The 243,793-nt window shown below is 49.0% G+C and overlaps 2 protein-coding genes and 2 long non-coding RNA genes across 7 annotated transcripts; 3 read left to right on the forward strand and 1 right to left on the reverse strand.

Annotated features, from left to right (window-relative positions):
• Positions 1-11,566: 11,566 nt before the first annotated feature.
• LOC111834989 (uncharacterized) lies at positions 11,567-12,407 on the forward strand. Its single transcript, XR_002836118.2, has 3 exons — positions 11,567-11,725; positions 12,082-12,219; positions 12,336-12,407. It is a non-coding gene; the product is annotated as an uncharacterized lncRNA (long non-coding RNA).
• Positions 12,408-17,020: 4,613 nt separating this feature from the next.
• LOC111834998 (uncharacterized) lies at positions 17,021-20,323 on the forward strand. Its single transcript, XR_002836124.2, has 3 exons — positions 17,021-17,119; positions 17,210-17,305; positions 20,250-20,323. It is a non-coding gene; the product is annotated as an uncharacterized lncRNA (long non-coding RNA).
• A 2,848-nt stretch (positions 20,324-23,171) lies between these two features.
• LOC111835085 (retina and anterior neural fold homeobox protein 2-like) lies at positions 23,172-25,675 on the reverse strand. The gene is made up of 5 exons (XM_023795025.2): positions 25,398-25,675; positions 24,721-24,985; positions 24,425-24,470; positions 23,937-24,220; positions 23,172-23,511 (listed from the first exon to the last, which is right to left on the reverse strand). The coding sequence occupies exons 1-5, from the start codon at positions 25,537-25,539 to the stop codon at positions 23,358-23,360; spliced, it is 891 nt and encodes a 296-aa protein (XP_023650793.1). The 5' UTR covers positions 25,540-25,675; the 3' UTR covers positions 23,172-23,357.
• A 56,530-nt stretch (positions 25,676-82,205) lies between these two features.
• Positions 82,206-243,315, forward strand: il1rapl2 (interleukin 1 receptor accessory protein-like 2). 4 transcript variants are annotated; one of them, XM_023794860.1, is made up of 12 exons: positions 82,206-82,520; positions 82,675-82,796; positions 99,576-99,676; positions 176,089-176,362; positions 183,199-183,385; positions 183,884-184,037; positions 219,258-219,332; positions 234,189-234,318; positions 236,588-236,733; positions 238,792-238,932; positions 239,638-239,808; positions 242,058-243,315. In XM_023794860.1, exons 3-12 carry the CDS (start codon positions 99,595-99,597, stop codon positions 242,756-242,758), a joined length of 2,061 nt encoding a protein of 686 aa, XP_023650628.1. In that variant the 5' UTR covers positions 82,206-82,520; positions 82,675-82,796; positions 99,576-99,594; the 3' UTR covers positions 242,759-243,315. The 4 variants fall into 4 exon arrangements, with proteins under 4 accessions (XP_023650628.1, XP_023650627.1, XP_023650629.1 ...); XM_023794859.1 differs by having other exon boundaries at positions 82,206-82,796; XM_023794861.1 differs by lacking the exons at positions 82,206-82,520; positions 82,675-82,796 and adding an exon at positions 84,009-84,415.
• The last annotated feature ends 478 nt before the right edge of the window (positions 243,316-243,793 follow it).

Consider the following 243,793-nt stretch of genomic DNA (forward strand, 5'->3'; position numbering starts at 1 on the left):
AGGTCTTCTAATTCATTAGGCAGATTGCGAGTAGCCAGCTCGTCCTTAATGTTTTCAGACAGTCCCTAGTAAAAAACATCGAACTGAGCCATCCTTCCCCACCCGCAAAACATCGCCAGGGTTCGGAATTGTATCGCATAAGTGGAAACAGAGCGACTAACCTGGCGAAGCTGCATCAATTCACGTGCTGCCTTTCTCTGCCCGACTTAGAGCGATCAAAGACGCGCTTCATCTCCGCGAAACTGGAAAAGCGCGCACAAAACGGAGCTCCAGCATCCCAGGCTGCAGTCCCCCATTCTCTTGCTGCCCCGGTAAGCAGGGTAATGACATAAGCAACCTGAGAGCATTCGATAGGAAAGGTGGAGGGTTGCAGTTCAAAAACAATGGAACATTGTGATAAAAAGGACTGGCATGAACCCGGATCCCCATTGTATTTTTGTAGGCCGACCCACCAGAGCAACGGAGGCATCAGAACGGAGCTGATGAACTTCGGCGGCTATATTAGTCAGACCTGTGTGGAACGACTCCAGGGACTCCCTGATCGCCGACAATTCTGACTGATGCCTCCCCAGGATGCCCCCGTGTTTACTCAGGGCTTCCCTAACTCGCTGGAGTCTGTCCTGATCTGCTGGGTCCATCTCGGAGGTGAGATCTTCTGTTGTGAAGACAAGAAGATGGACACTGACGTGGATCTGTGTCAGGTCTTTCCGTTTATTTAAGGCAGGGGTCGGGCGATCGGCATAGGTACAGAAGAGGGCAGAGGCGTAGAGCAAGGTCGGGTTTCAAGGCAGGGGCCGGGGCGATCGGCGTCGGTACTGAAGAGGGCAGGCAAAAACTCGTAGTCTAGGAATCGTATGTTGTTTTTCCTCATTCAGAATCAGACGAATGGCGAAAGCTGTCAGCTGGAGCGACGACCAATACTGGGCAACTTGGGACAAGTGGGGAGAGGTCATTGACTGGGGAGATGAGGAAAAGCTGTGCTCCTCAGCAGAATCACCCTCTGACCAGGCTGACGGTTCCATCCTGTCACACACCCGAAAGCCAATTGCCAAGGCAGTTAGCTGGACGGATGATGTGTATTGGGCAGCCTGGGACAAGTGGGATGAGATCATCTGCTGGTGTGATGTAACTCCACCCACCAACCAGCCGGTGAGGGATAAGGGGTTAGATGTGCATGGGTTGGAGGCCTTTGTGTTAAATGAAAGGACAATCTCCATAAAGCCTGTAGATGACCACCAAGACAGGCTGAAGATAGGAGCTGTACTGGTAGACCTTTGCCAGTTTGATTTTGAATATTTAGATCAAAGTAATGTTCATTTTGAAATTGGAGAAGTCAAATTGGAGGAGACTAGAGAAAAGGCTTTTGAAACAGCATTTGAACTGGAAATCGTGGATGTGGCAGTAGAAGTTATAAACAGTGAATTCCAGCTGAATGCTATCGATTTGGACATTGTTGAAATTGTTATAGGAAGAGCTGAGACTAATTAACAAGGGTTGGGAAAACAGGCCACAGATTAAACTAATAATTAAATCAAGGGGCTGGGAGGGGAAAACTAAGACACTGATAGAAACAAGGAAACAGAATCTAACACTGGGAATAACAGACGGGTAAAAACACAATCAAGGGCACAAAGGCAAAAAAAAAAAAAACGAATACAAATCAGAACACAGGGATTAGAAAACTGATTCAAGTGAAACACAAGGGAACAAAATCTACCAAAACAGGAGGTGGGATTTGAACACGCAACAAAGGGCTTTGCAGGCAGCCACATGCTCGACTGGTTGAGCCATGCGGCCAACAGGGACTGGGGAAAACACAAAGGCTGACAACAGGAGGGACAGAACCCCTGCTGGCTAAATGGGGAAGGGACACGAAAGACTGGGACAACAGGAGCTGACCCTGACAGGAAGCTCATCTCCAATGATATTCCCCACACCGTGCTACTTCCTGCGAAGCTTTGCGGGGGTTGGTGGTGCAACTATCATACCAGCAAGAGATGGACCCAGTTAGGATGCTCTTGATGGCACAGTTATAAGTGTCCTGAGGATGAGGGGACGTGTCCCACACGTCGGAGGTGAAAAGACCGCTGCCGTGCATTTTAATTTTTCGCAATATGATAAATGTGGCGTGGGAAAAGTAACCATATCAGTTTAAATGGGCTACTTTGGGGAGTTAAATGTCCATCCATTTTCTGAAACTGCTTAATCCCAACTGGGGGTCACTGGAGCCTATCCCAGGAATCAACCCTAGGCAGTCACAAACATGGGGCCAATTTAGACTCAGCAATCAACCTATCCTGCATGCTTTTGGACTGTGGGAGGAACTTAGAGCCCTCAGCGAAAACCCACATGAACATGGGGAGAGTGTGTGAACTCCACACAGAAAGGACCTGGGATCAAACCCAGGACCTACTTGCTGTGAGGCAGCAGTGCAAACAACTGCACCACAATGCCACCCCTGGTATTAAATATGATCAGTAATATGATAAATGTGATTTTGTTAGAAATGCATAAAACATACGGACAGACAATATAAACATGTTGTTACTAGTTCATATTCATAGTGAATATTTTATGATCCTAAGAAGAGGGTCCTAAGAAGTTCTGATGAACTGTACAAGCTCGTTAATCCTGTTAAAATGATTAGCATACACATTACATTAGTGTAACAGCAGTATGATGCAGTGCTTGTATGAAATCTGTCTTCATATTTCAAAAGCTGCACGGATATGCTGTAGTCATTTCTTGGGCATTAATCTCTAATTTTCTGTGCATGAAGCCAAAGGTTAGCTAGGATGACCTTTGTGGAGCAGAATGAGACAGAAGAGCTGTGGAATAAATGGTTATGCTAACTGCAGTGAGGCCTCTCTCACATGGCCCAGCTCATGTCCAGTCATACCATGAAAGTCAGCTAAACACAGAGAGGTTGCTCTTCAATATTGGATTGTTTGCTGGGGGACCAGCACAACCGGGGCTTTGCGCGTCTGACTTTCTCTCCTTAACGAATGCGTTGCTGCCACCTGCTGGTTAAATTTTCCCCTTTGTCTGTCATTCTGTTCATCTTTCACTTTGCTGTATTTTCACTGCAGCACAAATGTTTAGTAAGGGTTAATAAATTAAGTAATTAACTGAAATTGATTCTTATTATACTGCATATTAACTCTTATTAATCTCAGATTTAATAAATGATTGATAAATTGATGGTTTACTCTACATTTTGTATTTTTCTGGACTTGGTAATTGTTAAAAATTAAGAATTTTTCAAACAAAGTAAATGGTACGTGCTGCTGAGGTCAAACCACCAATCAGGGACCGTCTCAGAGTGTGCCCTCCCACTTTTCACTCTGCAGTAAACACACGTCAGCTTTTCTAGGCTAACAGCAACCCATACACATCAAATAAGGTGACAAAGGGGACATGTCAAAAGTAAAAAGAAGTACATCACATGACTTATTGGTCAACATCAAATGAAAATATCTCTGTGTGTTCTACATGTGTATTCTACGGGGGGGGGGACGGGGGGACTCCAGTTTCCCCACACAGTCCAAAAACATGCTAAGGTAAATTGGAATTGCCAAACAGTCTACAGGTGTGAATGGTGTGTGTGCCCTGTGATGGGCTGGATCCCCATCCTGGGTTATTCCCTGTCTTGTGCTTGTAGTCCCCAGGATAGGCTCTGGACCCCCCATGACCCGAATATTACAAGCGGCTACAGAACATGGATAGATGGGCGCATATACTGGTTTTTGGGTAACAGCCGTCAAATGACAGTAAGTCAAGTTGCTGTCCATGGTGCTGAAATCTCCAGTAAGTGGGGACAGAAAGCATTACAGTGTGTTACAATCAAGGTGGAATCAAATGCACAAGCAGTTTCATATTTCCAGTCGCAGTTGCTGGTGCTGCTTTTATGCTGGTTTGTGCCATTTAAGTTTTCATTTGTGCTGCGTTCGTTTCTGAGATATAAATGTTTGTTTACGTAGTGGGATCACCTCCGTGTGTCCCCATCCAAATTACATCCTCCTGTGATGCGTCACTGAGGTGTTTGGCCGATGATGCAGATTCAAGATACCCTGGAAGCTTCAAGTTCTCTTACTGCTGCAAGCGTTCACATCAATAAAATATGTTCACGAATGTTTTAAAAATGTGTTTTCTATGAATTATTATAAAAATGTGTTTACATTTAGCTTCATAGTATAAACAGCATTAGATTATCAATGTATATACAGCTCAACAGTGATATGTTTTATTTATTATAACTACATGTTTAGCTCAATAAGAATTGTTTAGCTGACATGGTTAATTATATAGATTGGTAACACTTTACTTACAAGCCACAAATAATATATAATTATACTATTACTTATGTATTAATTAACCACAACCACAAACTGCACGCATGAGGGTTGCAGGAATAAGGAGGACACTATTGCGGATCAGGCTGGTGAAAGGATTTTAATATTCTTTCTGAAATCCAGAGGGCAAAAAAAAACAAAAGCGCAGATCCAAAATCGTGGTTGAGATACAGGCAGTGGTCGGGCGATCTTCGTTGGAATCCAGGACACAGGGCAGAGCTCTGAATCCGGGGACAGGCGGGTGTTCAGGCGATCTTCGTTGGAATCCAGGACACAGGGCAGAGCTCGGAATCCGGGGACGGGCGAAGGTTCAGGCGATCTTCATCGGAAGCCAGGGGACAGGGCAGAGCTCGGGATCCGGGGACAGGCGAGTGTTCAGGCGATCTTCGTCATAATCCAGGGGACAGTTGTGCTTGAGATCCGGTGACAGATGGATGTTCAGCCGATCTTCAACACAATCAAGGGCACAGGGCAGAGCCCGCGATCCGGGGACAGGCTGGTGTTCAGGCGATCTTCGTTGATATCCAGGGGACAGGGCAGAGCTCGAGATCCAGGGACAGGCAGATGTTCAGGCAATCTTCATCTGAATCCAGGGGACAGGGCAGAGCTCTGGATCACTGGACAGGCGGATATTCACGCAATCTTCGTCGGAATCCAGGGCACAGGGCAGAACTCGAGATCCGTGGACAGGCGGATATTCAGGAGATCTTCGTCGGAATCCAGGGGACAGGGCAGAACTCGATATCTGTGGACAGGCAGGTGTTCAGGCGATCTTCGTCGGTATCCAGGGCACAGGGCAGTGCTCGGGATCCGGGGACAGGCGGGTGTTCAGGCGATCTTCGTCGGAATCCAGGGAACAGGGCAGTGCTCGGGATCCGGGGACAGGCGGGTGTTCAGGCGATCTTTGTCGCAATCCAGGGGACAGGGCAGATCTCGGGATCCGGGGACAGGCGGGTGTTCAGCTGATCTTCATGACAATCAAGGGCAAAGGGCAGAGCTCGCAATCCGGGGACAGTCTGGTGTTCAGGCGATCTTCGTCGATATCCAGGGGACAGGGCAGAGCTCGAGATCCGGGGACAGGCAGATGTTCAGGCAATCTTCATCTGAATCCAGGGGACAGGGCAGAGCTCGGGATCACGGGACAGGCGGATGTTAAGGCGATCTTCGTCGGAATCCAGGGGACAGGGCAGATCCGGGGACAGGCGGGTGTTCAGGCGATCTTCGTCGGAATCCAGGGGAAAGGGCAGATCTCGGGATCCGGGGACAGGCGGGTGTTCAGGCGATCTTCGTCAGAATCCAGGGAACAGGGCAGTGCTCGGGATCCAGGGACAGGCGGATGTTCAGGGGATCTTCGTCGGAATCCAGGGCACAGGGCAGATCTCGGGATCCGGGGACAGGCGGGTGTTCAGCCGATCTTCATCACAATCAAGGGCAAAGGGCAGAGCTCGCGATCCGGGGACAGTCTGGTGTTCAGGCGATCTTCGTCGATATCCAGGGGACAGGGCAGAGCTCGAGATCCAGGGTCAGGCAGATGTTCAGGCAATCTTCATCTGAATCCAGGGGACAGGGCAGAGCTCGGGATCACGGGACAGGCGGATGTTAAGGCGATCTTCGTCGGAATCCAGGGGACAGGGCAGATCTCGGGATCCGGGGACAGGCGGATATTCAGGCAATCTTCGTCGGAATCCAGGGGACAGGGCAGTGCTCGGGATCCAGGGACAGGCGGATGTTCAGGGGATCTTCGTCGGAATCCAGGGCACAGGGCAGATCTCGGGATCCGGGGACAGGCGGGTGTTCAGCCGATCTTCATCACAATCAAGGGCAAAGGGCAGAGCTCACAATCCGGGGACAGTCTGGTGTTCAGGCGATCTTCGTCGGTATCCAGGGGACAGGGCAGAGCTCGAGATCCAGGGTCAGGCAGATGTTCAGGCAATCTTCATCTGAATCCAGGGGACAGGGCAGAGCTCGGGATCACGGGACAGGCGGATGTTAAGGCGATCTTCGTCGGAATCCAGGGGACAGGGCAGATCTCTGGATCCGGGGACAGGAGGATATTCAGGCGATCTTCGTCGGAATCCAGGGGACAGGGCAGATCTTGGGATCCGGGGACAGGCGGGTGTTCAGGCGATCTTCGTCATAATCCAGGGGACAGTTGTGCTTGAGATCTGAGGACAGGTGGATGTTCAGCCGATCTTCATCACAATCAAGGGCAAAGGGCAGAGCTCGCAATCCGAGGACAGTCTGGTGTTCAGGCGATTTTCGTCAATATCCAGGGGACAGGGCAGAGCTCGAGATCCGGGGACAGGCAGATGTTCAGGCGATCTTCATCTGAATCCAGGGGACAGGGCAGAGCTAGGGATCACGGGACAGGCAGATGTTCAGGCGATCTTCATCGGAATCCAGGCCACAGGGGAGAACTCGAGATCCGGAGACAGGCAGATGTTCAGGCAATCTTCATCTGAATCCAGGGGACAGGGCAGAGCTAGGGATCACGGGACAGGCGGATGTTCAGGCGATCTTCATCGGAATCCAGGGCACAGGGCAGAGCTCGCGATCACGAGACAGGCGGATGTTCAGTCGATCTTCATCGGAATCCAGGCCACAGGGCAGAACTCGAGATCCGTGGACAGGCAGATATTCAAGCGATCTTCATCGGAATCCAGGCCACAGGGCAGAACTCGAGATCCGTGGACAGGCAGATATTCAAGCGATCTTCATCGGAATCCAGGCCACAGGGCAGAACTCGAGATCCGTGGACAGGCAGATATTCAGGCGATCTTCATCGGAATCCAGGGCACAGGGCAGAGCTTGCGATCCGGGGACAGGCAGATGTTCAGGCGATCTTCGTTGGTATCCAGGGGACAGGGCAGTCCTCGAGATTCGGGGACAGGCTGGTGTTCAGCTGATCTTCGTCATAATCCAGGGGAAAGTTGTGCTTTAGATCACGGGACAGGCTGATGTTCAGGCGATCTTCGTCGGAATCCAAGGGACAGGGCAGTGCTCGAGATCCGGGGACAGGCAGATGTTCAGCCGATCTTCATCATAATCCAGGGGACACGGCAGAGCTTGGGATCCAGGGACAGGCGGATGTTTAGGCGATTTTCGTCGGTATCCAGGGGACAGGGCAGAGCTCGGGATCCCGGGACAGGCGGATGTTCAGGCGATCTTCGTCGGTATCCAGCGGACAGGGCAGAGCTTGGGATCTGGGGACAGGCAGGTCTTCAGGCGATCTTCATCGGAATCCAGGGGACTGGGCAGAGCTCGAGATCCGGGGACAGGATGGTGTTCAGGCGATCTTCGTCAGAACCCTGGGGACAGGGCGGAGTTCGGGATCTGAGGACAGGCGGATGTTCAGGCGATCTTCATCATAATCCAGGGGACAGGGCAGTACCCGAGATCCCCGGACAGGCGAGTGTTCAGGCGATCTTCGTTGTAATGCAGGGGACAGGGCAGAGCTTGGGATCCTGGGACAGGCTGATGTTCAGGCAAACTTTGTCAAAATCCAGGGCACAGGGCAGAGCTCGAGATCCGGGGACAGGCGAATGTTCAGGCGATCTTCGTCAGAATCCAGGGGACAGGGCCGTGCTCGAGATCTGGGGACTGGCAGATGTTCAGGTGATCTTCGTCGGAATCCAGCGGACAGGGCAGAACTCGGGATCCAGGGACAGGTGGGTGTTCAGGCGATCTTCGTCGGTATCCAGGGGACATGGCAGAGCCCGTGATCCTGGGACAGGTGGATGTTCAGGCGAACTTTGTCAGAATCCAGGGCACATGGTAGAGCTCGTAATCTGGGGACAGGGAGGTGTTCAGACGACCTTCGTCGGAAACCAGGGGACAGGGCAGAGCTCGCGATCTGGGGACAGGCCGGTGTTTAGGCGATCTTCGTCGTAATCCAGGACACAGGGCAGAGCTCGAGATCCGGGGACAGGAGAAGGTTCAGGTGATCTTCATCGGAATCCAGGGGACAGGGCAGATCTCGGAATCCAGGGTCAGGTGGGTGTTCAGGTGATCTTCGTCGGTATCCAGGGGACAGGGCAGAGCTCGGGATCTGGGGACAGGCTGTTGTTCAGGCGATCTTCGTCGTAATCAAGGGGACAGTTGTGCTTGAGATCCTGGGACAGGCGGATGTTCAGCCGATCAGCATCAAGGGCACAGGGCAGAGCTCGCAATCCGGGGACAGGCGGGTGTTCAGGTGATCTTCATCGGAATCCAGGGCACAGGGCAGAGCTCGGGATCCGGGGGCAGGCGGATGTTCAGGCGATCTTCGTCGTAATCCAGGGGACAGGGCAGAGCTCGCGATCCAGGGACAGGCGGATGTTCAGGCGATCTTCGTTGGAATCCAGGGCACAGGGCAGAGCTCGCGATCCGTGGACAGGCCGATGTTCAGGCGATCTTCGTAGGAATCCAGGGCACAGGGCAGAGCTCGCGATCCGTGGACAGGCCGATGTTCAGGCGATCTTCGTCGTAATCCAGGGGACAGGGCAGAGCTCGTGATCTGGGGACAGGCCAGTGTTCAGGCGATCTTCGTCGGTATCCAGGGGACAGGGCAGTCCTCGAGATCCGGGGACAGGCTGTTGTTCAGCTGATCTTTGTCATAATCCTGGGGAAAGTTGTGCTTTAGATCACGGGACAGGTTGATGTTCAGGCGATCTTCGTCGGAATCCAAGGGACAGGGCAGTGCTTGAGATCCGGGGACAGGCGAATGTTCAGCCGATCTTCATCAGAATCCAGGGGACACGGCAGAGCTCGGGATCCAGGGACAGTCGGATGTTCAGGCGATCTTCGTCGGTATCCAGCGACAGGGCAGAGCTCGGGATCCGGGGACAGGTGGGTGTTCAGCCGATCTTCATCACAATCAAGGGCAAATGGCAAAGCTTGCAATCCGGGGACAGTCTGGTGTTCAGGCGATCTTCGTCGATATCCAGGGGACAGGGCAGAGCTCGAGATCCGGGGACAGGCAGATGTTCAGGCAATCTTCATCTGAATCCAGGGGACAGGGCAGAGCTAGGGATCATGGGACAGGCGGATGTTCAGGCGATCTTCGTCGGAATCCAGGGCACAGGGCAGAACTCGAGATCCGTGGACAGGCAGATATTCAGGCGATCTTCATCGGAATCCAGGGCACAGGGCAGAGCTCAAGAACCAGGAAGAGGCGAATGTTCAGGCGATCTTCGTCGATATCCAGGGGACAGGGCCGTGCTCGAGATCCGGGGACTGGCGGATGTTCAGGCGATCTTTGTCGGAATCCAGGCCACAGGGCAGAGCTCGAGAACTGGGTACAGGCAGATTTTCAGGCGATCTTCGTCGGTATCCAGGGGACAGGGCAGAACTCGGGATCCAGGGACAGGTGGGTGTTCAGGCGATCTTCGTTGGTATCAAGGGGACATGGCAGAGCTTGTGATCCTGGGACAGGCAGATCTTCAGGCGAACTTTGTCAGAATCCAGGGCACATGGTAGAGCTTGTAATCCAGGGACAGGGGGGTGTTCAGGCGACCTTCATCGGAATCCAGGGGACAGGGCAGAGCTCGGGATCTGGGGACAGGCAGGTGTTTGATCTTCGTCCGTTCTCAGTGATCTAAGCTATATTCGACGTCGGGAAACGCATAATAGTGGTCAGGGCAAAGTAACCGAACGGGGTCGCCGAGTGCTGAGATGTAAAGCACATTAAAGTCGCCGGCGCAACTGCAGAGTTCGGGGAGTGTCAGTCTGCCTATATCTGAGGTCAGTGACACACACATTAGGTTCCTCTGATGCTACTCTCCAGTGTCTCCAGTGATGGGCCTCCTAGTAAGGATCACTTACTCTGGGACAGAGTCTCACTTTCTCTCACTGCAACAGTCAGCATAGTTAAGTTAAAGAGATATGATTGAAAAATTCCAATATATTTTGGGAAATTTACTATGTAAATAAACATATTTTTTTTATTGATACTTGATGCCCACCACCCTATCCAGGATAAACAGTTGGAAGATTGAGGGATGGATGGACGATTCCTGTTGTCATATCAACACTGTTATCATAAAAAGCTGAAGACATAATTTCTTCTTTTGATGTGTCACTTTTGATGGCATTCAGTAGTTTTGTCACTTCCTGTATGCAGTACGTAAAGGTTTGATATTATAACTTACTACTACAAACCAATACAGAGCTAAAGTACTTCAGCATTGATTACATCATTTAAAAAGTAATAAAAGAATAGTTGTCATATGGTATCAGCTCATTGACTCGGTATTCATATGAACAATGTAAAATCACCCGCTCACTGTCATCCACTCTTCCACAGTATGTTAATCCCAAGTATGTGTGTTTTTTGCAGACATTCATTTCCAATCCCATCCTTGTTCTAGTCATGCAACAACAGACCTTCAAAAAAAAAAAAAAAGTCGATTAAATGAATTTGGTTCTGGAAGGAAAACACATTGTGTCTTGGATCTTCAGGACTGGAACTAGCAACAGTAAATTAAGAAGCCTCTTTCTGTCTTAGGTCAAATGGAAGAAGCACTTAAGGCAACCTGAATAGCATTTTAATGAACTTCTAAAAAGGTACATAATCTGTAATGCTGCAGAGAACGTCCACAAGGGGGTAGTAACTGACCTAAAGTTCCCAGCTGGTTTTTGGAAACATACCCAAACTCGATGAAAGCCACGTTGCTTCATTTAATCGGCCGTCTTTATTAGACAAAGAGCTGGGTAGGGGCTCTACGGACCATGTGACTAATAATAATCTATGAAGAAGACTTCACCTTTATTAAAATGCCTCCATTTTTTATCGTACTGCCACTGAAATGGCCCTGTCACCTAAATGTTTTTTAACTCGATTTTATTTGACTCACTGGTGGAAAGATATATGGCTGATTGCTTAGCCTAAAATGGCCTATGAAGGAAACAATCACGTTTGTAGCAAAACAGTGACCTTAACCAGCTCTGAATAATAATGACATTTCCCCATCTGTGATCAGGGCCTGGCTGTCTGCGTTTCTGAGAGTTTCCTGTTGTTCCCCTGGATAATACTGCATTTTTCCATCTTCGTGCATGGGGCTTTAAGAGAGCCCAAAGATTTGTGAGTCACCCAGCAACATTCCAAAAGCTCTTGATGACCCGGACCAGAAGGAGTCGGGGGGAGGGGGTGATCAGACTGATTTCCCAGCCTCAGATCACCGGAATGACGCATTTTCCGAACCCCCTGATCTAAATCGCATTTGCCTGTTTTTATTGCGCCCCAAACACAGCCGTGCCATTAGCCCCATGCATGCCTTCTCGCATAGAGAAAAGCCTTCATTAGTATATTTGCGCAATACATTTAGGCATTGCAGGAATCGGCGTGGGGCTGCCCGGGATGCTGTGGCCTCATCCTAATTGCACCGTAATATCCGGTATGGGCCAAGCTCTGGATGTCGATGAGCAATACATTATCTAGAATAAACACATTACTGACCTGGGTGCTGAGTGCACAGGGATGATAGTCTTTGAATAAACTTACTGACATTGATTAGTGATTAATCATCGTGCTCAGTGACTCGGCACTGTCCACGGAGCGCCAGAAATGCTTGTTTGTTTAGCTGCATTGGGTCCATCTATCTAGAGAAGCCTCCGGCACATTTCCTGGTCGTTAGCCAAATAAATTTGGGCCTGTTCTCAGTACAGCTGAAATATTATTTTTTTTTTTTATGGTTAATAGTTTAGCATTTACCGGAGCACTTTACCATGTGTGGTTTCTCATTCTGTGCAGTTTGCGTGCAGCGCATTGCAGGTTCTACTGATCAAACATCTCAGGGTGACAGCGCACGCATGGACCCAGCAGAATCGGCATCATCTGCAGATCCCGTCGTTCCGCTCAGGGCCACGGCGCGGACTTACCATGTGCCAGGTGTAACGGACCCTGTTTGCTAAGACGCCACGGCAGCTTTTATGTCACCATCGTGGGCTGTTATTCCTTACGGTTGCAATGTGTTTTTTTAATCCACCCTTTTGCATTTTCGGCAGAGTGTTAAAGGCAGAGACTTCAGACGGGACACGAGGGTGTGTTTGTGCGGTATGCGGACAGGCTGGTCTTCCGAGATCATTTGGCTCCGGCTAGATTCACCGCAAGCAAGATATTCCTAGTACCAGGATAACTGACTCGGGCGAATTTACAGTCCTCAGCTTTAAAAAAATGTATATTTATGCTTTATTTGAAAAGAAAACAGACAGCAAGCAATACCACTGAATAAAAACATCAGAAACAGTGGCTGGTGATTATTAAGAAATCCGGTGATTAGGGCCGTGTTTTTGGGAATCAGAGGCAGCTGGCAGCAGATGCGACCTGGAGAAAAGGCTGTTTTTTGCGCACTGTAATTAAACAGAATTACAGGCCGTTGTGCTGCCAAGCTGGGGAAAGTGGGAAGCAGCCTGATTGCTGAGCACACCTTGCCGCCCAGAGGCTGGCTCTCTGGGGAAGTGAAGGGCCGCTGAGGGTCCAGCAACACCGCCAGGTGGCCAATTAGCAATTAGCAGGCTGAGCTCTTAAGTACGAGACTTGATATCGCAGCAGTGCCGCTGCCAGCTATGCCCCCACCCCCCAAAAAAACCCAATAATCACCGAAAGACATATTGGACTATTTAGTTATATTGTTAACGTGTCTTTTACCTTCTTTAGCATGCTTGACAGCTTTCACCAACACACCCTCCGATCAACAACTTTTTCCTATTTACTCTGCCCAAACCCCAGATGCCATCCAACACTGTGCTACCCCTTACCCATCACAGCATGGCAATGCGTACTAAAAGATTTTTATGATAATTGTTTCATATTTTGTGTCTTTACTTGTCTCCTGTCACGACCGCAATCAAGTAACCAGGCATTTCACTGCACCTGAACTGAGTATATCTGTGTATGTAACCAGTACAATATGAATTGGTTGATTTATCGCTTAATTGATTGATTCTGAGAGGGATCTGAAAGTGGACAACAGGACAACCCCCTGAAACAGATGGGAGATTCGCCGTGTAATTCGTGAACAAAGTGGCATGTGGGGATGAGCCCACCTGATGCAGACTTCATTCTGCTTTCTTTCTTGCTTCTCACGCTTAATTGACCGGAAATGCATAAAAGACACGGCATGGGGCTCGTACAGGACGGATTTAAATTAGAAGTTAATTATGGCTGGTGTGTTTTTTTCTGCTGCTGCTGTTTATTTAATAGCCAAAGGCTGGCATAACGACGGCAGTAATTAGAGCACAGATCGCCCAGCGCTCCGGCACAAATTTGCGGTGCACGGCGCCGTGGCTGATTGCCGGCGCGTTACTGCTGCGTATCAGGGAAGCCGGTAAATGAATAGCCTGCTGGTGGGCTGCGAGCCTGGACTCCTGGGGTCCCCCATGAGAGGCAAACGGGGGCGGGGGACCTAGATGGAGCCAGGAAGGGCTTGGCGTTTGGGGCTCCGTTTTCTCGCAGATGCTTTCCACTGCGAGTGAGTTTGCAATGGCTATAACAGCTGAGACTTTTCAGGGGCTGCTGCTCAAATCCTTTGACGCAAGAGGACGGTAAAAAAGGTGTTGATTCTTTAAAGGGGCATTCTGTATCTTTAAAGGGAAGTAATTTAATTAGTTTGGGCAGAAGGGGCAAGTGACAGCAGAGGGGGTTGGTCTACAGCGAAATTGCAGCTTAACATACACATGGAGGACCTGAACGGTGCCATCAGCTATGGTCGATGTCTGTGAACCCAATGGACTTGGATTGGCCTGTTAAAGGCTAACCCTGGACAGCTCTATAATCACCGTGAGCATGTTTGAATCTCACCATGAAAGAAGACCATACAAATGTTATAACAGACTGCACTCAAAAACCAAAAGGACCACGGGGGTGAAAACAAAGCAGGTAAATGACAAAAACCCAAAGGCCAGCAGCAAACACCCAATGATTGAGTGAGGAGCAAGGGAAACGGCAGGCACATATGTACACTGTGTGCAGAATTATTAGGCAAGTGGATTTTCTCTCTTCACCATCGACAGAAATAATAAGAAACATTTTTGTTATTCAGTATATATAAGGAATATCAAGCTATCAGCCGTTCTATACAGCCCACTTCACCCAGTTTAATGCCAAATACAGCCAACTCTCTTCTCAATGACCATCATGAGCCTGTTGCCCACTGAACCAATCAGGTTTTTGATTTGATCCTGTCCTATATTAGCTGAGCCAGCTAGGACCACCACCTAGAAGCTACTCTGAGAAGGGTACTGCTTGCTACTTTGGTAAATCTCACACTTTGGTGAGGCCCAATACTTCTCAATGGGGTTGAGTCAGGCGATGAAGGGGGGCAGGTCATAATTCAATCACGTTTCAAGCCTTGCTAGGCCAATCTATGAAATTCTTTGATACACAGGAGGGACATTCTCTTGTAGGAATATCAAAACCTTTTAGAAAGCTGCTAACTTCTTCTTGTGCCAGTGTTTGAAGAAGGTATCTTCTTTTAAACTGGCAGTAGACCTTGTGGTTAATTTTTACACAATCAGCAAGTCAGAAAGGTATGACAAGTTCATCACTGATAATTGCAGTCCACGTCATCTCTCCTCCATCACCTTCTTGGTGCTTGAAGAGGACCTCCATCCACTGGCCCATCCATCTGCTCCATCAAGAGTCACTTTCATCTCATCTGTCCCAAAAACCTTTGTACCATCACTCTTGAGACATGTCTGTGCCCATTCTTAATGTTATACCTTACATGCCTCATTGAGTGGAGGCCATGTTTCAGCATTTATGACCTTAGGAAAGTCACGTAGCACACTGCACCTAGAAGGTCTGGAGATTCTGTTCAGATTGCAGTTTTGAAAAATGACGGCATTTGATGATGAGTTTCTGGAAGTCTCCCCTTTAATTTGTCACAGAACTTTGGCAGTTTATGTGTGTCATCTTCTCTCTACAAGCCTCTTCAGTCCTCTTTGGCTGTTGGCAACAAAACACTTGATTGTACAGTGACCACATTTCAAAATTCTGGCAGATTCGATCGTTTTGCATCCCTCTGACTGGCACTTTACTATTTTGTTTTTTTTTCCTGCTCTCTGTAAGGTCCTCTTTGGCCCATTTTAATAGTAATAATAATTTGCTTAATAATTCTGCACAGGAAAGTATATAATGTACACTCACCTAAAGGATTATTAGGAACACCTGTTCAATTTCTCATTAATGCAATTATCTAATCAACCAATCACATGGCAGTTGCTTCAGTGCATTTAGGGGTGTGGTCCTGGTCAAGACAATCTCCTGAACTCCAAACTGAATGTCAGAATGGGAAAGAAAGGTGATTTAAGCAATTTTGAGCTTGGCATGGTTGTTGGTGCCAGACGGGCCGGTCGGAGTATTTCACAATCTGCTCAGTTACTAGGATTTTCACGCACAACCATTTCTAGGGTTTACAAAGAATGGTGTGCAAAGGGAAAAACATCCAGTGGTGGCAGTCCTGTGGGCGAAAATGCCTTGTTGATACTAGAGGTCAGAGGAGAATGGGCCGACTGATTCAAGCTGATAGAAGAGCAACTTTGACTGAAATAAGCACTCGTTACAACCGAGGTATGCAGCAAAGCATTTGTGAAGCCACAAAACGCACAACCTTGAGGCGGATGGGCTACAACAGCAGAAGACCCCACCGGGTACCACTCATCTCCACTACAAATAGGAAAAAGAGGCTACAATTTGCACGAGCTCATCAAAATTGGACAGTTGAAGACTGGAAAAATGTTGCCTGGTCTGATGAGTCTCAATTTCTGTTGAGACATTCAAATGGTAGAGTCATGAATTTGGCGTAAACAGAATGAGAACATGGATCCATCATGCCTTGTTACCACTGTGCAGACTGGTGGTGGTGGTGTAATGGTGTGGGGGATGTTTTCTTGGCACACTTTAGGCCCCTTAGTGCCAATTGGGCATCGTTTAAATGCCATGGCCTACCTGAGCATTGTTTCTGACCATGTCCATCCCTTTATGACCACCATGTACCCATCCTCTGATGGCTACTTCCAGCAGGATAGTGCACCATGTCACAAAGCTCGAATCATTTCAAATTGGTTTCTTGAACATGACAATGAGTTCACTGTACTAAAATGGCCCCCACAGTCACCAGATCTCAACCCAATAGAGCATCTTTGGGATGTGGTGGAATGGGAGCTTCGTGCCCTGGATGTGCATCCCACAAATCTCCATCAACTGCAAGATGCTATCCTATCAATATGGGCCAACATTTCTAAGGAATGCTTTCAGCACTTTGTTGAATCAATGCCACGTAGAATTAAGGCAGTTCTGAAGGCGAAAGGGGGTCAAACACCGTATTAGTATGGTGTTCCTAATAATCCTTTAGGTGAGTGTATGTTTTCCTGTTTTTATCCAAACAAAAAGTATTCAGACCAAATACTGAACATTTTGCTGTTTTTGATTCTTAATTAGAGATTCATCTGGACTCAAAGTATTGGTCAGTTGAGAAGATACAAGTGAAATACACACTTGCCTAATAATTCTGCACACAGTGTACACAGGTAACGAGGGTAAGGCAAGGGACAGGTGTGAGCCAATTACTATCAATCAACCAAACACTAGGCCTGGGAACAACAAAACACAGGTGAGGGTTATAATCATGAATGACTCAAACAGTAGTAAAGGGGTGACCAGCGACACCTGCTGGCCAGGCAGGGGCTGACCCTGACACTAATGAGCCAAAACAATAAGACCACCCCACGTGTAGTGAATAATGTTAACAATCTAGTAAAAACGGTCAAGGTCTGGAATATATTAGATGGTAAGCTAACATTCTAACATTACTTGCATGATCATGATCATAATTATCTGCCATATGTATCACAGTAGCCCTTCTGCTGGTTTGTAACAGGCAGGATAGCCTTCGTTCTCCCCCCGCATCGACGACTCCTGGCCACCCAACACCCTGTCAGCAGTTCATGGTTTTTCCCTCCCTGGACCACTCTGAGTAAGTGTTTCTTCACATGGGGGTGATAATGTTTTGGCTCGTCACTGCATATATGAATTTAAATGAAATCCTCTCTCAGTCAGGCCCCCGTCGCACGGCTGATACCTCCTCCATAACGCCACCGCCCGTCTGTTTACACGGCGACCAGTAGACTCAGGAGCCAAATTGCCGGAGGTGCGGCTGCGGTCACCGTATATCTCGATAACGCAGCTTTCTGCCTCCTCACCCGTGAAGCGTTTCGGTGGCTGGTCTCTTTTCTCGCTTAGTTGAACGCTAATTTTCATATTAGGCCTGCTATTTAAACTAAGTGATCCTGTCGCCCAGTAAGGTATGAGCAGAGACATGGTCCTCTATGCAGGAGGGCAGTCAGTATTCCCAGGTAGTAGGAGAGCTGCCAGCCAGGGGCACCATGAATGGGGGTGGGGGGTTAGAACAATTCCAAGACAGGGGACCCAAAAAATTTGGAACATAATTGGATTAGCCTGGGATAGGGGCCCAGTATGATACACTTTTGTTGGGTCTAAAATATCTAGCAGTGCCCTTGTAGCCAGAGGCTTACTGGCTATGTTAATCTCCTCGTTCCCACAATCCTCCATTACTTGTAATTTCTTTGAGATTCCTAATGCCTTACTCTGCAGCCTAACAGGGAGAATAACATGAGTGGGGGGTCACCCTCCTTTTCATGCTCTGTTATGTCCATGAATGTCTCCAAGTTCATACATGTGGATGCAGAGTTGAAAAATGCACCTGCTTTAAACAAGCAATGTGCTTATTTTATGTGATGTTTTGTAATGTGAGAGTGTGATGTGTCTATAAGTCAAGGCCAATATTTATGTAGTGTACTTCTAGTCACAGCCGATATGTATGGACTCCTTTAGATAATGTGCCACGTCTAGGAGTCACAGTCGATATGTATGGACTGCTTTGGAGATTGTGTCATAGCTAGGAGTCACAGCCAATATGTATGGATTTCTTTAGGTAATGTGCCTTGTCTAGGAGTTACAGTTTATGTGTTGACTCATTTGGAGAATATTTAATGTCTAGTAGTCACAGCTGATAGTATGGAATCTTTTGAAGAGTGTTTCAGGTTGAGGAGTCATAATTGATATATGTGAACTCCTTTGGGGAATATCCTTTTTTTAGGAGTCACAGTCTATATATGGACCCCTGTAGATAGTTTGCCGTGTCTAGGAGTCACAGTCAATATGAACGAATTCCTTTGGATAGGGTGTCGTGACTCGTGTGTGTGAGTCACAGCTGGCATGTATGAACCCCTTTAGAGACTGTGCCATGTCCAGTAGTGAAGAGACAAGCTGAGCACCTCTGGTTGCTGCCAGTCATATCGATGCAGCACTGATATCCCTCTAAGGTGTCGCTAGTTCTTGCTCCCTAGTTTCCAACCTTTAGAGCAGAGCGCTGGGGACGTCAGCATATATGGAAATGAATTGGATACAGGTAACCTCCCCCCCCCCCCCCCGCAGAAAGCACTGTCCGGACATTAGCTTTTTATCCATAGATTACAAACACCCACATCACCAGCAGGTGCGTAGGCCAGAGCGTGCACACACACGCGCGCGCCCCCCCGGGCCCCTCAATCTGCCCCCACACCACAGATTTTTGGGAGGCATCCAGTGATTGTTATAATTGTTTGAGGGCTCGTGTGAATGGGATCTGGGGGCTGTCATGGTAATCTCCCGTCAATAGGCTGGGACAGCAGGCCACATGCTTGCTAAATGAGTTTCCCCCGTGAATGAGCTACACAGTCAGCACATTCAGCACGGAACCACGCCGCGTTCGGCCCTTTGTGCCACTTTGACACACCTGCTTCCATTCTTCCGTTTGTCTGCCCCCCATTTTCTTTCCTTTTCTGAAGCCCAGATCCACTTTTCAAAGGAAGTTTAAGGATATTATTCTCCTAACTAATTGATTTTGTTTTGAAAATAAAAGACTAGAGGGAGGAATTCTTTGAAAACTAGTTATTTCTCACTAAGCAATTTATTTTAAGACATTAAACCAAAGGTAGAGCATAGCAGGAATTATGGAGAAACTGTGGACCTTTGAAGTTTTTAAACTTAATTAGGTAAAAGGTTGCTGAGCTCAGATAGTGTAGTTCAATTATTGTTACTTTAAAAATAAGTACAGGTTTGCAGTATAAGATATGTAGATTAGTAAATAGTACATGATAATTGTGAATGTTTAATAGAAAGCTGCAGGTGTCATTCTTCAACAAGGTGAAAGATTAGGATGATTCAGAGAATGATTCGAACCTGCAGCTGGGTGACATGTACAGTCATATGGCCGATGAGTGAGATCGAAGCGTAATGCAGTTAGATGTCGACGACGCTAACGGTGACGATAGATGCAATGGCAGACCCAACACTGTCCTCAAACGTCACCTGGTTTTGTTCTACAACACAAACCCCTTAACATAGTCTTGATTTCCGCTGACCTTGGTGTCCTTGATGATGGGTGTGGCTGGTGGGGGGGGGGCGAGGGGGGGCATGGGTGAATAATTTCCTGGCCTATTTGTTGAGGATTGTGGTAATGAGGTTGAATTAAGTTCTTTTGTTATAAGATAACCAGCTTAAACTGCAGGTGCCGCACTTTAGGGGCCAGTGAATATTTAGTGGGTGCTCATTATTAATAATAATAATGATAATCATACTCACGATAGCACTTGTAGATGGACTGCTACTTATATACTGCATCAGAACATGCTTGTCACAGACGTAATGCTCAGACGCTTTCTGTGATTTTCACTGTAGAAGGTTTCTGAGGCGCCCCCACATCAAAGCTCTATAAAGTTAGCAAAGTTTCCAAGATGACGGATCTCATTCACCATTGAAAAGCAGGCTTTAAAATAAAATTGAGTCGTCAAGCCCAGGAAAGTGACCTCTTAATGAACTGCTGCTGTCAGTTTTCACCTAATTTCTCACCTTTCCAGGAACCTGCAGAGAGAGGAGTTTTTAGTATGGAAGCAAAACCTGAACACGCTTGTTGAGCTGCGTCCACAGAAGGGGACCCGACGCCGGTTTTAGGACGCATTAACGCTGGGGAACCACTGTTTACAATTTCACCATTTATGATTTTTTTTTTGGCGTGACATTGCTGTGTTGTCAAGGAAACTGGATTGATTCTCATTCTCAAAAATGGGTTTTGCATGATGGTGGAGAACTTTGGTCTTATCTGGAAGCTTCTGGGCATTTTCTGGCTGAAGATTTATGTGACCCAAAGCTGGCACCTCATCGAGCGAGCGTGCTGAGGACTTTGTGATGAGTTCATCCTCTGGACTGAGGATGTGATGTCAGGTTCTCGTCACATGCACAGAAAAGGACTGAATATTTGTGACAGTATCAATTATTAATAAAAACTACAGATAGGAACCAGACAGGTTAGACCAACTCCAAGCTCTACTTAATTTTTTTGTGTGAAATTGAATGACATCATAGTGAGTCTCCAGACAGTAACACAGGTGTTCAGCCACGACTGGTTATCCGACATACGGGTTATCAAGTTGGTCACAGGCTTGTGTCCTAGTTCTGAAGCAGGCGCTTAAGCTGTGACCTTCAGACAGAAGGATCCGGGAGGTTCTGACCAGTGGTCCTCAGCTGTTTCAGCCAAAAAAAACGGAGCAGTAGGTATCGGGGGGGGGCAGGGGGTGGATTCAGCTGCCAGAACTGAGCCTGACCTACTGGGGTCCTGAATAATACAGGTGCATTAATGCGGAAATGGCGCATCATTAATGCATGTCGCAAATTGCATAAATGCAACGGGGGGGGGGGGGGCGGAATAATTAATCACCTTACTTTTCAATGTGTGTTATTTTCAGAGCTTGGGAGGTCAGAAACTTGGACTTTTCTTTGGATAAATTTGTCATGACAGGATGAAATAACTTGTGAATAGGTGAATAATTTATAATATTATATGTAGCACCTTTCATAGATTAAAAAAAAGATATGAAAATGTTTTGCAATGCAAACTTGAAGCTTTAAAAGAAATAAAGATTAATATATTATATGAAGCAATAAAGGTCACTTACACAGATAAAAGTAATGCGACCCTAGAAGTACATGAATGCAGAATGAAAGGTCTTATGTTAAAGGTAAATTGCAAATTGCTTTTAACACTGGCCACAACTTGCCTGTTTGATGAAAAAAGATCCTGAGATCTGGAGTATAAAACAAAAAAAAAGTGGCTCGATGTAATTTATTGTCGAACACAATGCATTAGCAGGTGTAAGACCGGCCGCATACAGACAGCGATGTGCGTGTGAGCTAAATGCATGTAAGAAGGCGGAGATGCATGAGTGCAGCAGCGTGGGTGCAGGTGGCAGGGAGTGAACTTTCAATGCGGCTCAATTTGTGCTCTTTTCTTCATCTCCCAGATTGATAGCTAGCTTAAGCTGTTAATTGGAAAGAATTGTCTGATTGAAATAGGTTCAAGCAAAAGCTTTACTGAAAGGACAAGTGTAATGCTTCTGTTCTTTCTATCCTGAAGGATAACTGAGCAATAGTGGCCATTATTTCAAATAATTAATCATTATTTACTTAATGGATCCTTAGTCCCTGAAGAGTTAGATAATCAAATTAGATCCATCCATCCAACTTCCAACGGCTTATCCGGGGTAATCAGAGTCGTGGTTGTGTGTGCAGGAGGATGGCTGGCGGCCTGGGGCGGCTGGTGGGGGGTATACTCTGGACAGGATACCAGTCAAAATACAGTTTTACGTCAAATGTTTCACAAGCTTATTTTTGTTTTGAACGGAGACCCTGAAGGGATGTGCGCAAAAAAGTAAAATGCGAGTGCAAGTGATAGTTTTGCATGTTTGTTTGAAATGATCAAATGTTTTCCCCGAAAAAAATTACCTGTAGTATTTTGTACTCTTTTCACCATTAGAGATATTGTTTCATAGACAAATTTTCCATTTACCACCAATTATTTGGTTTACCGCTCAATTTATTATGTTTGTTCTAGCATTATTTGAATGGCAGTGGATGGATAGATGGATGGATGGATATTATTTTAACTGAAAGCTTAATCAGCACCAATTAACTGGACCAAAATCCACTATTCACTGTGCAAGGGAGGGATGAGACCCCCAGCAGAGACATTTGGAAAATTGCAATATTTTGCTGGTGAAAAGGTGCACAATACAACACAAAACCACATTTGCAGAATGGTCTTTTATTCTCAGTCGACATCTTGTAATACATATGTTTAATAGTTATTGACTCATTTGACTGATAATTTGACATGGTTCTTAACATACAAAATATATACAAAATGAAAATTTAAAAATTCAAGTAATTAGCATCCTAGACAGACGTATTCAATAGTGATATTAAATTTAGAAATGTCACTGTAATCAGTTTGTAGAAACAGGGAAAGATTTAAGTGTCAGAGAAGGTGTCAAATAATTTAAGGTCTTATTAATTCAACATGTACAGTAAATCTTACAGTGTACCTGCACCTTGTCAGTCTTTACATTTAATGTTCAATAAACACGTAGAAGAATGGATCTTTAAATCACAGTGAAGTATGATAAAGTTAAAAATAAAGCTCTGCTTTAATCTCTCTGACATCGACCGTCTTCATGAAGACTTTACAGAAGGACCGCAAGGGGATCTGTTTCTGTGATCGGGATCATCGGCTGGTGTTCAGCGTCGCTTGTGTTCAGGCCAGTTGATCACATAGGTAACACAGGCGGCTGGGTGGGGGGCCTTCTTCCCTGGGGGGCAGCTTACACTCACATTTATATTTACATATCAGGCATGCACTTTGTAGAAGTGATGTAGAAGAAAGGCAAAGCAAGATGCTTAGCAAGCTAACCGCCCCCCCCCCCCCCCCCCCCCCAAAAAAAAGCTTCACCGCCAGGAACTGGACCCCCTCCTATCCCAGCAAACACCACATAAGATACAGTGAAATTGGGCAGCGGCGAAGCATTTAAGCTTGCAGCACACAAAGTGTGAGAGAGGGCAGCACAAAGGCTTTGACTGGCATTGAATAGGTTTGTATACTCGGGGTGGGGCCTTGGCGGCCTGAACCGTCCAGATTACGTGTCCAGCTGTTGGACCATGGTGTGATGCTCACTGGCCTCAAGGCTCAGCTCAGCTGCGCTGGACGTCCTCCTCTCGCCGCCCGACAGGCCAAAGCCTTCACCAGACGCCACCGTCAGGCTGCTTGGGTGGTTCACCATGGTCAGGAATCTGAAACCACCAGGGGAGAGGTGGAGGGCGGAGGGTGCGCACCAACCAGGTGTTAATAAACCAAGCGGACAGACGTTATCCAAGTGCCTGGGATTTAATTAATGACACGCACATTTACAGACAGATTACTACAAAGAACTTCCCAGAGATAAAGGAATATGTGTAGTACAAATAGTACCACAGATGACAGTTTTAAACCAGTTCATTAAGAATGTTTGTCCTTTATAAAGCACTGGTACATGCTAAAGTGAAACTACTGTAAATAGGCAGAAGTTGTGGCCCCTGGAAGGTGAGATATAATATCTCGGGTACATGCAGGCAGAACACAGGGATGGGGGGAAACTGTAGCAGCAAGGGGACACTTAATCACACTGTAGTATATCCTTTGCCTTGGTGTTGTTTTAGGGGCTCAGTGGCGCCCTCACCTGTGAAAGTCTGGGTGGAGCAGTGAGTGTTGGAACAGTGAGGCCCAGGCATAGGCCCCCAAGCTGAGCCCCCCCAGTGAGGCAGGGCTCACGAGCGTAGGCTGCGCTGGCCTCAGGGTGGACCCACCAACTGGCCTCCAGCTGACATCCAGCAGGTGGCGCTGGCTCACCGGGATGTCCGGGCTGAGCCCGAGCGCGCCAGGCGCGGCAAGCCCCGCTACGGAGCTCAGTGCTCCAGCTTTCTCACGCTTCCGCCACTTGGCCCGACGGTTCTGGAACCAAACCTGCAAACAGTATCGGTTCAATGAGCGGCAAAGTAACACAGGGAGAAATACAGGAAAATGCAAATAAATGCGAGTAAAATTACAAATGTAATCACTGAAATATGCTAAATTAGTTTTACACAGAACTGCAGCTGAGAGCTACTGTTATGCCAAGATCACGTGTTTATGCACAGGCTGATATTTTAAAATAATAAAACATTGTACCTGAACTCTGGCCTCCGTTAGATCAAGACGGAGCGCTATTTCTTCTCTAAGGGGGGGAGGACAATATATCATTTGCTGGAACTGCGTTTCACAAAAGGTTCATTTCTTAATATATTAATATATCAAAGCATTATTTTAACAGGCCTATACTCGAATTCACATTAAAATGACTGCTGTAATAATATTTATTGCTCTCTTTATACTCGCCTGAAAACATTAATTTATTTGATTTACAATACAGTAATAATATAAAGCAGCCATCAGAGAAGGAGAGTGACGCATTAACAGCCTCCTACCTGGAAAATACGTCCGGATAATGAGATTTGCTGAAAGCCCGTTCAAGCTCCTGTAACTGCAGGTTTGTAAACGCGGTTCGGTAGCGACGCTGCTTGCGCTTCTGGGGAGTCCCGGCCGGGGGAGAGAGGTCCCCCCCCGGGGGTGTCGCACCCTCCTTTGCGGAACTCCACTTCTGGGGGGATTTGATGAAGGCACCAGCATCCGTATGGCGGCAGACCATGCTGGATGGACGCGCCGCTTTGTTGGAGGAACGGACCCCCGTCACTTTGTGAAAGCGGAAAGTGTCCGACACGGAATGAGTGTCATTGAACTTACTCAGGGTCACTGTGACAGGTCTAATACAGTTTAAGTGTGACTGGTTTTCCAATAATAACAAATTAATCGACAGACTTCACTCTTGCGTTAGCCAAATTTATTTAATAAGGTAATAGTAAATACTCAATACTACCAGTATTATTATAATGATTATTATAGTGATTGTTTTTTAAAAATATTACTACTACTACTACCACTATTATTATAATAATTATTATTACTATTGGCATAATTATATTATTATTATTATTATTAATAATAATAATAATAATAATAATAGTAATAGTAATTATTATTATTATTATAACAATAATAATAATAATAGCCCATGATTTTGGTGAATGCATGGTGAAGAACCCACCTTGTTCTTGGTCCGTCTCGGTTCCGTTTTCCCTCCCTTTGCCCAAAATACAGTCGATGAAATGGGACGATAGTGGCAACGCCTTTCCCTCATTCAGCTCTGGGGCCGCCTGGCTCTCTCTAGCGACCCTGTCCGTCTGCATGGCCCTTTACTCCCGCTCCGACCCGCTCACCCGCCCTGATGCGGACGCTTTATGTGTCCCTTTAATGGACCAAACTGTGTGAAAAACTGTTTCCCCCCAAGTAATTAAGAGACTATTGCTCGCCATTGGTCCGGCATTGGAGTGTTTTCGTTCTGATTAGCATTTGATTACACCAGCGGGTAAACGGATGAGCTGGGCTCTCACATTATCACCAAACACTTTATTACAGTTTTGAAGGTGCTCCGGTACTTTCTGAAGGACATTCCGTACTGTACACACGCACACGTCCTCGTCCCAGTGAGAAGACGTTCTGCGTGCACTCTATGCGATGGAAATATGTATAATCCGTCCATAAATCCATCCATCCATCAATCTTCCAACCGCTTATGCTGAGCAGGGTCGCGGGGAATATGTATACAATTAAATATTAATACTTCAGCCTATTCTTGCATTCTTTCGTGTACATTTTGCTTAAGTTTCCCTGGCATTTATAATATTTATAATTATACGTGTATAATATTTAGCATGCCATTTCTTGACCACTGAGAGCAAAATAAAACTAATCAAGAGATGTAAAGACTCAGAAGACACTACAAAGACCCTTAAATTAGTATGTTTCCAGCTCATAATATCAAAGTTTTCAGCAGATTCAGATGTGACCTTCGCTAATGAAATTCGAAAGAACTGAGAATAACTGCGGCGCATTACATCATCACAAGAGATGTAAAAGCCATGAGTTTAGAGTTTATTTAAAGTTTATTTAAAGTTTTCAGTGCTGAAGAAGCGCTGACTGAAATGACAGGGACTCACCCTTGTAAAATATTAATGTCGTCCTGGCGCCCCCTGGTTGTAGTAAGTGGAAGTCACATTAGAGTGCCGGGACATTGTCAGAGAGACAACTCCAAAGTTAGGGCAACGCATCCCAGATCAGTGCTTGCCCGCTTTCCTGCCCACCAGAGATTAGGTTCCACTTTTAAGTTGTCAGTCCCTGTGACATGCTGCCTCAAATACACCTTGGGGCAGAAATGTATCAATGCGACAAGCCTTCCTAGCTCCGATGTCTTACCATCGCATGACTGCGTTATTTAATTATTCCCGACATGCATTATTATCACATGACATTCTTACTATTTAGTGTGTTACCGTGTTCTTTAATTATTTCCAACATGCATTACGGTCATGTGGCTTTATCGTGGAAAAGCATTACTGCCCTTAAATTACCAACAAAATGTGTTTCATGATAAATGTATTACATTTCAAAAGGTGTTTAGATTAAATTAATATTTTGCAGCTTAGCACATGGGAAGCTGATTCACTTCATATCTGATGTTACCATGAATCAGTAGATTTCTGGCTAGATGAATGGAAACACTGCTGTGAGTTTGTCTGGTCTCCTTGACATTGCGGGGATTACCGCCCCAGAGCCATCAACCACCCCCACCCCCACCCCCCCAGCCCCCCAGCCCAGGAAAGTGTCCCACGTGAAACAGGACAGCCTCACACTCGATCTTCCCCCGGCAACTGAGCAAGCCATCCCGAAGAGCCCGAGACGTTCCAGGCTGCTAGATGGATTTTGATCACGATTAACAAGCCTTTTAGAGCTGCTAATGCCCACACTTGTATGTTTGCTCATGGCCTGGGGGTTAATGGTGCAGAAGTTGTCCAGCCTAGCCCTAAATTGGCTGCCCCGGTCCCTCTCCGGCTGCCCCTTGCCCCTCCATGCTCTCAGTGTGATGGTGGGTCTCGAGTCCTCCAGCTGACCTCTATCGATGAGATACTGCACCATAACCATTCTGAGAGAAGTGTAGGTCTGTACTTCGCCAACCAGTGACTCCACATGCTCAAGGTCTACAACCAGGAAAGAAGGGGTCTCCTCCCCAGGTGTCATAGCAATCAATATACTGGACATCTGACCCAAGTTATAGGCTTGAGTAATGGAAGGGGAATTTCGTTTTAACCCTTGAAAAGAGCCACACCCCCACAGCTTTGAGCCATGCTGAAGCGATGGGTTCAGATCCCACAGCCTTCAGAGTATTCATATCGTTGTCAGACCTTTGAACATGGCCCTTAGACACACTCAGAGCATCACTTACATTTACAGTAAGCAGGATCCTGCGACCCACTGGGATAACTAAACCTTCACTATGTAATTGTCTAGGTAGTTGTGTGTTCAAATCCCACAGTCAGCAAAGAAATCGTATCACTCTCAGACTCTTGAATATGGCCCTTAACCCCAACACTCAGTGCATCATTCACGTTTACAGCAAGTCAGATCATGTGAGCCGCCTAGGTGACTAAACCTTTGCTGTACTGATTACACAGCCATAAAAATACATAAAGTGGACTTAGATAAGCATAAACATGCTGCACATGTGTGCTTTTATTGTTTGATTAAAGGACTTTAGTTATAAGGTCCGGTTTGCCACAGGGAAACGGATGTATATCTTTCCATTACAAGTAATGTGAGCAGTAAGGCTGTGAAGTCGAAGGTGTGTGCAGTTTATTTTGTTGTTTTATTTTAATTGTTATCAGGTGATGTGGCAGCTTCAGTCTCCCAGGCTTGCTGGCTGAGGTTCTTCTCGGTTGTGTGCGGATTGCATGATCTCCCCAGGTCACGCAATTTTCCTCTGGGCCCTCCTGTTTCCTCCCCCAGTCTAAGTCATGCACATAGGTAAACTGGAATCTATATTGCTAGAGAATCTGTGTGTTGTGGGGACATTTGGTCCTGGACTTGTATTTTGTTTGGTTACTTATGGTTAAGGTTAGGGCCGGGTTGGTGGTTAAGGGCGTCATTGTTGGGATTAGGGTTTTGCACGTAGAAATGAATGGAGACTTCCCACAAAGATATAATTACAAACCTGTGTGTGTGTGTGTGTGTGTGTATGTGTGTATGTGTGTGCGTGTTTTGCGCCCTGCAGTGGACTGGCATCCCATCCAGAGCGTACCCCAGCTTTGTATCCTGTGCTGCCTGGAATGGGCTGCTCCGGATAAATCGTTGGAAGATGGATGGAGCTGTCTGATCATGTGACTGGTTCTATGGAGATGAGTTTAAAGATCAGCTTCAAGTTAACACTGACCATGTTAGGACAATTTGTTAGCATTGTACAATGGTTTACCGTATCAAACAAATTCACATATCATATTTACATGTATGAATATCACAAAACATTATATACAGGTGACCTTCCCGATTTCACCATTAAGGCGGTGTTTCACAATCCATAATTGATTGATCGTAGTTGTACAATTCTGAAACAATGAAATATCTTGAATATAAATGATGGATTATATCGAATTATAAAGGCTTACAGTTATGATACTTTATAGAGATTTTTCACACATAGACATAGTACATACAGAATTCGTCTGGCAAATTTTTGGACCCTTCCTGTCTCCTGCTCTGTTATATATATTCAGTGTATGGGGCAGTGGTGACTTAATGGTTAGGAAAGCGCACTTGTGATTGAAAGAGTGCTGGTTTAAATCCCTGACCAGCAAGCTACTGCTGAGGTATCCTAAGCAAGGTACTGTTCACAGGGTGCTGAAATAGCCGCCCCCTGCTTTATCACAATGTCACATACAGGTTGTGTGCTGTGGTGTGTCAACACTGATCACCAAATTGTCAGTCCCACATAGAAGCTCAACATAAGCTTATTTTGAAGCCCTCTAGTGGCCATTAGTATGAATTGATCTTAATGACTGATGCACAGTTTGATTCGAGATCCCGTTTTATGTTGAAATATCTATCAACAAATTTTCAAAGTACATTAATTTTGTTTGCAGTGCGGAACAGAGCATACTTTCAATATTAGTGGCATATTTACTGTTTCAACGTTGCTAACCTTAGATGCTGATCGCCGCTTTAGTTTAAACGACGACTACTGCTGGATTCGGGTTCAGTCCGTAGCGGTGACCAGGCGCTTGATGGCTGTTTGAGCTCCATCAAAGAAGTAAAAGGCAGGAATCCAAAGGTTTTCGGCATCTATTACACTCTTTCATGACTTGCGGCATTAATATCTTGCCATATTAGGCAATTAGCTCGTCTTCTCGATGGTGCTGGTTTAAGTCAGAGTGTCCAGGCGACTGATAAGCAGCCCGCAGTCCCGGCACCGTCCGGTCCGTAGTTACGGTAAGGGGTGGAACCGGGACCCGTAGGAAAACAGCGGTCTCATGTAAAAAACTGAAAGGCGACACTGTTTCCGGGGGAATTTATGTGACTTAATAACAACCTATTAAGGTCTTCTACCCTTTTTTGGGACCCACCCCAGGTCCTCCGAAATCTGACCGTAATAATGCATTTTACTGAACTTATTAAGGTTACTCAGTTCAAGGCCAATTTTCTTTTAAAAAACTAGGTCCATCGTATAAAATAAATCACAGCTACTTTAGCTACAGGTGTCCTCATCTACTTAGTACACCTTTAGAGTAGCAAAGGGTGCATCTGATCAGCCAGCCGGGCAGGGTTTCGCACCCGGTCCCCAGCCGCCACCAGACCAGGGGGTGGTATCAGCGGGAAGGAGGAGGGTCCCCTAGGGGAGACAGGAGCCATTTATTTCAATGCAGATGAAAGTGCCAGAAGTAGCTGTTGTGGATTATTTATGTCTGGTTAAGCTTTGCTACAGATAGAGTTCGGAATCATGACTGATAATTTCAGTTTTATTTATATAGTGCATTTTCAGAACATTACATTGCCTCTAAGTGCTTTGCATTATCCCCGCCCAAAGTCCACAGTGAGCAAGCTAGAGGTGACAGTGGATAAGGAAAAACTCCCTAGAAGGTAGAAACCTTTGGGAGGAACCAAACTCAAAGGGGGAGCCCAGCCTCCAGGGGCCGGCAGAGGAAGTCAAATGAGCAAGATGGCGGAGTCCCAATTCACACTGTCCCAATGTTAACGTTTGAGTCTCAAAGCGGAGGGCAGGCAGGTGCTGGAGCTGCTTCACATGGCAGGGCAAACAGTGGCACGGCAGCAGGGCATACAGGGAAGTCACCATGGGCACAAGGGCGGGCAGGGAAGTCACCATGGGCAGAAGGGCGGGCAGGGAAGTCACCATGGGCAGAAGGGCGGGCAGGCCGGAAGGACGTCACAGGTAGTGGAGATATCACAGGCAGCAGGGTAGGCAGGATATCTTGAAAATTTGGGGTCTCCAGGCAGCACAGCCCAGGAGGAGTAGGGGAAATAAAATGTGCATTTAGCCAATGTAGGGGAGACTAGAGGCAGTGCTAACAGTTAGGTGAGTGCAATATGTAAACTCTGGTAGGTATGGCTATGGCAGCATGAATGTCAGCACTCCAGTTCCACAAGGGGGTGTAAAGCTAGAGTGACAGCACTGACAGCTCAGTTCATCCAAAGCCAATGGCACCGATCCCCACCCAACTCTACACCTCACACTGTAGGTCTATCTGGGAGTGAGCAGTTAGCTATAGACCTAGAACTAGAGTCCCTATAGGCTAGACTAAGCAAGGGTGTTTTTAGCCTAGACTTGAATATTGAGAGTGAGCCTGAATCTATCACATCTGCTGCAACTCTGAAAGAGATGCTCAGCAGCCTGCCGTAGTAGGAGGGAGGTCGTAAGAGACCAGTAGATGTCTTAGATATTCTGCTGCAATAGATAATACATGATAATAGATGATAATAGATGTTATCTTTTATTTTTGCCTGCTGTTCATCAACAGGTTTTTGGAATGAATATCAATTATAATAGAATGGCTTGACGCCAGTGTCAGTTATTGCTCTTGTTATTAGCAGCAGTAGTAGCAGTAGCAGTAGTACTATTATTACTAGGATCTAAATCTTATTTCTACATGTTCCAGGTGCAGTCAGTCAGGCTGCACTTTACTTAGGCCAATATTGGGTGTGTTTGGATAAGCCCTGGGCCATGGTGAACCTGCTGCCCATTAATCAGACAGTGTCCCCCTCCCACCCCCCGGGGGTGCCGGGGGCGGGGTAGCTCGCACACAATGATATTAATTATGCCGGCTGGTACACGGCACTCAGTCAGACACTCACTGCACTGCTGAACCATCAGAGTGCCTTTGCTGCTCAGACAGTTTTAGCCTTTAGGGGGCTCCAAGAAAGGGTGGGGGTGCAGGAGAGCCTCGATGGGGGTGTGGGGTGATGTCTTCTGCGCATTGATTGATGAAGATCCTGACATGCACAGTGCTGTCCTACATCTAGACAGGACGAGACCCCATCCTGACCTGCACAGGGCTAAGCTTCAGCTGGATGGGGTGAGACCCTATCCTGACCTGGACTGGGCTGTCCTTCAATTAGATGGAATGAGACCCCATCGTGATCTGCACAGGGCTAAGCTTCAGCTGGATGGGTTGAGACCCCATCCTGACCTGCATGGGACTGGCTTTCAGATTGGTGGCAACAGTGAATATTTTCTTTCCAGACACCTGTATTGCAGGTGCCTGTATTTATAATGTGACTAGAGTGTGAGGAACAGCAAGGCCAGCAGTGATGTTTACCTCCACTCAAACCAGGCATCTGCATGGTGCCCCTCAGGTTTTAATGCTCCCTGTTGGCCACAAACAGTCTCTAAGCTATATATTAAATAAATGTGCACCTTATTTAAGAGATGTTAAAGCCGTGTGTTCTGCTAACCAGGTGGCTACGATCTTCTGACCAAATCGACTAGCTATTTAATTAGTTTTTGGAACATCTGGAAGGGGTGGGGTGGGCTCAGGGGTGGTGGGCTATGAGGTAACTTTTTAACTGACCCCTATCTCTCCCTGAGCAGGGTGAAATTGCAGGCAACTGAGAATCTTACAGTCCTCCTGCTCCGATACGGAGACACTGAAAAATACAATGGGAAACTGGGTCATTTGTCCCACGTACTGACCATCCCAGACATGCCCAGACGGTCGAAATGCCATGCCGGGGGTGTCATTTTTAACGATGATGCTGGCTCTCAACAACAGTAGAATGGGTTTCATCATCATCGAGCGAAATATCCGGACTCGCTGACCTGAACGTGCTGAGCACGCTGAGCACAGTGAGGTTCAGGAGGCAGCCTGTTTCAGCCTAGTCTGCATGGCTGTCTAGGTGCTACCGAAACAAATGACCGCCTCTCCTTCGGGGCCGCGACTTGGCACTTTAGGTGCCACTAGATGGCAGTAGTGGAAGCTGGAAATGGCCGGCACACCTCGGCTCCTAGAAACCCATTTATACGCTGAAGTTTAAAAATGTGCTTCATTTAACCGAACCTGGCGAACAACAGGAATTGATTTTAGTTTCCACAGTGGCCGCACCGTGGTTCTGCTGTGATTTAAGCCCCAGCCCCATCCTCTCACACCGCACACTTGCCCTAGTTTTCTCAGAAATAGGTAAAGATGTCTTGGAACGCCGGGGTGGACTTTTCCGGATCGTCTCCCAGGACAATGGCTCCGTTCTTCCCGCTTTTCTCGGCCGCCGACCACGGCATGATCCGGGCGTGAACAGTCGCCATGCCTGTCGCCGCATCCGTCCGGGAGAGGGAGAGTCAGGAGCCGCTCACGGCGTTTCTGGACCTGCGGCGTGTGGGGTTCTCCTGCTGCTTTGGTGTTCTGCAGTCCTGCAGGCAGGCGAGTCAGGCGAGGCAGGCGAGGCATCGTCCAATCTGATAAGCCTCCGACCATGAAGGAATCGCGGCGGCAGTCAGCTGCTACATTCAGCTGAGACTCTCTCCTGCTTATCCGCTCCTCTGAGCGTCATGCTGCTGAGTTCACCCCTCCCGCTCTGTCCTGCAGAAGCTGAGCTTGGAGACATCCGGGGGAGGGGGGACACCGGCTGTGCCCCCCTCACCCTTTCCTGTCAGCTAGCAGAGCCACACCCACTCCCTTGGCATCACACCCGCCTTATTGATAACCCAGCCCCTGCGCCCCCCCCTCCCCCGCCCTTCCTGTGCTACACGCCACTGGGTCATCTTGACTGTGCGCCAAACTCCTGTCCCGGCCTAAATTAAAAACTCAGTGTGAATTAGATAGTTTACGTCGCTATGTGACAGCCTTTATATTAAACGATTTACAAGAATCCTATTGTTTATCATGCGAGCAGGTTGTCATACATATTAATGAGGCCCAGGTGTTAGGCCCACGCTGTTTCCGCCGCCGCGTTCCCGAATGCGCCTCTGTACAACAAGCTAATATTCCTCTACAAGTGTTTGCTGTAATAATTACTGCAAAACAAGCCTGTCGTTGGCCCTCTGTAGGATTAGCTGAAGGCAGTCATTGGCTTTTTCAATTACAAGCTACATTTTTTTGTTCTCTCTCTCTCTCTTCCCCTCTTTTCTCTCTCCTCCTTCATCCCTCTCGCGCTCCTCTGGTGCGTGGGAATCGCAGGTCCCTGCAGCAGCCTTTAATCAGGGCCTGATGTCGCAGCTCTGATATCATGCCGCACTGTTTTGATCGCTTGTGTTCGTTTAGCCGGTTGGCGGGATCTGTAATTTTCACGGAAGAGGACAACAATCAGGCCATTAGGATACATGCTCCCAGCTCCCAGGGACCCGGCAAGATGGGCAGGGAAATCGCAGCAATGCACTCTTTTCCCGACAATAGGAATTTCGATGGGTTTAATGAGCACTGCTCAGAGGAGGTGAAGATTGCAGAGGGCGGCCTTTGCATGTTTGCCAGAGCTGTGGTGTTTGGGGCGGGGGGGGGGCATCTTTTCCAAAATCCTGACGTTCTCCTTTGTTTTCCCTCCGATGTAGAAACACCCCCTTCCCCCATCATGGGCTCACAAACTGCAGGATGTTTCTACGCCTGCGGGTGGCGTAGTGGTCAAAGGCAAAGGGCTTTAACCTGCTGGTTACATTCAGCTCTCTCTTATTAACACCCCTCCCCCCACCCCGTGTGTCGAGTGTCATCTGTCATTTTCCCCTCCTTTGTCATACTGTGGTCCCCATGTCCCAGATTTCCTGCCTCTCTGTCTGTCCCTCCTGTCCCCCTCCCCACCCTCATGTTGTGGAGGGTGTTGTTGACGCATCTGTGCGTCAGCATGATGTTTAGGTCTTTGGGGTCTGACAGGTCCAAACTCTGTTACAGCACCACTTTGTGGACCCGCCCCCCACGTCAAACCCGCGTCAGTCTCCCCGGTCACTGTGGCTCAAGGTCGCCCCCCATCCGCGGCACGTCTCTCCAGCGTCATTAAAGTGCGGTGCTTGTGGAAACTTTTAAACGTTCTTGCCGCAGGCGTGAGGTCCTGATGCTGGGCAGAAGGTTTCATCGATCTCGGGGGAAAGCGCCGGACTCACTTGCTAAAAAAGCAAATCGAGAAAATAATCCCAAAGTGTTTCGCTCTGCTCTCCAGTGCGATGCCGCTCTGACGGCTCCGACTACCGTCGCAGTGCCGAAAGGACTAACGTGCCTCACCCCTTATCTCCAGGAAAAAGGTGTCAGGGTGTCATTTGGGGCGGCCAGCGTCATCCTGCCACAAGCGACCAAACTCTGAGCCGGGTTGCCTCGAACCCGCAGCGGTCGGTCCCCAATCGTATCCAGTCTTTATTTGTGGCCCCCCTGAAGCAGGTCAGGTGAGACACTACAAGGGCGACCCGCGTCGATTCCCAACTGAGAGCACAGATTGTGTCCCTGAGCCTGTAGGGGGCGCCCTTCCTGGCTTCAGGGGAAACATTTTTCGACAACAGACACGGACAACAAGCAACAGAGCGTGAAAATATCAACAGTTTATCTTCGCAGCCTGCTTACAGCCCCCAGGAAGGTCATTTACCTGCCTCAAAAATAACAGCTTTATAAATGACTGTTTGTTAGAAGCCTTAATTAACAAACAGTATGTGAGACATTGATACTTTGGGTTGCCATCGGGATCGCCATGGTGAAGATGAAAACAGTCACAAGGTCTGTGAGCTAATCCTCGTGGGACAAATGATGAAAGTTATGGAGTTTAAAGTGCTAAATGGCACTAATGCAGTGAGCATTTCATGCATGCTTGCTGGAAGCTTCCACTGTAGGGTCCTTCCTGTGCTTTCAGGAAGTGATTCAGACACAGAGTCACTGCCATAATGGGCATGCACTTTTCGGTGTCTCCGACATCGAGGCAGACCCTGCCGGCACGCTCACTGCCAAGAACACACGCTGTCCTTTAACGTCACTGAGATATTTACCTCATGGGGGAGCTGATCAGTTAAGAGAACCTAGTTATTCTGTCAGTGGTCATAAATCTTCTTCTTCTTCATATGATGACGATGATGATGATTATGATGATGATGTGGCTTAATTGCTACCTTCACCCGCAGCCATTTCTACCCGAAAGTGGGATTCCACAGTGGGGCCATTCCTAGGATGCCAACAAGCAACAGGTGCCTTAACCACCACTCCCCCTATTTGGAGTGTGCCTGGGGTAGTTTCCCATCTGATAGCATTTGAACGCGATGTCAACCTTGCCAGACACACACACGCCTTCCTACTCCTACTCTGATTAGTCAGCTTTGCATCCTTGGCTCCGCCCTCCGTATGCCCCACCCCCATTGGCCTTCATCCCAATGATGTGACACAGTGTGGAGGCCAGGCTAGGCCTTTCGCAGTGACCAGCAGGGGTGTCCGCTAAGCCCAGACATGAGGCCCCGCCCCCAACCTAGCAGCCTGATGGGATTTTTATCACAACGGCTGTGGAACTGTATGTGTATCCTGGGGGCAGACCCTCTCAATAAAGTGTTCCTGCTATAACCATCCATCCATCCATCCTTCTATCCATCCATCCATCTTATAACCACTTCTCCTGGTCAGGATCTGGGGCCAATGGGTAAACAGATAAAACTGTCGCTTTATATAGTTACAGTGGTAATGATAATGGATGCCTTACTAGTATTAGACACCCCTCCCCCCCCACCCTCAAACATGCTGTCCCTGATATCTCCTGCCCATCTCTCTCAGTTGCCTTTCAGCACGCGGGAAAATGCCCAGGGGAGTTGAATGATAGATGATTAGACAGACAGACAGACAGACAAACAGGCAGATAGATAGATAGATAGATAGATAGATAGATAGATAGATAGATAGATAGATAGATAGATTGATTGATTTTCAGAACAACGGGATAGATGTCAGCCATTTGCTTGTTTGTGGGGGGTTTCCGCATGCTCATTTATCCTGGAAGTATAAAATGAAATACGTATAGCTTCACAAAATATGTATGTCCTACTTTTTTTTCTCTAAATCATTGGATTGTTCGAGCATAAAATGAATGTGTAGTTTGATCTCCTGTAATTGAAAAGTAATTAATGTGAGCATTGAAAAATCCTGAGCTGTGAAATATAGATTTATGAGAACACAGCCCCAGGCATCATGCGAGGGAAGCGACGCTTTGCTCCAACTCCTCCTCCGTTCTGCATTTTTTAAGGTTTTGACAGCAATCTGTAGGCTGCGTCTGGGCCGGGAAGCCAGGGCTGGTGGTGGGTCGACGGCACTTTGTTTCACTAAAGAAATGCAATTTAGGGGAAGTGGGCCTGTGTCCACCGCTAAAAGCTAATAAACCCTCTGACAAGCCGGCCTACATTTTGATTAGAGATATGTACTTGCCTGCCATGGCAATAAGGAAGCTGTAAAGGTGTAATGACTTCTTTTTGTGCAGATAGGGAATACTATTAGTGCACTCAATAACTGTGTTACTTTTTGTCTTTCACTGAATGCCGTTTGGGGAGAGACATTTTGAAAATCGGTTGAAAAGAGACGAGTGTTTTAGGCCTCGAGTCGGGGGCCTTTAATTAAATCATCCGGACGCTGTGTGGGACCCATATGCTCCTGGAAGGGGGGCGGCAGAGAAGAAAGGCCGGCCTGCCAGGTTTTGCTCGAGGGGTCCAGGCTGCTGTAACCCGCCGCTTCTTCAGGTCTTTTCAGCTGGATGTTCCACAGGCCTCCTTCGTTAGCCGGGCCGCTGCGGCTCCTCCCGTCTCACTCCTCAGGTGTTACGGTGCTGGAGGGGGTCTGATACTGCACCTCCCACACTGAGTGCATGTCCCTAACACCTCTGTTGCTAGACCCACTCATCGGCTCCATTCGCAGAACGTCAAAGACGTCGCAGGGGTTAGGTAGGGAGCGCCGTGTTCATCGCAGCGCGTTGTTAGGAGTGTTAGACTCTGAAAGTCTGCTAGTTTTATCGGGCTTCCCTTTTACGTTGTGAGGCACCCTGGGACACATCTCTACTGTCTGGGGGGGATGAGGAGTTGTGTGAGAACCTTTGAACACATCAGTAAGGTCCTTCAAAATGACTCTGGAGCTGATTTTACAGCGTAATGAGCGGCGGTGGGACGTGGGGGGCGCCAGCGCCGTGTGTTTTCCGAGTGCCTGTGCCTTCACACCAGATGCCCGTGTGCTGCTGGGATCCACGTCCCTGGGACCTTCCACCTGGTTACAGCGCTGAGCTGCAGAGCTTATTAGTAAAAAAAGAATCAATATTCACATGCTTTGCGGGGGCCGTTCGGGGAGCCCGCGCTTTGATTTAACATGATTATCCACAGGTCTCCAGCTGACAGCGGCCCGTTAAACAGCCCGCTGTGGGCCCCCACCCCGGCAAGGACCCCCACCCTGCACACCAGGCGGGTCACTTCATTAATGCAAAGTGCTCTCCTCCCGCAGAAAGGGAGAGGCAGCCGTTGTCCTCTTGTTGACAAGAGAAGAGGGGGCGGGGAGGAGGGACGGGGGGGGGGGCTGGATCAGCACAAACAGAGTTTTGACGTGTGTAAAAAAAAAACAGCGGCTCACTGTATCTTCCCACCTGCGATGTAACTGAGTCATGGACACACAGGAGTACATGGAGACAGCACACAGGCACACGCAAGCGTGTAAATTTAACAGATACACAGGTGCATGCAGGTATCAGACATATGCATGCATATATTACTTATACAAACATATGCATGCAGGTACCAAAGACATACACACGTGTGCGCAGTCCTTCACACATGCATGCAAGTATCATAGACACACAAATACATACAGGTATCACAGATACACACATGCATGCAGGCATCACAGACGCACATATACATATGCAGGCATCACAGACACACACAAAGCAGGTATAACATATATGCATGCAGGCATCACAGACACACACAAAGCAGGTATAACATATATGCATGCAGGCATCACAGACACACACAAAGCAGGTATAACATATATGCATGCAGGCATCACAGACACACACAAAGCAGGTATAACATATATGCATGCAGGCATCACAGACACACACAAAGCAGGTATAACATATATGCATGCAGGCAGCACAGACACATGCATGCAGATATAACATGCATGCGTGTATCACGGACACATATGCATACAAGTATAACAGATATACATGCAGAAATCACAGACGCACACATGCATACAGGTACAACAGACATATGCACGAAGGTATCACAGACACACACATTTATGCAGGCATAATAAACACATGTATGCAGGTGTCACAGAAACACACATGAATCCAGGTTTCACACACACTCCCTCACACATTCAGGACCCATACGTGCATGCAGGTATACACTCTTGCACACACTGCATACACTGTCTGTCACACGCATTCATGCACTCGGGTCTCTCCATGGAGACCACGCACCGACTCTCACTCTCGCATGATTAATGATCCCTAACGGGACTTCAGCAAATAAACAGATCAAGACCTCCAGCTGGATGAGGAGCAGGAGATGCTGAAGCAGCCCGCACCGGTCCTGAGGGGAGATTCCCACACACACAGACACACACAAACACACACTGATACGCTGACACGGCGTGCGACAAACACACACAAACGCGGCAACACAACACGGTGCCTGTTAGCAAGGAGCCCGACTGCGTGAGCGCTCACCGTGAAGCTGGACACCTCACCAGTGAATGCGCTCATTACGGAGGGAGGCAGTGTGCAGCGACGAAGCTGGAAGGACACCCTGCCGCATTCATAGTAAAACACACACACCGCTGCACCACACCCCCACGCACACACAGAGGTGTCCACACACTCTTTCCTCCTCATCCTCGTCTCAGCGATTAAAGTTTTTATTTAGAAAATGTGCATAAACACGTCCGTCCGCACTGCGGCGTCGCTCTGTCAGGCTGTCTCACCCTCCACCAACACCAGTGCGTCGAACCCGATGGTTGCTAAGGGTTTTCTCTGTGGAAACCTCGCTCCCGAATTTGATTGGATACGTTCCGAAGCACCAAGAATGTCCTGATATTTTTCACCCATAAATGTTTTAGGCGGTTTAATGTGTTTTAGTGTTGAGCCCATCAAACTGACACACCATACGAGCGTTTAGGCCGGCCGGGATCACCTGGAAACGCCAGCTGCACGGGCGTCTCAAGTGCTGCCTGATTTTGTTCCTTTTTTTAAAAACCTCAAGTTTCGTACATTTTATATGACTGTGTGCTAGTGCTACAACTATGTTTCTTTCAGAGAGACGTGGTCGTTGGCAATCATTAGGGGAAGAACTGATGTAGGGTCATTTAGGGGTCACACCGGCGCTGACTTAAGCTTGGGACACTGGTTTTAATGAAGCACCCAGAGCTGATGGCTAATTAGCGGCATGTCCATGGATCTGGCAGGGGAGAGGTGGGAGCGCTCCTCATGGTTTCGTGTCTTATCCCGGAAAGTCACGGCCGTCGGCATCCGCTGCTCCCCCCCCCCCTGCTTCCACTGAAGCAGAACGTGAACAAGACGAAAGCGTTTAAAAATCTCCTCTGCTTGAGCAGACAGCGGCGGCCCCCAGTGGCTGACATTAGCATGTGACCTTAGCAAAGGCAGAGAGGTGCAGAGAGAGCCAGACATAGTTTGGTATACTCCCTGATTCCGTTAGGTGGCCAGCACCCCGGAAGTGAATCGCTACCGGCATCAGTGAAGCAGGTGATGTCCATGTCCTGATCTCGCCAGACGGGACCTGTCCTCAGCAGCCTCTCCGTAAGCGTTTGTAGGAGGGAACCCTCCCATATCGCTGGAGATGTTTTCCTCTGGTGACAGAGGGGGCGAGCAGGGGCAGCAGAAGTTGCCGCAAAAACTGCTGACTCTCTGTTACAGCGCCACCTGCTGCCCGGAGGGTACAGCGCACCCCAGGGTGACTGCTCTTCCCCAGCTGCTGAGTTTATCAGCATGAAAGCCCACATTCCAGTGTGACTGCGGTCAGGATGTGAGGGGGTGGCATTCGCAGTCTACATTCGGACGCTCTGTCCCTGAACGTGGCAGGCAGGCCTTACTCCTCTCTGGGCACCAGCAGAAAATGACGCAGCCAGCCACAGCGCCACCAAGAGGCATGCCATGCATCTGAGGAACAGATCCACTGCCGGTGGAAAACAACGGCTGGCCGAGGAGATTGGTTGGTCAGCAGGTGGGGAGGAGGACCGCCGCCACGTTCCTGCAGGTGGGGCCGTGATGTGGGCCGTGTGCTCGGCGGGAGCATGTGTGTTTACAGACCTGAGCGTTAAATGAGCGCATTTCCTGGCAGATGTCAATCAGTCCATGCACTCAGGCGCTGGGATGTCTAACAGACGCAGGCGAACATTCGTCTCCAGCAGCAAAGGTCTCCCAGAGCCGGGACTTTCACTCTCATTTCGCATTTTTCACTTTTATTGGTTGCCATTAATGAGCTTGTTCAACATCTGCTGTCCCTAAATAACTCATAAAGCGTATCACGCTGCGAATGTGCCTGCTTTAACGTTACGTACCTGCACACACGCACCCTCCTCTGTAATACCATCTTCAGTTGGCCCTCTTATCCCAGATTGTCTGTAAATTTCTAGTTGGTGAGATCATTCCTGTCCTGTCCCCCCCCCCCAAAAAAAAAAAACAGGGAGCACAGCTGAGTGATGGGTGGGATCAGCACCCCCATATATATACGACGAGACAAGGGGGGCAGTCATGGCTGACTCAAAAGGCAAGTTCCACCCAGGTTAGGGAGGCGGTACTTAATGACCTCATCCTTATGGGGGGCCTTAATCCTAAACTTGCCCCCCCCCCCCCGTTTCAGAAAGGATGTCCGAGCCATTCGTGAAATGCTAATGCGCCACTCATTGCCCCCCGGTATTTAAAGTGGGTATAAAATAATCAAAGGGATGGCTGCCCTCCCTCTCCCATTAAAGGCCTCCCGTCACGGACTGTCCATGGCCGACTCCCCAAGGGAGAAAAAAAAATCACCATGAGACAAAGTGAAGTAACCGGGCGACACTATGAAGTTACGTAATGCGCTGTAGTTGTATTGTCTAGTCCAAGGTAACTCCCCATCATGGAGGGGCACTTTAATCACACTTAAAGTCACTTTGCATGCATGAGTTCTATGTGAGTTATGAGTAATAAAAAATAGCCTTTAACTGGTCAGTTTTGGAGTAGCGCAGTGGTTAGTGCTGTCGCTTTCTACTTCGGGGCCCACGGTTCGAGTCTCTGCTCTGGCTTTGCCTGTGAGTTTGTATGTTCTCCCCATGTTGTCTTGGGCTTTGCTCTGGTTACTCCTCACATCTCTGAAACCATCTGAGGATAAGTGCAGTTGTCAAATTGCCCATAGGTATGCATGTGTGATTGGCCTCCCCCCCCCATGACTCTAAATAGGACGAGTGGTTTAGGGCGATGGCTAGTCATCCTAACCCTTAATTTTAGGATGTCTTTGTATTCCTCAGTAAATCAGCCCATGCTGTGATGAAGTTTGGCAATCGGTGAGTCCTGGCCGGGGAGGTGAGGGCGACCTGGGCCAATCAAAATGCATCGCGTGACCTGTAAGCCCTCACCCATCGGTCACATGTGCACATCTTTAATCACTGCAACACCTGCTGGTTCATTGTTTCACCATCATGGTTGATGTCGTAATAAACCACAGTAAAAATAACTGTGGTCCATTTTCCCGGGTGCCATTTTTGGTGAACGTTCCCCGGATCGGCACACCCGTGTGTGTTGGTAATGACTAAAACAGGATGTTACACTGCTTCTCTGTACCTGAAATAGCCAAGGATGTGCCGGATCACTAAAACAGTGGCCCGTCATCCTGCCAGCGGGGGACGTCACGGCACCGCCCCCCCGTTGGCTGTAACCGAGGACCGCCGTGTTGATGACGCCGCCACTGCGTCATGGTCTGTGTGCTCAGGCAGCTTGGCGATGCTCAATTAAAGGTGAACAGATTTAACCCTAACTGCAGGGTTACCACGGTGATGTGTGTGCATGGTAACGGCCTGCCCCCCCCCCCGGATCTGAAGAGTGTAGGGCACGCCTGCTACCCCTGAGAAGCCATCAGGAATGTCCTGGATTTAGAAGCACATTCCTCTGTGTGTTCCGTGGAATGTCACGCCTTCCCCCAGCCTCTCCATGGGGGCGGGTGTCGCAGGAAATGCGGGGATTGGAGATGTATGGAAATTTATTGGGGAAAGATGAGCATGGGGCAAGGGGTGTGGGACCTGGGCACACCCACACACACACACACACACATACTGTCTGCGAGGTTCTTGCCATCGGTCCGGAGATGATTTAACCCACCCTGGAAATTAAATTTTCTTTATCAAATACACTCAAACAGTTTGGAGTCTTTAAATCTCCCCCCCACCCAGTTTTAGTGACAGAGGACCAGCAGACACTGTGGACTTGAACCTACAACCTTCTGGAACCAAAAAGCTCCTGGCTATTGCACTCTCTTCTCCCGTTCATGGTTCCATTCGCGACTCGCAGACAGTGAGGGGGGATCCAGGATAGAGAGACAGGGAGAGGGTGGTGGTTGTGGGGGTGGCCCCCGCAACATTGTTTTACAAACAGCGCCCTCCCACCAGAAGGCAAGGATAGTGCTCAGCAAGGCACCCCAGACGACAGCAGAGACAGCAGCTTTGCCGTGGTCCACCCCCGGTCCTGCCCCCCTCCCTCGTCCCACGGATATGCTGCCGCCACAGACAACAACGGCCCCGTTCGCTGGCCTCTGCCTTTCTGTCGCTCCCCTTCCAGCTTAGATATAAATGGCATGAAATTTGCATCTCAGGTGCGAAACCATCACGCTAAACCAATAAGCCACATTAACAGCGGTGATTCTTTACTGGGAGCTTATATCAGTGTAATGTTTCAGAGTGACAGGGCCTCAGCGCCACGTCTTCGTATTTAATACCCCGTAAATGTCCTCGTGGGATGGGTAGTGACTGAGGAGCTTTTTGGATGCTGTTTGCCCGATGTTTATTTTTACCGCGAAGCTGCAGCGCTGGCCCAGTTTGAGGGAGACCGTCGGCAGGTCCAAACAGTGAACAAGCGAGGAGAGCACACAGACGGGCCGCACGGAGAGGGTGAAGGGACTGTCACGTCACCCTCCGTCAGCTGCGGCTCAATCCTTCCTGACAAATCCATCCACAAGGAGGAGCTGTAACTTTGGCCGGTCCATTTCGATCTTGGCTTCAATCACTCAAGCTCTCTACTCCCCCTGACAGTGTCACGCCAGGGCGGGGCACCAGCCCACCGTGAGAGCCAGCCCGCCACGAGGTCATTCTGCACTGGGAGCTCTTCTTGTGTTTTTGCTGATGCTGTTTGTTTGGATTCAGCAGGCCGAGGGGTGGGGAGGGAGGCAGACAGCGAGTCGCCGAGCCTGGAGCCGTCGTCTTTCCACTGAGCACATCGGTCTCTCTGTGCTGTGTCACTCACTCAGAGAATCAAAAAATCAAGACCACAAATCAGCAGTTTGGTCTTTGTTTGTCAGTCAATACAGAGCCAGGGGGGGCGGGGAATGTGCCTCCCCCAGTTCCACCAGGCATATGGGGTCACGGGATCACTGGGCTGGATGTGGGGTTTTCAGGTGGGATCTTACAAAGGCTGAGCTCCAGCCAATCAGGGAAAGCTCACAGATCCCAGCACTGATCCAAATGATCTCTGGCTTGATCCCTGTGTCCTGGATAATTCCGCTGTGCGTGTGTGTGTGTGTGTGTATGTGTGTGTGTGTGTGAGCGGGTATACCTTACCTTATGGGGGACACAATGTCCCCACAATGTTTCCTGGTCCACATAAGGGAAAATTCAATTTAATAAAAATCTGTGACTGCAATGAAAACACTAAAAATGCAAAAACTCTTGTATTTCATTTGGTTACTTATGGTTATGGTTAGGGCAGGGTATGGGTTAAGGCTGTCATAGTTAGTGTTAGCATTTTTCCCATAGAAATGAATGAGTGGTCCCCATAAAGTTATGTTTACCCGACGTGTGTGTGTGTGTGTGTCTGCGTGTTTGTGTTCTAGGCTCAGGGCTGGTTCCCGCTCTGACATCTCCCCCCGCCCCCCCTCACCCTGGCCCGCCGCCCAATTCCCGGACGGGCTCTTCAAACCTCACGTCTCAGAGTGTTAGGACGTCCGTCACTCCCAGCCAGCTTCACTCACTATGACCGCTCACGGGGAGTGAAAACCCACGCTATCCACCTGGGGTGGCTGCAGGGGGGGCTCCACACTGTAATTTCCATCTCTGTCCTTAGCCCAAACCATCAACCTTTCAGTTCCCACTGTGCATCTCTAAACCGATTCACGGTGACCTTCCTGCAGAGCAGCGCTATGTTTGGGCTCCCACAGCCAATGAACATGCCAGGCTGGGTATGGAGCCCACCCCCATATGCTGATTGGATGGCCTCTTGACCATGCATGATGTCATCACAATCACATGTTTTCTCATGACTGTGCAGTTTTGTTTTTGGTGTTTGGGGCCTTGCCTTGGCCATCTGAGATGGTGGGCTGGGTAGGGGACAACAGAGTGACACTTTCGCTACGTCAGCGCAAAAACGACGCTCCGGGTCTGCAACTGAGCAGATTGTATGGGAGGTGGGGGGGTGTGAGGCAGTTGGCATGGAGATGCCCCTGTTGAGATCCATGCTGCCTGATGGGACGGCCATTAGCTGTGGACAGTCCGTGAACCCAAGCCTCTGGGGATGTGGCCCACTGCTGCCTCTCACTGACCAGGGCCCGTAGGGCTGTCACCGCCACGCTGCCACACTGCCACGCTGGCCTGGGCACCTCCCATGGGACATGTCTCCAAAGGGACATTGGGGACACGTTAAGAAAACACACACGTGTTAATTAGCCGTGATCCTGTATATGTCTGAGGACTGCTACAATGGAATGATGACTGATTAAATCCCCAAGAGGAGTATGGAGGACTGTAGTGGTAATTAGAAAGGGCACAGTCCTAAATGGGGATCGAGGTTAGCAAACGACCCAGTGCAGCTGCCAGCTCATCCTGCACTGCTTCTCCTGAATGTAATTTACAATGTAATTACAAAGCCATTTAGAATATCATTTAAAATAAAATGAGTGCCAGTTACCAGTTAAATCTGCAATACTGCCCTACAAAGGCAAAACACAGTAACTGCATATTTTATCAAAACTGAGTTAAGAACGAAATCGGGTCTCCTATGCTCCTACGCTTTATCTCTGTCTTAAATATCTTAGTTCAGCTATGCTTGGTTTTGAAGAAAACTACGGAATCCACACTAAAGCCAAAGCAGAACATCCTTTTTCTCAGTTTCGGTGTCAGTGTAGTTACTATGGGTTGCCTTTATAGGGCAATGTACGTGTACATAGCCCTTCAAATACATATGCATGGGCTCTGGTGTATGGCTCAGTGGTTTAGCTTCTGTGCCTTTGATCGGAAGGTTGACAGTTTGAATCCCACGTTTGGTTGATAGCCCCCAAAAAATGTTCCAGGGGGTAATTGACATTCAGTGCCCAATATTTGCTCTCACCCCATAAATATGTGTGTAAAGTAAGGTGAGATATGTGAAAACAAACAAAGCATTATTTCATCTACACCTGCAAACTGCCTTCTGTGCATTCAAAGACATTTCGCAGTTTCTGATCTTCCATTATTTTAATTCTAATGGTTTCCAAGAGTGGGTAGTGTGGTGGTTAAGAATGTGGACCTGAGCTTATTGGTCCCAGGCCCAAGGAGGGGCCCAGTCATTGAACCCTTAATCAAGGTACATTATTTGAATTGTTCCCATGATATATTTCACTGCACAAGCAATCGAATGTGTATGTCTGTGAACAAAGGCAAATACTATTATTCCATATATAAGGTCTTGCAAAGTATTATTATTTGGTTCCACCTGTATTGATCTACCCATGTTACACAAGCAAAGGTTTGTGTTTCTGCTCAATAATGAACTTCAGCAGTCAGAACTGGGGTTGACTTTCTGCAGTCAAGACAAAGGTGGTCTAGACCCAGATTGGATGCTGTAGAGAGACACCAGACTCTAGTGCATTTGGAGACGTCTATCTCTGAAAAAGCAACCTACCCGGTTTACAGGTTATCCGCAATCAGGGGAATATTGCAGAAGGCCTCTGTTTTGGGTAGAAACGTCTGTCCTTAACTCTTGGTGAACCTCTCAGCACCATCGCCATGGCCTGCGAAGCTCCTTCAACCAATACAACAAATCTTACCATTGACAAATGTTTCTTGGAGAGAAGAAGGTGGTGGGCGATTAGTCCTGCAATGTCCAGAATAGAGCATATTAGGGCTGTGGGGGTGATGCCTGCAATATTGAGCAGAATGATTCAACCTACCTTCGCCGTTCGAGGCTGTAACGCCACTCGTAATTGTGTTATGTCCATACTCAGCAACATTTATTGTCGGACATTGATTTTTATATATTTCTTAAATTCCAATTCCGGTAATAAAAATCCAGTTGTTTCTACAAGAGCCTGAATAAATTCGATTTTATGTACTTTATAAATTCAGCACTTCTGCAGTTCATCAGGCATGTTTCCCATTAAGTTCAGGGGTCTCCCGCATTATCTCAGTCCCGGGAAGTTTCGGGATTTTTCCCCGACAAGTGAACCCAGCGCAGCCAAGTCAAGTCTCGTCATAGTGTGAAATCACAAAACCATCCACAGTATGGGACCATCGTGTTCAAAAAACCTGAGGTTGTCCTTGCTTTTTAACTGAAAGACTTTAAATGTCCACTTTATGAAAATTTATGCCCAGTATAATGATGCAGAACATAGCTTATTTATGCATGTGACGCGGAGCCAGTTAGCCGTGATGCTATCGCTGTTTCCATGGCCTGATCTGAGGTTTTCTAATGAGGATGATGTATGCTGAACATGCGCTCATGCTGAAAGGCTCTTTCAGGCCAGGAATATATTTGCAAAAATAAATTCATCTTCACACAAGTCAATAAACTGCCCCTTGTTTGAACTAAACAGACCATATGTACCGGAAAGGGCAGAAGTGAAATTCATGAACTGTTTCCATGAGCTGATGGTCTTTATCATCAGTGTCTTCTTTTTAAATATCAACAGATTGGTTGCTTCCCTGAGGTTTAATACAATTGAGGGTTGCATACACATCACATCACATTACATCTATCTATCTATCTATCTATCTATCTATCTATCTATCTAATCTAGCCATTCATACCTCACTAATGGGAATTCTGTTGGACCATTGTATTTCTCTGGAAGGTCTCAGACACCTGTTTAAATTACTTCGCCATCAGAGCCTGGTCGTCTACCAGTCTGCAGCATTGTGTGTATGTTCCTCGGCAGAACTGCTGAAGACATGTCAGATCGCTCAGGTGAAGCAGAGTCCCTGTCTTCAGGTGCTGGTGCAGGCTGACCCATAACAAACTCGAAACTCGGAAGTCATGCAGAACCACAGAAAAGCAAGATCAGAGTCCTCTGGCACCAGCTCCCCCATCAGGCCCTGAATATAGGAGACTCCAGTCTGTATGGGAGTATGGTATGTATGTATGGTGATTGGCTGACTAAGCCAGACAGCAGTAGACCCGGAACAGGACTGAACCAGAGCAGAATAGAGGGCTCATGCATGGCTTAATATTTAAGCCCTGGCCTGTGACTGAGACTCAGCGGTTCATTCCAGATGGGACCCCATTGGTGTACCCCCGGAAAGGCCTGTCCACTTCCCAGGCGGGACCCCGTTGGTGTACCCCCGGAAAGGCCTGTCCACTTCCCAGGCGGGACCCCGTTGGTGTACCCCCGGAAAGGCCTGTCCACTTCCCAGGCGGGACCCCGTTGGTGTACCCCCGGAAAGGCCTGTCCACTTCCCAGGCGGGACCCCGTTGGTGTACCCCCGGAAAGGCCTGTCCACTTCCCAGGTGGGACCCCGTTGGTGTACCCCCGGAAAGGCCTGCCCACTTCCCAGGCGGGACCCCGTTAGTATACCCCCGGAAAGGCCTGCCCACTTCTGCGAAATCTCTACCCCACCGCTTTTGATGTAGCTAATTTTAGGTTTATAATGAAATAATATAGTTTTGTCGTAAGATTGCTTGCGTGAGCATGAGAATCTGAAAGCGAGAGTGTCACCCCAGATACATGAGAACCGGCAACCCTGACAGCACGTTACACTCCGGCTGCTACCTCTCACACATTAATGACAGGGGTGATGTTAGTGAGACATCTGTAATTGTTAGGCTTCTGTTCGCGCCCAAATTCCAGCACTGGCCTGCCGATTAACTGACAGGAATATGATGGACTTTGGCCTTTCGCTCTCACACTGGACATCTTCATTCACAGAATACGTGCGTTAGCGTAGTGCAGTCCAGGAAACGCGGCCCCTCCATCCTTTGGGCTCCCGAGCTTTTTGGAAAAATCGCAGTGAAGAATGGACTCTGGGAGCCGGCTTGGCGTAATAATAGTCACATTATAAATGTATCCCCAGCCGTGCACGGCACGCAGAGCTGGAGAGCGACTGTCAGCCTCGCTTAAGCAAATCAGGAGCTGCTCTTCGCTTCGATTCATTTGTCTGTCTCAAATCAGGAGTAAATCTAAGGGTGGCTGCCCCCTCAGCACTTTCGCAGAGGGGAACCTGAGGGGATCGCGCTCCGGCGTCGCTCGCGGGAACATTCCGGAAAAATGCTGATACTCCTCTGCCGCGTCTCGCAGACGTTCAGGGTGAAGCGGGCGCTTCCCGCTCGCAGATTTCCATTCGGTGCTGCTGCACACAGATAAAGTCTGTGAGAGTGTGAGTGTTTTTACTTTGCAGCGCTGATGTATTCAAGCCCCCATACATACAAATAAGGCCTGAAACTCCCACTCAATGGCTGCTTTTGGGGGGTTTTTTATTCACGCAGTCCAATTCACTCTACATCTCTTACAAATGACTCCACTCTTCTTAAGGACTGCAAAAGATAAGCAGCCCATGATTAACCACACTTTTGTCTAATTGCGCTAACGAGCCCCAGTAGGGTGGTACTGCCGGAGGGGGTGTGTCCTCCTTAGGTGTTCACAGTGGGGGGGCGCGGTGCCCTTTGTCCATGTGTTTATTTTCGCTAACTGGCCTCTAGATACACTTAGTTTGTACCGTCTGGGGATGGGCGTCCCAGTAAGTACAGCCGAGCTGTTTAATGGGGCTGTGTGGGTTTTTTTGTTGCTCTCTTAATGAACCATTTCTAGGGGCCTTCACTGGGGGAGACGCACCCCCCACCCCCAGCACTCGAATGATCTTCATATTCCCGGCTCGGCCTTCTGCTTCTGTACCCCGCCCGCGCCCCCCCCAAAACAGTATCGATCGCACTTGTTTGTGGATGGCCTTGTTACCAGCTGTGCTGGAAAGATGATGAAATTCAACCACTTTCTAGATATTCGCACACTCGTCTCGAACAACGGCCACAGGTAGCCTTTAGCGGCTAAACTGGCAGGGGGTTTGTTGACAGGACGTCGGTTGTCGGTTACTTTGGAATGGTCCCTCTCTAACGACGCCCATCTGTCTCGAGGTGTCCGCTCAGACACTGCAGTGACATGTGACCTCCCCCGTGCTCACAGCCGTCACGCTTGCGAGGCGACGCTTGTCTTTTTGTTCATATTTAATTAGCAGTTGTCTGCCGCCCAGCTTCCCAAGCGTGCTGATCGGGGCGATGCTCCCATCAGCTGGCAGACACGTGAGTCATGCGGGCCTGGGCTCCGGTACCACAGGAGGGGGATCTCTTTTTAACCCCCCACTGTTAGGGACCCTCTGGGTGGGGGGGGGGGGACTGATGTGCTTGGGTAGCATTAGCATGTCAGGCTAATGTGACGACAAGTTGACAGGGAAACTCCATTAAATTTGATGCCTGTATTATATATTCTGGTGGCCTTTATGTAACAGTACTTTTTTTATAGCAAAATCTGTATATACATACATATGTGTGTAAGTGTGTATGTGTGTGTGTGTCTATGTGTCATGTATATATTATGTTGCGGGGAACAAATGTACCCGCAATGTGATGAAAAACCTGTTATTTTCATGTTGTAGGGACCATTAGTCAGGTCCCCACAAAGATCTGTGAATGCAAGCAAAAATGTAAAAATGCAAAAAGTCTCGTATTTTCTTTGGTTACTTAAGGTTAAGGTAATGGTTAAGGTTAGGGATGGGTAGGGGTAAAGGTTGTCATTGTTTTCCCCATAGAAATGAATGGAGAGTCCACACAAAGATATAATTACAAATCTGTGTGTGTGTGCGTGTGTGTGTATATATATATATACATACATAATACATGGGCAGCTCTCGACTTGCATAAATCCAACTCACCTAGTTTGAGATTAATGCAAAAATATTCAAGAATCACAGAGTTTCAGAGGCACTAAAGCACAAAAGGCAGGTACGTCAGTAAGTAAATATACACTTGATCATTTCATTTGTTTAATATGTCTTGAATACATATATTTTTGGCTTATGTGATTTTTGCTATAAAATACCCTCAATGGTATGGGGGGGGGAATGGGTTTATGGGATGGATCACTTACGTCAGTCAAGAACTGTGTACCTGTGTGTATAGCGACATGCAAATACCTAAATAAATGTTGTTCTAGAAATCTCTGATTATTTGATGGGAATCCGCTTCCTTGACTGGTGCCCTTGGCCTGTGCTGCAAGGCTGCCTCAGTTAGCATGCAGTGCCTGAGCTGGGATCAGCCCCCAGGCGTCACGGCGGGGGGAGTCGTGCTCCTCCGATTCCCAGGTGAGCCACATCCACGGAATCGGATCGGATTTGCAGTGGGAAGCGGGATCAGCTTTAAAAGACAGGTGTAATGAAGGAGCGATAATGTGCTTCGGCAAGGTGCTGGCAGGAACACCCGGAACAGAGGAACTGGAATGCCAGGAACAGAGGAACTGCATTAACGTGCTACTTCTGATTACGGGGCCCATCATTCAGCAGGGCCGCTGTCCGCTCGTGGGGCCTCGAGTCGCTCCAGACGGCTTCTGACGGAAGTGTATCCCGAACCTGGGAGTGTGTTAATCCCCACCGGCCAGCCCTGGCGTCCGCAGAGCGAGAGCGCTGGGGCCTCTTAACCCCATCAGACTCCTGACCCAGAGAGAGAATGAGGTCAACTTAATATAAAAGAGAGCGGTGTAAGAGATCGGGCTGAACAAACTAAAACAAACCCCCTCCTCCCTAAACAAATTACAGTGCAGTGTGCACTGGGGCCAGACGAGGCCTCGTCCCTGATTGGATGGCTGATTTTATTCTTAGTGGTCCAGAGTGAGAGATCCTGCCTCCTTCCTGTCACATGATTCCTACAAAGCCGAGCGGTAGAGCTGGGCTGGAAAAATCATTCCCCTTTCGGTGTTCCCTGAGGCAGACCACCCAGAGCTGATATTGGCGAGTGCGTGACGAGGATCAAGCAGAAAGGAAGGTTAATGATCAAAGTAGAGAAAACAGAGGGCAGGAAACCAAAGTTAGCAGAGGACGTGTAAGCCCCGTCTCCCCTCAAACCCCAAAACCTGAGAAACCACCCTGCATTCAATGGCTCGTCACAAAAACATCTCACCGAGGGACCTCTCTGGCACGAGAGATCCTCACGGCTCTCATGGCCTCAAGGGTATCTGCGAGCAATAACCCTCCGCCCCTCCAGGTGGCGCTATCCAGGCTTTGTATTTCTGTGACTGCCTCATGCCTATGGCCAGACGCCCTCTCTGCCCACTGGGGTGAGCTCCTTCAATCATCAAAATGAAGAGAGGTCCCCCCCCCCCGCAGCCGTATTTATAAACCGATTACACAAGATGGATTTTTTCCCCATAAAAACCCCATTAAATTCTTTTACATTCTTTTTCTTCCAGAGTAATAATTTGATATTCTGTTTAATTAATTTTCAAGACGGGCAGGCATTTTTAAGTGAATGGGATAAGGATTGATGGCTGGGGAAATTAAAAAATAATTAAAATCTTGGGTTGTAGGGAGTCTTTGTTTGGTGTTTGATGAATTATTCAGCTCCTTTTGAGTGTTGGCAGATGGTCGCTGTTGACCGGTGGAGGTGTATTTCGAGTGCATGTTGAATCTGAGGTCCCATGAACCAGGAGATCCTTTCTCTGTTCATTGCTGTGTGTGACTCCAGGCACAAATTACAACAAAGGCTTTATATCTAAAACCGAAACTCTCCTTGACCTCCTTCCACCCTCAGGATTGTTCCAAACTCTCAGCCTATGCGCAGTCCTCACAGTCAGCTTTCACTTCTTTTTCTTGGGGTATCATTAGAGAAACGTTCAGCGATAATCAGAACCGTCAGTATTCAAAAGACTTCAACTCCCATGATCCCTTGGGTGTTACTGACAGAGCAGAGAGGGGGAGGTTCTTCACACAATAAGGGGTGTGACTGTGAAGAGGGGTGGGGCCTAGCATCATGGTACCAAATTTAATCTTCAGCTCTGAGTGGTCCCTTTCAGATAGTAGCCAAAGGCATGTGTGCGTCCTTCTTAGTGGTGTGTTAATGGTGTGCAAGGTCACTGCACCCCATGGTGTTGAAGATGGAGGGAGCTGTTAGCATATAGATGTGTCTCCATCTTTGGGTCTCTATGGGGGGAGGCTGCTTCCAGCTTCCTGACTAATGCTGCATTCTATTTACCTTGGAGGTCGGAAGGCGGAGCTGGGAATGACGTCACGCCTGAGTTAGCCAGTAACAGTGCAGCAGGTCGGGAACCTGTTTTGAAAAGCAATATTTCTTGCTTAGCCGGATTACTTGTCGGATTTAATTTATCCCAGATTAAATGGTCTTTGTCATTGTACACGTACATGTAGCCCAAACTACCTTAAATTCAAGGAGTTATCTGGCTAAGCAAGAAATCCTGCTTTCTGAAACAGGCCCCAGTTCTAGTTAGGATCATTGTTAGCCATTGTTACCAATATCAGTTGATAACAACACATTACGTAGTATTTTGCACGTAAGAACACTATAGCACATCCACAGGTAGCGGTTGGACAGTACTGTGTGTACGACTGATTTAATGAGCACAAATAAAGACATAAGTGCTAATAAACAGTATAAAGCTACAGCTTTAACTTCTGTTGATAAAGGGTGCAGCCATCTTGAATTCTGAGCTCGTGGTTGTGTAGATATGTCTAACTTTCTGAGTAGGAATTCCAACTTCAGGGGGCGTTGAAATTTCCAACTAGGAAAGTTACGAGTTGAAATGGAACACAGCACGACTCCCTTTATCAAAGTGTGGGGAGATATTTTAACACCCCCCCCATAATATTCCTGGGTAAGGTATGAGTTGTGTCCCTGTTCTGGGGCCCCACCGCTGTGAGGGGGTAGATTTGATTCTGGCCCTTGACTTACCGGGACTCACGATGCATCAGGAGGTAGCCATGATGGTCTCTGGAACCCACATAATGCACACGCTGCACTGTACTAAAGCTGTTTCAGCTTTAAGCTGGTGTGTGCCTGTGTATATTCTCTATTTAATATAAACGTGGGGGAATCAGGGCAGAGGAGTTAATGTAAATCGCCCACATCGTCTCTGGTATCACGTCATAAGCTCTGGTACTACATGTGAGGTTCTTGTAGCATGTCACAGGCTCTGGTACTACGTCAGAGGTTCTTGTAGCTGTCACAGGCACTGATTCCACATCAGAAACTCAGTTACTGAATCAGAGGCTCTGGTTCTGTGTCCGAGGTTCTGTCACTGTGTCACAGGCTGTGGAATCTCGTCAAAGGTTCTGGTATCGTGTCAGAGGGTTTGTTAACGCGTCAGAAGCACTGGTACCCTGTTAGAGGCATATCAGAGGGTCTGGGTGGTGATATCACATGCCACCTTACGGTGTCAAAGGTAGGAACAAAATGAGTAAATGGCACGTATTTGGCTGTTTGTCCAGCTGTGGCAACTCGCGGTTCTGCTAGGTAGGTTCCCAGATCCAGGCCCGCTCATCACAAAGCCTGTGGCGAACCCACCGGCACCAGACGGAAAGCACAGCTGCGGACGTCGATGCCGGCCGGCACAGTGCCTCGGGGTCTCGTGATGGGTGGCCATTTTGTTTAATACTCTGCACGTGCAGATTATCACTGTGTTCCTGTAATGCCCCCCTCCCACCCCCCACCTACTCGCTCAGGGCTCCGGAGTCCAGCAGATCCCATCTGAAGGAACCCCGGGGGTTTGCGTGGGGAGGGCTCCACAGGCTCCACCCCCCACGTACAGTTGGTTGGGCCCGTGCTCTCAGCCGATCCGTCATCGTTAAGCCCGGACACCGCAGCCGTTCTGGCCAGGAGCCCCTGTCGGTGGCAGATGGGGGTGCGTAACTAGAGGCGCGTCTGTTCCTGTCAACCTCTAAACGATGTCTCGTTTTCCAATTAGTACAAATGAGGAAATGTAAATATAAAAGGCCGGGTGGGGGGGGTGGGCACGGGTGGCATGTTTACAGCTGACGCTAGCGATCCGGCCGCCGGCACTGTTGTGACAGGCCAAACTGGGGGGGTCCAGGAGCGGCTCTCGACACCTGGAGTGTCGGACAGGGGTCACCAGAATGGCCCCCCATCCCCTCTCTTCCTGCTCCTCTCTTCTGCGGTGTTCTCTACCCAAACGGCACCACATGGCCCCCCTGAACCCGTGCCCACACCGGGGGTCGCACTGCGTGCTCGAAGCAGAGCTATCGCCATGGCAACATGCCCCGGCAAAGCGCGGTGGTCACAGTTACTAAAACTTTACCTTTCAGAGAGAGTGTGCACAATAACATACATTCCTGCCAAAGGCTTTTTTGGATCCTGGGAACAGAGAGTGGAGCCTGGTGCCTTTGAATGCACTAATGCCGGTGTAACACCGCACGGTGTGGTGACGGCGTGACATGGATTATAACTACTCATGCGAGTGCAGCCGGCCGGACCACCCGAGCCCCCCGTAACGGCTCACGGATCAGCTTTGAGATCACGGTTGTGTCAAGGTGTGCCTTTTGTGTACCCCCCTCTCCTTCCCACCCCCTGGCAACTGTCAAAAACACCCCCCCCTCCAACCAGATCCACACACCGGTTCTGGTTCTGTGATTAATCATATGCCATTACAGTCAGGTCACCCATAAACCGGATTATGGTTTGGGCAGCGTCTGCCCGCTTGGACGGAATCGGATCAGATCGAAATCTTCGACCGAGCGTCTGTGAGTGGGCTTTTCCTAAGATCTGTCCAAGGACACCCCCCCCCCCCCCATTTAATCCTATAAGCTGAATCAAGAATCCATGTGTCCATTGCTTTTATTGGGTTTGGCCCAGCGTAAGGGGTCGCTAAGTGCAGCCAGCAGGCCCAGCTCACGTCTATTGATGCTGAGAGATGCCCAGTCGCTGATAACGGTTCCGGGTCGTGCGACGCGAACGCCATCGAGCGGCATCGGCACTCAGGCCAGACCCGCGGCAACCATCCATTCACGGCCCCCCCCCCCCCCCCCACGCTGAACTGTCATCGCGAGCCACACCCCCGCACTCCCGCTGGGCACCTTCACTGCGGCATGCCAAGAGACCCTCTCTGTACCTCGACGGTATCGTGCTGCTCCGTTCAGCCACTTTGTGTGTTTAAAACCATCTGCCCGTGCGTGGGTCTTCTTTCTTTAGGTCAGGCAGAGAATTATGGGAAAATAAACATCGTAACGTGAAAGCGCGCAGCGCCGTGTCAGATTTAATGGCAGCGAGCCGTCGCTAATTGCTAATAGGATGCCTGTGAGTGTCTCGCCCAGCTAGCAGCCCCCCCAGCCCCTGGCACTGCTGAGACTGACCCCCACAGCAGATGCCATTAGCTTTACCGGGGATAGGGACAGCTGGATGCCGCTATACATCAATACACCCCCCCCCCCCGCCAGCCTCCCCCCTCAGTCAATACTGATGCTGTACAGGAGATGGAGTTATGGGTATAGTGCATAAATCAGCACAATGCTGGCCTGGCATCTCGTCCCTCTCTCCCTCTCTCTCTGTATCTGTCCCTATCTCCTTCTCTTGTTCAGTCCATCTTCATTCTCACTTTCCTTCTCTCTCTCTCCCTCTCTCCTGCTCTCCGTTACTCTCATCTTCTCTCCTGCTTTCTGTCCCTCTCCCCCATCCCCACCTCTCTCTGTCTTTCTCTGTCCCTCTCTCATTCTCTCCCTTTTCCTCCTTCATTCTCTCTGTCCCTCTCTCATTCTCTCTCTGTCTGTCTCTTCACTCCTTCTCCTTGTCCCCTGTCTCTCTCTGTCTCTCCTACTCTCAGTCCCTCCTGTCCCTCTCTCTTCTCTCTGTCTCTTCTTTCCTTTTCTCTGCCCCCGTCCCCTCTTCCCTGTCCTCTCCCCTGCCCCCCCCCCCCCCCATCCCCTGTCCCCTGTCCCTTTTCTCCCTGGCTTCCTGTTGTGCAGAGGACTGCTTCAAGTGACCTGTCTGGGACAGGATTAAATTTGTTTGGGCTTGTGGCCAGCAGTTCCCAGGCTCGGCTCCCAGGAGGCGCTGCCACGGCGCCCTTGAGCGGGATACTTAACCTGAGATACTGTGGCAGAGTAAATGCAGAGCGTGTAAACAAAGTGCACTGCTCACCTTGGATGGCGGTATCCACTGAACCACTAAATAAAATGAGTCCCACACGCCTTCCTGTCGGAACGGAAAACCCCAGAACCCGGCCGAAGAATGTGTATATACCACGCAGATGGGCCTGGTGACTCACACACGGGCTGATGCATATCATGTGACTCCCTGTCCCTGGAATAGCATTAAAAAAAATACCATCTCTAATCGATATCTGCCTTTTACTTGGTGGCGGCATCTACAGACTGTGAATTTAGATCAGTTCATTTTTTTCTCCTTTTTCCATTCACACACGTCCGGCTTGAAAGACCCTGGTAAAATCCGCATCATCTGCTCTTTGCAGTGGTGGGCTCACTTGCTTGCACTCTGATTGCACTGGTGCAGGCAATCGGCGCCGCGATGAGCCCAGTGCACCATTTAAAGCTTGGTGCCCATGAGGGGAAACAGATTCTTTAAAATGGCTCCCGGTGCCTCGCTCTTCTCTCCGTGTCTCTGGTCCTGTAAATGGAGGGTGTTTCCTCTGTCAGCCTTGCTGGGTCTGAGGCCCGTTTCCTCCTCAGCGCTGCGAGTGGCCTGCCTTTCAGATGCACCTTGTGTCCAGAACCACCCAGCTGTGAAATTGCCCCCCCCGCCCCGCCCCGTACACGTCTGCTCTGTATTGTCACCCCATTCAGCAGTGAGGAGGTTGATGGATCCGGGATTCAATGGGTGGTGGGGGTGTGAAATGACGCCTCGGCGTGGAGTCCTTCGCCCCCCCCACGGGTACATCCTCCCGCCCAGTGGTATCCTGGCGAGTCACATGACGGGAAGACAGACCCGGTGACAGGACTCGATGGCCCACAAACGGGTCTGCCACCTGGCCCCGTTACCAGGCTGTGAGCCACCGCTTCGTACACAACCTGCACCGTTTACCGGCACGTAGCTAAAATGGTTAATTGTGCGTTTTAGGGAAATTAGCATTTAAATGACCAAACATAAACGCTGTGACAGGTCCACCTGCCCGAGGCTGTTATAGGCTGTGGTTCCATCCCCGAGCGGTAATACAGCATTCAGGGAACATTTGCCCTGGTCTCATTTAAGGGGTATTTGTGTGGGAAAGCCTCAGGATATACACGAAGGAATTAATAGACTTTTATAAAAAAAAAAATTTTAAAAAAGAGAGAGAGAGAAAAAATGCTGGCAGTAAGCAGAATATTCTCAGCGTGTAATGAAAGGCGTACATGCCCCGTTCAGGTCAGAAATACCTCTTCGATAAGTCTTCAATAATTAGGGAAGTATAAATGTTTAATTTTAATTTGTTTCTTCAAGCATGAATTGCCTGCAGTTAAACAATGTAAAATATGTCAAGTGTTTTCGCTTAAATCGTTTTATGGCGGCATATTAGAGAATAAAATATGTAAATTCAAAAAGGAACAACAAGCAGCAGCCGGGACGTCGCTTCTGAGACGCAGAAAAACAAGTATAAGGGAGACAGATCATCGGTGGGCTTGGCGTACAGCGGGAAACACGCTGCCTTACCGGAACATTCCAGCCCTTTCAATTTTATCCATGTTGCCGGAAAACAAATGATACCTGCAAAAAAAATTATTCTACTCTGTATTGTTGATTGCAGATACCTCCATAAAAACTGCATCAGCATCTTGGAGAGAATTAAAACCCCTGAAAAGTTCTAACCTGAGAAGCGTCACCCTTCTCTCACGGAAACAGTGTCTGGGATGGGTGGGCACCAGGTAGGGGAGCTCTTCCTTCTCTCCAGCGTGCCCTACACCTAGCCTTGGGGGGCAGTTGTAGACCCCTAGTCGCCCTCAGTAGGGTTCAGGGCCGCTGTCCTGCTTGCAGTGATCTGCTCAGCTCCATCCACGTCCCCTGGCATTTTAGCAAGGCTCCCGATTCCTGCTGGTGAACTTTGCAGCTCCTTCAAGGTGATCGTGGGCATCTCACTGACTTCCCTGCCTCTTCGATGCAGCATCCGGATGGTGTGATGCGGTACCTGCTTTTTATTTAATGAACCAACAGTGCTCCCTGGGATATCGAGACGCAAGCTGTCTGTCCCTCTTCTGTTCAAGCGTCTCATGGCCGTGTCTTGGCGTTCTTCAGGGTGCCCTTTATCTTTCGTTGTTCCTTCTGATCCTCCGCCTGGCCAGTCAGCCCAAAACAAACTATTTCTATTCAAACATAGTCACTTCATTGCTGCCTAGAGATGGGTTAATTTTAAGGGTAATTAGTCGCTTCCAACTGCTTTTGTTTGCTTATAATTATAATACAAAAAGGAAATGTAGCAAGTTCATAAGGAAAACCATAAAAGAAAGGGCAAATATTTCTAAAAATGTCAGTTGTGTGATCTCTAGGGCTCTTCCATGAAAACAATGCATAGGGTTATGTGGTCGTCACTAGTAGGATGATGAAGGATGAAAAAGACAATAAGCACAATTATGGTGACATGATGATGGTGGTGATGATGTGATGAAGGAGACAATGAGCATATTTATGGTGATCATGGTGATGAGAATGATGAAGGTGATGAAGCAGACAATGAGCAGGATTTTGGTGATCATAGTGATGATGATGAAGGAGACAATGATCAGGATTACAGTGATCATGGTGATGATGATGATGATGATGATGAAGGAGACAATGAGCAGGATTACAGCGATCATGGTGATGTGATGATGATGATGATGAAGGAGATAATGAGCAGGATTACAGTGATGATGGTAATGATAATGAAGGTGATGAAGCAGACAATGATCAGGATTACAGTGATCATGGTGATGATGATGATGAAGGAGACAATGAACAGGATTACAGTGATCATGGTGATGATGATGATGATGATGATGAAGGAAACAATGAGCAGGATTACAGTGATCATGGTGACATGATGATGATGAAGGAGATAATGAGCAGGATTACAGTGATCATGGTGATGATGATGATGAAGGAGACAATGAACAGGATTACAGTGATCATGGTGATGATGATAATGATGATGAAGGAAACAATGAGCAGGATTACAGTGATCATGGTGACATGATGATGATGAAGGAGATAATGAGCAGGATTACAGTGATGATGGTGACATGATGATGATGAAGGAGATAATGAGCAGGATTACAGTGATGATGGTGACATGATGATGATGAAGGAGATAATGAGCAGGATTACAGTGATCATGGTGACATGATGATGATGAAGGAGATAATGAGCAGGATTACAGTGATGATGGTGACATGATGATGATGAAGGAGATAATGAGCAGGATTACAGTGATCATGGTGACATGATGATGATGAAGGAGATAATGAGCAGGATTACAGTGATCATGGTGACATGATGATGATGAAGGAGATAATGAGCAGGATTACAGTGATCATGGTGACATGATGATGATGAAGGAGATAATGAGCAGGATTACAGTGATGATGGTGACATGATGATGATGAAGGAGATAATGAGCAGGATTACAGTGATCATGGTGACATGATGATGATGAAGGAGATAATGAGCAGGATTACAGTGATCATGGTGACATGATGATGATGAAGGAGATAATGAGCAGGATTACAGTGATCATGGTGACATGATGATGATGAAGGAGATAATGAGCAGGATTACAGTGATCATGGTGACATGATGATGATGAAGGAGATAATGAGCAGGATTACAGTGATCATGGTGACATGATGATGATGAAGGAGATAATGAGCAGGATTACAGTGATCATGGTGACATGATGATGATGAAGGAGATAATGAGCAGGATTACAGTGATCATGGTGACATGATGATGATGAAGGAGATAATGAGCAGGATTACAGTGATCATGGTGACATGATGATGATGAAGGAGATAATGAGCAGGATTACAGTGATGATGGTGACATGATGATGATGAAGGAGATATTGAGCAGGACTACAGTGATGATGGTGACATGATGATGATGAAGGAGATAATGAGCAGGATTACAGTGATCATGGTGACATGATGATGATGAAGGAGATAATGAGCAGGATTACAGTGATCATGGTGACATGATGATGATGAAGGAGATATTGAGCAGGATTACAGTGATGATGGTGACATGATGATGATGAAGGAGATATTGAGCAGGATTACAGTGATCATGGTGACATGATGATGATGAAGGAGATATTGAGCAGGATTACAGTGATGATGGTGACATGATGATGATGAAGGAGATATTGAGCAGGATTACAGTGATCATGGTGACATGATGATGATGAAGGAGATAATGAGCAGGATTACAGTGATCATGGTGACATGATGATGATGAAGGAGATAATGAGCAGGATTACAGTGATGATGGTGACATGATGATGATGAAGGAGATAATGAGCAGGATTACAGTGATCATGGTGACATGATGATGATGAAGGAGATAATGAGCAGGATTACAGTGATCATGGTGACATGATGATGATGAAGGAGATAATGAGCAGGATTACAGTGATCATGGTGACATGATGATGATGAAGGAGATATTGAGCAGGATTACAGTGATGATGGTGACATGATGATGATGAAGGAGATATTGAGCAGGATTACAGTGATCATGGTGATGTTAATGATGATGGTGGTGAGTGTGACAAAGAGAATAACAAACAATTGATGACAATGATGAGTGACATTATCACCATGGTTTCTCCGCCCCTTTTAGCCGGGTGACTTCCCAAAGACAATGAAATGTCCTCTCAAGTCATTTAAGTCCATCAGATGCTTGTTTCCATGCTGCCCCAGCAGCATAACATGGTTTGATGACTGCGTAATTGACACAGCGTTGGCAGACATGTGTGCCAGTGAGTGATGTGCCCAAAAGGAGTGCGGCTTTAAACACGCTTCTCAACTGACTATTACGAGTAGGTCCTGGGCTGTAGCCACATGGAGAGAGACCCATTACCCAGAATCCCTCACATAAATCTGCTGCAAGCACTGTGACCGTGTATGAACTTAAAGTGGACTGTGTCCAAAGGCCGCAATGTTGGCCTGTTCTGCTGGGAGGGTGGGTCCAGGGGAGGCGCTGGGAACGTTGTCATGATAATCCTGGATAATTAGGGTTAGGGTCAGTAACGATGATGAAACTCTCACTCACTCATCATTAGTGGGTTCAAGGCCCCTTAAAAGGTATCGTTTGTGAGTGCTCCACATCACCACCACAGGAGTTTCTGGATCACCTGCTGCTCCCCTGTCCTGGTCACGGATGGCAACAGAATCATCTCTGAGGCGCTGTTGTTATATGTCCATTAGAGGGTTGTGAGGAAAGGGGTGGCAGATTGGCATATGTTGAGTTTGTGCTGGTCATTACATGCTACAGTATCTGTATGTCAGAGCAGGTCTGGCAGTCTTCAGGGAGTATGTCAATGTGGCTACTTGATGCTGATTTAACTTTCCTGGCCCTAAAGTCCACATCCTCCCATTGTATATCGCATCCTACAGCTAATCTGTAGCATCGAGGCTAAAGAGGAACAGTGTTGGTACCCAGTGCTAATCGAAGACCTTGTGGTGCCCTGGGCCAGTTTCACCACCAGCACACACGCCCCCCCCCACCCAAACATAGCTGGGCATCTGTGAGGTGACATAACAAGTTTTGCGCAGTTCTGGGGCCCGGTTAGGCCCGGTTAGGCCCGGTCCGCTCTCCTTACATGCGCACAGCGGCCAGCAGTGTTGCGGCGTGGCGGTGTGTCCTCGCGGCGCGTTAGAGGAGAAGCGCTCCCCGACCCGGCATCCTGCCCAGCCAGCTGTGACGTGTCGGGTCCCGGAGACGCGCAGCGGAGGCCGTCAGGGACTCGGCACGCCTCCCGGGGCACCTGGAGCGCTGGTGGGGGGGCGGGGGGCGGGGGTGGCGAGGCGTGGAGGTGAGGAGAGGGGACGCAGCAGAGGCTCATGGGAAGCGCGGATGCTTAATGACTCCATAACACAATAAACACTAATAAATCCCTTTTTATGTGTGTGTGGGGGGAGATGCCAGCCAGTTTGTGAATTTCTGTATTCCTGCCCCCACCCGGAAGCAGCACCTGCTTACCGACGGCTGCTCTGGACGTACGTCGCTCCTCTTCTGATCCGCCATGCCAGCACTGTGCTCTTTCTTCTCCGATTCAACCTGGCACATTCAGTTAAATAAATCTCCCAGCTAATTTGGTGACCCGGTTAAGGAGTGCTCGCCTTATCGCGGGCGGCCCTGGTAATGGTAATCCTTAATTTGAACCGGCAGCTCTGGGGACTTGAGTGCTCATTAGCAGTGGCGCTAAATGGGGGTGATTCTTTAAAAGCGTCCGGTGTGTAGCCGAGGGCCTCGGCGACTGAGCCTTTGAAAGGGTTATTAAATTTCCCACGCGGAGAACACCCCCCCCCCTTCGAAGACGAGCCTGGCCTGTGTAATTCCCCATCCCGCGGCTCGGAAACTCTTCATGAAAATCCCGCACGGAGACGGAGGCCGTGGAGCCGCTGCCCACGCCGGCCGCCCACCCTCCCCAGCACCTGTAACCGCGCGGGGAGGGGGGCAGGCAGAGATCTCACTCGCGAAAGGAGGGGGTGGGGTGCTGTCAGGCTCCCAGGGCTGTGCTTCCTTACCAGAGACTTGCTTCATCCTCCGCTGTTACATGCGAGGTGACAGCCTGCTCCAGAGACGAAAAAATCTGCCTCTTCCACCGTCCTCCATCGTGGCTGCAGAAGATCCTGGAATGTCCGTCACAATCCCCAGGGCCTGGCTGCTCTCCACAGGAGCCGCTCCTGCCTCTGCGGAAGACAGCACAGTCCAGGGGATGATCTCTTTAATTTTGGTTTTATTTCTCTTTGTGTTTTTTGGCATTTCGACGTTTGATGGGAAAAACAATGGCAAAACTTTTCTGTATAGGAGGAAAAACCGGGAAAATAAACTATTAGTGATCTAAGTCAGTTCTGTTGATGTGCCTCCCGTGGCCCTCTCCTGGCCCGCCAGGGAAACCACCCATGGGGATCGAACCCATAACCCGCTGGCCCGATCGGCTGCGGCCGCCGCATTCCTGGCAGCCATTCAAGGGCGCCAGCTGCCTTTTTGTACTGTTCATTGGGGGGGGGGGGGGGGGGGCGGCGGCACTCCAAACACAGATGATTTGAGAGGAAGAACGCGACGGCGCTCCGAGACCGTGTGCGGGGCGACCTCTGACCCCGGGCTGTGTGATGTAATAAAGAGGAACGTTTGCACACTCTAAACATTTCGCCTCTGGCTGCTCTCCCCCCCTTTCCACCCACCGCCTCTGTTTAATCACACCCCCGGAGACAAACGCTGGGCTCCCGCCCACGGGCTGGCTCTGCGCCTGGCGGGATCATCTCGCTGCTGCCTAACTTTCATCAGGAGAGGCTGCGATGCAGCCCACACGCTGCAAATGAGGCCCGCGGGCCGCAGGGAGGGCGGGCAGGCGAGTGAGCGGGGCCGGCATACCAGACCATGCAAGTACGATCACGAAGCTCATCCCCCACCCCCTTGGTCAAACCCCAACCCTCCCCCCCACCAAGGTCAGGAAGGACTCTCTGGGGACGGTGACACCCCGCGAGCCCACTCTGTAAATATGCACCGTTATAAGCGGCTTAAGTTATTCAGGAGGCTGTTCCTACTCAGAATTACCTGTAAGTGTCACTTACCCTCAATACATAAGGGGGGGTCATTTTCTGAAAAAAAAATCTCTTCCTTACCCTTGATCGACTTATTGGGGAGATTTGCACAAAGCCAGCCAGTATATGTCAGTCTGTGCCAGGCAATCCCACAATGCATCCTGGTAGCTAGTGACAGTCAAGGGACAGCGGCAGCACGGACTACCGTGAGTGTAAACACGAGGCACATGGGCCCATGGGGGGGTGATTAGGGGGTGGGAGGCTCAGGTACCCAGATGACTGAACGCTGAGAATGTGAGGGCAGCGGCGTTCCGACATCCAAGCCGATCCCTGAGGGGTCTCCCTCGGAGGCTGAAGATCCAAAGAAGTCCCCCCCCCCCAGAATCAAAAACTAGTCCGGTGCCTCTGATCATTCAGCATGTTTATTATTAATTATTCTGTGGCGTCTGCCATGGTTGTATAAGGCAGGAGGGGGGTCTGCTTATGTCTGATACTCCTGGGCCGCACCGGCGGTCCAGGTCTGAGCAGCACCACGGGCCCAGGGAGGCTGGGCCACGCTTCCCCATGCCGCCTTCCGCTACACGGAAGCCTATGTTTCCCTGGAAATCTTGGTGCCAACGGACCGGGCGGAGATAAACACCGCGGCAAAGAACAACCAACCCACGCTGAGTCATGTGATTTCAGTGGGGTGCTGTGGCGACGATCTCAGCGAAATGTGGTGAGACGGTTCCTTTGCGGTGGCGTGAAAGCCGCATGCCCCCCCCCCCCCAATGAATACAGATGAACAGGTGAAATTGGGTAAAAGGTCAAACAAGGGGATGGGGGGGAGGGCTGTACTGAGCCTTCAGTCAATTCCCAGGGGGCCAGCGGTAAATCTGCACGCAGGCACGAGGACAGAAATGGGGGGAACTGCCGGCTCAAATTTGACACTTAAAAAAAATTAGCTGTCTGATTGATGTTGGACTGCGCAAAAAAAGTGAAACAGTATTGATCCTGTCATGTTCAGCTCAATACAGCAGTGGGAGGGTGGGGGGCCCTTGGGAGGGGGGGGTCAACAGTTTAAACGTGGATACCTGAACCCGCCCCCCCCCCCCCCCCCATCACAAAGGACAGCAATTGAGTGGATGTAACGTGTTAATAATGTTTCTGCTGATTTAGAGGAATCACCCTAGTGTATAATATTATCTTTATGGTAGATTTTCATTGGAAAGATTAATGAGTGGTTATTTGAAGGGAAGACAATATATTAGCAGAGATAAAATATTAATAAAGATTTTTATTTATTTACTTTCATATAAAGTCATCATCCATTTTTCATAAATGTAATATATATATAGCAAGGTCCATGTTAAACAGAGGTTTACTACAGTTAAACAATGTAGTTTCATATATACATTTGCACATAAACATTTATGGATAATTATACAAGAGACAGATTAATGTTTAAGCTTTGTAAAACCTAGTAATGAGTGGTAAAAATCTCTAACCAAACTGACGAGGAGTGCAGGACTGGTTCAGTAAGCAGACATGTAAAACTGGAAATCATATATAAGAAATGAAATTCAGCCTGGAAATCATATGGTGCAGTGTGTGTGTGTGTGTGTGTGTGTAGGGGGGTGCGAGCACAGTGCAGGGTGGCAAATGTGAATTTCGAGCTTAATAGTATAAAAAGCATCAAAGTAGAAGTTTGCAACCACTATCTGCAGACCTGAGCACTTTCAGGTGACACTTTCTCAGCAAACAACGAGAAGATAAAGCTGGTTTTGTGAGAAGCATCGAAGCCCACCTTCTGCTGCCGGAGATAACCTGCTACTACAGACCTACCACTGCACCCCTCGCCCTCAGCTCTGCTCACGCCGTCCTCACACAGATAATGCTAGTGTGGTCCTACTGGTGGGGACGGTGGGGACGGTGGGGACGGCGGGGGCAGCTGCTCTCTAAGAACATCCAAGGGGCAATATCTACAGAAATGATAGAGCCAAAGTTCACAGATCTGTTGTGTCTGCACTAGTGGTCTGCGGTGTGTTAGTGCAGTCTGTGGATTTCTGGTGTGGTCTGTGGTGTGTTAGTGCTGAGGATTGCTGGTGTAATATGTTTTAGCACTGTCTGTGGATTGTTGGTGCGGATCATTAGTGCTGTCTGTGGCACATTAGCTCTGTGTATGGAGCATTAGTGCTGCGTGTTGGGTGTTAGTGTGGTGTACAATTGTGGAATATTAGTGCTGTCTGTGGAATGTTAACGTAGTCAGCGGGATGTTAGTTCTGTTTGTGGAATGTTACCATAGTCGGCACATTGTCACTGCTGTCTGTGGAATGTTAACATAGTCAGAAGAATGTTAGTGGTGTTGGTGGAATGTTAGTGTAGTCAGTGGAATGGTAATTCTGTCTGTGGAATGTTACCATAGTCAGTATGATGTTAGTTCTGTCTGGAATGTTAGCATAGTCTGTGGAATGTCAGCATAGTCAGCGGAGTTTTAGTGCAATGTCTGGAATGTTAGCATTGTCAGAGGAATTGTTATTTCTGCCTGTGAAATGTTATCACCATCAGCAGAATGTTAGATCTATCTGTGGAATGTTAGAGTAGACAGTGGAATGTTAGTGCTGTGTGTAGAATGTTAATATAGTCAGCTAAATGTTAGTGCTGACTGTGAAATGTTAGCATAGTCAGTGGAATGTTATTTCTGTCTGTGGGATGTTAGCATAGTCAGTATGATGTTAGTTCTGTCTGGAATGTTAGCATAGTCTGTGGAATGTCAGCATAGTCAGCGGAGTTTTAGTGCAATGTCTGGAATGTTAGCATTGTCAGAGGAATTGTTATTTCTGCCTGTGAAATGTTATCACCATCAGCAGAATGTTAGATCTATCTGTGGAATGTTAGAGTAGACAGTGGAATGTTAGTGCTGTGTGTAGAATGTTAATATAGTCAGCTAAATGTTAGTGCTGACTGTGAAATGTTAGCATAGTCAGTGGAATGTTATTTCTGTCTGTGGGATGTTAGCATAGTCAGCGGAATGTTAGTTCTGTCTGTGGAATGTTACCATAGTCAGTATGATGTTAGTTCTGTCTGGAATGTTATCATAGTCTGTGGAATGTCAGCATAGTCAGCGGAGTTTTAGTGCAATGTCTGGAATGTTAGCATTGTCAGAGGAATTGTTATTTCTGTCTGTGAAATGTTATCACCAACAGCAGAATGTTAGATCTATCTGTGGAATGTTAGCATAGACAGTGGAATGTTAGTGCTGTGTGTGGAATGTTAATATAGTCAGTTAAATGTTAGTGCTGACTGTGGAATGTTAGCATAGTCAGCGGAATGTTATTGCTGTCTGTGTATTGTGAGCATTGTCTGTGGAACATCTGAGTTGGTATCTTGCATCACCCTCAGTCTCAGTTTCCTTTTTATAATTTTTGCTGATTGTATTTTCATGCTCTATATTATGTAAGAGTTACACAATTAAATCAGTTATCAAGTTGGAGCTTCCTTTAGACCTTTCCTTTATTCAGAATAAATAAAAACAATGTCCTGTCTTTACAGTATGCAAACCTCAGTAATGAATATTTGAGCAGCGATGTCAACCCAGGGGTCACAACCAAAATTTGGCAAGTTCTGGAAAGGTTGTGAGACAGAGTTGAAAATGTAAGCATTTTAAAATCAGCAAGCTGCTTGTCAGGATCTGCACCATCCAGCCCTGCCCTCTGTGGCCCTTCCATTCCGCCTTTCCCCCTGTCTGTTGGTTAGTCCATCCCTTTCTTAAGCTGGCCAACCTGCTCTCTCTGTCTTAGTTCCTAGTCTTCCCTAGTGTGTTTTTCCTGTTCCCTGGATCACCGCATTACTCAATGAGCTGAGTGCAGCTCAGTTTTTGAATCTGCTGGCTGGCAAAACTCAATCTCACCTATTTTGGGTTTCTTGTTCAACATTTGTTGTCCTTAGTGTTTGTAGTTTTGGATTTCGGTTTTTGCTAGTGTTTCTTATTTTCTGTCTCCCACCCGCGGTCCACCCTCCTTGTGTTAGGTTCTGGTTTTGTTTTATACCTTTGAATTCTGTAATTAGCCTGGTATTCTTAGTGTTTTCTAGTTTGTCTCATAACCTTGCTAGCTCCATGATTATCCCTGTTCATTACTTGCACCTGTTGCTTGTTACATTGTGTTCTGTTTGATTGGGTGTCTTGTTAATGCGTCACTCCTGCATCTTCGTTAGCCCAGGTTAGATTGGTGTATTAGGGTCCTTTTTGTGTCTAGTTCCCTAGTGAGTCATTATATGTGGTTGTGTAGGTGTTATGTTGCGTGTCTGTTTCTATGCTTTATTTTGTCAATAAACCCCTTGTGTTATCTTGGAGCTGCCAGTGGATTGTTGCTTTCTTTATGCCTGTACCATGCCCTGTGTTTGTAACACTGCTATGCTGATCCACAATCAGATTTCCCAGCCCCATTCCTAGAAATAACCTATAAAAACAGGTCATGGGTCTGCAAATGCTCAGCACAAAAATAGTGAACACTCAACCAATCCAAGTAGCCAAACCACAGATGCTTAATTTAAAATTCACTGGCACATCCAATCAGATTTGTGCGATAGGCATTGATTGGCATAAATTGCAGAGTGCACTGTGTGCTTCATCATAGCATTACTTTAAACCTATGCTTGATATAGGGTCACGACTGAGCTGGCATGGTAAAAATTGGGTCACGGTGCAAAATGGTTGAGAAGCACTGCTTTAGAGCATCATTTCTCTATTCTGTTTAGTACAGTATACAGTACACCACTGTATAAACATTTATAAATACACTAAAGTTATAAATGGTGGAATGATGGCATTAAAACAATATCTAAAGATGGTTGACACAATCCTACTACCGCTATAATATGCCTGAAATATCGCTAAGGGGCGGTTCCTCGCTTATCCACCGATTCGCTTAACGACCTAGCTGTAGGAACGGAACACAGTCGTTCAGTGAGGAGTGTCTGTATTAAAATTCCTGTGATGCCTTAGCTCTGTGTGTGGAGCATTAGCGTTGTCTGTGGTGTGTTAGAGCTGTATGCAGAGTATTGGTGTTGCATGTAAATTGTTATTGCTGCCTGCTGAATGATAGCATTATTTGTAGAGCATTAACACCGAATGTGGAATATTAATGCTGTGTGCAGGGTGTTAGCACAGTCTATGGAGCTGTAGAAATAAATGGGCTGCGCAGCAATAATTCTAATGCCATGTGCAGAATATTAGCGCCGTGTGTGGAACGTTAGCGCCTGTGGAATGTCAGTGTTACCTGTAAAGAGTTAGTTCTGTCGCTGGAGCATTAGCATTGTCTTTGAACTTGTATTTACCTGAAATGGATTCTCTAAGCAAGAATATTCACCCCTGTGAGTTAGCAAGGAGAATGTAAAGTGTCTTGGCCCAGCCTAATGTGCTTTGAAATCTGATGTTAAGCAACAGATACAAACAGAAGGGCTTTTCCCTGCATTAACTATAGTGGTGAGAAAAAGCGATGAGATATCTTCTTTAATGGAAAACCTCTTGAGTAACTCTTGTTTTGTGGGATGTCTCCGTTCCATTTATTCGAGTCCTGTGTTTATTTGGTTTCGCTACAAGTCACCGTAGAAACGGCAGTCTGGGGAAAAACATTTGGGAGATCTGAGGCATTAAAATGAGAGACATCCATCAAGCGGCCGACGACTCCGAGGTTAGGGGAACTTTTCCATTTTCATTTTCTCCTATCAAGCTACTTTGTTTCTTCTGTGGGTTCCTGTATTCATCTTGTGCCACAACACAAAACTGTGAGGATGTATCTTCCTGTTGCAATGTGAGGCCGCCACGTCTCACATAAATGTGGGAAGAAGCCGTCATTTACCTTCGGTGGGTACTTTACACATGCAACACTACACCACAGCACACTACATCACACTTCCTGCTCACCCACAATACACCACGCCACACTTCCTGTTTACCCACATCACACCATATAACACTCTCTGCTTACTCACAACACACCACACTTCCTGCTAACCCACGCCACAGTACTCCATGGCTGTGCTTGAATTCAGGGCCTGCGTCCTTCAAGGGTTCTCTCAAAATAGGACAGCCTTTTCACATCACTGTGACACATTCGATCTTCGATTGCAGCCTTAGTAGGATCCAGCCCCTCAATTTGGACACAGCTCACACCACACCACAGCTCCTGCTTACCCATAATACCCCCCACACACACCTACCCACCATATACCACATAATGAACTGAACACACACACACATAAGAAACACAATAAGAAAATTGGATTATTGTGTTAGTCTGACTAAAACTGAATTTTTAAAGTACGTGTAAACGTTAATTCTGTACACACATTATACTGCAGGGAGTTTTAAGCCTCACTACAACATTTTTACTCTGTCATAGGAAAAAAAAGAAACTTAGCAAGTTTTAATGATTATTCCTTTTCAAGATTATGTGGTATATGCTTAACCATCAGTTTAAAGTTTACCTCCGCTGCTTTTGCATGAGTGCTGCATGCATTCTACAAGACAATAATAATTGTTTTCATCCTTGCTGTTTAAATCACATCTACACGGGTTCATGAGAAATTTATGTTTACTCCTTTTTTGTTTCATAAATACCCCAATATTTATTACAACAGAATCACATTGCAATATTTGAAAAATTTCCAATACCGAGCTATCATAGTATATTATACAAAATAATTTATTTCTTGTCATGCTATCCTGATCTTCTTGTATCTGTTCTTCTGACCAGATCACAATTAAAGCTTGTGTCACTTCATTTGTCCATGTACCCATTATTAATAATTTTATTATTTTATTACGTCTGTGACGTAATAGGTCAACCGGAAAAAGCCCAATACTAACAAGCTGAAAGGAGCCATATCGCCACCTATTGCAGTGGAGTCGGACATATTTCGGTAAATAAATTGATTCCCCTCCCGTGCATATATACTGGGACAAGGACAGTAGTCCGTTGAAATGTCTCGACTTAGCTGTGCATGTAAATGTGTTGACAGTTCCTAAACACCTCTCTCATTACCTAACCTCACTAACAACCAAACTGTTGACCACTATCCATCCATCCATCCCTTCACAATTTAATGCATCAATCACAACAATAATCACCTCACTTTATGATAACCTATCCTCACTAACAACTTCTCTAATCACCTCACCTTACTATCTACCTATAATTACCTCATCTCACTAAGAACCACAGACTGGTTACCAAACCAATCATTCACTAACCCCTCCACTATTTATTCCATCAATCACCACAACAATCACCTCACTATACGCTGTACTAATACAATAAATATCTCACCTCACTAATCACTCCACAAATCACCCAGCCTCGCTAACCACTGCAGCATTTATTCAGCTAATTAATTCACTCCACCAGTCAACTTACTAATTACCTCACGTAGTAAATCACTAATCAATGCACAGCTCCATTCACCTGCTAATGCCTCCGGAATTACCGCACATCTCTGTGCACTACACTCATTCTCTCACTTCAATAAACACCTTAATAGTCTCTTCAACACAATAATCCTGGCTAATTATTTCACCTCCTCTAAACACCTTATTTAATCGTTTGACCTATCTAATAACTGACGATTTCAGGATTCTTCAGATGCAGTGTTGGAGGTCTACAGCAGTGTTTCCCAATCCAGTCCTCGGGATCCATAGTCAGTCCACATTTTTGCTCCCTCCCCGCTCCCGGCAAAAACATGGACTGTCTGTGGGTCCCCGAGGACTGGATTGGGAAACACTGGTCTACAGCATGTAAAACAGGGTTCCCCAGTTCCGGTTCTGGAGGACCAGTCTGCAACACAGTCTGCAGATTTCTCTGCTCAAACACACCTACTAAACCTGGCAATTAGCTGGTGAGCTGAATAAGGTGTGTGTGAGCAGGGAAATTTGCAAACTGTGTGGCATACTGGCCCTCCAGGACCAGAACTGTGGAACCCTGATGTCCTAAGTCTCGTACCTGTCCTTTCTGTAGTACTCAGAATCAATGGATTACATGGGGGTGATAAATATTCTGGGCTGTAGCTGTTGGTGCTTTGCTCAGTGGGTTAGGGTGCTGTGCCTGTGATCAGATGGTTGTTGAAAGGTCCCCATTACCATGTCATCATTTGGCCCTTGAGGAAGCCCCTTAACCACCCATTGCTCCAGGTGCAGTCCGGCCCTGTTATCTCATAAAATATTGGATATGCCGCTTTGAATAAAAGCATCTGTGAAATCTGTGAATGTAAATGAATGAATATCTCAACTTTCACAATGAAGTCTACCTTGTTTGCTAGTGAGAGAAGCTGCCAGAATTTATGCTCAAACATAACGCTGCCCCGCGTGACATCCACAATGCTTCCCTCTGTATCTTCCCTTTCTTTTGGAGGGTGGGGGGGTCACCCACAGCTTGGTAATGGCTGACAGGTGCCTCCAGGGACCCCAAACCAAAGAATCTCTTGCTAATGTGCTTCACAATGCATTTTTAAATGCTTCCAGATACAGAGGCTGGGCTGTGAAAAAACCCTCGTGGTGATTTTAATGTCGTTACCCGCTGCCCAAGGGAGGGAGAACTGCTAATCCCTTGCGAGATTGTCCAGAAAAAAAAAATGATAATAAAAATAAAAGAAGAGGGGGAATAGTTTCTCTGAAAAGCATGAATCGCGTGCCATGTGACCTTTGTGACGGGTTTATAGTCAGGATGGAATCCAGAAACGGAGGGTGAGAGATGGGTTAAGTGTTCCTCTCAGAGCGATCGCCGTCCATGCGGCAGAGCTGCTTGCCATGACTGGGAGAGCTGCCCGTTGCGGACCCCCCTGCCGGATCCATTCCAGCCCCCTCCTACCCCCAGCAGGCGATGGGAACAGCAGAGGGACACAGGCCGTAAGCGGTGTAAGCGGCCTCGTGATATACCTGCCAGACGTCGGCGAGAGCGCACTCTGTATCGGCGCTTGCATTTCTTCAGCTAGCAATTGTTACACATTCATCTCACTCATCATCCGAAGCAGAACTGACTCCAGCTGTCGTCCGTCGGTGCGGTTTTGAGGCATCTGTCATTTTTTAAACTAATTTGTACCAGCTAACGTTCAGCTTCTGTGCTGCGCTGGCAGCTGCATGGGTTTAAACAGGTTTAAAACTTTTAGAAAGCGATGTTTTTTTTTTCACAGAGTCTTCGAGTACTCGAACCAGACGTAACGTGTTTGAGAGACAAGGAACAGCGCGCCGTGCAGACCTGGAACACATCCATCTGCAGAGGAAGTTGCTGTGAGCGGAGATAACAGCCATTGTTGGATCATCTTCGTTTTTGGCCTCGCAAAGCAGAGTGGGGACAGACTTTGCCGGTCCATCTGAAAGTGTGAGGACGAAAAAAAAACCAGAGCGTTTAAAAGCTGTTTAACGCGATTGGCTCTTCAGAGTTCTGCAAGCCTCCCCCCCCCCCCCCTTTGTAGAGCAGTGACATAAAAGTCCCTTTTTACCCCATCCAAGTGTTGAGTGTGAGCCCGGTTTTTCTGGGGAATAATCCCTTTAGCGTGCGGTGGATGAGCCTCCCGCGAGAGCAGGGGGCCGTATGGTGCCCAGCCAGCGAGAGCACGGAACGGGCCGGAACCCAGAGCAGGACGGGCCCCCAGTGACCCTGGTGAGACGGTGCCGAGGATGTTATAAGCCTCGGGGGGCTGCAGATAGCAGCGGGAAAGACGAAAGAGCTTCAAGGGGAAGTGATGTAAATGAATGAATCCCATTGTGGCTGAGTGAGGTGAGGGGTCCGGGTCCGGAGGAGTGTGGAGCTTAATGCCAAACCCCACTTAAATCCATGCCTCACTAACCAGCTTCGGGAGTTTAAGCGTTTAATGGAGAATTCACCAAGCAGACTCATCCCATTAGGAATTTCCAGCTGGCACCCCTTTTCTGGCTTCACTGATGATATTCAGAGGAAAAGCCCACTCAGTCTGCTTCACACTGTCTTGTTTACCTCCCAGAAATGCTATTAGCCAAACCGCATTACAGCACAGCAAACATACTGCACTCATCCACCCAGCTGAAGGTGTCTAATCGATTCTTTGGGTCAAATACCTTGCTGGGGGGGGGGGGGGGGGGGGGGGGAGGGGGAGATGACCACCCTTTCAGTCTGCAGTGTTTGGGCCTGTTTCCTGGCCCATCTGCATCAGGTGAGACGGCAGAGTGATTCGGTGAAACATCCAGCCTTGTCAGGACGTGCGAGAACGTCCTGGATACACTCTCTCCCAGTTCCTTTGAGAGCTTGGAGATTAGGGAGGAGATAAATGGTGCCGTCAGGGAGAAGAATAGAGCCGGTGGCCAGCGGTTATGGAGAGCAAGGCAGAAGAAGAGCAGACAGGTGGACAGCGTGGGTGGTGCTGCTTTCCGGACATGGAGGAAGTGACCTCACCCCGTGCCGGGGTCAAGGAGGTGCATGTGAAGTGGCTGGGGGAGTGCTGACCCCTGTGCCACCCCCATGCCGGCCTATTTCGGCTGCAGAATTAATGCAGGTGCAACACTAAAACAATCTTCATTTCAATTAGATCAAATACATTCTGAACACTGGTACCTGTAGACAGGCCTGCTGGGGATAAAACTGGGGAAGTCATCCCAGGAGAGGGCAGGGATAGCGGACATCAGGAGGGGGCCCCGCTGGGAGGGGGGGTCACACGTCACGAGAGGCTGAAATTATTTTGTCCCCGACCTGAGAATTGGGTGGGTCTGGCTGTAGGAAGAACAGCAGAAATATGACATAGTCAATAGATAAGGCAGTACTAGCAGCAGTAGTGATATTAGTAACAAATTGATAGTATTAGTGATCATATTCACAGGTATAACTGAACTATTGCATTGAACGTAGTAACCAAAGTAATATTAGCTGCATAAGTAAAAAAAAAAAAAAAAAAAACAGAATCACTTAATTAATTAATATCAAGGACCTTATAAGGAGTGTGACTGTCCACTGGTCGACTGCCATCAGAAGACCCTTTGCCATGCAAGTCCTGAACTATGGGTAGTGGGATATTGGGCCATTCTTAAAAAAAAGATAAGCCTCCAGTTCATTGATTGAGGGGTGAAGGAGTTAAACATCCACCTGCAGAAAATTCCAGAAACGTGCAATGATGCTTAGATCTGATGACTGGGATGATTATGGAAGGTGTTTGACTTTGCCGTGAGGTTCAGGAAACCACTGTTGCATTTATTGTGTTTGTTATGCTTATCATCTTATGGGAACATCATGAGGGAAATAGCCTCATATTCCTGGGCCATTATATGAGCATGCAGGGTGATCATTTGTCCTAATGCCTCCCACAGGCTGACTGTCCAGACCACCTAAACCTCTGTGATAGATAGACATTGTGGGCTGAAGGCATCCTTCGGCTTCCTCCAAACATTAACCGGCACTGGCCAGGACCCTTGCTTTTGTGTTCCTTATACCAGGCTATGCGTCTCTGTACACTGGCTTTGGATGCAAGTGGTATTCAAACAGCATCCTTGCCATGAATTCTGGCTTTGTGAAGCCCACGGTGTACAGTGTTAGCTGACAGCGGGTCACAGAGGTGTTGTTTCAGTTCTGTGGTGTATTTTGAGGCCGTGTTCTTGAAGTGTTTAGCGACAATAATGTTAAGTGTCCATCCATCCTGGTCATTGAGCTTTGACTGGTGGCCGCTCTTCCTCTTTGTCGACGCAGTCCATTTGGGTTTAGCGTACACTGTCATCATTTCTGAAGCTGCTCCAAGTGTCACATAAATAATTTCAGAGTTATTGCACCTGTGACTCGGGCTCTGCCTCTTTGACCTCTTTGGATCTCTCCTGATTGTCAGACCTCTTTCATGGCTGACACACATACTGCTAATTGGCATTCAACCTTAAATGACTCACCTTTGTGGCTACATTTGTAATTGCGATTTTGTAAGTTACTTCAAAGCCCTTTTCTATGTAGTGATTCCATTATTTTAGCTAAGTTAATAGTAAAGGTAGTAAAGTGATTTTCATTAGGAGCAGTATTATAAGAGTAATGGTAGTATTAGAAGTAGTAGTATATTCATTAGGAGTAGTGTTGTGGTAGTAATAAAAGTGGTAGTATTAGAGGTGATAGAATTTTCACCTGGACTAATATTGTGGTAGTAATAGCAGCAGGAGTAGTAGTAATAGTAGTAATAGCACGATAGCGTGATAGCATTTTCACCTGGAATAGTACTGTGATAGTAATGACAGTAGAAGTATTAGAGGTGATATACTCATCAGGAGTAGCATTGGAGCAATAACAGAAATGGAAGTATCAGAGGAGATGGTATATTAAAGAAGAATACTGTTGTGGTAGTGTTGCAATGGTAGTGTTAGATGTAACAGTATTTTATCACCAGCTGGTATTATTTGCTTTGCATGTGCCCGTAATTGGTGAGTGTGGTAAGAGACAGACATGTGGGGATTTGAGGGAAAGCCCATTTATCCCATTTCATGCACACGTCCATAATGTCAGAAGGCTGTAGTACGAGCTCTGCATGGAGGTGAGGAGCAGAGGCTGCCAGGTGTTAAACGGAGTCATACCTCTGTGAGGAGACAGCTTCAAGCCCGGGTAGGGGGAAGCAAGCTGGTGTCTCTCTCTCTCTGCGTCTATGCTGCGGCTTTACAAACACCGGCCACCTGGAGATTCCTGAAGGCAGTGACTCGGTTAGGGCTGCAGGTGGCGCGCTCATCGACGGCCCGGACGTATGACCAGAAGGCAGTAGCTTGGATGGCAGCACTGGCCATGGTACCACATGAAGGTATTCACCTATGGAAGTGGAGAAGCTCAAGCTGGAAAGGCAGTTATGTAATATTGCTGTTTTTGGCTGCTGTTTCGTTGTGACTGACATAGGCGGTGAGGAGGCCGCGGAGCAGGTGGCAGAGCCGGGTGCTTCGTGGAGGACGGCGGTACACGCCAACAGTCCTGGGCACAGCGTGCCAATCCGCTTTGTTGTGGTTAATGAAAGGGTGGCACGTTCTACATGGATGCGATGAAGTCGGGTCACTCTCAGCTCCCGTTCCAGCTTCTGCCCGCTGCTGAAAGCTCTTTTTATATTACAAGACAAAAGCCACAGATATTCGGTTTTCTTACTGTTAAACATGCAAGTAATTTTATTGTTTCGGTCATGCCCTGTGATGGGTTGGCACCCCGTCTTGGGTTATTCCCTGCCTGGTGCCAGTGGCTTCTGGGATAGGCTCCAACCCCCCACGACCCCGGATAGGACAAGCGGGTATGGAAAATGGATGGATAGACAGTCCCCTTGCTCAGACTTCCTCGGGTCTTCATACTTCCTGTGTCCCGCAATGTCGGTTCTGTCAGACGATTTTCTGTAACACAGTCATTATCAAACGCGGGGAAAAAAACTGCTGTTTCACACACAGCCGGGTAGCCATATGCAAATATGGCGAGTCAATTAAGCGTGGAGATTCTTATCAGACTGTGAATCAAAGTGCCTTTGGTGTCAGACAGCTGGGTTTGGCTCCTCCGAATGGCAAATATGGCGCATCGGTGATTGTCAGCAGATCTAACGGGTCGTCTGTATTGTCTCGGCGCTGGGAAATTTCTTTTTATCGCACTTCTTGCCGCAGCGGGAATATCGCTCAGCGATTTAAACAACACTGTGGAAAAACAAAGGAGGAATTCTTGCTTGGATATTTTCGTTCCTTGGCCCATCCGGCGTCTCCTTGAGACTTTTTTTGACTGCAGAAGGGCTCTGTCATCCCTCATGACTCTGCGGCCTCTCCCCTGTCTCAGAAATGCCGCTTTGCAGACAGGCTGCTTCTTTGACGAGTGGGAGGTGAAGCTCAGGTAATATCTCGGTGGACACTATGCTCCACAGGAAGGTGCCCTCTGTGATGGCACTGCCACTGAGGTTCATCTGGCACGCGGCTCCATCCTGACCACCATGCAGTAATGGGGGAAAAAAAACAGGCCCCAGCCCTGACCTGTGCTGGATCAATTAGTTCATGAATTGATCGGTTCATTAACAGATTTTTCTCCGAGGAGCCTCACTTTGGGGTGTCAGGGAAACTCTGCAGCAACCCAAGTCTTTAATAGTGTCACATGACCTCTGTGTCAGAGGGAAGATGGCTTCGTTGTGAGAAGGGCATCCCCGAGACTGCTAGGAGGTCTGGGTCGAGGTGATTACATGTCATTAATCTACAGCTTGCATATCGATGGGCCAGTGGAAGACTTGGAATTCCGGGAATTCCCAGCACCGTGACGTAGCAGATTCCATTGTGAACGGTTTGTGTTTGTGCCATTAAGCCTATGCAAAGCAGCATAGTTCTGTCACTGCACAATGCCCAGCGGGATTCCGGTATGTTCCGGATTACCGGCACACCAGCCGGGAGAGCAGCACGGATGCGCAGCGGCAACGAGTTAGAGGGGACAAATCGTCCTGCAGCTCAGAAAGGCTGCATCCCGGGTCCGCTTGAGCGGAATGATTCAGACGCAGCAGCAGCCAGCATGGAGCGAAAATGTGGAGATTGGGAATCATTGGAGTCCAGTTTCTACAACAAAAAGCCTTTCGATAACAAACAAACCGACGGCAAATTGGAGCCATCGGCCGCCTCTTATCTATGGGGAGGCGAGGGGGGGGGGCTAAAAAATGGTAGCGGTAAGTTCACCGCGATGCTCGGTAAACAGGCACGTCTCTCTAATGCGACAACACGGTCACACAGCGGCGGGGGGGCATAGTGCCGCAGGGCTGCGCCATGACCACATACCGCACCCGTCATCTTCTGCATTACCACGGCTGGCATGATGCACGTGTCAAAGCCCACCGAGACCCCAGGGGAGGGCCGGTGGGGGGGATTATTACATTGTTATTCATATAAACTTGTTTAAAGGAGAGGGATTTGTAATCGTGCCCCCCATGCCCTGGTTGCTGGTGCTGGCTCTGTGATTTCTATTAGAGGCAGTGAGATTAGATCAGACGGATGCGAGAGGGATTAGAGTTAATACAGCTTCCTTAAGTACAGCTGTTCATCGAAATGAAACTCCAACGGACGATGAATAATGTATCCGGGGGGCGCCGTTCACTTGCTCAATGCACGTATGCATCACTTATCATGGGGCCCACACATCCCGCCACCGCAAGCTGCCGCGTTTCTAAACACGGACCCGACACAGGAAGGGCGCCTCATAAACACCTGGCAGCACGGCCGTTGGTGCACTGTGGATGCGCGATCCGGTCGCCATCAGAATGTCACACAACAGGTTGGGAGAGAAGCCGCTGTCCTGAAACAGGAAGTCCCGCCTCTTTGGTCAGCTCCTCACGTCATTCATTACTCATTGGCCTATGTCTATTTTTGTCTTCCTTTTATATTGCATCTACTCTAAGTGGGGATGGTTTTAAGCCAGTACGTGGTGCCCAGTAGAGCGCCCCCCTCTGGCAGACGTAGCATACATTGGGTAACAGGAGGAGCCCTTTGTGTGATCATTAAAGTGACAGCCTTCCATTAGTACCCACTGTTGCTGTGCTTGGTGGTCTGTGGCCACGCTTGACAACCGCTAAACGCTAAACTGGCCGTAAAATGAACGTGATGTATCTGGGTAATGCCTCAGCTGTCTGGAGGTGACAGGAGGATGCACCCTGTTTCTGTAGTTAACAACACGGCCTAAATGAACAACGGCCTGTATGACGATGAAATTGGGCTACTCATTACTGGTGGTAAATTAGATTCGTTTTATCAAGTGGTGCACCACTTTTGCTCCTTGGAGGACAGGCTATAATTTAATGAGAGTGTTTTCAGCCAAGTCGCTTTCACCCTTGATATTTTCTTTTGAGAATAAACAAGTCCTTTTCCCGAAGCCATTATGTTTCTCGGCTGCAGTGAGTCAATGGACTTACTCTTCGGTGCCTGCGAATGGATCAAATCGGCAATACTACAGCCACGTCTATGGGATCTCTCTCTCTCTCTCTTTCTCACTCACACACACGCGCGCGCACCCACACAGACACACACGCCTGCACTGATTACAGCCCTTTAGAGCCGTCGCGTTTAAAAACCCTTAATCGGGATGATCCGCGATGCGCTCTTGTACTGCTTGGCAGAAACTCTCCCGGGTTGTTTAATAATCGGCCGATCGTAACACTGGCTGCGCGACTACATCTGTAAAATGTTATATACGGGCACATTCCACATACAATAAGCACACGCGGTATAAATAGATATGTTTAACATGCGTGTGGATTCTTAATCCAGGTTAGAGGAAATTCCGGAAACGAAATGAAAGTGTCATTGTGGTTCTGTTGTCGGCATCACCAGAACGCAGTAGTCCAGAACGCATATAGCGCCATGAATCCCAGAGCTGCGATGCGCCGGAACCTGTCTCTCACTCTGCCCTCTGACACGGCGCTTTTCAGAAGTCACTCATCATATTTCTCATTTGAGGAGGGTTTAATTTAAGCAACAAGCTCATCTCGTCGGAATTCATTTTCACTTTCTCTGAGATTAATAGTTTAATTAAAAGGTTGCTCCTGTACAGCGGTTGGAAGAATGAGAAAATGAAGCGACATTGCACTGGTGTCGAGGCTCGGAGAGTGACACTTTGTGGGTGCATTTCTCTGTATGTTTGACCATTAAATAGGCCTGTAAAAAGTCGAAATTCTCCTGACAGACCATCAAATGTATAATTACCCAACAGAAGACATTAATAGGGGATTATGTAATGAAAAGGAATTCAAAATAAACTAACAATTCCCCAAAGACTAGTTTTGTATTCAGTCTATTGTGGAAGCAATGTTGCGAAATACGAGTTTGTCAGTCTTGTCGAGGATTGCACGTCTGATTGCTTAGCTGCAGGGAGTCTTTATTTAGAAGTGTTACCATATTTTCTCAAACCTAGCAATATGGGTTTTAAAATTCCGCGATGAAGATGTTGCCTTTATGACAGTCGTTTGTATAGTAGATCTGCTTAATTTTCGGTTCAGGGACGGCTTAAACATACCAGCACTGAATCTGTTTAAATTACCCTGTAAAATATTGGAGAAAAGCTTTTTAGTGCTGCTGATCTAGTGCTTTTTAGTGCTGATTATAAAGTTATGAACGAAGCCCTAAAAAAATAAACATTTAAATATATGACATATTAGCATACTGAATAGATTATCCTTGGTATTTTTAACACGTTTAAGATATAACGGTAATAAACAAATAGTATATATGTGTATTAAATACTTATTTTTAATATTAACAAAATTAATTGGTGAATAAAATTAATCGAATAAAATTTAGATAAATGTTTACTTTTGCTAGTCGTTATGTATTTTTTGATGCGCATTTCGCCTAGATCTTGCGAGATCTAGGATCCTTCGCCTTTTCTTGCCACCACAAGGAGGCGGTAGGTGTTGTATGTTATTTTTTTCAGGAATAAACCTCGCAAACAGCGCTTTACCGCTCTTTGGCTCCACTCTGGTTCATCACCGCCGAGCTTTTTGCAGAATACGAGTGCTCCTGAAATCGGCCCCCAGTGAACCGGGGCCGGTCCTATGGGTCGCGGCTTGACCGTGCGCCTTTAACGGGAAGGGACCAGGACCCGGGGCTGCCGCCGCCGCTCCGCAAATCTGATGCTTTACTGTGGGGAAAGTGTAGAGTGCGGGAGAAAGGCGCCGCGGCTCCGGGTGAAGCAATACTGGGGGAGATGGAAGTCGTTTCCACCTAAAGACACTTGGGGAGCCGAGGCTCTACTATAGGAAACGGACGGAAAACTGCTCAAGTAACTCAGCAATGAGTTGCACTTAATTTTCTCAGTTTGCGTGAGATTGGCTACTAAGGATTACCCTTAAATATTTATCAATATTTACTCACGTGTTTGACTGAATATAGACACTGTAATAATCTTTTAATGCCAATATTTTCTGTAAATATAGCGTATGAATGAGGACAATGAGATGATTCAAGCCATGCAACTTCAATAAGCAGACTTAAACAAGTGGAAATACCTCGCCGAGAACAGCTGCTTGGAAGACGGATAAAGAGATTAAAAAAGCAGGTGAGGTCAAGCGAAGCTTTGAATTTATTATTTCGAAATAAAAAAAAAAACTTTACCGTCTGAATTACGGTGTATTTTGGAAATAAAATGGACAAGTACTTTGATATCTACCGCGAACTGCAAAAATAATACAGATAATAAACGGCGGGTTTTATTCGTCCGCTTTTATTTGCCGCTTTAAGGTATAATCTGTCGCCTGTTGTTATGTAATGATGTTTTAATATCCCCGTTTCTGACTCCTTCATGTGCTGCTATGCGTGTACGTGTGTGCCGCTGACCTCGCTTTATTATAAAGGGAATAAAGGAGTTTTCGGGCAGGATCTAGCGGTGAAGTTTGCTGCTGAGACATCCCCCCCGGCTCGGTCGGGGTGGGTTGCGGTGGCGCTTGCACGGCTGGTCACTCTTTTACAGAAGCCGGTAACTCCGCGGATTGTCTTCAGGACCGCAGACCAGCTTCGGGATCGTAGAGCAGCTTCAGCGTCGCAGATCAGCCCCAGCCGGGCTTCATCTGTCACTCCCGGCGTCGGTGGTCGTCCCTTAGAGCGCCGGGGGTGGGTGCTGGCATGAGCGTGGGGGCAAAACTTACCAGGGGCGCATAAATGAGCTCCAGCATGGAGGGGGGCTTAATGCCTGGCATCCCCCACCCCCGCACATGTAGTTTGTCGCTTGATTTTTGGGCGGCAGTTTGACAGGAGAGCTGCTGTGTGTAATCACGTAGTTTATTTACCGATGCCATTATTAGACGTACTATCCTCCGTACTTCACAGGCAATTAAATAAAACGCAGAACAAATGGGAAAGCAGCCAAGTTGGTTGATGACGGCTAAAATTAAGAGTTAGACTACGGGTATTAAACCCCTCTTTGCCTTTCATACGGCATGAGCATCTTGGATATCACCATTTTACTCATCTTGACTAGCCTACTCTGGGAATAGGAGAGTAGGATGACATGTACCCTGAGTAATAATACATCCCAGTGTGTGCAGCACAGGTGTTAATAATGGAGAACTGCAAACCCCGGGGTTTTATCATGATGTTACTTCACGTTGCCCCAGTAAGTAGAGAAGGAGAAAATGAGGACGGCGCCCGTTTTGCGCCTTGAGTTTCCCCGCTTTTCAGTTGTTCCTTGTTTTAACCGCGCTTCCTGACCCAAATCCTCCGCAGACATACGCGAAAATAACTTCCTGTGTTTTCTTGCGAGCGCTTTTAACATTTCAAAGGAGAAAATGTTACGGAGGATCGAACTATAGGACATGGGGATTAGCAGGCAGGAGTTCGCCCGCCACCTCAGAAGCAGCAGCAATACGGTGTTATTTTTGGGGAAGTACGGCCGGGGATAAAGGAAATAAACAGAGCCGGGTGCGGGCTGCCGGGTGCGGGAAGCGGACTCTGCGTGGGGCTCAGCTGTCAGTCCCGCACCGTAATTCGGAGCAGCCAAGGTCGCTTTGAACGGAGCCTCCAGTTTAGATGGCTTAGCCGTTTGACCTACCACTTTGTAATATAATTTGCTTCAATCAACATCATCCATTTCCGCAACTTAAACGTCTATCCGGACGTTAATGCCCGTTGAGGAAATGCGATGTAAGCGCACATTTTGGGGAGAGATGGCAAACCACATAGGTAATTATTATGTTTTATTTTTGCATCGGTCATGCTTGTCTTGTTCACTCTGGACTCGCCGCAGCATCTGATTATCCATTGTCCATAACATATCTGCGGACCGCTATTGCCGGAAACATGTGGGATTGATCTCCACTGGAAGGCCCCGGAATTCACCCATTTTATCATCTTTCTCATCACTGTCCTCCTGTTCTCGTAAATGTGCTTAATCAATGCTTCGTTTTAGTCTGTAGCTATTTGAACCTTTATATATCCTGATTGCAGAAGGTGTGTGTGTGGGGTGGTGGGGGGGGGGTTGTTTCTGACAGAGCACCATCACCTAAATTTCCTGAGTCCTTCTCGAAATTTAGCAGGCAGTCAAATGTCAAGCGCACTGTAAACCACAGTAGAGTTATTCATTTTAAGCCGATGGATGCAGGGGGAGAGAGGGATGTAGTGTGTGTGTGTGTGTCTGTGTGTGTGTCTCTGTGTGTGTGCGTGTGTGTGTATACCCACCTATTGTATCTGAAGACTCTGAAACAGGGACCTGGTTAAAAAGACTGGGTAGGATGTTACAAAGTGTCACCACGTTTGTAGGTGGAATTTCGGAGACTCATTACTCCGGGCGTGAAAAGGTGGCTTTGTCATTGGGACCCGGAGCTGGGAGGAAGCCCCCCCCCCCCGTTATCCGTGACACGCCAGCTCTGCTCTGGCCGTGCTCTCTTCACTGCTGCGCTGCATTCGGGGCACCCGTCAGCTCCCCTTTTATTCATCTTGCTTATTTATTTTTATGATATAGTGCACCCCCCCACCCCCACCCCAAGCCCAGCAGTCTGCTGCACACTGGGCTAAAGTGATTGTGCAGGAGAGGCGGGCCAACATCCGAGGCCTGTAGGCCTGATGATCTCTTCAAAACTCTCCCATGCTTATTCTCCGACGCCATTTCCGGGGGAGTTAAATGGATCAGATGCCGGCCGGTTTAAAGTGCTGGACCACAGCGAGAAGATTGGAAATTACAGCATGTCGGCTTTGACCTTCTAGCAGTGTCCAAGCTCCGGGTCATATGGGGGTTTGCGAAAAAATTCCCTCTTCCATTACTTTCTGCTTGGCTGGGTTTTTTTTTTTTTTTTTTTGGGGGGGGGGGTCGGTTGCTGAGAGAATAAAACCCTAAACGCTGGTTACATAAGGGGTGTGGGGCGGGGTGTGGGGGGGTGCTTTTTCTGAGGACCACGTTGGAAAACAAATGGTGGAAGTTTACCGGCCGTGTCCTCGGGGGACGACTAGCAGAAGTCTCCACGGAGACTCCGACGATATCAGCGGCTAAATGAGAATAGATGGAGGTGCGGAAGGCGGAGTGAGAATGGCCTCTCGCCTCCACTGGGCCCATTTGTCTCCGTCGGGCCGCTCATCATAAACATTTTACTTTTCGACCAGGGGTCCGCAGCCTCAAATTCTAATTTATGATGCTGAAAGGAGCCTCCCTGGTTTTATTGTTGTCACCCGAACGCCGCGTTAAATGAGCTGCCCTCCGGCGCCTTTTATCGCGCGTTAATGGGAAGCGGCGGCCAGGCCCGCGCGACGCCGCATCGCCACGCGCGACCGCCGTAGCCCGGAGCAGGTGGACGGACGTCACGCCGAGTCTGTTTATGTAAACATGAATCAGGGGCAAACTGCTGAGCGGTTTCTTTATTTCTTTTTTTTTTTCGGAGGCGGTAAAAGCATTAGCTACCAGCTCAATGGCATGAATATTATAAGGAGACATATATAATTAAGTTTTACAAGTGCAAATCCGCGGCTGAAGCACGCCACTGCCGTCGTTGGTTAGAGGGTTAGCAGTCCTGGGGGAGCGGCTACTTAGCATTTAAATAGCCAGCACATTGGGGGGGGGGGGGTGGCAGGAACAGAGGACGAGTATTTCAAAGGGCGGGGGGGGGGGGTATTATTTAGTGCGCAGTTCTTTTTTTAATAGATGTTTGGGCCGTGTGGGGGCCACTGACACTGTGGCGTAAATCAGCAGCTCTCTGGAGCAGCGGGGTGAGGAGAGCTATTGTTCAAGGAGGGAGGAAGACAGTCTGGAGGATTCTCTTAATCCCGTCTGCTGTGGTATTAAAGCGAGTTACACATTAGCGCAGTCATTTCCTCTCGAACGGGCTCCTGAATCTGCTGCAGATTAAACAACAAAAATTTAAGTAAAAAAGAACTGAAGCTCAGAAAAGCAAACGCAGGTAGAGTGATATTGCGAGTGAGCCGAGCCCGGTAATGCAAACAGCAGCCAACGGGGGCGCTCTAGGTACAGGTAGTACGAGGACGACAGCCAGCCCTCTTTGAGTAACGACGGTGTCTGACAGGCGAGCTGTGGGGGCGGGGGACACGTGTCTCGGTGCCGAACGGCCCAGAACCCGAATCGGGGGTGAATTGTGGCATTTGCAGGGTTCCACAAAGCCCTCCGACGGCCTGGTGGTGGGGAGAGCTGTGCCCTCGAGCAAAGGCAGACAGACACCCAGGTAGCTCTGCCTTTAAAACGTCATGCCCCCCCCCCCATATCGATCCCACCCCCCCGTGGCCGTGTGGCCGCGCCTGCCGCCGGCTTATGAGTGTATTTCACCGCGGGTTGCCGGCCCCCTTCTTTAATGATTTGTTGGGCCTCCGTTGTTATGAACACGGTGCCGAGTTTCTCTGGCCAACGATTTCTGGCTTGGCCCCGCGGAGGTCTCACATCTGGAAGTAGAGCAGAGCGCGCACTAATGTGGACTGAAACGGATCATTAATTAGACAAACTGTCTATAAACATGAATCAGATTAGCCCCCGGTAAGGGACAGGATCATATACATTATACATAATTATGATATATTAATAAGACATATGGACAAAGCAGAGTTGCAGAATTTATGAAAGCTGGGCTTTCATTTTTTATTGAGGTCCACTGAATGAGTATTTTCACTGTCACATAATCTTAAATGTGTCACATCCCCTTTTGCCTGCACGGTTTCACACCAGTGCTGCCTTCTAATCAGGTACCTGAGTACAGTTGCCGTGATTCTGCTCCATTTAAACTGGACACTGGCGTTCTTGCTGTTCAGCGTAAGGCTCAGCGCTCACTCTGTTCCTGAGACTAGCTTCTTCGAGGATTAGTTTGTCCGGAATTTTATTTTTGGTTTTTGCTCGGGGTTGCAGTATTTGGGGAGGGGGCAACAATAAAATGCGGGCTGTCTAAAGGGGGATTTCCAGTAAAGGTACAGGGAAATATCTGCTGCTAATCTTTGACTTAAAGCAGATCAGATACTTATGGCCTCTGCATTTTGTTTGATTGTCTTGTTTAGACCCTGCACTTCCTTAGTTTGCATAAATACTTTTGGTTGTGGTTTCTACTCTCTCTCATGTTTTTTTCTTCCCTCAGTAGTGACAAGAGTCACCGTCATTGTGCAAGGATCATTTCATGTGAAGCCTTAGTTGGAAGCTTAGTTGACGTCTCTCCATTGACCAGTTTGAAGATTAAACAAGAACAATGAACAAAATATTGAGATACTGCTAGAAATGCAGTACTGCTGACATATATTAAGTAAGCAGTTAGCAGTCACATTTCAATGGGACTGGTGTTTTTGGTTAGTCTGCGCCTTGGCTTGAGTGTCATGGTTTTGTTCACCAGACATCTTGTCTCGATTTTTACAGTTTTAGTCAGCTGGCATCTTGGCTTGATTTTCACGGTTTTGGTCAGCGGGCATCTTGGCTTGATTTTCACGGTTTTGGTCAGCTGGCACCTTGGCTTGATTTTCACGGTTTTGGTCCAGCTCGTGTTTTGGCTTAAGTCTCATGGTTCTGGTCAGCTGGCATTTTGGCTGGAGTTTCATGGTTCCAGTCAGTTGACATCTCGTTTTGCGTTTCAGTCAGCTGGCATTTTGGCTGGAGTTTCATGGTTCTGGTTACCAAAATCTTGTTTCCGTGTTCGTGATCTTATTTATTAATTGTAATTCCACAGTTGATGTTCCAGGCAGTTGGTATGTTTTTATGTTTGTTGTGGTCATCATGTTTTTGTTTCAACCTCATTTCCTGGTTCCCATGTGCTGTTTCCTCTGTGGTTTTCTGGTCCTCTGTACTTGACTATGATTTCTTTGGACCTCATTCTGGGGTTGTCCCTTCGGTCAGCATCTCTGGTTCTCATTGGTTATGTGCTTCCGGTGCTGTGCTGTCTCAGGGACCATCAGACAGGAATCCTGCCACTGTAAATGCCTGTGCTGGCTGTGAAAGTCGATATGTAAGATTTAAGCGAGCACTCTGAGTTCTGGTAATGACACACACCCTTAAATGGCATCACCTATATGTCCCCTGTGCCAGGGGGGTATCACTTACCTGTAACTTAAAGGTGGTTTAAACTCATTTTGTTTTGGAGTCACAGATGAGCGCGAAGTATTCCCCTAATTATTATTGGTCAAATGTCACTTAAAATCATGGACCAATCAAAGCAAGCTGATGCCATTTTACACCCCCCCCCCCCCTCACACACCCAGGGAGACTGATAACAGCTGGAGAACAATTCAAGAACAATTCCATAAAGTCACCCTTTTCTACCTGATACTTGTGTTTAAAGCATTTGTAGGAGATTTAGGGCCCTGTGTACACTTGGTTTTAACATGCGACTTGGAAGTTGACAGGGTTAAAAACAAGTGTAAACGGCCACCAAGACTCACTGCGATCCGATCAGTCAAACCACTGGCTGAGGAGGTTTGCTACGCATTTGACCACATGTCTCTTGCAGTGAAAACGTTAATACATCCTGATGCACCCCTGACAAGATCGTTACAATAACTCTATGCGGAGCAGTAACAAAACCTGCACACAAATGAGCAGCTGGACGTTGAAGTGGCATCATAGACGCAGGATTAAGCGCAGATGTGTCTCACTGTATACTCGTGATTCCAAGATGCATTTACCATGTGTAAATAGGGCTTAAGTGTCCTGGAAGTTCATTCTAATCAGCTTCATAGGTATCTGTTTTCATTTAAAGGGACCTCCTTGTTCCACAGCAGTAATGTCTACAGTATGACACTGCGGCTTCTGCTTTTTTTTCTATTTGCTACCGTGTCCAGGCATGAAGTCTCCAGGAGGATTAACTAGAAATCCTGGCACACTTGAGACCTGATTGATCTTATTCTGACCACCGTACTCCGGAATCAGTCTGGCGACGGCCGTCATGTAGGAGAGCTGCTGTGGAGGAGCTCGAGGATTCAGTCAGTGATAAGAAGGGCTCAGCTTCGGAGAGGAGAAACCAACAGCACTGGGAAAGCCAAGCCACTGTCCTATTTAACAGACCATAATATCACATCCGAATCGAGTGTGCACACGACACCTTGCCTTTGCCGTCCAAGATGAGTAGGAGGATCTCTGCATTTGGTACGCGACAGGCAGGCTCTCTGGGTAGCGTTTTCCAAAGTACCATTGTTTTTGCCAAACACTTATCAGTCAGTTTTGTGATTGTATCTTGTCTAGTTAAACTGTTTTGCTGGTCTTCCTGCCATGTATATGAACCAGGCGCTGAACTCATAGGCTCCACATCTAAGGTTAATACAGGCTAATTAATTCAGGTACAGTATGATGAGCAGGATCCTCTAATGTTTTGCTTTTAAATCCCTACATCCAGATTTTAGTTCATTTTCACCTCTGTCATCCAGATGTTCATGCTTGTTCCTGCCATTTTGGGCTATACCTGTATTTTCTCCGAGCTGTGCATGATCGAAGGACTGTGAGGTGTCGTCAGATTTTATTTTTGACGACGGTGGTGCTCTGTGTTCGTATAAGCAGACAGTCAGAGAGCTAATTAACGCTGACGAGACAAAAAAAAATACTCTGAACAGCATCCATTCCTTACGGAGGCGTAGTATCAGTGCATCAAAGAAATATCATGGCGAGAGATTTAACCTTAACCTGTGACCATGATGCGATCTCGTGGGCTGGTGGTGCAGTCAGATTCAGGAAGTAGGTTAGATTCATGAGGGACGATGCTGTTCCACTGAATGTCAAAAAAGCTGTATCATTATTTCAGGGATTATTAAGGATGGGTGGAAAGATGTGAGGAAGGGACGTGCTTCTGCTCTAGTCAGTGGGGTTTTGATTTTTACTTTCACATTTGTTTATTGACAGACTCTTTTGTCCAAAATGATGTACAAGCTAACAGCTATGAAGGACCCAAGTAACACGTGTGAAGGAGCCAGGGGGGGGACAGCTGTAGAAATGCTGCTTAAAGAGCTGCTTTTAAACACTGTTTTGGTGATCAGCACATTAACGATCGAAAAGGGGCTTAGAATCCCACTTCTGCGCTCAGGGCTTTTCTTCTACAGTGCGAAGACATGGAGTTATGCAAACCTGTGTCGCTAAATTGCCTGTAGTGGGTGATTTAGTGTGTGTGTGTCCTGCTACAGATTGGCCTCCTTGTTTCCTGTGCTGCCTGGGATAGGGTCCAGGCTTCTCGTGAACCTGACTGGGATAAATGGTTAGAAGATGGATGGATGGGTGGATGGATGAATGGATGGGTGGATGCATACATGCATGGATGGACGGTATGCTAATGGTCATGCCTGTAAGTATTCCTCATTAATTACATGCCAAGGCAGCGACCGTTCAAACATTCTGTAAGTTCTCACACCCAGCAGAATAGGATGACTTTCCGTCAGCGATTACGCAGTCGGCCAGCAGAGCCAGTGTCTCTCGCGCCGCACAGACGGCGGTGGGCGGCCCGCTCGCACGGAGAGAGCCGCAAACCGTCCTGGCAAAGCGGGCGGAGGCCGGAGCATATGCTGGCTACATTCCTCTGGCTGCATTAGCGACACACGCTATTAGCTGTGGTATTACTAGCATTAGCGTCAACCTTTTACAGGTCGGCCTGACCAGGCAAGAATCAGGGATAAAAGCATCCAGAAACTGCATCTTCTCTATGTTAGCCGCAAGGTTGCGTTTTTCGTCCTGGCAAAGTGAGCAGAGGCCGGAGCATATGCTGGCTACATTCCTCTGACTGCATTAGCGACACACGCTATTAGCCGCCATGTTATTCGCGTTAGCGTTAGCCTTCCAGGGGTCAGCCTGATCGGGCAGAAACCAGAGGGAAAAGCGCCCAAAAGTGGCATATCCTATATTTTGGCTGCAAGGCTGCATTTCCTCTTTGAATGTCAAATTAAATTTAATTCACAAGCTTCAAACCCAGAGAGACTATGTGGATCAGGACACCAAGATGCCATATTTTAAATTTAACCTTATCATCGAATAATAATTAATATTTGGAATTACTTGGTTTCTGAGAAACAGTCACCTCATCTGTGTATCTGGTGATAAAACAAAAGGCTGGGGAAAAAGGTCTCCGCTTGGAGATTTGGGGCCGCATTTGCGTAATTTCTCAATTATTTTCTGTCTGCACAACATGGGAGATTTGAGGGGAGCGAATCAAGGATAAAATGAGTAATATTTATTTCTGTAACCCCTCAGCCATTTTACAGGACACACGAGTAGTACAATAGTCATGCTGGCGTCTTTCAGAGCATGAATCGATGTTAAAATGTCAGCCGCTACCCGCAGCCCAGTCCAAAATATTTAGCGAGCGATGCGGATGACTCATCCGGCGTGTGTGCCTGTGTGGCTGGGTCAGACGCCGTCGTCATTGATTAGTTTGCCATTTGAGTGTGTAACATCTGCAATCATGCTTTCTGTGTTATCTGTGTGTTTTCTGTGTGCTGTTCATACATGTTTTATGTATGTTGTGTGGGTGTATGTGTACACACTGTTTTGTTTGCGTGCACACCCCAGGCTGCTCTTTGAGCCCACTCTTTCTGTCCTGCCTTCCAGGCCCTTCCCATCAGGGTAATCTGTCTACAGCGCCCCCTGGAGGTCTGGCTGGTTAGCACGGCCCTGTCGAAGGCGCTCGCTCCCAAAACTGTGGTTTTCCAGCATTATTGCCGGCATGGTGTTGTGACGCCGTTTAATGGGAGTGGCCTGAGATGTCATGTCTGCCGGTGAGTGTGGGGAGAAACACTGTTGTTAAGTCCCACCAAGAGGGGGTGCTTTTGTTCACGTTTTGCACTCGGTCACTTGGGTGGGGGCGTGAGCGAGGTTTGCACATGCCAATAAACAGGGACAATCAGCAATTAATACTGTGTGACAGCCAGTTCCTGCACCTGGCCCATAGGTGGCGTGTCTTGCCATCGCACGTTTCCGTCATCTTCCGTTACGATCGCGGGCACCAGCGGCACCTGCAAGCAGCATGGCGGGCTGGCCCAGTGCCGCACAGGAGCGGGCCGCTGACAGCTCGCATCAGAGACGGCCGCCGCAGCCGCCGCAGCCGCCGGGCCGCGTGTGGTGATGTGTGGGCCCGCGTGTGATCTTCTGTGGATGGATGCTCGTCATCTGTGGGTGGAGAGCTTCACTTTGCTGACGTGCCAAAGCCTGAGCCGATATATCGACTGCCACCGCACCGGAGCAGCGCTACGTAATTGCATTACAGCATTTGGGGGGGGGTTGGGGGGGGGGGGCACTGTTACAGCTGTTTCTAGGTAATTTCAAGAAAGTCGCATTCAATTTATGTGCTGTGGGGTGGGGGGGGGGCAGGGTACTGTAAAACTCCTCGGATAAATTCCCAGTCGTTCTGCGAATTTGCTGCCCGCCCGCGATATTAATTCGGGACATTTCTGGACATTTGAGAGAGCCGTGCATGAATGTTTGCCGAGTGGCGACGGCAGAAGCAAGTCCATGTGCGTGCCAGTATGCGTGTTCATGTGTGCGTGTTCATGTGTGCGTGTGCAAGTGCCTGTTCGTTTGCGTGTGTATGTGCGTTTGTATGTGTACATGCATGCGTGTGTGTCCATGCATTTGTGTATTTTTGTGTGTGTACATGCGTTTGTGTGTGTGTGTGTGTGTGCGTGTGTGTGTGTTCATGCATTTGTGTGTGTGTGTGTGTGTGCGTGTATGTGTGTGTGTGTGTGCGTGTGTGTGTGTTCATGCATTTGTGTGTGTGTGTGTGTGTGCGTGTATGTGTGTGTGTGCGTGTATGTGTGTGTGTGTGTGTGTGTGTGTGTGTTCATGCATTTGTGTGTGTGTGTGTGTGTGCGTGTATGTGTGTGTGTGTGTGTGTGTGTGTGTGCGTGCTTGTGGCGTGCCCCACTAGCCTGTTGCCATGCTAATCGGTGTGGCTGTTAAGCCTCAGCTGTCAGGCTGACTCCACGGCGCCCCCGTGCTCGCAGGTAATCCGCGGCACCGCTGTAAAGTGACAGCTGTAAAACCAGCCAGCCAGGGACAAGCCGCCCCCTCCCTGAGTGCTAAATCAGGCTCCTGCTCCTCCACCCACCCGCCCCTCCTTTGCCTTTGCCGTTTTTTTATTTATATATCATTGGCTGAGATAACCTTTTCATTCGGGCCCCAGGAGCGGAGTCCCCCACACACCCCCCCTCCCCCCCCCCAGGCAGGGGATCGTTAGGCGGAGCCAAGACCTCCCCTTATTATCATTTATTGGCTCGTTATTGTTCATTTAGCCACGTGGCTGACACTCCCTTTGGGTGCCTGGAATGGCTAAGTGCCACAGGTGCGTGGGGGGGGGGGGTTGCGGAGCGAGGGCAAAAGGGGACTGGTGACCCGGTGGGGGGGTTATCCGCTGCTAACATGTGCTGTCAGGGACTGGATGCCAGCAAGGGGGATGGGAGGAGAGGCAGTGTGTGTGTGTGTGTGTGTGCGTGTGTGTGTGTGTGTGTGTGCGTGTGTGTGTGTGTGTTTGTGCGTGTGTGCGTGCGTGTGTGTGTGTGTGTGTGTGCGTCAGATATACTTTACATTGTGGGGGCCAAATGTCCCCACAATCTGTTATTTTGACTTTGTGGGGACCATTTTTTGGTCCCTACAAGGGAAAAATCGGTTTTATAAAAAATCTGGCGCTGCAATTAAAATCTAACAATGAATCAAAGAAGTCTTGTATTTTGTAAACAAGGTTAAGGTTATGGTCGTCATTGTTGGGATTAGAGTTTTTACCACAGGAATGAATGCAGAAGCTCCACAAAGATATGAATACAAACATGTGTGTGCGTGTTTGGGGTAAGCATGTCAAACAGCAAAACATGTTTAGCTGTTAACAGTTTTTCAGCATGTGTGGCTTGACACGCATGTTCAATGTATGTCACGCAGTGCAGCAGTGTGTAGAGGACATGCTGCTGTCTGTGTTTCTTCTTTTTTGCCGGCGGGGGGAGGCGGGGGTTGGGGGGGGTAATCACACTCGACTTGGACTCGCGTCCCTCACACCTCACAGTTCGTCGGGAGGCTCCCGGATTTCAGCCGTGGCCGGCGGGCTCGGCGCCATGGGCTCTGGCTTGTCGTTAGTGTGTACATCCATGGCCATCCATGTCACTTACACGTGTGTGCAGACAGCTACTGACAAAGTGGCATATGCCGCGTCCTCCCGGCCCATATGGATGCTCGGCCGCCAAACCGGCGCAGCCCGGCAGACGGCGGGAGCGGTGGGGGATCGCGGCCGCCTCCCCCTCACACAACCTCACTCAGTTGCTATACGGAGCTTCAGCACAAGCCGTGATGGTGATTCGTTAGTCTCTCTGCCTCCTCTGACAGGTGCGGCGTCATTCATTACGACTCAGAGCCCCCCCACTCCCGTGACGGGGCTACGACAGTGAATATGTTCATGACCCACCAGGCCATTCTCACCCATGGAACGGAACCAACGAGAGCCCCCTGTTCTCGCCTCCCCTACTTCTGTGCAGTTGGCTTTGCAGCATTTTGTCTTCAAGGCCCGGTCCCGGTCCATCTGCATACATTCCACCGGTCTGGTCTTCCAGGAACACGGGCCAGTCTGCCAAAAGGGGGCGGGGCTCTGACCCCTTCAACATATCCCACGACATGCCAGCACTATGTCTGATGGCCGGCATCCCACCCAGCGCCATGTTACCCCGGATCCATCCGCCGCTGGCGATCAGCCGCCGCTGTGATCGCGCTGTGACGGTTAGCCCTGCCGCTGATGAAGCCATCTTCTGCCAGATGCTATGGCGGACGCTCCCCCCCCCCTGGAGCTGGGCCTCGGCGGGACGCACTGCCGCAGTGGGAGCGGGATTCTTCACGGCCGACTCTGGAATTACGACAGCTTTTCTGTGGGTTTGCCGGCGGCCCGCGGACCATGCAGACGGGGAACATATCTCTGAACACCCTTTGCAGCCTGCTTCTGCGAAAGCTGCGGAGAGTAAATATTTCTGGAGCGGCACCTGGAGGTTGGCGGTAATGGCCGTTTCATGGACGCTCTGCGTGTCGGGATGGTAAACAGCCGCTGGCTTCGGTGTCTTAGTGGAGAACTGATGCTGACGCTTCTCCCCGTCATTCTGCTTGTCCGTGTCGCCCCTTCTGTCCTTGGGGGGTGTGTGGGGGGCAAACTGAAATCAGGATTGGCCTCATAGTCTCAGGTGAAGCATTCCACCCCCAGTATGATCTGGTTTGTGACGACTCACCCGCCATGATGGAGGTCAGCGTGGTTCAGGCTCTGCTACACTCTGCACAGAGTAAAAACACGGTGATGGTACCCAACCGCAGTTTTACTTGGTATACTTCACATTTAACCTTGTTTTACCGCAAGGGGAATTTATCAGGGAGAAAATTCACACTTAATTACAGAAATGTATTTATAGATGGTTATATCTTTACACATCTTTACATATCACCTTTTATGTATAAAATGGCTGACTTTGACGCACTGTATGCGCAGTAAAGCTGCCATTTTCTCACCGCACCCACGTCCTTGACCTTCTGGAAGCCTGAGGTTGTGTCCTAGCCCGTGTGGGCCCAGTCCAGAGGGCGGGGGGCGCATGCACCCTCTGCAGTGCTCCTTCCTTTCTGTTAGGGGTCCTTATGGCCGCTGGGCTGCCTGTCCTTATGCCTGTTCCCATTTCTTTTAGTAAATGAGTTATTTGGAGAGTAGGTCAGCCCCTCTGCCATTCTGTGTCCAGTCCAGTGCCGCTTAAAAGGCAGCTGAAACCTGCGGGCCTTCGGTCCCAGCGTGGCAGTTTGTGAGCTTTGCATGTCAACTCCGCATGGTCACTATGAGAGCGCTGTTTAAGCGCGGACCTTCGCCTGAGGCCGCCATGGCAGCATGGAGCCAGGTCTTTAAGCGCCAGGTCACGTGGAGAGCAGCCAAGGCCCACACTCAGGGCCCGCTGGAGGTAACCGGCCTGTGCCTGTATGTGGATGCGGGCCGGCCCAGCCCTGCCAGCCAGCCTTTCCGGAGCGTGACGCCGGCTCCAGTCTCCTGTGCCCATACTCTGCGTGTCTGGTAGGCAGGGCCTGGTCCTCTTGGAAGGCCCGAGTGGGCTTAATCTATTCTTTCAGTTTGTTTTGGGCTGTGATCCATGATCCGTATGTATGTGCCTGTTTTTGGTGAGGCAAATGGGGGTGGGTGGGGCCACGGTATCGGTGGGCGGAGTCTGTCACGTGTGTGACTGTGTCTGTGTGTTATGTGCAGGTGTCCCTGCCTTCATAGGGAGAAAACGGAGAAACCATCCCTGCAAACCGGCGCTCCTGAGACCTTTCAAAAGTTGAAAATAAAAATAGAAGCGAAGGCGGCCAAACTTTCCGTTTGTTACTGGTTGTCACCTGCGTTCGAGACCCGTGGGGGCGTGGCTTGGTGCCATGCGCCACGTCATCTGGAAGTCCTCACGAGGATGAAAGTGTGTCTATGTGACCGAGGTGCTGACCCAGATATAGGAGATTCTATGTGCTGGAAAGTTCCCCCGAATACTGAGGAGCAGCGGGGGCGCGCCGGACTGCATTCCTCACTCGCACCTCCCTCTTGTGGCCACAAGGTTTTTTTCCAACCTCATATATTCTGTTTTTGAAGAAAATGCGAATGGTGGGGGTCTTCCAGCATGGCACCGGCTTCCATATGAAGGGAAAATAAACATGAAAAAGCAATATTTCAGCGTGGCAAAAAAACATTTGTAAATAGCTGGAGAACAGCATTCATTAGCCCCAGTGACAGGCGGTTAATACTCCTCTCTGATCGCTGCCGGTTATCTGGAGAAGAGTGTGCACCCTATTCCCCTCCCTCGACGGTGTGCACCATGGCGACACGCAGCCGGCCCAGAGACGGCTAATGGTCCGGGCAGGAGCGTGATGAAGAGCCGCTCGTAATTACGCAGGAGGCTGATAACCGCCGTAACATCTGCGGAGCGGGTCGCCATCCGGAATGAGCCGCTTGTGACTGCCGTGTTTCAATTTGCCCAGACGGAATAATTAGCCTATAATTGCCAAATGGGCCCCTCTTTCCTGTGGACTGCCTCGCTGACTGGCTTTAGAGGGTTTTACGTGCTTTCGGGCCCCCTGGTCTACCCACTGATGTTCTCCTCTAGGGGGCACTCTTAGCTCTTCTGACCTCTTACTGGGTGCATGGTGATGAAGGGGCCTCTAGCAATGTTTTACTGTATTATATTCTTCCATACTACGTGGTTCTGCACCAGGTTAATGTATTATACTCTTCCATACTACATGGCTCTGCACCAGATTACTGCATTATACTCTTCTATACTACGTCGTTCTGCGCCACGTTAATGTATTTTACTCTTCCATACTAGATGGCTCTCCACCAGTTTACTGTGTTATACTCTTCCATATTACATGGTTCAGCACCAGGTTAATGTATTATACTATTTCATACTACGTGGTTCTATGCCACGTTAATGTATTTTACTCTTCCATACTAGATGGCTCTCCACCAGTTTACTGTGTTATACTCTTCCATATTACATGGTTCAGCACCAGGTTACTGTGTTATACTGTTCTATACTACGTGGCTTCAGCAGGTTACTGTATTTTACTCTTTCATACTATGTGGCTGAGCGCCCAGGTTACTGTATTTTACTCTTTCATACTATGTGGCTGAGCGCCCAGGTTACTGTATTATACTCTTCCATACTACGTGGCTCTGCACCGGATTACTGTATTATACTCTTCCATACTACGTGGCTCTGCACCGGATTACTATATTATACTCTTCCATACTACGTGGCTCGGCACCGGGTTACTATATTATACCCTGACGCACTATATGGCTCTGCATTGGGTTGCTGCATTTTACTCTTTCATACTATGTGGCTGAGTGCCAAGGTTACTGTATTATACTCTTCCATACTACGTGGCTCGGCACCGGATTACTGTATTATACTCTTCCATACTACGTGGCTCGGCACCGGGTTACTATATTACACCCTGACGCACTATATGGCTCTGCATTGGGTTGCTGCATTTTACTCTTTCATACTATGTGGCTGAGTGCCAAGGTTACTGTATTATACTCTTCCATGCTACGTGGCTCGGTGCGGGGTTGTTGTATTATACTTCTCTATACTATGCAGCTCGGCGCTGGGTTGCTGTGTTATATTCTTGCACACTACGTGACTTGGTACTGTGTTATTGTATAATACTCTTACCTACTATATGGCCCCACACCTATTACTGTATTATACTATTACATACTATGTGGCTCAGAGCCGTGTTACTGTATTATACTCTTACATCCTACACAACCCACCACCATGTTACTGTATTAAACTTTTCTGTCCTACTTGGGGCTGTGTGCCCCTGTTCTCCCTCTGGACCCGCACATACACATTCACGCCTCCCATCAAGATAGGGACACCCTGTGACCTCAATTAATGGGTGCCTCTATGAAGCCATGTGAAAATCTATTTGGCCAATAAACTGGGGCTTTACCTTCTTTTGGGATTAAGGGGCGTCTGTTGTGTGGCGCTAATCCCCCTGCCTTCGCCTCCATCGGCACACCAGCGACACCTTTGAGGGAATCAATCTACACACACCCCCCACTCCTCTCCCGTCCATAATCATCCATGGCGTCTCCGACACTCCAGATCGATGTTGCGGTGTACCTGTGTGATTTAGCTGTGATCCCAGTTAATGGTTCACGTGCCCCGGCACTGGCTCATGGCTTCTGTGATGACCACGTCGGTTTTGGCCGCCGGATCTGGTCACGACAGGAGACACTTCACCATCTGCTGAAGCTGAGCTGTAAAAAACAGGTTCCTGCCATTTTCTCGTCGTCCGGGCAGTGGGAGCGCAACGAAGGCTGTCTGGCATGCGTCGGCCCCTAATCGGCTTGACCCCGAGCCCACATTGGCTCTCCCTGACTCTGCACTATCCCATTTGTGTCTGCAGCCACCCTCACGCCCTGAAGATGAAGCCCCCGCCCATTGTGCTGCTTCTGATTGGTTCAGCGGCCTGCGTCAATCTGAAATTCATCTCCAAGAGGAACTCCGGTAAGTCTGTTTCCTCACCGCCGAAAGGGGAGGGGGGGGGTGTGCAGTTTACCCACATGGATGGCACGACAACCTCCAGAGGAAATCTTGTTATTTCTTTATCATCTAAGGCGAGGCACGCCACGACTGAAGCTCATTTTATGATGTGTGTTTCCCCTGGGGGGGGCGCTATGTAAAATGTTTTAAAAGCCAGACGTTTTTAAGGTCTCCCCAGACTCACCTCTGTAAATGAATCTATGAATCTCCATATCCCCCGACCCCCACCCGCCCGTTTGGCTGTTTGTGTGTGTGGGGGGGGGGGGCGGGGGGGGGAGTAACATTTATTGATGCCAAACAAGTTTTTGTATATGGTAGAAACATAAAGGCCACTGCATCCGTCCCCTCTCCCCCCCCCCCCCCCCCTTCTAGCAGCCCCCCCCCCCAATTCCTGGGCCGTGTGGGGGCCTCCCACCCTCCCCACTGCCATATCTTCTTTGCTGTACGGCATGGAGAGCGTGATAATTATCTGAAGTGACAATTTTCGATTTTCTATCTTTTTCTGGGGGGTGGGTGGGAATGTTCCAACGGATGTAGCCGCTCGGGCAGCGTGGAGCCTCCGTGATGGAGAGCTTTAAATTCCAGGTTGTACGCCCCTTAAATCCGTTTGTTCTCCGGCCGATCGCACTCGGCGCAAGTGGCGAGATAGGCGAGGATAACTGTGAAATCACCGCAGCTGAGCTGTAATTAACTGAGCGATTCGAAGCAGTCTTTGTTCTGTGATTTTTCCTGCGATTACGATCACGCTGGCTCTCGTTCCGGGTTACGGTGAATCCCGTCTCCAAAAAAAAAACATGTCCTTTGTTAGGGGGAAACAGAGGACGCCCGATGGAATCTTTACACACACTGCACATTCTCAAAAGCCCAACCTGCTCTGGGTAGTGAGTTTTCATCCCAACTAGATGATCTTTCTATCAAAACCTCCTTCACAGCCCCCTTCACAGAACCTTCTGGAACACACAACAGTGCATGCGTGTTACAGTCATGTTGGAGTAGGGTTACTGGGCTTACCAGGTGTACCTCTGGGAGATGACAGGGTATGAAAGTGTGAATGGTTCCTGAGTGTGGATCTGACAGTTTGGCCTGGAGCATGATGAGGTCCCTCAGAAAGATCATCAGCTATTAGCAGAGGATAATCAGAGCCCTTCATGACTACAGGAGGTTAGCTGCCTCTCACGGCACCACATACAGTACCTGACCTTAGGGACTTCCGTCCCACTAGAAAGTGACAGGGTATGGCCTCAGGGCCACCCATGCTGACCCCCCCAGCACAGATGGCCTTTTGTGAAGCAGGAGATGCATGTCCAGAGCAGACGGGGGGGTGGGGGGGCAGCTTTGGCCTGTGCAGTGTCACAGTATTGCATTGTCACATTGTCACATTGAGTAGATAATGAACAGCAGGTGCAGAGTCTCTCTTAGATTCTCCGTGTTCCCGTGGCAGGCAGCTTGAAGGACCCGTTCACCGCTCTGTCCAGATGCTGCCTGACATCCCTGGCCTCACGGACAGAGGACCGGGGCTGAGCAGCTGCGGCGAGAAAGGCTGCAAATGCTGTTAGCGTTTGGGGCCGTCAAACTAAAGTCGGTATTTACACCAAATGCAAAGAAAACTGGCTGAAGTATTCCGGATGAAAGTGTGCCGAGGGCGTTCTCTGTCTCCCTGTTTTATCTGAGGAGACAGAAAGAGTCGGATTGGGGCTTATCGGGTGGAAAAATCAGATTTGCCACATTCCGATAAAACCGCTCTTATCAAAACTCCAGAGCGGATATAATCAGACTGCTGCGTCTAGCGGTTTGCGTTAAGATCTTGCCTCCCGAATCGCCGTGTCCGCAGAGTTCATGTCGATGATAATCCCTGTCTTTCACCTCTGGGCTGCAGAATCGGGGGGTGTTGGGGAGGTTAATATCAAGGGGCTCCAACACATGAAGCGGCTTGGATCTCCTGGTCATCCTGTATCAGGTCTGAGGAACATGCTCGTTTGTTTCCTTGTGACAAGGCGTAACGGAAGTGCTTCATCCATTTCCATCTTCTGAGATGCATGCTGCTTACACAAGCTGTGCAATATAAATATATCATATAAATGTAAATGAGAGTTAATCAGATGATCTCTTTACAGCAGATTAGGTGTGATTGATCAGGTGATGTTCTTAAACGTCCCAGACGGGCTGTGTGTGTGTGTGTTTATTGTGGAGTCCAGCGATGATGCCTCAAGTTATGTACATCTGATTAGTTAACCTTCCGGATGTCAGTGAGCAGTTGGTTATGAGCCTGCTCAGCGGTTCTGGGAGTTCCTGGGAGTTTCAGCAGGCGCATTGGGCACAGACAGCAGGGCTGCATGGTGGCATACGGGGGAGGCAGCGCTGCAGAGCAGCATGGAGCTCCAGCCAGCACTAGTCGGATGGGGAGCCAGGAGAGGCTGCTCATAATGACGGTTGCTGGGGTTTTCAGCAGGGGGGGCCATGGACCGGGGGCCGGTCCCATCACCCCCGGCTTCCAATGCCGCTGGTTCCATCCTGGCCACAGCTCTCCCATCTTCCTGTGTTCATGTGGGTCTCGACCAGCTCCTTCAGTTTCCTCCCACGTCCAGAAGACAGCTGCTTCAGATGAAGTGTGTGTGTGTGCGTGCATGTGTGTGTGTGTGTGTGTGTGTGTATGTGCGTGCATGTCTGTGTGTGTGTGTGTGTATGTGCGTGCATGTCTGTGTGTGTGTGTGCGTGCATGTGTGTGTGTGTGTGTATGCGTGTGTGTGTATGCGTGGTCCAGGTATACCTTACCTTGTTGGGAACAAATATCCCCACAACGTGATGAATACCCATTTTTTTTTTACCTTATAGGGACCAGTTTTCTGGTCCCCTTATGGGAAAACTCTAATTTATAAAAATCCGTGACTAAACTAAAAATGCAAAAACTCTTGTATTCTGTTTGGTTACTTATGGTTAAGGGGTTAAAGTTAAGGCTGGGTAGGGGTTAAGGTTGTCATAGTTAGTATTAGCATGTTTCTCATAGAGACCCCCCCCCGTAATGCACTGCAGATAGGGGCGTTGGGGCCGGTATGCAAGTCAGGCACAGAGCGCAAAGTGAGGGAACTGAATCCAGGAGATCTTCAAAGGGCCATGTTCTGCTGACTCTGCTGTTTGGCCCGTCTCTTTGGTGGGGGGGGGGGGGGGCTGAATTTGATGGAATAGCTAATTTCACGATAAGGCCCCGCCCACCTGTCCTAATAGCGAGGTGATGACAGGATCATCATCCGCTGAACAGAAACATCCCACGTTACATCTTGCATCAGCAGTTCCAACGCAGTACGACTCAGTGAACCTTTCCTGAGGTTCTTCGGATGCTAACGATGTTTAAATAAGGCATTAAACATTTAGATAATCGGGGTATGTTAATGTCCCTCTCATCAAGTTTTTTATTTAAACATGCGGACATGAGCTTAAAGCATGAGCCACGGAAATGGGCCATAGCTATTCTGCAGGAATGTGAGAGAAACGTCCCGGTAACATCCAGCTAACATTGGCGGTCAAGAGTATTCAGGCCACCAGCCTCCCCTGTGCTCAGGAACATGGGCCAGTCATGTGACCAGCCTCCCATGTGCTCAGGAACATGGGCCGGTCATGTGACCAGCCTCCCATGTGCTCAGGAACATGGGCCGATCATGTGACCAGCCTCCCATGTGCTCAGGATCATGGGCCGGTCATGTGACCAGCCTCCCATGTGCTCAGGAACATGGGATGGTCATGTGGCTCACATGGAAGCCAGTGCTTGAACATTACATGTTGTTAAAAATTACGGTTAGGCAATGCGTGGGTTTGGGGGGGTACATGTAAAGGACATGCATGTTATCGCATGAATGGGTGTCCACAGGTCTGGGACCTCAGGCTGCCACAAGGGCATGTTTACAGCAGCGGGCATGCTCAAAGTACATTTCTGTTTTGATGAGGGGGGGGGGGGCAACGTTTCCAAATAGTTCTGCAGCTGTTCCAGTACATTCTCAACATATGTGTGAGTGAACAGGGGCCGACATGGAGGGGCAGGGATTTGCTCTGCTCTTTTGCATCCCCCCACCTGAGTGCAGCGGCAACCTTGTCTCTGACCACCACACCTCTGTACAGGTGACGGACCCACACACACACACACACACACACACAGGTCTGCTGCTGAATGTCAGGAGCCTATTACACATAATACCATAATGTGTCCTGATAGTGCCCCCTGTTGGATTCCTTTATACAGCTGTAGATTCATGGCTGTGACTCCGTTTTCATTCAGTTACCATGCAGATTGAAGCAGAGTGAATAATAAAGGTGACCGTCCCTTTAAGGGTTAACTAACCCCAGTAGAGAGTTGTACCTCTCTCGTGGTGGGGGGGCTTGCCTTGCCGCCGCAGCAGTGAGCATCCCACCCGGATCCATACCCACTGCTGTGAGCTGTGTGTTTATTTCACTCTATTTTCTTTTTTGCTGCCAAACAATACAAGAGGGGTTATGGGTTATGGGGGGGGGGGGGCAGGGAAAGAAAGGGAAGCCTTTAAGTTTAAAGCTGTCTCCATGGCAACTGGCCATCGGAGGCAAATGCCAATCGAAGTTCGACTCCCCCCGCACCCCCCCATCCCCGTCCACGGAACCACATGTCGATAAGCTCGGCGGTGGAGTCACAACAGCAGCATGAACCTTTTTCGTTCACAGGGACAGGTGGGCTGGGACTGAAATATATTAGAGGTACAATTAATTATGGGGCACGACATGGTGTGCAAGCGGGGGGGTGGGGGGGGTGGTTGGGGGCTGCGAGGGACAGTCGCCCCATCTGAGACAGAGCTAATAAATAACCTTATTGGCACAGTGCTTTTTAAATAAGCTGGAAGGCAAATAAAGGAGCCCCCCCCCCAGCATCCTGCGTTAACACGCCTGCGTCATTAACTGTCAGTAGCCAAAGATAGGCTGCTTTAAACATGGGGGCTGAGGGGGCCATCTTCCCCAAGGCCACGGGGGGGCGCGGGCCGTTTTTCACGCCCGCCGCCGGCTCCCCGACAAGGGCGGCCATTGAAACGTCAGCCTCCATTAGCCGAGACGCCTTTTCAGAAAGTCCCGGAAGACAGTGCCCCCCCCCCCGGGGGGAGTTACCTGCCCATCAGGTCATCTGGAGCCAATCAGAGGCGTTTTTGGTGAAGAGCTCTGCAGTGTTGCCAACGTGCAAAAGAACGGTAGATCCTGCTAGATGCCCGCACTCTGCCTTGGTCCCCCAGGGTATCTTTTCTCGGACCCATGAGCGACTGGCTGAAAGATCCAGCTGCCCCCCCACATCACTCGCACATACTCAATCCTGCATCTCATTGACTCCCTGCTGGCCTCCCCGGTCCGTGTCACACTGCCCAGCCGCTGGGTATTGGCGCTCCTCTGTCAGCCTCTGTCCGTGTCTCCCCAGCTCCCCGTACACGGACACAGCGTGTCATGTGATACACGATGACACTGCGCCTTTCAGAGGCGCTGCTGTCCCCTATAAATCCGCCGCATTTTGAGGCCAGAGCAACATACGAGTCACTTCCTGTCTCACTTACACCAACACCATACCCTGAAACTTGTGCAGGGAAGGGGGCAATCTGATAGAAACAGGGCCTCTTAGGCGGTGTCACCGCTGTGAAGGTCCTTCAGACACCAGAAGCATCAGCCCCCCCCCCCAGTTTAAAGATGTGAGGTGAAGCAGGTCGTCTTCCAGCAATATCCATGGGTGGTGGGTGGGGGGGGGCGGTGAGCTCCTGAGTTTCTCAGTCATAACTGTACTGTGGACATCGGCATGGGAGCAGAAACCCCACACCACCGAAGCAGGGGTGTGGTCGGGTATGAGGACACCCTGGGAAAGACCAAGCAAACAGGCTTCCCAGGAAGATGGCAGGGATGTGGGCCCCTCAGTCTGCTTGTGGGTGGGCTCTGAGGCTTTGGCAGCTTTTGCCAGAATCCACAACATTCTGGTGCCTCTTGACCAGTGTGTCCTTCCGCCTCTGGTGCAGTGGCTCTGACTCACCTGTAGGGCCCACCAGCCCCGGGGAAGCAGGGGGGCGGTGTGTGGTGTGATTTTATTTTTATCTCCCTGTAGCCACGGGCTGTTGTTCCTCAGCAGCATCGCCCATCTCTCTCCCCCTTCATCGCTCACTCGTCCGTCCGTCCGTCCGGTTGTCGTTGGAGACCGCTGGGGCCTCGTTAACCACGAGCCGACCAATCAGAGGACGGGACTAATGACAATTACCGAGCATATGGGGGAAATCAGCGTCTGCGAAGGGTGCCTTTATCTTTCCTGGGCCGTGGAAAAAGAGGATAAGAGGCATTGATGCGTCCTGCTGCACTCGGATGGGGGAGATTTAGCCATTAAGTACCCATAGCACATGAAAGCCCTCTCACCGGGAAGTCAGAGAGCAAGTCACCACGGAGAGCCGCCGTGCCTGTCTGGAGTAGCTATCTCTGTATTCACAAAGGCGTTTCAGTGATGCGTTACTCGGAAGCAAGCTGTCCTTTTCTGGTATATTCTAAGGGACAAAGACAAAGGTAAAGCTGAGTCCTTCAAAAAAGGTCACTTTCCCTGAAAGCCCGGATCCTGCCGATTCCCACGTTTATTACTTAAATACACAACAGACTCAGGAGGTATCAGTGAGTAAACGATCAGTGAAAATCATTGAGGATGCTCCATTAAGTATGGATATTTCCTGTGCGTAACAGACTCAGTCTTAGCTACTGTTTTTATGCTTAAAATGTTGCTCTGCGTAGGTGTTCGTGCTCTTATTGTCTGATGGAATGCGACGCTTTCTCAATTCCTCACCTTTCTTGCTAATTACGCGTCGCCCGAGCGCTAGCGAGTCACCGCTCCGGCCTCCGTGGGGGGGTGCGGCCTCCGCTGGGCACGGTTAATGCTTTGAAAGGATTAGCAATCTGCAAAACGCTGGCCCTCCGCTCCGGGCGACAGCGCAGACCCAGATGAGGCTCGTCGTGTGACAGGAAGTCGCGGAGGCGGATCAAAAACGGCGTTCAGGTGTTTGGGTCTCGCTGGCTGGTGTCAGCAGAGCCGCTCACCTCTGCTGCGTCTCTTTGACGGATTTGGGCAGGACTAAGGAGAGGAATCCTCCCGGGATGCAGGGAGCGAGTGATGCAATCCCACACCCAGCCCCCCAAGAGGTGTCACTGTTTGTATCTAAGGAGCGTTATAAATGGAGGTATCTGATGTGATCAAAACGGTCTTCTTCCACCTGTGGGGTCCCGCAGGTACGGACTTTACTCTGAGGTCCGCTGTCTGCCAGCCAGTGAATCACCACCGCATCATACCACTGGACTGCATATCATCAGCGCCCCCTACAGGACACCCACAGAAGCACCGGGGAACTCTGCATGAGTCATGTCCTGTAATTAACAGCTACACACCACGTCCGTAATATCACCTTAATTGACCCACATGTCACCCACCCGGCGGTAAAATAGTCTCCATATAATTTACTTGGCTTTATTGTTTCCATGGAAACCACATATCGCGTAAACAGCCGATTGCATTATTTCCGCAACTCGGACACTTGGGGCAGTGCTTCGAAAGAAACCGAGACAATATTCAAACGATTTATGGTTAAAACACGGCAATGAATTAATCAGTGTCCAGAAAAGGCTCATTCAAGCGTGTGTCCCCTCTGGTCGACCCAGGAAGGAGTTTGGGGGCAGAGACTGGCCCCCGCGTCCTCATTCCAGGGGTACCTCGACCACACATTCCAGATTTACCCCCCCAAAACGGAGGCGACGCACCACACTGATAAAGACATCTCCATTTTCCCTGGAATCCCCTGTCTCCCGGAACGCTGTCTGGCTTAGGGGATTCTCAGCCTCTCAGAGGAGGCCTGATGGGAAATCACGTTTCTGCCGCCATTTTCGCCGGTGGGTCATGCTGCAAGTTAAACCGCGGCCCTTCCGTTTGACGGGGCTGCTTTCCTGATCCCGCCGAAGGCACCCACGGCTTGCGGAAACACGCTTCATTCAGTTCCTACGTGTTAAAAACACGGAGGCGTCGCGATCTGTATGTTCCCCAGCCAGTGCATTGTGGCTGAAGATGATCTCTGTCCTGGATTCCTGGTTCCATGACGCCCTCTTGATTTATTACAGGACCACAGTTGGACGAGTCGCCGGATCTCCCAGGTTACCATACCTTTATAGTGCCTTATCTGGTCCTGTTTGTTACATGGCTAATCTTCATCATTAAAGGACCTGAAATAACTTCATAAATCCGAGGGCGGATCGATAAGCTGCTGGGACCTGACTCGCTTTTCCGTGCAGCTGTGGGAGAAGCCGTGGGAGTTTGCTGTTTATTGCCGTGTCTGTGCTTCACTTTGATATCTCGCCGTCAGTGTTCTTGCGTGACAAATTAATCTAGCCGCATGTTTCTCTGGTTATATTATGCAAATGCCAGACACGCAATTCTTGCGGGAGGGCTTCTGCGTAACAGTCCTGGGCTCTGGTGGGCGGGGCGGGGCCTGCGGTACCCAGAATCCTGCAGGTTCCTTTGGTTCCACCGCCCAGATGTTAGGGAGACCGGGCTAAGCTGTCCTGAAACACAGCATCTGCTCAGTGCCTGCAGAGTGACGGTTATGATGGATTCATTCCCTCTTCCCACGCAACTGAGAGGAGAAGCCTGTCCCTACGGCGGCCCACAATGCACCACAGCGCTGGCTGGACCATGTTCTCTGGGGACTGACCGCTGTTTATCCTCCATCTGATCTGTGGTCTGCTTACACATGGCTGGATCCCGTTGCCCGTCTTTCGCCAACGGCCGCGTTGACATGCGTTTATTCATAGTAACTGGCCACGTTTGCCATGTGTCGCCACAGCGGCCACAGTGACTCATCCCACCGCCACCCTAAACCCTCTGCGCCGGTCAGAGGGGGGGTAGCTGGTGGAGCAGAGAGGCGAGGCGGCTGCTCAGGGAGCTCAGGGGCAGGGGGCAGGGGGTGGCCCCGCAGGGCGATCCTTAATGAGGCCTGTTTAATCGCATTTTAATGTACCTGAGAGGAGCAGCTGCTCCTCCGCTCTCCCACCCTACCCCCCCTCAGTGCGACAGATCGATTAGCTTAGCGACAGCCGCCTCCACCTGTGCTGTGGTCCAACCCACGATCCGCTCCCTGCCGGCGGTGTGCCGCTCCCTCCTCTGTGGATTTTTGGAACATGTATCTCCCCCCGGCCCCCTTCAGGTGTTGCATTATGGGAGAGGGACAGTTCATTAGCTCCTCCGGACGTGATTATTAGACTATGCAAATAGACTCGGAACGGTGGCCGTGCTTGAAGTGGCCCAGCTGGGACCGCTGCCACTTCCAGGCTGAGGGATGAATTAAATTGCATACGAACTTTTTTCCAGGAGCCCAGAGGAACCTTTTATCCAGGGCAACTTTCCTTTTATATATCAATTCAATAGCATATTAACTGTGGAATACAGGGAGGAGGCGGAACGAGGGATTTGAACCCACGCCCTTCCAGCGACTGCTCCAGTTCCGTGTCTCTGTCTGTGCTCGGCATCCCGGCACGTTTCCGTGCCCTCTGGAGTTCCGACGCGCTTGGAGGGCACGTGGTAGCACTCCCACAGCACGGCGCTTCGAACCCAAGCTGGGATGCTGGGGAGGGGCATGACGATGGGGGTGGGATGCATCCCACATTCCGGTGCCTGATTTACAGCTTTTATTAAACGTCAGTTCAAGAGCCAGGACCCCATGATACTGGTAAATCAGCAAATGCCCCATACCCCCCCTCTGCCAATGGCAGCCATCACACCTGGGCGGGGCAAGGAGGGGGCTCCTTTCAGTTATCCGTGGAGGCCTCCTGATTCTATTGCTGGCCATGGTCTGACTGACTAGAATGGTGAAAGGATACAGGCGTGTTGTGAGGGCGAAGGCCTTCTGTGGAGTCCTCATGATTCTTTGGTTGGCCAGCAGAACCACATGACCTGGTCCGGTGGACTAGTTGGTCCGGCGGAAGGATACAGACCCGTAGTGATTGGGCAGGCCCTCTGTGGCTTCGGCCACCATCCTCCAAACGCTCGCATTGTGACAAAGATGTGTGAATAACTCACTCATTTTTTGTATTATGTACCTAGAAATGACACGTATGAACGTGCGTGTGAATGTAAACAGACTGGGATTTGACTGGAAGCTGAGATGTCGGCTGTGATTATTTAAAAAATGTTCTGTTGCAGGATTAGTGTCTAATTCAATGGCAGCCGTGTAAAAACACAGTGCAGACAGAACCTCACCCGGTTTCTCCCCCGTAAAAAAGAACTTATGGTGTGAGTGAATATTACATGGATTTATGTCAGGTTATGCAAACCCTACTGGCCGTTGCTGCTGGCAGGTCCTGTTCTTTCGTATAGCTCATGCATGCGTAAATCCTCACCAATCAGCAATTCATATCGGAGAACAGGGCACACTGTTCCCCTCCGCCCCACCGGGGGCAGCGATGAGTAATCCCTTTCCAATGCTCTCCTCTGTGCCCCCCACATCTCATATAAGCTCTTATAACCAGACCCCCTACCATTCAGTGTTATCACACATGGGGCTCAGCACCCCCCCCCCCCCCACCCCCCCACATACAGGTGCGTGGTGAATGCAGGGATTTCATCCGCGATATGATTCAGCCTTATTCAGGGAAGACTATGTGATTTGATGCCCTGAACGATTAAATGAGGAGGGGTCACATGACCGGGGCACATGCTCTGACTTTGGGAACATCCATGTTTATGAGACAACACACTTCTGAGCACACAGCTGAAACCGATGCATGCATGCCTGTAGCGGAGTGCATACAGATACGCAGACACACACAAATGCCATCACACACACATGCAGTCACACACATACGCAGTCACACACTCACGTACACGTAGACAAGCACACATGCCGTCACACACATACACACATAGAGACACATGCACAGCTCTTGCATCCCTATTATTGTGGGGACCGTCCATTCATTTCTGTGGGCAAAACCCCAATACTAACCATGACAACCTTAACCCCTACCCAGCCTTAACCTTAACCGTAAGTAAACAAACTAAATATGAGACTTTCTGCTATTTTAGTTTTATGATCGCAATCACAGATTTTTATAAAATTGAGGTTTATTTTGTGGGAACCTGAAAAATGTGCCCACATGGTAACAGGTTTTACCACAATGTGGTAACTGCAAACCCACAGACACACACTCACACACACACACACACACACAGGCAGCCACACGCCCCCTGTCACCGGGAATGGAGGACATGCCCGAGGCTTTATTTAAACAGACAAAGAGCAGAGTCACACGTGAGCAGTTTGAAAATGTCTCATTACAGCCCCCCCCCCCCCCCCCACATCGCAAGTCATCAGGAATGATGGCGACTTCGTTAATTAAGAGGTATCCCGTATGGAATACGGTCGGCTGTTAGGAGCTACACAGCAATTAGGGAGCACTGACCGCCGGCGGAGGCGAGTGCCGGCCCCCCCTTCAGGAACGCAGGGCCGGGGGGGCCGGGCGGGAGGTGGCAGCTAATTGAATCTGTTAGAGAAGAGGCAGGAGACGGACCTCCACCCTGAAATGTTCTGACCCCTCTCCACCCCGTGCTCTGGACCAGGCCATCTGCTCATCGCCCTAGCGATCTGTCGTGATGATTCGTTGCCGCGGCATGAGCCTGGGGTCGTAGCTTTGCTCTTCTTTATATACACCCTGCACGTGGCCCCCTAACCCCAAATTAGCTTGTCGTTTATCCCTTCGTGCAGCAAGGCACCGCTGTTTGTCATAATTAACCCGCTTCTTTATAATGTCACACATTCGTTAGCGTGGTTCTGTACTCTGGTTCCTGTGTGGCCACTTCTGTGCCCGGTACACACCGCGGAGCCCGGCGGCTGTGCCGGGAAAACCCAAGGTGAGCCTGACCGGCGTGCCTGTGTGTTTAACGCTCCCCGTACGCGCTGCATCTCCGGTCCCTGTCCCCGCTTTGCATCCAGGCCTGTTGGCCGCGTTCCAGCTCGGCAGAGGTGTAGGTGAGCACAGCGGAGCAGAGAGGAGGCTTATTTTGGGCTGGCGGGCAACATCCGGGGCTCCGGACCTGGCTCGCACCTGAACGTCCTTGTCCAGGCCCTCGTCAGGCCGGACCATGTGGGAGTCAGTTCAAACACGCGGCGAGGGTTGGTCAGCCTGAGCGATGTTTGTTTTTGCTCAGGATCCAGGCTGCCTCTTGGGGAAGGGGGGCCGATTTGTGTGTGTGTGTGTGGGGGGGGGGGGGGCGGGGGACTCTGGGCTATTGTGTTCCGATGCCGATTGACCTTTTTGGAATCATTCACCTGAACATTTGTTTGGGCTCAATAAACCAGTGTGTTGAGAGAAGCAGCTTACGTTGGTGCATCCTGATCTGAGGCAAATCCATCCCGCTTGTCGGCATTCCTGCATGGAATAACAACCTAATCCAGGTCTGCGATGGGAAGACGAGCGTGTTTCCAGGCCTGGGACAGCCAGGAACACCTCAGAGTGTTAATTAGCCCTATGCTGTAGCAGCTTCTATGTTAACCATTCTTGTTTTATCACACGTTAGCCTGACAGTGTCAGACTGCGCTTTATATTACAGCCGCGCCTCCCGGCTGCCTTCCTCACTTCGGCGCTGATCCGGTGTTGGCTCGCCGAACACTCACACAGATACGGCCTCCATGCCGCTTTCCGGGGCCCCGTCCCAAACGCTCAGCACTCCGGCAAGGTGAGCAGCCGCCCAGTAGCTGAAATGGGTCGCTCTGGGATCCGCTGCTTTGGACTTGCGCTCTAAACCGGGAAACGGATATCATGTTCCCGCTGTGCAAGAAAGACAAGGCCTGGGGCTGTCCACCTGGGAGGTCAGCTTGGACGTCTCGCTCCAGAACACGGGATGAAAGCTGGAACCTGTAAGAGTGGCCCGCGGGATTCCGCTGTGACCGCTTTGCCGCTTCGCTCCTGATCCTCAGATTTCCTGTTTTCCACTGTTCCTGGGGAAAGCCATGTTATGGGAACACGTGTTCCAAACATGTGCCAGATCCCCCGGGGGCCCAGCGGCCTGTGGGCAGCTTTAATGACCCCGAAACGGGTGGCCATGCCGCTTGAACCAGCGAGCATCTCTATATAAATGCCACATTTCTGTCTGATAAGCGCTAATAAGGCAGCTAAGGGTGGACTCCTGCGGCAGGGGGTTTATGGGGGGGGGGGGGCTTTCCATCGTGGGCGAGCAGAATTAAGCAGCTATAATTTGAATAATAAAACCGTCTAAATATTGTCAGAGGCAGTTATGCAACACACTGCCCCCTCTTATGGCGTCAATGCATCTCACCGATTCAATGATTCCCTGAGGGGCTTGATAAAAACCTCAGGTTGGGGGGGGGGAGGGATGGGGTTCACGTTACATAGAACGACAGCAACTCAATCGATGCAGTGTTAGCCCACATCTGCCCTTCATGCTATACTGTACACTCCCCCCCCCCCCTCCGCAGTCCGGTTGCAAGTCCTGTCAGCTGATTTGGTCCATGGCGTGGCTCATGTTTTACCAAAAAGACGGTGTAGGAATGGAAACTCTGCTGGACTGAGCACAGTTCTGGGCTGGATAACGTCCAGCTATATCAGCAGGAGAGGCCTAGGAACCTGTTATCCCTGCCCCCACAAACCCCCAGCCTCCATCACTCGGCTGCGGCTGACAGTAATTAGCCCAGCCCTGCCAGGTGAGGCGCACAGCCAGGCCTGGTTACAGGTTCTGCAGCTGGGTCCATTCAGGGCTAATGTTAGCATTGTTAGCTGTTAGTATCTTTAGTGTTGTTAGCTATTAATAACATTAGCGCTGTGGGCTGTTAGTAATGTCAGCATTACCAGTCAGGGCTAACGTTAGCTGTTATCAGCTTTTGCATTGTTAGCCATTAATAACATTAGCATCATTAGCTGTTAGTATCGTTACCAAGAATGGTGATGCATACTTCCAGCACTCTATGCTTCATGGGTAAGTACCGCTTTGAAGAAGCTCTTAATTCTGCGGGGCGGTAATTTGGGGGGGAGGGCACAGAGACTCCCACCATGCGCTCAATTACCTCATCCTGTTGCTGGACTGCTGGACGCTGGCTTCATGGCGGCCGGGTAGGTGGGTGTGATGGGAATGGCACTGCAGGCCGAGGCTCAGGACGATCACTGGGATGTGGATAATTGTCCTCCCGGCTAATCCGACAGTGCTGTCACCTTAGGCAGCTCCCCGCCTCTAATTGGACTCCACGGTTACCGACGGACGGCCGCACAGGTCCGCCGTGCGGCCGGTGCCACTTCCCGACAAGTCCTCAAAGTCACAGCGAGGAAGAAGGAATAAAAAAGAGCGGGAATTGGGGGCTGGACGATGGCGGGAAGACTTATTTATCCCACTTTCCTCTGGAGCCCCATTTTGAAAACACGTTGGACATTTGCAATTAAATGGTGGAGTTGCTCCCCCCCCACCATCGGCGTGCTCCAGACCCCCTCCTCCCTGTCTGAAAGATTCATACGCGCTGCACGGCAGATCAAAATGTAAATTTCACATCTTCTTCAGCCGTGACCTGGCCACGGGGCTGCATCCGGCAACTGGAAAGGTCATCCAGTCAGAACCGCTCCACGTCTGAGTGTTTGGGCGCTGGAGACAGGAATGGATGCAGGGAGACAGGCAGGCAGTAAGAGGGGCTGATGGGGGGGCATTAGGGCCCAATCTTTGGCCCTTACAGTATGGTAAGTTCTGTTTCCAAAGCCATACACTGCTGGGTTATGAAAACTATAAAGCCTCTGGCCATCTAGACACCCCACTTAATTACGTCCGTGTGCTGAAACAGGTCTCAGAGTTGCACCATTCCGGGGGCTCTTCCACGCCTCTGCCCCTGGGCCAGGCTGTATCCGATGAGCCCCTGATCCCATATTCCTGCTCTAGCCCCCGCTTTGCGCAGCATGGCTCAATTCCTCATCTTTATGGCGGAGCCCCGGATGGCCATGGCAGGATTTTGCTCAGCTCCGTAGGGGGCATCACCACACCTCAGAAGATCATGGAGACAGAGCTGCCAGGATGTCTTCAGCTTGGCCGAGGCGTCGTCTCTGTGTTTCCGGCCCGCTGCGTCCCAGTCGGCTGCATCTCAATCAATCTCACTAGCGCCGCCCTATATCGAGTCTGAAAGGAAAACAAAGAACAATTCCTGTTATTCCAGAATGCTCCTGGGCGTCTCCCGAATTCAAGAGAAAACCATAATGTGGGCCAGTTCATAGGTAGAGCTGGAAATTATCGTTTATTGAATCAAAGTCATTTTTAATCTTCAACGTTTTCACGGGAGGCAATATTTCAGGTGGACATCATGTCACCCGCTATCAAAATTCCAGTTTCTCAAAAAGCATTTAGTCACAGATTTTCCGCTCATAACTCAAGAAGATGAAAAACACATTTAACAGCCGCGCTCGTCCGCTATAGATCAGATCAATCAATTAAACAGATTAATTAGGTTGTGCTGGAGAACCCAAGGACTTCCGTGAACAACGTGGATAAGGATGGCTATTTATCACCTCCAGAAAAAATCCATCAGAACATTCATTCTTCAGCGCGTGATTTTCCGTTGAATATTAATGGGCTCCCGTGTGGAGTCGCAGCGCAGCCACTCCCCACTGCTCTGGAGGCGTGTATAACTCCATGTGTTGCCCCTTCATACATCACCAAGTCTTTATTTCTCTCAGTCTCTGACCTCGTCTGGCTCGTCCTCTTGTGCCAGGCCTGCTCTCTCGCAACGCCACATTGGGTTTGGGCTTAAAAAAGACGTGCACATGCTCAGAAGATGCCCTGTATTGCATGGAGGTGGCGGGCAAGACGGGGGGGAGGAGATGTGAGTCGTACACCTGGGAATTTGTCATGGGTCTGCAGATTCAGCCTCTGATGGGCCCAACTTCCAGACGTGAATGTGTGTGATGTGGCGAGGCTGGTTGTGGATGAATCTCCTGGAGGCACAGGAAGTGGACAGGCCCCCCAGCAAGACACAGTCTGCCCTTCTCCCCCCATTCTGAGTCCCTCATCATGTATAAATGTGTTTTAAATGACAGGCCCCTGGAAAAATGAAAAACAAATAAGATGGTAACTGTACAGACTGTACAAACTGCTTAGAAAAGAGACCCTGTCACCTCTGTGACACCAGACTTTCCTGTGGCATGGAATGCCAGTCCCTTGCTGGGCACACACATACAATGTAAGCAATTTAAACACCCCAGTGCACCTCAGTGTCTTTGGACTCTGGGCAGAAACTGGTTACGACCTGCACAATAGGGAGAGAGCATGCAAACTTTCAGGCCCAGGATCGATCCCACAACCTCTGAGGGACAAATACACAGTGTCTAGCTTTCCCAGCATTCAGCCAAATGTTCTGCGTGGGGCTGCAGAGTCAGCTATGAGAGTCAGTGCAGTATCATGGAGGAGAGTCAGTATAAAGCCGACAGCACCACGGTATACCAGCCAGTATATGGTATACTTCCAGTAAGCTGCAAAAACAAGCAGTGAGTTGCTCAGTCCTGAACAGGAGGTCAGAGGAGCATGTGGAAGCTCAGGCACCCTGTCGGGAAAGCACGCCCATGCTACAGTGCTGTACTCAAAGAAGGCTTGTGTATGAAAGACCTGTACACTGGAGCAAAGTGGAGCCTAAAGGGCCAGCTGATGAGAGATTAGTCCTTTTGCAGAAGAATCAGTGTTTGTGCTGCGATGACTCAGCCACACGTCGATTTCACTTCGATTTTTCCTCAAAGTTTGCCCGCTCGCTCCTCAAACACGGTTTGAAGCCGTGCTGTTATACCTCCTGAATCCAGCTGGGACTTTTCCCTCCTTTTTGAACAAGACCTGCCGCATGTATTCATTTATGTCGGCTTTTGAAAGCACAAATTGGATGAAAAGAGCTGGCCAACGGAGCCACGAGATGTTGTACATCGCAGGGCAACAGCGGCCTACCATGCCTGCTGCCATCAACCACTCCCTGAAATTTCCATTCCCGCTCTCATCCACTCCTGCCCATTTTCGTTCCCGCTCTCACCTGTTCCCGCCCATTTCCGTTCCCACTCTCCCTAATTCCCTGCCTGTTTCTGTTCCTGCTTGCCCCACCATGTAGAAGATTGAACCTCTATGGGAAGTGTCCGTATCACATGAAGCCAGAACAGGGCTTTGGTTTGGATGCTAAGCTGAGCAGAGCCAGGTACAACCAGCCTGAAACCCTCTCTGAAGCCGTTCTGAGGTCTGTTAGTACTCAGCTTCGGGACGACCTGATTAGCTTCCTTCTATGGAAACATAAGCATCTTTCCTGGTAGTCTGAAGAAGCTCTTCTGTACAATGTGAACGTTTTATGAAACCTCTGCTTTCCCACTGATTAAGTGTCAAAGTTACTGCTTCTATCCCTCTGTGTGTAAGAAACTTTAATTGCATGAATGGATCAGGTTCAGGTTTGCTGACATCAGGATGTGCTGAATATATCTGTGCACAGAAGTCTGAATTTTCAAATGAAAAAAGAAATGTCTTATGTATTTATTATGTATTATGGTAATTCAGACCACAGTGACATGACATGCTGCAGTCAACACTTTAAAATATTTTAAATGGTTACTTTATTAGCAATCCTGATGTGGTTACCATATTTGCACCTTTACTATTGTGTGGTTACCTTAGTGCTTGTAACGCTGTTACCGTAGTGTTCCTTACAAGGTTACCTTCTAAGTGTTCCTGAAGTGGTTCTGTTACCTTATTAGCGTACCTGATGCAGTTACCTTCTTAACGTTCCTGACATTGTTATCTTTGCATTCTTGACATGGTTATCTTATTAGAGTGACTTGATTGCCATATTAGCTGATGTTCGTGATGTAGTTACATTTGCGCTCCTGACTCTGTTATCTTAGTGCTCCTGACAGTTACCTTAGCGTTCCCAATGCTGTTATCTTAGTGTTCCTGACAGTTACCTTAGCGTTCCCAATGCTGTTATCTTAGTGCTCCTGACAGTTACCTTAGCGTTCCCAATGCTGTTATCTTAGTGCTCCTGACAGTTACCTTAGCGTTCCCAATGCTGTTATCTTAGTGTTCCTGACAGTTACCTTAGCGTTCCCAATGCTGTTATCTTAGTGCTCCTGACAGTTACCTTAGCGTTCCCAATGCTGTTATCTTAGTGTTCCTGACAGTTACCTTAGCGTTCCCAATGCTGTTATCTTAGTGTTCCTGACAGTTACCTTAGCGTTCCCAATGCTGTTATCTTAGTGTTCCTGACAGTTACCTTAGCGTTCCCAATGCTGTTATCTTAGTGTTCCTGACAGTTACCTTAGCGTTCCCAATGCTGTTATCTTAGTGCTCCTGACAGTTACCTTAGCGTTCCCAATGCTGTTATCTTAGTGCTCCTGAGAGTTACCTTAGCGTTCCCAATGCTGTTATCTTAGTGCTCCTGACAGTTACCTTAGCGTTCCCAATGCTGTAATCTTAGTGTTCCTGACAGTTACCTTAGCGTTCCCAATGCTGTTATCTTAGTGCTCCTGACAGTTACCTTAGCGTTCCCAATGCTGTTATCTTAGTGTTCCTGACAGTTACCTTAGCGTTCCCAATGCTGTTATCTTAGTGCTCCTGACAGTTACCTTAGCGTTCCCAATGCTGTTATCTTAGTGTTCCTGACAGTTACCTTAGCGTTCCCAATGCTGTTATCTTAGTGCTCCTGAGAGTTACCTTAGCGTTCCCAATGCTGTTATCTTAGTGCTCCTGACAGTTACCTTAGCGTTCCCAATGCTGTTATCTTAGTGTTCCTGACAGTTACCTTAGCGTTCCCAATGCTGTTATCTTAGTGCTCCTGACAGTTACCTTAGCGTTCCCAATGCTGTTATCTTAGTGCTCCTGACAGTTACCTTAGCGTTCCCAATGCTGTTATCTTAGTGTTCCTGACAGTTACCTTAGCGTTCCCAATGCTGTTATCTTAGTGCTCCTGACAGTTACATTAGCGTTCCCAATGCTGTTATCTTAGTGCTCCTGACAGTTACCTTAGCGTTCCCAATGCTGTTATCTTAGCGTTCCTAACGTGGTTACCTTCTTAGAACTCCAGATTGGTTACCTTCTTAGTGTTCCTGATTGGTTACCTTCTTAGCGTTCCTGACGTGGTTACCTTCTTAGCACTCCAGATTGGTTACCTTCTTAGCGTTCCTGACGTGGTTACCTTCTTAGCACTCCAGATTGGTTACCTTCTTAGTGTTCCTGATTGGTTACCTTCTTAGCGTTCCTGACGTGGTTACCTTCTTAGCACTCCAGATTGGTTACCTTCTTAGCGTTCCTGACGAGGTTACCTTCTTAGCACTCCTGATTGGTTACCTTCTTAGCGTTCCTAACGTGGTTACCTTCTTAGAACTCCAGATTGGTTACCTTCTTAGTGTTCCTGATTGGTTACCTTCTTAGCGTTCCTGATGTGGTTACCTTCTTAGCACTCCAGATTGGTTACCTTCTTAGCGTTCCTGACGTGGTTACCTTCTTAGCACTCCAGATTGGTTACCTTCTTAGTGTTCCTGATTGGTTACCTTCTTAGCGTTCCTGACGTGGTTACCTTCTTAGCACTCCAGATTGGTTACCTTCTTAGCGTTCCTGATTGGTTACCTTCTTAGCGTTCCTGACGAGGTTACCTTCTTAGCACTCCAGATTGGTTACCTTCTTAGTGTTCCTGATTGGTTACCTTCTTAGCGTTCCTGACGAGGTTACCTTCTTAGCACTCCAGATTGGTTACCTTCTTAGCGTTCCTGACGAGGTTACCTTCTTAGCACTCCTGATTGGTTACCTTCTTAGCGTTCCTAACGTGGTTACCTTCTTAGAACTCCAGATTGGTTACCTTCTTAGTGTTCCTGATTGGTTACCTTCTTAGCGTTCCTGACGTGGTTACCTTCTTAGCACTCCAGATTGGTTACCTTCTTAGCGTTCCTGACGAGGTTACCTTCTTAGCACTCCAGATTGGTTACCTTCTTAGCGTTCCTGACGAGGTTACCTTCTTAGCACTCCAGATTGGTTACCTTCTTAGTGTTCCTGACGAGGTTACCTTCTTAGCACTCCAGATTGGTTACCTTCTTAGTGTTCCTGATTGGTTACCTTCTTAGCGTTCCTGACGAGGTTACCTTATTAGCACTCCAGATTGGTTACCTTCTTAGTGTTCCTGATTGGTTACCTTCTTAGCGTTCCTGACGAGGTTACCTTATTAGCACTCCAGATTGGTTACCTTCTTAACGTTCCTGATTGGTTACCTTCTTAGCGTTCCTGACGAGGTTACCTTCTTAGCACTCCAGATTGGTTACCTTCTTAGCGTTCCTGACGAGGTTACCTTCTTAGCGTTCCTGACGAGGTTACCTTCTTAGCACTCCTGATTGGTTACCTTCTTAGCGTTCCTAACGTGGTTACCTTCTTAGAACTCCAGATTGGTTACCTTCTTAGTGTTCCTGATTGGTTACCTTCTTAGCGTTCCTGACGTGGTTACCTTCTTAGCACTCCAGATTGGTTACCTTCTTAGCGTTCCTGACGAGGTTACCTTCTTAGCACTCCAGATTGGTTACCTTCTTAGCGTTCCTGACGAGGTTACCTTCTTAGCACTCCAGATTGGTTACCTTCTTAGTGTTCCTGACGAGGTTACCTTCTTAGCACTCCAGATTGGTTACCTTCTTAGCGTTCCTGACGAGGTTACCTTCTTAGCACTCCAGATTGGTTACCTTCTTAGTGTTCCTGATTGGTTACCTTCTTAGCGTTCCTGACGAGGTTACCTTATTAGCACTCCAGATTGGTTACCTTCTTAACGTTCCTGATTGGTTACCTTCTTAGTGTTCCTGACGAGGTTACCTTATTAGCACTCCAGATTGGTTACCTTCTTAGTGTTCCTGATTGGTTACCTTCTTAGCACTCCAGGTTGGTTACCTTCTTAGTGTTCCTGATTGGTTACCTTCTTAGCATTCCTGACGAGGTTACCTTATTAGCACTCCAGATTGGTTACCTTCTTAACGTTCCTGATTGGTTACCTTCTTAGTGTTCCTGACGAGGTTACCTTCTTAGCACTCCAGATTGGTTACCTTCTTAGTGTTCCTGATTGGTTACCTTCTTAGCATTCATGACGAGGTTACCTTATTAGCACTCCAGATTGGTTACCTTCTTAGTGTTCCTGACGTGGTTACGTTCTTAGTGTTCCTCATTGGTTACCTTCTTAGTGTTCCTGATGTGGTTACTTTCTTAGTGTTCATGATTGGTTACCTTCTTAGCGTTCCTGACGTGGTTACCTTCTTAGCACTCCAGATTGGTTACCTTCTTAGTGTTCCTGATTGGTTACCTTCTTAGTGTTCCTGATTGGTTACCTTCTTAGTGTTCATGATTGGTTACCTTCTTAGTGTTCATGATTGGTTACCTTCTTAGCGTTCCTGACGTGGTTACCTTCTTAGCACTCCAGATTGGTTACCTTCTTAGTGTTCCTGATTGGTTACCTTCTTAGTGTTCCTGATTGGTTACCTTCTTAGCGTTCCTGATTGGTTACCTTCTTAGTGTTCTTGACGTGGTTACCTTCTTAGTGTTCCTGATTGGTTACCTTCTTAGTGTTCCTGATTGGTTACCTTCTTAGTGTTCCTGATTGGTTACCTTCTTAGCATTCCTGATTGGTTACCTTCATATCTTTCCTGACATGAGGGCATCTAGTGAGAAACCCAGACAGACACACAGTTTAGACCCTTTGAACACCCTGAGTTACCTTCTCCCTGACTTCATACATTTTTTGACTGCTTATTGAATTCCTGAGCCCAGTTTATCCCAAAATCACTTATGCCCAGACTCTGTTTCTTTATGACCTTATGCTGTTCATCCTTAATTAGCCAGTGTGTGGGCATGCCATTGTTCAGAGTTTGAGAGCTTATTTGCCTAGCCAGTTTAATAACATCCCCGCCCCGAAGCATCACCACGTGCCATCCTGAGGACCACAGAGTGCCACAGAGTTGCCACAATGACGGAGATGTCAAAATTGGCCCAGAAACCGAAAGGAATCCAGGTAATCAGACAGCGGCATCAGCAACGTAGGCGGCCACAATTCTGCCATGGCATGAGATGAGAAAATTTTGCTGATGGTCCCACAGCGCTGGAAGCGTGCAAAGAAGGTGCAGCAGGTGACACTAAAAACTGGCAGCCACTGTGTTTTTCTGCTTGGTTTTGGGAAGTAAAGACAATATGTTTTTATAGGTTAGCATTACTCCCCGGTGAAATTGAGAGATCGTCTGGTTTTGTCTGCATTGTTGTTCTGTCTGACACCGTCGCCATGATGCCGGCTCCTTAGATGGGGGGTGGAGGGGGTGGAGACTGTGCTGACCTTGGTGGGTGGATGTGTGGGTTCGGATTTGGGAATGAGCGAGGTGTGACTCTGGCCATCGTGTGGGGGGGCTCTCCTGGTTAGCATCCCAAATGTGCCTCGATGATCTAAAACAGCATGCATTTTAGATTGGGGGGTGTGGTGCAGATTTTTTTTGTCTCACACCCACCTTGTTGGTTTCTGATCCCTCTCAAAGAAGGCCTTCCGGCATTTTCCATGAGGACTTGAAAGCTGTATACCATTAGGGTCAGACAGAGTCGGAGCGTTTGAGGGTTACACAAACTGTTTGACTAACCTCCTCCACCGTCCTGTTTACTCCACGCTTCTGTAGTTTTTTATATTTTTATGTACTTTTCTCCAGTCAACTTACATAACTAACAGTGTTTAGAGTCAGTCTTCACCTTCAGATCCCTGGGCCATGTCAAGAAAATAACACAGACACACTGAGACAGAGACACACGCCTTTACATACCCAACCTCACAGTCCCCGGACTCCATAACTAAAGTCATAAATATATAGATACTGATAACAAAAGTTGTTTTTTTTTTTGCATGTTTGGTATCTGAACAATTTGTCAATAGTGAATCATCATGTTTTGCTGTCCTTTTGGTGACTTAACAGATGCTTAGCCCTTCGGTTCAGGAGAAAAGTGGTACGGAATCAAAGGTACGGAGGCCGGTAAGAGGTCTGCGGTTCCGGTGGGCCGACAGAGCGACCCGCAGGTAATGGGATTGGAAACTCATAATTACAGATAATGTGGAGGCACGGATGTGAGGAAAGGCCATCGTAAAAATTTTAAAGCGATAATGACACAGTCCTCGGGATTCATTTGGAAGTTGATAAGGTATCGGCTTACTTTAAATTACAAGTTCCGCCGTGTAATTACCTGCATGTCCTTGAGAATAACAAGAATGTCTTACGCACCTTTCCTGGATAAAAGGGGTGAAAATTAAATAAGTTGGTCCGAAACTGATGCCCACATGGGGCCCGGAGGTACATTTGCGTTCCGCTCGCCGTCAAGAGCCTGTAGCTCAGGGGAGTCGATGGTGGTGATTTTCAGGAGACTTACCCCGTGAGGAATGACGTTACCTGTGCTCTTAGTCACAGATCTGAGCACAAATGAAGGAGGAGAGAGTTAATTACATGCGACTGGCACTGCCTGTCAGAGGGAATTAGCACATTTGTGCGGCGTTTGATGCTCTGAAGCGTTCAGGGGCAAAGCCGCCCTTCATGCCCGGCCTCATCATCGCAGTGGTCTTCAGCGTTGGATCTACAACCTGCCCTCTGCCTTCTGAAATTAGCTATGCTGTGAACGTTATCTGGTTAATTGTGGGTTAAGTTGGACTGCTGTGCTTTTTGGACCAGAACCCAGTTATCACAGTGGCCATGGATACTATGCCAGTGTGACTTCGGGGATTTTCTTCAACTGAGCTGTTTATTTTAAATTTCATATAGCAGATGGTTAATTTAAAGTGACATATACATTTCTGAGAATGCAGGGTCAGACAGTCCACAGCAATAATTGTGGGTTTAAGGATCTTGCTCAGGGACCTAATGGTGACATCATTCTGCTGACCCTAGGTTTTGACCCGGAAAAACTTCCAGTCAGTCCTATCCTGCTGAGCCACATAAGAAAAAGAGATAACAGTGTTCATGTTAAACATGCCCAAGCTGTGGCTACTGAGCCATTCGTGTGGACGATACAGTCATCGTACAACATCCTGTTCCTGAAGATGATTTTAAAATCTCACTGACACATGAAAAAGCGGCCTTCTTTTTCTGAAGGAGCCCTGTGAACTCTGCATTGTGTAAATCAGGGCACTCCATAGTGCATAAATCAGTGCCCTTTGCAGTGTGTGAATGAGGGCACTCCGTAGTATGTAAACGATGGCACTCTGCAACAGGTAAATGAGTGCACTTCGGTGTTTAAATGAGGGCACTCCATGGTGTCTGAATGAATGCCCTCTGCAGTGTGTAAATGAGTGCAACCTGCATTGTGTAAATGAGTGCACTCCGTAATGAGTGTAAATGGGTGCACTCCGTAGTGTCTGAATGAGTGTCCTCTGCAGTGTGTAAATGAGGCCATTCTGCAGTGTGCAAATGAGTACACTCGGCAGTTTTCAACGTGGGCACTTGGCAGTGTGTATATTAACACACTCCACAGTGTGTAAGGGAGTCCACTTTGTAGTGCATAAAATGGACATGTCTGTGTGATGAGTTGTTCTTCAGTGGGGTGACACAGGGACTCTGCGTAACCTCCCCTCAGTGACAGGTCTCCCCTCATTGCTCTCCCATTGTGTGACAACAGCAGACTTGTGACTGGTCGGTACTCTGCACTCCCACTGCCCTCCCTAGAAGCAGCAGCAGAAAAACCGAATAGCGCCGCCCCAGTGGTGGGTTTCTGGGGACACGGTGGGAGAAGCAGGTGTCTGTGATTAATTAACAGTGCGCAAAACAATATTTCTCTGTTTGTACTGTTATTCATTAGGATAAGAATTTATATCACAGTCCCACAAACAATTCATCTCCGAGTGAGTTTTTACGCATATTAATTGGGTACAGGAACACAGTCATTTCTCACAGTAATCTGGGAATACACAGAACCTCAATGTCATCACGTTAAACTCCAGTGATTAATATTTATACACAGAAGTGCGAGTCTGAGCGTGTATTCTGTATGATTCTCACATAATGCTCTGGACATTTGCAGATCAGTGCTCTTCTAGGGCCCCTTGCTGTCGCAGGCGGAGTAATGTCTCATTAAAGCAGTGATGAATGCTGACATGGACCTGAGTTTTTTTTTTTTTGTTCTGTTTATAGTCTTTATTAGTAAGCAGTCTTAGAGAAGAGAGGAGCATCAGTTAATCAGTGCAAAACAAATTAAGATTGTGAAGCAGGATAAGTCTCACTGTAGTATAATGATTAATCCATTCATCCATCCATGCTGGACAGAGCTGTGGGGGGGCTTGAATTCCTTGCAGCATAGTTTACAGCTATTGGAAAAATTGAAACACCCCTGAAATATCATTAATGCTTATGATTATCCATAAGTGCCTATTCATGATAAATATTTTCATGATTATATTATGAAATTATGAAAAGTGTCAGTTCATGACGGCAACTGCATGCCGAGATGATGCAGAAGGTTCATCTGAACCTGGCTGATTCTGAGTTCACCTCCTGCCAGCTGTAGATCTGTCCATCCGCTTCCTGGACGAGGCTCACTGACCGCCGCCATCTCCGGAACATTCTCATTCCCTGCTCGTACAGCCAGATTGGTCATCCGCAAAAAGGAGACCTGCGATCGTTCCCGATGCGCTGGCGGCACAGGAAACAAGGCAGTGTCTCCGAATCGACGGGTGCATTCATAGCGAGTTGGGGAGTAACCGTGGCGACCACAGGAAGCCGCCACCCACTGCACAAGTGCAGAGCTAGGGTTGAACCCGCATCCCATGAGCCAGAGGTGATGAACCAGCATACAGCCTCCCAGGGACACTAGAAAAAGTTAACTGCCTGAATTATGCGACATTTGGAGGTGATTTCTGTTTGATTACCGTGGATTCTAGCAGTAAGATTACCCTTTAATCTAAAGTGCCTCTTCAGGTCATAAACTGCTCGCTCTGTTAGTTTAGCTTCACAGTCATTAGAGATTTTGCTCCCCAAACTTGCAGCCAGCCCGGTTCTGTCAGCCCTGTGTCAGTGGGCAGGTCGTCCTGGGCATCATTTACCCTAAGCACTCCCAACAGGCACTGAGGAGTTAACGGAGCTGCCAGGAAGCTTTCTGGGCTTAGGGAGGCGAACCAGACGCTCCATGAAATGGTTTGGTCCCGGGGGACTCCCTCCATTGTCTCTGGCTCCCCAGGCCGTGTCTGTGAAGAGCGTCTCACACACAATGCGTGGCTCCCAGCCCGGCGTCACCAGGCCAGCTCTGCCCGATCGCTGAAAGTGCCGGTCACGGTGGCCCCTGTGGGCTCCTGTCCGCTTCCCTTTTCGTACCACCCCCATACCCGCCGGTGTGCGTCAGACTCAGAGAGGGGGTGTTGTGTATTGCGGGTGTTTCTTAGGAAGGGCGGTGGCAGTACAGCAGGCTGGGGGGCTGCAGGGCGAGATGCGGAGGCCCAGCACTGTGTTCAGTTCTTGATGAGGTTCAGCTGGCCTGAATAGTTCTGCAGGGACTGATAAAAAAAAGCCAGCTGAGCTGAAGATGGGCAACAGGGTGCAGGCAGAGGGGCTAAAACGGCCCTTAGCAGGCAAGCCGTGGTGACAGCTGAAAGGGGGATTTATGGGAGTCCATTTGTTAGTGTTTTCACGAGTTTCTTAAAGAGCCAGACCGCATTTTGTGTCCTGCGTAATAAACCACCCATTTCTCTCGTCTCTCGCGGTTCCCGTGTTTCTGTCTCTCTTCTATTGTTGCAGTTCCCTCTTAATGAACACTGTATGTACCTCCGTGAGATGAGTTTGGAGGAACAGCCGTTTTTTTTAAAACTCCCATTCAGTTTGATTTCCATTTTCCGAGTGCTCTAAGGAGAGGTTCGCAGTGCGGAGTGGAGAGAGTGTGACGCCCCACATTCATGGCGCGCTGAATGCCCGGCGCATTTTCACAGGGACACATCCGTCACAGGGGTCCCGGTGACAGCGCCCCGCGAGGCCCGTCTGACGTCACGGACGAGGCTAGCTGAGAATCCTGGCCAAACAGGGGCAGCCTGAATGTACTCAGGTGGCGACCAGGTGTCCATTTGGACCGCGAGTAGAGAGAAAATGCAGCAGTGCATTTAGGACGCAGCGTGTGGCGCTTGGGGGCGCCTGCGGATATCTGGATTGCAGCCTGTGTGTTTCGTTGCATGCTCTGTGATCCCGCCAGCCGAGCACAGATAAAGATCCACCACGCCCCAGTCCACCTTGTTATCGCTTTGTCTTTATTTACAGATTGACTTCTGAATGATATGTGTTTATTGATTGACCTCTTACAGCAACCTGTCTTAAATAGAGGTCCTTTCTCTCGCGCCAATGCCACCCCAGTTTGGAAGGATCCCTGGGGGCAAGACAGGTGTGCTGATTAATTAGGCTATTGTCTCTCTCCCCCCCCCCCCCCCCCGGCCATGTGAACTAGCGGTATGGCGGGACTAAAGCAGCGATGCCGGCTTGGTGCCTCGACTGCGCCCGATCTCCTCTTGTCACGTGGGCCTCGCTGTGGAAGGCGTGACGTATCTGGACCCTCTGTGCGCTTTCACAGCGACTCGACTTTATTTACAGAGACAGTTCAGCCAAACTGCATTAATCTGACTCTCCCAAGGTAGACTTTAAAAGCCCCCCCCCCCCCTTCCACCCAAGTGACAAGAGGCACTTTAACTGGGCTTTAAGGCTGATTACGCTGCACAGATCCCCCTCCCCAACGATGACAGGGTCGAGGCCGGAAGGTTCCAGCTGATCTTAATTTTCCGCGGGGTTTCTGGCTGTTTGGAGGGAGAAGGTCACGCCATGTTAAATAAAAGCGCCCTTTCCGTGTCCTGCTCTTGCGTTTAAAAATTAAACAGCCCAGAATGTGGAGCCGAAGACCGGCTCATAAATTAAACAGTCTTCAACTTAATGTCAATGGACCAAAAATGATGTTAAAATTTAAACACAGAGAGGTCACTGACCCCCCCCCCCTCCACCACCACCATCCTGCAAAAGCCGGTGATCAAGGTGCTGTTAGGTTCGCACTCTCAGAGCCGATCGGCCGTGGGGGGGAGTGTTGGCTCCACCCCTGTGTCCTGGCCCCCCAGAGCACGTCTGCCGGCTGCCGCCTCATTAGCTCTAGGCTGCTCTCTCCTTCCTCGGAAAGGTCAGGGAGGAGTCGGCAGGGGCTGGAGATAAACCGAGACCGGTCCTGGCGGCGTTCGCCACAGCTTCGGATGTGGCTGTCAGCCGACACAGGAGTGGACGGAAACGGGGAGCGCATTTGCCACGTCACACGCTGCGATCGCAGCTCGGACACGTAGCCGAGCGCCGGCTAGCACGGCCCACGTAATCTCTGCACCTTCCTCCATCCCTGACCGCTTCATTTGAGGTGCCCTTAGAATTTGAAGGACACTCACATGTCACGCATGGCCATGAGTCGGGATTAGCCAATGGCCCTCCGGCTAGCCGGGGCCCAGGACCGCACAATTCGCCAAATGCAGACCCCAGATTTCATGGGAGGACCGTAGTGACCCAGCAGAGTGTTTCCAAGGCTCAGTGGCATGCCGGTGGCAGCCTCGGTCCGGGCCGAGAGGGGGGATGGGGGGGTAGCGGCTCGGGACACTCAATCTCATCAGTGTCTGACAGGAGAGCTATGAGAGAGCGGCCATCCTAACTCACCCCTCGCGTTCCGGACAGGATCTGGGGGGGCCGGATAATCATATTCCAATTGAAATGCACTGGTGTGGAACGGCTGAGTCCCGCAGCAGGAATGGGCTTTTACATGCACGCCATTACGGGCCGGGTCTATTTACCCAAAACGGCCGGGAAATGGGCAGCATTATGTAGAGCAGCCAGCGATGAACATGCTCCCAAGAGCTTGATACTGCCGGCTTATCTTTGTTTCCCCCGAACCCCCATCTGCCCTCTGGGAGCGGGAGCTTCCGTATCCTGCAGCTCTGCCGGCATCCACGCTCAGATGGGTCCATTTAAAGGCCTCGCACTTCGGCTGAGGGTGAAGTTTTTCTTGTTTGGCTTGTGGTGTCATGGCAGAGGGCAGAGATTCAGACAAGGCTCCTGCTGCGGCTTCTGCAGCTTCCTGTTCCTTCTTCTTTCATTCTCTCCTTCCCTTCTTCCTTCCCTCCTGCCTTCCTTTTGTTTCTCGGAGGAAGAGGAGCAATAAACCACTTGGCCGCCTCGCCAAGTCCCTGCCGAAAATAAAAAGCACTTGGAACTGAGTGGTAATCCGGCGTTTTCCATCTGTTCCTCTCCTCCATCACACCTTTGAGGAGTGTGAAATTCCGCAATTAGGCCTCCATCTGGGCGCTTCATAACGGTAAACTCGCCGGTTTTCGGGACGAGTAGCCAAAAGGACGCCACGCAACAGGTGCCTCATGCGACCGGCCGGGCAGCATTAATGCGACGGCGTCCCGTGTCCCTGCATGTAAATGCCTATCCAGTGACTCCCTGCTCTTTCTGCTGAATGCATGTGGAATGAATAACTACTGAATTGAAGCCATCAAGTGTCGCTGCTGTACATCACATGGCAGCGACATGTGTAGGGACAGCTCGCTGCAACCTCACAGCGAGTTGACGGCTAAATCGTGATGAACAGGGGCCGAGTACAAAGCTGGCCTGCTTGTTTCTCCTGTCAGCAGCCATGGGCTTCCTCTGTCCCACGTTTGTTATTTGAAATAACCTCAGCGCTAGCAGCGCATGCTGGCAGAGCGGCCCAGAGCTCATTAAAATGTGTGTTCTACGCTCCTTGGTTTGGGTGCAACTCCCGGTCCATCGTGCATTGCTTTGAACACGCGGCCTGTTTCTCCCGGTTAATCGCAAACGAGCCGCCGATGATTTGATGTCTTGGGAGCGCGGTAACCGCTTCGGTAACGCATGCAGCACTCGCAGCTCACCACCACTTCCACCGGCATGCCGTGAAGGAGACGGGAGCCCTGATAGAGTCAGACCGACCTTCACATGGAGGCGCTGTTCTGGGTCATCACTGCCGGGCCGGGGTGGGGTTAGTACGTGTTGAGGGTGGGAGTGGGGGGATGGTGGAGGCAGAGAGAAACGGAGGATAAAAGGGGGATGAGGGAGGAAAAGAGGGGGAGTAATGGAGGAAAACTGGGAGAGCGGGATGAAAGAGATGGAGGAAGGAGAGACAGAAAGTAAAGAACCGTGAGAAAAACAGACAGAGGGAAGGACAGCAAGTCATTTAATTAAAGTGATGGGGACAGTCAGGACTTGGGCGCCCTGAGACCCCCAGCATCCTGTCTGTTATCTCTGTTTGGTCATACACTTTTATCAATCTCCCGAGTCTTTAAGTGTTACATGTGGGATGATTCCTGTACTCTTGTTTAACTGCTCCTGAATTGGCTCGCATTCCTAAGCGGTGCCGCAGTGAGGGTTAGGGAGGCGGCGTGCAGTGCGCCGCTTGGGCTGTAAGGTGCTCCTCATTTGCTAATGATAGAATGTCACGTCATGCATTAAAGCCTGCGGTGGAGTGACCTGATTAGACGCCTGAGATGAGCATGGCCGTCTGCCGATGCCACGGACGCTCTTCAGGGCTGTAGGGAGGTTCGGGGGGCCACTAATGAGCTGGAGGGGGCTGGAATTCAGAACATAGGCCCTGCAGCTCGTTTGCAGGTTTGAGATTTTATATCCCTTTATTTTTCTGTGCGTATCTCAAATATCTGAGCCGGCAGAACCCGACATTGCTGCTCCATCATGCTCACGTTGCAGGACGGTCCAGGTGCACTTCCTTAGGTTATCCTCCGCGTTCAGGTAAATGCCGCACTTCCTTAGGTTATCCTCAGCGTTCAGGTAAATGCCGCACTTCCTTAGGTTATCCTCCGCGTTCAGGTAAATGCCGCACTTCCTTAGGTTATCCTTCGCGGTCAGGTAAATGCCGCACTTCCTTAGGTTATCCTCCGCGTTCAGGTAAATGCCGCACTTCCTTAGGTTATCCTCCGCGTTCAGGTAAATGCCGCACTTCCTTAGGTTATCCTCCGCGTTCAGGTAAATGCCGCACTTCCTTAGGTTATCCTCCGCGGTCAGGTAAATGCCGCACTTCCTTAGGTTATCGTCCGCGTTCAGGTAAATGCCGCACTTCCTTAGGTTATCCTCCGCGTTCAGGTAAATGCCGCACTTCCTTAGGTTATCGTCCGCGTTCAGGTAAATGCCGCACTTCCTTAGGTTATCCTCCGCGTTCAGGTAAATGCCGCACTTCCTTAGGTTATCCTCCGCGTTCAGGTAAATGCCGCACTTCCTTAGGTTATCCTCCGCGTTCAGGTAAATGCCGCACTTCCTTAGGTTATCCTCCGCGTTCAGGTAAATGCCGCACTTCCTTAGGTTATCCTCCGCGTTCAGGTAAATGCCGCACTTCCTTAGGTTATCCTCCGCGTTCAGGTAAATGCCGCACTTCCTTAGGTTATCCTCCGCGTTCAGGTAAATGCCGCACTTCCTTAGGTTATCCTCCGCGTTCAGGTAAATGCCGCACTTCCTTAGGTTATCCTCCGCGTTCAGGTAAATGCCGCACTTCCGTAGGTTATCCTCTACGTTCAGGTAAATGCCGCACTTCCTTAGGTTATCCTCCGCGTTCAGGTAAATGCCACACTTCCTTAGGTTATCCTCCACGTTCAGGTAAATGCCGCACTTCCTTAGGTTATCCTCCGCGTTCAGGTAAATGCCGCACTTCCTTAGGTTATCCTCCGCGTTCAGGTAAATGCCGCACTTCCGTAGGTTATCCTCTACGTTCAGGTAAATGCCGCACTTCCTTAGGTTATCCTCCGCGTTCAGGTAAATGCCGCACTTCCTTAGGTTATCCTCCACGTTCAGGTAAATGCCGCACTTCCTTAGGTTATCCTCCACGTTCAGATAAATACCGCACTTCCTTGGGTTATCCTCCGCATTCAGGGACAAGTCTATGACAAAATATTTGCTAATTCACAATTTCTTCTATTTTTGCTTACCCATAACACTTAATTGTATTTGATTTCCAAAAAATCTTCCTATAATACATCGGAAACCTGAGTAAGCACATCACATAGTTTTCAAAATATCATTTGATTTATGGAGGGAAAATAATTTACCAGCATCCATGTCACCTAAGTAACTGGCTGTGCAGCCTTTAGCAGCAGGAACTACAACCAAACACTTGTGGTAAGAGGAGTTCAGTCTTTGGCATCACTTTGGAAAAAAAATGTCTCACGCTTCCCTACAGAATTGTTATTTCTTTAGGAACATCGGTGGGTTTTTGATGATGAACTGCCCATTTATGGTCCTGCTACAGCATCTCAATGGGATTTTTCTGTTTCAATGTTCTGCTACATAACCCAGCCGTGCTTCAGCTTCAGATCACGGACTGATGACTGGACATTACTTTCTGGTAGACCGCTGAATTCATGAGTCCCTCACTTTTGCCAAGTCGCCCAAGCCCTGAAGCAGCAAAGCACCCCCACGCCGTCACACTACCTCCACCATGTCTGACTGGGGGCAGGATGTTCTTTGTGTGGAAAACTGTGTTAGTTTTACACCAGATGTAACGGGAGGCATGTGTTCCAAAAAGTCCATAGAACCTTCTCCCAAAAGTGTTGAGGGTAACCAAGGTGTCTTTTGGTGAATATTAGATGAGCCTTCATGTTCCTCTTGTTTCCCAGTGTTCTTGTCTTGCAGCTCTCTCATGGATGCCATTTTTGCCCTGTGTTTTTCCAATCCTGGAATCATGAAAACAGACATTAGCTGACCTAAGAGAGGCCTGACTTCCCTGTTGAGTAATTCTACATTACTGGCCACTCTTGGGCAGATCTGCCTCTGTTCCAAGCTTTTTCCATTTGGAGATGCTGGCTCTCACACTGGTTTCCTGGAGCCCAAGGGCTTTGTACCACTTTCCTTACTGAAAAATTTCAATAACTTTCTCAGGTCTTCAGGAAGTTCTTTTGATCACAGCAAGGTATGCTGCTTCTTAAGTGTCTAGTTTAATTTAAACCGTTATAATCAAATGGTCTATTAAACGCTGTGTGTTGTGTTTACTCAGGTTGTCCTCTTTATTATTCTACATTTGTTTGGAGATCAGACAGAATTAAGTGTCATGAATAGAAAAAAAATTGAGGGAATGAGGTGGGGGGGGCGGCAAATACTTTGACACGGCACTGTATATAACGAGGTCATGTCGGGGAGCACCGACGCCACACGTGGCCGTTATAATGAGCCGAGGCTAAAACCCACGTGGAAGGCAGGACTGCTGAAAACCAAGAGCTTATGGGCAAAAGGGCGAAAATGGGACAGGGAGATGCACAGGAATTTATCAGAAATAACCTTTATTGTTTTACAAAGCAGTAACTGCAGGAGGTGAGGCCAAGGGGGGTACTGTGGGTATTTATAGGAGGAGATGTGGGCGGGGTCATGTGCCAGCTGGGGGAGGAGTCATTGTAAAAAATGAGTGTGGCCATATGTCACTGTAGGATGAGCAGCTAGACTGGGGCTGGATCAGTTGAGGGTATGGGCGGGATCACCTGTCAGCTGTGGGAGGAGTCACTGTAAAGAGTGGGCAGGACTGTTTGTAACCATAGGACGAGCAGCTGGTCTGGCTGAGCCACGGAGAAAGTGGGGTGGAGTCATCTGAGGATGTGGGTGGGGCCAGAAAGCACATTAAAATGGTCATGAATCAATATGTGCTGTATCGTTGCCATTTTATACAATATAACTTAATTTTAGCGCAAGGTCACAAAGATCTCAAGCTGCTTGAAGCTGTGCTGAGCAGGAATCAGGGTCAGGCGTTTTTTTAAACAATAAACTTCCTCAATGGACAAAACAATCAGTTCTGTTTAAACAATGATTAGTACAGGATTAAATGGCGATGTAGCCAAATACACCTTGATGGCTGAATATGCCAACAGGACAGCAAACACTGGTGGGATAATAATGTGGAGACAACTGCAGAGAACGGGGTGGAGCCCAGGTGATGGTGATGCTGATCTATTCCAGTCCATCCATCCCTGTATCCATCCATCCATCCCTGTATCCATCCATCCATCCATCCATCCTATTTCTCCCGCACAGGGTGGCGGTGAGCTTGCAGCCTATCCCAGGCAGGACAGGGAACGAGGCAGGGGACCCCCCCCCCCAGGTAGAATGCCAGTCTGTGATTAAATGTATTTATTTAAAGCTGTGCTGCCAACCTGAGCATCACCTGACCAGTGATAGACTTTGGGAGTGACTTGTGAAAATCTAATAATGAATCATTACCTCCATCTATAGCTCAGTGCTGTGCCTCAGGTCTTAACAGCTTCATTAAAGCAGATTAATTTAGATGTTACGTCCCATCACGCGGCCGGCGTCTCAGGTGTACCTAAGGTGTATCTGTGTCGTTACTAGTGACTATTTTTTTCATCTTTGGGTTTTGAGAAATACTGTACAAATGTAATGTATTGTTATTATTATAATTGTGCCTGTCAGACCTGCAGGTGACGCTGTGTGGGCTTTTCGGTGGAAGCCCATCCCAGGTCCCCAGTTTCATGGCTGGGTCACGGCACGCTTTGCCCAGACAGTTTGTTTGTGTTTCTGTTCGAGTCCGGAGGTTATGCCGTGGAGATGTGGAAATTTGCTGTGTTCTGTTTCATCCTCACCTCTCATCCCATCGACTTTTTGATCTCCGGTGTTAATCTCCGCATTTCATCAGGAGGTCCCTGCATCTACAGTCGTGAAGTTAGATAGCTTTGTGACAAGGACCGCTGACATAGGGCTGAAGATGGCAGCCATTTCCGGACCGCAGCACTCTGCCGTTTGGTGCAGCCTCACAGTGAAGCTTGTGGTCCGTCGTCACCTGTCACAGACGGCCAAGTCAGAGGACCACGGGGGGGGGGGGGGATTTCCAAGGGCTGGCCCGGTTCATTCAAAGCTCACATCTAAAATCGTTGGGCGGGGGTTCACACAGCTACGGTTGGACACTCCTTTTAAACGGAATCGTGGGTCCATTCCTGGCATCCTCCTGTGAGGATGCGGTCATCGAACGAATGAGGGTTATACGACATGACACTCCCCCCCCAGCCCCACTGTGGGGGTCTGTGTGACCAGCTGCTCATACTCGTACCTTCACCCAGACCCCGAGGGTTTCATCCCTCACTCACGTTCACGTTTATTTTTTATCTTGTAGATTTTTGTCCAACGCGACAAACAAGTCCATCACGGCTGTATAGTGTCCAGGAAGCCAGATTAGGTTCCAGGGCTGCTGGGTAGAGCTTCCAGTGAGTGACCAGTGACCAGAGCAGGATAGTCATGGGAAAGAGGCTAAACGCAGCCCCTCATAACCCAACAGCGAAAAAGGCCGTCGCATAGATAACAGCCAGAGAGGGTGTCAGAGGCACTGAGGATCCGATGGGGAGCATTTACATCAAAGTGCCACACTTGAGAACTCCTTGATCCGTGCTGTTAGATTAGATCACAGCGTGTTGTTCCTGCTCGCCGTCTTCCTCTCGATGAGGCCGCCTCCCATGTCTGCCGAGGCTGTTAACGGAGAGCAATCCTGATGTCTGCAGCATCTTAGCGTCCCTCTCAGACCTGGCAGCTTTCGGGGACACCGGGGAGTGTGGGGACACCGGGGGGGGGGGGGGGGGCGTTAAGGGGTCCCACAGCTCAGGCGCGGGCTCTTCATCTTCTGGGCGATGAGGACAATCAGCATGAGTGACACTTACTCTCCTGCCTTGGAAATGCCTCTGCAGCAAGTGAGACCTCCCCCAGGCCGCGCTGAGGAGGCGGTGAACTCCTATCACCAACGCTCTACATTTAAAGCATGCGGACCACCGGGGAGGCAGGCTGGGAGCCAATCCCATCACTCCCGTTTGGTTCACCTGGCATGAGTCGCAGCAGGAGCACCGAACGTAGGTCCCGGCAGGCAACGTTTACATAACCGTGCCTCTCGAGGATGTTCTTGATTCGTGGCATTAAATCACGAGGCGCTTTTTTGCCGGACTCTCTGCCAGGTTATTTCTGTCTCTGCTCCCTGGTTTCTCTCACACGCTCTCCTTGAGCACCCCTGAGCTCGCCAGGGAGCATAAAAGGTCGGGGGTGGTTGGGGGGGGGGTCGATCACAGTGGCTTCAGTAGGCCATCCCTGCTGATGTTTCCTCCTGTCCGCTTGTCCAAAGCTTTTTATGTAGCATCTTTTTTACGTAGTTTGCAAAAAGAGCCTCAGTGCCCTTACTGCACTAGAAATTCGTTTTCAATTGCTGTGGCTATTAGGGGGAAATGCATAGCAGATGTCACCACAACAAGTAATCAGACATGCATAAGACAGGGTGGCATGGAGTGACAGGTCATCTCAGTACAGGACTGACTTCTGCCTCATATAGACCCACTGGCATTTTAGATTTAATTAGAATACAATAAAATGACAAAAATTCAACTAATTTGTTACAATTAACAAAATCATTAAAGCTCATTAAAACAATGATTATCTCTAGCATATCCCACAATTCTTTGATTCACAGCCTCCAGCAATAACACACCCCCCCCCCCCCCATCAGAAAGGGAGTGGCAGCCTGTCCTACACGTGGTCACATGACTGGGGGGCTAGGCCATGTGACTGGTCCCTCCACCCTCATCCTGCAGAAGTGTGAAAATGAGAAGGGAGATGCTTGAATGGGGGGGCTGGGTGAAGGTGACCCCACCCTCCCGGCCCTTGGCTGCCTTCACACACAGAAGCAGAGTTTGAGTGCTCCCAGTCGCATGGCCCGGGGGGCTTGGCCAAAGCCTATTTGCACGAATAAATGTTGTACATGGGCTGCATTCAGTGGGGGGGCAGGAGTGTGATAACGTGCCCCTGGGGGGGGGGCTACAGGCTCGGAGTTATACACACAGCTCACTGCTAATGTGGGAGCTGATGCTGCCTTATGCTGGACAGGCAGGGAGTGGCAGGCCAAAATGGGAGGCAGGACTGGGAGTTGGAGGCCAGACTGGGAGGTCGGACTGGGAGTGGGAGACCAGATAGGGAGGCCGGGCTGGGAGTGGGACGCCAGACTAGGAGGTCGGACTGGGAGTAGCAGACCAGACTGGGAGGCCGGACTGAGAGTGTCAGGCCAGACTGGGAGGCCGGACTTGGATTGGGAGGCCAGACTGGGAGTAGGAGGCCAGACTGAGAGATGGACTGCGGGGCTAGACTGGGACTGGGAGGCTGGACTGGGAGAATGAAAGAACCTGAGGGATAAACTGGTGCTCTGAACAGACGGGGGAGTCACTGGCGCCATCTCACGCTGGAGCGGGGGGAGGGATGGGGGCACAGTGGAGGGAGGTTGCCATGGCTCTCGGGAACAGAGTCCCAGCTGCTGAGAGCACAGTGCTGTGTCAGCACCCCGCAGAGGGGCTATAGCTGCGTGGCAGCCAGAATGAGGCGGGGGGGGGGGAGTCTTCTGCTCCAGCCCCGGGGGGTCGCGGTCGGACTCCTGTAATTATGCAAACACATTCCAGCAGGCCTTCCCGACCTCGTTTGGACTGACGATGAATTTATGAAGCAGGGCCGCATGCTGCCCCGGGAGGCAGACAGCCACCGCATCGAGGTTTCCTGTCCTCGTACACGACAGTATCTTTGAGCCTCCTGACATCACCCCATCGTGCGAGCGGGCTTGCCGACCGAAGTGCACCGCATCATATGTGGGGAGGACATCAAGCCCACTCTCACGATGTGGGGGGGTGGATCCCCATATATATTGCCGTGCCTCTGCAGCTGAGTGATTAGCCTCTTGTTGTTACCATGTCTTTCGCATGTGCGTTTCCACACATGGATGTGTCAGTTGGATGCGTGCTGTTTTCCCGGTGCTCCCAATGCTCCCAGTTACCTGCCCCCCACACCCGCTGCCTACAGGGTGGGGCTCATCACCAGTCAATCAGAACGCAGCTGATTGGCCGACAGATGTAACATATGATGCAGACAGATTCGGCGTGGCTTGACACCATCGCAGATGGTACATTTACGGAAAGCGATACGGCCAGAGAGACCGAACAGACGCTCGCTGGTTCATAAGACCCACAATGCCGCGGGGCGTCTTTTTATGAACTCATAAAGCAGCGATGATCAAGGCTAGCGAGAGCAGAAAGGCTCTTTCTTTTTCAGCTATTAATCTGCTGAGATATAAATCAAAACGGTTACAAAATAAAAAAGTACAGAGGCCATAACAGAGGATAGGGGTGTTATTACACGACAGATCCTGTCTTTCTGCCCGTAGGAGAGAAGGGATTTTTTTTAAGGGGGGGATTCGTGGTGGACATGGTGGTCAGCAGGCTGGGAGACTGTGCCTGCGATTGGAAGGTCATTGGTTCGAGTCCCAGGGTCAGCAGAATGATGTCATCTTTGTGCCTCTGAGCAAGGCTCCGGGGACTTCTCAGTTGTATGTTGCTTTACATTAAGGTGTCTTCCAAACTTGTAATGTAACGATTTTACAGCCTTAATGCAGCAGCTACGAGTTCTTACAGCGGACGGAGTGTTTTCGTGATGGATGCTGTGTGGCGTGATGTGATACCCAGCAGCCCCTCGTCATTCCGGCATGACACGTGGACACAGGAACAGGAAGCCGTTGGGGCACGGGTAGTGGCTCTGGGTGCGTTTGATTATGCCTACGGTCAGGTGGTCACCTATGGTGTGTCAGACAGTTATGGCATCCCGATGACTACAGACCACAAGCTACAGGTATATAACTTCACACCAGGTTGGCGTGTTCGCTGTGGAACCCTAAATGCTGTCGTGGGCAAGGTTCCTTAATATTTCCAGTTCGCCAGAACGGGTCCTTTGAGTAAACCCATAAAACCAGAATTTTGCTCTCTCCTTTATGACATTAAAGCGGTACTTTCACTTATCTCTCTCCTCTGTCTACGTGGACAGGTTTCCGTTGAGCTCATAAAACCGCATGAACCCCCCCGACGCCGGACAGACATGTACAGTACACACGTGTGTTTGGGGCAGTCGGAGGTGTCCCTGTCCCCCGTTTCTCTGATAAGAGCCAAAAAACCCCCGATCCGGGACAGCGAGACGCAGCGACACCGCAGGCGGTAATGCCAACAGCTGCCACCGAGACAGGACACGGTGCTTCTGCTTATATCGCCATGTGAAACCACATCCTAGTCCAGCTCCCACGTTCCCTACATTAATATGCTTCTCTGAGAGGCTGAAATGTCAACACTGCTGTGTACATCACCGCCCCCCCCCACCACCCTCCTTACCAAGGAGTAAATAATGCCGGCTCTGTGTACGAATGTGTGTCCCGTACCGACAGCTTAGTGTCTATATCCCACCGCTTTGATGGTGACTGGCGTTTCTGGGGACGTGCTGCCTGCAGTCTCTCGGCAGCGTTTTTTGCATAATCATGTGGCATAATAATACTATAGTGAAGAAATTATTCTTAAAATACCCGCCGCTGGTTAGAGAGCAGGGCAGAAGGGCTACCAGCTGACACCCCTCAGGGCTGCGGGCCTCAACGTGGACCCATTCTGTCAGCGTGGGCTTCCGCTAGCTGCTTAGGGACATGTGTGTTAGCGTGTGTCAGCATAGGGGGCGTGTCAGTGTGTGAGGGTCTGTTAGCATGTGCGGCCGTGCGTCAGCCTATGAGAGTGTGTGTTAGCGTGTGAGGGTGTGTCAGGGTGTTAATGTGTGTGTGAGTGTGTCAGTATTTGAAAGTGTGAGTCAGCATATGAGAGTATGACTCAGCGTGTGTCATGCATGTGTCAGCGTATGAAAGTGTGTGTCAGTATGTCACTGTATGCCAGTGTGTGACAGTGAGTCAGCATGCGTCACTATGTGTCAGCCTATGAAAGTGTGTGTCAACATGTGACAGTGTATGTCAGTGTGTGAGGGTTTTTGGCACTGTGCGATTGGCTGAGAATCTGTTCTGGGAGATGCCAGCTCATTGTGTGATTGGCTGAGAATCTGTTCAGGGAGATGCCAACGCCTGTGCTACATGGACGGGGATCGCCAGCCGAGTCCCATGTCAGATAGCAGAGAGTTAAAAGTGATTAACGGAGTGGACGCAGTTTGAGCATGTGACACTCTTAAGGCGAAGCTAGGGGGGAAGGCGCAGTGATTATGAGCTTGTTTAAAGCATCACAGAGCACCCACCATATTAGAGTAATTAAACACTTAAAAAAGGAAAAACAATTTGCATTTCTTATGAAAGAAGCCAGTGTGTGACCTATTTATGTGGGAGCTGAAATCACGGCAGATCACTGGAAATGCCCACAGTTTGGGAAGATGTACAAACACACCTGTCACCCCTGGGCACATGGAGGGGGGTGCGGGTGCCGCACTCTCAGTGTGTATCTGTGTTTCTCATTGCATCGTGGTTACTTCACTCTTCCTGTGTGTAGTAGGTGCAAATGAACCCTTAAAGTCTGACCAGCAGCGTCTGTCCTTGAGACAGATCTACGGCTCCTGCAGACCCATCTCTGCTAAATATACTCGCCCCTCCTCCTCCCAGTGTCCAGCCTCCATCAGTCACATTTTTTCCCTCCTCTCATCTATTTTTTCGGCCCGTATCTGTGGCCGGTCTCCACGGCGACGCCTCCTTCCCCTGGCTGCTGCGAGCTCCCCAAAGATTACCGCTGCTTGGGCGCAATGCAGGGTGCAGAGTCCGGCGAGTTCATGTGGTATAAAAGCAGGTACAGATGAGACCTTTGGACGTCACCATGGTATTAAATACCTGCTGATCACTTTTGGGGGGGGGTGGGGGGGGGGGCGGTGTCAGCCACCCTTTGTGGCGTTGCGAGGCCTGGAAATTTCCAGATTTCAGACATAGGCATTTGAAGGCACCAGAATGACTCCCGTAAGCTCAGCCCTCTTCTGCCAGGTGACAGCATCACCTCTGTGACGTGTCCCCCGCCCTCGCGCCCCGCAGTAAACACCCCCCCCTCCCCCCCAGTGTTTTGGGAGCGTATGGTGGTTAAATAAACGCCTGCCCATCTGTCCTTGATACTTATTATTCTAATGACCGTTTTGTTCTCGCTAAACGCACGGGTGCGGCCCTTTACACGGCGATAATGAGCGCGCCTAGTGACTCACATTAGGCTGCAGCCAAATGAACCCCCTATCAGGCAGCCCTATCGTTTCCTTGCCCAGCCAAGGCTCAGCGTCTGCCCAAGCCACTGCACCCTCCATATTCAGAGGCTGCTCTGTCATACCATAAGGCTGCCATAGTGCCAATGCATTACGCGAACCCTGGGAATTTTAAACATCCTTCAATCCGTCCATCCACCTTCAAACCATCCATCCATCTATCCATCTTCCATCCATCCATCTCCTGTCATCTATCCTCTATCCATCCATCTTCAATCCATCCATCTTCCATCCGTCTGTCTTCTACTCATCCATCCATCTTCCATCCATCTTCCATCCATCCATCTTCTGTCAATCTGTCTTCTATCCATCCATCTTCAATCTATCCATCTTCTGTCCGTCTGTCTTCCATCCATCCATCTTCAATCTATCCATATTCTGTCTATCTGTGTTCTATCCATCCATCTTCATCCATCAATCTTCCATCCATCCATTTTCAATCAATCCATCCATAGGGCACAGGGCAGGGCACACACTCACACACAAGGACCAATTTAAAGGCTCCTTTTCACCAACAGCATGGAACCCAGAGATAAGTTACACAGACACGATCAGGGCGTGCAAACTGCTGCTGAGGCGGATTTCGCAAATATTGCGAATATTTTGTTGACTGTAAAGAGATGATCAGATTCCCTCTGATCAATCTGTTTGCTGCAGTCTGGGGGAAACTTCTGACAAGCTGTTTCTATCAGGCTATTTCCTGAATAATTCATTTTTGAATAATACTGATTTTTAAATTGAAAGCAGCGGGTTCTGCCTCTGATTCAGAGCCATGTATCCGAGTGAGCGCCGTGATCTTCCCTGCCACCCTCTGCCGGATAACTGCTATAAGATAGATAGATGATGGATGGAGTTTTCTGTTTGCTTAATAGATTGTTGGATGTTCTGTTAGTTTAAAATAACAGCGTTTCAGATTTTTGCACCCAGACATAAGAGCAAGCCCCCTTCAGGCATCGGTCTGCTATGGTCTTTAACCAATACGCCCCCTGCTGTTCACTTCTGCTGTTTTCTGCAGTTTCAAAGATTGGTGAACATTTGAACATGGAGGGTGAATTCAAGGTCAAGCTGTTTTCTCCGTCACTTTTAATGTAACCGTAATTCTGCTCAGTAGCACGTGGTGTAATGCCACAGGCCACAGAGACAGGTCCAAGGTCATTATAAGACCAGAGAAGCTGCCATTTGTCGGTCGACAGAAAGACATTGATGATGTGCCTCTTCAGAGAGCCTGGGGGGTTTCGGGGTCTCGGTGGTGTCCTGAACATCGATGGTTCCTCCTCTCCTTGCACACTCCACAGGAGATCTAACAGGATGCTTCCAGCTGCAGATGGAGATCAGAGCAGGCGGGCTTCTATCGCCGAGCCCCATTAATCACATCTGCGTTTGTCTGATTAATATTTAAATGTGTAATGTTTCCGACTAAGGGTCATGTGACTTTCAATCAGCTCACGGTCACGCCCCGGAATTTCCATATAAGGAGCAGAAGGGTCTCTGTGTCAGGTGTAATTAATTCCTTAATTCCTTTGAAAATCAGGTACGTCCTTCTGCTTTTATGACAGTAATGCCTTCATGGTAGGCCGCCTTTGTGGGTGTGTTTTCCGAGGACTTCCTCTTCTATACGCCAGTGCACTAACCACTCTGCCATGCCATTCAACCTGAACACTGCGGCCGGGATGCAGTCATGTGACAAGGCAGTGGGCGGGGCAGGCATCATGGCTCATAATCAGCATTTATATACTCCGGTGGCACTTTCATTTGTTTTACTGACAGAAATGGGGGCAAAACGAGATCAGTTTATTCTAAAATTTAATTTCAGGTTAAAGCTGCATTTAATTTGTACCGGCGCTCGCTGTTGGAGTGGAAACCCGAGGCTCAGTTACTCACCGGGAGGCCGCTACGCCCTGAGATGGAGTAGACGGCTTCACAGTAGCCTGGGCTGCAGGACAGCCTCATTATGATCTTCATTAGCTACCATTTAGTCCAGACCACTTCCTTTTTTTAAAAAAAAATAACGTGTATAACAAACAGTCACGCTGCTTTGTAGCTGTTTTACATGCTTGCAGTACAAATATTCACCGGTGAAATTAAACCAAGCTACTAACGCGAGCGATAAATCAGAGTCTGGGGGGGGGGGGGTCCTGCCACAGCTGCAGTCCCCTTCTTCTCTACCTCCACCCTGCTAGCCACATCACATGACTGTTTTTGAGAAAGCAAGGTCCGACAGTCCCTGGAGCAATAGTGTGTTTTGCTCTGGAGCCCAATAGTGGAACCACTCTGCCAACCCTGGGATTTGAACCAGCAACCTTCCGATTACAGGCACTAACAAAGCCGGTCTCACACTGGGCAGTGGGCCATGTGACACGTCGCTCACTCCCAGAAGCCATTCTGCTGTATCAAAGCCTGCACAGCCATAAACTCACAAGGCGCTGTGATGTAACGCAGTATCACAGCAATCCCGCACACGGCTAAGGGCTCCGTCTCTGCGCTCCAGCGTTGCCCCTCCCCCCCCCATGCCCCCCATGCTGCCAGATCCCTCTTCCTCACTCTTTTCTTTCTCAACGTTATAGCTAACAGGATTCGGAATAACGGGATCAAATCCGAGACGTAGGCTGTCGATTCTAAATATAGATTCCTTGTGGGCAGGATGGTTATTGACGGGAAAACGAGATTTTCCTTCGGATTTGTGGAATTTCTAATTAGCAGCAGAAACTGCTGGTGGCAAGTGTGAAGGCTGCGGGGCCCGTTTGGATCCATGGAGAGAAATTTGGGGCGAGGAGAGAAAGGGTGCCGTTTATGTAAGAGGGAGAAAAGAGGAGAGGATAGGCAGCGGAGGCGCATGGCAGATCAGCGTGACGAGCGCGTGAAATGGCGTTAGAGGAGTAGCGTGGAGGTGCGGGGAGGCGCGGCCTCGTGGAAGCTATTCTGCACACTAAGAGCACAGTAATTATGGCACAGGTGTGCACAGCACAATGAACTTAAAGGAATGGAGCGGGTTGGGAGACGGGGGCAGCTTTCCTGAAAAGCAAAACCGCTATTCCTCTTTCCTACTGGTATTTCTCATGGGGGGGGGGGGGGGGGAGTGGTGTTGAGGGCACCGTCAGGAGCTGCTGCCTGGTACCTGAAGACCAGAGGCCCCGACAGAACTAGATTAGACTGGACGTAATTGAAAATGGATCAGCGGGAAAAGGACCACTCAGCCGCGGATGGGAGTGGGCAGGAGCTCTGAGTCTTAATGGAGACCTGTGAGACAGCTCGGTGTAGCCGTCTGCTCGACTGCCTGATCCTGCGGGACCTGCCGCCCGCCGCCCAGAGAAAGACTCAAGCTCAGCAAGCTGCCAGGATTCTCCAGAAAGCCACGTGTGCCACGTAATTACGAATAATTCCCTTGGGAGGAGATTTGGGATGGGGGGGGGGGTGGTGATTCTTTGAAAGAGTGCTGTTTGTACCCCCACCCTCCGCCACCTTCGCCTCAGGCGGGGATTAACAAGAACACGAAAATCAAACCCGTGTGCTCGCGGAATATAAATGTGAATCATCCGCAGAGTGCGCGTGGCACACGGACAGCCGTCTGGGCATGGGGGGGGGGCTGCCGGCCTGGCTGGGTGACCCCCCCCTCCCACGTTATGGAGCGAGGCAGCAGCCCTTACTGAGCCACAGTGTCCGTTATCAGGCCCGCGCCGCATGCTCAGCATGGATTGCGGCCACGGAGCTTTGGGGCTTCGCGTTCTCCGTCTCGCTCACGAGTACGGCTACCCATCAGTTTTTTCAGTTCATTCCGAATCCCTGAATTCCCGGCTTTTTCAGTTTATGTAATAAGCTATTTGTCTCTGTGAAACTGGGAAATTACGGACAGGATATTGGAATTTTCAAGCCATATGCAGCAGCCCCACGTTTGGACCGATTGTTAGGCCACCGCATGGGTTGAGTCAGGAAACTACTGAACACAGTTACACACAGCCCCTGGTGGGGCAGGGCCCATAAGGCAGCTCTGTACCCAGAGGGCAATTGTGACAACCCCCAGCCACGTCCCGCGAAAGCAGGGCTGCCAGACTGGCTTTAGATCGCAGCGCTTTGCTGTCTGGATAAAAGAACATCAGCAGGTGCTTTGTTGCCACTAATTGGCCGAAGTGGCTGTTTGATCCACGGGGCCACGAAGATACACTCCCGGCGGATGTAAGCTGGGCGCTAACCACTATTGTATGACAGCAGCTAAACAGACAAGCAAGCCTGGCAGTGGATCTGACTGAAGTGTCACATCGGTTACCACTGTGATTGGTCAGTTTTCACTGCACCTCAGAGTGCGAGTGCTGCATGTCAGACCGCAGATGAATATGCACATTCTGCAGAAAGCAGCTTATTCGTTTTAATGTTTGAAGTTTTATTCTTTCCGCCCAACTTCGCAAGACAGAATAACTAAAGTTGAGTTGGGGGACTGCCACCTACTGGGTGGAGGATGGAACTACAGCTGAGCTGTTCCATCGTTGAATGTAAGTGACATTGGGAGTTTGTGTACTTTGTTCATTAGCCATGCAATCTCTCTTCATCTTGACTGCGGCATCTTTGTAACCCAACGCTCCATCCAGGGAGTGAGAGCCCAAACTTTTACCGCCATCTTATTTTTCTGTGAAAACGGCTAGACTAGCCTTTGACATTAATTGGCTTGCCATTCGCTGCATGGCAGGTCACAGGACTGTGCTCCCTCATCCCTCTGAGAACATGAGGAAGACCCACAGTGACCATGGTCCGCTTTCCCCCCTCTCACCAGCAGGGGCTGCCCTGCCTCCCGGGGAGAGCAATTCCTCTGGGGTGCTCGCTCTGCGGTCGCAGCTCCGGCGTGACAAATGCCTGCGATTAAAAAACGTGCGGGTGCAACCCATCAGCGTGTTTAACGATAGTCAAACAGCGAGGCTAATTAGCTAGCATCACACGAACTTACGCTTCGGCAAACAGGGTTACATAACACTGCCAGACTTTAATAAAACATCATACAGTGCGATGTGTAAAGTAATATAAATCATTTAGAAATTCCAATATGTCATAATGCTGCTCTCGTAGATTTTTCATATACAAGATTACACTTTTAATTTTAATGAGCTGTTAAGCTCTTCCGCTGTTAACTTTAAGGCTGTGAAGCCGTCTGATGAATCGGGAAGCGTTCACACCGTACTGCAGGATGAGATCGGCAACGAACTGTGACTGCGTGTATCTAAGATCAACTGGTTGCCTAAGGCAGTGTTTCCCAGCCCGGTCCTCAGGGACAGCCAGACAGTCCACATTTTTGCTCCTTCCCAGCTTCAGCAAAAATGTGGACTGTCTGGGGTTCCCCAAGGATCGGATTGGGAAACACTGTTCTAGGGCACACTTTGCAGTTTCTATGTGCCTATTTCTTTCATCAGGCACTTTTATCCAAAGTAATGTACAGCTGAGAAAACAGGGTCAGTCAGTCCCTAGAGCCATTGGCGTTAAGGGCCTTGTTCAGCGGCCCAGCAGTGAAATCACTTTGCCGACCTGGGGATTTGAACTGGCAGCCTTCCGATCACAAGCACAGCATCCTAACCCACTGAGCTACACAGCGCCCCCGTTAGGTTCTATTAAAACTTCATGTCTCCACACTGTAAATTATCAGGTATGAGATGGGAGGGAGGCTTAGGCACTTCGGGGTGCAGTCTCCACCACGCCCCCTACGTGTGGGGCTTGGCGTGTCAGTGAACTGCAGATCAGTGGCCCCGCCCACTTCATGACATTACATGTCACTTGCCACAGAGTTGCAGCCCCCCTCCCATATGTGTACAGAGTGTGTTTCATAACCCAGCGGAGTGGATAGGGGAAATCAATAAGCAATCTGGGTTATAATTAATTAGAGGGGCCCGGGATGGATTACTGTTCCACACCGGAGTCACGCTGGAGTTGGTCCTGATGCGAGAATGATCATCGATGCCGAGGCTGAAGAATCAGGCCATCATGGTGGTGGTGTTGGGGGAAGGAGTGCTTATCGTAGACCTGATGAGGGGGCCTAGCAGGTCCCCGTGTTCCGCCATCAGTCAGCCTGGTGCTGCCTGTGTGTCCACCGCCCCATTAGCCGCCTCCCACTCCCCCCACCCCCCCCGTCCTGATCACTGTCATCGAATGTCCCCCATCATCACTCAGCTGGAGTCTATAACTCCGGCTGACAGATGGGACCGTCTGCAAATTGTCAGAAATGACAAATAATTGGTCGTTTGCTTTTTTCTTTTTTTGCATGTGTGCCTTGCGTGTCGTACCGGTGAGGTGGACTTCACGGTGGCGATGTCACGCTGCATTCTAAATTCTCCTGTTGCATTCTTTGATAATTTCAGGATATGCAACGTCATCTTTCCTACAGCAGTAGGGGAGCTGGTAGGTAAGTCTGTGTTTGGCCACCAAACCCTAAACCACGAGCAGGTTAGTTTGGGTTTCCCGCGTCATCGAGGTGTGAATCGTCTTAGATGAAAGCTCACACACAAACTAATGACACACTGATTACACACTTTAACAGATTACACACTGATTACACACTCCATAACTCCCCGGATATCTACCAAGGGGATACTAAAAGTAATGAACACTCTCGATTGGTTGTTTGGTACTTTATCATATTTTAAAGTCCCCGAATATTTCTGCCTGTTTCCAGTGTAACGATTGTGGTTTGGTGATACGTCGGCACAGACCTGCAGGGCTCCAGCTGTGAGTGTGTATGGAGTCTGTGTGTCTCTGGCAGTTCCCCGCACCATGCCAGCCCCCACCCATCTCTGCCCCTGCCCCGCCGCAATGCGAGGCCCTAACTGGATAAACCGTTATTGAAAATAGACGGATGGGCATATATCCTCATTAATAACCTCCGCAGCTTGTTTCATCACCTCCCAGGCTACACCTGAGAACCAGGTATGGCGGAGATGGAAATTTAGCGCGAGGGGAACCTTAACCCCCCTGCCTCCCAAAAATGCTCCAGATAAAGGGCTGCTTCACTCTCACCTCTATGTCTTTGTATGTATCACAAAGGAGAGCAAGATGGGCTAAACTATCTGGCATCTGGATCATCTCTAAGGGGGGGGGTCCATTTCCCTGCTGCTCATGTGACCTCTGAGGGTGACAAAATGTGGGAAAGTTCAACTTGTACAAACCCTCATTACACGTTCTAACCCCGTGGAAACGGGAGCACCAAATCTGTTACCGGATGGATCACACTTACATTTGAGCTGTACTACGATTATGACCAGAATATTAGAAAGTAATGAGAAAGTGAAGTCTGCTTTAATGTCCTCATATTCAGAGGCTTCTCTGTCCGCATTTTAAGTGCGCACAGGCTGGGTGTTCTCATACTCGGAGGGCCTGCAAACTGGGCTTAGTGTTCTGGTGCTCTGATCACCCCGGTCTCCTTGACCTTGTGGGTAACGAGGCGTTTTCTTCAGCAGTAGACCAAATGTGGTCCCTCTCTCAGCCAATCAAAACAGGTCGCAAAAGGGTCACGGAAAAACTGCTGACATCACATTATCACGAGCCTTTTCGAATATGACCAAACACACATGAATAGGTTACATTAAAAAAATTTTGTTTCTTTTTTTTTTAGTAGCTGAAATTAAAGTAATGTGCTTGTGCCCTTAAAGGGGTCAAACTGTGAGGTACGATGTCCTGTTTTGTCTCTTGGATGATAACTCAGATGTGACCATAACTGTAACATGACCACTAACAGCTGTGAAATCTCAATCACAGCAATAGGTCCACGTCATAACTGATTCACATTCATATAAAAACCTGATGCAATTCTTGTGAAAATCATTTCTTTTATGTTACAGCTTGTCAGAGGTAGCAAAACCGCTGGAAATTAACATAACATAAAAGTGGTAATTACATGATCATTTGTGAACTCATAAAAAGCTTGGCAAAAGCCAGTCGCTGATTAAGTAATTATGCAGTGGTGTATACCCATGCCTCTGCTTGCTTTATGAAGTTTAACTGTAATTAAACATAAATTAAAAACCTCATTGTTAAGTTACAGGAGCCCCATTGAAAAGCATTTCCCCCATCAAAAAAATCTTTAAATCTATTTACTTTACGAATGTTCCCAGAATCCCAATAACGTGCCGGTTGTACAGGAAGGTGTGGATTTGGTGTGCTGTCCCGTCTGAGGTCTGGCAGGAGTGTGTAGAGAGTGATGCAGTAGGGGAGCCTTAAGGCTTCAGGATTTAGGATTATCCTGACATGCTGACGTTTTTATTTTGGTTTCAGTCAGTGTGACTCCGGTGCATTGTGGGTAGGGTGTGGGAGTGCGGTCAGCAGGCGGCTCTCAGGGTGCAGTGTGGGTATCGCTGGGTCTGGGGGGTGGCTCTCTGCATTTTATTAGTTACCTTGAAATTTGAAATTTCCATGAAAATTTTAAAACCAAGATCTTTTAGCTTCCTCAGCCACATTCCGACATGTAGTGACAGGTCACTGTCATTTTCTGCTTGAGGTCTCCATACCAAGCTGTGGCAGGAACAAACATCTGATCTAAACAAAGTAAACTGTTATCTAAACAAACTGTTACATAAACAAACTGTTACCTAAACAAGCTGAGATCTTACCTAAACAAACTGTTAAAAAAACGAACCAAGATTTGACCCAAATGAGTTTCGTTCATTCTGTTGCCTTGCACCATAAAAGTTCCTGGTTCGATCCCCATATCCAACGGGGAACCTTCTGGGTTGAGTTCACGTGTCATTCCTACTGTATAATGTTATTCTGTAGTATTTGATCTCCGTAAAATATTTTCAATTGCATCTGTGTGAAATGTTCTGCACAAATAACCATATCGTCCGACGGAACGATCTTTTAGGAATCTGTTCCCACATGTCGGACATTCTTAGAGACAACGCTTAACTAAGAGATACAGTTAACCTGGTCCGGAGCAGACTTGTTCACTTGCCTAAGTTTCCATGGTAGCTGAGCGGGGATTAATTTAAGACACGTTGATGGAACAGAACTCCCACTTAAATGAGCCAGACTTGTCGAAATAAGTCAGACTTTCCCTTAATCCTGCTTCGTGGAACCCCCCCCTGATCTAAGCAGTTACCAAACATACCATCATCTAACCCAAACAAACAAAACAGTTACTAAATCAAATAATCAAACTAAGTTGTAATGTAATCAAGCAAAACTGAGACTAAGTTGTGCCTAAACACTCCAAGCTTCCTTTTTCGAAGTTTTCCTCTTCTGAAAGGATGGTTACTATTAATTTCTAAAAGGGAAGTTAATTTGTGTTCAATATTTTGCTCTCTCATGGCCTCCATAGCTACCTTCGCCTGAGGGCACCGCGGGTGCAGGACTCCATAGCTGGTGGATCGGGAACACATGAGTGGGTGTTAATTCGTTAATTGTTCTCAGGATGTTTCCCTCCCCCTGATGAGGCGAGCGAGAGTTGAATCACATGTGCAGTGGACTCGCGAGCGTGAAATTCTGCCCCCGGCTTCATATCTAACCGAACGCCATCACACAAAAGGCGGTTCAGGCTGGGCCGCCCCCAGGATTCTACCACAGTGCCACGGAACCGCCAGCCTGTCTCTTGGAATTAGAGACGGCCGAGCAGAGGGGATTGAAGACCACTGCCCGCCTCTGTGGAAACACTCCATGCGGCTCTACCATCGCCCATGTGGGTGGTGAAGGAGAGAAAAGCTGTCTTGTATTTAAGAACTGGTAGTAAACAGTTACAGGTTTGATCCAGAGGGTTTTTGGGGGTGGGGGGAGGCTCCAGAATTTTTTTTTTTCTTCTTCTAACATTGTGACTCCTTTGTTTCTCCTTTCCACTGCTGATTTGGGCCGAACGGTGCATGATAATGTGTCCTGCCGGGTCACGTGGTTCTGCAGGTGGTTCTGCACGTGGTTCTGCACTGGGGCTGTGGGGATAAAAGGCTGGCCAGGCTAATAGGTTTCTGTATTGCTGCTTGTCCCATGAAATTAACAAAAAACAAAAACACGTTTTTGTGCTCAAATGTAGGAATCCATTTCATTTGAAAAAGAAATCGATAATAGATCAGTCTCCACTGGTCAATGGAGAAGTGAAGCATGTTAGGACAGAGATGGATTACAGCTACCTCTGGGGGGGCAGTACAGTCAGTCCGTCGGGGGAATCATCTCCGATTGTAACCCCCCCCCGCCCCCCCCGGGCCGCCATTTCCAGTTTCCAGTCGACACAAATAGCCCCTTCTGCTAGACCTGAACCGTTCCCCAATGCACACCCACAAGTTTGCGTGTTCAGCAGTGACACAGAAGCGGAGAGCCGATGGACGTGAAAATAGCGAAATGCCATCCAGTTCTCAAACCGATCGAAGTCCGGGCTGTGCTGAAATGCACCTGTGAAATTATCCTGAAATTTTTGTTGTTGTGTTAAAAGTGACTCCACGCTGGCTCACCTGTGGGGGTGCCGGCGCGTCCCTACAATGTGTTTCTGAGCAGCTTCTTAATGTAATTTATTAAACCAGCAGCTGTATTGTTTTACTAACAGCCCTTGTGCTCTTTTCAGCTATTTATCAGCACAGGAGAATCCCACTGTCACACATAGACAGAAAAAGCCATCATTACTGGAGTGCCAGGAGGGCTATTATGGGATGTGTTATCGGCAGCGTGATTCATCTCAGCCTCCCCGTGAACATGTGTTTGCACCATGGTGCGATATTGCGCGGTAAATACGCCCAGGCGCGGCCCGCCACTGCGGCTCCGCAGAGCCACCGCCGTTCACATTTCAAGTTGCGTTCATGAGTACTTTCGCCCTGGTCTTCGCCGCATTGTGTTCTGCGTGCTGCAGAACATTCCTTTCCTTCCTCCAGTGAACTGCACGCCGAGACGGACACAGGCCTCCCCCCCCCCCCCCTGTGCTTTTTTTCGTGACCAATCACAGGACTGTAACAGATGAGCTACCACAAATGTGAGGAATTAGAGAACATGGCAGATTTACCCCAGAAATAAATCAGTGTGGCGTGGCGGATCGAAGACAGGGTGCCCCCTGCTGGAGGAGGAGGAGAGCAGACGACATGATTACAGGTTGTGTCCCAGTCTTCCTGTGAGGGACCCGTACTCAGGTGCCGCCACAGCCCCTCTCGATCAGGTGCTTATCACATGACTGGGGATCCGAGCAGGGATGTGGGATTTTCTTATCTACCTGAATCCTCCCCTTTGTGCTACAGGTCCCTTCAGGCCCTGAAGAAATGTGTCCCCCCCACCCACCCATGTCCAGCTTAGCATAGTGGCCTCCATCCTGCGGTCCCCACTGTGGTAATTAAGCAGGATCCCATTTCCAGCCTGTTTTCCGCTCTTTCCACAGCTGGCTTTATTTTAGCCTGCTAATTGTCGTCTCCTTAATTGGAATACGAATGAGTACAGGCTGAATTTGGAGGTATTCATGGCAGCTTTGTAATAATTACAGCTGCCTTGTGTCTCTCAGTAAAACATCTGCCAGCCTTACATGTGTATATCATAGCAATTTAGTTATGAGGGACCACCTCAGGCCATTAGGTAACATAGAATGCACGGATATTTAAGGTTTACATATATTTCCCTTTTGAAGGTCTTCTTAAAAAGCTTCACCAAAGGTGTCAGAAGTGAGGCTTCACTATACGTGAGAGCAAAGGGGCGGGGCAGAGCAGGGTCACCTGATTCATGACCTGTATTTGGGGGTATTGCTGCTGTAGGGGTACTGCTGATTAGAAGCTAATAACTTGTTAGCAAGTATGGTAAATAAAGTAATTAGCTTTCCACCTACATCTTGAGCCTGTCAAATGGCCAATGGCAGGACATCGAGCTTGTTAGGGCCAGGATCAATATGCCACCGCTGTTTAGCTTTGGGACACTAAACAGGATGTCTGCTAAAACATGTATTTTGCAAATATTTTAACCTTAATTCTATTGGAATTTGTGTTTCTTAATTGGATTTTCATTCGTCGCCTCTGCAAAACACCGCAATGAAGATTATAATCACGCTTTCCGTAAAACCACGCAGTTCCGTAATGATTTAACTGGGTAAGAGGTCTGAAAATAAGACTAATGAAATTCATTTTCACCCAAATTAAATCTCCATGCTGGCTACTGATGACTGAAGGACATTTTTCTGGGTTTTGGTGAATGAGTCGGGTTTTGTCCTCAGAAACGTGAAACCATAATGTGACACGTAGTAACAGGTCATTCTGCATGGCCACCTGAGGCTGTCAAAGACACGCATGTACAATACTGACACACGGAATGGGAATGTCCCTCCCTGAACCGGCGCTCTGCTTCCTCCCTGAAGGACAGCATCCGAGGATAACTGAGCGAGCCGTCGGCGGGTGGGAAGAGGCAGGAGGTAGCCAGCCGCTACCGAGTCCGCCGGGTTATCGCGGACACAGCCACCCCATCCACCAAATCCCACAGAGTCCTCAAGGGCCCCAAATACAGATTCCCTTCTTTTGGTTATTTCGGTATCTGCTGTAATTTACTGACAATCTTGACGAGATGCTTAAACGAGGAGTTTCTTATTTAGAAGCTTTTTGCCGCAATATTTACCGTTAATATTTGGAAATGTTTGTTTCCCAGGATAAGCTTCTCTTAATCTGTTGCAAATCCCGGCTCTTATCTGTTTGCAGACGCGTATTTGCTGTCGGCTAATTATTGAATGTAATTACAAGCTGATTTAGGAGTGGGGGCAGGGTGGGGTGGGGTGGCAGTCAGCAGTGTAGATAGGTGATAGACTAGTCATTAGGAACAGGGGCCACAGCTGGGGGGGCGGGGGGGGGGCTGTACTCAATGAACAGACTCATAGTGTCACCCGTAGCCAAGAGCGAGGCTTGAGGAGTCTGCCTACAGGTGTGTGCCCTTTGTTTACCCCCCCCAGCGACACCCATGATCCTCTGCTTGATGGTCGGAGCCCCAGCCAGACCTGGCCTGGCCCCCTGAAATCCATGGCTGTGGGTTTTTGTTTCCCAGCTCCTTCCGTCGCCCGTTGCATGTTTATTTACAAAGAAAATGGCTGCTGCTCTCATTTTCTGATCTCGTTACGGCAGTATTTCGTTCACCCTCGACTGTACTTTACCGGCACGTCTGTGATTGGAGCTGAGAGACTCCCGGGGGGGCAATGGATTTACAAAGACAATCAAGAGAATTGTGGTAAGGGGGGAGGCGTTCCCTTCTGCTCTAAACCCCCCAGGGGACCAAACGGGTCCCGATGGCATCGAGCCAGCACTTATCGCCTCTCCCCTCAGCCAAGGCCATCTGAAGCCCCAACATGGCCTGAGGCCAAGCCTTTAGCAGCAGAAAAAAATGCCCTCAGGTTCAGCCACGCCTCTCTGATAATTGTCCCCATGTACTGCATGTGCCCTTAGCTGGAGTTGAAGGGCGTAATGGCCTGGGGGAGGTCGCCGCACCTCCGTGTGCAGTATGGACCCCCGGTCTTCACTGAACCACAGTGGGGGGGACCCAGAGGACGTAACTTGCCTTTGAGATTAGCTCAATGCTAAGAAGCGGGTGGCCCGGAAAGCTCCGGAAGCCGGGCAGAAGTCAGCACGTTGCCGACGTTTGATGCGTCCTGTGGATTCAAAAGCTTGTTGAGCACCACTGTCACTTGCATGGTGACCAACCCGAGGCGGGAAAAGACCCCGTGATACCAGCGACGATGCTGCGATATCACCGTGGTAACCATGCTGCGATAGCACTGTCATAACGATGCTGCGATATCACCGCGGTAACCATGCTGCGATAGCACTGTCATAACGATGCTGCGATATCACCGCGGTGACCATGCTGCGATAGCACTGTCATAACGATGCTGCGATATCACCGCGGTAACCATGCTGCGATAGCACTGTCATAACGATGCTGCGATATCACCGCGGTGACCATGCTGCGATAGCACTGTCATAACGATGCTGCAATAGCACCGCGGTGACCATGCTGCGATAGCACTGTCATAACGATGCTGCGATATCACCACGGTAACCATGCTGCGATAGCACTGTCATAACGATGCTGCAATAGCACCGCGGTGACCATGCTGCGATAGCACTGTCATAACGATGCTGCGATATCACCACGGTAACCATGCTGCGATAGCACTGTCATAACCATGCTGCGATATCACCGCGGTAACCATGCTGCGATAGCACTGTCATAACGATGCTGCGATATCACCGCGGTAACCATGCTGCGATAGCACTGTCATAACGATGCTGCGATATCACCGCGGTAACCATGCTGCGATAGCACTGTCATAACGATGCTGCAATAGCACCGCGGTAACCATGCTGCGATAGCACTGTCATAACGATGCTGCGATATCACCACGGTAACCATGCTGCGATAGCACTGTCATAACGATGCTGCGATATCACCGCGGTGACCATGCTGCGATAGCACTGTCATAACCATGCTGCGATATCACCGCGGTAACCATGCTGCGATAGCACTGTCATAACGATGCTGCAATAGCACCGCGGTGACCATTCTGCGGTAGCACTGTCATAACGATGCTGCGATATCACCGCGGTAACCATGCTGCGGTAGCACCGCGGTACATCCCCGAGCAGCACGGCTGCTAAGGCTACAGGCAGATACAGATGCTCCTCGCTTAATGAAAATTCGACTTACGATATTTCGTCTTCAGGATGGTGCGATGGCCATGCACATTCAGTAGTAGATAATGATATGCTGTCTGATGCCGGACGATGGCCGCATCCACGCAGCCACATTTCCAGTCTTTGTAGCCATCACACACATCTCATACAATGTTTAACAATGCATCATGCAGTGTTTTAACCAACTAAAATAATTTCTTTACTGTTGAATTACTTGTATTTAGTTACATTAATGACTTATTTATGTATTCATTGACAGTGGTTGGTAGTTATTTTTTTACTTATTTATTTATCATATCATATTCATATTTCACTTGCGATATTTTCCGAAGGGTTCATCAGAATGTAACTGCATCATAAGCGGAGAATTTAAATTGAGGCATGCTGGGGGCTCAGCGGGTCCTTCACAGCCTGCTGGGGTTGGGGGTTTAAAGCCTGTTACCGCTATGTGTGTGTGTGTGTGTGTGTGTGCGTGTGTGTGTGTGTGTGTGTGTGTGAGAGAGAGAGAGAGAGAGAGACATTTGTGGGTCATTGCTGTGTGACATGTGTGTTCTCTGGGTACATCTCCTGCCGGCCCAAGACCTGCACTTAAGGCTAATCGGTGTCTTTAAACTACCCATTGTGTGTGAGGGGGAAGGGACTGGCATCAGGGTGTCCCCTGCCTTGTCCCTTCTGCTTCCTGGGACAGGCTCTAACCCCCCCACCACCACCCAGGTTACCCTGCCCAGGTTAAACAGTTGGATGGAAGTCAGAAATTTTAATGAATGATATCAGATGCTGTCATGCCTACCCCAGATTCCTTGGTTTTATGTTGTATTATAGGTTTACAGTAAATCAGGCTAATTATTTTGTTCATTTTCATAGTGCCTATGGGGTGGGACGGCATAGAATAAGGGCAGAGAGACCAGGAGCTGTCTCAGCTGATGCCGCAGCATTGGACGGCACCGAGAACGCGAGCGTTTGCCGTCGCTGGCCATCGCCGGCGGTCTCCCAGCTCTGCTTCCAGCTTCCAGCCTCGATCGCCATGACGGACTCGCCGATCGGTGAAGCTGTTAGACGAGACTCACCGCGGCAAGAGTCAACAGTATGAACGGCAACAATATAACAGGCCAAATCAGTGTAATAGGCTGTCAGCTTCTAGCAGCTTCTGTGAGATCCCAGCTATGCTCCAGTGATCCCCGCACTCCCCGTGTGTTTCCGTGCGGATGTTTAAATCGAACAAACACGGCCGGTATTCTCGTCGCATTATCTGTACAAGCACGGTGATGCGCCCTGAAGAGTCTGCTTCTCCAGCGTGCCCCCCAGTGATGTGGGGGGGCACGCTTTTATGCCCATCTGTTATAGCTTAGAGTCAAACCTCGAGTACGGTCACTATGCCCGTTTGCAGTTCATGGTGCCGGTCCAAATCAGCGTCCGTCACAGAGCTCGCCTCAGAGGGCCCCCCTGGGCGAACACGTGGGTTGGTGGCATCCCATGGTGGGGGGGTCGGGGCTGGAGCTAAAATCAGGTGGCAGGGGGACGGAAACATGCCAGGAACCTGGCCGTCTTTCACTCACACACGCGGGCATATGTTCGTAACGCGGTCGAGCCTTTTCACATCCTCACATTTGTCGTTCCATTGTTTCTGTTCACACAAAATCCTTCGTCCAACTTTGGCGTGTCATGTCCTCTGTGGAAACATGTGAAGGCATCTCAGGCCGGAGGAAATACTCAGAGGAGACATGCTGGCCGGGTCACGGCGGTCGGGCTACATTATGGGGTGGATTGAACGGCTCATAACCCATTTTGTAAATGATTACATATTAAGTGTCTGGTAACCCATATAGTAAACCCAGGGGAGCGGCCAGCCATCTGTCACCGAAAACATCGACAAGATTTCATTTAAAAATGTGGACTGTTTCCGGCGCTTCTTGTGGCTCAACACAGCCCTGTGTCCCCCCCCCCCCCCCTCCCCTTGGAAGGCCGAGGACTCTGTAGAGTCGGGTGTGCTAAAGACAGACTATCGAGGCATCTTCAGAGATGCCTGTAGGCAGGGAGCTCAGAATGCCCATCCACTCTCCTCCCCCCCACTGCCCCATGCTGACCTCAGATGCTCTATGCCCCCCAGATGCAGAGCGCGGTATAATTAGACTGCGTCGCATTCCCAGAGGCCTCCAGTCACAGCGGGCCACTAAGGGTCATCTCCTGTGCCAATAGGGGAATGTCTCGCACTCCGGTCAGGAGGATTCTCCTGTTCATGTTTCAGGTTCCAGGCACACCCAGTACACGGTATCACACACATAAAAAAACAACATCTTTCCTGTCCTTTGATTAGAAAAGTCAAAGGACAGAGCGAGCGCCCTCCTTATTCACTCGCAGCTCCACGGTGAAGCCAGCAGCGAGGCTGGTTCTGGCCACATTTCCTCCAGGGACACGCTGTCAGTAATGGCTGAAGATCACAGCCGCACACTAAGGCACCCGGGCGCCTCGCTGTCACCGCTGTCACTGCTGTCACATGACACAAGCAGGGGCCTGGGTTTCCGTTGGTTGTGAGAACCCTGCCGGGTCTCCGGTCCCTGGCAAAAGCAACATGACTCACTGTGCTTGGAGCCCTGCTCTCGGGGCTTCTGCCGGCTCTCTCCAGGAAGGCAGTCCCAGCCTGGCTGCGCCGCCCGGTGGCCCCCGTCTCCAAGCCAGGCCCCGCCGCGCAGTCATCAGCGCTTGGCCGCGTGCCGCCGACTGCCCGTCTGGCGAGGATTAGATCCCGATGGGGATCCGTGGGAGCGCAGCAGAGCCCCGGGAGCCGTCCGGTGTCAGGAACCGCGGGCCCACATAGTTTGGCACACAGCTCTCCCAGCAGCCAAAACCAGAAGTGATTTCCATCAGGATCCCACTGCTGCTCCTCTGCAGGTTCATCAAGGGGGAGGCTAATTAAGCGCTGGCACAGTGCCCCCTACAGTTGGTGCACAAAACTGGACGAGTTCTCGCACGAGAGTCGAGCTGACTGGTGTAGCACCACTTATCGGACTGGAGCTGGAGTCCACTTAACTGTGCTTTGTGACATTCCACAAAGACCTCTGGCTGAAAGGATAACATAATAGCATAACATGCCTTTCCTGTGCCCCTTACCGAGGCCCGTCTTACACGGGTTGGAGGTCTCACGCTTCTTTCACGCCATAGGAGAGTCGAGCTTTAAAATGGCTGCATCCCGGGATTTCCAATGACATTTCCGGGGGGCGATAGGATCGCAGCTTCTGTGTGGTGACGCCGGTGAGCATGTACCTCTGAAGGCCCTCGCTGGGGATGGCTTACCGCACCTCAGCTCTTAATGCCAAGCCGCTCAGTTAATGGATCTCCGCGCGTCTCGGGAAATCGATAAACAGGATTCCTTCGTAGCGGCCGCCTTATCCGCCTGAGCCATGTGCGGGCCTGGTCGCCCCACCCCCACACCCGCAGCGCCCCGTTTTACAGAACAGGAGGCGTCCTGCTTCTCGCATGGTGGCTTGAGCAGGTAGTTAATCATCTCATGCAGTATTAATGCAAAAACTGACCGAAATTCAGGCTGGCCCACACCAAGAAACAGCTGACAATAGCCAGGATGCCGTGTGTGAGTAAATAAGAAACTGGCTAAAATTACCTTTACAAAATACTGACGTCCTCACATTACTGATACTCTCACATTACTGATTCTTTCACATTACTGATTCTCTCACATTACTGATACTCTCACATTACTGATACTCTCACATTACTGACATCCTCACATTACTGATACTCTCACATTACTGACATCCTCACATTACTGATACTCTCACATTACTGACATCCTCACATTACTGATACTCTCACATTACTGACATCCTCACATTACTGATCCTCACATTACTGACATCCTCACATTACTGATACACTCACATTACTGACATCCTCACATTACTGACATCCTCACATTACTGATACACTCACATTACTGACATCCTCACATTACTGACATCCTCACATTACTGATACACTCACATTACTGACATCCTCACATTACTGACATCCTCACATTACTGATACACTCACATTACTGACATCCTCACATTACTGACATCCTCACATTACTGACATCCTCACATTACTGACATCCTCACATTACTGATCCTCACATTACTGACATCCTCACATTACTGATCCTCACATTACTGACATTCTCATATTACTGATCCTCACATTACTGATACTCTCACATTACTGATCCTCACATTACTGATCCTCACATTACTGACATTCTCATATTACTGATCCTCACATTACTGACATTCTCATATTACTGATACTCTCACATTACTGACATCCTCACATTACTGATACACTCACATTACTGACATCCTCACATTACTGATCCTCACATTACTGACATCCTCACATTACTGATCCTCACATTACTGATACTCTCACATTACTGACATCCTCACATTACTGATACACTCACATTACTGACATCCTCACATTACTGACATCCTCACATTACTGATCCTCAAATTACTGACATCCTCACATTACTGATACTCTCACATTACTGATCCTCACATTACTGATACACTCACATTACTGATCCTCACATTACTGATACACTCACATTACTGACATCCTCACATTACTGATACTCTCACATTACTGATCCTCACATTACTGATACACTCACATTACTGATCCTCACATTACTGACATCCTCACATTACTGATACACTCACATTACTGACATCCTCACATTACTGATACAGTCACATTACTGACATCCTCACATTACTGATACACTCACATTACTGATACTCTCACATTACTGACATCCTCACATTACTGATACAGTCACATTACTGACATCCTCACATTACTGATACACTCACATTACTGATACTCTCACATTACTGACATCCTCACATTACTGATCCTCACATTACTGATACTCTCACATTACTGATCCTCACATTACTGATACACTCACATTACTGACATCCTCACATTACTGATACACTCACATTACTGATCCTCACATTACTGACATCCTCACATTACTGATACTCTCACATTACTGATCCTCACATTACTGATACACTCACATTACTGATCCTCACATTACTGATACACTCACATTACTGATCCTCAAATTACTGATACACTCACATTACTGATCCTCAAATTACTGACATCCTCACATTATTGATACTCTCACATTACTGACATCCTCACATTACTGATTCTGTCACCTAATCGCCTCAAGACCAGAAACGCCCATTTCCATGATGGCATGTCCGGTCATGTAGACAGTACTCCGGCATCATTAGCACAATTGTCAGGCTGGTATGATAATTAGTTGTTCATCTCGTAACCACGGCTGATTAAGCATGAGAGTCCTCGTTGGAATAACAGCAGCAATTATAACCTGCATCTGACCAGCCGCCTTGCAGAGAGCGACTGTTTCATTTATAGTTTACATAGAAACTCTGAGAGACCAGCTAGCTGTTAAGGAATGGACATCAGTCCCAAAGCCAGCAGTGTGTCATTAATTAGTCAAATGCCAACTATCAACAAAGGACAAGAAACACAGAGTAAAAAATAATAAATCAATAAAAGGGAGTCGTTAGCATCTTGTCCTGCTCGTCTGGGGGCTCCGCTTTGCATATTGAAACTGCTGAGGCCCCCCCACTGTAATCGGTCGGCTCAGATCCCAGACTCAGCACTTGATTTGCCTCCGTTTGGATCAGTCAGCAGCCAGCGTCCCGAAACGCCTCTCTGATCCAACCCATCGATAACCTTTTGGGCCGGACCACCTTCAAGTTGCTTAAATATTCATTTAAAAATTCCACCCCCATAATAATAATTATTGCTATTGCAGCAATTACTGTAATCACTACACAGATATATTTTACTGCAGATTAGGTCTCTTTCTGTACCAAGAAACTCCTTGTCAAATGTCACTTTAGTCTTTAATCTACTGGGCTATTTGTCCTGTATTGTAGCTTTTTTAAGTTATATTTGTTCTGATCCCAGAAGAAACATGGTATAATTAAGGGTTCAGATAATGATTTGCCCCTCATACTGATATTAACAGGTCAATCTGGTGTGGTGTAACCCCCCCCAAGGAGAAAAGAATGAGGATGCCTGAGGCTGTCTTAGTATTTCTAAGTGTTTTATGTGCCGATCAGCACGGTTGTCTATTAACACTCCCGGGTGCAATATCTATAATCTTCAAGCCCTCAGTCCTCCCCTCCCACCCCGCTTGTTTTGGTAAACGATTGATCCCTCTGCAAATGTCGGCTCATCGCTCCCGAGAGATCCAACTGGCTAACGTAACATCTCTGACATGCCGAGATTCCCGGCTGTCATCCCGTGCTTCCCTCTCTCGGATCCGCCGTCCGCTGCATTATTGATGTGGCTTCCGTCAGGTTCGGGCTCCGGGCGTTTCCGTGACGAATGCCCGCCGGAGGGCTGCTGCCGGCTTCGGGCTTCCGAGTGACGGGAAGATTCTGGCGGAATGCCTCCGCTGGTGACTTTGAAGGAGGGATGCCGTTTCCCGTATAGCGGACGGCGGCAGTGACACCATCAGCGCTGTTTCCTCCGCCGCTTCCCGCGCCGTGGCGTGAAATCTCCGCAGTGTGCTGATTAATTATTCATGCCCGGATGGCTGTGTTGCGCGGCGTGTTCTGCGGCGTGTCCCGTGCGTTCCTGTAGGTGGCAGCGGGGTGCCTCGGCCCCGTTCTCCCCAAGCCCGTCCTGTACCTGTGGGCATGACCACACGCTCCGCGACACGGACAGGTGCAGCTCTCAGCGGGAAGCTGGTCCTCCGCCCTCAGCCAAGTCTGCTCCGGTACCACCCCCCCACAGCAGGGGCTCCAAACTCCAAATGCCCGACGTCGCTCAGGTGTTGAGCATGGTGACATTTGTGTCTCCCCCGCCCCCACACACACACGTATCTAGATTATGAATTGGATGTACAGTACTTACATGATTCCTCTGACCCCTCCCGCATGCTTGATATGTAATATTCTGATACAGAGGTGGAAATTTCAGGTCCACGCAGTACAAGTCCAGAATGCTACTCAATACTCAACTGGTTGGTTGGAACAAAATCTTGGTGTTTCTGAATTCAAACTTTCCATCTCTATTCCTATATGCTTCATATAGATTATCGGTCCCTCCCACATATTAATGACCAGCTATTAACCCTTTACCATCTAAGGTCTGACCTTCCAGCTGACATCAGTCATGGTGTTAACCCCGTACCGTCTCACATCCAGTTAATACTATTTACCTGTTTAATAGAAACAATAACTAATCACGTTGCCCTTCTTTTAAGCTGTTTGTTTATGGTGCAGGTCATAAGTCGAGTCGAGTACGGCATGTTTGTGGCATCTGAACTGAACGGCTATGTGTGCCGTTCTCTGTGTCGATGTGCTCTGAGTGCATCACGCGTGTAACGTCGCTGGAGAGCAGCTTGTGAGTGACGCGGCGGCACGTTCAGCTAACGAACATATTGCAGGAAGCTTGCAGTCAGCCAGAAGTGTGTGTGCAGTGTTGCTTACCTGTGTGTACCTGTCTGTGTATGTACATCTCTGCGTATGTGTGAAGAAAACTACAATAAATCTGACTTAATCTTCTGCAAATCCCCAAGTAAACACTCCGCTGTCTTTGTAGCTGCAGTCACACATGGGGCTGTAAACACATTTATTTCAGCGTGATGGAAATACAGGCATTCTCCAGCACAGAGCGAATCGCAGCATGCGTACCGTTACGGCAGCATTCCGGCGTAAAAGTGCTGCATGTCAGCATGACGTGGAGAGTAATACGTGAGTACAGTGTGAACGTGGAGAATGCCATGTAGCTAATTAGGCAGCACCATGACGGGCCCTAATACTAATGCACCAGCTTTGCTTTATTACATTGTAATTAACCTTGAGTAGCGCCTGAATCTCGCTATTTCGCATGGATGGGGGCGGTTGGGCGGAGAGCCTCCTCTTTGGCCGCAGACCCCGTCCCCATTTTCCAAATCCGAGCGCTAAAGCTGCAGAGTTCTGGAATGAGAATCGGGTCGCCCCAGTTCTGTAGCAAGGTGGAGAGGTATGCTCCTGTTGAAGGATCCACCCCCTTCCTGATGACGGATTCTGGATCTCGACTCTCGGACCCAGTGGCCCCTTGTTCTTTAGAGGTCCGCTTGATGAACGGACGCAGGCTTGTACCCAGAATGTTGGGTTTTGTTATGCAATTCATCTGCCACCTTTCAAATTCGGACTCCTGGGGCAGCCTGCGGGGGGGTTGGGGGGGGTAGGGGTTTTACACAGTGTGACCTTGGCTTATCACAGTCTCCCTCTGATCCGCAATCGGAATTCTGAACCAGACCCATTAAGCTGGAATGCCTGGTTCCGCTCCAAGGCTGACATCACCCTCAGGAAGCTGTCCATATCGCAGGGGGTGCTGTGACCTGCCACTCCCGCTCCCCCCCCCCAGCCACCCTAATCCTCCGGTCCATCTTCACCCATGGCGGCCATTTCCCCGTAAGCAGGGCCCCATCCTGTTGAGACGGACAGATAATTGAAATCTGGCCTTCGATGGATGAATGTATCTTATCTGCTGCAATGTTTTCTGGTGCCTGAATACAGCAGGGATGGGGTGGAGGGGGCGGTGGCACTTGAGATGTAATTGCTATGTGTTCCTTCGTTTGGGCCCCCGAGCCGACCCCCCACCCGTGTGGAGTCCACGCTCCATTGCTCCGGTCTCCTCCACCCATGCCTCCTGCTTCTTGGGACCCGATGCCAGCCAAGATGGATGGCACAGTTTGGTTTGGGTCCCATGTGGGCTCACACAGGCTGGCCTGCAGCTTGGCAGAATGGCTCCACCTGCTGGAGGGGAAAGGCAATGTAATGGCGCCATGCTGCGGTGTATGTGCACCTGGTCGAACTTTCGGGCCATAGGTGACAGTGTGTGACGGGGTCGGGGTGGCAGTCAGTGATGGGGGGTGTGACAGAGGGTATGATGGGGACATTGTTCCACTGAGGGCAGAGTGTCATCCTGCTTCCTGTTTCCGTCTGAACATGGGGGCAGACAGATGATTGGTCCCTTCAGCCCGAGATGTCCCCGATATTTAAGGCTGACTGGTTGGGGCACACACACACACACACACACACACACACACAGAGCAGATGATGGAGCAGAGGGGGTACAAAGTGCAGGCAGATGACTGACCAAGGTTGGGTCAAGTGCCATGATTTTAACACGATACACGACGTTTGTGTAAGTGTGTGGACGTGCTGAGTGTGCATTTTGAGTGTGCGTGTTGCATGTGTGCTGAGCGTGTATGTTGAGTGTGTGTGTGTTGTGGCTGACTAAAGCATCCCGTGGAGATGCTGGCTACTTCTGTCAGCTGAGGTAGCGCTCAACTGCACCATGTGACTAATCTCCATGGCGATCCCGACTGACAGCCACCCCAGTCGAGGCCCGGCCGGCCGGACGTGTCAGCGGAGGTGCAGGTAGGGGCCGCGCCGCTCCATCTGTTTCAGCGCCGCCCAGTGAGAGCGCCCCATCCCCTTCCCCTCGTTGGCATGGCAGCCACTGTCACGGTCCCAGATGTGACCGGTTCCCTGGCCCACTGGCATCCACAGGGCCTCCACACCACCTGCCATGTTGGCCAGCAGGGGGCGTTCGCCCTCAGCCCATGGTAGCACGCACTCTACATACATGAGTCTCACTTGTCCGCAGGCACTGGCACATCAGGAACTGCTAAAGCCAGAACGTCATTCTGCTACCCGTCATGGAAGCGTGTGGACGCTTCTGTCCACTTGGAATGAAGTGTGTGATGGGACTATCGCCCTTGGAGGACATGCCCTTGGCCGCGGGCAAACGTGTGTGATGGGCGTGACCCCCCCCCCCCAGCCAAGGGCGTGTCCTCGTCCCTGAAATGTAAGGCTGAACAGTAATGAGGATTAACAGGCCATGTGTCCAAATGCTGCTGCTCTCTCGGGGAAGGGGGCGGTAGTTGAGATAAGCTGTCTCACCTGGTGAGACGACCTGTGAGATAAATTAATCAGTTTGCACAGAAACGTCCCCTCCCCACCCGCCCAGGGTGGCCCCAACAGCCTGTCACCTCCCTGTGCTGCCCAGTCAGGGTTAGCGTGTAGCGGTCGGCGTCAGATGATCATTATTATTTTTGGCGTGGCGCGCCGGCGGGGTTGACGCCGATGTGAAGTCGTCCTTGAGTTCGGAGGGCTGGCTGCGGTTGAAAGGGGTCCCTCCATGGGATGCCTGGCACCAGGGCCTGCGCCACTTCCAGTGGTAGAGGACTAGCGTGGCCCACTAATGAGGACGGGCTTTGGCAGTGCCGAGAAGAGCTCGCCGGGTTGCCAAGAGGCGGACGGTGAGGTCTCACGGGCGGCTGAGAGATACCCGGCGTCACTGCGATACAGCCGGCAGTCCATCTGTGATCGGTGATTGGCGTTCTGGTCGCGATTACAGAGATCCTGTCCCAGGTTTGGAACAGGCCATCGCACACACACACACTCTCACACACACACACACACACACACACATGCAGACACTCTCAGTCGGTGGCTGAGAGTAGCTGTTCCCCAGACCTTTGTTTTGACTGCTTCTCCAAATGTGTAAAACTTTCAGGATATTAACAGGATGCCAGACAGCAACCAATCAACAGCAAAACACCAAGGGAAACTGCACTGTCATTACATCATTTTGTGTTTGATGGTGGAACAGTTGAGATGAAGATTGCTTCCAGGAAGGTGCCTGAAGGAGATGTAGAACATTCTGAAATGCAGATGGATTAGCTGAGTGACTCTGGACTGACCATCTCGACTGAGGGCGTAGAGACTGGAAAGGCATGTGGCAAGGTGACACCTCTCCTGCCATCTGCTGCCAAGTCTGCCACGCGGCTCTCGGAGATACCTGTGCCAGCCCTGAATGGAAGTAAGGGGTGATGAGCCACGATAAGCCCCGCCCCTTAGTCGGCCCTGGTGCGCCCAGCGCTGGCCTGTCGCTCCTGCTCCTCCTGTCCTCTGTCAGGTTCATGAATGATTTGTGGCGTTAATCTGTTTTATTAGCCGCGCGCGGCGATTAAACAGCACTCGTTTTATGTTGGACCTGAGTCCGCTGAATGGCCCGCCACGTTTAATTCGTCTGTCATTAACAAACGGCTCGCTCTCTGAGGGCCAAGCATGTCATTACGGTGCCTTTAAAGCCTCTTCATAAATAAACGACCATATCGATTTCTCACCGGGGGCCCTAATTCATCCCGGGTAAATACGGTAATTGCCGATTAAGACGAGCGCTGGGGGGGGGCATGGGCGTGTGACGTCAGCGTGGAGACCAGGGGGCCCAGCTAGCGGGAATGAATGGTGATCCCTTGTTATCTTTCCAACGGTAAGCTTATTGACATAGTGGCAGGAGTATTTTCGATAGATTAAGATGTCCGCACAGCCATGATGTGCCGTATTGATTCTGGGTTTTCTTTTCCTTTTTCTTTTTTTTTTTGCTTGTCTTAAGCACTTTGCAAAGTGAGGTGACGCTTTACAACAGGCCAGGTGTACAGCCCACCCTTCCGGAAAAGCCCGCTGGCCGCTCTCGCTGATCCTGGCTTTGCTGCGGCGGATCTGGCGTTGCAGGATCGGGGGGGGGGGTCAGGCTGTTGAGGGAGGTGGGGGTGCTCAGAGCATCTGAACCTGATTACGGTTTTGGGTTTACCTGGGCTGTGCCTGACTGGCTGTCGCAAAGCTGGGGTGGGAGACACAGTGCTGGTAGCTGTCAGCAGGGGGCAGCGTGGCACAGAGCCTCATGACAGCACAGCCAGAAGTGGTTCATTAAGCCCAGTACGTCTGGGCTCGTCCTCGGCGGCTTTGGGGCTCAGCGGGGGTGGGGGTGCTGTCAGTGGGCAGGTGTGGGCCACCTCCTTTTATTAATGACAGGAAGGATGAAGCAGACGGCCCAACTAGCTCAAGCTGGCATAGAGCCAGGAGGGGACTGGGGGGTGGGGGAGAGTACAGACGGCATGTGGAAAGAGAGCCCCAAAACCACAGGAGAAGCCAGGTACAGCGGAGGGGTGAGGGTGTGCAGTGTGTGGTATCTGGATGACTACTGAGGGTGTACAATGTGTGGTATCTGTATGACTGTACTGATGGTCTGTGGTGAGTGGTTTTTGTAGGACTATATTGATTGTGTATGATGTGTGGTACCTATATGACTGTACTGATGGTGTATGGTGTGTGGTACCTACAGTATATGACTGTACTGATGGTGTATGGTGTGTGGTATCTGTATTACTGTGCTTAGGGTGTAGGATGTGTGGTGTCCATATAACTGTATTGAGGATATACAATGTGTGGTATTTGTATGACTGTACTGATGTTGTACGGTGTGTGGTATGTGTATGACTGTACTGAGGGTGTATGGCGTGGTTTCTGTATGAGTGTACTGATGTTGTGCGGTTTGTGGTATTTGTATGACTGTACTGAGGGTATACAGAGCATTAACAAATAACAAAGCGTTATTTGTCAGTAATATGGAACTTAATAATCAGGTTATTATTTATGAGTTCTTTGCATTCTAGGGTTGTGGGTTCAGTTCACATCTCTCGCTCCACATCTATGCGGTTTCTCCATGTTCTGATGTTTTTCCTCCAGGTTTTCCAGTTTCCTCTCACTGTCTAAAACATGTGGACAGATGAGATGCTCTGTAAATCGCCCATTGTGTTTGTGTGTGTGTGTGTGTGTGTGTGAGCGGGTTTACCTATCCTTATGGGGACACAATGTCCCCATAACGTGATAAACATCCGTTTTTTTCCCTTAAGGGGACCGGTTTCCTGGTCCCCATAAGGGAAAACACTATTTTATAAAAATCGGTGACTGCTATGAAAAAACTAAAAATGCAAAAACTCTTGTATTTTGGTAGGTTACTTATGGTTATGGTTAGGGCAGGGTGGGGGTTAAGGTTGTCATAGTTAGCATTAGCATTTTTCCCATTGAAATGAATGAGTGGTCCCCATAAGGATATGTATACCCTACACGTGCGTGTGTGTGTGTGTGTATGTGTGTGAGTGAGTGTAAGTGTGCTTCCACCCTATGATGAACTGGCATCCCACCCAGGTGCCCCCTGCCTCGTTTCCCATATTTCCTAGATAGGCTCCAGTCTCCCTACAAGCCTGTACAGGATACGTGGTTCTAGAAGGATGGTATGGAAGATTTTCCTGGTGGTGTTATCAGGGGATAAATATCATCACAATATACCTCCACACACAGACATCTTGAAGAGTGACAGGCTGTGCTGTCTGTGTTTCTGCATATGACGTAGCTCTGGCCCAACGCAGCCCTGAGTCCGGATGCTCCTGCATAAAAAGGGATGTTAAATCAGGGGCGAGCGGTCGCCACCTCCCGTCTGTCCATAAATGGTCCTCAGAAAAGCTTCATCTAAAAACACAGGTTGTGGAAGACAATGCAAATCTATTTCTGTCAGCAGAGATCGACTCCGGGCAATTACTGTGCTTTGTGAGTCGCTGACGAGCACGGCAGCTGGAATCGGGTCACGCGTCCGCTGCCAGTCAGACGAGCATTCGCAGGGCTCTCGTGCCGCCATCCTGCCTTTCTCTAACTCCCTTCGTCCCTCCTTCCCCACAGCCCAGCTTGTGCCTGCGCCCCGCATACGGACAGGCATATAAAGACATAAGAGTGAGTGCCAGCCATTTTCCTGTCGTTACGCAAATCTCCTGGGCCTGTTGATGCACACGGGCGGGACGCTTGTTCCCTGCCAAATGGAGACGGAGGCTGACCGTCCTCTCGGCATGTGGCACTTCAGATGGGCCGCGCCAGGTGGACGTTGGGTCTTTATCTGAGGGAAACGGATTGTGGGTGGGAGTTGGGACCAGTCATACGGACTCAAAACAAGCACCGCTTTACGTAAAAGCACCGTTACGCAACGATGGTGACATAAAAATACTCTGCAAACGTTCGGCCGTTCTGCCGCACTATTGTGCGCAAAATGGTTTGTTTATTTAGCCGGATAATGAAGCATCGTTTTTCCCCAGAGCAATGCGTCTGTAATCCTGTTACACAACGTGCTGCCACTGTGTTGTGTTTGCCAAATGTAATTTTTTTCCCAGGAAGCCAGGACCTCCTTTACTGGTAATGCAAATACCTCCATCCATCTATTTTCAAAGACCACTTACCCAACATGGTGTGGCTGTGAGCCTGGAGCCTATCCCAGGAAGCTGGGGAACACCTGGGGAACACCATGGAATCTGTCCCAGGAAACACACAGTACGAGGTGGGGGACACCCTGGACAGGATGCGGTCCATCACAAGGCACAGACACTCTGACTCAAAGAGTGGTTCACATATACTGCAGATCTTTGCACTGTTGGAGGTGGCTGACACAAACTCAAGGAAAATGTGCAAAATCCACACACAGAACCAGGTCAGGAATCAGGGCAGGGATGCTAACATCTTGAGGAAAACAGCAGCATCTTCCAGAGGCAGAAACGGCAAGAAAATGGTGTCTGTTAGAGAGACCACAGAGAAGCAAAAGCTCCTAATATGGAGGACTCACCATAACAGACAGGGTGGACAGCTTGTTCTGGAAAACAGTCAAGTTGATTGTTTGGACTGTCACCTCCTGCCCAGAAGTATGGTCACATGTTATACAAAATTATACAATTATACAAAAGCAGCACAAACAAGAGGAGGCATCTTGACAGGTTTAACATGATAACTCATCGGCTGCTGGTTAGGATTGAGTCATCCGTCCAGGAATGACCCCTCCACTGTGAGTGCTGAGCAGACAGTACCGTGTTTAAGCAGAGGCCTGACCGCAGCATGCCAGATCGGAACACGTTAATGCCTTTGTGTTTCTGCCGCTGTTCAGACAATATAATTATGTTAATCACTGACCCATAAATGTTAATAAGAAGAATCTTTACATGGCTGTTACTGAATAAAGAACCAAGACTTAGACTAGCACCACCTACAGGTTTGGAGGTTCTTTTTCATAGTGTAAACATATTAAAGTTAAACAGCAAAAGGAGACCTGCTTTACAACCTTGGTTCCAAAGAGACAATCCCAAAAGCAGAGGACAGTGCTAGTGGATCATGTGACTTGACAAACAAATCTGTGTGTGTGTGCATATGTGTGTGTCTGTGGTGGCTGTTTCAGATGTTTGAGATTCAGGGTTGCCCAAAAAAATCACATTTTTCCTCAGGCCCTTTCAGGTGAGAGCTGTTTACATGACGCTGAGTGCCTTTGCAGTCTGCTCGCCAGTGTTAGTTTGATTGGCCATTCTGTTCCTAAGGAGACGTGCTGTAGGGTTTGGATTTGACTGTGACGCACCTGTCATCAGCCCTCATTGAAGGCAGGCGGGAGGGGGCCACATTGGGACATTCTGCATGTTTGCGTTTCTACGTTAGCCTGCACTTCACCATGGTAACCAAGTCAGAAGCACTCTGACCCCTGGGTGTCGCTGTCTGCGATTATTGCTCTGCTCATGGCTGGTTTCCATCATGGTGTTCTTTCAGGATGGTATGCTGATGTTTCAGGTCCATGATGGACTGACCCTAAAAGTATTCTGAGCATTGAATTATAAGTCTAATGATAAATATGTCTCAGATGTTCGTTATTCCAGCACATGGGCTTTTACAGTATGGCGTGCCCACATGGGCAAAGTGCATTGTGGGAAAATAATTCAGTCAATAGCATTAATATCCTGAGTCCTAAACCAGGTCTTGTTTTCTGTGTGCGACATCTCTTGGTGCATTAAAAGCAGTAAGTTAGGCTTGATCCATGATGCTTTTGCTGTCCACATAGCAAAGCCTTCTTGCAGTCCAGAAGTGCCTGGTCTGAGCCTGAGAAGGGATTGGGTCACAGTCCAGACCCGCATAACTTTTGGGGCAATCATTAAAAAATGACCTACAAACAATTTAATGTGAACCGAAAAAAGACATTATGAATAAAAGCTTGAATTGTATCTGTGTTCTTTATAACAAATGACTATATCTGTATTTTTCAAAAGCAAAATGACAATGGGTATGACCTTATGCCCCCCTCCCTCCCATGGACCACCTCCTTGTTCAGATACGTTCCGTGGTCCGTGGTCACAGTTCATGTGCCAGTCATCTTTGGGTAGGCCTTTCTGTCATTGGCTGGGCAGCCTTGTCTTCCCCCGTGATGCCGCCCTTGGTCTCCCCCCATCTGACTGATGCCTGAGGAGAGTCTCCAGCTTGGAGCTGGCCTTCTCAGACGCCACTCACAGACACAGCATTAATCCAGTCCGGCTCCGTATTTGTTGTGCAGCGAGTGGAAAGTGCTTCCCGACACCGGCACCCAGTGGATCTGAGAACACCGGCATTATCCCCATGTTGGCACAGATTATCCACCTGCCAGGGTCTCAGAGAACCGAAGCGGGGTCCGTCTCCACCGCATAACGTTGTCAGGAAGGAATCTGCAGGGCCAACATGTTCTAGACAGTGTGAACGGCACCCGAGCCACCAGGCGGAACACCCCATCTCACTGTCATCATTTTATGCTGAATCCATGTCAGAACTCGTGCTTTTTAAAGCCATAAAAGTGAACTAAAAACACGTTAATGACTTTAAAACACGTGGGCTAGTTTCTTTGTGTACATTGTACAGCATGGCTTTGCCATAATGGTCGAAATGGTTTAATTGCCTTTCCGGGTGGGATTTCATGCATTTACAGGTTGACGCATTTGTACAGTCAGGTGGCCAATTTTCTGAAGCCGTCCAGGTTAAGTGCTTTTCTCAGTATGACAGCAGACGCCCCCCTGGAACTCGGTCCTGCTTCCGTCCAATCACTTGCTCTCGTCCAATCTCTTATAGACATACTGGCCTCCTGTGACGTCAAACCAGGGCGGGTGTTTATAGTCCCCCCCACAGCCATGCCTTGTGTGGGACTTCAGCACACTGCGCACTGTAGCTACACTGGGACCCAGGACCCTGTCAGGGTTGCCTCCATTAAGAATTCCTCTGATATGAACCCAGACATTGTCTGATACCTACTCCACCATCTCCACGACAATCCCATCTGGCATCCTACAAGCCGCTCATCGCATTCTACGGCCTTCATACACAGCGAGCCCTGAAGACGAGGTGCTGGAAGTGGATGTGAGGGATTTGCTGTCTAACCCCTGAGGAGAAGATTTTCCCAGGACTGCTGCATGAAATGTATTTCAAATTAGGCTCCTTAACGGCATGTTTGAGGCACATAAATGAAGGTACAAGAGCAGGACCCGCTATTTTGCGACTCAAACTGACCCCCATTTGCCTAAAAGCCAGGGTCTTTAAATACTCCACACAAAAAGACTATAGTCTATTTCCCATGATGCTCTGGCAGAGACGCGCAGTAGTTGCTGATGCTGCACACAGGCTCTAGCACTGAGCTCCACTAGGACAGAACGTGACTCTCTGCAGATGAAAGTGTTTGAAAACACAAATTAAATAAATAAGTCTGTAAAACTTCATGTTTACCTGTGTTTTTCACGCTCAGCCAGATCCATTAAGAGGAAAATGCCCCTTTCTGTAAAAGGCCCCTTTCTCTAGGGTTTACACCGGTATTTCATAAGAACTGCATCGCACTTTGTTTCCATGAACACGACCCACATTCCTCGCCTGTTCTGGAACATTCTGCCAATCATCAATTATTTAGTCTTTTTTTATTGAAGTACAGTTTTAGTCACTAGCAAACAGCTTGAGGGAAAGAAGTGTTTAATCATGTATGTCTACAAGTTGTGACACTTCGTTTTAAGGGTTTTTCCTTCACTGTGAGATACTCATAAGGATGTGTTTGCATTGAACCCATGTTCGAATTCAGGGGGCAGGAGTGTCAGCAGGCCACGCAGTAAGAGGGGTGCCTTATGGGATGTTTATCAGGATGATAAACAAACAATCGCCCGGCCTGCATTCGTCTGCGGATCACCCTGACACCCCTGGATTTATTTCCGGCCGATAATGCCAGTTTTGGTGCCGATTATCCCGGCTCCCGCTCCTGCTTGCATGGCGACGCATGTCCACGGAACCTGCCTCATCGATCTTTCTGACAGTAACAAACAAGCCGTTGAAACCGAGTGGCAGCGGAAACGGACCATCAACCTGAAGCGCTTGGGGGCCACTGCTCTGGTGCAGGGTCTTTATTAGGGGTCGTATTTAAGGGCCCGTCAGGAGCCGGACATGGCTGTGCTTCCTGATATCGCCCTCACAGGCGCGGCTCTGTGGGACAAAGCTGGGTCGGGGTCACAGTGACAGCAGCAGGTGTTAGGGGTGAAGGGACAGCTTTGTGCGACAGGGGATTTGCAAAGCAGGGTTGAGGTCTGCAGTGTGTGTGTGTGTGTGTGTGTGTGCTTCTAGGTTTGTGCCTGTGTATGTGCATTTATGCTTCAATGTAAGTTCTGAGACATCTATACTAACTTATGAAAGACTTCCAAACATTGTATTCTGCTTTGATAGGGAAAGTTTCATGTAATTTTGAAATTGTTTTTCATTTATTGGGTTGGAGTTAGGAATCATTAACTCCGTTAATGTAAGAGTCAGTTGGGAGATGTCACCACAGAGATATAAAATTGGGTGTGCGTCTGTGTGTGTGCAGGAGTGTTTCTTGTAACTGTTGCATTTTGGGCACCAGATTTCCCCACAATGTGATAAAAACTTTTTACCTTGTAGGGACATTTTTTCAGTCCCCACAAAGATGACATCAATTTTATAAGAATCTGCCCATGCAATCATAAAACTAAAAATGTATTACATTTTGTTTGCTTACTTATGGTTAAGGTTAGGGCTGTGTAGGGGTTAAGGGTGTCATTGTTGGGATTATGGTTCTTTCCATAGAAATAAATGGGCGGTCCCCACAAAGATATGAATGCAAATGTGTGTGTGTGTGTGTGTGTGTGTGTGTGTGTCAGTCAGTGGGGGAAGAAGTTTTCTCCCTACTGATGATGGGCCAAACATACTGAATGCTTGTTAGAATAAATTCTGTTTGAAATTGCTTTTGGAAATAGGTTTTCTGTTTTATTTTTAGGTTGATCAAAAACATGTTTGTAAACCCCAAATGTATACTTGGCCTGTACTCAAAGCCCTACCACCCATCAGTTAAATGACTTGGCTGTTATGCTGTCAAATCACTACACCACTTGATCATTAAACTCAGGGAAAGTTTTTAGTTGGACATGCTAAGCACACACTAGGATGTTGGGTCAGCCAAATACCCTTCAGCTGCCTTCCAGAAAAACAGGCCAAATTTAAATCACAGTTTAAAAGACCCTGAGAAGTATGACTTGTCTTCGGCATCATGATAGCTGTGTGGTCACAATATTACTGAAAAATTGCAGTACACATATCCTGTGGTTAAACAGGCATATCCCTGGTGCTCTGCACATCCTCTACATTCATCAGAAGGAACCCTGGAAGCAAGGTGTCAACAGAACAAGCCAGCTGTGGGCAGACAGGGGGTGGACAGTCTCTCCATCTGGCAAACCTAACAAAAATGAATGAATCATTCAGAAAAGCATGTTCTTCACTCTTATCCCACCCCTTCCACACACCCAAGGCCTACACTTTGCTCCATCCTGCATTGGGCTTGTGTACATCCAGCGGACCGCACTATCGCCAGCCCCCTCCCTTGTACGCACCCATTACACTATCCCTACGACGGCGGTCACTTACAAGCCTGCTGCCCAAGGAAAACCAGGGCAGACCGGCGACACAGCGCCCTCTATGGCCAGCGCACCGTAAATTGACGCAAGTGACAGTGCCTAACACAAATTGCGGCAGACAGATGTAAGATGTAAAAATTATTTATGTGACGCCGAGCAGAAAGATTAATTACCGGGAGTCCACATGCACGCGCCGCTGTAATTGCTCGTAAATTATTACGGTTCACGGTGACGTGCATGGGAGGCCAGTGAGCCCCCTCTTAGAGGGGGGAAACGTCCGCTTATGGCCCCTGGGGGATGGAAAACCAGCGGCTAGATGATGCCGACGATGGTGCAGGGCTAGTAAGTGATGCAGCAGGAAATGAATTTCACTACATATGTGGGGATTCGTCTCAAGCGAAAGTAACCGGCTGATACTGCCATATTATTTTGGACGTTTGAAATACGGTTGTTAATCTCCCCCCTTCCCCTTTTAAGCCACGGCAAAGCGGGGAGCTTCCGGGGATTCGCTCCCGTGGCAGAGGGGCTTAATTTGCATCCAGCTCTCAACCCAAGACTCAATCTGTCTCGATTATGGCCGTTGGGCCGAAATTAGCTTCCCGTTGCCCACTGCCATCAGAATCAGAAAGATAGTTATTGGCTAAGTATATTAAATATACCTTCTGTCTTATTATAACTTATTATAACATGCAAGACAATTTACAAGCATGTACCCATGAACTTACAAATGACATGTGCTTTTTTACGCTAGACTGTCCACCTACAGTCAGAAGCAAGATGAGAATGGTGAGATAAATATAGTGACCATCAATAAACGGGGGTGATGTGGGTGGGGGGGGGGGGGGTGACTGGTACCTCCAAGAAGCACATATGCAAGGCCCAGGAACCACAAACATGGATGTCAGAGATAGCGAATGCAGGGCGGAGTGTGAGTGGGCGTGTCAGTGTGCATGTGCCACGCTGGGTTTTGTGCAGCTCGCGTAAAGTAACACAAACACTCCTATGCTGTTCTTCCTCTGCAGTGGACGGCTGCATCGACTGGTCTGTGGACCTGAAGAGGTACCGGGTGCTTGCCGGCGAGCCGGTGAGGGTCAAGTGTGCCTTGTTCTACAGCTACATCCGGACCAACTACACCATGGCCCAAAACAGCAAGCTGAGACTCATCTGGTACAAGAACAAAGGCGACTCGGAGGAGCCCATCATCTTCTCCGGACACCGGCTCAGCAAGGAAGAAGACTCCATCTGGTTCCGTTCGGCCGAGCTGGAGGACAACGGCTTCTACACGTGCGTGTTGAGGTGGGTAACGTTGGGCCCTACTGTCTATTTCCAGTTCATAGATCACTCTCCACTAACCCAATCCAATAAACTGCACTCTCTGGTATTTGAATGTGAACTTCCACAAAATAACGATCTCATCAAGGTCGATTAAAACTCGTTTATTGTGAGGAAGCCGCTCCATGCTTCCCTCGGCATTTCCACGGGCAGGAGCCGCCGTGGAGACGAGATGTCTGAATCCGGGCCCTCTCAGCAGAATTCCTTATCAGGCATCGCCAAAGGGGCCGGTTTGCTTCACCGATCTTATCGCGTTGGGCTGTGCTGGGACGGTTGCATCATTTGACTGACCCCCTGGCCGCTTTTATCGGTTATCTCTGACAGCGGCACCAAAAGGCCGGCTCCGTCCATGCAGATGGGCACCCGGCCTATTCCCGCGTCGCTCTGACGGTCCCAATGCTTCTCCCGGCCAGTAATAAGGCTCCTTAATAAGAGGGACTTCATATTCCCCTCATGCTACAATGGCAGTCTAATTAGGACCCAGTTCCTGTCAGGTTCCCCTTATTATACTGGTTGGCAGAAGGAGGCATGATGCACTGCAGCACGTTAGCAGATAGCCATCAAACCGAGGACAGGCACAGACTAACCGTGTGGTGCCTCAGCTGTCTGTGCTCTGTGCATGCTCTCCTGCTCATCTGCTTTGCAGCTTCGCTCCTGCACACATCCATACAACATCTCTGAAAAAAGGGACCGTGCGTCACCCGAACGGGGAGGAAACATGACTCTTCAGCGTGAAGCATAGAAACAGGGCCGGGATGTTTTAATGAGCTGTGGCTCCGTGACCAAGTCGTGCAAGTGAAGGAACCTCAACGTATCTGGATCATGAACTGCCCCTATGTGGGGGGGCGAGATGCTTGAGGCGTGGAGGGCTATCGGCATTGAAGTCAATGTTATTGCTGGTCATTGTGCTCAAAATGCCTGGGCGAGCTTGGAACTGAGGATCAGGACTTTTGATAACATCTCTCTCCATGATCCTGAGCCCTACAAGGACGATCCCCAGACCCACAAGCTACATCTGCAATCTGCAGTAAGGAGTCGTGACAGCCTGAGTTTTTTTTTTTGTTCCAAGGTAACGCAGCTACTCTCGTATCGTGTGACAAAACAAAAACACTGTCATGGCGAGGGGGGCGTCAGAGGCGTGGATGACGATGTGAGGCTCCCTCAGTTTGGTGTGCTGTGGACGTGTGTAGATCGCTCTGAATCAGTAAACAGCGATCCTTTCATCTGAACTATGCCACGAAAATACTTGTTCTTTTCTTCAAAATGTGGGCTACATCTGTGAACCGCCCTGGAATCTGGAGACTGTGTCCCACCTGCCGCTTCCTTCTCTCCCGTCACTCGCTTGTCAAAGAGCTCGTCTCGGGGTGGTCTCGCCTTTTATCTTTCCGTTAATCTTTTTACGAAAAAGAGGCAGGAAAGGAAAGTCACTAGGGTCCTGCCCGAGAAGCAACTATGCGCTCCAGCGCTGCCCCAACCTGTCAGCTGTGGTTTTGTAGGACAGGCTGACCGAGACCTTTCTAGGACGTCACACACGGCCACCAGCATGTGCGAAAGCGGCAAGGCGTCGCTGGTTTCGCAGCATTCCGGCGAATTCCAGGACGTCGTCCCTAATTGTGCCACCCGGAGGCTCACAGGTTCCTCTCAGGCTCTATTTGTGAAGGACGTTGGTGTGCACCTTTTTATCAGAAGATACCGCTCCTTTTCAGGAGGTAATTTCATGCTGTTCAGCTAAAGCTTGTCCTCTGTGACAGAAGCTGGGCAGTACACAAATCGATATTTGGGGGAGGCGAGGAGCTGTAGGTCCCACAGGAGCCCAGGCCCAAATGTAGCTAAAATGCCCTGCTTCTAAAGTGGCTGAAGGACCCGCACTGTACATGGTACACAAGGGGTCTCCGCAGAAGAGCTCCAGGATGTTACAAGTGGTCGTTCAGAGAAAACGCCGACGGTGAGATGCCCAGGACACCTGCAGGTTTACACACCTCCCTTGCAATTGAGGTATTTGTTAAACGTCAGATGCTGTACGGGTTTGTTCAACAGTAAACATTTTGCAAAGGCAAATAACACTGCTGTGAACGTGCCTGACATATTAAAATATTACAATCACAGTTGTTGGGAGAAAACAACAAAACTGACCTTATTTGTGTGGAATTTTTTCTGTTTTACAAGATGAAAATACAGCGTAATTAATATATAAATAGCCAATACAGAATAATGATATGGTTGAAGAAAAGCCTGCGTTCTTAGGGCCTTGTTTCCTAAGGTGTTTTTTAGTTGTCAGGGCTACGTTGGATTTGAATCTGTGTGTTTTTTTATTTGACTAGATATTGGCTGCTTTGAAACCCAATAGAAACCAAAGACTAGAATCCCAGCTCAACCAACCCTTCTCCACCGCCATCCCACCCCTTGTTTCCCAGCACCATCCCTCTCTTTTACAGAAGAAATAACATTTTGACTCCCAATGTGGGCTGGATGACCATGCCCTGCCAATCACTGTCTGGTTTAACCCAATGAGGACCAACTAAGTAACCAATAATGCAATACAGACTAAGAATTGAAGCCTAATTTTTCCTGTTGCTTAAACCACTTGGTCCTTGTGGTTTAAAGTTTAGTAAATGTTATAAATTGAGATGTGTGGCTCCCTCTCCAGGTTGGGAGAGGTATGACAGCTCACCCAGTAAAGGTAGGTGTATGTGTGGCAGAAGGCTGCACCCTAGGCGCCCGATTGGTTGGTGACAGGAAGGATCCGCTGCAGGGGGGGGTCTCATTAAGTCACCGTTGGACCCACCTTGCACCTGCCTCTGATATAACCTTCAGCATTAGCAGCGACAATGTGGCCGTGAAGATGCTTCAGCGTCAGCAGCTCCAGGACCTTCTCAGCTGCTCCTATTGTTAGCCCCAATACCAGGAGCCACAAAAACTTCAACCGTGGCGCCCATCTGACCTTGAGCATAACACACAGCCATTTCTGGGGGCGGGGGTGGGTCTGGCCGACAATACTGCTTTTATTGCTGTCGCATAAAGAGCTTTACTGAGATTCTTGACATAATAATCTGTCCTTGTGAGCTGATCACAAATCGTCCTTGCAGGCAAATCGGGGGACACCTCAAACTGGGGTCCTGAGAAGACTAGCCTGTAATTGGTTTCAACTGCGACAGTTTAGATTGCATCCACTTGTCCTCATAAATGGGATGACATCCAACTCTTATGAAGCTTCATTTCTACGGGCAACTCTATTGGTTTTATGTGCAGCCTCATGTTCGCCATCATCTAAATATTACAGCACTGGATACATCAATTCTCAGAAATTCACAGAGCAGGTTTTGACAGTAAGGTCAGATAACACTGTCAACTGTTACCCTTCAGATTTTCAGGTTAAATCAAACACGAACATTCAGCTCGACAGAAACTGAGAGAAAGTTCTGTGTGATGTGCTTTGCTTTCAATAAAGAGGAAGTCATCCATAGATAAGCAGATTGAGCCTAATATCAATTTGTGTCTGGCTCTGCTTTAATACAGGTGTGGTTTGAGAACGCAGTGTGTACTTTGCTTCTCAAAGTTGAGAATTACAGGCTGGCTAAAGAAAACAGCATAAAGTGATCCTACTAAATATTACAGCTCTCTGAGAAGATTCTAGGTAAAGACACATTTTAAGGAAACAAGAACTGCAAGAAAGGACAGCAGCATTGTTGAAGTTTCCTTCATAAACCGGTGCTGTGTTGACGCTCCCTAGCGTCGAAGATAACACTTTGTTGACGTTCCCCGGTGAGCCGAATATCGCATTTTTGTTGACACTCCCTGGTGAACCAGAGCCCATCTAAGGCTGCTCTTCCCCAGAGAGGCAAAGCTCACAGAAGCATTGCAAGCTCCAGTGCATGATTTTAAAAAGGAACATCTGAACTGGCAATCTCCCGTGAAATGCATATATCGCGCTGCCCAGACGGATACACACGGAAAGTGGAGAGTAATTGTACTTCGGATGATTGTTGAAGTAGTTTTGTATTTACATTAAATTATCATTACATTTGTTCATTCATGGTTGTCTGTGAACCACAAAGTGCTGGACGCCCTCCCCAGAATCGCGTCTGTTGGTAAATGTTCTGTTGCATTTTGTATTATTTCTCTGAAATTTAAGAAGAAACACCTTTGATCGAATGATAAATCACAGGGAGAGACTGAGAAAATAGTTTTTTTTTAATTCTTTTTTGATCAATGCAATTGGCCTGAATTTCGTTCCGAACTGCTGAATTTTAACAGTTCCCCTTCTGAAATCCTTCTTTATTAAGCCCCGTGATTAAGTTCAAAGAGCATACAATGTCATTTTTCAAAGCCACAAGCAGTCGAGGCAGTGCGACCACCTGGACTCAGATTTCCCCGTGGGTTAAAGTTTTGCTTAGACACCGAGATAAGGGTTCCACTGGGACTCATACATTTTAACCAAAGGACCATACAATAGAGAAATCAGGGTCAGCTGGTCCATAGAACAATTGGAGGTTAAGGGTGAAATCAGTCTGTTGACCTTCCAATCACAGGCAGAGTCCTAAACCACAGGCCACCCAAGGAAGAGGAATGATGCTGTGAGCAGGAAGTAAACCCACACATGGAATCCTCAATTCCAACACCTTAACCACTCAGCCATCACACATCATCAATGATCTCCGGCCGCCTTGAAGATCTCGTCAGCACCAATGCCACACGTTGATGTAAATGTACGTTTAATATTGATTTACCACCGCGCAGCTGAAAGTCATTTTATTGGACAAGATACGTGATGTATTGGCTCTCTGAAGAACCGCTGTCTCATTTGATGTTCCCCTCAAGATGCTGCTCTCGTTTAAATTACTCTCCTAAAGAGGCTATCAGGATTGATTATGTTAACTACTGACACGTCTCAGAGTAGCTTCTTAATAGCTCCAGAGGTCCTGGCTGCTCGCCGAACAGCGCCCCCTGGTGTTTGTCCTCCATCTTGCCTTCAGTCGAGGGCTCTTCGTTTTTCTGCAGCTGCATGCTGTTAGATCCGCAGATATACTGAAGGGACAAGGCTTCTGGTTGGTGGACAAATCACATTATTGAAGCGCCATGTTAAACTTAAGGTTGGGACTCACATTTTGAGATGATTCGCCATTTTTCCTATCGCTTTGGTAGGGACGTTTATAGACCGTCTTCACAAAAGAGGTCACCTCAAAGCCGTTTACCTCAAGAGCATGTATCATCTTGCTGCCAGCCTCACCTCCCCCCCCCCCCCCGCTACCACCTCACCCTTGTTTCTACTCCCAGTCTGTTATAGCCAATGGCGCACCAACTGCGATGCCCTTAAAAAAGGTAAGATGAACTTCATTGATCCCGGGGGAAATTCTGGTGCATACAGTAGCAAGGCACATAAAGTTTAGACAAACAAACATATAGTGCAAAACAAGACAAAGTGCAAAGACAGTATTTATTTATATTTAGCTGGTGGTGCTTTTTTCAAAAGCAATGTACGCATATTTGAGGAAGCAGGGTCAGACAATTCCTGGAATAATTAGGGGTTCAGGCCCTCGCTCAGGGGCCCAACGGTGACATCACTCTGCCGACCTTGTGACCTGAACTGACAAACTTCTAATCACAGGTACGGTGTCCTGACTGCCCCGGTACACATAGTGCAAACAAATTTTAAAAGTACACAGTACATAAACAGAACGTCCTAAAAAAGCAAATAAATAAACACAAATAAAAACAGCACCAGACTTTTACTACAATCTGAGTGGGATTCCTCGGGGAGGCATTTTGTGGTGGAATGGATAAACACAAATAAACTTCAATAAAGAGAAACTGGTAGGTGTTCAGGGCAACTTCCGATGAGGAGTAGGCTATTACGATTCACAGGGAAACCATTGTGAACTGAACGTGTTTTTGTAAATTGCCATTTGAGACTTAGTTAAACTAGTGTGAAAATGAACTACAGCAGATTGAATTCCTTCTTTATTAAGCATATAATTTAATCAGAGAGGTGTTGCTCAAGTTGTTCATTTGAGAGCAATTGCAGGGGGAGTCAATGAATCATTAATGATGTGAAAATAAATCAAAATTGCGCAATGTCTGAAGAGCGTGATTACTCCTATTTGTCGGAACGAGATCACAGAGAACATCCTGCTCATTTGTCCTGAATGACTGCAGCATCTGTTCTCTCTTTCCGCTGTGTTGTTTTTTAATCACAACAATAAAACAACACGACTGCCAGCCAAAATAACATCTAAGCTCTACCCGCCAAGGGCACGGAGGGAGCAGTGCACTGTGGGTCACTCCTAAAGTCACCACGGTTGTGTGGTATCTGACAGACTGATATGATGCTGGCTGAGGTTTCTGGGCTTAGTACATGAGAGATGGCACACGTAATGCTTGAGCTGAAGTTCAGTGGTTGACCACCTCCTGCTCCTTTCTCCTGACCTGGGCAGTTGGCAGGACTCCTTTGCTTGTCATGGGCACGGGGCGTGCTGGAGGAGGTGACAGTCTGAGGAGGTGACCTGTGAAGCCACCTGGGCCACCATCCGTCTCGGCTCATGGCTGCGTCAGGCCTCATTAAAACCTGTGTTATTCAAATCGAACTCTGGGATCACAGACGGTGTCGCATCTGAAGTTGTTTACTTAGAAAGAGCAGCCAAAGTGAGATGCACATTTAAGTGAGCACTCTCCTTGTTAGGAGACAAATCCTACAGATCGACCAAAAAACAGAGCGAAAGACAATGAATCAATACTTGCTTTGTGCGTGATTGTGGCTGGCGGAGATGAAGCTCTGGAATGTGAATCCTCTTGTGCTCTTTCAGAAATTCCACGTACTGCATGAAGGTGTCCATGTCCCTCACCGTGGAGGAGAGCGAGGAGGGGCTGTGCTTCAGCAGCCGCATCCGGCACGTGGAGAAGGCCGAGATCACCAAGAGCAAGATGATCACCTGCCCAGATATTGAGGATTACCTGGCCCCATACAAGCAGCCCCGGATGACCTGGTACAAGGTAACCCACACAGTTACCTGACTGGACTCTGGGAGAGCATCATTCCCATAACGTATCCCTGACAGGAATAGAATAGAATAGAATACTAATACTTTATTCATCCATGTAGGGAACTACACCTATCCCATCTCTGCATGAGACACACAGACATATATACAGTTTAGAGCAAGACAAGGGGTCCAGGAGAGGGTCGTCCAGTGCCTCTGGAGAAATTGGGGGGTTAAGGGTCTTTCTCAGGGGCCCAACAGTGACATTAGTCTGCTGGTTATGGGAACTAGACAGCATGTGGTAGTAAATATATGCAGGAGAGTTGTCGGTGTTTATCCTCTGTTTATCATGATTACAGGTGCTCTTATCCAAGGCAAATTATACAACATAAAAGAAACACACTTACCTACTTATGCACTGCAGAGGAAAGGCAGTCAGGCATCATTCAAAGGCACAACAGCTTGTCCCCCAGGGAGCTGGGTATGTTACATGTGACCCTGGCACTTTCAGGAGTGCCAGAAGAAGCAGTGGAGGAGCTCCATCATGGTGAACACCACCCATGTGTGGATCCCCGAGGTGCAGGAAGACGATGGAGGGAACTACACCTGCGAGCTCCAGTATGGCAGCAGGGTGGTGAGGAGAACCACCGAGCTCAAAGTCACAGGTAGTCCACCAACGTCTCGCTCAAGAAAGGGAGGTTCGCTGGGGAACAGGACCAGGGGCTGTACCTGCTGACCTGGAACATCTATACTATGGTCTGTCGGAAGTCAACTGGATAAGCTGGGTATTGTTATTGTGCTGTTTGCAGACCTCGGTGAAGATCCAGGAGGGTTGGTGTTGACCAAACACCACTAATCCCCTCCTTGTCTCACGCGCATTTGTCCCCATCCAGCCTCTATCTCTCACTCCTATCTAAGACCACCTAAGGTAGAGATGCTCAGTCCCTTCAGGCCTAAGATGATGACTTAAACATTTGTATCACACAGGGACAGTCTAGGCTTTGGGAGATTTTTCTGGAAGGTTCTCTTAGGTCCATCTTAGTATGGGTGGTCTGGCAGAGTGATTTGAGGTAGCATTGATGTCCGTCAGCTCATGTCTTCCCCAATCTGCTCCTCCTCACAAACTCAAAGACCAGGATCCCGGTCCAGCTGCTCTGATCTGTTGAGGGGGAGGTGGATGATCACGAGTCAGGAAAGTGTCACAGAAGGTCAGTGACACCCCCATCACGGACACAGTCTTGCCAGGGAGCAGAAGTGTCAAACTTGGTGAACCGGCAGGTTTCTCCTCAAAAACATGAACTGAAGCCCTCCTCTTATCTGCCCTCTCCGTCGTAGCCACGGTAACCCATTCCAATTGCACTCCCCCACCAGCCTCCCCCAGTCAAATTCTGAGGTGTCATTTTGCCAGAAAGATATCACGGTTCACCTATATTGCCACGCGGGCGGGTTTACGCTGAGCCAGCACAGAAACGGCCATCAGCAGAGAAAAATGAGGCCAGCCCCCCTAGATGTGTTCCTAGGTAAAATGCCCCCGTTCAGAAACAAAAAAAAAAACATTGTACTGTGGATAAATTTACCACCAATTCCAGACTCGGCGAGAGGTGAGCAATCAACTCTGCGGGAAGGTCGCGGCACATCTTTGCTGTCCAATCAGCCAGCGTCGCAGTGCGCCAAAGACGTGTTTACCCCTCACCAGAGGGGGCTGTCAGCACTGACTTCCTAGGACACCCTCCCACGCTTTGCTCTGGACCCCAACACTCCACACCATGGGCGCTCTAGAACTGCAGAATGACTTCAGTAAATGTTTTACTATACGAACAGAATAAACGTGCATAAAGACATCAGCCATGCACTATAGACTAGAGTCCCAACGTCAGTGAGGAGTGTTTTACAAACCAGGGCTGCTGCGCTGTATTCACGGGAACCGCATAAGCTGGGACACGCAAAGTCACGGATTAATTATTTGATTAGTGTCCCACCGTTATGCCTGATGTCTTCAAATGGCCTGTAGATAAAGCGAGATAAATAGCTGTGAATGCACCATCTGTAAACCCCGCGGACCGTACCATCTGGACATTTCGAGGGGGGTGGAGGCGAAGGTGCGGGGACTCAGAGGGCAGAACACCGGACGCATGTGAGAAGCGCTTGGACCCACACTCCCATTAATCCTTCTGTGTCGTTGCCTTCACACAAGTGCTTCCTCGTTTTGTTTGTGTGTTGAGCCCTTCCCTCCCAAATTCTCACTGCTTAATCTTGAAGGTAATTGCATAAACTATATGGACAAAATATTGGTACACACCTCTTAATCACTGAATTCAGGTGTTTCATTCAGACCCATTGCCACAGGTGTATAAAATTATATACCTGGCCATGCAGGCAGGTTTACAAACATTTGTGACAGAATGGGTTGTTCTGAAGAGTGAATTCAGGCCTGGTACAGTCATAAGATTCCACCTTTGCAGTATGTCCATCCATCCATTTTCTAAACTACTTATCCTTCTGGGTCATGGGGGATCCTGAGCCTATCCTGGAAGCTATGGGCACAAGGTGGGGAACAACTCAGGATGGGGGGGGGGGGAAGCCCATTGCAGTGCACACTCACACATGCACACCTATGGGCAATTTAGTAACTCCTATTAGCCTCAGCATATCTTTGGACTGTGGGGGGGGGGGGAAACTGGAGTAACCAGAGGAAACCCCTCAATGACATGGAAACCCCACATACATGTAGCCCAGGCAGAAGCTCGAACCCAGGTCCCAGAAGTGTAAGGCAACAATGCTAACCACAGCACCATCATGCCCCCCCTTGCAGTCAGTTTGTGAAATTTCTTCCCTACTAGATATTCCACGGTCAGCTGTAAGTGGTATTATTGCAAAGTGGAAGTAATTAGGAACAAACTAAACTCAGCTACGAAGTGGCAGACCGTGTAAAGTAACAGAACAGGGTCGCCGAGTGCTGAGGTGCATAGTGCATAAATGTTGCCAGTGCTCTGTGGACTCAATAACTGCCGAGTGCCAAACTTCCTCTGGCATTAACCCCAGCACAAAAATTCTGTGCTGGGAGCTTCATGGAATGGGCTTCCATGGCCGAGCAGCTGCATGCAAGCCTCACATCACCAAACATAATCGCACGCATTGGATGGAGTGGTGTAAAGCTAGGGAACTCTTAATGCTTCAGCATAGCAGAATATTTTGGACAATTCTATGCTTCCAACTTTGTGGGAACAGTTTGGGGAAGGTCCTTTTCTGTTCCAGCATGACTGTAGCCCAGTGCACAAAGCAAGGTCCATAAAGACATGGTTGGGTGAGTTTTGGGGAAGGACTTGCCTGGCCTGTACAGAGCCCTGACCTCAACCCTATCTAGCACCTTTGGGATGGGTTGGAATTGTGAGCCAGGCCTTCATGTCCAACATCAGTGGCTAACCTCATAAATGCTCTTCTGGATGAATGGGCAAAAATTCCCACAGACACACTCCATAATCTTGTGGAAAGCCTTCCCAGAAGAGTAGCAGCTGTTATAGCTGCAAAGGGGGGACTGACTCCATATTGATGCCTATGGATTTAGAATGGGATGTGATAATAGTTTCTTTAGGTGTAATGGTCAGGTGTCCCAATACTTTCATCCATATAGTGTATATTATTTTCTGTTTTGAAAATCAATGGACATTTGGTCCTGTAACCTTGGGACTGACAGTTATAAAGCACGGATTTTGTGTTTCCAGACCTTCCTGAATTGGCTTTCCAGAGGGTTGGTGGTGCCGTCGAGTGAGCTGGAGCAGTCGTGTGGGCCGAATATTCATGGCTGGAGACGGCCTGTGTCGGGGTAGTGGGGATTAGCACACGTCGATGTGGAGCGCGATCCAGAGTGGTATGGGGATCGCCTCGGGCTGGAGGGGCACTGTTGAGCCGTGTCCCCATCCCCGCGCCAGGCAGGAGCTCGCTGGAGGATCTATGGCCTTGTCAGGAGCCTGCCACCGTGTCCCGATTGCCGCGGGGTGATAAACGGGCTCGCCTGGGATAGCCCGAGTCACCACGCCCCCACGTTTTAATAACTTTGCACACAGCAGGGTGGCGCTATCCCGGTGCCCTCGGGGGGCACTCTAGCCTGCCAAGGCATGCTGCGGCCCATGTTGCGGCCCAGAGTTGGAGACCTTCACGGAGTGCGGGAACCCTGGGACGCTCCTCCCCTTCTATCACCAAGGCAGCAAACTCTCTCGCTTGCACCTGCTAATCCTTGCCGATGCCTCGAGGCGTATCGGAGGCACTAAGCCAGCGAGTCCTGCGCCCGGGTGCGACGTGAAAACCTTGTTACGGCCCCCGGGGTGAGGCGGAAGATGGATGGTTCTGGAAAGCAGCCTCAGCATGCGAGGTGCAGCTTATGACTATTTATTGGAAAGTAAGCTGAGAGAACATTATGGTTTGACACCGATGAAGCTCAAATCGACTTTTTTGGGTCTTACTGCCACCTCGGTCTCTAAGCTTGACGCGGATACAGGCCTCAGATTTACCGACCCGGCTGGCCTCCTCACAGCTACTTGTGGGGAAAAAAATCATCTTGTCACCAGTTGTGGTTCTAGTTAGCCTAGCATCAAAAGTCAATGATTCCTCTCCATGCCAAGCCAAATTCATTACTGTGAGATGTTCCATCCCGTGGACCCCCTTATTATCCGAGGATGGAAGATTTTGGGCACCAACTAGGAAAATTCAATGTGTGAATTTATATAATCTGGAAAACATGTTCTGATACCTGGAAACCTAATTGAGGGGCATCACCAAAATGGTTACCGAAAATACTAATGGCAGTGTTGGCTTTTGGGGCCCTGAGAGCTGAGATCTGCGTGTAGCGGAGGCGTGGCTTCTGAGTCCTTCCTGCACCTCTCTGTGTGGCTTCGGCCTACTTGTCTCCTGAGAGACTCATGAATCACACCCTTTGTGTTAACTACCCATCAAATTAAACAAACTACTGTGTCATTACTAAGGCTACACTTGGGGTATTGTTCTCCATCTCACATCAGGGTATTGTGGCGTCAGTCTATGAGACAAACATTTCTTTGCTTTCTGTCTCTTCTTGTCATTATAAGGTACCCGACATCCCATTCCTGTGAAGACAGCTTCAATAAAAAGCGTGAGAATCCTGTAAACTTATCGACTAATGGGTGAAATAAGCGATAGGCAATCATTAGTGTTATTCATAGCACTCTCCTCGCGGCTAACCGGCCAATCAATGCTACCTAATTATAGCGCTAGCATAGCGTAGCTGATGACACGGTGGACCAGACGCCTGCCTTGAGGCTTTTAAAGAGCCTATTGGATTTGCTGTAAAGTCCATATCGGTTATTGTGAGGGCGACCATGCCGTAGTTTTCTCGTCCACTTGGCTTGAGCCTCAGCATCTCCGCGGGGACCCTGAGCATTTACACCCCCCCACGGGTCCTGTTCCAGAAGGGCACCTCTTGTGCTTTGGGGTCCAACAGAAAGTTTCCCACCTCGATTTCCTCAGTCGCCGTTGAAATGCTCTGGTTCTGTCTGCAGATTTCAAAGGGGGTCACCACTGAATCCTGCTATTTAAAATGTATAATACCAGTTTATACTGGATGAGTGTAATCACTTAAGCTAAATGAGTGACTTGTTATACTTAATGATACTTAAATCAGATAAATATAAAGACTGACAATCTAGTCATTGTTTAATCGGGCTCTGATGCACATTTCAGTTTAAATGCTGAGTAATGGAGGAACATTAAAGTAAAACATCTATATATATATATATATATATATATATATGTGTGTGTGTGTGTGTGTGTGTGTGTGTAATTATTATTATTATTATTATTATTATTATTATTATTAGTGGCCTGTGATGAGCTGGCGTCTCATTCATCATGTACTCTTGCCCTATGCTGCCTGGGATAAGCTTCAGTTACCCTCCCCCCGTGACCCTATGTTATCAAACACCCATTTATCCATCTTCTGCAAGAACTTATCCAGTTTTTACCCATCCATCCATCCATCCATCTTCAGTAACAACCTATCGAGTACAGGATCAGCCTGTCCCAGGCAACATAGGGCATAAAGAAGGGTAAATGGAAGACAGTCAATCATAGGTCTCATAGTCACACAAACACACATACTCTATCCTACTGAAATACACTATCCTTATTTTACTCAATATACTGACCTTAATGAATGTAATAGATGTTCCCACAAATTTGCTGAAAGATCAAGTCCAGCCATTGTGTCATACTGGGGTAACAAGCAGTCGAACGAATGGGTGAAGCTATCTGAAAGTGTTCGAGAATCTGCAGTCATGCACTGCCTGGGTGGTTCACAGCTCCTGTTCACGCAGACGCCAGTATGCCAGAGTGTTACTAAAGTGTGTATAACACAACGCGGATTTCACTACGCTGCGGTGAAACGCTGAGTCATTGGGGGGGGGGCAGGAATGAGCCGTGACATGTGCTCCCTTCCCTAATCTGGCTGAAGTGAAGTGGAAACCATCAGTTACCAACAGCTGATGACGTTAAAATGGACGTCTTAATAAATTCGCAAATACAGTATCTGGGCATGGAAATGGCTTTTCTAAATGGGGTTTGGCATCTATGTTTTTCCAGTATCAAGGCAGCTTGGAGCGACTGGCCTGGGGAACAGGCACAGGGCTACTAGTGAAGCGTAAGATATACTCAGAGATGGGAAATTGTCTCACAGCACGACGGCGAGTGAAGCAGGATGGACACTGAATGCAGAGACACCTTTCTGCCCTTTTAATTGGTGTTTTAATGCAAAATGTTGTTTATTCTTAACCTGGACTGCAGTGAATCTGTTCTGTTCCCCGGAAATAGTGGGCCATTAGTCTCTGCCGAAGGCTTGGGATGAGGGTCAGTTAGCTTTCTGCTTGGGGGGGGGTCAGCTAACATTCTGCAGTGAGGGTCAGTTAGGTTTCAGGGGGGGAGCCAGTTAGCTTTCTGCGGGGGGGCTCAGCAAGTTTTCTGCGGCGGGGGGGGGGAGGATGTAGGCCAGCTTTCTGTGGTGGCATTCAGCCACAGACTTGAGCTTCCACTCATTTGTCATGGTAATAGATGCAGCAGGGCAGAGAAGAGGAGGGTTTGAAGGACGAGCAGCGTTTAGAAAGGAGTGAGGAGGGTTTGGAAGGAGTGAGGAGGGCTTGGAAGGAGTGAGGAGGGCTTGGAAGGAGTGAGGAAGGTTTGGAAGGAGTGACGAGGGTTTGGAAGTCAGGGATTTTTGGAAGGTGTCAGGAGGGTTTTTGAGCATGAGGAGTGCCTTAACTGGAAAGCTGTGATGAGACAGCCTATGATTCTCCTAAATATGTCTCCCCACTAATTCCTCTGCTTGTTTAGCATGAAACAATCTGCCTATGACCTTTATTGCACAGTCAGTTTAAGGAGCCGCTTCCAGTTTTAAATGTCAGGCAGTTTTCTCAGTCAAACCAATTGACTCGTCCTAGTCTTTTATATAATGCAGAGTAACGATATGCGTTAAATGTAGGTCAGGAATCGGCCTTGTCTCGTAACAGCTTACTGGAAGCTGTGTCTCACTTCCTGTTAGTGCACAGCACTCATTTCCTGGGTCTCACTTCCTCTTAGTGCACAGGACTCATTTTCTGGGTCTCACTTCCTATTTGTGTACAGTTCTCATTTCCTGGATCTCACTTCCTGTTAGTGCACAGCTCTCATTTCCTGGGTCTCACTTCCTGTTAGTGGTCAGGTCTTACTTCCTGAATCTCACTTCCTGTTAGTGTACAGGCATAGGGCAGAATGCTTAAGGACTCAGCTTCATATCCTTGAGGCTGTCATGTTCTCCCAGGTGTGCCTTTGCTACGCTGCCCTTGGTTAAGGCATTTAGTCTGACTTATAGTGCTTCAGATTTTTGCTGTATAAACACATTAGCTGCACAATTTACCTGATAGATGTATAAATTATAAGTCCCTCTGGATAAAACCCAGCTAAATAATAATAATAATATTTATTCAACAGACAGAATCTATTAGATTTTTTTAAAGCTAGTTCCAGTTAATTCACCCTGACAAGAAGGTTTATGGAAAGTGATGGAAAGTGCAGAGTTCAGGATCAGCAGTGGTTCTGAGACCTGAAAATCTCTGAATATTTAATTTCACTGGTGGGAACGTTGGCGGGAGAGATTCTTCTGCCAAAAGACACAATTCTTCTCGTCTGAGAGTGCGACATATTAATCAAGTTCGATGCAGAGAGGCACAGCCAGCACCCACTGACCAGACAGGCACAGACGTGGTGCACGAAAGCATCCAGGGACATTATGCGTGGAAGGCATCCTGGAGAATGTCACAGACGGTGTTTGTCGAGCTGAGGTTACCAAAAATACCTCAACTCTTAACGGTCTGCTTGTTCCCTCTGCTCCAGAGGTATAATGACCATAATCACTTGTGAGTCTTAAAGATGAGCTTCTAAATGGCATTTATTGCAATTGTTTATGTCAGCTGAGTGCATCCTCTGCAGTAATCAGGCTGGGAACATGATGGCAATGAGCGATGGAGAGATGGGTGGATGTGGGGCTCCATTAACCCCCCGCAAACAGATTCTGTGTGAAAACTGGTCCGAGTGTACTGTGACCGGCTGGGACTCTCATAACCAGCCATATTTCTCGTGGTGATCTGGTCACCAGCCACCGAGGAGACTAACGTTGGTGTTACACTGGCATTTGGGAGGATAACGGAAACGGAAACCCCCTTTCGAGAATTTGGGGTAGTTTCCAGAGGAATCCAGCTGGGCTTGGATTACAGGGGGCCTGAGATTGTCTTGCTAATTGACACCTTTTTATAGTTCGGATGGTGCTCACCTGGAGCCCTGAGGATGGCATGCAGAATGAAAGGGTATCATTCCAGGGACAAGCCGCCGAGGGAGGGTTTAGACAGGCAATCGGGAGCCCTGGCAGATTTGGTCAGACATGCCCCACGGATAGATTTCAGGGGTGGGTAGAGTGTCACTTTAGCAGTGTTAGAATTGCTGTCCTTCCCACCCCCCTGACTGATATACAGTGATGTGTCCTAACAGCAGGAAGCCAGGATAGATCACATGACTCATCGGTTACAGGTCGCTCCGCAATACCGTCCACGTGCCATTGCTGCTTCCACATGACGCTAACAAACGTCAGTGCTTCATCGAGTATTTTTACATACCGTTGTGCCAAAACCGCAAACACGCTGTATTCATGGAGGGTGCCTGCATGAGAAAAAAATGTGAAAATGTTGGGCGGGGGAGGATAATCATTCTGGATTTAGCAAGAAAAACCACACAAAGATGCAGGAATCCAATTAGAAGAGACAGGGTGTAACCAAGTGGCTGACTCACCCTACCCCTGCCAGGGCAAGGGGCTTCCACAGCCGGTCAGCAGGGGTGCTGAGAGACAGAAGCAATCAAACCCCGAGTGTTTGTGAGCCAGTGTGTCAGATTACCATGCCTGTCCCAAGAGCACACTCTCCAAGACTCATAATGTACCAAAACATCATTTGGTTAAGATTGTTACCCAACAGTCCATCAGGGGGCAGTGTGTGACAGAAATTCTGTACCAGTAGCCCCCTGGAAGTATGCCCCCCTGACCTCCCCCATGCCCCATCTGGGAGCTTGTCCCACACTGAGGGCATACTTGCCCCCACGGCTTAGATTAACCCTTTCTTCCCCTCTTCCCCAGCCTCTCTTCATGTTTATCTCCTCGCAGATTCCTCCTCCTGCCACTTTCCGGGTTATTAAGCAAGTCGGCTTCTGGCTGTTGTTACTGGATGCGTCAGACACTCATTGTTACCAAAATGATCTATTATTATTTTCAAACATTTCCTCCCAGGCGATAAAAAGACACTAAATGTTCCCAACTGTCCTCCATCGTTCCCGGCAAAATGGGCTCAAGGATCCAGCCTCATGCCATCAGATTGGCATACTTATGGGGGCATGGGATGGCTGCGGCCATTCGCCCTGCACACACACACACACACACACACACAAACACACACACACATATATATCTTTGTGGAGACTCTCCATTCATTTCTATGGGGAAAACCCTAATCCCAACCACTCTAACCCCTACCCAGCCCAAACCTTACCCATAAGTAGCCAAATAAAATACGAAACGTTTTGCATTTTTAGTTTTTTGATTTCATTGACAGATCTTTCTGGGGACGACAAGCTCCTAAAAGTTTGTTGGACCAGAGGATGCCACGCTTCTCCAGAATGTTGTGGGCTGGAAGTGCTCAACTTGTTAAACAGGATCCAGAGAATCACCCAGCCATCAAAAGAACTTTGGGGATGTGAGGCAGTGGGAAAGTGGAAGAGCCTGGAGACTGTGGGGAGGCAGCAAAGAGGAAGTGACTGTGAGGTAGTGGGAAAGAGGAGGGGGCCAGGAGTTGTGAGGCAGTGGTAAACAGGAATGGGCCAGGGGCTGTGAGGGACTGGGAAAGTGGAAGAGCCTTGGGAATATGGGGAGGCAGCAAAGAGGAAGTGACTGTGAGGCAGCGGGAAAGAGAAGGGGTGCAGGGACTGTGAGGCAGGAGAAAAGGGGAAGGGGGCTGTCAGCCAGTGAGAAAGAGGAAGGTGCTGGGGGCTGTGAGGCAGCAGGAAAGAGGAAGGGGTTGGGGGCTGTGGGACAGGAGAAAAGAGGAAGGCACTGGGGGCTGTGAGGCAGCGGGAAAGAGGAATGGGCTGGGGGATATGATGCAGCAGGAAAGAGAAATGGGTTGGGGGCTGTGAGGCAGCAGGAAAGAGAAGGGGTGCAGGGACTGTGAGGCAGGAGAAAAGGGAAAGGGGGCTGTCAGCCAGTGAGAAAGAGGAAGGTGCTGGGGGCTGTGAGGCAGCAGGAAAGAGGAAGGGGTCGGGGGCTGTGAGGCAGCGGGAAAGAAGAAGGGGCCAGGGGATGTGAGGCAGCAGGAAAAAGTAATGGGTTGGGACATGTGAGGCATAAGAGGGTTTTTTTTCCTTCTTTGTGCTTTTTCATGTGCAGAGGCTAGAGTAAGTTATAGCCCTGTGATTAAAAATAAAAGCATAAACAGTAAAACAAAAGGGCAAGCAAAACTCAAGTGGGATGGAGAACAGTAACACAGGCAGAGAGGAACAAAAGAGCAATGTCAGAAGAGGAAGGAGAGGCGCTGAGAGGAAGGGGAAGTGTGGAGATGAAGGGGAAGGGTGGAGAGGAAGGACCGTGTAGGGGCAGCGTGGAGAGGAAGGACCGTGTAGGGGCAGCTGGTGCAGCTCGCCCAGCGTGGGGCTGAGTAAACGGGCCGATTCAAGTAATGGGTTAGAAAATTAGAGCCAAGACTTAATCACTGCACTGAGCATTTTATAAATAAGTGGATTATTAAAACAGCAGTCACCTGCTAATACTGATACAAAGCGACTTCCGTCATGAAGAGTTTCTTCCCCTCAGATGCACCCGGAGCAGTGGATTATGACAGTAATAGTATTACCCGCAGTAGGGAGAGCGTCGTTAGTGTGAAGTGAAAGGCAGAATTCAGAGCAGAACTTGCTGGTCCGAGCAGCTTCCGGTACATTCTATAATACTGAAACAGGCCTCTCCTCCATCGGTAATGATCTGGATAATTAATAAAACTTATTAAACATCCATCACAGGCTCAACAAGCTGGCCACCGTGGCCCCCGCTGCCCTAACGCCCCCCCTCCCCAGGTGCAAGCCCTACTGTACTCATGGGTACGAAATCACCAGGCGACAGGGGAATTGTCGAGGACTGTGCACGGTTGCTCTCCTGTAATACGGCAAAGTTGTCTGTCGGATCACAGCCACCGCCAGCTACTGACCAGCAGGGGGCAGTACTTCTGAACCATAGGATCCACACATTCCTGTGACTTGGCTTTTATCTCCCAGACTGCACACTGCTTCTGATGCTCCCCCCCCCCCCACACCCCAATTTATGGGGTGGGAAGGGGTGAAAAAAATCTTCACTTTACAAGGTTTTGCTTTCAGATGCCGGCATGCACTCTCAGCACCCACAAACGCACCACATGCCCCCCCAGATGCACCCTGCAAGCCCATCTTCATATCGTCAGTGTGACCTTCTTGATAAGGTTGTTCTTCATCATGTTTTCATGTCTGATGTCGCCAGATACACAATAAACCTCATCATGCTCACGTAGGTAAAGTAAAGATGAGAAGTGGCTCTGAATGTGAGTATTATTATGGGATGGCTTTTCATGGCTTCATAAGTGCTCTCCTACAGTGAGTGTTCGGGAGATGTTGTCGACCTTTGGAACCAAAAAAAAAATAAAGTATAAGATGGGAAGGATTTTTTAGTTTTATAAGTTTTTATCTCATAAGCTATGGAACCTGAGTTTCAAAGCCCCTCGCAGCTGACTTAAGACATGTGCAAACAGATGCATTTGTTAGGCAGGTACAAAGAGATTGTTTGAAACCCAATGCTGTCTTTGTGTTCAGCCATTTGAAACAGGCGCTTACCCGGCAGGGAATAGCCTCAAACAAGCATGTTTTCTGTCTTTCCAGAGCAGTTTTGAAGATTTTTGTCACTTTCAGACCAATCAGGGTAGTTTTTCTTGTGTAAGTTGGTTTAATTATTCACTAAATCAACTAACAGATGACCGTTTGTAATTCATGCATCTTCTTTTAATTTCGGCGCCCATCTGCATCCGTGAAAGTTCCCAAAAATAGATCCCCAATCGATACTGACATGGGATTAAATTCAGAAACCAGCTATTTCTTTTGTGATGTCAAAACGGGCCGGGGGGGTATGTTTGCCATTTTATAGGAGTGGACCCCCACGTACGTCAGTGCCTTCACCTCTCATTTAGGACTTTACTCTCTGGAAAGCAGTTTGGCTCCATACCAAAACACTGAATGATGCACTGCATTGATTTCAGACCAGTTATCTTTTTAGGAATAATAACATGATATAATCAGGAATGATATTAGGAGCGCTGAACCAGTGGCAGCCTGAGAATGAATGAATGGCAAAAAAAGCCAGAATCAGTGGGCAGGAACACAGCGCCTGTACCGGCGCACATCTTCTAATCATCTTAACAATCTTCCGCTGTCCGCGTCCCAAATGTGGCATGCTTTTGTTTTTTCCCGCCGGAGCCCTGTGGCTTTCTTGCTTTGCTTTGGGAAAGCACATGGATCGTTCAGAGACAGCCGAGCGACTCCCCGGAAACCTCAGCAACGGGGAGAACGTGCCGCCCCTTCATCTCCGGAGAGAGAGCCGTCAGCCGGGGAGATCGCTCCGTCATGTCGCGTCTAGTCAAAGCAGAGATAACCTTTACGCGTCTGCCTGAGGCTGCGGAATATCTCCGAATTTGAAATCTGATACCTCTTTGGGGACTCTTCCTTTTCAAAAATGATGTTCTTGGGTTAAACATTTTAAATGAGGCCGGTGGTTTGGCTGCTGTAACCGAATGTGCCGCGTTCGGGATGGGCTTTATAAAAAGCTCTGAACGAGCAGGGCTCTTCCTCCCAAGGAAAACTAGGAAATAATGAAATGACTCTCCTCTGTTATGCAAAACGATTTTTTACGTCGGTTCTTTCATAAGGTGCCCGGTTCTGTTTCTCCAGTGGGTCGTGTCAGATTTGTAAATTCATTAAGCGATATCGCAGTGAGGTACAAAACGGTGGCATTAAGCACTGAGTCACTGGCGCTTCTGGTTTCATCCATCCTATCCATGCTGTGAAGAAACAAAACAGTTATTTTTATAAAAATGGTATTGGGAAAAGGGCCATTTCAAAAATGCTGCGTTGCCATGGTCACGCTGCATGGTGGGGGTGGGGGGGGGGGCTGGGTGCAGGAGGAAAAATCCAGATAAAATGCAGCTGGAGACTGTTTAGACCACAGGAGGAAACACTGTCCCCAAGAAGGGACTGTCCTGAAGAAGGCATTGTCCCCAAGAAGACACACAGTCCCTTCATCTACACATTCTCTCCTCTCAGAAGAACACAGCGCCCCCTTTTGTGAGAGACGCACATGACACTCGCTGTGAGGTCCCCTCCCCATGCAGAGATTCACTCCTCTGCCCGCAGACAGAAATATCCCTTCAGAGGACGGAAAAACAGGGAAGCGCCGCCCCGTTGTATTTCTGTTTGGTGCCGTTAGCGAAATCGCACCTGAATCTGCATTGTAGGCACAAGGCATTGGCTGCTTCCAGCTCCAGCACCACCTTCAATTCTATTAAGTCAAAAATCAAATTTCCCCATTTCCATCATAAGACAGGCAGGATTCCCTTCAAAATATTGCTTTGTGTAGCGAGTATGCAAAACCAAAATAATCCTCCTGCACAGAAAATATCGACCTTTTCCAGGCTCATTTTCACAAAGGTTCTCCGGAATAACTTATCCGGACCGACGGCTGGAATTCCGATGCAGGTCTGGGAATTCGCGCTGTGGATTTACATTTGACTTGCAAAGGGCTGGGGGCTTCGGTGGGTGGGCGCTGCTGTTCGCTATTGATCTGTAGCGATAGCGAAACGTCCGTCCATCTGCCCACGGCCCGGTCAGGACGCCTTCGGTCGCCACTCAACCTGCCGCCACCCTAGGGCCCTAAATGGATTATGGAGATTGGCACGGATGAGGCCCCGTTCATGGGGTGTCCCACGAGGAGAATCCGTGAGCCCATTAGACACCTTTCAGAAGCGATTACAGGATTTATACGTTAACCACGCGCCGCTTGTTAACTGTGACGACGCAGAATTGCCCTCTCGTTGGCGGTGAAGCTTCAGCCGCTCGGTGAATTTCGGCAGGGAGAGTGGGTCCCGTTTGCACTGTCACCTCCCCTCCCTCCCTGTCACTGCCTCTGTCCCTGTAGCTCCTCGCCACGCCGTCTGCCCGGTCTGGATCCGCGCGGCTCTTGGGTGCGCCGTTATCGCGGCCTTCCTTCGCTGTCGCGCTGCAGCTCCTCGCCACGCCGTCTGCCCGGTCTGGATCCGCGCGGCTCTTGGGTGCGCCGTTATCGCGGCCTTCCTTCGCTGTCGCGCTGCAGCTCCTCGCCACGCCGTCTGCCCGGTCTGGATCCGCGCGGCTCTTGGGTGCGCCGTTATCGCGGCCTTCCTTCCCTGTCGCGCTGCAGCTCCTCGCCACGCCGTCTGCCCGGTCTGGATCCGCGCGGCTCTTGGGTGCGCCGTTATCGCGGCCTTCCTTCCCTGTCGCCCTGCAGCTCCTCGCCACGCCGTCTGCCCGGTCTGGATCCGCGCGGCTCTTGGGTGCGCCGTTATCGCGGCCTTCCTTCCCTGTCGCCCTGCAGCTCCTCGCCAGGCCGTCTGCCCGGTCTGGATCCGCGCGGCTCTTGGGTGCGCCGTTATCGCGGCCTTCCTTCCCTGTCGCCCTGCAGCTCCTCGCCAGGCCGTCTGCCCGGTCTGGATCCGCGCGGCTCTTGGGTGCGCCGTTATCGCGGCCTTCCTTCCCTGTCGCGCTCCAAGCTGGCACCACTCTTAATGTGCTCGGTTTGTCTTTGCCCTCATTCTGCCCTTTTTATCTCCTAATTTATACAATTATTGAAATGATTATTACTTAATTACCACTTTTAACCTCGGTGATATATTGCCTGGAATTGAATTAAGTAAAGTGACCTCTATTAAAGTCTTTTAATGGGCTTAAGTAATATGGGACAGAGATATGCAGGCTCTCTGAAGGCTGTTCAGCTACCGGGTGGGGGCATGTGCTGGAGTGTGTGTGTGCGTGTGTGTGTGTGTGTCTGTGTGTGTGTGTGTCTGTGTAACTTTCTGAGAATCACATGATTTTTGGCAGCAACTTATAATAATTTGAGATAATCTACCAGTACGACAAAAGACTCAAAGTGCCTCCATTCACCACTGATGCATCTGCGTTTAGCTGCAATGACCCCAGGGGTCGTGTGATAATCCCTTTTCTCTCCACATCCCAGACAGCCGCAGATAGAGATCACTGATACCGACGGGGAGAATTCGTCACATCAGGGGGAGCAATTAATCACCTCATTCTCTCAGTGTTATATTCTTCCAGAATAAGCTCCGGGATGCTTTATTTATGTTATTTCTGGCCCTGGGGATCGATTGGCCATGTCTTCTAACGGGAAGCAACTGTGCCGATTGCTCAATCATTGACCTGCATAAACAGCTGTGCGCCGATGACATCACCTGCAGGCCGGCTTGAATGAGGAACATCAGGATGCCTCATTAGCACCTCGCTGGCTGATGCATTCAGCAGCGAGTCGCCACGGTAGCTTAAGATGTCCGCGGGCCATGCGGAGATCCGGTCTGCTGGGCAGGTCCAGGCGAGGCCACCATATGTCACGCTCATCGGAAAGGTCAGAGGTCTCCACGCTCCTGACCCGGCCGTGGCACCCTGCTCGCGCCCAGGCTGTTACATCATCATTGCTCCGATGGGCACTCGGGGATTCCGGAAAGTTCCCAATTAGGCAACAGATGCCCTGGCCGGTGTGTTATATACATACATATACCTCAAAACCAGAGATTAACACAAAAGAAGCGCCTTCATTTCTGATTTGGCTTGAGTTATGTTGAGGACAATACCTTCTTCAGCATCTGGGCTCGGTGGAATAATCTGGAACCGGTGTGGGGGTGGCCGTAGGGTGGGGAGAGAGGCCGCCTTTTAATTTGCTGCTTATTTTCTAGGTTTAAGGGGTGGATATGGTCCATTTTCCCCATAAGCGGCGAAAAGCTGACACCAAGGAGACTGAGATGGGGGGGGGGGGGGGAATAAATCTGCTGTCTTAGTTGGATGGGACTCAAATACATCCCAAAATACATCTTAAAATGCATCCTAAAATACACCCTAAAGAGGGAAAGGGGTCTGTGAGCTACGACAACACGGCAGCCTGAGGTTCTGTGAGATCTAAAGGGCATTCTCCACCTAAAACATTGGCCTCCCCCTACGGAAGAGAAGAAGTGTGTGTGTGTGTGTGTGTGTGTGTGTGTGTGTGTGGGATCCAGGTATGCATTACATTATCACAATGAAATAATAGCCTGTTATTTTATGTTGTGGGTACCATTTTTTGGGGGAAATTCAGTTTTATAAAAAATCTGTGACTGCAATCAAAAAACTAAAAATCTTGTTTGGATGCTTATGGTTAAGGCTGGGTAGGAGTTTTGGTTGTCCTGTTGGGATTAGGGTTTTGTTCATAAACTTGAATGGAGAGTCCCCACAAAGATGGTGGGGTGACTGAACTGTGATGGAATCGGACATTAGAAGGCCAAATGTGTAGAGCGTAAAACCCAGGCCTGACTAGCCTGCTTGTGAAGGCTGTGGGTGTTTCGTGGCAGGAAGGTAGCTGCTTCGTTTGTTCTCCTGAAAGAGGACGTTTTCAGTGGGGGGTGGGCGTACACTAGGGCTTCCTCGCTGAAATCTGTGAGGATCTGCACTCGGAGAATTCACAATCGCAACCGGAATTCACTTTATTGGCCAGCTACACCTACATTCACTAGAAGTTTGTCTTGGCAGTATTGGTGTGTAGGACATAAATTAAAAAATAATAAAATGGATTTAAAATATGAGCAATTATGCAAATCAGTACAGATTATAGTCAATAATTGGTATTTACAAAATGTACAGTTTGTACATGGGTCCAACTGGATATACAAGTTTAAATATGGCTTAGAACCGCATTCCTGAAAAAATACAAATAATGTTTACGCTAAGTGCAAAAGTGCATCATTATATGCAGAAGGACATAGGGCAGTAAATCCGCTCAACACTCTGGGCTGAAATTATCGTTTCTTTTTTTAAAGTTTTATTGTGGCAGCGAATCATCGAAGCAGCTCTCGATACGTCTGAAAGTGTCATCGGAGAGATTTCCTGCCCCTGATCACAGATGTGCTTGTGTCTCTGCAAAAAGGCCAGGAACACTTCCGTGCTCATTTGCTAAATTGTCTGTCCCTCGTCCAGCTGATCTTTTCGTCGTTGAAGCTGTAAATAGATTTTCCTCATAAGTCTTGCCAGAGTTATTTACCAAGACGCAGCAGCGAGTGTCCTGTTGCAGCTGGGGGGTGGGGGTAAATGGGGGGAGGGGGGCCAGTGACTCAGCCCATCAAACTCACATTGGGGCAGGAGGGACCGTGAAGGACTCTCCAGGCTATATTTATAGCCCTTATTCTTCATGCATTTCTATTAGCTGTCTGGAATTACTTTTCCTCTTTTTTTATTAATGTCAATCAAAATGACCAAATTAGACCATTTTCATGATTATATAATTGTTAAATGTCGTATTTTCTCCATATTCCTGCCTTTCAGCAAGCTTTAAATCACTTGACATGCAAGGCGGTCGATTTTAACCGCCCCATGACATCACTTCCTGAGTTTACCTGCTTTCCCACAGGCAGCGGCCTCCATTACCCAAGCTTTCCGCTCTTCCTCATTAAGGACAAAATGGCCGTCACGGCCAGTGCATTGTGGGTACCCAGTGAAGACTTACGGCTGAGCGACAGGCAGAAGGGCACGCAGGGGAGGAATTATGCGCCCATCCGGCCAATACCCCTTCCCAGCCCCTTGGTGACAGGTCCATAAAGCTGCTCCCTGCAGACCCAGCAAGTCTCAGGCCGCTCACTCAGGATCAGCATTAATATCGGCTGTGTAGACAGAGCAGCTCATAGTGCCGAGTTAGACATCGGTCTCTGCAGCGTGCGCTGTCATATTGTAAAACTTACACTCTCCATCCTGCCCGTGCTCCGTCGCTCGTTCGCTCCCTCGCTCTGGCTGTGTGATGGATGCTATCAGGATGGCAGGCCACACCCTGAATGTCTCCTTCTGTTGTGGGTAATGGGATCTCGGATTTGGTAACGTACGGTGTGGGTTAACCGGCTCTGTCGCCCTCGCTTTGGGGAAACGGCCCACCCTGTCGTGCCAGGGGTCAGCCAAGGAGACGTCAAGGAGCCCACACAGAAGTGCAGGTGTCAGTTTGCCCCGACAAGCCAAATTCTTCCACTATGACTCTTCCTTTGTTCCATCATCCACTCCTTCATTAACTCCTTCATTTGTTCCCTCGCTTACACTGTCTTTTGCTTTATCATTTACTCCTCAGTTTACTCCTTCATTTGCTCTCTCACTTACGCCTTCTCTTGCTCCATCATTTGTTCCTTCGTTTACTCCTTCATTTGCTCCCTCTTCTGTGGCATCATTCACTTCTTTCTTTACCCCTTCACCGTGGTTTACTCCTTCATTCGCTCTGCCTGCTGGTTCTCGTCACCATGCTCTTTTGCAGGTCATTGGAGTTACCATGGGCTGTCTCTAAGTGTATTTAAATATGATGTAGCGTAGCTTCTTTGCTGCCTCTCTTACGTCCACAGACGACGGTTCCCGTCTCACAATCTGCCCTCCCACAGGTACCAGCATCATAAATATTCCCCTCCGTTATGGGTTCCTTAGCCCCCCAAGGGACATGCTTTTGACCCCATACCCCTGCCCTCCCCCTCAGCAGCCTCGTAATGGAGATGGTGTCCCCCGCCTCTGTCCCTGTTTCCTGGGGTTGGTTCCAGACTCAGCAGGACCCAGCTTTGGCCAGCAGTTAATGGGAGTGAATGGACTTCAGTTCTACCTCAGTACATGTTTCAGTTTATTGCAAAGTGTTGAGCTCAGGTTCATAGAATCACAAATTCACCTGATTCCAAATGCCAGTGCTATGTTGCTGATTTGACAGAAAATCACAGAGCTTCTCATTCTTGGAAGATTAAGAGCCCGGAAGCCACCTCCGATTCTCTTGCTCAGCTGCTCCAGGTCGGCCCGAGATGAATCAAGCTTTAATTACACCTGTTTTTCCCCCAAGGAATACAAAGCACAAATTGAAAATAAAACCCTGTTTTTTATCTAGTAATGTTTCAATTTCAGGTGCATTCATTTCACCGTCAGTGATCAGGAGATGATTTATGACCTGGGGAATATTTTGTGAAGCTGTGTTGAGGCTCGATAAGTCCGATGTTCACGGGAGGGGGTTTCGCACAAGTTGGTGGAGGATCCTGTCCTGTGCAGAACTTGGGTTTCTATTACTGGGTGCCTTCTATGTTGTAGCTGGACTGCTCTGATAACACTTCGCTAATGACGGTGACCTCTGCTCATTTTTCACTCAGTGACAGCGGGAAAGGGGATTAATCTCAAATCGTTTCCCTTTTAATTTTGCCATTAGAAAAGGGCCCTTTCTGCTGTAAGATCATACTTTCATCTTTCCTGTGGAAGGTGGGGGCTGGGCCTTCCTGCGCTGTGGACATTCAGCCAGGCAGAGTCCTGCACGGGTCCAGTTTTGGAGACCTGCACCCACACAGTACAGCACCACAACCACCCATGCACCCGTGATTATTTCAGAGTGAAATACCCGCCCGTACCCATGATAAATTACACAAATTTATTTTTTCTATGCACCTCTCAACGTGACAAGCGCTAGGCCTACATGAATTTTGAATTAAAACGAAAAAGTCCGTTTAACACAAAATCAAATCAGATAGATCTAAGCTATCCATACTGTGACGAGTGTGAAAGAGAGAACCTGACACGCTTCAGCAAGGATTCAGACGTGTATGTGAATGTTTGTTGAGGCGGTCATCTAATGGTGCGTTCGTTTTTCTCTCGAAATTCCGAGTTGAGTGACATCACGTCCAACAATCTCCTGTTCGACCTACCACATCTCGGAACAAACATGGCTGCCTCCATGAACACGCTGCTGTGTGTTGTTGCTTTATATTTTAGCAGATTTGGATTGAGATAATTTTTTCCGAGAGACAAACAAACAAGAAACACGAGCTAGTCAAACCACATTAAAAGCTTTATTAAATATTTTAGCACATTCATAGCAATATTCTTTTTTCGAGAGGCAAACAAACTACAAACAAACCAAAAACACTGGTAAAAATCTGATATTGCATGATAGGATACCGTTTACGGTCATGATATGGTATTCTCTAAATCGAACACGTGCAGTTACATTTATAACTATTAATACATTTAACAAAATAAACATTTTTAAAGATTTATAAAATAGAATTACTGTTGAGTGTGTAAGCCACCATGTTGAAATTACGGCACAGGGGCAACTCGGACAACAAAATCTTGTCCGACATCAACGTCATAAAAGAGGCGTGTTTCCTTCAGGAAGTGACGTTTTTTGTGACGTTTTCATCCGAGTTCCGACTTGGAGAGAAATAATCGAAAGCACCATAAGGTACCCCCGACATACTGAACACACTGTGATGATGAGAATTTGTACATGATAGTCTAATACATACTACCCGACCCGGTAATACATAGTACCCGACCCGGTGCAGAACTCTGCAGCCAGGTGGTGGTGACATCAGATAAGCTTCGTAGATATCTCGAGACTAACCACACTCCATTCTTGCCTGGACATCTCCGCAGTCCTACGGCGACCATCTTGGCGAGTTTGTCCATCGTGGGAGACGAAATTCTCAGGACAGAGTACAGTTAGGGGAGTGTGGAACTGTGTGGTGCCCTCATAAGTGCCTGGCATTAATCTCGAACCCGGAGGTTCCTATGAAATGTCACTGCCAGTATGCCAGTATTTTTTTTTTTTAAAAAGCCCATTTTGCACAATTAGTTTACTACAAAAGTTTTTTCAAGCATCGGGCAGATGGCAAGCTAACCGTAGCAGCCGCTAGCGTAACTGGGATCCTTAAGGGCAGCCCACCGAGAGAATGAAACATGCAACGCTCTCACTCCGCGCTAACGGGATTAGCGGTTGACCCCACTGCTAGTCAGTGACCAGCAGCACCCTGGTTTTATTTAATGCCCAGAAACACACTTCATATATACGTACTTTTGGAATTGCAAGGCAGCTGGTTAGAAACAGTTCTTTCGCGTGAAACACTGCAAACAGCAGCTGCCATGGGGCAATTATAATATAACACGCCACGGGATGTTGTGTGTGGTGCCTCTGCCATCTCGGAGAGGCCCGTAAACCCGTCGGCTTCTGCTCGTGACCCGGGTAACGATGCTGTATTTCAGACGTGCCGCGTGAACGCCCCACTGCTCCCCTCGACGGCGGACTGAACGAGAGCGTTTGTCGTTCCCGTCGGATCGCAACTGACGTGACCCGCTTAGGGATTAACGACAGATCGAAAAGGATTCTCTGTTGTGACGGCACAAGGAAACACCTTTAAACGACTCCTTATTCGCGAGATAATCATCGTCTTTATGATTTGCACTGCATTTCCGCCGATTGGTCTCCCTGCATTCTTCATCACTTTGTGAGGTTTGTCTGTTTCTTGTTTTGGTCAGATTACCCCCAACGTCAAGCTCGGTCGGGTCATTAAAACGGGACAGCAGGGCTCTGAGAGTGGGTCGGACCTTTGCAGGGTGGAAAGGGCCTGTGGGCAAGAGCCAGGGAGGGGCTGCCAGCACCTACATCAACACTGTATGGATCCACCAGCAGGATTGATTAGCCGGGCCTGCTGCTCCGGGCTCACTCCACTGCGAGCCCTTAATGTGCCTAACGGGAGGGTAAAAGTACTAGCCACTGGATGGGGAGATGCTGTGTGTGTGTGCGAGCGACTGTGCACCATGTGCTACTGTATCATGGTATGACCTCAGAAGAATGATGCATCCACCACCCCTCCCTCCATCCTGTATCAAAATTCCATGACCCTAGTGACCACGGCCCCCCTGCCCCGACAAGAAGCCATTAAAACCTGTACTGAAGTCTTTTAGAAACATCTGTGGTTGCAGCTACGTCATTCTTGCCTCACACAACGTGCTATTCCCTTAGCATTTCCCCGCCCTGCTGCCCCACACAGCACCCCCCACGTCCCGAGGGTGTTCTGACATCTCTAAGGACACAATGGCAGACAGCCCCTTCAGGTTGAGTGACGGACCCCCGGCAGATCCAGTCTCCATAGCGTCTGGTCTCCCTATGCTCCTTTCTCAGAGGCACCCTGGATCACTTGTCTTGCACTTCTCTTAATTTTCTGATGTTTTCTTTGTAGTGAGGGATGGGGAGGGGTGGTCCGGGCTGGAAGGTAAGAAATCCAATCCTGTTTTTTGTGTGCGTTTGAGTGGCCGATGCAGAAGGGGATGCTCTCTGTCCCATAATGTTGGAGCTTGGAAGCAGTCGTAGAACATGGAAAACTGACCTCATTCCCAGAGCCCTGGCGTCGTTTGGGCCAATCAGAAACACCCACACAAGGTCATTAATGCTGTGCGAAAATGGACACTGGGATGCAGCCAAGCGACCCACCGGCGCTAAGACTCATGGGAAATGAAGCTCCTGAGCACTTTCCCAGTTTCCTCCTGACGTCTCTGAGAGTATTTGTGCAACCAAAGGCAGATGATTCTGGAAAGTGTTGTGACTCAGACCAAGAGAGTATTCTGCCCTTCCAGCATCACCCGTGGTCCCGGGGGACCGGAGTGAGATTTTTGGTGGACAGACAGGAATTCCGCCCCCAACACACACACACACACACACACACACATATCCTGCACAGGAACATGTGTGTGACACTCCAGCCTCATGTGCCGACAGGATAAGATTGATAAGATTAAATAAGATAGGGCACTAAAAAAATAAATAGCTTCCAGCACAACCTCCCCCTCCCATCTAGAAATCTAAGAAATTATAATATTAAAAGTGCGTAGTAGACTGCAGGAGGTGTGAATGTGTTACAGACACTGGAAGGTGCACAGTGAAAGGGGGGGGGGGGGGTCAGGGATGCAGGGGCCAGGTAAATGAAAGATGTCGTCTTCATCCAGTGGAACTTTATTGGACATTTTAGGGTACAACAGAAGGGCCCTCCTAGGGTCGATGAACATTAGAAACAAGACGCTGATCTGTCTGTGTAAATAACATAACCAGTTATTTTTTAGCTGTTATCCAAAAGATGAGAGAAAGTGCATGTTTTTCGCAGGCTGACAGTGTGAATCGTAACAGAGCCACAGAGAGGGGCACGAAATGTGGTCAGAAACTCAGGCGAATAAAGCGGAGCTATTTCTGCACCTAACACTGTATTTTTAAACAGTCTTTTACAGCATTAACCTGCAAACCTTTTATCACTGGTTAGAAAAAAAACAGTGAGGCTCTTATCAAATTGCAGGAAACATTTTTCGAGAAGAGCGAGGCGTTTTGCTCCCGCAGGAGGGCGGCTGGGGTGGGGGGACGGGGGGAGGGCGGGGGGACGGGTGATGCAGAGATTTAACCTGCAAATTACCGGCGTGAGAGCCAGCTGAGAGCGTGCCCACTTTCCGCGTTCACCCCATACTCACGGTCCACTCGAGGCTCTCAGACCCTTTAAAGGAGAGGCTGTGTTCGATTCGAGGCCATCCACAGGTATGAGGGCCACATTAGGGGTGAAAACAGGCTGCCGGCACGTTTCATGGAAATCGCGAAAGGGGCCTGGGCAGAATGAAAATGGACCTTCTTGTAGCAACCTGCCAAGCTCTCTGTGCATAATTACGGCGTTAAAATGGATGCCGCGTCAGACTAGCCAACGCCTTCGTGAGCTCGCACGTCTGCCAGCGTTAATTGGTTCATTATCGAGGGCCTCTTTCACATGACCTTTAACCCCTCCTGTTTGTTTAGAGTCATGTCTGTGAGATTCTTCCAGAAGCTTCCATGCGGCTGCACCCCCCACCCCACCAACATTTTTTAAGTTTAATTACCTTCTCGATCGATAAACGCTCATCCAGATGGCCGGCCGAGGAGATAAAGGATGCCCAAGTCGTGGGTGAAATCCACAAACGTCAGGATGCTGGAGTTTTCGCCGCGGGTTATAGATGCTGTCCGGAACACGGGGCCTCTGCTCAGGATCTCCATCTTAATGACGATTACATAGACACCCCTCAGAAGAAACTCTTCTGTCTTGTTTCCTCAGATGCTCTGGCTGATCACATGATCGCCCCGTTTACATTTGTGGCCTCTTACGCAAGTGAGAGCAAGGCCTTCGAGGTGGGAGACTGCCTGATGTGCCCTGAGCCTGGGGATGTGGTTAACCTCATTACCACCAGCGTGACCCCATCTCCCTCAGACCTGCCTCAAGAGGGTCTCTTTTACAATGTAAATGTAGCCGTTGAGGTATCCACATGATTAAGTATAAGTATTCACGCAGGCCCTGTCAGTGCCATTTAAACAGCCTGTGTGAGCTTTATTTCATGGCAGTGAATCCTGACCCCCAGAGAGCAGGTGACTCCTCCCCCTGCTGAGAGTGGGCGTGGCCTGTGAAGTGTGAAGGTCACTGTCGTCTGGGAGGTTATGGGACATCAGGAGGGCCCTTTCTCCAAACAGCCACACCTCCCTGTGTGTGAGGAGTGTTCAGAACCCAGATTCAGACACAGCATAGTTACACATTGGGTGGTGCTATGTGTTATTCTGTGTGATTCAGTATGTGATTCTGTGCAAGTTTGTGTGTAATTACATGTGTAATTCTGTGTGATTGATTCAGTGTGTAATTCTGTTTGTATCGTTGTGTGATTCCATGTGTTGTTCTGTTTGTGATTCCGTGTTTAATTCAGATTCAGTGTGTAACTGTGTGATTCACTCTGCAATTCTGTGTGTATTGCTGTGTGAATCCATGTGTAATTCTGTGTTTAATTCAATGTGTAATTCTGTGTGATTCAGTGTGTTATGCTGTGTTTATTTGTTTTGTTGTAGGATTCGATGTGTAATTCTGCGTGTAATTCTGTGTGATTCAGTGTGTAATTCAATGTGTAACTATGTGTAATTCAGTGTGTGATTCCTCTTGTAGTACCACGTGCTGCATTCGGATCCCACTGAGTGTGACCCTTTACCAGCCACCCGTTCTGCAGTATCTCCAGACCCCTATCTTGCCATGATTGAAGGTCTGCAGCTAATCACCTCCTTCGCCGTGCCGAGCATCTGGGGCGTCAGCCTGTGTGTTTGTCAGATGCAAGGGCGTCCTTCTACACACTTAAAGACGCCTCTCTGATTCACCAGTGCGGCGACGGTGGTGATTGTCACCCGCTCGGCTTGTTGGGAAGCCTCCAGTTTGTCAGCGAGCGATAAAGCATCCATCGGCGGGTTAATTGGACCGGCGCTGCCCCGCGTGCCGACGGATCCATCTCCGGCTCGACGATCTCCGGGCCGCTCCCCGTTTCGTGCCTGAGGAGAGACTATACGAGCCGTTTTATCCGTCCTCCTGTACTGTTTTCCAGTTCGTCATTTGATTTTTTCTTTTTTTTTTTCCCATGCAATTTTCCACTTAATGGTTTTAATATGCAGATTTTTGATAACTTACCGGGAAAGTGGGACAGAAGAAACTAGGAAGTAGCAGCTGAGTTATTAAGTAGAGGAGGAGGAGGATGAAGGGTGAACTCCACCCCACTGAGCCTGACAAGGTGCTCAGCCCCCATGGGACCTCAACACCCCGCTTAATTAAAGCAACCCCCCCCTCCCAAAAGGGCCATACTGTATGTATGAAGCTCACAAAATGTGTTTCAGTTTGCATATTAGCTGTCGCTTTCATAAGAACATAAGAACATAAGAACTATACAAACGAGAGGAGGCCATTCGGCCCATCGAGCTCGCTTGGGGAGAACTTAACTAATAGCTCAGAGTTGTTAAAATCTTATCTAGCTCTGATTTAAAGGAACCCAAGGATTCAGCTTGCACTACGTTATCAGGAAGACTATTCCATACTCTGACTACACGCTGTGTAAAGAAGTGCTTCCTTAAATCCAGTTTGAAATGTTCTCCCGCTAATTTCCACCTATGGCCACGAGTTCTTGTATTTGAACTAATGCTGAAGTAACTATTCGGTTGAACAGCATCCAAACCTGTTAGAATCTTATAGACCTGGATCATGTCCCCCCTCAGTCTCCTTTGCTTGAGGCTGAACAGATTTAGCTCAAATAACCTTTCCTCGTATGACATTCCTCTAAGACCAGGAATCATTCTTGTGGCCCTACGCTGCACCTTTTCTAAGGCCGCTATGTCCTTTTTAAGATATGGTGACCAAACCTGTACACAATATTCTAGGTGAGGTCTCACCAAGGAATTGTATAATCTTAGCATTACCTCCCTTGACTTAAACTCCACACACCTGGAGATGTACCCCAACATCCTATTGGCCTTTTTTATTGCTTCCCCACACTGGCGAGAATGAGACATGGAAGCATCAACATACACACCAAGGTCTTTCTCATAATCAGCTACCTTTATTTCAGTAGGTCCCATAAAATACCTGTACTTTATATTTCTGCTCCCTACATGGAGTACCTTACATTTGTCTATGTTAAATTTCATCTGCCAGGTGTCAGCCCAGTCACTAATTAAATTAAGATCCCGCTGTAGCTGCTGAGCCGCTAGTTCAGTATCTGCTACACCACCCACCTTGGTGTCATCTGCAAATTTCACCAGTTTACTGTATATATTGGTGTCTATATCATTTATGTAAATTAGGAACAAAAGTGGTCCTAAAATTGAACCCTGCGGTACCCCACTATGAACGCAGGCCCACTGTGACATCGAGCCTCTTATAACTACTCGCTGCTTCCTATCCGTTAACCAGTTATCAATCCAAGTCGCTACAGTTCCTAAAATACCTGTCGCTTTGAGTTTAAGTGAGAGCCTCTTGTGGGGAACAACATCAAAAGCCTTTTGGAAATCTAAATAGATGACATCATAGGCCTTCTTATCATCAACTTCCTGAGTAGCTTCCTCAAAAAACTCCAACAGATTTGTTAAACAGGATCTACCTCTCCTAAATCCATGCTGGCTATCCCTCAAAATGTTATTTGAGTCCAGGTAATCTACCATTTTCTCTTTGATTATAGCCTCCATAACTTTACCAGTTATACAAGTTAGACTGATTGGCCTATAGTTTGACAAATTACTTCTATCCCCTTTTTTGAAAATGGGCGTTATGTTGGCATGCTTCCAATCAGAAGGTACCACACCTTCAGATAAGGATTTTTGAAACAGTAATGTTAAGGGTCGGCAAATAATATCCCTCATCTCTTTTAACACTATAGGTAAGATGCCATCAGGGCCCTGTGATTTATTTATTTTGAGCTTAGCTAGGCTTTGCAAAACATCAGCTTCAGTTATATATATATTAGTTATAGACGATGTTGAATTAGTAATAAGAACTGGTAAGTTACTAGTGTCCTCGACAGTGAATACCCGTGCAAAACTATCATTGAACTCATTTACTATGTCAATGTCGTTTTCAATTATAAGACCCTTACTATCCTGCAGATTAGTAATTTCAGCTTTTAGAGCTCTTTTAGAGTTAAAATACTGGAAGAAACTTTTAACGTCATCCTTAGCCTCCAATGCGATCTTCCTTTCGACATTCCTTTTAGCTCGTCTAATGTCATTTTTTAATTCAGCCTGTAGATTTAGATACTCTTGCTTTATTATGTCATCATCAGTTATTTTCCATCTCTGGAACAAAGCCCTTTTCCTCCTTACTTTATACTTTATGTCCCTATTAAACCACCTAGGTTGCAATTTCCTAGATTTATTCTTGCTAGAAACAGGTATGAAGTCCTCTTGTACTTGCAATAATGTGCTTTTAAAAAATTCCCATGCCTCTTCAACAGTTTTGTTATTTAACTCCATCCAGTTCACGGTTTCTAGTTTTAATCTCATACAATTGAAGTTAGCCTTCCTAACATTATATATTTTTGATTTGGACTTTGCTCTTCGGGCACTAAACTTAACCTCAAATTTAACCATGTTATGATCGCTACTGTCAAGTGGTTCTAAAACATCTAATTTACCAATCCTGTCCTGGTTATTAGACAAAACAAGATCAAGAATGGCATCTCCCCTGGTAGGGGTGTTAACAAACTGAGTAAAAAAACAATCCTGTACTAATTCCACCATCTCAAGTTCATTTTCAGAAGAGCCAGCAACAATGTCCCACTGTATCCCCGGTAGATTAAAATCACCCATAACTACCACATCATTTTTATTGCTCATAATCCTAATATCACTGTATAACAATCTGCTTTCCTCAGCAGCTACATTGGGTGCTCTGTAACAAACACCGACAATTAGGCTATTTGAGTTTGTAGCATCTAATTTTACCCATATAGCTTCCGTACTTTTACTTATATCAGTAAGCTCCCTTGCCTGCAAGATTTCCTTTACATATACTGCAACACCACCTCCCTTCTTACCTATACGGTCTTTACGGAACAATGTGTAACCATCCATATTATATTCTTGTCCATCCTTATCACTCAACCACGTTTCAGTTATTGCTATAATATCATAAGAGTCCAATGAGATAAGAGCCTCTAAATCATGAATTTTATTCCTAATACTCCTGGCGTTTAAATACAGACAACAAAGGGTAGGCTTATTACAGTGCCTACTTATAATATGATTTTTTTGGGCTTTCCGTTTCCCCCCAGTTACATACTTAACTAACCTCCCTGCCCCCCCAGTCCCTAGTTTAAACATTCCTCAACTACTCTACAAATACGCCTTCCCAGTACACTGGTTCCCCTCCGGTTCAGATGCAACCCATCCGGCTTGAACAGGTCCCACCTGTTCCAGAAGGTCCTCCAGTGCCCCATAAACCTAAACCCCTCTTTCCTACACCATCCTTTTAGCCACGCATTTAATCTCCTTATCTCAGCTAACTTAGCCTCACTTGCGCGTGGCACGGGGAGTATTTCGGAAAATACCACCATGGACGTTCTGCTTCTAAGCTTATTGGCGACTTCTATAAATTTATCCTGCAGAACAGCCCTTCTACCCTTGCCTATGTCGTTGGTGCCAACATGCACCACGACAACTGGATCCACCCCAGCTGGGGCCAAAAGCTTGTCCACACGATCTGGATCTTCATCTTTTTCGATGTTTCATTTATTCATTTTTAATTCCGCCACATTTTATTATACCCGTTGAAAGGGATATCAGTGTTTATTTTGAATATGTAGCAAAGTAAACGTAATTGCGTTTAATTTACGCAGACTGGGTCGTATTTTCAAGAGGAAAGGAGGGGCATTGAAAGACTGCCTTCTCTTCCAGCGGTAGGAGGTCAAACCTTCACTGTTCGACTTTTTACACAAACTCTGTGGCTTTCATTACAATATGAGCGATGTGTATTTTGCACTATATGGGTCAGGTACAGCAAACTGTTTTTGGTGTAATGTCTTTCCATACTTGAGGGTTATGCACAGTATTTATTTTACAGTATTAAGACAAAAAAAAGGACTTTGAGAAAATCTAATAAGATTCAAAGTACTTTCCTTTCCTGTTCTTCATGTATAATTTATGTTATGTGTAAGATGGGTACAGAGCTTCGGAAATCAGGGCCAGGGGGGCACAGATCAGAATATGGGGGCTCAGGAAGCCAGGATCAATGGGGCAGCATGTGTCTGAGGGGCAGGAGTAGACCGGAAAGGTCGAGAATGTCGTCGTCTGTGGAGAGTCATGTGACCATGGAAGGTCATATGACCCATAGTTTACTCAGGAATTCAGGTGAAACTGGGCTTTTCCTGCACGTGATGAGGCAGTGGGGCAGGTGCAGCAGTTATTAAACATGGGAGGAGCCACAGTGTTGCAGGTTCGAGCCTTGCCTTTTTCATCATCACTGTGTGTCTGATGACTCATTAAAGCGCCCCCTCTCCCCCTGAATAGTTTATGCATTTACGGCACTTCAATTTGCACCCTCATCTCATTCACATTTTCTCATGGAACACGCCTTAGGTGACCCAGGACCAGGCACACAAGGATGTGTAGAAGCTATGACCTTATCAGCCTGTGATTTCATCTATCTCAATCTCAACTGTTCTCTTGATTTTTTTGTTTTTGTTTTATTTTGTTATTTTTTTGTCTGTTACTGTCTTAGAGGATTGTTTTTTTGTCACTGTAATCATCCAGGAGGAAAAGAGGCTCACTGAGTTTGTTTGTGCACCTCATATTTGTCTGGTGTTTAATGTCTTTATTATCCGGCTGAACTCACAGGCCGCATCTCGGAAATAAACAAACGAGAAGCCGAGACAGCGATTCCAGTGTAAACGAACCCGGCCGTTTGTTTGCTGTGATCTCACGCAGTGGAGCTTTGGTGTTGTTTGTCCCGACTCGAGCGCAATTTCAGGCTGTCGACCTGGCAGATTCTGCTCTTGACAGGCAGGGGGCGTAGCTGAGCACTTGGCCAAAGTGACCAAATTAAGGCAGGAAGGCAGGCAGGAAGTGAGGGCCGCTGATATTGAGTAATGTTATGGAGCTGTAACCAGAAATACAAATGGGAGAAAAACACAGTCAGACCAGAGCAGACGATGGGCGAGAAACTGGCGGGATGAGATTGAAGACGAGTTTGTCAGGCTGGTAACGGACTTTAACGACAGAATCCTGGCAGTCAGAATTAAATATTAATGGTGTCACATGGAAATTGGAGGGAACCTCTGGGATGGAACCACCAGTGACAGCATATGTGACAACCTGTGAGAAGCGGTGGGAGCCAGTGTGGACCAGTGGGAACCCTCATTTATGTACATCTCCTGGGGGGGGACACTGAAAACCCTGCCAGGTGTCAGGAGGAAGTCCCCATTATATTTTTTCCTAGGTATAAGGTTCCGGATGCTGGAGGGGCTCCGGCTGTGGGGTTCGCTGGACAAGGAGTTTGCAGGTTCTGATAAGTCACAAATTCGACAGCAGTGCGTGGGGGGGCGAGCTGAATTGTGTGGGAGGGGGAGCCGATATTGACCAGAGAGGCCTTCCTTAACAAGCCACAGCAGAAGATCCTGATCCCAATAAAGAAGTTGAGAAATTGCAGCCAGCCACCCCAGGGTATTGGCCAGGGAGGGGTCTGGCGCCCAACCACCCCCCCCACCCCCAACCCTGCGCCTCCTGGTGGTGATTTAGTGCAGCTTGTGAAAAGCTAAGCTAACAAGCTCTTGGAGCAAATCTAGATGTTCACCTGGCGATTTTACCAATGTATACAGTATTTGCGTCGAAGGGCAGATTACAGATTACCACGCAGACCCAGAATAACAACTGCCTGAGGGGGCGTGTCATGTGGAAAGCTTAGTTCGCTCTGATTGGTCAGGAGTGCCGATGGGAGAAGTCCACAAGCAGAAGAGCACCTTGTTCGGCGAGTGACCCAGTCAGGCCTATGCAGTCTACCCACAACCCCTACTCTGACTGATCCAAAAGGTCTGAGATGGCAGCCTAGAGCATTCACTACTGATAAACACACACAGATACTCCCAGAAAAGCTGGGGTGACCATTAGGTCACCTACCATGAAGCTATGTGTCGATTACATGCCAACCAAATGATCTAAAGTTCTCAGGATCAAGAATTTAATGGCAGTAAAATATCATTATTGCAGGAAACACCTGCTTTCAGGGGTTTACGTGCCCCAAATGGCTCAGGACTCTCGGACTTTGGGAAATTCCCACAAGGTCGGGGTTTGGTGCAGCTGGTGCATTTAATAAGGTGTCAGAGTATTAATAAGCTTCTCCAGACCGGGCAGCAGGGAGTGGCGCAGCTCAGGATATACCCTTGAAATCTGAAGACTGTCACATCGGTTCCAGGAGGGTCATGCTGTTGAACCCTTGACCAGCCTGCTTAAGTAGTGAAACCAGCAGTTGCTTTGTAATATTTGGACGTTGTATCTGAAGTATGATTTTTCTGTCTAATCTGGGGGGGCCTGGCAGTGGTCCTGGAGATAGGGGGTCTGTCCAGCAGTGTAGGAGGGGGGCTGGCTGACCCACAGCGGTTTGGCAGTTGCAGGGAGTCCCCTAAGGTTCTTCCGGTGTGATTGGAGCCTTTGGCCTGGGACTAAGAAGAATGATAGCTTTCATTTGCATGCTGACGCCCCCCCCCTCCACCGCCCCCATGATGGATGAGCGCTTCTGATTTCATTCCTCAGTCCACCGCTGTCACACGATGAACAGCCAGAATTAAAGCGGAGGACACAGCCAGGCAGAAGATAAGGCTTTCCGGAACACTCTGGTCCCACACTCTCCTTGAATTGAAGGTTATGCGGAAGGTTCCGGAGCCCCCCCACCCAGTTTCATCACACATGCAGAGAGCCGTCAACCGCCGTCGTCACACAAGGCCGTGATGTAGCGTGACCATCCCTGCTAACACTGTCCCCACCCCCCAGCTGGACTCCCAACATGACCCTCTGTTTACGTGTCCTGCCTTTAACTGGGGTGCGAAAAGGACGGGGGGGGGGGGGGGGGGGCGGGCAGATTTCAGGAAAGCCTCCCCCAATTGGTCCTCTGAGTATCAAGTCCTGCTTCCCTAGGAAGAGCCTCCAGGATGAATGACCATGAAGACGTGGAGCAGCTTTACACGGCATGAAACTGGATAAACCTACAAGATCAGGCAGCACTAACCGCCATCAACACCCCCCTTACACCCCCCCCCCCCCCCCCCCCCCGAGGAATCCAGATAGCACAGGGGATCATCCCCTCCTGTTGGCACATGGGGATCCACGTGGACCCAAACATACAACATTAAAAGCAGGTGGAATATTTTCAGTGCTTTTCCAAAGCATGGCCCTGAATAATTTCTGTAATGAGTCCTGTGAGCTTTTGGAGTATGCGGGGGCCCCGCAAAGCCTCGGCCCACCGCTTTTCCACAGGCATGGTAATCAAGCGTTCCCGCGCACCAAAGAGTGTCATTTACACTGGCCCTCCTGCATCCGCGTGCCGGGTGTGTGGGCGGCCACATGTTCCCCGTGTGTGCATATGTGAGTAGAAGTGCACATCTGAGTGTGCTTTAGCACCTTCCAAATCTGCCCGGCAGCGTGTTTGCCCGCGCTGATGCCCTTCCACAAATAGTGCGGATGGGCCTTAGGAGGAAATGTCCCTTTAAAAAAACAAAATACATTTTCATCTGTACCTGAGTGTTGAGTGTTGGCTGGGGGTTAGACATCACTGGTTACCTTGAAATGAGACTCGGCGGGGAGTCGCCACGATGATGTCACAGTGTGTGTGCATACGAATCTGTGTGCGTGTGACACTACAGCGTGAATCAGTCAGGGAGTGAGAGTACAGTGTATGAGCTGTAGCTTATAAAACAACGTAAATTACAGGAGAGGAAACAGCTGGTCCACACACCCACACAGTGTTCAGTAATACACACACAAAGACATACAAACTACCACACTACACACACACAGACATACAAACTCCCACACAGTGTTCAGTAATACACACACACAGACATACAAACTTCCACACAGTGTTCAGTAATACACACACACAGACATAGAAACTCCCACACTACACACACACACATACATACAAACTCCCATACAGTGTTCAGTAATACACACACAAAGACATAGAAACTCCCACACTACACACACACACATACATACAAACTCCCATACAGTGTTCAGTAATACACACACACAGACATACAAACTTCCGCACAGTGTTCAGTAATACACACACACAGACATACAAACTTCCGCACAGTGTTCAGTAATACACACACATAGACATACAATCTCCTATACAATGCGTGTTCAGTAATACACACACTGACATACAAACTTCCACACAGTGCATGTTCAGTAATACACACACAGACATACAAACTCCCACACAGTGCATGTTCAGTAATACACACACAGACATACAAACTCCCACACTACACACACAGACAGACATACAAACTCCCACACAGTGCGTGTTCAGTAATACACACACAGACATACAAACTCCTACACAGTGCATGTTCAGTAATACACATAGAGACATACAAACTCCCACACAGTGCGTGTTCAGTAATACACATAGAGACATACAAACTCTCACACAGTGCGTGTTCAGTAATACACACACAGACATACAAACTCCTACACAGTGCATGTTCAGTAATACACATAGAGACATACAAACTCCCACACAGTGTGTGTTCAGTAATACACATAGAGACATACAAACTCCCACACAGTGTGTGTTCAGTAATACACATAGAGACATACAAACTCCCACACAGTGCATGTTCAGTATTACACACACAGACATACAAACTACCACACAGTGCATGTTCAGTAATACACACACAGACATACAAACTCCCACACAGTGTGTGTTCAGTAATACACACACTGACATACAAACTTCCACACAGTGCATGTTCAGTATTACACACACAGACATACAAACTACCACACAGTGCATGTTCAGTAATACACACACAGACATACAAACTCCCACACAGTGTGTGTTCAGTAATACACACACTGACATACAAACTTCCACACAGTGCATGTTCAGTAATACACACACAGACATGCAAACTACCACACAGTGCATGTTCAGTAATACACACACAGACACACAAACTCCCACACAGTAATAAACACACACAGACCAACATTCTTTGTGTTCAGTAAGAAACACATATCCACACATTATGTATTCAGTAATAAACACACAAACACACCCACACACTTTATGTTCAGTAATACACACAAACTGACACACGCTGTGTGTTCAGTAATAAACACAGAGACACATACCCACACACTGCGTGTTCAGTAATAAACATACATAGACACACAGTCATACATTGTGTGTTCAGTAATAAGCACACATACACACACACTCTGCATGTTCAGCAATAGACACACAGACCAATGCAGTGTGTTCAGCCATCAACACAGATGGACTCACACCCAGACAGTGTATGTTCAGTAATGTTCAGCAATAAACACCGACACACACAACACACTGTGTGTTCAGTAGTAAATAAACACAAATGGACACGCCCCCACACATTGCATGTTCAGTAATAAACACATACAAATGCGCACACTGTGTGTTCTATAATAAACCCATAATGCACTAACTGCATGTTCAGTAATAAACACACAGATGTATACACTTTGTGTTCAGTAATACACCCAAATGCACACACTGTGTGTTCTATGATTAAACCCATAATGCACTGCATGTTCAGTAATAAACACACCCAGGCGCTCTCTGTGTCTCAGGCTCTTTCTCTTTCTGGCTCCCCTTTCGCAGCCCTGCTCACCACCAGGCCCCCGAAGGTGCTGAACCCTGCGGAGAGGCAGGCCACTGCCATCTACGTCCAGCTGGGTGAGTCCTCCCCACCATGCCTGCAGACTCGCACGGGTCGAATCCAGACTGGCCGGTGGGGCTAGCCTATAAAACACGGCGTAACAAAGCACTCTGTGCATTTGCAAGGAATCACCAAGAGGAGAATCAGTCTCAGTGCATGGGCCCGAGGGGACAGAAACGCGGAACGCGCTGAGAAAATGTCGCATGCGAGGTCAGTCACTGGCGTGTTTAATTATCGCGTCCCGTTACCTGGGGGAGGGACGCACTGACACGCTCTATCTGCACTCGCACGGCAAATAATTACGATGACGAAAACGCAATTATTGTTTTCACTCTTCGGCCCCGGCAAAAAGAACATGCTCGCAGTTTCCCCAGTCGCATCCGGGGTTTAACCCATCACCGCTTCATTTTCTCAAACCCGGGAATATGGAGCACGGTGCTCCTGGAGGAGTTCAGGAAGACAGGAAGGCGATTTCGCTTCTCCCTCCTTTTTTTTGGGACCCTGCGTGCTTCTCGCCATAGCGACACTCTTTAAATCTCACTGGCTGCTCAGGACGGTTGACAATAACAAAACAATTTGAAGAAAAGGCATATTTAAGCTGTCTGTCGCCACTAAATTACAGACCATTATTCTGCACACGTCGGCAGCGGGACCGCGGGGAGACAGCCGAGGAGATGGAGTTTCGGGCCCCCGCGGTGCCAGAAAGATGCCTCCCACCTCCCCGCTCGCGCTCAGATGGCGCTGTCTGTGTCCCCCGGGGAACGGAATGGGGGGGAGGGGTTCTGCCTCTTGCTTCCTGGTATAGCTCCCCAGGACGTCTTGGACAGGGAGACTCCTCCTCAGGCAGGTGTCCCCCATGTTTGGGTGCAGAGGCCCTGTCTATCTTTGGTATATTGATGGTGTTTGCAAACCCTCCCCCCCCCCCCCCATCTGCAGCACCCCCTCCCTCTGGTGGTGTGTCTAGCAGACGTGTTTCCCACCACTGAAACCATGCTTTTGCCTGGGGCCCCTGAGGTTAGGCCCCCCTGTTGGCCACAAACAGTCACTACACTAAATATTAAATAAACAACCCTTATATAAGGGGATGATGAAGCAGCATGTTCTGCTAACCAGCTAGCTAGCTATGATCTTCTGACCCTACTTGTCACTTGACCCCGGAATCAAAGCAGATCCCTTCTGTATGTCTACATCCGTTACCAGTGACATGCCGCGGCCGAGAGTGACCCAGAACCTCCAGTTAAGCCCGCCCCCCCCCCCCAAGCCTGATCTCATTGGAAATCAGAGTCTGGTTTTGCCTCCAAGCTTTGGCCACGATGGGGGTGCTGATCCCAGAATAAATGGGGTCTAGCAGAAAGCTGGGAAGCCAAGGGGTGGGTTTGGAGCAGAAAATTGCAGGTTTGCATCCCAGGGAAGGGTTGCAGGCTCATCAGACTCTATAAGACGGTGAAACAGCCGGCATGTCTGACAGGGAAGGTTCTCACAAAATTAATCCCTTCCTCAACGTGGCATCTTCTCTATAGTTTGTTCTGTGACTAAAAGGCCATTGGTCACTGCCTTTTTGGAGAACTTGTGCCATTGGTCACTGCCTTTTTGGAGAACTTGTGCCATTGGTCACTGCCTATTTGGGATACTTGTGCCATTGGTCACTGCCTATTTGGGGGACTTGTTCCATTGGTCACTGCCTATTTGGGGGACTTGTTCCATTGGTCACTGCCTTTTTGATGGTGTTCAGACAGACTCAGACTGACCCCAAGTACTTAAATATTTGCTTTAAGCAGCCCTCCCCAGCCCTGAGTCGGTTCTGAACCCTCATGCATCTAGATAATGGACTAAATCCGCTTTGGAATAACTTTCATTTCCGCATAAAACCAACCAAAAGAAAGCATGTTATGTGATGTAGTATGAAGATACTATGGCCGATATGCGTGTTTTTCTACATAATGATATTCCTTAGTCTTTAATCATCTTCAGTTGATGCAGTCTTTAAGTTCACAGATCAGCATCAATGACCGATCACATAGGACATGAGGCAGGCGGATTCGGCGCATGTCCCCATTAAGCCGGAAATGGTGGTACTGGGAAGAAGCTGTCAGAAGATCCCAGGTGAAGTGGTTTCCCCCTGCACAGGAAGCAGAAGGCGCGGGGAGGAAGTGATTAAGATTCAGAGGCACAAGCCTACCTGCCTTCAGACACTATTCTGTATGTGAGTCGGCCACCAGCTTCCTGGTTTCCACTGATGAATAGGCCTCAGGTATACACATCTCACATTTTCACGGAGGCGGGAACGCGTGCCATGTTGCTCCTTGGGTGTCTCCAGGAGGTTCCTCCTTCTGGGTTTAAAACATCAGCTCCAGTGACCTGAAGACCCCCCCCCCCCACCGTTCAGCCACTTGTGTGACTGATGAAGAGGGAGGTCGCTGAGATGAAGCCTTGGGCCCCGTCTGATGTACTCGCTCGCCAAGGCCTCGCTTCCCCAGCCACTCCAACCCTGCCCCCTCCTCATAATAAAAATTTATTTTCCAATTTATCAAGCGGCAGAGTTGTCCGTGACTGTGGCGTCTATAAATGTCACAGGCATTCTTTTGCCTCGGTTCCCAGAATGGGATGGCGAGGGGGAAGGGGGGGGGGGATAATGACCCGGAATCTCCATCTCAACCCCTGTCAGGGGCTTGGTGGTTTAGATTTACATATCTGCGACCAAACTGCAGGGAAACCGGCACTGGTGGGTCACACTGGGGTGCAGACAGCACCCAGCGATGCCCCGCCTCCAGCCCACGCCGTGCATGGAAACCTGCAGCCCCAGAGAATCTGTAATTAATCGTCCCAAGCTGTCAGAAGCGGCAGGCCACAGCTGTCAGTGTTTAGCCACCGAGATGCTAAGCGTCCTGCAGATTTAATGGTATCGCAAAAGGCAGGACCCCATAACCTCTGCTCAAAATCGCTTTATTATTAGACCCCAGAGTGCCTGATGGGGGTGTGAGGGGAGTGACACTACGAAAGAGCCCCTTTGCCCCCCTCCACCTCCCCAGCCATATCAGGGCCGATAACGGGGCTCTCGTCCTTTTAGGGGGCAATTAGTTGAGACTGGATCTCTCTTCAGCCACAAGCCAAGGCCTTAGAGGGAAGAAACCAACCACTTGGCTTTCTGCCCCTCCTCACTGGCTAAGGACTGGCAGACGAATGCTGGGGGCCCCCAGAGGAATGCTTATGGGGGAATCTGGTGCCCCCCTGTGTTTGCAGAATGACCCTCTTTGCCTCGCTGGTGGATGCATGGACCAGAGTGCAACAGTGAGCGGCAGATGAATGCAGTCCTTCCGTCAACGTCGCGCGCGCTTACGCAGCGTATAAATACACACGGGTGACAGGCAGCGGAGGAGGCGGCTCACCCCGCCGGGCGCTTTGCGGGGCCCCGTGACAGGATGACAGAGTAATAGCGGGGGATGGAGTCATGAACTGAGCCACTTCTCCCTCTTTCTGTCATTTGTCATCGCAGGCATTTGAAGGACTCGTTTGCTACCTTCCCTCAGTCCTCATTCGGGCAGGAATGTCGACTGATTGGTGGAGTGATCGTAACCCTGATTGGGGAAGGGCTTATAGGAACTGAGTGATCGTAACCCTGATTGGGGAAGGGCTTATAGGAACGGAGTGATCGTAACGCTGATTGGAGGACAGCTTATAGGAACAGAGTGATCGTAACGCTGATTGAGGAAGGGCTTATAGGAACGGAGTGATCATAACGCTGATTGGAGGAGGGCTTATAGAAACGGAGTGATCGTAACGCTGATTGGAGGAGGGCTTATAGGAACGGAGTGATCGTAACGCTGATTGGAGGAGGGCTTATACAAACGGAGTGATCGTAACGCTGATTGGAGGAGGGCTTATAGGAACGGAGTGATCGTAACGCTGATTGGAGGAGGGCTTATAGGAACGGAGTGATCGTAACCCTCATTGGAGGAGGGCTTATAGGAACGGAGTGATCGTAACGCTGATTGGAAGAGGGCTTATAGGAACGGAGTGATCGTAACCCTCATTGGAGGAGGGCTTATAGGAACGGAGTGATCGTAACCCTCATTGGAGGAGGGCACATATGTACACACTCAGTTGAGAGTGAAGCTTGGGGTCCAAGCACGGGTTCAGACCATTTATCCGGTATCCCTGGACCATTTTGGAAGGGGGGGGTGGTTATGGGCCAGGCACGACGGAGATATGAGTTTTTTGGTGAGGGTGGGACTTGAGCTAGCAACCTTCTGGTCACAGATACAACGGCATGAAGGCATTACCTGCTGAGCCACACATCCCCCCAACTCTGATTGGAGGAGACACAGAGTGATCGTAACTCTTATTGGAGGAGACGCAGAGTGATCTTAACTCTGATTAGAGGAGAAGTGGAGTGATCGTAACGCTGATTGGAGAAAGGGCATCCTTAACAGCAGAGTAAGACTTCATGATGTAAGAGCATCAATAGATGGAAGCACATACACACACCTGCACATAGGTAGTAAAGCTCAGCACGTCAGCTCTGCTGGGTCCTTAGCTGGTGCCCCTGTGTGCCCCCTGCTGGTTGTGATGCCATAGTGCATGCTCTTTCTGGATTTTCCAGTTTTAGTTTTGTGCATGTGGGGTTTTTTTCTGTAGAAACCCGTGTTGGTACACACAGGTGCACACGCCATATAGAAGCCTCTGGAACCATCTTAACAGGAGCTGCAAAAAGTTTCTCTCTTTTTTTTTTTTTTTTTTTTTGGTTTGTGCAAAACTTTTCAGACGTCTAGCAGAAGGCCGTTGGACTGCAGACAGCCCCATCTGTGACGAGCACTTTGTCCGACTGACCCCAGGTGCTTTGTGGCACTAAATAAGAGCCCCAAGAAAGATCGGAGATGTGAGACCAGAGCGTGCCGCTGACAGGCTACCCCCCCCCCGGCAGTAACTCACGCCGATTCCGGCCTCGACGTTTACAGCCACTGAACTCCAGGACTGTGGCCTCAGGCTTTTTATTTTCTTTTGTACTCGTTCCAAAATAAATTCGGTAAATTATGCAGTTTTTCGTATCGCCTAATCAGTATGTTGGACAGACATTAATCTTTTCAGGTGTCTCACATTTATCTTATGAGTCATTTAGACCTGCATACTGGCACTGGGCTCAGATACGACATATACTGTGTGCAGCACATGGTTTTTATAAAATTAAATATTGGATGCGATTATTTCCTCACTTGGGTTTAACACCTACCATTTAACACCTTTTAACATAAAACCTTATGCTGAACAGAAGCATTTGTATTAATGTATATTTTGAGCAAAATGTTGGTGTTTTTATTAACGCCTTTAAAACATTTCTGCATTTATCTCTGAAGGACAGAGGATTTTGTTTATCCAAGACATGGAGTGAAAGCATCCAAGGTGGAGGTTGGGGCTGGGGGGCAACTCCAGCAGGGGGCATAGGGGAGACATTGAGGGTTCGTCGCCAAGGGTCACCTTATTCAAGAGGCGTGTGCCCTTTCAGACCTCGCCATAGTTAAAGAATGTTTGCCTGCAAGAGGAAAGCGGGGGGCTCATTACGGACGCCTGCTAACGAGGCCATGGCGGGGGGGGGGGCCCTTTCCGCACCCTGGCTCCAGATGAACAGACGCCTCCTTGTGCACCCCCTCGTTTGTATGCTGGGGACACTTACGGCGCGTGACACGCTCACCTTGGCCAGACGAGGCACTGCTGTTGTTGATCTGAAGGGCACCGTGATGTGGGTAGACTTTTCCGGAAGGGGGACGGCTAATGTGCTCAAGCTCCACAGTGGGAGCGAGTTCCTCAGGCTCCTTATCCTACAAGTCAAGAGGTCTCCCCCAGCCTCTCTCAGGCCCCGAGGCGAGGGGGGGGGGTTTGAAAGTCACGCTCAGGGAAAAATCTGACAATTGTTCTGCTTTCATAATGAAAGGAGCACAGGACGCGTCATGCAATTAAGTCGCGTCTGACCCTTGGGGGGGGCGAGGGCAGCCCTTCAGAGAGCAGCAGCTTGAATAAACGCGTGCCCCCGCAAAGGCTGCTGGGAGAGTGGTGATGTCGTGGCAGCGGCTTAGAGGCGGTCTGCAGCTGAATGCGTGTGCTGCCTGCCTACGGCAGCCACAGGTGTCCCTTTAACATGCAAATCCACGGCGAGCATCGCCGGCGCGCTCAGAGGAGCCTCTTTGTGTCCTAATGAAATTACATCCATCGCTGTCCCTCCCTCAGCAAACGTGGCACACCGTAAATGGGCAGCGGGCATGCTGGACAAAGAGCCGTGTGTGAGGGTGGGTGTGGGCATACGGCCAGAGTGGCGGGCCTGCAAGCTCGCATTCAGTGTGCATGTCTGTGTGCCTGTCTGTGCATATCAGTGTGCGTGTCTGTCTGTGCATGTTAGTGTGTGTGCGTATCAGTGTCCATATTGGTGTGTGTGTGCGTGTCAGTGTGTGTTTTTCTGTGCATGTCTGTGTGCGTGTTTCCACGACTATTGCACCTCTGCACATTGCTCTATATTTAAATTTATTTAATGCATATTATTTATGCTTATTGTTCATAAGATATCCTTATCTATTTACCCTTGGTTCTTGTTTAGCTTACTTTGGTTTTAGTTTTTTGTTCAGCTCTAGGAGCAATGTCTTAGGAGCAAATACACCGTGTCAAATTCTTTGTATGCATGCATACTTAATAAAACTGAGTAATAAAACTGATTTTGATTCTGATACCTCTTCTGATTCTGATACATGTGTGTGTATGAGTACTTATATGCATGCATGATCATGTATGTTACATGCAAATGTGTGTCTTCCTTCATGCGTGTTTGCCAGTCTACGTGCAAGTGCATACATGCGTGTCTACATGTAGGTGTGTGCATGTGTCTCTACGCAGATGGTCATACGTGTGCCCACGTGCTTATATGTCTCCATTGTACAGGCACCATAAAACAACCCCGAGTGACGTCTTGTTAGATGAGGCCCAATGTTAGATGAATGGCACGCTGTCCCAGTTTGGCACCCCCTGCCTCTTTGCTGTCCTGTGCGGCCTCTCACCGAGGCGAGGCATGCGACCGGCCTCGCCGTGCGTCTCGCTGACATGCCCCGTTTATCGGCATCACACCCGGTGGCACCACTCATCAGAAACACGCAGAAGGTTTCTTATGCTCCTGGCCCGGCTTTGAGCTCAGAACCACCCCTGTAAAGGCATGAGGAACGCCAGATTGTAAAATAAAGAGCGCCGGTCTCCGGAGCCTCTAATTCCTGTTAGTCTGTTTTTGATTGAAAGGCAGTAATTCATTCCAACCTGAGCTTTTATATGCAAACATTTGCTGTAAGGAGATTAAACTTTATGGTGTCGCTGTCTCACCGCCGGCACCGCCAGCCAGCCTTAACGGGGGCTACTCCAAGCACAGCCGCGGCACACGGGACTCCGCCTCCGCCGCCATACCTGGCAAAGCCCAGCAAGGGGTGGGATTAAGCGGTGAGGGTCACGGGCATTCCGAGCAGTTATCTCGGCTGTCTGTGCCAGCACTGATGGCTTTTTCAGAGCAGAGGACTTCAGCACAGAGCGAACACAGGGAGGGAAACAGACACAAGGTCATCAAGGGGGTGTGGCATTTTGTGGCGTCTGGGCGGGGGTCTGGGTAGAGTCCGGCAGTGTGATCAGAGATATTATTGGTGACTGCTGACCAGTCCCCCTGCCTCCTACGCCGATTGGGGATGGACAAATGGGTGAGGGGTGGGGTGTGCCAACAGTCCCAGCCCCTTACATGTCACTGTAGCTGGGGGACCCATCAGGGGACACCGCTGTCACTGTCCTCACGGCTCCATTCAAAACCTTGCACGGCGACAGGCCCCCCCGTCCAAGTTAATAACCCAAAACCATGTCAATCTTCCAAAAACCTCAAGCCACTGAAGAAAATTGGATTTTTATTGGGTTCAAATCCCTGGAAATGCATGGGGGGGAGGGGGTGGAGGAGGTTGTGCTCTCAGTCTCTGGCCCTCTTATGAAGTCCTCAGCCTAGCGTAGTGTGTCACCTCTGAACATCTCTAAGCTGGATGCCAAACAGTGTGTGAGGGGGGGCTTTATTAAAAATGCCATTTCCGTGGGGTAGAGCTCGTTAGAAGGTCGATTCCTTCATAGCTTAGAGGACCCACATCCTACCCCCACTGGCACTGGGAGTATTGGGAGATCTCCCTAAGGGCCACTTTTTTTGTGGAAAACCTGTGAAAAAAATTTTGCACCCCCACCATCCATACCCCTCTCCCCAGTCTTGCATCTCTCTTGCCCCTCTCCTGCCCTCCGTCCCCCTCCTGTCCTGCCCCTCACCTGCTCACTATGGGTTTTCCTCCTGATCTCTCGCACCTGAGCTCTGACATTCTGACATGCCCCACGGTTCAGGGGGGGGCCCCAAGCCGCATTGCATTGTGGGGGCCCAGCACCACCACGGTATCTTTTCATCATCATCTGAGGCTTTGAAGGGATTTGCAGCGGTGAATGAAATTGGGGGATGGGGGTGGGGGGGGGGGGGCTGTCCTCATTCCTCTCAAACACTTTGCTGTCACCTTGCTTACCCCTCCCCCCAGCCAACACAAAGCAGGAACCCCTAAGATAAGTGACAAAGACAGGAGATCTTCCTCTGCTTCAGCAACGGCTGGATATAGGCCTGAATACCTGCCCGCAGAGATCTTCATCAGCTCTTTTTTTCTGACTTTTTGAGGCTGTACACAGTTTAAATTTTATTTTCCTGCAGTGAATCGGCTTGAAATGAATATTTCACAGCACAGATATTCACCCCATACATTTTCACGGCACGCTTTTATTGTTATTGTGGCTTAATATCCCCGCTGATAACGTAACATTTCTCCCTGAGACCTGATGCACTGACGAGGAGCGCCTAGCGGTCTGTGTAGCCCCACCCTCGCTAATCGCACCCCTTAAACAGCCGTAATAAGAAACCGAGGGCCTCAGGGAAGCTCATCCACTCATCACGTCCGGTTTTCCATTAAGTCATCCATCTCTCGTCCGTGCCTCTCCGCCGAGTGGCATTAGTGTTTACGAGGTGTGACCCACCCCCGCGCCGGAGCCCTTAATGTACTCATGTAAGCTAATTAACGGGCGTGTGGGGGGGCGTATCGACGGCCCGCGGCCTCTGTGAAATCCGCAGTCACACTGATGGACGGGATAGCGAAAGGTTGTGGGGGGGTCTGAAGGCTTGTCCCAGTTGCCCTGGGTGCCTACAGACACTCTGAGGACTGATCAGTGCTGTGGGGGGAAGGGGGGGGGGCGGGGTCAAGGACCAGGTGACACTGAAATGCAACACATTGTGCTGTCCTGCATTATGCAAGTATATTAGTCTGCTGTCACAAGAAAGGTGTCAAAACAAGACTGCTTGACCTTTGACCCAAGAAGGCATGGAACAACAGCCTTTCATTCTGGGTGTTTCTAAGGGGTTCAGCCATTTTCCGGTCCTTCCGTTCTCAGGCTGCGAGCATGTGACCCAACCAGTGAACAGACAGCATCGGTTCTTTTGGAATTTTTGCAGTTCTGGCAGGTGAGAGAGGTGGAGATTTCAGGTCCAGAGAGTATAAATCCGGACCAAGATTTTGCTTCAACCAACCAGTTGAGTACTCTGTGACTGTGATATATTTATACTCAATTTGTACTCTCTGGACCTGAAATCTCCACCTCTGCTCTTACCTGAATATTTCCATATTTCATACAAATAAAATCCCACAGATCTGACCACAGGCCCAATGATATAATCCACCGAGCCACAGACCACCTTAAATAGTGAGTGAAGTAAATTACAGTCTCTTATTGACTCTTAATGTGACCGCAGAGGCGTGGCATACAGCTCCGGGGGGGGGGCGGCCTCTTTGCCTGAAGTCTTGCCCCCAATCGCAGGGGTGTCTTTGACGGATGGCCGCGGGCTTCCAGGCTGGCCGATTGTTTGCCGGATCCTCTGAAATATGACTTTGCCCCCGGCGCCGGGGCCCGGCTTGCACATTCGTATTTTAAACGTTTGCGCTCTGACAGCGTGTTTAACAGATCCCCTTGATGAAAAGCCACCATCCTGAGCGATGTGTTGGGCGCTCTTGGATCATATCTGCTCTCTTCGGAGGACAGGGAATGCCACTCATCAAACATGGACGCTACATGGTATTAAAGCAGCGTCTGCTTCTCCAAGACGGACAGAAGGCATATCCCATATCCCACAATCCACCTCTATCCAGGGTTCCGTATCCCAGAAGCAGGGGGTGTCTCTCAAAACCAAGAATGCAACAATCGAACCCGTGGTCTTGGCAAGACCGGTCTTGCTAACTTGCCTCCCAAGAACGAACTTGCTGTGCAATGAATCATGGGATTGATTTAATTTGGCATGGATGCAATGATGTATCCTTCATATGTGAGGCGGTGCAAGAACGACATTGGGAGATTTTTACCGTCTTCTGTACTTCTGTTCTTGAGTATTGGTACTGGTCTTCGATGACACAAGAACACAAGTATGGTCAAGCACGCATATTGAGCGACACCCATGGTTAAGACTACTTTGGCCTCTGATTGGTCAGTGTAGATCAGCTGACTGAGCAGTATCTTGGAGGTGGAAGGGCATTAACAATGAACCCCATGGCCGGGAGGAGGGTGATTTAAGGCAGCTGCTGTATGTTTAGAGAGCACTCTCTTATTCATCTAATTCAGTGTGTTTCCCATGAGTAAGAGAGTGTTAAAATATAAAGACAAAAACAGTGAAACTCCTCGGCCCAAGCTGCCTCTGCACCCCCAGGACTGGGCCACTGCTCTGTTACGAGGGCGAGGAGGACGCGAGGAGCCTCTGGCAGACAAGACCTCCTTCAGATCTCCGGCCAGCTGGCTCTCCCTCCTATTTAACGTGAGCTTTATGGATTTTGCACTAATGAGGAATTTCGTCCTGCTGGCGGGGTGACTTATCATACATAAGAGGGACCATGAGGGCAATTAGAGCTGGACTGGCTCTGGAGGAGCTGCCTGCTGTCTTGCCGATGACAGTGGCGAAGGCCTCCTCCCCCCCCCCCCCCCCACCACCACCTCCACCTCCATCTTATCCTACCCAGTGTTCATCTTCATCTACCACGTTTTAAATGTCTTTTTAAGTAAATCGTTTCAGCTTTTTCACAGTGTCTTTATATTAAATGGAGAAATTCTCGTTCCAAACTTGTGCATGTAAGCCCTGATTAAAGGCCGCCTGCTCTCAGCCTGTGATGTCGTGGTGTGAGGTCACAGCATCATGGGACTGAAATGAGGTCATCACGCTGCCCCTTCTTCGCATTTAAGCTATAAGGGTGTGTGTGTGTGTGTATGTGTGTGTGTGTGAGGACAATTTGATCCTCACATTTGAGGACCAAATTGTCCCCAAAATGTAGTAAAACCTGAAATTTCTCTACTTTTGGGGACATCTTTTGAGGTCCCCATTTGGATAACCTCAATTTTATAAAAAAAAATCTGTGAATGTAATCAAAAAAGTAAATATGCCAAAAGTCTTGTATTTGGGTTGGTTACTTATGGTTAAGGTTAGGGATGGGTAGAGGTTAAGGGTGTCATTATTGGGATTAGGGTTTTCCCATAGAAGCGAATGGACGGTCCCCAGGAAGACCAACTTGTGTGTGTTTGTGTTTGTGGATTAGTTTTATATTACATTGTAGGGACCAAATGTCCCCCACAATGTAATAAAAACCTGTTATTTTGATGTTGTGGGGAACATTTTTCAGGTCCCCACAAAGATCTGACAATGCAATAAAAACACAAAAAATGCCAGCTCACATGTAGTCCAGGTTTGACAGGGGGGTGGAGATGCCGATCGATACGGACCTCTCTGCTGGCAGGGTCTAATTGCGACCAAATGATGTCTCATCTCCTCCATGATCCCCAGACAGATATACAAGGTGCACTCTGATGTCATCCTGTCCTACGCTGTGTACAACTGGCAGCTCCAAGTGGATCTGTCTGCAGAGCACTGGGAGACCTCCACTGTGGGGATGGAAATCAAGTGACACACATGGCCCGGACATGACGTTATGCAAACTCAAAATCACATTGTGATATGACGTTAGCGCAACATTGGGATCTGACATTAGTGGAGGTGGCCCAGCATTCTGCAGCCGGACACTTCTTATCAGGTCTCCTTAGTATGCTCTCAAAAAGTGAAAAAGGGCATTTTCATGGGACCTCATCAGCAGATGTTGGATATGGTGTGTGGCTCAGTGGGTAAGGATGGTGTCCCTGTAATCAGAAGGTGGTTCAAATCTCCTGGTTGGCAATAGTGATTTCACTATTGGGCCTCTGAGCAAGTTCCTTCACCTCCAATTGCTCCAGGGACTCTCTGGCCCTGCTTTCTCATTTGTATGTTGCTTTGGATAGAGGCATCTGTGAAATATGTACAAATGCAAAGCAACTTGACTGAGTCACAGTGAGGCACCTGTCAAACTCCTGAGTTTGCTACACCCAGCCGCATGACCATGCTGAAGTTGACGAGTCATGAGTCATTTTGGAACACATTTGAAGACTAGTGAACTTCTGAATAAGGTTGCTTGGTGCCCCCCTGCCCCCACACACACCCCTGTTGCTTTGCACCGCCGGTCAGCAGAGCAGTGCGCATGGAAAGGTCCGGGCTGTGAAAACGCTTCAAAGGTCATGCAGCTGCTCGTCCATAACAAGCACTCCACGAACTACGAGTCTATCAGCTTTCTGGGGCCGCTTCTTCACTGTCTCTAATGCTTTCATATGCATAGTAATGGGTTTCCAGGACATAATTACTTCCTGTAATTGCTCAGGATGGGAGGGCAATAGGGGTTAATTCCAGGTGAGGAGAATTACGCTTTGCTAGTGGGCGCTACGTGGAGAGCATAGCCTCGTAAAGAGGCGTCGTGTTTCGCGCTCTCCTGCGCGTCACCCCAATGCAGCGCCGCTGACTATGTGTCCATAGTCAATTAGCAGAGCGGCAGAAATTGCTGTATCGTACCCATGGTAACAATCACACCTGCCGGTTATAGCCGGTGAATTATCCTGATGACAGAGTTAATGTGCGTACCTGTCATCGGCAGACACCTTTGAGATGGAGGGGGGGCGTCACCGGCAGCTTTACGGAGGACGCCCCATGAGAGCATTTCCAGCGTAATATAATGAACGGGAACTCAATCAGAGCTCATTTAGGCTTCCCTCCTGCCCTGAGAAGCGGGACGCGTGCCTAACATGGTAGGTCGCTAAATACACAAATCTGTGCAGAAATACGGATGGAGGCGGGATGCAGGAGATTCTCAGCAATGCGGTTTGTGACGGTCGGCTAGGCGTGTTCCTGCTCCCGCTACATGCACAGTAACGGGGGCATTTGACTCTCACATGCCGCTGTTTCCACCCACACGGGACCATGTGGAGCGTATGTCACAGTGCGACCCGCGAGGGATGGCATGGCACACGGGCGCGTGGCGCTCACGCACGGAGGAAGAGCACCCACACAATCCCACACAGAACACGCTAACTTCACATGGGGGCCTGGGACCGATTTCCATTTCTGCTGGAGCACTGAAAGGACAGGAGAGCCTCATTAGCCCATTATACCTGTCGGATTCATGGGTAAAGTGAGAAGCCATAAGCTGTGCAGTGACAGTGTACAGACAGCTGGGGAGGACCTCAGCATCATTTCCCCCCATAACCTGTTCATGCTCCTCCCCCAACCCTGTCCATGCTCCAACCACACTCTGCCCATGCTGTACCCACACCCTGCCCACGCTCCGCCCACACCCTGTCCATGTTCCTGCCACACTCTGCCCATGCTGTACCCACACCCTGTCCATGCTCCTCCCCAAACCCAGTCCATGCTCCACCCACATCCTGTCCATGCTCCACCCATATCCTGTCCATGCTCTGCCCACATCCTGTCCATGCTCCACCCATATCCTATCCATGCTCCACCCACACCCAGTCCATGCTCCACCTACATCCTGTCCATGCTCCGCCCACATCCTATCCATGCTCCACCCACACCCTGTCCATGCTCTGCCCATATCCTGTCCTTGGCTCACCCACGTCCCGCCCAAATGCCACACATGCTCCACCCATGCCCCATCTAGCTGCCCCAATCTCAGGGTGTTATGAGAAGAGCACGAGTGCTTGAGTGGCACAGAGAATTTGGAGACCCTCTGGAGATGCTAATGGGGCAAGAAGACAGAGCTCTCAGGGACACTTAAACAGGAAGGTGCCTTTGTTCATCCTCTTCTGTCGTGCTTACATGACCCTCACGGGCATTTATCTATATTTTTTCCTGACTGCGAATCACCAGCAGGAGACCTTCACACAAATGTTCACACAGGTGCACACACAGACTCAAATGAAGCTGTAACACCACGCACACACATACACACACACACACACACACATATACACACACATACCTATCACCTGTTATCATTCCTGGGATCAGGTCTTTGCTAATGAGGTATTGATGTTACGCGAAAGGACTTGTCTCACCACATTCAGCGCCCCCTACTGGATGGGAGAATCCAACATTATGGATCAGGGTTTATTTGAGGACAGCCTGGCCATGATGACCTCTGTAGCTTCAGCTACTTAAGAGTTTGTAAAGCCGTGGTTCATAAAAACTCCCCCAGGGGTCAGCATGCACTTCTAAGGTTTTTCTATGTTTCCATTTTACCTTTTCAAAGTTCATGGGGGGCATTTTCTACCATTTCCCTGGGTCTCTCCATCTTCTCGTATCTGCGGGCATGAAGCTCTGGCCAGGCTGTGGCGCAGATCAGGACCATCTCCGTAACACAGGCATTTCAGCAGCTGTCAGAGTCGGTCCATTCATAATTACATGCTCACGGTTGACCTTTAACCCCCTCCCCGCCCCCCAGGCATGCCGCTCAGCCTAGAATGCAGAGCCTTTTTCGGCTACAGCGGGGAGTCCAGACCAATCATCTACTGGATGAAGGGCGAGAAGTTTGTGGAGGAGCTGGAAGGACACATTAAGGAGAGCGAAGTAAGGTACGACTGGCCCTTCACCCACAGTAGTGTGTGTCGGGGCACGCGGGCCCCCCATCAACGTGTCAGATCATGATGGACTGCGCAGGTCCAGGTACCTGACCCCCATGTGCTGAATTTTATTACGTGACCCCTTTGTTTTACGAGTTTAATTTCCCCATTACTGATCTACTGCGTTTCATCTACTGATACTTAAAAGATGGAGTCCATTATCGCTATTTTCATTTGATTAGAAAGATATGTTCCCCCATCATGGGTCATTGTTACATGTCGACGTGCGGCTCAGAACTCCACTAAATTAGCATCAATCAGCTACTCATTTAATTATTGTTATATAAGCCAAATACTTAATTGATGGTAATTACATCTGACGATTTAATAATGTATAGCTGAGAAATTAAGAAAAGAATAAGAAACATTTCTCCGTATCAGAATTAAGAAAATGAATCAGTACAGTCTAACGAATCCAAAGGAACAGTATCCAGCATGATCACAGGGGTCCTCGTGCAAAACATGACATCTTACAAGCAAAACACAGCCTGGGCAATCGTGTAATGATAGCCCCTCCCGTCCACACCCCACGTGCTTTCCCCACAAGTATGCACACTCACAGAGTCTGAAATGAGCCCCACACACGCAGCTCCCCCCACCCCACGCCACACTCAAGACGGAGACGCGGCACCGGGGAGCGAGTCTGATACAGGCAGGCTTCAGGGCAGCCGTGTCGAGGTCCGCCAGCCCTCGGTGAATGCAGAACAACTCCGGGGGGGGGAGGGGGAGGAAGAAAAAGAGCATCTCCAAGCCCCCGGACAAAATGCCGGCCATTTTTCACAAGGAGAGTGGCTTTAAAATTCAAGTGTGGGGTGGCCAGGTCAGGACAGCGCTGTAAAATACAGAGACCTAGTTTTCCTGAGGATCGGCAAAGAGCTGAGGGAGACAGGGAGTGTGTGTGTGTTTAAGGGAGAGCGAGGGGGCGTGTGTGTGTGTGTGTGTTTAAGGGAGAGCGAGGGTGTGTGTGTGTGTGTGTGTGTTTAAGGGAGAGCGAGGGTGTGTGTGTGTGTATGTGTGTGTTTAAGGGATAGCGAGGGGGCATGTGTGTGTGTGTGTGTATGTGTGTGTTTAAGGGATAGCGAGGGGGCATGTGTGTGTGTGTCTGTCAGTCTGTCTATGTGTGTGTGTCTGTCTGTCTGTCAGTCTGTGTGTGTGTGTGTCTGTCAGTCTGTCTATGTGTGTGTGTGTGTCTGTCTATCTGTCTGTCTGTCTGTCTGGGTGAGGGTGGGGGGGTAATGGCTGATCCGGATGTGCCAGTCTCATCCTCCCCCCCCTGATGTTGCACCAGCTCCACGTCATGGCTAATTTCCAGCATTACACATGGGGGTGGCAGACAAATTGAGGCGTTACGGCGGCATTCTGAAGTTTCAGCCTCACTTCCCACCAAACCCCCCCTCCCACCCTCCAGCCACCCATGTCAGTTCAACAAAGGATAAATTGCCATCCCTCCTCCACGCTGGCCAGGCCCATCAATCTGTTACCATAGCGATGACAAGCAGCTCACCCCTCCCTGGGATCCCACTCCCCCCAGGACACGGACGATGGGGGGTTTGTCCCACGGCTGATGGCCACCAATCCCTGCCCAGCATGGCATGCTGGATGGACATCTGCCCAACAGGGGGCAGGCTTCACCTTAAGCCACACACGGATAGCCTAAGTGGCTCTTGTTAACTGCTGTGTGAAAAGCTGCCCCCCCCCCAAAACACACACATGTTGGTATAGCCCTCTTCAATAGGCTGTCTCAAGCACCATTTTATTGTAATTATTATAATATTGTAATATGGTAAATAATGACCCCCCACTAATCTCATGTTGCTAGATTAAAGTTCTGTGCACATTAATAGTGTGTTACGCACCAGGTGAAGTTAAAAAGGGTGTTTCTATATTAGCCACTACTTTTCAGGGCTTTTTGTGAAAGTGGAAATGACAACATATGCATTTGAACATGCAAACCACACAAACACGCGTAAACAAAAACACATGCGCTGTTACGGACTGATCTCCAGGGCGCCCCCCACAGGCCCAAAGGGCACTCTTCTGTCTAACAGTAATAAGACAGGCTGGAAGCGTGAACCTTAAAACAGAGAAGGGACTGGGCAAGTAGAAAGGAATACAGGGATGTGGGAGTACTGCCCTCTAGTGGTTGGAGGACTCTTCACAGACCCCATATCAGTTCTTGCATCTCTACCAAGGCTGCTGTCTCCCCTCCTGTCCACTGCAGGGTCCTCAAGGAGTTCCTGGGTGAGAAGGAGGTGGAGCTCTCACTGACCTTTGACGCGGTGGAGGAGACCGATATGGGAAACTATACCTGCTATGTGGAGAACCACATCGGCCGGAGGCATGCAAGTGCCATCCTACAGAGGCGAGGTAAGCGGCTAGCCAGCAAGGTGGCGCTAATGAGCAGCCGTGCCTAATGTCTCAGGGGGGCAATGGGGGGGCAGTAAGATAGATGATCACATCTGAAACACATAAACACCTCTGTTATCCATCTGACACAGGACATCGGGGGGGTTACATGGGGACCACCGCTTCTCTGCCTCCCACTGGGAGCTGCACTGGTAATGGCCTCCCATTTTTAAATTACAGCACTAACAAACTGTCTGTTCTGTTTCGTTCTGCTGGATATTTCCCGATTCGCCTTGGGAATGAAGGACAGCCCCCGCTGTCTTCCTTAACTCACGCGCTAAAACAACGTAAACAAGTTATTTATACTGTCAGATTGTGCCGGGGGGGCAGAGCTACAGAGACCGCCGAGCATGCTCTCTGTGAGGCTTCACACGCGCCTCCTCTTCCTTCCTGAGCGAGGGCGACTCCAGACCCTCCTCATCGTCAGTCTGCTAAAGCCCGAGTCTGTGGGAGGGGGGGCAGGTCTACGGTACAATGAACAAGTGCAACACGTTCATTAGAGATGAATGAGAGGCGGGGGCTATCACGCATTGAACTGCCGGGTCGCTCTCGTTGTGTGTGGAGCCCCCTGCAGGATGTGACTGGGAATTGCATTGCTGTCCTCCAGTCACCGACTTGCTCAGATGAGAAAGACGGGCGGCTCCAGCCCGCTGGGCATGTCCCTGCCTCAGTGTGTCTTCATGGGCACTGATGCTTACAGCAATACACCGAGATCATGTACCGCGTCTCAATGTGCTCAGTGCGGCGTGGCCATGGACCTGTGCCTGAGACCTGGCGGGGGAGGGGGCATGTATATATTACATTCCAAATGTCCCCACAATGTTATTAATACTTGTTATTTTGACCTTGTGGGGACATTTTTTTGATACCCAATTTTATAAATATCCATGAATGCAATCAAACAATTAAACATGCCAAAAGTGTTGTATGCTGATTGGTAAGTTGTGGTTAAAGTTAGGGCTGGGTACAGGTTAAGGTTGTCATTGTTGGAATTAAGGTTTGTCCCATAGCAATTAATGGACAGTCCCCACAAAGATATGAATACAAACTTGTGTGTGTGTGTGTGTGTGTGCCTGTGAGTATGTGTGTCTCTCTATCTGTTTATGCGTGTGTGTCCCTGCACAGGGATTCATCTTGCCTGTCTGTGAGACACACACACACACACACACACACGCACAGCAACGGGGGTGATTTAATCGGCCCGTGTTTTTATGCAGTCCTGCATGTGCAGGCTGAGAGCCGTGATAGCAGCTCGCTTCTCCTTTTAAATGCGGCTCCGTATGAATTTTGACATTTTAGTTGGCATTTATTACACAGCATAACGAACGACAGTACAGAAACGTCCCTCCTCTGGGCACAGGGCCCCACTGCCGTAACACGCGCCTGTCATCAGGCCGCCGGGCTCCAGAGCGGGACTGGGGCGCCCCCTAGTGGAGAGCTGTCACCGTACTGTCTAATCTCCACTGCGGATCTAAACAAAAGGACGACGGCACAGGCAGAAAAGGTCGCAGGGCCTGTGAGGGCTGGACAGGAGTCCGATGTGTTGTTTTTACAATGTTCAGTGTGTTATTTCGCTCAGCACAATGCATCGTCACCCAGGGTCTCTACAAAGAGCAGAACGACCTTTTGGCATTAACAATGTGTGTGTGTGTGTGTGTGTGTGTGAGTGTGTGTGTGTCCATCGACTTAGGGTTTCATCCCGGAAGTGAGAACATCAGTCATTCTGGATATCTCGATCATTATTTGGAAGAGGTCAGACATACTGCATAACATTACTCACATTTAACTGAACCTCTACATTGGCAGAACAATCGGTTTGTCTTGGTTCTTGCCACATGCCGCACACGTGGAAAAATACATCCATTAAAGTCCACTGCGTCTGCTTTGGACGACTCCCGATGAATTCTGTTATGGGTCTTATGGGACGTTACTCGATAGGGCATAAGTCGATGGCTGTGTTTGGGAGACCCCCCCCAACTTGCCCCCCTTCCACACTGATCGGCGTCTCCGCCCCCACAGATGTGTACCGGCTGGAGCTGGCCGGCGGCCTGGGGGCAATCCTGCTCCTGCTGGGCCTCCTCAGCGCTATCTACAAGTGCTACAACCTAGACATCCTGCTGTGTTACCGCCGGCACTTTGGCAGCGAGGACGGCGAGGACGGTGAGCGGACCCCCATCCCAGGGCTCCAGAGCACGTCCGGCTGTGTGCTGTAGCTCTCCGCGGGAGGAAACCCCCCCCCCACGTTGTTTTAAAGTGGAGACTATAGCCAAGTGATTGCCGTAGTGGGACACCAGGAATCAGACCAAAGAGTCGTACTTCCGGGAACTTCCAGGAGAGTTTAGGGCGATCTGGTCACCGGGGCATCTTCTGTCACAGGGTGAATGGGAGAAGCCACCTGCCCAGGATCACTGACATACCGTCTGTGCCCCGTTTTAGCACCGTACCAGCATGAGCTCCCCCGCCCCCCCCAGGGAAATCATTTTCCCATTAAGCAGCACCAGCTCCAAAAGGGGGGGTCCATTCGTCATGCGGCAAACAAGGAAGGATTTGCTGGAGGCCCTATAAATGGCTGAGGTGTGCGAGAGCTAGAACAGAACCCCCCCCCCCCCCCCCTCCTAACGTCTGCCCTCTTTTAACCTTTGATCAGTTTACCATGCCATTGATAAATCTCTTTATCCACTCAGGTGAGAGACTGTAAAGGAGTAGCCCCCTGAATCTGTTTGGACAGCCATTTGGTGGCGCTCCCAGTTTCTTTTGCCCTTAATCACCATTTGCTGCAGTGTTCCGCAAGCTGTGTTAGAGAAACAGGAAGTGATGCGTGCAGTCCACTGTGCAGGAATGACATGGCCTCTGTGTGTCTGACAGATAACAAAGAGTACGACGGCTACCTGTCCTACACCAAGGTGGACCTGGAGGCGCTGGGCCGCTCTCCCAGTGACGAGGAGCAGTTTGCTCTGGAGGTCCTTCCGGACGTGCTGGAGAAGCATTACGGCTACAAGCTCTTCATCCCGGAGCGGGACCTCATCCCCAGTAGCAGTAAGAGACGCCCCACCTCCCTCCCACACCCTGCATCCCTCTCCCATCTCAGGTCCCTTTTCCGGGAAGGGAGAGAAGAGAGGAGCAGGGGAGGAGGAGTGACAGGAGAAGAGAGGAAGGGGAGGGAAGAAGAGAGGACCGGGGAGGAGAAGAGGGGAGGAGTGGAAAGCAGAGAGAGGAGGGAGTGAAGAGAGGAATTGTTTGTTTAAACAGCTCGTTTGAATGTGCAGGCTCTGCTGCCTCTTATTGGCATTAATTGATTTACATCGTCATGAGCGTGAGATGAAGGGGGGTTCTGCAGCCCCCGCCGCCGTGGAAATGGCGTTATTTATGCACCGCAAATTGACCATGAAATTGCAGCGTGTTGCTGCTTTTCCGTCGTTACTTTCGTTAGGAGATGATGGAAGACGGGGTTCCGAGTGAATGTAGCGGGGGTGGCGGGTGGGGGGAGCTGAAAGGACGGGGGGAGCAAGGTGCTGGGGCGATGCGGGGGCTCAGAGCAGCCCCTCCTCACATGGGCCATGCATGCCAGAACAGATAGATCCTAAACCAAACCTGCTTCATGGCCTCTTTGTTGTATTTACGGTGCCGGCAGGCCCGCTTTCCGGCAGGTTCCGGGCCTTCACACTGTGGCTGGGTTACTGGGAAATGCAGGCCCCTGTGAGCCTGAAAGCAGCATATAATTGCAAATAGAGCAGAAGGTAATGTGCAGGGATCTGTCCTGGGGGGTCCGGCCTGGGGGAGGTCTGCCCTGGGGGGTTCAGCTCTGGGGGGGGCGGCCTGGGTATTTTTTGCCCTGGGGTTCTGGCCTTGGGGGTTCTATCTCAGGGGTAAGCCCCGGGGGGCTGGCCTGTGGGGGTTCAGTCCTGGGGGGATCCAGTATGGGAGGGTTCAACCCTGGGGGGGTCCGACCTGGGGAAGGTCAGCCCTGGGGATCCGGCCTGGGGAGGTTCTGCTCTGGGGGTCTGGCCAGAGTGAGCATGGCAATTTTGTTGTATAACATCGGCAGCTCTATCCTTAAAAGCCCACCCATTCCTCATGTTGGCATTTGATCAGTACAGGACGTGGATCAATACAAATCTGGCTGCATTTCCTTCTCCTTGTGGAATTATTCCCTGTCATTCCCTGTTATTCCCTTTTCTTCCCTGATCTAATGACCTCCAGCACAGATTTGCATCCCTGTGGATTTATCCCCCCTCCCCCAATCTGAGCTGCGCAGGTCGGGATGCAGGTCTCATAGTGTGCCTGTCCTTGTGTGTGACGCAGAGTCGCAGAGAGAGCAGTGTGAGTGACAGAGTCGCAGAGAGAGCAGTGTGAGTGACAGAGTCTCAGAGAGAGCAGTGTGAGTGACAGAGTCTCAGAGAGAGCAGTGTGAGTGACAGAGTCTCAGAGAGAGCAGTGTGAGTGACAGAGTCTCAGAGAGAGTAGTGTGAGTCACAGAGAGTACCCAAAGACTCCTCTCCCCAGGCTTAGTGTCATTTATTTGGGGTCACCTTCTCTGCAAGTGCAGGAAGGAAGAGCTCTGGATCCTCCCTGTCACATTGGTCACATGGTGGTGCTGTCTTTCAGCCAGCTCTGGGATCTGTTTTTAGTCTTTTCTGGAAGCTTCGTTTTGTTTCTTGCAGTTTGACTTACCGCACAGGGCAGAACTTTGGCTCGGTGAAGAGCCGCATGGCTGGGGGTTCGAATCCCACGCAATCGCGTAGGTGTTCCGGCTGTGTCTGCGTAGATTTCCTCTAGGGGTTGCCGGCTTCCTGCAGTTCAGAAACATTCAGATGGGTTACGGCAGTGTCCCTGTGCGTGTTGCTGCCCTGCGACGGATCCCCATCCCGTCCTGGGCGTCCCCTACCCTGCGCCCTGTGCTGCCTGGGCCAGGCTGCAGGCCCGTGGTGACCCTGCGCTGGTGCACGGCCCTGGCAGCGGCATGGATGGGATCGCAGCCCAGAACACTGCGCGTTTGCTTGGCAGCCTCTCTGAATATTCCCACGCAGGTCAGCGTGGACGCTCCTCCGTTTGTTTCTCACCCATTGTCTGTTTCTTTCTGACTGATCCCAGGCCTTGTATTTTGCTTCATATTAAGGAAAATGGGATTTATTATAGAATGATAGCATTGTATCGTATGTAGCATTGTATTGTTTGTGTGAGCGTCGCCGTACTGAGGCAGTCATCCCCAAACCCCTGTGGTCCCCCCTTGTCCCTCCATCTCTCCCTGCATATCTCTCCTAACGTGTCCCCTTCTCCCCCCTCAGGCTACATGGAGGATCTGGCCCGGAGCGTCGAGCAGAGCCGCAGGCTCATCATGATCCTGACCCCCGAGTTTGTGGCCAAGCGCGGCTGGAGCATCTTCCAGCTGGAGTCCCGCATCCACGGCATGCTGGTGACGGGCGAGATCAAGGTCATCCTCATCGAGTGCGCCGACCTGCGCAGCGTCATCAACTACCAGGAGGTGGAGGCCCTCAAGCACGGCATCAAGCTGCTGTCCGTCGTCAAGTGGAAGGGCCCCGCCAACAACCGGCTGCAGTCACACTTCTGGAAGCGACTGGTCTACGAGATGCCCGTCAAGAGGAAGGAGACGCTGTCGCGCCGGCAGGTGCTGGATTCGGGCGAGCAGGGCCTCTTTGGCGACCTGCAGACCGTCTCCAGCATCGCCATGACCAACACCTCCGCCTCGCTGGCGCCCAGCCATTCCGACGTGCCGGACTTCGACCCGGCGGGCCGCCCGCAGATGAGACACTTCTGCCGGGTATACGAGTACCAGGTGCCACCGTCCCCGGTGCACACGGGCACGCTGGGGGACAGGCACACGTACTGCAACATCCCCATGGCGCTGCTCAACGGGCAGACGATACCCGGCGGGGGCAGCGGTGGCGGCAAAGCCAAGACCGAGCTGCACTTCAACAGCACATTCGTGCCACTGACCAGCCGTGAGCTCACCAGCGACATCTGGTAGACGGGAAGGGTACTGCAGCGTGACATGGATTTTGATTACCTGCATGAAAACTCGACTTTTAACGAAGACGACTTTTAACGAGCACTGGGGTACAAAAAAACCAGGACCTGTCCGGGACTTTTTCATTTGGTCTTTAATGTTTGGGGATTTTATTTATTATTATTATTATTATTATTATTATTATTATTATTATCATCATCGTTTGACTTTCTTTTCCGTCGGCCGTAAAACGAGGGTTATTTCAGAAGTGATTTTCCTACTTGAATTTCTCCTTTTCGGAGACGGGGTAATATATATGACCTTGTTTTTAAAGCTCAAGCTGCTCTTACTCTGTACAGTTTTCCTATCTGCTGGGAGCGTGCATAGAAGGCTGACGTGATGTGCCGTGTGTGTGCAGTTCCCCATCTGGGCTCCAGGGGGCATAAAGGAGGACTCCGCTCGTCAAAGAGACACTGTATTTTGTGAGCATTATTATATTTAAGCAGAAGTTCCATGTCTGAATTTACACAAGGTAATTGTCATAGTTTGAAGCCAATTAAATATGAATATTTGAAATATTTGATACAGGTTATGGTTTGATTTGTCCCTCTGGTGCGCCAGGCCCTCTCTCACAGCCCCCCCCCCCCCACATGTTCTCCTATTGCTCTGACTACACTTCTCCTCCCAAGAGGACAGAGGTTCACCAGCCAGGCAGGAGCACAGGGAAAAATTAAGAACAGTAGCTCCTGGATCTCTGTACCTGTGTTCTTCAACATACACACGTGTGCACAAGCCTGCTGTCTCCCCAGCCCTCACAGAGCACGATAAATGGACCCACTTCAATGTTTCTCTGCTGCATGGCCAAGAACCCAGGCTCCGTTCTGGAGAGAATGTCACTGACCTGGCCCAGGAGACAGATGTTCCTGTTGGTGTCGCTGCTTTAGCTAAAGCCTCTCTACTGCCCCCATGTGCTTGAACTGGATAATGTCCTTCACCCTGGATAACATAACCTGACCTGGTTATGTTATGGACAAGACAGTCCTCACTAACCTACCA

The sequence above is a fragment of the Paramormyrops kingsleyae genome, chromosome 10 (genome assembly GCF_048594095.1).
Source record: "Paramormyrops kingsleyae isolate MSU_618 chromosome 10, PKINGS_0.4, whole genome shotgun sequence".
Lineage (NCBI taxonomy): Eukaryota > Metazoa > Chordata > Actinopteri > Osteoglossiformes > Mormyridae > Paramormyrops > Paramormyrops kingsleyae.

Excerpts from the sequence above, each read along its gene's own strand:
- LOC111835085 (XM_023795025.2), bottom strand. The coding sequence starts at position 25,539 with ATGCAGACGGACAGGGTCGCTAGAGAGAGCCAGGCGGCCCCAGAGCTG. Across the intron at positions 24,986-25,397 it reads CGAGACGGACCAAGAACAAG|TGACGGGGGTCCGTTCCTCC; the intron begins GTGGGTTCTTCA and ends GCTTTCACAAAG. Across the intron at positions 24,471-24,720 it reads TATCCGGACGTATTTTCCAG|AGAAGAAATAGCGCTCCGTC; the intron begins GTAGGAGGCTGT and ends TCCCCCCCTTAG.
- il1rapl2 (XM_023794859.1), top strand. The coding sequence starts at position 99,595 with ATGAAGCCCCCGCCCATTGTGCTGCTTCTGATTGGTTCAGCGGCCTGC. Across the intron at positions 219,333-234,188 it reads TGCCATCTACGTCCAGCTGG|GCATGCCGCTCAGCCTAGAA; the intron begins GTGAGTCCTCCC and ends CCCGCCCCCCAG. Across the intron at positions 234,319-236,587 it reads ATTAAGGAGAGCGAAGTAAG|GGTCCTCAAGGAGTTCCTGG; the intron begins GTACGACTGGCC and ends TGTCCACTGCAG.